Source organism: Elgaria multicarinata, chromosome 2 (genome assembly GCF_023053635.1).
Source record: "Elgaria multicarinata webbii isolate HBS135686 ecotype San Diego chromosome 2, rElgMul1.1.pri, whole genome shotgun sequence".
Taxonomy (NCBI): Eukaryota; Metazoa; Chordata; class Lepidosauria; order Squamata; family Anguidae; genus Elgaria; species Elgaria multicarinata.
In genome coordinates this window covers 156,531,691-156,820,048 of record NC_086172.1, presented here as the reverse complement: position 1 = coordinate 156,820,048, position 288,358 = coordinate 156,531,691, and the positions used below count along the sequence as shown (strand labels likewise).

General features: G+C 40.7%; 4 protein-coding genes across 9 annotated transcripts; 3 read left to right on the top strand and 1 right to left on the bottom strand.

Moving 5' to 3' along the window:
- Positions 1-160: 160 nt before the first annotated feature.
- Positions 161-19,007, top strand: GPR68 (G protein-coupled receptor 68). The gene is made up of 2 exons (XM_063147632.1): positions 161-234; positions 17,658-19,007. The coding sequence occupies exon 2, from the start codon at positions 17,769-17,771 to the stop codon at positions 18,855-18,857; it is 1,089 nt and encodes a 362-aa protein (XP_063003702.1). The 5' UTR covers positions 161-234; positions 17,658-17,768; the 3' UTR covers positions 18,858-19,007.
- Positions 19,008-25,284: 6,277 nt separating this feature from the next.
- Positions 25,285-57,669, bottom strand: DGLUCY (D-glutamate cyclase). The gene is made up of 13 exons (XM_063117959.1): positions 57,546-57,669; positions 50,712-50,823; positions 46,952-47,105; positions 44,805-45,003; positions 42,791-42,941; positions 40,591-40,713; positions 36,659-36,856; positions 35,728-35,988; positions 34,035-34,134; positions 33,231-33,379; positions 30,745-30,864; positions 29,749-29,900; positions 25,285-25,808 (listed from the first exon to the last, which is right to left on the bottom strand). Exons 2-12 carry the CDS (start codon positions 50,719-50,721, stop codon positions 29,806-29,808), a joined length of 1,560 nt encoding a protein of 519 aa, XP_062974029.1. The 5' UTR covers positions 50,722-50,823; positions 57,546-57,669; the 3' UTR covers positions 25,285-25,808; positions 29,749-29,805.
- A 518-nt stretch (positions 57,670-58,187) lies between these two features.
- On the top strand, positions 58,188-103,615 carry RPS6KA5 (ribosomal protein S6 kinase A5). Of its 2 annotated transcripts, XM_063117960.1 has the most exons (17): positions 58,188-58,391; positions 74,470-74,541; positions 76,379-76,597; positions 77,896-78,011; positions 78,515-78,622; positions 80,606-80,689; positions 82,890-82,993; positions 85,417-85,567; positions 86,582-86,743; positions 92,121-92,246; positions 93,337-93,470; positions 95,002-95,095; positions 96,433-96,603; positions 97,676-97,867; positions 98,780-98,939; positions 99,549-99,712; positions 101,329-103,615. In XM_063117960.1, the coding sequence occupies exons 1-17, from the start codon at positions 58,316-58,318 to the stop codon at positions 101,566-101,568; spliced, it is 2,373 nt and encodes a 790-aa protein (XP_062974030.1). In that variant the 5' UTR covers positions 58,188-58,315; the 3' UTR covers positions 101,569-103,615. The 2 variants fall into 2 exon arrangements, with proteins under 2 accessions (XP_062974030.1, XP_062974031.1); XM_063117961.1 differs by lacking the exon at positions 101,329-103,615 and having other exon boundaries at positions 58,189-58,391; positions 98,892-98,939; positions 99,549-99,635.
- A 19,804-nt stretch (positions 103,616-123,419) lies between these two features.
- Positions 123,420-251,908, top strand: TTC7B (tetratricopeptide repeat domain 7B). 5 transcript variants are annotated; one of them, XM_063117963.1, is made up of 22 exons: positions 123,420-123,567; positions 135,826-135,980; positions 137,429-137,597; positions 142,553-142,683; positions 145,565-145,686; positions 166,507-166,585; positions 168,117-168,289; positions 171,559-171,622; positions 173,432-173,569; positions 174,932-175,015; positions 176,933-177,037; positions 179,543-179,660; positions 179,836-179,893; positions 182,933-183,005; positions 184,504-184,664; positions 187,041-187,157; positions 196,937-197,034; positions 202,018-202,185; positions 205,279-205,329; positions 212,930-213,070; positions 225,229-225,431; positions 250,813-251,908. In XM_063117963.1, the coding sequence occupies exons 1-22, from the start codon at positions 123,447-123,449 to the stop codon at positions 251,032-251,034; spliced, it is 2,751 nt and encodes a 916-aa protein (XP_062974033.1). In that variant the 5' UTR covers positions 123,420-123,446; the 3' UTR covers positions 251,035-251,908. The 5 variants fall into 5 exon arrangements, with proteins under 5 accessions (XP_062974033.1, XP_062974036.1, XP_062974037.1 ...); XM_063117966.1 differs by lacking the exon at positions 173,432-173,569; XM_063117967.1 differs by lacking the exon at positions 202,018-202,185.
- The last annotated feature ends 36,450 nt before the right edge of the window (positions 251,909-288,358 follow it).

Here is a 288,358-nt window from a genome sequence, read left to right as displayed (position 1 = left end):
GCTCTTCTGTTCTTAGTCATGACAAGAATAGCAGCTGAATGTAGCATGATGTGCTGTTGCTGCTGCTGCTGCTTCCACCGCTCCCCCTCCTCCTCAGTCTCACTGACAGTTTTCTGCTGGGAGGAGGTTAGTCAGACCAGAGCCTCAGTCATGATCTAGAGAGGCAGACGCTCTGTGCTGCTTCACAGACAGGGAGTTTTCAGAAGTCCCCCAAAACACGGTGCTTCCGTACAGGTGAGCCTTTTTCGCCTCTATATATTACTTTAGGAAATAGCAATGAAAAAGAGCAGCGATTGTTTGTATTTCTGGTTATCTTCGCAAATATTGAATTCATTCAAGCTCTTATTTCTGAAAACTTCAAGAAGCTGGGGATGAGTTTAACGCAGCATCCAGCTAACTGTGTTTGGCAGTTAAAAAGAAAGAGCAATGGCTGTGGATAGAAAAGCTTTGAAAGAACTTGGGTTTTTCTTTTCTTTCAAGAATGTTAAATGTGGATGGTTAAGGTATTTAAGCAGATGAAAAGTAAGGATATGACGGTACCTTGTGATGTGCTGCTTTCCAGTTGATCCAGCTCTCCCGGTATGTAGGGATAGGACCTCCAATCTTATGTGCACTTATGCACAAGTCTCATTGAACTCAGTAGGTCTTACATCTGAGTCGACATAATGGGATCATGTTGTAAATTCCTTGTTTAAAAGGCGAGAGGCTGGATGCAAATTTAGTCATTCTTCAAAGCAATCCTTTAAAACCAATGGGATTAAAGTTACTCCTGACAAACTTAAGCCCCACTGATTTCGTGGGTCTACTTGAAGTATGAATAAACCTGGATCCAACCCGAGAGGAAATACAATCACACGGAGTAGTCACTACCAAACTACTGTCTGTTTTTTATAGCCTGAGGCAAACACAGAATTTACTAACACCAGCAGGCCTGGCTCAGCTGGATAAAAAACAACCCAAGATGTCAGAAATTCAGATTTCAAGAGGAGCCAAGCTGCTTTGAAAAGTCATGAAGCAGAAGCACACTTGCATACATACATATGTGTGTGTATACACACACACCATTCCAGAACCTTGGGGCAAAAGAGAGAGACGTACCTCACTCCCCAATGTCTCAGTTGTGAAGTGCAGGCCCATTGCGCCATTCATTTATGGAGCATGAGAAAGGAGCTGTAACAGGGGAAACATTGAGGAAGAAGCACAATTTCTCCCAATTAAATTAGCAGTGTAAAGGAAGCAGCTTTCAGTTATACATTCGGAGAAACTTCCTAACAAAAAGTGTTGTAGGACAGTATAGTAGGCTGCCTCAGGAGGTTATGGGCTCTCTTTCGTTAGAGATATTTAAGTAGAGGCTGTCGTTCTTGCAAGATTCTTATACTGAGCAGGGGAATGGATCAGATGACCCCCAAGTCCCTTCCAACACTTACGTTCTATGATACTAAGATGTAAAGCAGGGTTAGCAAAAATATTTTTTTTACTTATTGTTACTTAGGCTAACAATATAGACCTGCCTCCAGATATTATTTCCACCCAGTAGAGTATTGTTTGCATGGCTGCCCCACCACTTCTCTTACTTTTATGAGCTTTTTCTATTTTGGTTACATAGGCAAATCCCATGAAACCTTAAGGGTGGGATTTATTGTTTGTTTTAAATGGACTTTCTCCATTTAGAACACAAGCACAATAAGGTGGTTATGTGTGAGTTAAATAGTTGCTGTTTATTTTAAAATCTTGATGGAGAGAAAGAGCTGCGTTCTGTCACCTTCAATATTGACATGTCTGGTCAAAGAGCTATGTAAGTCTCTGAGCTATGTCTGTACAATCATTCTGGTGGCATTTGACAGCTGAGAAAACAAATCTTCCTCGGCCAGTTTACCAAATTTCTTTCCTCATCTCAGTCAGACTCCTCCTTCAGACCAGTTCCCACCACACTACCCACAATGGGAGGCTGAGGCATTTATTTATTTGCAGTTTGTTCCACCAGGTCAGGAAGAGACCATTGCCAACTCAATCTTGTATAAGCCTTGCCTGTTCTCCCTAGTTACAAATTCCTATTGTTTTCATCTCCTTTTGCGCCTGTCTAAGGACTGCTTCAAATGTGACCCATTTCCTATGACAAAAATACTTGCATGTAAATACTTGGAGATCTTGTAGGTGGAAAGGTTTTGCCCATCTATTCTTGCTACATCAATGCATGCTGTGGGTGCTGGGCAGCAGCAATTGCAGCTTCCCAGAAAGTCTGTGTGGTGTAAAAAGTGTGTGCGATTGTCACATCAGACCAAAGGTCCATCCAGTCCAGCACTCTGTTCACACAATGGCCAACCAGCTGTCGCCAGGGCCCCACAAGCAGGACACAGTGCAACAGTACTGTCCCACCCATGTTATCCAGAGACTGGTGTACATAGGCTTACTGCCTCTGATACTGGAGGTCGCACTTAGTCATCTGGACTAGTAGTCATTGATAGCCTTCTCCTCCAGGAATTTTTCCAACTCCCTTTTAAAGCCACACAAATTGGTGGCCATCACCACATCTTGTGGTAGCAAATCCCATAGTTTCAGACGCACTTTCAGGTTTATAGCTGGATTATCATGAAATTGCTTTGGTCCATTAGGGGGCACATGAAGCAAGAAAAGCAGAGTATATGCTACCTAAAAACCTGCTTTCAAGAGTCAACTGGCCCTTGAAACCACCCCATACTTCAGGGTTGTGTGGCAGAGTCCAGTGAGTAGAAGTGAATGTCATCAACTGTGTAGGTGCTGCTCAGCCAATGAGAGAGGCGTGTTCCCAGCCTGCTCCCCTACTCAGGGAAATCTAATGGAAGCGCTGGATTAAGCCCCTGTAGTTTCCCCCACACCACTCCCCTCTCATCCACCACAGGGAAATTGTTAATGGGTAAAACAGTGCCACTGTGATATTGTGAATGTTTAAAACAGGCTGATATTGCAAAGGGGTAAAGCAGTGCTACTGCAAGGATGATGATGATGATAAAACAGATTTATATTGCACTCTATACCAGAGCGCATTCCAGTTAACCAAATCATACAAAACACAACAATAGGAACAAAAAACAATAAATACACATTAGATAAACTACTAACTAGAATTTAAAGCAATTCACAAACAATGAATTATATCAACCATTTAAAGTCTGAAAACAAACCGAGTGTCCCTCTCTCCATACACCAACACTATGACTCTGATTCAAACAAACAGGTTTTATTAAGTGCCCTCCTCCCTGCAGGGTTTGTATGAGAATGAGTACAACTGGGTAACCCACACCTCTTCTTGTCAGCTTCCATTCTCAAACAGTGCTACTACGATATAATGAATGGTTGAAACAGCGCCCCTGTGATATTGTGAATGGAATGGTTAAAATAGGGCTATTGCGATATAGTGAAAGGTTGAAGTAGCACTACTGCGAAGTAGTGTGCTAAGTGGGAAAGGAAACCAATCAAAAGCACCTCATTGTTAATGGGGGGAAAGGGGAAATAGAGGGGGGAAATTGGACAGCTTCCACTCCTTGACCAGGTTGATGACAAACTGCTCTGTCATACTCAGCAACATTAAAAGGGTTGAATTTTGCTGGTTTGCAAGCTACATTTTACCCTTTTACTGTTCTGTAGTAGCTAGGGAACACTACAATGGTCAAAATTAACTTGCAAACAAGCTAAATTTGACTTAGTTCTTTGTAGTGCCAAACGCATCATTTTTAACCTTTTAACCGCACCATTTTTAACTTTTTGTGAACTGCCCAGAGAGCTTCGGCTATTGGGCGGTATAAAAATGTAATAAATAAATAAATAAATAAATAACCCAAAACCTTTTTCTCGCCTCTTTCAATTTCATGGGGACAGAGGAACTGCAGGTAGTGATAAAATAAAATACACATTCTGATAGCACAGATATGATACATGATCTAGCCAACCCAAACTGAGCACAGAGTGAGGCTATAGGGCGTGCTGATATGAGATTAAGGTAAGTGAAGCTTTCCTTTAGTCTCATTCCAGAGTCTGAGCCTCACAGTTGCAGGTTCAAGGGTCTCAAAGTGGTCAGCACAAACAGGGATCAGGCAAAAAGCAAGGTCTCAACTGTCCAGGTCACAAGCAACAAGGTTTCATAGCAACACAGCAGACAAGGAGCAGGCAGATGGAGAGTCAGTGTTCAGTTCAGAAATGCAGCAGTAATGAGTCAAAGAAGCAGTTCAGAGTTGAGACAAGGGAAGCTGGATTCCACGAGGTCTGGTCAATGTTGTTTCCAGCAACTCTTCCAGCTCCCAACTGCTGTTTTTAAGCAGAGGCTGTCAACTGTCCAGCTGCAGAGGCTGTCAACTGTCCAACTGTAGCTTGTTAGTAGCTTCTGAAAAGAGTCACCTCGTGAAGAGAACCCCATACTCCCACAGAGTGTTCGGCTGCAGTCAGGTATTTCTCCTGAGCTCTGGAAATCTGGCCTGCCTCTTCAATCTACGTCACTTCCAGCATGAGGTTCTCTCCTGTTCTGCCCCTGAAGAAGATATCCCCTCCTCCTGTGGAGGGTAGGTCCTAGCCAGGTACTATTGAGGGCCCACAGGTATCCAGGCCCTCTGACCCTGGCTGGTCCTGAGCCTCGGCAGCTCCTGGATGCTCTGAGTCTTCCTCTGAGGAGGAATCATCTGGTGGGGATGTGAACACTGTTCCCCTTTGATTCCCTCTCCTTCACAACCCCTATAAGCAGTGATACTTCTGAATCCAAAACAAACTGTTTCTACAATTCTGTGTTATGTATACGCTTTCTGCTAGTTAGCACCAGATGTAGAAGCTATGAATGGAAGCCACAGTCTAGCTGACTTTGCTCTTAGAAGGAAAATGTCGCATTCCATAATTCCGCCCTCTTGCTGGTGTCGAGATGTCCCTTTCAGTTTTCCATTGCCCTTTGCGTGAGGTCTACAATAGATATTTAAGGCTGATTCAGTGAAGGGTAGGGCTAGTCATAAAAAATCCATTAGTCACCCATCCTCTTTTGTTCTGTTAAGGAACAAACTTCTAGTGACACAAGAACAGCATGCTCTTGCTGGAGTGCATCTGTGTTTCAAAAATCTATTTAAATATCTTCTTGAAAACTTTAAATGAGAAAATGTGAGGCACTGCTAAGAAACACTGGAGATGTCCATGAATTCAAAGCTTAGCAGTTACCTGTCTCCTGCCCGCTCAGGGGCAGTAGGTGCCAGGCTTCCAAAGCCCAGTGTGCCCAGTGGACATGTGTGGATCTGTAAAGTTGTTAGTTTTTATTAAAGAAAGTAATTGCCGCAAGGTGATTGGCTGTGTTGTTATAGGAGAATCCTTGCTTCTTAAGGAACCAGATATCATTGCACAAATCCCTTGGGAATCAGCCATTCTCTAGCCATGGCCTAATCTACACCAAGCAAGATATTGCACTACAAAAGCAGTATGAAAGCAGTATATAAAAGGCAGGTGTGGCTCCTGCCTTCATGCTGCTTTCATAGTGCAAAATCCTGCTTGGTGTAGATTAGGCCCAGGAATGACCTGAAGGACTCAAACTCTGTGATGCTGAAGTCCCCTGCATTACAGTTCATCTCCCAAACATCCACAGTGCCAAAGAGCAGAAGCTTTTCTCTTGATAGCGAGAGAAGGTTCTACTATGCCCTTGTCTACCCTGGGAGATGATAGGCTGAGGGGGAGGGGGAGACAAATGTTATCCGGAAAGCAGGCCAGGATGAAGAACTGTACCATGTTCATGACTTGCTCTCATTTTAGATGGTTCACAACACTCACCACTGCAGTGCACCTTACTTACTGGGAAATTTCCTTGATTTCCATACTGGTGTATGGAATCACACAGCAACTACACTTGGAAAGTGATTCTTAAAGAATATGATCAAACATATTTATTTATTCATTGCATTTATATACCGCCTCATAGCTGAAGCTTTCTGGGCGGTTTACAAAAGTTAAAAGCAGTAAAAAAACAAATGTACAAAATTTTAAAAAATAAGAAGCATAAAAACAACAGTATCCTTGTAAAAACAGCTATTGATAATGAGCTCATTATCAAGCTTATTCCATGGTGACAACAGCGATAAAAAAACAACCCTTCACCAACCACCACATCCTTGAAAAGTCATCCAACAGAACTTTTCCAAATGGTTCAAGTCTTGTTATAGCTAGCGCTGGTCTTCTGGGGATTTGGAGTGTGATGCCATCAATGCACCAGTAACACTGGGCTCTATTTCTTCTTGTCATCTAAGTCAGGTGAAGCTGTGGAAGTGCTGAACTGGTGTATGGAATCAGCGATGGATGGGATGAGAGGTCTAAGAAACTTAAGCTCAATCCTGTGGGTAGATGGTTGCTGGATTCTCTCTCCACCACCACCACCACCTTTTGGTTCTTTCCTTAGAAAAGACTAATACTATTCATCCATCTATTGCATAAGCAGGCAGCCCCATTCCAACATCCAGTTCCCTGTACTGACTGTCTGAATAGGTTTTCTGTTCTCTGCAAAAATTGCTGCCTGTGATGTATAATCCCCAGTTGCCTAGCTACAGTCTTGTTGAACTGGTTGGTACTTGGCTAAATTACTGCAAACTCCCCCCACCCCACCATGTCACCTAGAAGCTAGCCTGTTTGTGTGTACATCCTTTGTGCTTGATTATCTCCTAGCAGTGTCTACATGCTCTCCTGATGAGTTGTTAGCCATGGCATGTGTGCTCTGTCCAATGGCCAGCAGTGGCTACTAGGAGGTTGATCAAACCATCCAGTTGAATCCAAAAGGAAGAGACCCAAATAGAGGGCAGCCCAGAACTTCATCAATAATAGAGAATCATCTACTGTTCCCTCAATCTCTTCTATTCTGAAGATAGTCCAACTTTCCAGACTGGAAGAACATCAGCCTTAGAAGGGCCAGGCTGTCAGCCCGGAAGATAACATTCTTCTCAGCCATTCTAAGCAACAGGTAGCTTACCTTGAGGTTCTGCCAGAATTTTCTCTGGGTTGTGTTGAATAGAACACCAACAAGTGATTCTCTGGGAACTAATGAAAAGGCTATTTACTCCACAAATAGGCCCAAATGGCACTCTAGACGTGGGCAAGAGAACTGGTGCACCACTAACACATTGAAATACAATAGGCTTCTGCATTTCCAGTAAATATTTGAAGGACTGTCAGAAGACAATCCTCAATTTGAGGCATCTTCTGTTTGAAGAGCTGTCCAGACCAAGGTCACAGCTAGACCTAAGGTTTATCCTGGGATCATCCAGGGTTCACCCCTGCCTGTGCACTGGATCCCCTGTGTGTTACCTAGATGAACAGGTTTGACCCCTGGATGATCCAGGGATAAACCTTTGGTCTAGCTATGGCCCAAGTCTATTTTAAAGCTAAAGAATCCTGTTAAGATGGTTGAGCAGGGGTCTTGAAGTTGCCCGTCATCCTGGACAGCAGATTAAGCACTGCTTTCCCACTGTGGTGGGATGTATTGTATTTCTATTTCAATTATAATAATGATTTCTAAATTTGCATGTACACCTATGCATTAACGTATACAAATATGCAAATCGCTGTCCTTTTTATTGTTTGTTTTTTAGTGATGAATTTCCTCTTTTTGGGGTGATGCATAAACAGCCACCATAATCACCACCAATAGTGGTACTCCACCAATCAAGCACTTCTAGAATGGGGGCAATTTCTTGTCTATATAAACAATTCTGTTACAGAGGTCTTGTCTATTATAATCTTGTTGATTGCTGACAACAAGAGAGCTCAAATTCCAAACCAGTGATAAATACATTGAGTATAATAGTACTAATCCTATAAAAGAACAAATCTTGCAGATCTTTTGAATTTCTTCGAAAGGGTCAACAAACTTGGCCAGTGGTTTCAGACACAGTAAAGTGGTTGCTTTGAGAAAGTAATATCTGACATGATCCATAAGAATGTAAGGAGAGCCATGCTGGATCAGACCAAGGGTCCATTGAGTCCAGCACTCTGTTCACATATTAGCCACCCAGCTGTCAACTAGGGCCCACAAGCAAAACATCGGTATGTCCCCCTGACTGTGGCATTGGCAATGCATTTCTCAGTCACCACGCTGGCTAAATATGAATTTTCAGGGCTGGAGGTAATGCTCAGTGATACAAACTTTCCAGCACCTGCTATTATCTAAATGCAGCAAATTTATACATTGCAAGAACTGAGAAACCCAGAGTGAACCTTGCTACATCTCATGGAAAGAAACCACCCGCTATACTGACCTGAAGAACTTCTCTGTTTCTTTTGAGCAGCAACTATTGCATGGATAAATGCAGACTGGAGCATCATGATAATACATGCATTTACCTGCCAACCATGAGCAGCTGAAGCCCAGAGGAATGAACAATGGCCCTTTAACAAATGGGCGATATTTTCACCTTCTATATCATGTTGACTGAACATGATGAGATGGGAGGGGGATTGTGCCCACTGGTCCCACCTGTACCATTGTGCATGCAATGGGAGTTGTGAATGGAGCTTCATATGCTCAGAATGGGCCTCCATGTGCCCAGTATATGTGATTGAGAGCCTGGATCACACAGGGTATCCTCATCATGTGCCTACTTTTCCACCTTGCAGCCGCCTTTGAAGATGGCAAGTCCCATGCTGACTGCCAAGTACTCCGAAAGGATCACTCTACAGAGGTTGACAGGGCTGAACTAAACAAGATGGTGGAGGGCTGTGATCAGACTTCATAACTCTTTACATCTTTGCAAAAATCGGCTGGGAGCAGAATTGGGATCACGACTATAGTGCAGGGGGACCGGGGGCCAATCCACCCCAGCGATTTAGTGCAGAGGGAGAGCAGTTTGAAGTCTTTTGTGAAATGTCGCCGATCCACAGGCAACCAGCAGTTTCATGAAAAGCTGCATTTTCTGTTATCCATTTCCCCAAATCTGAAGCTCTATTAGGGAAAATGTGTGGGCAACTCTAAGCAGATCTTTCCAGCTCCTGTTTTTTTTAAAAAAAACATTTAAAGGGACATCTGTCAACAGAATGCAAGAAAAGATTACACATAAACAAGTATAAAGCAATGCAAACTGGGAGGAAAAAACCATCCATTATGTATACATGCTGGTTATCATCACACCGGGAGGGGGGGGTTCCCATTTCAATACCACTGCTTCTCCGCCGCACCCCCCCCCCCCCCCGATCCTGTCCATCATTACTTCCTCTCTCTTCCCGGATGGGAAAGAAGAAGTAAACAACAACCACATGGCCCATTCAGGGGCCGTTTTGATCACAGCAGGAGATTGTGGCGTATTCCATTTTTTAAAATGGATTTTTTTGGGGGGTCTATTTTGCAATGGAAAACAAGTGGAAAAAGCAGGAGGCACACAGGAGGAGGACATCTTCTTCTAAAGGACGCGTGCACATCCATAAGTGGGCCATAGCAAGCGTGCAATAAAATGCTCGTCTGATGAACCTTGTTGTAGCAAAAAAAAAAAAAAAAGTGCTTCAGCAAGAACAAATCATTGAAAAGTTAAAACATTTAATCAGCTGGCTGCAGCTGTGCAAAAGCCACATTCCATGTTAGAAACTGAAACTGAAGTGGCAAATATAACACTATTATAAAGGATATGTGTGTCTATATTTAAGCCATCTTGTCCAGTTCTGATTGATTTATATGAGAACACATCATGCGACGTGCTGGGCTTGACGAATCCAAGGCTGGAGTTAAAATCGCAGGAAGAAACATTAACAATCTCAGATATGCAGATGACACCACTTTGATGGCTGAAAGGGAGGAGGAGCTGAGGAGCCTTATGACAAAGGTGAAAGAAGAAAGTGCAAAAGCTGGGTTGCAGTTAAACCTAAAAAAAACCAAGATTATGGCAACCAGCTTGATTGATAACTGGCAAATAGAAGGAGAAAACGTGGAGGCAGTGACAGACTTTGTATTTCTGGGCACAAAGATTACTGCAGACGCTGACTGCAGCCAGGAAATCAGAAGACGTTCACTTCTTGGGAGGAGAGCAATGACAAATCTTGATAAAATAGTTAAGAGCAGAGACACCACACTGACAACAAAGGTCCGCATAGTTAAAGCAATGGTATTCCCCGTAGTAACCTATGGCTGCGAGAGCTGGACCATAAGGAAAGCTGAGCGAAGGAAGATAGATGCTTTTGAACTGTGGTGTTGGAGGAAAATTCTGAGAGTGCCTTGGACTGCAAGAAGATCAAACCAGTCCATACTCCAGGAAATAAAGCCAGACTGCTCACTTGAGGGAATGGTATTAAAGGCAAAACTGAAGTACTTTGGCCACATAATTAGGGTGACCATATGAAAAGGAGGACAGGGATCCTGTATCTTTAACAGTTGTGATCAAGAGAGAATTTCAGCCAGTGTTATTTGTATGCATGCAGCATCTGGGGAAATTCCCTCTTCATCACAACATTTAAAGCTGCAGGAGCTATACTAGACTGACTTGATACAAAAGAGGTCAGGGCTCCTGCAGCTTTAAATATTGTAATGAAGAGTGAATTTCACCAGGTGCTCCATGCGTACAAATGACACCTGCTGAAATTCCCTCTTCATCACAACTGTTAAAGATACAGGAGCCCTGTCCTCCTTTTCATATGGTCAGCCTACACATAATGAGAAGACAGGATACCCTGGAGAAGAGGCTGATGCTAGGGAAAGTGGAAGGCAAAAGGAAGAGGGGCCGACCAAGGGCAAGATGGATGGATGATATTCTGGAGGTGACAGACTTGACCTTGGGGGAGCTAGGGACAGCCAACAGAAAGCTCTGGCATGGGCTGGTCCATGAAGTCACGAAGAGTCAGAAACGACTGAACGAATAAACAACAAAACAGTTATCTTAGAACTGGCTAAGGCAGAGTATCTTTCGGTAGCTGCGTTTGTCCAGGCTCCAGTATTTAATGTCTGAATTTCAGGCTGATTTTTAATGCAGCATCAGTTTTTCTAGGTTATGGCCTATTCCTTCAGGAGCATTTTCCTTCTGATGAAAGCCTTGAGTACGTGAGGTTTTTATCCTGGGGAAAAGGAAGTTAGTCGGCGGATGTTTGTCCATGAGCATAATCTTTTTTTCTCTGGGTGTCTTAGTCTAGGGCTTGTGTAGGTTGGCTGAGCTTCTGATAATTGCCTGGAAGGGGTGGGTGAGAGACCCGTTGTGCCGGAAGAAGGAACAATCGCATTGATTTAATTTCTTAAACTCTCTAATGAGGTGCATCTCACATTTTTATCTGATGCAGCTTGCATCTTTGAGGCATTACACCTCGAGCTCTGAGCCAATTGCTTGTGTTTTTGTTAGAAAAGTATTTTAGAATCAAGAATGTACAGCAGTCTGTACAGTCTGGCAAAATATGAATATGCTTTTGTTTGCCTCAGGGGAAAAAAGAAGGTAAGTAGCAACAGTAACAATAACAGCAGGGAAGGAAAGCCATCTCTCCTTACACGCTGCCGATAAATAATAATAAAAAAAGATTCTGTACACAGACTGATTATGACATTTTTCTGTCACTTTTTTCCTTTATGAAAGAACGCCCACATGGAATATGGATTAGATCCAACTACAATATTCATTTAGATTTGGGGGACATCCATGATTAACAATTGGCTTCTAGAGTAAAATTTATCTGGGTGTATCTGGCACTATCCAGAAAGATAACTGAATAGGATCAGTAAAACAATAATTACAAACTTAAATCCAACAGCTGAGTGATTGATATGTATCACTGGGTAGATCTGCCCAGTCTTTGAGATTTTCCGGGAAGCCCTAATCTTTGTCTTAATAGCATCCTAGGATCACTTGGTGAGGTCTCATTTGGTGGGGACTTTTTAATGACTGCATCTGGGTTTTTGCATTTCCTTTTTAGGGAAGTTAATCTAGCTCCTGCACTGATGACTTTCTACCACCAGGCAAAGACCTTTTAAACTCAGATCAAACTACACATAACATTAATTGCGCAATGAGTAGCTGAGCTATATCTTTGTCTTTCCTTTAGAGCAGGGCGAGCAAGACGGTGCCCACCGGCACCAATGCATCCCTTCCTTGGCAGCCACCATGGTGCCCTCCCCCTCCCCATTTCTTATGGGCAGCTGGGATTCCTGTAAAATAGGTTTCTGTTGGTGCTGAAAAGTTTGATTTCAAAGGAGTTGTTAGTGTATTTGGGCTCAGCTTTGTATGGAAGACAGGTTACTTGCTCTTTTGCCATGCCTCCCATGGCAGCTGTTTCACGATGGTGCCAAACACAGTTTCTCAAGTTGCCAAATAGGTCCATGGCCCAAAAAGACTGCCTACCCTAGGTTGCTTTAGAGTAATTGTGCATGGCACCAGTTCAGATCAAGACCAGCACGCACTGGGGGCGGGGGCAGAGTATTAAACCTTCTCTCCATTTGCGTCCTGAAATTCCATCCTGCCGCCATGCACAGGATTAAAAAGAAATAAAATATCCATCAGTGCCTGGGAGTGCCCAATCTAGTGTCACTACAGGGCCCTGGCAGTTGCCCTGGGTTGCCAGCTGATGATGCCAGGCCTGCTATGAACAATCTAATAGTTTTGCTTTGCTTTCCTTGCCCATGTGCATCCCTCCTGATTACCTTTTGTTCTATGACTACCCTACATGCCAATTTATCATGCGTTTTTCTCTCACCCAGACAGCTATGTCACTTCCTGACTGTTAGAGCAGTACAACAATGGAGGTTGTGAGCTCTCCCACACTAGAGGCCTTCAAGAGGCATCTGGACAGCCATCTGTCAGGGATGAAGGTGGATTCCTGCATTGAGCAGGGGGTTGGATTCAATGGCCTTATAGGCCCCTTCCAACTCTACTATTCTATGATCCTATGATTCTACGACTACTATTTTTGTCTCCTTCACTTCCTATTGCATCTCATCTCCTTGACCAAAGTCGCCTTCTTTCAACACCATTTTCATACTACCAGTAGTTTGGCTGGCAACTGAGATAAATATGTCATTTCCTCCAATAGACAAATTGTGTGGTCTTTGAGAAGTCTCTTGGAACAGCCTCTATTCCTCATCTGTAAAATGGGAATAATAGCCCTTCCAGAGTTGCAGGGACAAACACAGTACGGTTAGCAATAATTTCATATAGTCTGAGTTAAAATACCATACCTCTTGAGCAGCTGCAGTCCTGGCTCTGTTTGTTTAGGGGAAATTGGCAGGAATCGTTCGCTTAAAGAGCTTTTTTTGTTTGTTTGCTAGCTAGCTATATTTGGACTTAATCCATGGTTCATGTTACAAATTGCCAGCAACGTTATATCCGTTGGAGTAAAACTGAATTGAGAGGAAAGAATTTGGTTGGACACAGTAGCATCTGAATCTAGAGTAAACAGACTGAAGGGAACTCAGATTGACTACTTCATTTTCACATGACAGGTTAAAAATGGACTTAAAATTATTTCCGTCTTGTCCGTTGTGAAGAACACACCCAAGCCATAATACCAAATGGTCTATCTTGAGAACATGTTTGAACAATTTCTGATATAAAACAGTTGAGACATTTGAAGACCTACATAATTTTTACAGTGTATGCTTTTTTAAAAAAGTTCTGCAATAATGAACTGAGTTGTAGTGATGCTGTCTTTTGGTCTTTATATGTAAAAGTCTAAGAGAACCCTGTGCTGTGCTGTTACTGTACAAACACAGTCTCTGAAGATTTGAGCCATTTCCTTGTACGTTATTCAAAGCTATGAGGTAAATTGTTGTCTGCATTGTCTTTGCTGAGGTGGTTCAGCTGTTGTTGGCTTATGCCCAGTTCCCTTTTTAGTTTATTTCCTGTTTAACATTGGTTATTTAATTGCATGTTGGTAAGTTGGGAGTGCAGCATTCAACCTTTGAACCTGTGCCTAGTAACATTCAGTTTTTAAGGACTTGTTTTTTTAACAACATAAGCTTCTTTTTATATTTCAATAATGCTCTTATTTAGAGGATTGAAATCTTCACTAGAAAAAAATAATATTTAATGAAAAATATTGGAATATTATCTTTGTTAGTATCTACAAGATATTATTTTTACTTCTCACCTATTTTATCCTCACAATAACTCTGGGCTCATCTACACCAAGCAGGATATTCCACTATGAAAGCGGTATATAAAAGGCAGGAGCCACACTACTGCTTTATAGCAGTATTGAAGTGCTCTGCAGGATCTACAGTACTGCTTTATAGTGGTATTGAAGTGCATTAACAAGTGTTGGGGCTCTTGACACAGCTACACCAAGCAGGATATAACACTATGAAAGTGGTATGAAAGCGTTATATGGCATATGTAATGGGCCCCAACAGTTGTCAGTGCACTTCAATACCGCTATAAAGCAGTAGTGTGGCTCCTGCCTTTTATATACCGCTTTCATACTGCTTTCATAGTGGAATACCCTGCTTGGTGTAGATGAGTCCTCTGAAAGGTAGGTTAGGCTGGGAGACAGTGGGTAGGGTCCAGTGATGCCCTTGTGCGAATAGCCAGGACCATTGGCCCCAGCGCATGTGCAACTGGCCTCGCTGACCCTGGGGCACATAGCACTTCCGGGAGCAAGCCCCCAAAAGAACTAAAATACTAGTTTCTGGAAGGGCTGGGTCATGCCCCTTCCAAAAAAGAGTGTTTCCACGTGTTTCAGAGCTTGCTCCCAAAAGCACTACATTGCCAGTGGTAGCAGCTGCAGATGCCCTGAAGATGGCAGGGATGGCAGCTAGCATGAGTGCATCATTGGATCCTTCCCACTGAGTCACTGAAGATTCTGCAGTGAGATTCATTGATGATTGGGGGGGCCTAGGCCCGAGGATGTTGTTGCTCCAGGGAGATCCATTCGCAGTTGATGCTGAGATGTCCAGTTGGAGCCGCGGAAGCGAGAAAGAGGTCTCTGAGGGGTAAGTGACCAGCTTATATCTGGTCAAGTCCCCTCCCAGTCCAGAGTGGCGTGAATTCCTGCCCAATGCAGGATGGACACGTCTCTCTCTTGCTCCGCCCACAAATCCCTCCCCATGCCTAGGCTTTGCCTGGCATGGCAGAATGGGCAATCTAATTGGCAATCCTCATTGATGACCTTAATGATTTTGTTTGGGAGAGTCTGTGATATCATCATATCGGAGAGCCTCTGAAAATTTATAATCTGTGTCAAAACACCTCAAAACCAACATGGGTCTTCACATTATCTTCAGTTGGATGAAGATCCAACTGAACCTGGGAACTGAACTTGTTTTGTACTCAAGAATTATACATTCAACACAGTTCATAACTGTTTGAAGAGAAGTAGGGGAGAAAGACATGATTAAAGGAGCTGTTCTACAGAGCTATAGCCTAAATATGTTTTATAAGATCCTAGAAAGTGTAGAACTGCAGAGATGGGTAACTTGGACCTGCCAAACGTTTGGGCCTACAGCTCTTGTGATCCCTCACCATTGGCTATGCTGGCTAAGGCTAATGAGAACTGTAGGCCAGAACATCTTCAGGGCCAAAAATTGCACTCCTGCAGCACAGGCAAATCAGTAAGCCTACAATTTTTAGCCAAAATTGCCATATTAATAATAAAGTATCTAGGGAAAGGAAGCCAATGAGACAAGGGAAATTTCAAGGACAAATAAGTCCAGTCCTTTGGTTCATGTAATGACTAATAATGTGTCTGATTTAGGGGTGGAATTATACATTGATGACTAACTAGCCTATTGTTTATGTTTCATTTAAATATTGCAGTAGTGTTAAATTGTGCAATTTGCAGAGTAGTTTAGTTGTTCCTTACTTCTGGAGTAAATATACACAATTATATTACTATTTTGCAATATGTTAGGATGGATTCAAATGCCAAATGTGCAGCTGTTCCTATGCAAGGAAGATATCATACAACATAGAACAGGACTTCACAAACTTTCTATCCCAGTTCCTGCTTGTGACAGCTGAAAATGACTGAGACCCACCAGTCACAAATACTGACAGATGGGAGTGGAGTCTGGCATAATCAGTTGGCATCATTTTATATTAACATCTAGTACTTATTTGAAAATTGCTAAATTCTTTGCCACCACAGCTATTTCCTTGTAGCAGGGAGTTCAGCTTTCCTCAAATTAAGTACAGAAATTGGCTCTGAAAGTATCACTATTCAGCCTTGAATTTCCTGTTCTTAGAATGTATTATGTATACAGGAGCACCTCAGGAAGACTTTTCATATTTGAAACAGAATCACACCGGTGGTCAGCAGAATGCGAGATATAGGTTTCTGTAAATTTGATGGCCAGAAATAACTGATATTGTTGTGTTTGGAAAATTCACTGACTGTCTCTGGGCTTGTTCAGACAACCCATTAAGTCATGATGGTTAAGCATTTTGTGTTAACCATCATGGCTTAGCATGTGTGTAGGGCATTTTCTCTAACCATGGTGGCTACATAACCATGGTTTAATCACTCTCACTGCGAAGGGGTTAGCAACCCGAACCATAGCTTAATGTGTTGTCTCAGGCCCCCGTTGTTTATTTTATTTTATTTATTGCATTTTTTTACCGCCCAATAGCCGAATGGTTAACAAAATGCTGCCATAGAGCTGCCATTAGCACTGCCATTAGAAGTGTGAATAATATTGTGTAAATGGCCACATTTTCATAAGACAACTTTTAGGTGAATGAATAACAAGCTGCCATTTTTATGTATACTGGCAGCTCACCAAGGTGACGGGTGGCCATGCAGAACTTCCTGGGTGCCCACTGAGCCATCGAGTGGTTCATGCGGTGGGTGGCAGCAAGGGTTCGTGGACCCAATCCAAGCGCGGGAGAGGGCGTCCATCAGAGTCCACACCTGCATTGGATGCTCACAATATCACCAGCAGGGAATAAAGATGTTTTCAATCCCATGCTGCTTTTATTATCATTGTGAACTTGTGCTTCCAGTCACAAACACCTGTAGCCACCACATAAAGCAAAAGCATCCCTGCCCACCCAGCTGATAGCCAAGGTTCACAACAACATCTTCCCATGGTTCTCCAAGCAGTTACGGAAGTGTGGCTACTCCCACACCCTACTGCAGTGTGAGGAGAAGCTACATGCACTCAAGAATAGTGGTTATGGTGGAGGGTTGATAGGCAGGGTTGTTAATGCACATGTGGTGGGAACACTCAACATGGTTAGTGCTAACCACCATGCACCATGGTCAGCCTAACCACTATTCCCTATGTTACATCTGAACAGGGCCTCTAACTGATATGGCTGTATTATAAACATTGCAAAATAATAATAATTAACTGTTTTCAGGTTTCTTACATTTGGAATGTTTGTTTTGATTTTGCTACTGAGAATTTTGTCTTCTTGGTTTTGAAATCAAAAGAAAGCTAGACTTTTCTTGAAAGCAGAACCCTATACATTTCTACTCAGAGGTAAGCACCACTGACTTCAATGAGACTTAGTCCTAGGACTATAATGGGGCTGTTTAACTTGAGACTCTCCAAATGTTCAGGCCTACAGTTCTCAATGTCTGTCACCATTGGCTGTGCTGGATAATGTTGAGGGAAGTTGTAGGCCCAAACAACTGGAGGGCCGCAAGTTGCCCACCCCTGTTGCATAGAATCACAACCTTAATATGGTAGAATTACAGATGACTATAAAAAAAGGGGGGGCGTTGGTTAGTGGATTCCATTAGAAGAAACGTCTTGTGATTTTTTCCCCCTCCTGCAGGTGTTTACAGATAGTAACATTGGTCTGAAGAAAATGCAGAACTAATGAAATGGCACAATATTAAAATGATGCATACTCATCTAGGACGTCTATGGTCATTGCCTGAAGAACATGGAGAACCTTTCAGAGGATAATACTCTGAATTGCACCATTGACCACACCATACACCAGACATTATCACCAGTGATATACATACTTGTCTTCGTAGTAGGACTCCCCGCCAACTGTGTCTCACTTTACTATGCCTATTTGCAGGTGAAGGTCAAGAATGAACTGGGAATCTACCTTTGCAATTTGACTATAGCAGACCTACTTTATATTTTCTCCCTGCCCTTTTGGCTCCAGTATGTTTTACAGCATGACAATTGGACCTATAATGAACTCTTATGCAAAATCTGTGGCATCCTCCTGTATGAAAATATCTACATCAGTGTGGGCTTCCTCTGTTGTATCTCAATTGACCGTTACCTGGCTGTGGTGTACCCTTTTCGCTTCCATCAGTATCGGACAATGAAAGCTGCTATAGTGGTGAGCATTGTCATTTGGACCAAGGAAATTCTGACCTGCTCGCTTGTTTTTACACATGGCGAAGTGAGTAACGACACGGAGAGCCACCTAGTGTGCTTTGAGCATTACCCCATAAAAACCTGGGAAAACAACATAAATTTTTACCGTTTCACTGCTGGATTCCTATTTCCATTTTCTCTGCTGCTTTTTTCTTACTGTGGCATCCTTCGAGTTGTCCGCAAGAGTCATGGCACTCAGAAAAAGAAGAAGATTCAAATTAAACGCCTGGTTTCAAGTACAATTTTAATTTTCTTGGTTTGCTTCGGACCATATCATATTCTGTTGTTGACACGCAGCCTCTTTGAGAATAGCTGTGCATTTGCTGCCAGTATTTTTAACGTCTACCACATTTCACTTTTGTTGACCACTTTTAATTGTGTTGCCGACCCAATACTATACTGCTTTTCCAGTGAGAACACCTACCAGGATTTTGTCAAACTACGAGACAGCTGTTTAAAGTACCTAAGATGCAAAGTGGTAGAAACCCAGGAATCCTACCCGCTGAGTACTCCAAAAACTGTCAAAAAAATAAGGGACCAAGCTGAGCTTGACCCAGAGTCATTAAATACACTACATGCTCATGAAATGGAGGAAACATCAGCTGACACTTTTCCAAAAGGAAGAGTGATGTAAAGTCTCCATGTATATATTTGTTCACTTCTCATTTGGGCTGTAAAAAGCATCTATAATTTAAAAATACAATCAACTATGCTACACAGATATTCTTCTTTCCGCACGGGGAATTCCTTAGTTCCTTTAATGTCGTTCAGAGCTTTATTCTAATACAGGGTAATTATATCAAAACAGGCTATTCTTTGCAGTTTCTTATACATCCCATTGCTTACTCAGTACATCTTCCATCATGGAAAATCAGCTATTCTTTTTAATGACAGGACTTGTGGAAATAAAAATATTAATGTTCTGAATTGTAGTCTTGGAGTAATGAAGAATTACTTAAATGATTACCAAAGGATTACACTTTGTGATCATTTAGTGCAAAAGGTGAAATGTTTAAAAGAACAGCTCTGTAGATGGTGTGTCTTGCCTATCAATCTGTATTTTAAAATGTCTGAAACTGTTCAGATCACCTGCAAGAGAAAGCAAATAGTATTTTATTTTATTATTTATTTATTTATTTATTTATTTAAGGATTTTTATGCCGCCATTCAGCCAAAAAAAGGCTCTCATGGCGGCTTACAAAAGTATTTCTTGACAGTCCCTGCCCACAGGCTTACAATCTAAAAGTCATGACACAAAAGGAAAGGGGATTGGGAGGGAGGAGGAGGAGGGGGAAAAGGAAAGCAAATTCAGGCACTACAATCTTAGTTGGAAAAGTTCAGCAGTTACAGGTGACAGCAGGAGGGAGGGGTGCTCTCAGCTGGAGCTGACCCAGGCATGGTGGAGAGGTGCCTGGCTGCTGCTTCCTCCCTCACTGGTGGCCTCTGCAGAGACAGTTGGTAGCAGGAGGGAGGGGGCTCTCAGCTGGAGCTGGACCCAGGCACGGTGGAGAGGTGCCTGGCTGCTGCTTCCTCCCTCACTGGTGGCCTCTGCAGTTACAGTTGACAGCAGGAGGGAGGGGGCTCTCAGCTGGAGCTGGACCCAGGCACGGTGGAGAGGTGCCTGGCTGCTGCTTCCTCCCTCACTGGTGGCCTCTGCAGAGACAGTTGGTAGCAGGAGGGAGGGGGCTCTCAGCTGGAGCTGGACCCAGGCACGGTGGAGAGGTGCCTGGCTGCTGCTTCCTCCCTCACTGGTGGCCTCTGCAGTTACAGTTGACAGCAGGAGGGAGGGGGCTCTCAGCTGGAGCTGGACCCAGGCACGGTGGAGAGGTGCCTGGCTGCTGCTTCCTCCCTCACTGGTGGCCTCTGCAGTGACAGTTGGTAGCAGGAGGGAGGGGGCTCTCAGCTGGAGCTGGACCCAGCGGAGAGGTGCCTGGCTGCTGCTTCCTCCCTCACTGGTGGCCTCTGCAGAGACAGTTGGTAGCAGAAGGGAGGGGGCTCTCAGCTGGAGCTGGACCCAGGCATGGTGGAATTTTGATCTGAATTAATACTATTTATTAATTATAAAAACATACATTGGACAACTTAAAATGAAACTTGGTTCCATAAACCTTGCATATACTTTCCCCATCTATCAATTGTTTGTGGATAATTAAACACATTTTTAAGAACTGCCAAAAAAGCTGTAGTACTGTTTGTAAATTTTCAGTCGTATTGGAATGCTACAGCTGAAGTCATGGTGAGTTGTCATGCTTACATAAGTAATTTTGTTGATCTTACTAACTAAAGTGGTGAGCCGTACATATTGCATTTTTATCTGGCAGTTAAAACAAAAGGTAGTAGGTGACCCTAAGAAGAAAGCCACGTTATATTTCATTACTTGAACAAACAAAAATAGGAACTAAGTATAGATATTAATATTTGACTCAAGAAAAACGGGAAGATGTATTGTGCTAAAATATGTTGCCAAAGCGAAATATATCCTATTTTAAGAGAGGATTAATTTTGTTTAGCTTAACACTCAGTTTATTTAGTCATTTTGTGAAGCAAAGGTCTACTTTGGGCCAAGTACCTAAGACATGCATTTCTCTCTGGGTCACAATTTTGTTTTATTTGGCTCACTTGTAGTTCTTTCTCCACCCTTACTGAGTGTCCCCACTATGGGCCAACATTCTCTGAATGCAATAAAGCTGAGTAGGGGTGAATGCAACACATGTTTAGCATTAGTTATTGACACAGAACTGACTAAGATACTATGACATACAAGGTTTAAGATGATTTAAGCCATTTGTTGATCTGATATTTAAAGGAAGAGGACAATGTCTCTTATATTTCAGTCAGGTTTCAGGCCTGGTTTTGGCACAGAAACAGCCTTGGTCGCCCTGTATGATGACCTATGTCGGAAGACAGAGGGAGTGTGGCTCTGTTGATTCTCCTTGATCTCTCGATGGCTTTTGATACCATCAACCATGGTATCCTTCTGGAGCGACTGGCTGAGTTAGGCGTGGGAGGTACTGCATTGCAGTGGTTCCACTCCTACCTGGCTGGTCGGCTCCAGAAGGTGGTACATTTCAGCCCTGAGCCTGGATGCCCAGGTTTCGGTGGTGGCCAGATGTGCATTTGCACAGGTAAAGCTAGTGCGCCAGCTGCACCCGTTCCTAGAGATGTCGGACCTGGCCTCAGTGACACATGCCTTAGTTACATCCTGATTGGATTACTGTAACACACTCTACGTGGGGCTGCCTTTAAAGAGTGTTCGGAAATTCCAGCTGGTTCAAAGAGCTGCAGCCAGATTGTTGACTGGGGCTGGTTACAGGGAGCATACAACTCCCCTGTTAAAACAGCTCCACTGGCTTCCAGTCTGTTTCCAGGCACAATTCAAAGAGCTGGTTATGACCTCTAAAGTCCTATATGGCTCGGGTCCAGGTTATCTGAAAGACCGTATTCTCCCTTATGAGCCTGCCCGTGCTTTGAGATCTTCTGGAGAAGCCCTTCTTTCAGTCCCACCATCTCCACAGGCACACTTGGTGGGAACATGGGAGAGGGCCTTCTCAGTGGCTGCTCCAGTGCTTTGGAACTCTCTTCCCGGGGAAGCTAGACTGGCTCCCTCCTTGATGGGCTTTCAGAAGCAGGAAAAAACTTGTTTGTTCCAGCAGGCATTTGGAGTAGAATCTAGTCCTCCATCTGCGTTAAGGACTTGTAAAGTTTATGTTTTAATATTGTAAAATATATATATATATTTTTGGTACATTTCTTTTCCTAGGTTTAAAAAGTATATATTTTAAATTTTGTAAGGCCGCCTTGAGTCCCAGTATTGGGCAAAAGGTGGGATACAAATAATAATAACAACAACAACAACAACAACAACAATAATACATGAGGGACATTGCTTGGCTCTGTGGATTCTCCAGTATGGGATTCCGCAGGGGTCAGTCTTGTCCCCCACACTGTTTAACATTTAAATGAAACAGTTGGGTGAGAGCATTCAGAGTTTTGGTGTTGTCAACAGAATGCTGATGACACACAGCTCTGCTTCTCCTTTTCATCTCCAATAGGTGAGGCTGTGCATGTGCTGAACTGGTGCCTGGCCACGACAATGGACAGGATGAGGGCTAATAAACTGAAGCTCAATCCAGACAAGACTGAGATGCTGTTAGTGGGTGGTTCTTCTGACTGGATAGAGGGTGTTCAACCTGTTCTGGATGGGGTTGACCTCCCTCTGAAGGAGCAGGTTCATAGCTTGGGGGTTCCCCTAGAACCATCTCTGTCACTTGAGGCTCAGGTGGCCTCAGTGGCACAGAGTGCCTTCTACCAACTTCAGTTGGTGGCCCAACTACGCCCCTATCTGGACAGGGATAACCCAGCTTCAGTTGTCTATGCTCTGGTAACCTCCAAATTAGATTACTGCAATGCGCTCTACGTGGGGCTGCCTTTGAAGATGGTTCGGAAGCTGCAGCTTGTGCAAAATGCAGCAGCCAGATTGATAACCGGATCCAGAAGGTTTGAGCATATAAGACTGACTCTGGCCAGCTTGCATTGGCTGCCTGTACGTCTCCGAGCCAAATTCAAGATGCTGGTTTTAACCTATAAAGCCTTGCATGGCTTGGGACCACAATACCTGATGGAACACCTCTCTCGACATGAACCTACCTGTACACTAAGCTCAACCTCTAAGGTCCTCCTCCGGGTGCCTACCCCAAGGGAAGCTCGGAGAATGGCAACAAGGGAGAGGGCCTTTTCAGTGGCGGCCCCTCAATTATGGAATGATCTCCCTGACGAGGCTCGTATGGCACCAACATTGTTATCTTTTTGGCATCAAGTCATGATTTTTCTCTTCTCCCAGGCATGTAACAGCATATGCTGAGTTTTTAAACTGACTCCAGAATAGTTGTTTAAACAGATGTCTGTTTGTTTGTATTTTATGCTTTTTGTGGTTTTAAATTTTCTATATTTGTTTTTAATGTTCACTGTTTTTAACTTTTGTAAACCACACGGAGAGCTTCGGCTATGGGGTGGTATATAAATGTAATACATAATAATAATAATAATAATAATAATAATAATAATAATAATAATGTTGTTGTTGCCCAGCAGCAGAAGGTCCATTAATTAATTGCATTCTTATGGGAGTGCTACTAAATTTCAAAAGCTGGAAATTACACTGGCAACGAAGAGGATCCCTTATTGAAGATTTATAATTACAATGATTATCCATCTTATCATTGTAATTGTGCAGTTGGAGCCATAACCATACAGCTTCTTGTGTATGTACAATTTAGTCTGCTCCCAAAATGTAGTCTACATTTAACGTAACAGTGCAATCCTATACACGTTCTCAGAAGTTCCTTCATGTTCGAAGGGTTTTACTCCCATGTAAGTTACTGAGGATTCACAAATAACTTCCATGGTTCTAACAAATTGGCAAAATCTTTATTTCTTCCAAGTAGATTTAGCAATACCCTGAGACATCTGAATGTGGGAAGAGATTTAACTTGCCATGGGTAAGGTTACACTCCCCTTGAAGACTTAGGTTTGCAGATGGGTACACTCCTGGATTCAGCCCTGTGCTGGATGCCCACCTTCTGGCAGTGGCCAGGAGTACAGTTTTATACTGTATGTTTTTTTCTGTATGCCGCCCTGAGATCTTAGTGATATAGGGCGGGATATAAATATTTTAAATAAATAAATTTGCACTATTAAGGCTAGTATGCCAGCTGCACCTGTTCCTGGAGATATCAGATCTGGCTATGGTGACACATGCCTTTGTTACATCCCAATTGGACTACTGTAAGTCTTCAGAAATTTCAGCTGGTCCAGAATCCTGCAGCCAAACTATTCTCTAGTGCCAGTTCTAAGGAGAATGCAACAGCTTCACTGATCATTGGTTCATTACTGGACAAAATTCAAAGGGCTGGTCATTATTTCTAAAGGCCGGTACAACTTGGGAGCAGGCTATTTGAAAGTCTGCATTGTCTCATTTGAGACTGTCCAGGTTTAAGGATCCTCTGAAAAGGCCCTTCTCTTTATCCAGCCATCTTTGGAAGCACATTTGGCAGGAATGTGGGGCCTTGTTGGTGGCTGCTTCAATATTCTGAAACTCCCTATCAAGTGGGGTGTCGGGGCAGGTTATCTCCATCTTTGATGACCACCCACTGACAGGTAAATATATATTTTATTCAAACAAGTGTTTATCAAGCAAGTCAGCTTAAAAGTAGGTTTTAATTGGTGGATGTAGTCTGTTTTTAATTTTATAGATGTGTTTTTAATTTATATGCTCCTACGCTTTAATTATAATTGTGCATTTTATGTTTTTATTGTTAGTCACCTTCCGCACAATATGTGGTGAAAAGGCAGGATATAAATTTAATAAATAAAAGTAACAACCTTAGTAATGGTTGTTACTTTTATTAATGCTGGGCTACCTGGATAGTCCTAGACAGCAAAAGGTGCTTATACAAATTATTTGAAGTTGTGCAAAATGAATGTAATTTCCTTCTGTAATGGCACTCTAAACTCTTGTTGGGGCATAGGAATATTCCAAAAGATAGTGTTACAGAACTGTATGAACCTTTTACCATACCAACAGACACTTATAGTTTCCTTTCCTCATGTAAGCGCATGGGGGTATATTGGGATCCCTCAAAATTGCATTTAGAATCACAAGTCCAATGAATTGATATAGAATGTTTTGAAAATTATACTTTCCCCTTAATGCTTAGAAACACATTGTACTTCCTAATATCATTATGATCTTACAACAATTCACTTTAGCAAACATAAGGAGCATCTCAAATTGACATAAGGATACACTGATGTGAATATTTACACACCAGAGATTGGTAATAAAGACTTACTGGGAAACCATTGGAGCCTTGGAGCTATCTTGGTGCTTATACCTTCCCTCTCTACCCCATAAAAGGTAGAGGTGTGTGTGTGTGGAAGCCCATGTCTCATATGAACATACTGGTAATATACGTTTTCCCCACTCTGAAATATGCACAAAAATAAACAGTTGTACTCTTGTGAGAGCAGATTGAGCAGCTGTAGTCTAAATCCTAGCTTTAATGTGGGATTTGACAGGTGATGGCCAGGTAGATAATGTCTAAATCAGAGAAACCATATTCTTGGTATATTTATCGTTAAACATGATAAAGGTAGACATCTATACAAATATATTTTGGAGAGGCAATTTGAAAAGGCATAATTCTGAAAGTCTATGGTTTTCCATTGAAATTGATCCAGCAATGTATAGTATGATTACAGGTTCGGTAATTTATAGCATGATTTCAGGATATTCTTCTACCCAGCCACAGAATCATTGGGCGTACACTTCGCAATAATACCATCTTTGCTGATTAGAGGATGATAGCTTTTTCCAGTCTCCCAGTGTTATATAGTCCTGATTTAAGAAATGACCACTATATCATCACTTGTTAGGAAAGAGTTATTTCAGCGTTTCCTCCAGCAGCCTCTCAAGTATAAGTGAATGAACATCATAGAATGGTAGACCATCCACTTCCATTGCCAGACTCGCAGTTTTTCCACTCCGGACTTGGTTCTGCTGTAATATTTTCAGCAACTTTTCTTCCTAGACAAAAAAAATGGATAGCATTGTCAATGTACCCATCATTCGGAGACTGTTAATCAAAACCATGATATTAAACTATTCATGTTTTCAGTCTTTGGGTTTTTGGGTTTTTTTGGTAAATATTGCTAGGACAGTGGCAGAGGGATATCAATATAAGCTGTGCATCCTGTTTTCTTTGCCTTGAAATCATGCAATATCAACCATTTCTAGTGACACCAATGAGAGTTCAGTAATGCTACACATGTGTGCCTGGATTCTAGCACATAACAGAAGGAAGGATGGGTAAACATATTTTCCCCAGTGTGAAACAACATTTTAAACCACCCTCTCTAAAGCTTCTTTATTAAAAACATGCATATAAAATTATCTATAAGTGCCAGTAGCCATCCTGGGGATGGTGAAACTGCTGCCCCCCATGGGCACAGAACCCCCCTCCGCAGCTCTGTGCCTGTTTGTAAAGCCCCGCTACTCGTGGGGAGGAGGGAGACCCAGAAGATTGCACCACACTGTCTACATTCCTCGGGATTGTCCCAGAACCACAGGAAATATGGGGATGTGCTGTCCATTTTATCCCAGGGAAAGCGAGAAATCATCCCCAGTTAACCCCGGGATCAGCTGTGTGTAATTTGGACACACAGGGATGACCTCGAGTTGACCCCAGGATAAATGAATGGCGTAGACATACCCAGTGTAATACAGAAGAGGACAATGGGTAATATATTCCTCTTGACAAAACCAGTAAAGCACAAAGCTACTGAGAAGTGGCTTAACCCCAAGAACCATTTTTGGCTTGAGCATAAGAATTAGGTAGTATAAACTATCCCAATTTTGATTCTAGTATGAAATTCTGTTCACCTGCTCTCGTTTGTATCCCTCAGAGCACTTCTGAGAGTGACAAGGAAGTAGGACATCCAGAGTAGTCTTTGGAATAGTGACAGGTAGTTGTATAGGGTGATCATATGGAAAGGAGGACAGGGTTCCTGTATCTTTAACAGTTGTATAGAAAAAGAAATTTCAGCAGGTGTCATTTGCATGCATGCACCACCTGGTGAAATTCCCTCTTCATCACAACAGTTAGAGTGAGCAGATACAGGAAGGCAGCTGCATACAAATGACAGCTGTTGAAATTTCCTTTTCTATACAACTGTTAAAGATACAGGAGCCCTGTGCTTCTTTTCATATGGTCACTGTAATATAAGTAACTGTGTTCAGTATTAGGATTTAGAGTTGTAAATAACTCACTTATTTAGGACCTGGCCAATTAATTTAACTAGAATATATTTGGAATTGGTACCAAAAATATAGGAAGAGTTTTAAGTCATTTTAATAATGCAGACACTGAGAGTGAAAAGAGGAGGTTAGTACAACTTAATTGGGCTAGAATAGGGGGTGGGGGAACCCACCAACCTCAATTTGGAAAGAAGTATTTTAACAGATTGTACAAATTGTATGGAATGTTGGCTCCCTTAGGAATGACTGTTTCACCTTAACAGAAGGTAGCGCTGAAGTTCAGGAAAACTAATTCAGAATTTATTGTTGGGAGTTCATAGTAAAAGCATATCTTAACAGAGACAATTTCATTTTCTTCTCTTCTACAGAGTTGTTCTAATTAACTAAAAGTTATTTCCACTAATTACTGAGACTGGGAAATATAAGAGGCATCTTAGGAATCAGTCTGTGTGAAACTGCATTTAGCACGACCTCTCATTAAATAAATATTAAGCTAGAACAGCTTCCATGGTAATGTGTTTACAGTGTAGAAACATAACACCATAATTTCGGTGTCAAGCATTCAAATGATGGGCATTGATGCTCTTCCTCACATGCTTCTGATTTCGTAGCAATGTGGTAACAATCACAAGTTGAAAAAGGACAGGGAACAGATATGAAAGGGGAAGCCAGGTCCAGCTGTAGTATGAAAGATAACATGAAATCAAATTAGGGGCATCCAGAAGTGAAGTGATGGAGAAATGCTATGTTGTAATTTGCAACTGTCTGAAGACAAGGTGTGGGCCAGAGATGATGAAATTGCTGAAGTGGTACATGCAGCCATGAACAGGAAGATGGAACAATTTACAGATGGGCTAATAAGAAACAGAATTATTGGGAATATCTAGGAAGGTAAAACTTTAGCAGAAAATACAAGTGATCTTCATAACAGCATCAGTCTTCAGTAATGTTATTACAGGATAATTAGACTAAATATTGCAAGTCTTCAGCTCTGGCCTAAAGCTTCATGACGCTCTGGACACTGTTGAGTTGGAGAGTCTACATTTCAGGCCTCTATCCTCTAACACTTGTTAATTTCACCACAGTTCATAAGTTTTCCACACACTTCACAAACAAGTGACTTCATGGTGTCAGGCTAGAACCGGTAACCATCCCAACCTTGCACTTGTGTCCAAATCCATATTACATGGCATTTATTACATTGTTGTGGGGTTGGTAAAGAGAGGGTTAATGGTCCAGTTATACCTGAGTGCACCCTTTGTTCAATAAACTACGACAATATGTTGCCATGGGAACAAAAGTGTTAGCCCACTGCTTCTTGAAACACAATCTTTCTGGGGAATGTGCTGAATAGAGAAACCTAACAACGGAGGGGGAAGATCACTCCATCCCATGGCCAGCAAAGAACAATCCAAGTATATATGAATGAAAAAGACAGGAGACATTGTTTGACACAGAGGAAGAGAACATAGGATGCTGGATCAGAACAAGGGTCCATCTTATCCAGTACTCTGTTTCCATAGTGGCCAACCTGCTGTTGACTAGGATCCCATAAGCAGGACACCATGCAACAGCACCCTCCCACCCATGTTCCCTAACAACTGGAATATAAAGGTTTACTGCCTGTATCCACCAGAGAGCTGAGTTGGGGATTTGTAAGCATTTTAGGGTGGGAGCAATAGAGTTGGGCTATTGGAAGGTTTAAGCTGTGTGCCTCATCGATGCTCAACCTGTATATTTGGAAATAAACCAAATATTACAAAACAACTAATAAACCTGCAGTAACCTCCTCCTAAAGGATGCCAAGTTTAGGCTGGATATCAGATTATATTTCTTAATTATTAGAAGTGGAAAGCTGTGCAATGATGTCCCTGAAATTCTTTAATAGTTTGGGGAGTAAAAGGTCAAGAGTAGCTCAAGCTAGCTGGACAAGTTTGTGAATGATATCTTCAACTTCAGTTCTTTTGCTTGGTGGCTACTGGGTCAGGAAAGGTTTGTTCCCCACAAATGAACATGGGAAGTTTTTTTCTGCTTCCCCAGGGACATAAAAGACACCCACAATTAAAGAAAGGATCTTAGGAGGCACCTTGTGAAGCTCAAAGCCTGCCTTGTTGCCTATTTGAGGCAGAGGAGGAGTTTTTACCTTGGTCAGTTGGGATAGCAGACTTTGAATTTTAGCCTTTCCTTGCCCGGCTCAGCTTGGGCCAAGTGCTTGAGACATCTGTGCTTACTTTGTTTTTGTCAGTTGCACACTAGATTGTATAGATGGATTGAGAGGTTGTGGAGGGATGGTTTTGTCTGCCTTTTTGGGGGGCAGGGGACTAGGTGGCCTTTGATCTCCATCAACTTTATTATTTTATACTCTTTCATTTACAGAATTATCCTGTGGAATGGGTCCTTTAAAACAACAACAATATATCTATTGCTACTATAACCAGCTTGGAACAACTGGGTTCAGATGTAGCAATGTTTCTAGCTTCATATAAATCTCAGAATCTTTAGCAAAATGTTAATTGTAATATAGTATAATCATTTGTCTCTTAGGCACTTGAGATCTTCCATGGCTGTTCTCCCATGGCTATTCAACAATCATTCAACAGTGATGATTTCTACTGTATATGTGGTTTTAGATTATATTAGAAACTGTGACTAGCTGGGAGAGGTTCAGTATCCCATGACAATCTTTCTGAACATTCTTCCATGAGAATACCTTAGCCACAGAGGGCAGTGCTGATGCCCAGCTCACTTTCTTGGATAACCTGGGAAATCAAACAGCTTTCCTCAGATAGCGGTCATGTATTTCACATGTATTGAGGATATAGAGCGCACAAGCAACAGCATAGCCTCCCCAGTTAGAAACTCCTGTAAGAGAAAAGTGCCATTAATCATCATACTAAAATTTCTAACAGCACATTTTAAAAACACTGGTTAGAAAAATCAAGACCTGGGACTGTTCTAAAATTACATTTCAGAAATACAGCTACAGAAACATCCATAAAATGGTGGGAAATGTATACATTTTAAAAACTCAAATATGGAAATGTAACATCAGAAGCATACCCCAATCCAAACCCACCATGTTGATCAGAGTTGGTAGTTTGAGGACTGAGTCACAAGGTGACAGTCCTATAACACTTAGCTGAGAGTAAATCCCAGTGAATTAAATGGAGCTAACATCTGAGTAGATATGTATAGAATTGCACTGTAAATCCTTTCCCCAATTGCTCATAATATTACACTGATTTGTAAACGGCGAAGTGTAGAATCTAATGAAGTCCTTCTGCTGATGGAATTGCTTCCATCAGTGGAACCAGGTGGGCAGAGGTGATTCCCACGGCGCCTGTAGACCGCCACAAAACTCAAAAGGGTTGGAGGATCTTCTGAAGCAGATTGGGCACACAGGGGGAAGAGATTCCATTATGTGAACAGTCTTCCACTCACGATACTGGATTCTGTCCAAAGTAGTAAAAACAGAGGAGACTTGGGGCAGCATCTAATGGGGCTGCTGTACTCCTGCGAACTGTGCTTGCGCATTGGGGAGTTAACAGTCAAGGAGAATCCCAGCTATATTATACCCAGAATTTTTGTTTTAAGAACAAAAAAACAGTGATTACGCACATCATGTAACTTAATGTTCAACAAGAAAATTAATGTCCAATGCAAATGTTCCATTTACGTAGAGGTGTTTAACTTATTCTTGATTTACCTGCAACAATTGTAAAATCAGCTTCCACATCACAAGCTATAACATCTCCATTTTGAATGTATTTCTTTACAGCTTCTTTTACTTTTCCCATCCCTAATTCATTTCCTCCATCCCCAATGCCTAAATTAAAATTAGAAAGGTATAGTAAAAATATCACACTAGTTTTCAACTATAAACCATGAATGAAACATACATTGCCAATGTTTTCAAATAATTTGTAGGACTTGAATTCAATGGGCTATACTCTTGAGTTGGCATATTTTTATTTATTATATTTTTACGAGTACCATCAAACGGGGAAATCACAGTTCCTTACCATCACTTCTCTGCCCCCGCTTTTGTCCTTTACTTCCTCTTTTTCCCTGAGAAGAAAGAGGAAGTAAACAAATATCATGGGGCCCATTCAGGGGCTGTTTTTATTGAGCTACTTTTCCTGCACCAGCAGGAGATTGCGGCACATTTCGTTTAAAAAAAATAGTTGGATTAAAAGGGGTCTATTTAGTGATGGAAAACGAGCGGAAGGCACACGGGAGGTAGACGTCATGGTCTAAAGGACGTCAGAACATCCGTAAGCCATAATAAAATGCTCATCTGATGACACCCTATATGGCCCAGTAGCCAAAGCTTTCTGGGTAGTTCACAATAAATTAAAACCACAACATAAAATACAGTATAAAACTTAAAAGCTGAAGTATAAAAGTAAAACCAAAATAAAACCTAGGAACAATACAGAGATTTAAAATACAGTATCAGATTTAAAAAAACATACATAGGATTGCAATGTAAATTATTGGTAAGTAGGTAATCTTTTGCAGCATATATCCTAGATTCTACTTCTGCTCCTATTACATTTCTTTTTTTATTACCCAGTTATTTAAAATTATGGTCAAGTTTATGACACAAACACGTGGGCATTCAGTTTCTTCACAGCCTAATTTAGCTTTACTAGGGTTGTTAAGGGACAACACTCTCCCATGTTCTCCAACTGCTGAATAGTATTCCTTTAGATATGCTAGCACAGTATTTAAGATGTCACAAATTATGTATATTTCATTTCTAAACATCCATGTTAAAGTGCTGTTATTTCTCTAGAGATGTAAGGCAAGATAATAGTCACCACTTAGGGATTCAATAGGTCGGCCTTCTCCAACCTGGCGCCCTCCAGATGTGATGGACAACAGCTCCCATCATCCCTAGCCAACATCCCTCATGCTGGCTAGGGATGTTGAGAACTGTAGTCCAGTATACCTGGAGGATGCAGGGTTGGGGAAAGCGGCTATAGTTTATCAATACATGCCACACTTGAGCAAAGTGCAAGACACAAACTGTATTGATCCCCAGGGATTCCTTCTTTGCCATCACTTGGGTTTGGTGCACTCAGTTCATTTTGTTATGGCACCGGACTTTCCCCCAAGATCTGGGCAAAAGAGTTAAGGCAGCCTTCCCCAACCTGTTGCCCTCCAGATGTGTTGGGCTGCAAATCCAACCATTCCCATTCCGACTGGGAATGACAGAAGTTGCAATCCAACACATCTAGAAGGCACCAGGTTGGGAAAGGCTGGGCTAATGCATCCTTGCCAGCACCTTGGTAAGACCCTGTGCTAATCTTCAATGCTTCAAATATACAAAATAACTAACAAACACTGCTGGAAGATCTGGTGACATTTTCTTCCCAAGCCCTAGGGTCAAGTCAGTATGGGTAAACAAACCAAGAGGACTGGTCTGTAAAAAGACTTAATTGTCATAAGGAGTTAATAATAATATCAGTAACAAGAGGATATTATTTAAAATGTATTTTGAAATATCAACTATGCTTGGTTACACGCAAATGTCTCTGGGGGTGGGGAACACTCTACTCCAAATATTTAACAACTTGATTCAAACACCCAAGAAGATGCAAACATTGCATCTTAAAGATGCATTTTTAAATGTTGTAAACCGCCCAGAGAGCTTCGGCTGTGGGGCGGTATATAAATGTAATTAAATAAATAAATAAATAAATAAACAAATCTGACAAGCCAGAAAAAAACTGGGAAATGGAAAATGTTTATTTTCTAAAATATAGCAGTATAGCATTCCAATATTTGACTCTTGTGATTTTCTATTTGAGTCTGGTAAATATCACATAGCTATGATTAATTAAATTTAGAAGGCAATATATATTCTAGAAAAGTGACTTGAAAGAATATCTGTATTTAGAGGTATAGTACATAAGTAATTAAGTGCCTGGTATGAGATATTTTACTGTGACTGAGAGTTCTATCTGTATGACCCTGAAGACCTGAACTTATTTAAGGTAACTAGGCATTGCCAGACCAACTCCTTAACAAATCTTGAGCTGCAATCCAGACGCCTCATCAGTTGTGCTACATATGCAAGATGCACAATTCCCAACTTTGCATAATGGACACCAATCCTGATTTTCCAGCTAGTATGTAATAATAGTAGTATACTTTTCGGGCCACTGAAGAAATATTGGCACTTACCTGTTGTAGTAATTCCAGGGATAGTTTGTGCAATTAGAAAGAGTTCATCAATGGGATCCACTAAATGCTTAATGTTAATTTTCCTTACATTGTAATAATTGCCATCAGCAGCCATCCCAGCACGCTCTATTGCTATCAGGTGATGAAATCTAATTAAAATGAATATGAATATTATGAGAAATGGATTCAAAATTCATTGCTAACGGATGGCCTTGCTTCATCTAACATTGCTCTTGAATGTCACCAAATGACACACTGGATAAAGTGTGAGTGGATTTGAAAGCCAATGCACACACTTCTGATATTTCATGCCATGTATTGTGAGGAATGTTCTTTATTTAACAAACACCCACCTACTCTCCAGCTTGTCGTAATACTGAAAACACTAAGCGGGCTGATTAAGCTAAGTTTATTATTATTCTATTACAGCTATTCACCAAAGCATTGACAGGTTATTTTAAAACTATAAACAGTATCCTCCACTCTTCTAACTTGTTCTTTTTTCTGTTTCTTTTTTTCTTTCTTCTTCTTCTACATTCCCCGTATCACACCAATTCCCTAACATGTCCTCCAGTTGCTGCAAGGGTATGCAATACATCCTCCTGTCTATAAGATCTGGGTAAGATTATTCACCAATAAATAGACTATTCTCTCTATCAACAACTTGCTTCTTCTCCTGCTTTCCACCTCAATCTTTTGTTCTTTCCATCCGCTTTCCCTGATAGAAAGGCTGAAAGACTGCCATGAGAGTAAAAAACATTGTCTTCCTGGGTTTGGCATTCTTTTGCTTTTTTGGTAACATACCTGGGCTTCTCTTTATTTCCATCTTCACATAAAAATTGCAAAGCTGAATCTGCAGAATCACTATGATAGCTAATTATAGGGATTGGTGTATCCAGTATCCCTAGAGTATATGGAAATAAAAAATATATTCAGTGAAATTATTCAGCGTAGAAGAAAAAGACAGCTAGGATCACAAAATAATGAATTTATTTCCTTGCACTTTTCACATTTTATCAGCAGCTCATTTTATCTTCCCCAAAATTAAATTGTGCTAAGCTCTATGTTCAAACGTTTTGGGACCCTGTCCTCTTGCAAAATCGTAGGATTAATGTACAAATATGCTTTAATTATACACTTCTTTGCAATATCACTAGAGGTGTCATCAAGCCAAAATTAAGCAGTTGCATGTCCTACTTATTTCAATGGGAGAGAGTTAAAGATGTGCTTAATTCTCTGCCTTCAAATCAATTTTTAAGTTTTCCTAGATCATGTCCTAATCACATGGGGTGATTAGATTCTACAAGATTTTGGATGGAGTATTTAATTGATGTAAACTGTAATGTCAGTGAACTGCATGGGGATACTGTTGAAAATGGTTCCCTGTAACATCTAGAAATACTCACCACATGATTCACATTTTAAGTTTCCCCAATTCCCCCACAACACATCCACTTGTGGGGTGGGAAATTCACAACGTGATTAGGCTGAATTATGCGCATGTGGTGACAAGCGCATAAAGGGTGAGCTTCTATCCCCATTTTCTTAACTGACTCCAGCCTTCCCAACCAGTCCCTCCATTTTCAAATATCATTGTGGAAGGGGTACCTGGTGGCAGAGAGGGCCAACAAGCAACAGGAGAGGTTTTGTAGGCCTCAGATTTGAGGCCTATGTATGAGAGCCTGTTGCCACCAAGGTGCATGTTAATGGTAGTTTCTAAAGCCCCTTGGACCAAATAAATGACCTGGGCTGGAAACTACAACTCTGACATACACAACTTTGGAAACTACAACTCTGACATACACCAGCAGTAACATACACTTCAGAGCATGCTTATGAGCTTCAAAGTCCTAAGGATGAAGCCTATAAGCCTTTTCCTGAAACCAGCCATTAGTTCCCTTCTCCTTCGCAAATGGTAAGTCTTCTTGGGAGGATGGAGATTCGAAGGAGGAGTGGTTAGCGGCACAAACATGATCCAAATATCAGTGGGCTTTCAGCTTAGTTTGTAATGGGCCTAGGAATGCTGAACTGGGACTGCTTATTTCTGATTTCCTAATTCTACAATTTGTCACCATCTCTAGTGTTTTCTAAATTTCTGATAACTGAGATTTCTGAATTACAATTGGAGGAGCCATGACCTCATGCATAAGGTAGAATGGACAACACCTGCCGAGGACAGGCAATCCTGCTGGATTTCTGCAGTGGGAATAACTGGATGATCCAATCAGACTTGATATAGAAATGCAACAGAATTACCTGCTCTCAGTGGAGGCTGATTGGAAAGAGGCAAGACCATAGCAGGCAGACTCAGCTGGGTATTGACTTTGGTACTCACAGGAGTCTTTACCTGTTTTGTTAAATTTCTCACAACACATTAGCAGTACTGTCATCACACACTAATATGCCAGGGCATCTATTTTGGGAATTACTGTCTTAGACTTTATGGCAGGAAGGGGCAAAATTACAAAAGTTACAAAAGTAGAAGGCCATACCATACCTTGTTCAACGGCTTCCTTGATAATTTTTTTATTTAAATTGAGAGCTCTTTGATCAGTGACTATGACAACATTTTTCCCTAAGGCCTTCAATATAGCTGCCATTGCAATGGCTCCGGGAGGTCCGTCATTCTCTTCTGGTGGCTCATATTGGAAATGGGTAGGAAATCCAGTAGTGATCAACACCGACTGTGCATGGGAAATGGACAGACACGCCTTCAGAAGTTCATCCTGAGTACACAAATGTTGCACACCTCTGTCCCCTAAACATGGAGGGAACATTTTTTTTTAAGACTGAGATCATTCCTGAGCAGATTACTTTGCTATTAACATGTTTACTGACGTAGCATTCACCTATGCCTTTCAAATATGGACTAATCCATGCTGAATGCTGATCCATAGGAATTTGCATACTAACAAATGTAAAAGGCAGCATGGAAGAGAAGAAAACCACACTACTACTATGCTAGCTCTTTATTCTAGCCAATACCACAATGCAAGTAGTTTGGTGGCTCCAGTTCTTGCAGAAGTTATTCACTTTGGCTTCCCTTTGCTTTTCTACCGATTTGTACTGAACACTGAGAATCTCTAACTTACTCATGTCCTTCAAAATTGTTTAGGAACACTGAGGTAGTAGAGATACAAGCTATCCATTAGTCATCACTTTTAAGGCTTTGGCTAACTTTACTCACTCATTTATATTGACTTTGTAATAAACACGTCAGTGGACGGGAACCATGTATTCCTGGATCTTTCAGCACTTGTGAGCGCTAGTTTGGAAATGGACTCCTACATGGTGCCTGGATTCAGTGTCTTGATTTCCCCTTTGGTAGAATTACTGAAGGAAAATGTACTACAGATAACCTTTCTTTGATACCAATTTTACACTCATATCAACAATGATTCTGGGTTTGGTTTTTTCTTTGCTCTTACCTGGGTCCACTCCTATCATGTCTTCTAAACATCTGATTTTTTGTACAGCTGCTGCTGACGTGATGCTATAATGCAAAGGATTCCGACAAATACAATAGACTTCAGGGAGTTCTTTACCATAACCACATGCAGGATCCTCCTCTTTCAAATCAGTGATGAACATGCAACCAGGAGAATGGGTGAAAGCCAATGGGGACTCTGAAAGAAAGAAATTCTTAAAAGGCAATAAAGAAAAACTTTGCAAGGCATAATATTTGAGAAATCTTTAGAAAGGAGGGTATTGGGAATATATTCAGGCATACACTAAGGAAAGATAAGGCACAGCTGAGGGCCAAATTATATGGGAAATTGGCACAAATGGGAGCTTCCCTTGAAATGCAATAGCCCCTCACAGCCTTAAGGAGTGGAAAGGAGAAGTTTAACTCAATTCTTTGAAGATGCTAAGACTTCCCTGTGGTAGGTATTTACATAACAAGAACATTCACTTTAATTCCATTCATGCAATTAAGATCATGTCCAGTTTAGCCCCAAGACAGAAAGCAAGGAACCAGCTGCCCAACACCACCAAAATAAGCTCTTTATTTTTGCTTAGTCATGTTTCAGAGCATTTGATGAACTTGGAATCACTCTTCACCACATTCGGGAACAAGGATGTGGCTATCTCAGCACCAAAAATCCCTGCAGCTGAGATTCAGGCATAATCTGCATTGCTTGGGACTTTGCCATCATTTGTAAAAGTTGAAATCAAGTGTACAGTACAACAATTCCAATGTACTATGATTTTCCTATCCACTTTGTATTTGCTTTAAGTTCAAATACATGACTGCAGAATGATCATTAACTCTAGTAGGAGGAAATTAAGTTGATTACTTGTAATTGATGTTCTGTGAGAATGGGCCCCACTAATTTACTCTCATATTTTTCATTTTTGATTTAAACGCACTTATCACACTTTTCAGCTGACAGAAATGAAATAAAATACAATCCAAAGCTAAGATAGCAGTAGAGCAAATAAAATCTTAATGTTGAAATAAACAATCAATCTAGAGGGCTTCGGCAAATAAAATAGTCTCTGATGCTGAAAATAAATTAGATTCAGCATTGGGAAAGCCTCCTTGGGCAGAGTTTCAAGGCACCACAACCGAAAAGGCCTGATCTCTGATGGCTGGGAGGCCCAGAGAAAAGACTCTGATGATTGTCTTAATTCTTTCAAGAATATTGTTATTAATACTCTTACAGCACAATTCTATGTGTGTTGTTTCCTCAGAAGCCCAATGGGGCTTATAGTGTGCATTAGAACGTCAGCCTTAATATTAGTGATGGCTTAGTTGCAGCAGATACATGCAACTAAAATAAGAACCTCAATGTGGGATGAAATGCCTGTCAGAATAAAAAAAGTTAAACATGCAATGAAAAACAGTTCAGAGGGGGCCAAATGAATCTCTTGAGGCAAGATTTTTCACAAACGTGGCATGGCCAACCAGCCATAGCAGCTGTCAGGCAACAGGGCAGGCTGGTATGGGAGGAGATGATCCCTGGACATCCTTGACCCAAGCGATTTAGTGCTCTAAAGGTAGTTACCAATGTTTGAATTATTCTCGGAAATGAATTGACAACCAAAGCAGCTATTTGTCCACCATGCCTGGGTCCAGCTCCAGCTGAGAGCCCCCTCCCTCCTGCTACCAACTGTCTCTGCAGAGGCCACCAGTGAGGGAGGAAGCAGCAGCCAGGCACTTCTCCACCGTGCCTGGGTCCAGCTCCAGTTGAGAGCCCCCTCCCTCCTGCTACCAACTGCCACTGCAGAGGCCACCATGAGGGAGGAAGCAGCAGCCAGGCATTTCTCCACCGTGCCTGGGTCCAGCTCCAGCTGAGAGCCCCCTCCCTCCTGCTACCAACTGTCTCTGCAGAGGCCACCAGTGAGGGAGGAAGCAGCAGCCAGGCATTTCTCCACCGTGCCTGGGTCCAGCTCCAGCTGAGAGCCCCCTCCCTCCTGCTACCAACTGCCACTGCAGAGGCCACCATGAGGGAGGAAGCAGCAGCCAGGCATTTCTCCACCGTGCCTGGGTCCAGCTCCAGCTGAGAGCCCCCTCCCTCCTGCTACCAACTGTCTCTGCAGAGGCCACCGGTGAGGGAGGAAGCAGCAGCCAGGCATTTCTCCACCGTGCCTGGGTCCAGCTCCAGCTGAGAGCCCCCTCCCTCCTGCTACCAACTGTAACTGCAGAGGCCACCAGAGAGGGAGGAAGCAGCAGCCAGGCACCTCTCCACCGTGCCTGGGTCCAGCTCCAGCTGAGAGCCCCCTCCCTCCTGCTGTCACCTGTAACTGCTGAACTTTCCAACTAAGATTGTAGTGCCTGAGTTTGCTTTCCTTTCCCCCCTCCTCCTCCTCCCTCCCAATCCCCTTTCCTTTTGTGTCATGTCTTTTAGATTGTAAGCCTGTGGGCAGGGACTGTCAAGAAATACTTTTGTAAGCCGCCATGAGAGCCTTTTTTGGCTGAATGGCGGCATAAAAATCCTTAAATAAATAAATAAATAAATATTGATGGCAACACACTGCAGATCGCTGAACAACAACTCCTAGCACCTTCAGGTGGATGTTACATAGTATGGGGGACATAATAGAAGGACAAGGGACTCTATAGGCCAACAATTAAGATATTGAACAGGTTCCCACAGTAGCAACTTCTTGAAACAATCCTCCAGAAACATGCTGGTCAGATAATCCTAAATGATAACGTTGTTGATAGTAATGAACACCACTGAGAGATCCAGCAGAACCAACAAGGACACACTCGCTCTGTGCAGTTCTAGTACAGAACATCCATCTATACAACCAAAGCTGTCTCTGTCCCAAAACAAGGCCTGAAGCAGGACTGAAATGGATCTAGATAATGTTTATTTCAAGCTAATATAAAGGGAAGCTAATTAAGGAAACACAATGCACCAATAAACTTTTCTACCTGTGGTAGTATTCTACTAAGGGCCTTGCTAGACCAGGGGTTAGCGCGGTGTGAGGCCTGTCCTCACCCCTGTGCATCCAGATGACGCACAGGGGATCCCAGCCTCAGCCAGGCCTCGAGCCGCCCTGGCACCGTGCTAACGGGAATCACTTATAGCGCGGTTCTTCCTGCGGTCCGGACCTCAGGTTGGGCTGAGGCCAGGACCGCGGGTGTGTAGCCAGGTCGGCCGCTTTTCCCAGCTATTGGATTTACTCCTGAGTAGCTGGGAAAAGCGGTGGACGGGCCGCAGCGCTCCACAGGAGCGCTGCGGCCATCAGGGCTACAGTGGGGATATGCAGGGCGGGTGGGAAATGGAGGCCGGGGAGATCAGGGGGAATCATGGCCCAGGGGACATCGGGGGGGAATTGCAGGTGGGGGGGACATTGGGCGGGGGATCAAACATCGCGGATGGGGGGGTGGGCGGGGGAAGGAGAATGGGGCCGGGTGGGGGAAGAACGGGGCTAGGCGGGTGGGTGGGGGAAGGAGAACGGGGGCGGGGGATTGGAGAACGGGGCCAGGGGGGCGGGCGGGGGAAGAAGAATTAAAAACAACAACTCCTACTTACCTTTCCTGCGTCCTGCCGCTTTTTTTTTAAAAAAAATGGCGGCCGCAACGGCTCTCCTCCAGAGCTCGTCACGGCTCACGTCTGAATAAGAGTAAGATATCGTGTTATTCATAACGCGAGGTCTCCCCTCCTCTCCCCCGGATTCTCACTGAGGTCTAGCAAGGCCCTAAGTGTACTACAACTTTTTGAAAGGCTCTCTGTAAGTTTAATTCTGAGACAGTAGGGCAGTATATGGACTCTCAAAGGAAAACAAGTGTGTCCACTCTTTTCTTTTTTGGGTGGTGGTGGTTATATCTACATTTTACTGAGTATTTATAACAGAGCATTTATAATTATTATAAATTATTATAATAATCTTACTATACACATACTGCAATTGCTGACAGCCTCTACCCCCGTCACCCCACAGGCCCAGAAGACTGGAACATCCCCAAGATGAGCCTGTACAGTGTCACCATAGTCTGGGCTGGAAAGGTCTCGGATTCCCAACAAAACTGTAATTCAGAAATGATAAAAGCACATTAATATCGTACCAGAAGTAATGATTTAAAGTAAAAGAAAATAACACTGGAATAATATTGTAAAAGAACAATTATTGGAGCAACCCTACACATATCTACTCAGAAGAAAGTCTCATTGAGTGGGGCTTACTCCCAGGTAAGCCCTGGGACTACAGGACTGCAGTCTAAAGACCTGTTTGTGGACAGGTAAGTACGTAACTTTGCAATGGTGATGTTACCATTCTTTACATTTAGCTTCCATGACTTCTGGGACCTCTTCACACTTCTCAAACCAACTCCTGTCCCTATGGCCTGGGTAAAGTATTAGTTCCTATTAAACCAACAACTTTTCTTTTTGTCACAGAAGGCATCAATTGTGTGCTTCCAATTACTATCTTCCATGACATCAAATCAGCTAAACCAATGGGTGTCAAAGGCTTCACTAGCACACCATAATATAAGTCCTTTTACTGACTCCTAAAAGCCTAATCCAAAGAGGCTGTTACCTGTGACAACAAAGTTTGCTCCACTGAGGCTAAAATACCATTCAAAGCTTGGCATGTTAGACGAGCCATGTACACTTTCCAGTTGGCACACTACCCTCCTAATGAATCTTATATTTCATTTATTTATTTATTACATTTCTATACTGCCCTATAGTTGAAGCTCTCTGGGCAGTTCACAAAAATTAAAAACCATTAAAACACATTATACAAAGTACAAAAAGAAAAGTATTTACATAAAATAAAGTACAAAAAGAAAAGCATTTACATGGAACACACACAGAGACAGCAAATATCTAAAAAAAAAATTGTTAAAACCATCAGCCAAAATGATCCAAGACCTAATTTAAAACTCATTATAGGCTGCAAAATGCCTGAAAGGAGAGCAGTTTTAACCTGGCACCAAAAAGGTAACAATATTAGCGCCATGTTAAAACTGTTCTCTTCTCTCAGGTGGATCTCGTCAGGGATATCATTCTATAAATGGGAGGCAACCACCGAGAAGGCCCCTCTTTCCTGTTGCCACCCTCCGAGCTTCCCTTGGAGGAGGCAGCCAGAGGAGGGCCCTGGATACTGAGCATAGTGTGTGGGTCAATTCATGTCATGAGAGCCGCTTCTGAAATCTCTTCATTGGCTTCCAATTCACTTCAGAATCCAATATAAACTTCTCCTGTTAACCTTCAAAGCTTTTCACGGTCTAGCTCCTTCCTATCTCTCCTCTCATCTCACACTATTGCCCCGCTCGTGCTCTTCGCTCCTCTGATGCCATGTTTCTCGCCTGCCCAAGGGCCTCTACTTCCCTTGCTCGGCTTCGTCCATTTTCTTCTGCTGCCCCTTAGGCCTGGAACACTCTTCCAGAACATTTGAGAACTACAAGTTCAACTGCAGCTTTTAAAGCTCAACTAAAAACTTTTCTTTTTCCTAAAGCTTTTAAAACTTGATGTTGTGCAGACTTCTACTGTTACTTTCTACTGTTAGTTTTACCCTACCCTGTGCCTGCTTACCCTACCCTGTACCTGTTTGCATTCTCTTCCCCTCCTTATTGTTTTACTATGATTTTATTAGATTGTAAGCCTATGCGGCAGGGTCTTGCTATTTTCTGTTTTACTCTGTACAGCACCATGTACATTGATGGTACTATATAAATAAATAATAATAATAATAATAATAATAAAAACCAGCACCTTGAATTTGGCTCAGAAACATACAAGCTGCCAGCGCAAGTGGGCCAGAGTTGGTCTTACATGTTTGGTTCTTCTGGTCCTCATTATCAATCTGACTGCTGTGACATGGGGAGCTATAGCTGGAAACCATGGAGATAAGAAATGACTTTCTGCTCATACCAGGTAATATTGGACCCAAGCCATGGTAAATTGATGGCAGTCTTACTTTACATGTCAGTGTGAAAGCTGGTTGTCTATTCTTGTAATTCTGTATAAATTTATAATTCTGTATAAAGAAGAATGTTACCCAGACAAAGCTGTTTCTCTCTCTCTCTCTCTCTCTCTCACACACACACACACACACTATATTATATATTGCAGAAATATATTTAAAAATGCACTAACCAGGGTTACCAATGTGAACTGGTGCTCCATGTGATTTTTTCATTGAATAGGTGGTTCGCACAACCACTTCCAATTTGTCTTTAGGAATAGGTCTCATGGTTACTACCAGATTACAATGAAAATTTTCAGTGTCACAACAGGGCACGGCAGTCTGATAAAGTTTAACAACATTATCAAGGCATTAAGAACTATTGGAAGACATTTTCATCTCAAAATATTATATACACTTGAAGAATTTATAAAGCCAATGTTTAACACATTCATAATATTCAGTGGGCATCCTGAACAAATCCTCATAATTATCATTGAAGTGCAAGCCAGAGCAAGGATAGGCAATGTATAGTGTGCAGGATGTGTCCAGTTGATTTAAATCTCTCTAAAGGTTGTAATAAGCCTTTCCGTATTATTCTTCCTGAGCTACGGCCTGCAAGAAAACAAAATAGGCTGCAGTGCAAGTCAAGAGAAAGTCGTGGAAAGCTAGGATAGCCTCTCCTGAATGAAATAATTTTTAATTCTGTTGGTAATATATTCTACTTCTACTATTTTTTTCTTGTAAGTCTTGTCATAATGACATGGTAACCATTTAGAAGTTATACTGTTTGGCCCCAATCCAACTAAGAAAGCTATGTCTAAATAGTTCCATTGGTTTTATTTAAGTCCAAAATGGATGCAATAGTAGCAGTTCTGTGTGAATATGGAACGGTCCTAGTTGCCTAGAAAAAGGAAGGCAGGGGGACCCAGTCAAAGAGATTTGTGTAAAGAGTGCAAATTCCTGTGCCCACAGCTAACCTCCCAGGCAGAGGCCTGATACCAGAAGTCATCCACAGCTGAGGAAAAACAACTGGGGAGGGGGATGTCATGGAATTAATGGCAATTACTCATGGAAGGATTCAGCTCCACTCACCCACATACCACTTTTGCTTTTAAAATCAGATCTCTCATCACCCTCTTCTTTATTGGGGCAGTTCTAGATCTATATTTGGCCCTTATCCATGACTACTTTAAAGTGGCAATAATAGTCACAAAGCATGGGAGAGGCCTTGGGGGGTGATGACATCATGCAAACTACTGTGAGTGACCAGTCACAAGCAAACAGTAAAAGCCTTGCTTGTGTAGAGAAGCCCTATAGGTTTGGATGCAATACAAGATCACTCAAAATATGTTTTTAATGGTTCTACATACATGGAGAGGGGGAATTCCCTAGGTATGCAGAAGTATATAAGCTTGTAAATTAAATGAACAATCATTTTAACCACTACCCCACAATTCTGTGAGCTTCCAGGACTTGTGAGCTCCCAGGACCTATATGATGTCATTGACATAAAAATAAAAATATACCATAGGAGCTCACATCATTGTGAGTTACTCCTCAAGATGAAGTGGGGTTCATCGTGAGAAAGGGGATCACAGCTATGTTAAAATCGTGATCGCTCATTTTCCCCCCTACACACCTCTTGGCTCCACACCAGGGAAAAGGGAAAATGGGGCCAGAAGATAGACTGTGTGATTCTAACAAAGCTATCACTAAGAGCAGTCGAGTGATGAACTGTTAAAGGAGTAAGGTTTTTTTGTTTTTTAAAAAGAGAATAAAAAATGTAAGGAGAGAGAGAGAGAGAGAGAACTGATTGTCCAGAGTTGGGGTGGGGGAGTTGTGCACCATAAAGTTAAAAAACTCTTGTCCCCAGCTACAGAGCAATAAAACACTCAGGTTCTGGGCTAGTAGCCAGACCATAACTTGAGCCCTTTAAAATTATATACCATAGTTGAGAAAGGTTTCAAGAAGATTGGTGGCACGGGGTTGATGGTGTCTGTGGCAACCCCCCCCCCCCCAGCACTACAAGGTTCCTGTTCCAGGATGTCCGGAGGGCTGGGAACACATTGCAATTGATATTGCAATTCCTCTGTTGTAAATAGTCTGTTTGCATTTGTTTGTACGGCAGGCTTTAGTGCCATATTTTGCTGATATAATCCTATCTATAACCACTATGTAATGTAATACTGCCTCTGTTCTTACCTTGTACATGCTTACATTACATTTCTGTTCCACATTTCTTACAGGGATGTCAACTTTCTGGAGTGCTTTTTCAAATGTGAAACTACAGCCTAGGTAGAAAACCACCAGATCTTTAAGCTGTTCAGAATATTCCTTCAGGCTTGTCAGAATTCCTGTACACATTCCATTCTCATATTTCCTATACTGCAGACAGTCAGTTCTGCAAAAAAATATTTTATTTATTTAAAGAATTTGTATCCCACTTTTTGGCCAGTAAGGCTCCCAGAGTGGCTTACATAAGGTCAAGAAGAACTACAATGTTGTTAAAACGTGGGCTATGCAAAGAGGTGGAGATAATGAGTGTTTGCTTCATCTTCCTCTCATCACAGTTGGATGTAATGGTTTCTGTGAGGAGGAGAAAGATTCAGTTTGAGTATGCTGAAGTGGCAGCAGGTGGAGAAGGCAGTCTGCCTCACAGGCCTCTTCTAAATTAACATGATCACTATGAGTCCTCTGTAAGTAATTATTTGAACTCACCAACTGGAGTGAGACTGCAATACTTAAACTACATACCTGGGAGGAAGCCCCACTGAACCCAGTGGGAATTGCTTCTGTATAGATATGTATTGGATTGTACTGTCACTCACTTGATTCAGGTTGCTATTTATGGATCTCACCTTATGTGTAAAACTGGTGTGAGGGGGGTGGCGGGAAAGAATCCCCTCCACCCAGCCCTTATGGTTGTGTCTATCATGCCTGGCCTGCTACAAAGATCCATTAACACAACAGCACTGTTAGAGCTGACATCTCAGTTCAAATTGTTATGTACTCCTATTTTCCTTGCATGGTGAAAAATTTCAGGGACAGCATTAATGGCTTAACTGATAAGACTCCAATGCCTTTGTAAAATTTGCTTTATTTACAAACACACAAGCAGAACATAAGTGGGAATGAAAAGTCACTCCTGCAAGGCAAGAGATCCACACACCACATCAGATTTAATCCAATTCCTGACTACCTTTCCCTCTTCAGAACTGCCTACTGCCTTTTTTCATCCACAATATGCCAAGTTCTCATCTTAGACCTGACCTCTGTAGATGAATTGTTGAGAGAAATGGTAGAGTCACCCAGCAATTTCTATTTATAAAAGATTTATAAGCTGCCTTTTAGGGAAAACCTTCCAAAGCAGCGTAAAGCAAAACACAAAGCTACAAAACATGAATAAAACAATGATGATGATGTTGTCATCATCAAAAACAAAAAATCACAACAATTATAACCAGACAATAACATATCCAGAATGGCCTGAGTAAAATCCTAACTAATTAGATGGCAGAGTAAATAGCTTAGTCTTTAGGTAGTGCTTGAAGGCTGTAATAATCAGGTCTGGATCCTAAAACCATGGATACTGAGGGAGCTATTCCAGTGACCTGCTGGATGTGTGTCATGCCTGCCTTCCTGCCTGAGGCCAGCATGAAGGACACCTGCAGCAAGTGCAAGCTACCAGTTCTGCTGGAAGAAAAAGCAAAGGGACTTGAAGCACATCCCTTTACACTCCAATTTATCAGGGAAGGTGGGAAGGTTTTTAGAGGCAAGGGGCCTTCCTGAAAGAACACTCAGAAATGGAAGGTCCTCAACGAAGAGGAAGAAACTGAAGAGTAAGAGGTAGGGCGAATGGAAGAATGTGAAGTCTGCTAAAAATGGAACATCTAATACATTTTTACGTTGCCTTGCTGATAATTTCACCTTTTAGAAGGTGGAAAGAAGAACAAGGGGATCTGATCTCCTGCACTTAATCTTGATTACCAGGACAGAACTGATTGATCTCAACAGCTGCGCAGATACAGATAATAAAATAAAAAAGGGGGGGAGGAATGGCCCCATTCTTCACCCCCCGTTTTTCTTTTTTTTATTTGTAGAAAGTGGGGAAAGTTTGAGAATGAGGGAGTACTAGAGACTTTCAGCTTCTAAATTTGAAGTTGTGTAATCCCAAACTGATTCTAAAAAACAAAGAAGCCTGAAATGAACTCCGGTAATTCATTGATCTATGGAAAATGAAAATGAATATGAACAATCCCAATTGTATCACAATTTCTGATAAGCTCTAATGTCCATATAGATATACGCCAGACAGTGTTAATCCATGCATAGTGTTAATCCATGCATACCTAATATCAGAATCACTGTTCAGCAATGGGCAATTCCATTCCCCTGGTTTCCCTCTATACAGTAGAGGAAGTGGCCCATCATTTGCTTGGCAAAATTTTTCAAAGTCATCAGCAAGAGATTTATGCAGAATTATAACATTTGCTTGCTTAAATCCTGTAAGAATTAAAAACAAACAAACACACAAACAAAAGTTTAACGTTTAATAGATACATTCTCAAATTAAAATATTTCTCCGTCATTCTTTTGGGCATGTTCAGGAACAAAAGTGAAAACTCAAATTTCTGATATTGATTCCGCTTTTTTTCCCTTTCTTTTTCTTGCAACATCACATTTTGAACCACATATTTTGCCTTATATTGTTTTCTCAGACAATTTCAGGAATAGTCTACTTTTCCTAATGTCATGTTTGGACTTATTAAGACAAGTCTAGATAAATCTAGATAAATCTGTCACTTCTCATGTTTTGGGCCTAATCCTTTATAAAATTTTGCCCAGTCTGGTCACCAACGCGCTCCTTTTCTTCCTGTTTTGATAAGGTTCAGCTTCATCTCCTGTAAGCCATAGCACAGGTCAGGTATGCACAATAGCTGCAACCGATCTAGTCATACTTGTTAGTTAGTTATTTGTGACATTTGTATATATTTGTGACATAAACTCAGTTCTCTAGACAGTTTACAAACATATAAATCAATCATTATCAAAACAGATGTAAAACAGTATCAATATACCCAGCATAACGAAACCCAGTAAAAAACAAACAGTACAATATGAGTCTAAAAATAACACAAGCTAGCAAAAAAAAAGGTATAAAACTAACCTATAAACCAGCGGGGGGGGGGGGGGGGAGGGATTAGTGCCAATCATCTAAACTTCACTAAAGATCACATTGTAGGTACCAGGTGAACCTCTCTACAGAGGGCATTCCATAACCAGGGAGCCACAACTGAAAAGATCCTCTCCCTAGTGGCCACCTACATCACCTCAATGGGTGGGGTAACCTTGAATCTATTGCATATACATTTTTCCTGACTTAAAATAACAGAAAACTGGTATCATGGCAGAAATGTCAATCCAATATAATTGACACAGATTCTTTATTTACACTAGAATATGTTTCCAGCAGATTTAGTCTAAGCTAAAAAGGACATTATTGAAAACATACAGCTGAAAGCGTGCACTCATATTAGTATAAGAAAGTATACAGTGCAACCCTATGTATGTTTACTTTGAAGTAAGTCCCACTGTATTGAATATATTTTGCTTCTTTGTAAATGTATTTACTATTGCAGTCTAAAATTTAGAATATTATGCTAAATACAGCTCTTGGTATCTGTATCATTGCTCTAATCCCAAAGTCCCATCAGAGCTGCTAATGGCCTGCAGTCAATTTCTGGGCCCAATTCAAAGACCTGACCTGCTTGGACAGGGTTACCTGAAGATTCACCTCTTCCCATATATACCTGTCCATCCTTAAGATATTAATCAAAGGCCCTTCTCCATTTGACAAGAAACAACATGCGAGCAAAAGTGAAAACCAATTTAAAAGCCTTTAAATAGCAGGAACATGCTATATTAAACCAATGAGTCACATTGTATGTGCTTTGTGAACACCCCACAGGTTACAAACAGTGATGTTTGTAGTGAAAGACTAGTATTTGTGACTTAAGTAACATAAAGAATAAGATGAGAGTGAGAAATGTGGGTTAAGACTGTGTTCTAAATTCTAAAACTGTATCCCTAACAAAGTATTGTGCAGTGTTTCATACTTTTCTTAGTTACAAATAAACCATCCTTTTGGTTATAAAGTATATACGTACCACACCTTCATATGGATTCCAGAGTTGTATACATAAAAATCCAAATATAAACACAGTATTAAAATAACAACAAAATGAAAACAAAATTCAATTTGACAGGTAATAAACAAAGACTATTCAACTAGCCCTGCTAAATGGGGAGGCCTAAAGGGCTATCCCAAATGCATTTTTCATTGCAGAATTTACACAGAAGTAGATCTACAACATAGTCCTTTCATAATGTTGTTTACTGTCGCCTACATAATTCCCCCAAATTTCAGCCTCTTACCACTTGTTTTATTTCTGGGGGCGGGGGGAAACCCAGACGTGAGGATTAAAATATCCCCAAAATCTACTGATTTGGCCATTGGAGTGCGTTTATATCCCCAAAACAGGCAACTTACCTGGGGCATAAATATGTCTGATGGAATTTCCAAAGAAAACTGAGCTAGGAAAGTGAGCTTAAGTACTCTGAGTCTTAATAGTTTGGCACAAAACATGGGATTTCATTCAAGAACATTTACCTCACCAGAGAAAGAAATGTAAATGGGGTAGAAAAATATGCTACAATACCAAGAAAAAATCGTTTTTAGTAATAATAAGGTTTTACCATGACAGTTTGATACTTCTCTAATATTTCGATTTTATAACACACTTTGTCTGACATCACAGACATATTTCTGTTTGTAATGCATTTTACCACCCCAAGATACATTGGAAAATGGATTGGGGAAATAAAATCCCCGTAAAAGACATTTGTGTATATTTTAATGTTTGTTGGATAAACTCCTGCAAGCGCTGGCCAATTGCACAGCCAGCTTCGCTTCTGCTTCTCATTTCCTGTATGAGGAATGAGGAGTGAAATACACTTGGCCAGAGATTGCAGGAAATTCTGCTCCCCTTCACAATTGGAATCCCTGTTATCTCCAACCTTTGATATGAGATAACAAGGGGCTCCTTCGCACCACTCACCCACCCATTGAGACCCTGGGAGGGTTTGCACATGATTCTAAACCATGATTTAGTGTTATGTGCAAAGCCCTGGGCTCATGTGCTCCTCCCTTCCCCTTCTCCTTCTCCGTGGCTGGGAGAAAGAGTAAATCAGCAATCTGTTTCATTTTGTCAAATTCCAGGCTTATCATGTTGTGTGAACCACAAAGCACAGTTTAAAATAGACTGTACTCAAGGGGTGGCCAGAAGGTAGATGAGGATCTACTGGAAGATCTCTGGATAATTTGCAGGAGATCTCAGGGAGAATTGCAGCAGATCACCAAGGATTTCTGACTTTCCATTGCCTAAAGCAGCAACAAAATGTCTTCTCCTCACATCAAGGCTTTCCACACAATGAAATGCAGAAAGAATAGAGAGGGGGGAAGTAACCAAGAGTAGATTTTTGTGTGGAAAGCCTGGAAACTCTGTTCACTTCTGGTACTCAAACAAGTTCCTGGGCACAGAAATGTTTGATTTTGCACCAGGCTCCAGTTGGTGGATCTCGGGGTTCTAGTAAAAAACAAAACAAAATACATTCCAGAAGCCTACTATAGTCAACTGCTAAACAAACCAAATACAAACATTGACTTGCTTAGGGAACTACAATTTAATTCTAGACGATGATTCCTTGTCCAAATGGAATGACAGGAGGTATTAGAAAAAAGTGAAACTGAATGCAGCTTATTTCTGCTCCTGGCCAAATGGGAGGAGCAGAGAACACCTGAGCCTAGTACTTCATAAAGGCACTTTTCTGCTTGTGCAAAGAGCTTTAAACCATGGTTTAATGTTATGTGCAAATACAGCCATTGTCTTGTGATAAAACTGACTAAACTGAGTTCCTGCTGAAGGATTTTAACTCAAATATGTTGGAGCTACAAAATTTCTTCATTACAAGCCATTTTCTAACACTTGTTAAAGTCCTACCAAAAGAATATCACTGACATGCCAATTTATATACAACGTAAAGATTTACCTTCTGCCATTCCAGAAGTATTGCTAATGCTGAGTTTATTTAAACGAATTAGGTTTCTGACAGCCTGTGGAAGAAGAGTTTTCAACCCTCCTGTGAAAATTATCTCTTCATGCTGGAAAAGAGAAATTTTATAAATTTAAATAGAACATTTGGTGATTTTTAAACCAGTGATTTTACCACTTTGTTGATGAATATTAGATTTATAATTTATTCTCCTTCAAACACCGATCTGACCCATTGTGACTGATTAGCAAAGGATATAGTTCAGCAACCAAAGGCAATATAGCCTCTAGTTACTTTCTGTAATAAATTGGTTTTTAACACTTTTTAAATTAATGATGTTTTCAGATGGAGAGCTCTTAGCACTACCACTCAGAATGCATTGTGCAGCTCTTCTCTTTAGGTGCAATCCTATACATGTCTACTTCGAAGTAAGTATCACTGAGTTCCATGGGTTTTAGCCCCAGGTAAGTGGGTGTAAGATTGCAGCCTTAATGGGCTTTCTGTGTTAAGAAAAAACATGGAAGTAGTGAGAAAATATGAAAGATGACACTCTCTGTAACCCTGCCCACCCCCCACCCCCCGGAATAAAATTCTGTGAATTCTGAGTCATGGTGATTGCACCATAAAAATATTGTCTGGAAGCATCCTAACTCAATGTATACATTTTTTAAAAAAATACATGATTTTTTTTTTAAAAAAAACTTGCTTGCAGGGTGGATTTGATTTAAATCATGATTTAAATCACTACTCAGAAAGACTTGATTTAATCAGGTGACTCCCCACCCCCAAGAGCATTCTTCCTCACTATATTTTACACAACTCAGAGTTACCAAAGACTCATTCTTGCTGGTATAATCTTAATATTTACAATTAGATAAAGGTTTTATTTTTAGAGTAGCAACTTTTCAGATTAGTTTTACAATTATATCATACTATTAGAAACACATCATAGATCGATAATTATGAAATTATTGTGAGGTGAACTATCTCCAGTTTAATAGGTTAATCATTCATATTTGGACAACTTTTCTGCTGTACTTTATTGGAAGGAGAAAAATAATCTTACCGAAACCTCTGGAAGAGCATGACATTGTGAATGGGTTAATGGAATTCATTTACCAAAAAATTTAAACAGTCTCATGCTACATAATTAAAAACTAATCCTCATTTCATGATGAATAACCTTTGGACTATAATGTATCTTAAATAGAAAACTATCTTTAGATAGATTTTTCTCAAAAAGTATTTTATTAAAAAAATCCGATTTAAATAAAAAAATCTGATTTAAATAAAAAAAATATTTTTTTGATATATTTTTTTAAATCATTGATTTTTATCCACCCTGAAACTAAGTAAAACTAAAGTTATGGTCTCTTCACCTTGACAGCCAAAACAGCAAAAGGCTAATCTCAATAACTTTCCCAACATTTTATAAACATCAGCTTTAATTTTCCACAATTAATAAGAAAACCAAATCAAAACTCTAATTACCTTACCTCTAAGTTTAATTGTAATTCTTTTGAAGCCATGGCTAGGAAGGAAGGCAATTCCTGAAGCAGCAGCAGTGTTTTTAAGCATGAAAGACTCAATGGTGTTCTTTTAAAACCAATGAGTTAATTTTCAACATATAATTGGTTATATATTTCTAGCAAATGTTAATCCTTTTTAACAATACATAATATTTTGCTACTGCAAGATTCCAACTAAATAATTACTATGAACATCTACACTTTCAGCTATCCTTTTATGCCATATTCTAGAGCAATAGTTGTATGATGGCATCATAAGCAGGAGGGGAGCAGAGCAAAACAACTAAATTAATTCCTCCTGTGGTCCTTATCACTGCTACCAAGTGAATGTCTTCATTTCCTGGCTGCCTCTGCTAAAAGTGCCAAGGTTTAACTTCTGCAGTTTATTTAACCGACCTAGCCAACTCACTGTAGTGGGTAGTGCAGTAAGGCAATTAGGTGTAGGGTGAAAATCAAGGCATCAGACCAAAGTTAAACCAACAACAAATTCAGATTTTACTAAATGTTTTGAAAAGTAGCAATTTAGCAGTTATAGTGGTGGTATTTCTAGGGGAAACAGATGTTTAAGCAGCTTATTATTGAATCTGCTCTGTGGGGTTTAGGATTGCAAAGTAGCTCTTTTCTACCTCCAATGCATCTTCACAGTGTTACCCAGCAGAACTGTTTTGGGTGAAGGGGTTAATACAATCTGACCCTGAAAGGGAATTGGTCACACCCTCAATGGCTTGCTGTGGTAAATTCACAAGACACTTTGAACAAAAAATTGCTTGTATCTGGGTCTGACATGACTTGGACTCCACTGCTACTGTAGTTCCATTAACGGAGGTATCCAGAGCACTGTCTTGTTCAGCAATATTGGATGCGTTTCAGTTGTTCAGTTGAGGATGAGGATGCAGACAAAGTGCATGGATGAGTTTGACCAAGCACTTTGAATTGGGCTTGGAAATGGACTGGAAGCCAATGCAGCTGACAAAGAACTGGTTTCATGTGAGCGAATCGAGGAATCCCAGTGCAAGGTATCTATTGAAATTGACTAAAGTTTGGCTCAACCAAAGTTAGGGGCTTTATAAATGCAAAGCCTCAAGAAAAAACAGACTCATTGAAAAGAGGAAGTAATGACTCTGAGGACAAGAAATACAGAAAAGAGGAACCTAGAGAGGTACAAGAACTCATTTGTTGACTTGGTAGTAGAAATAGTTACAAGGATGTGTCATTTTGTGGTTAAAATTGCGGTACATGAACATAGCCAGACTGCTAGGTGTGGGAGGAGGTCCCTGGGAGAAAGGGATAACAAGTGACATAAGGTATGAATAAATATAAACAGGTGGAAGTAAAAGAGTACAGTGGCCACTGCTCCCAGATTGTCCCTTCTTGAGGGGTGCTTAAAATGGGCACAGATCTGCAAAGGGGCACCAAGACTGGGGGTGGGTTTGGGGTTTGTTTTTATTAACTTTTGCAGTTGCACTCCTTCTCCTTCTTCAGAAAAAAAATGGTGGCTAGGAAGTCGTTCTGGGATGTCGCATGGCCATCAAGACACTGGGGGAGGATCATGTAAGCTGGTAAGTCTGCAATCCTCCTCTCCCCTCCCTCCCTCCCTCTACACCCTATGGTGTAGACATGCCCACAGGCACGCTGCAGAATATTGGCTAAGCCTAGGGTGACCATATGAAAAGGAGGACAGGGCTCCTGTATCTTTAACTGTAATGTAGAAAAGGGAATTTCAGCAGGTGTCAATTGAAGAGGGTGAAATTCCCTCTCCATCACAAGAGTTAAAGCTGCAGAAACCCTGCCCTCTTTTGTATCTGGCCACTCTACTATAGCTAGTGTAGCTTTAACTGTTGTGATGAAGAGGGAATTTCACCCTCTTCAATTGACATCTGCTGCAATTCCCTTTTCTACATTACTGTTAAAGATACAGGAGCCCTGTCCTCCTTTTCATATGGTCACCCTAGCTAAGCCATAAAAGGTATACTGTGCTTACACACACTTATAAACAACTTTGGGGAGGGGCTGTAGATGAGTAACAGAGCATCTGCTTTGCCTGCAGAGGGTCCCAAGTTCAATCCCCGGCATCTCCAGGCAGGGTAGGAAAATCTCCTGCCTGAAAACCTGGGGAGCTGCTGCCAGTCAGAGTCAACAATACAGGGCTAGATGGACCAATGGTCTGACTTGGTATAAAGCTGCTTCATATGTTCCTAACTTTACACAGAATAGCTGGGGAGGGCAGTGAAGTAGTGACTGGAATAGCACGACATGCTAACCGATCGTGCTTGATGATCCATGAAGGGCTAGCATGTCATGTGAACCCAGACAGCTTTCAGCGGTGTGAATGATATCAACCAATGGGTTGTTCTGGGGTTGTTTTAGCCATGAGAAAAGGCAGAGGCCACCAGTGAGGGAGGAAGCAGCAGCCAGGCATCTCTCCACCGTGCCTGGGTCCAGCTCCAGCTGAGAGCCCCCTCCCTCCTGCTACCAACTGTCTCTGCAGAGGCCACCAGTGAGGGAGGAAGCAGCAGCCAGGCACTTCTCCACCGTGCCTGGGTCCAGCTCCAGCTGAGAGCCCCCTCCCTCCTGCTACCAACTGTCTCTGCAGAGGCCACCAGTGAGGGAGGAAGCAGCAGCCAGGCACCTCTCCACCGTGCCTGGGTCCAGCTCCAGCTGAGAGCCCCCTCCCTCCTGCTGTCTCCTGTAACTGCTGAACTTTCCAACTAAGATTGTAGTGCCTGAATTTGCTTTCCTTTTCCCCTTCCTCCTCCTCCCTCCCAATCCCCTTTCCTTTTGTGTCATGTCTTTTAGATTGTAAGCCTGTGGGCAGGGACTGTCAAGAAATACTTTTGTAAGCCGCCATGAGAGCCTTTTTTGGCTGAATGGCGGCATAAAAATACTTAAATAAATAAAATAAATAAAATAAATGAGGGTTTGGCGTATTGTCCAAATCTGGGACACCTAATCCATCATGGTAGAAGGGATTGGGCAGTGGGCCATTTTGGCAAAGGCGACAGAAACCTCTGCCACTCTTGACAAGCACGGCCATGATTGTTCTTCCAAGCCACTTCCATTGCCCCTTTCCTCTTCCCAGTGAGAGCCCCTCCAATTGTGCCAAAATGGCATTTCGAATGGGTTGTCAGTACCTAGTCTGGAAGCTGGAGCTAATGCACAATGCAGCAGTTCGACTGTTATTGGGAGCTGCCCCTTTTCAGCATTCAACTCCTTTGCTGTGGGAACTCCGCTGGCTGCCCATTCACTAAAGGGCCAGATTTAAGGTTTTGGTGCTAGCGTACAAAGCCCAAAACAACTTGAGACCAGTATACCTGAGAGAGCACATTCTCCCTTATCAACCTGCTCAGACACTGAGAGCATAAGAGGGTATGCTCCTGGTAGTTGCACACGGACTTATGGCCCAAATAGAATCCATTCAGAGAAGAGCCTTCAGTGTGGTGGCCCCCTCCCTAAGGAACTCCCTGCCTCTGGAAGCCAGGCAGGCACCACACTATGTTGTTTTCGGCACTTCCTTTTTTTTCTCCCCCCCCCCCCCCCCAGGAAGCATTTCTTGGTGAACAGACATGGTTTAATTGGCCCTCTCTTTTACAAATAATATTTATAATATTGTTTTACTATTTTTATATTTGTATCATTCTATCTCTTGTTGTTCACCGCTCCAGAATCTGCATAGATGTAGAGCGGTATACAAAAATGTAAATAAATAAATAAAGCCCAATAAGAACTTTCTTAAGAAGTCCAATCATAGACTTAGCTGCAAAGAGGCAAAGCAGCATAAGACTGAACACTGTGGTCTCAGTCAGAACTGGGGTGCTCTTCATTTGTTCTAATACTGGTGAGTTATTCAGAAGTTCAAGTCAAGGTGGTGGTGGGGTTTTTTGGAGTCGGGAAGGGCAGGAACTGCGCTGATGTAGAAAAGCCTCTGTTGCTTCATCATACACCAAGGGAATTCCTGTCTTGACAAGAAATAACCAAAAAGGGATTTGTTTAAAGGTGAGTGAACTGGAGCTATCCAACCCCATTTGCCTTACATTTAGTGCAGGAAAGCACTTGCAATAAATGCCTGTGATTGCGCCAGAAGAATTATTAGAGACCTGGTTTGCCAGTTAACAGGATATCGCAATACTAAAGAGAAATGCATAACTTCCTCTGAAAGATTACTTGTAAAATTACATCTAGATTCTCTGGCTTCAAGAGGAAATAAGGCTCAATGCAAAGCAGCAGTGGGATATGATTCTAAGATATTTTCTTTAAAAAGTAATAAGCCTATCTGATGCTAAAGTATGTGCCAAATGTAGCCACACACATAAAATGTAACAGTATCTATAAGTGTCCACTAATGAACTTATCCATACAATGTAAACAAAACTAAACAAAACTTAATTTCACTTTGGTCTTTCAGAAATCATTTTAACTTCATTTTCTCTATAGATGCTTAGGAACTTCTCTCAAATGATCTTCCTAGACTAGAGAATTCTAGTTGGTTTAACAGCCAACTCTTCCATCATACAATGCTAACCAAACGGTTGCACCATGCAAGACAGAAAAGTTTTCAAAGGATCACTTTATCTTTTTACTAGTTCTATTACTCAAGATAAATCAGCAACTTTGGCAGATAATTACAGCTCTAATTGCCCAGAATTAAAACTATCCTCTGAATTTCAGCTTTTGTGTGAGTTAAGTTTAACACCAATTTTGCTATTTCTGGTTATTCCAAGGCCAAGGTTGTTCTAGAAATGTTTGAACTTGGCATTAATGACCCCAAAAACCATTTCACAAATTTACTACATCAGCTGTACTTTCTAGTCACAAATCTAACTCCACAGAGTATTGTGCCACCTTAAAATTTAACAAATGTATTTTTGCATAAGCTTTTGTGGGCTAGAGTCAATTGTAGTCCATTATAGTTGACTGCAGTCCACGAAACCTTATGCCACAATAAATTTGTCAGGGACGCAATCCTATGCATGTTTAGACAGGAAACATGTTTAGACAGGAAAAAAAAGACCACAACTCCCAGCATTCCCCAACCAGCCATGCTCCTCAGACTTTTTTTTTCTGTCTTAACATGCATCGGATTGCACTTTAAGGAGCCACAAGATTCCGTACTGATCTTGCTGCAGACTCAACGCCATTTCAGGAAATGGTAAAAAGAATAACTCCGAAAGTGGGTTCTACCTTTCCTGTTCTAACCTTTCAAAAATGTATATTTTTAATTAATTATTGTTGTTAGAACAACAACGAGAGCCAACATTTTCGAGGGCCCTCCACCGGCGACGACTCGAGAGGTTAAGACACTCACCGTCTTTTCTCCGTGTTTAAGCAACTGGCTCTCTGTCTCTTTTAGGCCCGGCCCACCTAAGAGGCGGGAGCAAAATATTTACTCGCAAGTGGGAAGAAGGTAAATGGGATGGTGAAGAAATGGGGGGGGGGGAGGCGGAGAGAGAGAGAGAGAGAGACAGACAGACAGAGACACAGAAGCTCCTGATAGAGGCAGCGCAAGCGATTGGCGCAGGAACTGAACCAATGGGCGCGCGCGCTTTTTGGCGGACGAAGGGGTGGTAACATGCAACGGCCTCTGGCCAACCGTCGGCGTGGTGTGTAGTCTCGCAGGCCAATGAATGTTCACTGCCCCCCTCCCGCTTCTCTCATTGCTTGGGTGGGGGGTGCGAAGTAGATAGAATCTCTTCGCTATTACAGCTTCTTCTCCCTCCTCCTTTACTCCTCGTTCCTGCCCCCTTGGGAGCCTTTTCTCTCCCCCACCCCAGGAATGGGGGACGGTGGGTGAATGAGAGGAGATCTGAAGGGTCGGAGCGGCCAAAGGGACAGAGTGTTAAAATTTAGGGCTTAATGTAGGCGATCTTCTTACTATTATTATTTATTATTATTTATTTATTATTATTATTATATATTTTTTTAAAAAACAACAACGCTCAAAACATGGAATACGTTTCTTAAGAAATAAAATCGCCCTCTTATTTGGGCGGCGGTGACAGGAAGCCTCTGTGTCCCTCACCCCTTGGCGCTGCGGGGAGGGGGGCGAAGAGGAGTGAGGGGAGGTCCTGTGAGGAAATGGAGGGACCCTCCGAGCGCTCCGCGGAAGAACGGGAGCTGTCTCTCTTCACCGTCAAGCACGAGCTGAAGAACGGTGAGTTATGTCAGCCTCTAAAAAGGCTGGTGGTAAGGATGGCGAGCGCGGGGGAGGGGGGGAGTGTGTGGCGGCGGGAGGCAAGGGGTCAGAGTGGGGCAGGGTTATGAGGCACGGAGAGAGACTGTGTAGGTCTGAGTGTCCCAGGGTGGGAAGGGATTGAGGCGACACGGTTGCGTGTGACGGAAAGCTACTTTGGGGCAGGCAGGTCGGGAGAGAGGAGAGCCTCGGGGGCCGACGGTGTGGGTCGTCGAGGCGCTCGAGGGAAATGTTGTTGACGGGCTGAGGAAGGGGCGGCGACTGAGGCCCACCAGAAAGACTCGAAGGAGGACGGGGAAGCGGAGGAAGAGGGCCTTGGAAAGCGGCAGTGGTGGATGAGGGGAAATGGGTTGGGTGGAGTGTGCGGGACAACAAGCGAGAAGAAGGCGCGATACGTCAATCAGGGACGAATCCTGCTGGGGTAGCCCAGATTGGTGCTTTTGGTGCGTAGAGGACTGGACACCTGCATCCCCATCTCTGCGTTTTGTGACTGTCTTTACAAAGTCGGTACTGGTCCAGGGCAGGGGAATTTTTTTCTAGATTTTCCTGGTTCTGTTGTCCCAAATGCTGTATACTTCATTGTTTATCGCCTTGTGGAGCTAATTGTTGTTTGTATACCATAGCTCTAGTAAGGACAATAATGAGGACATCGAGAAGAACATTAATGTTGTTATGTTGTGCTGATTTAAAACAAGAAAAGAAAAGAAAGCTTTGAGGGCAGTTTGAGTGGTTTAGTTGAGAGTTACTGAACTTCATAGTATGTGAACTGGTACTTTACTTCTTCAGTGATTAGTCATGTATTGCAGACAGTGAGGCAGTTAATGCAATAAGGGTGCAATCCTATGTACATTTAAACAGAAAAAAGGTTCTACAACTCATGCTGGTTTGGGGAGTTGTAAGACTTTTTTCTGTCCAAATGTGCATAGGGTTCCGCTCTAAAACGAAGCTTCCACTCAAAAGAGGATCCCAGCTGTAAATGGAATTGAACCTTAGAATCCAACCATTCACTATGAAATACCAAAGATACTGTTCTCTCTTTTTTTTTTTATCAGACATAGAAAACCTGAAATACTGATGGAAGCCCTGTGGCTGAGTGGTTTCCAAGTCTGGGAGATAGGCTAATTGCCTGTTTTGGATGGGGTTGCACTCCCTTTGAAAGATCAGGTTTATAGCCTAGGGGTACTCCTAGATCCATCACTTTCTCTGGAGCCCAAGTGGCCATGCCAGCTTGGAGTGCCTTTTACCAGCTTTGGCTGGTTTGCTAGTTACGGCTTCTCTTGGATGGGGATATCTTGGCCTTGGTGGTACAGGTATTAGTAACCTCAAGACTGGATTACAGGAATGTGTAAGGCTGCCTTAAGACTGCTTCAAAGCTGGAACTAGTGCAGAATACAGCAGCTTGGCTTTTGTCAGGAGCTGCCCCTTTTCAGCATGCAACTTCTTTGGTAAGGGAACTCATTGGCTGCCTGTTTGCTACCAGGCCATGTTTTGGTACTACTGTGCAAAGCCTTAAATGACTTGAGACCAGGATACTTGAAAGAACGCCTTCTCCCTTACCAACCTTCTCAGTCACTGAAGTCATCAGAGGGCATGCTCCTGGTGGTTCCATATGGACCTATGGCCCAATTGGAGTCCACCTGGAAAAGAGCCTTCTGTGTGGTGGAATTCCCTGCCTTTAGAGGTCAGGCAGGTGCCAAAGTTGTGTTGCTTTTGGTGTCTCCTGAAAATGTTATTTCAGGAAGCCTTCCTTGACTTACCAGATGTGATTTTATCAGAATTCAGTTTTATCAGAACTCTGTTTCTTTTTAAAAATGGTAATTATTTTAATATGGTGTTTTTATTTTCTTATCATATCTGCTGTTCATTGGTCTGAAATCTTGGATGTGGAGTAGTATACAAATGTTGCAAATAAAAAGATAAATGCTAGAGAGACAATAGATTTAAAAGTTCAATAATTCAATTTTTAAAAAGGATGGGGGAGAACTTATCTAAACGGTTCAGTTTGGGTGTAATAAGATTTTAAGAAATTGAGAATGTCTTTTATTTTTAAAAATAAGTTAAATGCAAGGAGGCCAGGTAGAGAGTGACACTTTTTATGGAATATGGTATCCATTTGTTGAATTTGCTGGTATTGAGAGGAATGTGTGACAACCTCCTGAGACACATGGAACTCTATGGCCTGATCTATTGGGATGATGAGTGATGGCTCTGTTGGGTGGTCTTGTTTATAACTCTAGGTGATCAGAAAGACTATGAAGAGGTTGACTCACATGTAGTGTGGTTAGATTTGTTACTGTTAGTTATTACTTGGAAAAATTCAATAAAAAAGTTAAAATATGTAAACATTATGCATTAAGTTAGTAAGTTAGTACCTCTTTTGAGGTACATGTGGTGAGGCTCTTCGCTCCACTGCGACTGCGGGTTGCAGTTCTGTACCGCCCCCCAGGCTCGTCCTCAAAATTTATCTCTGATTTATCTCTGATTTTGATTCGTGGCTGTCCTTTTTCCTCTCTGACAACTGTCCTACTCTTATCCTGGGTGATTTCAACATTCATGTGGATGACCCTCAAGATGCTGCAGCTCTACGATTTCGCTCATTATCTTCCTCTTATGATCTTAAGCTTTGGTCTGATGCACCCACACATTCCCTTGGACACTGTCTGGATCTTGTTCTCACTCGGAATTGCTCTGTGTTGGACTTTTCTACTGCTCACTTTCCGCTGTCAGATCATCACCTAGTTTCTTTCAATATTACTCATAATCCTCCTCCTTCACGTCCCGCTTCTCGCTCTTGTCGTGACTTGCAATCTATCAATTACGAGGCTTTTTCCCAGTCCCTAGCCTCCTCCCTTCCTTCTGTCTGTTCGGCTGTCTCCTTGGACTCAGCTGTCTCCTTCTTTAATTCCTCCTTATCTTCAACTCTTGATAATCTTGCTCCATCTACAACTCGGATAGTTCGCCCTTCTCAACCCCAACCGTGGCTCACCTCTTCCCTCCGCTACCTTCGCTCTTGTTCCCGGGCAGCTGAACGCCTTTGGCGTAAGACCAGGGACCGGGCAGACTTTGTCCATTACAAATTTGTACTTTCCTCTTTCTCTTCTGCCATCTCACTGGCCAAACAGCAGTACTACTCAACGCTGATCCAGTCAAATGCTAGGCATCCTCAGCGGCTCTTTGCGTCCTTCAATTCTCTTCTGAAGCCTAATCCGCCATCTCTCCCCGCCTCTCTGTCTGCTAACAACTTTGCCTCTTTTTTCAATGCTAAAATCCAAACTATCCGCTCTGATCTGGCCAGCTCTGCTCCTCTTCCAGTTCCTGTTCCTCATCTGTCAGCTCCTCCTGCAAATTTCTCTGCGTTTCCTTCGGTCTCTGCGGATGAACTGTCTACAATACTGCGCTCTTCGAAGCCTTCCACTTGTTCTCGTGATCCGATTCCTTCTCGCGTCTTTATTAATCTTATTCCTGCTATCCTCCCTTCCTTGCTACATATTATTAATCTTTCTCTGTCCTCTGGTTCATTTCCTTCTGCTTTTAAACATGCTACAGTCTCTCCCATTCTCAAGAAACCTACTCTTGATAGGCTATCTCTGTCTAACTACCGACCTGTCTCTTTGTTGCCGTTTGTTTCAAAGATCCTGGAGCGTGCGGTCTACTCTCGCTGTCTTGACTTTCTTTCTAGTAACTCTGCTTTGGATCCATTTCAATCTGGATTCCGTCCTCTGCATTCCACCGAAACAGCCCTTACTAAGATCACCAATGATCTCCTTACTGCCAAGTCTAAAGGCCATTATTCCGTTCTTATTCTCCTTGATCTAACTGCAGCCTTTGACACGGTTGATCATGATCTTCTCTTAGATTCCCTTCATGACCTTGGATTTTGTGGCTCTGTCTATAACTGGTTTGCCTCCTATCTAGCGGGTCGCTCTTTCAGCGTGTTGACTAATGGCAGCTCGTCTTCCTCCTTTCCCCTTTCAGTAGGGGTTCCGCAAGGCTCGGTGCTTGGCCCATTGTTGTTTTCCTTATACATGTTGCCCTTGGGCAAGCTTATTCAATCTCATGGTCTCCAATATCATCTGTACGCCGATGATACACAACTATATCTGTCATCTCCGGAACTTTCTCCTGATGTTCACGATCGTATCTCGGCATGTCTTTCAGATATCTCAGCTTGGCTGCTTCATCGTCGTTTGAAACTCAATATGGCAAAGACTGAATTGCTTGTTTTTCCTCCTAAACCTTCTCCTCATCTCTCATTCTCTCTTACTGTCAATGATGTTACGCTTACTCCGGTCAAGGAAGCTCGTAGCCTTGGCTTTATCTTCGACTCCTCGCTCTCCTTTATTCCTCATATTGAGGCAGTAGCTAAATCTTGTCGATTTTTCCTGTATAATATTGCCAGGATTCGATCATTTTTGTCTGTCTCTTCTGCCAAGACGCTTGTTCATGCACTGGTTATTTCACGGTTGGACTACTGCAACCTTCTTCTCTCTGGCCTTCCTTCTTCTCACATCAGCCCGTTGGTTTCTGTTCACCACTCTGCCGCAAAGATCATCTTCTTAGCACGCCGCTCCGACCATGTTACTCCGCTTCTGAAATCTCTTCATTGGCTTCCAATTCAGTTCAGAATCCAATATAAACTTCTCCTGTTAACCTTCAAAGCTTTTCACGGTCTAGCTCCTTCCTATCTCTCCTCTCTCATCTCACACTATTGCCCCGCTCGTGCTCTTCGCTCCTCTGATGCCATGTTTCTCGCCTGCCCAAGGGCCTCTACTTCCCTTGCTCGGCTTCGTCCATTTTCGTCTGCTGCCCCTTACGCCTGGAACGCTCTTCAGAACATTTGAGAACTACAAGTTCAACCACAGCTTTTAAAGCTCAACTAAAAACTTTTCTTTTTCCTAAAGCTTTTAAAACTTGATGTTGTGCAGACTTCTACTGTTACTTTCTACTGTTAGTTTTTCCCTACCCTGTGCCTGCTTACCCTTCCCTGTACCTGTTGGCATTCTCTTCCCCTCCTTATTGTTTTACTATGATTTTATTAGATTGTAAGCCTATGCGGCAGAGTCTTGCTATTTACTGTTTTACTCTGTACAGCACCATGTACATTGATGGTGCTATATAAATAAATAATAATAATAATAATAATAATAATAATAATAATATATCACATGGTACCATCTAATTGAAAATGTGTAACCATCAGATGAAGCATAGCATGGTAACAAACGTGTCAAGGCTGCAATCCTGAACACATTTAGTTAGGAGAAAATGAATTCAGGTCCATATGTATTTCCAAATATTTATTTACTAGCAAATGTACCCAGCTTTGCACTGGTTGGAATAGCCCTTGATTTGATACAGTGAAGCTTTCAAGCAAATGTACTCAGCACATTGTGCCCACTCTGTCTGAGTGAAGGCACATCTACTCGTACTCCTAGGCACACCCCCTGTCATGGAGCACCACCACAGCCCCCTAAAGGGGGGAATGCTTACTCCATTCCCCTGATGGAGGGACTGGCATATAACTGTCCCCTGGCCTACTAATTTCCAATGGCGTCAAACTGTATGGACTGCTAAACTACCCTATTTCTTCAATTCTAAGACACACTTTTTCCCCATATAAACATCTCTAAAAATGGGGTGCGTCTTAGAATCACGGGTGTGTCTTAGGTTTTTTTTTTCTTTTGGTGGTACTGAAATTAGTGTGCATCTTACAATCGAAGAAATACGGTATGTGCTGGTTAGGGAAGACTTCTCCTTGTGGCTGAAGATGTTACTGCAGGCTTCAACCAGATGGACACATTAAAATTAATATGTTTTAAAACAAAATAACTCTGAGTTGCAGGCCCCATGGGCCCCCCCCGGTATGCATGCCAAGTTTCAAGTATCTAGAGTTTATGTTACAATCTGTTTTATTACCTTATCAGGTCATATATTTTGATTTTGTTACTTGCCCCTGCAAATATCCACATAGCTTGACAGTAATGTTTAATGCTCTGTGAAGATTTTGGAACATAAAATATCTTAATTCAGAATGCTAAGGGTAGAAGTTGATGTACTAGTGCTTCAGCTGTGGTGGAAACTGTGTGTGTATACATAAGTTGGGTCTATCTAATTTCTTTTCAAATGTTTTTGGAAGGAAAAGGTTTGTTTGATGCTAAAGGATTACTTGTCTACAGTCCGATGCAGGATTTAAAAAATATTCTTCCTAGTTTTAAAAAGCAACTTTTGCAAACAACTCAAATACTGTAGGATACTACAAAGAGTGGTGACCACTTAAATCATCGTGCCAGCAAAACTGCTTCTCTCAGTAGAATGGGGATGGGACGATTCCCCCCCTGCCCCTTGCAGCCTGATATGAATCCTCAAAATACAATCTGGAAGGTCTGGGGACCCTCTGGAGCAAATTTTGATTTGAGTGTAGGGGGATGCAGGTGGGAGAAAGTTCTGTCAAATGAGTAAAAGTCTGCTTGCACGCCACTGGATTTTGCCCCGTGTTTTTGTTTGGATTAATTTGCATTTAAAATATAAGTGCACAGCATATGACAACAACATGACGAATGGCCTATTGATTTGTGTCAAGAAAAGAATGCCCTAAAATTCCTTGCTTGATGTTTGATGTAGTGTCAGTGGCTACACTATCAAACAACAGGAAATTATTGCATGATTTGTAGCACAATCCTATGCACGTATACACAGAACTAAGTCCCACTGAGTGATATGGGACTTACTCCCAAGTAAGTGGGTATAGGATTGTATCCTTAAAAGCATGATTGAAGAGACCCTTCATTTTGTCTTTGTGGTCAGTAGATTTTGTTTCAAGGGAATATCTGGGCATGAAAAATGCTGTAGATAAGTCTCCATGAGCAACATTTTGTTTTATGTATTCAGATGTGATTTTATGAAGAAACTGCAGTTGGTCTTAGTGGAGTTAGGGTGTTTTGTATAGCTGATATGTGTAGGGGTTGCAGATTGCTGTCTCACTATTTTCTAATTTTCTAAAATATTGAAATGCTTACCTCCCACAGTTTTAGTTTTTGTTTGTGGGATGCCATGCGAAGGACAAATGAATGCAACTTGTTTTCTTACATTATCCTTAAATTGCTAGTTTTCAAAATAATAACATATAAGAGACTTCTGCATAGAAGAATTCTGTATAGGCATGGTAGAAAGGCATAAGAGTGTTCTATTGTTAATCTTGTTGGCTGGATCAGCCATTCAGCTTCTTTATTAGTGTATACTTTCTACATAAGGACTATATAAGTATATTGTACATCCATTGTTGTACATGTACAGCTTGTAATATAACTTCATTAAGTGAATGTCAGGGTTATTTTTCTTTAACATAGTGGGCAGAAATGTTTTGAACATGTGTGTATTGTTCAAACAATCCCAAGAAGTCCCAAGTGTCTGAAAAAGTAAATTTAACTGCCCTACTTTAGCAATTGCCTCTGGCATTTGGGAAAGAGTTCTGTGCAGTAGAAACAGTTGCTCTACATCTACAAACTGCAGAAGATTTAACCACATGACAAAGAGGGTTTTGATCCAGAGACCTGTCCTTTGAGTGCATAAATTGACACTGGATGGTACTGCAAATGGCAGTATACATGTATATGTTATTCTGAATGTAGGTTCAGTTTTGTGAAGGCATCCAATGTGACCTCCATCGTGCCTGAATAGAATTTGTAGGGTGGATATGTACATTCCCATCTTTCTATGCAAAGCTGAAAGTGAATTTTATCCTACCTCAACTACTTCTTATGCATTATATTCCATGCTCTCTAGATGTACAGGGATGCTGCTACATAAATAATAATATACACTGACTAGCCACTGTTTTTATTAGTCCTTTGTTTGAAATTGGACTATTTTAATTTGCTTTTTTAATCTTCTTTCTTTTTACTGTTTATTCCTATGTGCACAACTCTGGAATATTTTAGATTGGGAGCAGTATATAAATATTATAAGTAAATAAATATTGGGATTAGAATAATATGGGTTGGATCCAAAGGTTCTATTCTTGAATCGGAGGAGCTTCCATGCACAGAAGAACCCCTTCCACTCACATAAGGTCCTTCTGTTCATGGAATGGAACCTTTGGATCCAACCTATATCTTCTCACTTTTAAGTAAATTAATATATTAATCTTAATCACTTCCAATTTTGTGTGCATTCCAAGGTATATTTTGTTTCACTTATCCTTCATGCCTTGTAAGTGTACTTTCTTTCTTAATATTTAAGACTGCCTGTGCATCACTAGATAAACTAGATAAACATGTAAACTAGTATAGTCATGATGTCTATATTTTACCTGCAGTATTGGAAGCAGTATGCCTATGCATGTCAGTTGCTTGTGAGCTTCCCACAGGGAGCTGGTTGGCCACTGCGTGAACAGAATGGTGGAATAGATTGGCTACTTCGTCTGACTTGGCATGGCTAGAGATGTGAAAGCCCGGAAACCCCCCCGGAAAAATTCAGAAAAAAAATTGGGTTTTCTCCGTTTCCCCCCCGAAGCCTTTTTTATTTTTTCTGAAAAATTTAAAAAATTTTAAAAAATGAAGAAAAAAAGGATTACGGGATGTTTTATTTTAGCATGATGAATAAAATGTTTAAGACAAGGTGTTCAGATATTTACTTCTCCAAATGATTTCTAAAAACTGTACAGTATCAGATTATTACAATGTCTGTGCACCAAGGACAAGCAAGTCCTAGTTTACAACTCTCAAACGCAAGAGGAAGATGCATTTCTGCCTCTAGGGGACACTTCCATGGAAGCAGAGACTGAAACTTATACTGATAGCTATAGGTCAGAAAATGAGTCTGATTAAATTTCATGCATATTCATTGAATCTTGGTCCCCCCCGCCATTTTTCTCAGTTCTTTTTATGGGAATGGGGGCTTTATGTCTTGACACTGGAGGACTAGCGGAGACATAAATAATTTTCTTTGTTACTAATGTTGGTGGTTTCTTCAGTTGTTATTTTTTAAAATTGTTTTTTGCCTGCTCCTCATAAACTGGCAGAACCAAAGAGGTTCCTTACAGTTCAGGTGTTCCTAACAGTTCAGGAGCTTGTAGCTTCATTTGTTACCAAAAAAAAAAGTAAAAAAAAGTAAATTAAATTTTTAATAATTGTTTGAATACACTACTTTTAATATAACAAATGTAATAATTTTATGCCAAACCAACTTGGACATAATTACATTTTATGTTTCTAAAGTAACAAGGTGACTTTTAATCTGTAAAAAGTGCTAATATTGCATTATTTCAATTTTTCCGAAAATTTCCATTTCCCCCCGAAAAAAACCTGAAAAAACACGGGTTTTTTCCATGGCTTCAAAATTTCCAGAAATTTTACATCTCTAGGCATGGCTCTTCATAAGTTCTTATTGTCAATAATGTTGTGACACCCAAGAATAACCTCCAACTTAGAGTTTAAGAACTAAAGTGCATGTAGACAGAGAGATGATAACCTGTGAAATCAGAGAAGGAGTCTGTTTTGATAATACAGGCTTCACAAATGTTTCTGGGCAATGGCAACTCCTTATTTAGAGTGTGCAGTATGCCAAACCCCTATCTTAATGGCAAGTCCCCTCCAATTTAGCTGATTACTACTTTAAGGATAAAAATGTATTCTAAATCAATACATATGCACACAAATGAAAATTAGTAAATCGTGCTGTTTGAGGTTCTGTGACTGACTACACCAGTGCAAGTGCACAAAGCAGACTCACAATATTCACCCTCTGTCTGTCCCTACATATGATATTGAGAGCTGTAGAGATGCCACATTGTTGGACACAGAGTGTGGCAGAGGGGTGAGTGGTGGAGGTAGTCTGGCTCATTTTAACACTGGAGGATAGCAGTTGCTGGTTGACCAGCTGCCTCATCTAAAAATTACAGCGCCTTTGTTCTTCTGCCCCTCTATGCTGGAGGCACAGCGGAGAAAACAGGTTTTGGGCAATAATGTTTGAGGCAATAAAGGATCAGCTGCTGGGTTGATACTGAAAGGATAACAGAGCTAACAGACAGGTTAGAGAAAATAGTTTTGTGATTTATTGTGGGAGAATACACTTTTGGAGGGTGAAATGAACTGGAGGGAAATGAATGTTGAGAGGGAATTAACAAAAAAATCAAATAATTTGAAAAATGTTGCTAAGGCTGTGAGATCTCATCTTGGCCTTGTACTTTGCTTACTGCCTTGAGCAAGTCACTTGGTTTTTTATCTAGTCCACATTCTGTTTCAGACAGTAGTGAACCAAATGCTTGAGGAAGGTTACAAGCAGTGCATGAGGGAACAGTGCTTTACTGTTGTTTATCTCCAATTTCCAGCATCTGGCAATGAGAAGTATATTGTTTCTGAACGTACTGCTTCATTTAGCCACTGTAGCTAATAAGGGATTCCAAGGTGGAGTATATAGAAGGAACTTTGTGTGGGTTAAGCCAAGGGAAAGTGTGATGTGAATAGCTTGACAGAATAGGCAGAATACCTTTTGAAGGTACCAACTGCCTCTGGCTTTTCAGCTTATTTTGTTTGGTGCAATGCTGTATGTACTGATGAACACACATGCAATGGGATAAAAGTTCAGGTGCTTGGCTCAGTGGTTCATGGAATACCTCTTCTGACACTAATTCTGTTGCTCTAATAGAAATAGATATGTTTACATGCTTTGAAAAATGCTAGTTGGACTCTTGCCACCCTGATAATTGCAAGGAAGCTTGATATCCAGTGATTCCTAAGTGAAGTATGTTGAAATTAAGCATGTTGAAGTTTACAGAGTGACAACTGTTTCAAATATTTAACTCAAATACATGTTTCAGAATCTTCTCTTACTTTCTGAAAATATTCAAATATTAGGATGAAGAACACGCTTGCTTTTAGAGTCAAATATGTGTTGGGGGGGTCTTTTTATTTCTGTGAACTAAACACACTATAAGACTATATAGAGCAGCCTTGTATTTTAAATACTTGTGTGGTAGCCAGAGTTGACAAGGACTCGCATGCAGGAAATCACATGGAATTCAATGCAGGTGAGTGAGGCTGGCAGAGGAGGAATGGTGTGATCCTTTCCTCCTCTGCACCCACCATAGAAACGTGGCATTGGCAAGCTATTGCAAGAGGGGATGGGGATTTCTGTCCCTCCTGTGGCAGCTTCCAACAAACTTTTGTGAGCTTATTTACAAGGCTGATAATACAGTAAAAGATTTAGGATGCAATCCTATCACGATTCCCATCAGCCTCTGAACTTTGAGGCCAACAGGAATTCTATGCAGAGCAGGAGCAGTGCGGAGGCGATCTTCACCTCCATGTAGTTTTGTCCATCTAGCAGCAGTGCCTTGGAGAAGGAGGGAAAAAGGCTGGGACAGCCATAGGAAAAAGCATAATGTAGCTGCCCTGGTCTCCTCCCCTCCCCACCCTGGGAATGCACACACACACACACACACACACTCACACGGTCTCTGCACTCCATTTTCTGAGTGCGGAGATAGCTGTCATGGTTGTCTCTGCGCCAGTTACAATAAGGATAGGGATGAGCATGGAGCATAGTTTTCTGTGCAATCTTGTGTCTCCCCAGACAGTTTTCAGAGGACATAGGATTGTTCCCTCCTGAAGACAAGAATACAGAGTGGTCAGACAGGCTATTCTAATTGGCTCTGATCATTTCATAATCTTGTTTTTGTACAAAATAGCTCAGTATTTCAATTGTGTGTGTGTGTGTGTGTGTGTGTGTGTGAGAGAGAGAGAGAGAGAGAGAGAGAGAGAGAGAGAGAGATCACGTGAGAGAAAAGCACACTATTAACATACTATCCGGTGTTAGAGTTCTCCAATCATAATTTCAAAATACATAGTTACCATCTTTTTTAAAATTATTATTATTTTTATTTAATTTTTATTGCTTTTCCACATAATTAAACATACACCATTACAATAAAGAAACAACAACAACAACAACATACTACATACATGTTGAGTAAATGTTGAATACATATATATTGAATAGATATTGACTATAACATAACATATCATAACATAATCATAATCATTCTTAACATATAAGTGCACCCCCCACCTCGGGATCTATTCCTGCTTCCAAAATCTCATACTGTCTTCTGCTGGCAGTTTCCCACTTCCCTTAGAAAACACAAATATTAGGAACTGTTTCCAAATTCCTTCAAACGCGTTTATTTTAGTTATAACTTTCCTCCACTTAATATTACAAGTCAATTTATCATTAATAGCTATATCCCATACTTCTTTGTACCATTCTTCAATAGAATATTCCCCTTGAATGTTCCAGTTCCTAGCTACCATCAATCGTGCTGCAGTCAGCAAACTCGATATCAATTCTTTAATTTCTTTTCCACATTTTAAATCTTCATATAGTGACAGTAATGCAATTTTTGGTGTTTGTTCTATCTTCATTCCCACTATTTCTTCAATTTCCAAAAACACCATCTTCCATAATCTTTGTACATATTTGCATTCCCACCACATATGTAAATACGTTCCTTTCCCCCCCCCCCCCGACATCCTCTCCAACAGTTTGCTGAATGCTGATTATTTATCTTATTCAATCTAATCGGGGTTAGGTACCACCTCCAATTTTTTTTAAAATAGTTCTCTTTTATTCTCACTGACATACTTCTCAACACTCTTTGTTTCCAGAGTCCCTCCCAGCTCTGTCGTCCTATTTGTACCTTCAAATCTGTCTCCCATACCATTTTTCCTGCACTATCCATTTGCCCTTCCTCTAGCAATATTTTATATATTTCACTCATTAACCCTTTTAATGCTAAACTTCCTCCCTTACATTTTCCCCTCATAGTTACCATCTTAAAAATTTAACTGTTACTGCTATATTCTGCTTTATGTTGATGTGGAGAACATAAAATTATCCAGTAAGTATTATGTAAACAGAGTTTACATCTGCTTCTCCCTTTAAATTTTTGTTTATATACTTCTTCAGTCTCCAAAGGAGTACCAAGCTTCTTAATATTTCTACATTTCAAAATTGTTATTATACTTTTCTCAATGGAGCTGAAGTGCTAAAAGGCACTTTGGATCGATTTGTTCTTAGTGTCTCATTTTCCTTTTACTTACTCTCCCTCCCTTCTTTCCCTCTGTGCTTAAATGACCCTGTACTACCTCAAATCTTACATAAAAGCATGTTTTACAGTATGACATTGAAATTATACTTGTAGCTGATCACATGAATTAATCCAGGACAGGACAGATATCTTGTTCAACACTATAGGACCCCTTGAGTTAAACATACATATAATTAATATAATACCTGCTAGTATTTCATAGATGTCAGGCCACTACTGATGTGCTCCTATAATAGCATACAAATCATATGCCCATGAAGTCTTAATTCCAAGGATTTTAATGAATAAACCAAGTAGGAACATGTAGGATAAGCAGTTCCTGTATTCATAGTCATCCCGGCTAGCTCAGGCAGTGCCTCAAAATCACGAGAGATTCTTAGAAATAATTTTTATTCTTTCTGTTTTCCTTTTACAAAAGCTAAATGAATATATGTGAATCCTGCAGAATGGAATCACACATAAGGGAATCTAATCCTTTTCCAACTGAGCACTGTCAGCTGCAGTTACAATAGTTGTATGGTTGGTTAGAAAACCATAGTAGTCTGATCGTGAAAGGCAAATAAACTTCAAAACCTTTCCTTTGTAGTGTTTCCTCTGATGTGGTAATTCTTCAGTTTTTCATATGGTAACTGTTTCACAGTAACGATTTCCTGTATGAAAATGTGGTGGTAAATGCACAATGTGAGGACCTGGCCACTTCAGAAATAAACATGCAAATTGGCTCTATTATGAACTGCAAGAAGTAGCTTTAGGGTGACCATATGGGAAGGAGGACAGGGCTCCTGTATCTTTAACAGTTGTATTGAAAAAAGGAATTTCAGCAGGTGTCATTGGTATGCGTGCAGCACCTGCTGAAATCAAATCCCCTCTTCATGACAACAGTTAAAGCTGCAGGAGCTAGAGTGACCAGATACAAAAGAGGGCAGGACTCCTGCAGCTTTAAGTGTTGTGATGAAGAGGGAATTTCACCAGGTGCTGCATGCATACAAATGACACCTGCTGAAATTCCCTTTTCTATTCAACTGTAAAAGAGACAGGAGCCCTGTCCTCCTGTCCATATGGTCACCCTAAGTAGCTTTATTCATTGGCAGAGCCTACAAAATCATGATGGTTGTTTTGGAGGGATTTGGTTAAATATATATTTTGTTAAGACATTGGATTGATTCAGACCAAGTTATTTGTGCTTAGTTCCAATTGAAATCAATTGGACTTTAAGTCATGGCTAATGTACCCGACTTATTTAAACAGGGATTTAACAAAACTAACTCAATCTAAACTGTAGTCTTGTAAATGGTTTGTATTTATCCTTCACACCGATACAATTATTTCCTCTAATAGTGAACTTGGTTGGGGAGTGCTTGTCAGTTTGGAAGTGAAATGGGACCATCTAAAATTAAGGCAGGCATTCTTTCAGACTTGGGGATGATGCAGGTGTATTAGTTTATAAATTAAAATGATAATTTGTAATAGCAAAACAACAATGGGTAGGCAATTAAACAGTGGGGAAAGCCAAATAAGACAAGAAAGTAAGGTGCTAGCTTTTAAGCATAAGGACCCAAAGATTCTATGAGTGGAACACTTCCTCCGCTGCAGGGGCAGAGGAGGAAGTGATTTTTTCCAATTTCCTCCTTCCTCTAAAGCACTTTAAGTCCTCTGAAAATCTGTTCCTGAGGGTTGGGGGGACCTTCTGAAACAATGCAGGAACTTATAGGGTCAATAGGGAATCACCTCACTCCTTTTTGTCATTTAATATTTTTAGTTACATTTAAATGTTTAATATATGGTATAAAAAGGCCATGTAGAAAATAATCTCTTGGTCTTTCTGTAATTTTGACATTGTGGGAAAAATACCATATTTTTATGCATGATTACCTACTAAAAAGAAATAATTTAAAATAAAGCTATGAAACAACATTGTTTCATATTTGCTAGTGCAAAAGAGCATCCAGCTTTACTTTAACAATATTAGTACTAATATTAATATGCATACAAAGTACATTTGTCATCAAAAGTAAACTTCAATTATATCCCACCTCTTCTTAAAAACCAAACAAATAGCACACCCAAGACAACTTACAAGTAATATATATTTTAAAAACAATATGTTTTAATTTTGTAAAGCTGCCTTGAATCCTAGTATTGGGGAAAAGGTGGGATACAAATAATAACAACAACAACAACCCATTGTTGCTTAGTTAGACCATGGGCTCTTGTATTGTGCAAACTGGCGTATTATTTAAATCAGAGTGGGCTGCGGTGTGTGCTAGTGGCTATTTGAATATTAGAGCTGCTACTATGGCTTACTCTATCATCTGAACCGAGTGGCTGTGGGTTGTACGAGGGTTAAACAACCCTCAAAGAACTCACGGTCTTTTTTCGGGGGAGTGGTTGTGCGAATGCATACAACCCTGAAGTACACCACAAACTGAAAAAGATAAGTATTAAATATGTCAGCTACTATTGGTGTGCATAGGCATTGATTATTTACACTGCCTCATGTAGAATATTGCTGTTATGGTGCCTCTTTGCTTTGTAAAATACCTACAATGATAGGTTATATAATTCTGAAAATAATTTTAAAACAGGATTAAAAAAGTCAAATATTTCTCTTGAATTCATCTTTTGAAACAAAATAAGAGTTATGCTTTGGAGAATTAGTTAATTTGCAGACTAACTCTATACATTATGGTAAATATGCTGTTTGTACTGTTATACATTCTACATTTCTCTTTCTCTGTATCACTAGCTACTGATTGCAGAGAAACTTGGCATGTTGTGTTGTCTCAATACAAGCTAAGTTCTAGTAGATTCTATGTGAGTGGAGAGCTAGACTGTTTTCTGTGGGTGCTACATATTTGCCATAATGTCTTGTTTGTCCTGGTGTGTCTTACAAAGCTACCACCTTGATGCTGGAATATTTTTATGTTTTCTTAGCAAACTTGACAGGCCATTTAGAGAAGGTGGGCATTGAGAACTTTGAACTTCTGAAAGTTCTTGGGACAGGAGGTAAGAATTCATTTTCTTTATTAATGAAACACGCAAGTTTTCGAAATGTTCACCAAATAGATTTTTTTAAAAATGTAAATTTGTTATAGTTTGATGGGCTGGGGATGTTGAGCATTTCAGCTTCTTTGAAATATTTACACTTTCAGGATCATGTTCTAGTGAAAAATGCTGGGTATGCAGTTAATGAAATGTAACTAGATACTGATTAATATATATTGGAACACATTTCATTCTCACTTTGAAAGGGCAGTCTTTTAGGGTATAGATTTGCTTGGAAGGAGCCTTTGCAATCTATACACAACAAATGTTTTCTTCCAGATTTATATTGAGAGTAAGGGTGCTTTCAGGCGAGGCTTTTTATTCTGCAATGACTCTTCCTCATTCACAGACTTGTATTGGGGGTGTGTGTGTCCAGGTGTTATCGTCTTCCAGTTGTATCTCTCATGTTTTTCCACTGCTTCTTTCATATTTTTCTTTCTACAAAAATATTAACAAGAAAAAGATGGAACAGCTGCGCAGTGCCTTTTGGTTGGAAATCAATAGTAGAATCTTCAGTGTTGTGACTAAGAAACTTTCTGAATCAGGAAATCCCTGATTTGAATCTTGTCTCTGCCATGAACTAGTAGGTTGCCTTAGGCAAGCTGCCCCCACCCCAGCTCAGTCCTCAAATCATGCTGATGATAATACTGGCTTAACTACAGAACGGAAAAGCAACTTCCAGTCCATGGGCCATTTTAGCCTGCCAGCTCAGCCCATCTGGCCCATGGATCCCCAGGCGAAGCTTGGCCATCTACCTGAAGCCCCAGCTCTGGCTACCAAGCACTTGTGGGAGGAGATCAGCCTGTGTCCCTCTCAAAGCAGGCTGAGGCCAAAGCCTCAGCCTGCTTTCCTCCATCTGGGGGGAACCCAGTGAACAGTGAAGCCAGTTAGCCACCAAAGTTCCAGGTGGAGGAGTGGTCCTCCACCGACCACTTTGATCTGGGAGGCTTTGCACCAGGCTGTGCACTTGGCTGGAGCTTCTAGGAGCTGGCTGAATCCTGAAGACAAGTTTATTCAGCTCCTGCGAGCACTGGCTTCACTTATTCTTTGAGAGTGTAACAAAACTTTGCAGTGTATCTTCATCTTCTAACAGGAGTGCTTCTGTTCAAGATTCCAGCCATGCCCTCCTCTGGGATACTCCATTTTAAAACACACACACCATTTTTTGCTTTTCTTTTCCAACTTTCACTCAGCATTCTGTGGCCACTGAGCAGGCACAGCCATAATTGAGCTTTTCTGAGGGCTGTGGGTGTGTGCCCACTTAGGTCACAGCTAGACCTAAGGTTTATCCTGGAATCATCCAGGGTTCACCCCTGCCTGATCCCCTGTGTGTCACCTAGATGAACAGGTGTGACCCCTGGACGATCCAGGGATAAACCTTAGGTCTAGCTATGGCCTTAGTTTTTTAAAAAATGTTCTTCTGCATGCTAATCTCTCTCTCTCTCTCTCTCTCTCTCTCTCTCTCTCAGTTGCCCCATTTTGACTCCATTCTGGCCCTTCCCTCCATCTAAGTTTGCTATTAGAAGGTGTGAAGGTTGATTTGGCAAAGCCCTAAACCCCACTGCTTCCAATACAATTTAAAATAATTTATTTCTGTCAATACATTAAAGAGATGATGTTGGGTCATTATTTTAGTCATTATTTTCTACTATTGTTTTCTTGGAAGTAACTTAATTTGGGCATTTTGCTTAATTGTAATGTTGGAAATGTGATAGGGATTGAATACTATAATCCCCAATTGCTCATATTAATATTTATATTTTAATCTATTATATCTGTGTAAAACTTTTGGCTTTAGCCTATGGAAAGGTATTTCTGGTGAGGAAAATAAGTGGCCATGATGCTGGCAAGTTGTATGCCATGAAGGTATTGAAAAAAGCAACAATAATTCAAAAAGCCAAAACAACTGAACATACAAAGACTGAACGACAAGTACTGGAACACATTCGACAGTCTCCATTTTTGGTCACTTTGCATTATGCTTTCCAGACAGACACAAAGCTTCATCTCATTTTGGGTAAGTTCCTTTAAGAAAAATAATGAAGACGTGTCTTCATTGAACTGAAGGCATCCATAAGTACTTTTAGACAAATCAGAAGGTTGCATGTGTTAAAACTGTATTTATGCAATCTAATCAGTGTGAAATGTGTGGCTGCTTAGGTAAGCTTTCTGTCTTCAGTACTGGCATGCCCCAGTGCAGGTTTCACAAATGTTAAAGACGTCCAGACAAGGATGAAATTCTCTTCTCTTTTCTGAATCTTTCCCTTTAACAATGTAACTTGTGAGTTTTGGTTTCTGGTTTGCTGCTAGATATATTTCAGTGCATAGGATGACCATATGAAAAGGAGGACAGGGCTCCTGTATCTTTAACAGTTGCATAGAAAAGGGAATTTCAGCAGGTCTCATTTGTGTATATAGAAAACCTGGTGAAATTCGCTCTTCATCACAACAGTTAAAGGTGCAGGAGCTATTCTAGAGTGACCAGATTTAAAAGAGGGCAGGGCACCTGCAGCTTTAACTGTTGTGATGAAGAGGGAATTTCACCAGGTTCTCTATATATACAAGTGACTCCTGCTGAAATTCCCTTTTCAATACAACTGTTAAAGATACAGGAGCCTGTCCTCCTTTTCATATGGTCACCCTATCAGTGCATAACTGTATGCAAGCATCTGTTAAGGCTTGGCAACAGGTTACACGTAAACACATGTAACTGAACCTGAAAGGCCCTCTTTTTTGCAGGCAAAGCTGCTTTGGGTAAGGAGTGAGTTGATTAGCCATTCCCTCAATCTCTGTTTCTCAGCTCCACATCCCCCCACCCACGTCCCCCAGTGCTGGTGTGAACAAACACGTAATTAGATATCCATCAGTGGAAGAAGCTGCTGAGGAGATTTTGAGTGTTTTTTGAGTGCTATGCGTTCATTGCCTTTATACTTAAAATCCCTTCTTCCCGAAGCAGCTTTTCCTGAGTTCATCAAGTTTTAGTTACAAATTTTCTTTCTTTAATATGGTCTATTCTCATCTAAGTATTTATTTTAAATATTTCTTGGTTACCTTCCCAAGGCCGTTAAAATATATAAAAACAGTTAAAATGTTACAACTCATAAAAACATGAATACAGTAAAATGGCAATAAAAATCAACAATAAAACCAGCAACAATAACAAAGGCAATAACAGAAGTTGTTGCTGAGCAGACCCATACTTGAAGGACTATAAGTTTAAGATTATTAATGTATGGATGATATTGCTTTCTATTTTCAAAAAAATAATTTAAGGCTACTGTAAAATACGAAATAATTTAAATTCTTGTATCTTAGATTACATAAATGGAGGAGAACTTTTTACTCACCTTTCACAAAGAGAAAGATTCACTGAAGACGAGGTACGAATATACACTGGGGAGATTGTATTGGCACTTGAACACCTACACAAGGTAAAACCATGCTTTCATCTTTCATGAGAAATTCTGTTATATTGTTAAGTGTGACAAAAGGGAAAAAAAGACTTAGACTTTGATTTTATAAACATTAATTATAACATGCTGAATGCAATATGTTGGGGTGTGAAGGAGGCCTCTTGTAAATATGCACAAGCCTATGGGTGCATGTAATAAGACTATCTATATTATGCTCTGTATTCCATGAAAACATGTTTTAGATTGGGCCGAAGGACCATAAGCACTGTCAGAATTACCGTGTTCTTAAGTCATTGGCATTTTAATGTGAATAATCATACTTGTTTAGATTCTAGTAATTTTAGGCTTAACTTTGACTTTGCATGTGAAATGTATAGTTTTGGGATCAAGTACAATTTCCTCATACTTATTATATTACTAAATTAACATAGTTTATATTTGTAAGATACTGTTAGATGCCAATCTATGAGCACCCTTTAATATACTTTACAGTATATAATGATTTTAATATTTTTTTTCAGTTGGGAATTATTTATCGTGACATAAAACTTGAGAACATTCTTCTTGATTCTGATGGCCATGTGGTGCTGACTGACTTTGGCTTGAGTAAGGAATTTGTTAGTGATGAAGTGAGTAGCTGTATATCAAGTGGTTGTGTAAATGGGACAGAAAATAAAAAAAAGTTTAAATATTTGTTCTCATTGAAATCTTCACACAATTTGCCCCATAGGGCTGATGCAGATGTAATATTTATTTGGGGGAAAGGGATCAGAATTAGGCTATCATATAGTGGTTGGGTTTGCACAACATGACAACTCTCATTCAAGGTTGTGTATGTGTTGAATATGGTTTGTCATTGTGATGCTTTGGCACCAACAATTGAGCTGTGGGTTGTTGTTGAACCGTGGGTTGTTGTGTCGTGTGAACCCAGCCGTGCTAACAAATTATGGTTTGTTAACCACAAACAATCCATGAGGAGAACACATGGTTTGTTGTTGGGTTGTGAACTGTGGATTGTTTGTGGTTTGCGCTGCTCGGTTCACACAACACAACAAGCTACGGTTTAACAAGAACTCATGCTTCAGTGACAACCCACACTTACTTGGGTATTTATTTGTGGCACGTAACCCATACTCAACCTTGAGTGAGGGTTGTAGTGTTGCCTGAACCTAGCCAGTATGTGCATCTCAAACTCACCCCTGCCCCGCTTCACTCACATACACGTATATGCATATCTCTACTTCATTAGACTTGACTGTTAACTCTGATTAAAATGAACCTCACGATGCTCCTAAACCATGTTTCAGACCTTGAGTTTAGGAGTTTCCGTAGGTTTTTCTTCACTAAAATTATTCATTGTCATGCATAACAATGAATTTGGGGAGAGAGAGACAGGGTTTTTGTATAAGTGGAAGATGGACAAGATTTCAGTTTGTTTGCATCAACCCATAAACTTCCTCATCTTATCTGTTTCAAACCTATTCCTTTGTTTTCTCTGAAGACTCTAGGCAACTCATGTTTGTACTTGTATTCATATGCATTGTTTTCTTTTTTTGTCTGTGATGATGTTCCTACGCTATTCTGCCTTTTTCCACTGGTAGGCTAGAGTTTACTTCTCCCATGTTTTAGCTGTTTAATTACTTTCTGTTGGGCAGGATCTACACTACTGCTTTAAAGCGCTTTATAACAATTTTGACAACTGTTGGGGTCCAGGACAAACTCCATATACAGTTGTTGAAACTGTTATAAAGCGCTTTAAAGCAGTAGTGTAGATCCGGCCTTGGTAAATATACTTCTCAAATACAGTAAATGATTGTCAGTACTTACCATCAGGTGGAAGCTTTTGGCTCAGAGATGGCAACACTCTGTTCATAGGGCTACCAGTGTAGATCGGGTGATAATGAAAAAATAATCACTGAACTGTGGCTTTTTATTAAATTGCAGTGTTTTTATGGTTTTTATGGTTTTTAAAAGTTTTTCACAAAGCATATTTCTCATCTCTTTCAAAAGAATTAATTCCATGGTATGCTTCATACATTGTACGTACAACAATGTTTTTTTCTTTAGCCTCAAAGTCACATCAAATGTTATAGGTAGAGTAGGTTTGCAATATAGGCCTGTAATATGATTTACAAAAATGTGATACATGAATTCGTCCTTATATTACATTGGCTTCCTTCTACAGACATGTAAATACAGTAATTTTAATATTAAGCACCTAGTTTCTCATCATTTCTATTATAAAGTACTTGTTGATAGTTTTGCCACACTTAACTCCTAGTGTTATTTTTCATGATAATGTCAGTGGATGCAATTTTTGTAGGTTCAGAGGACACAAGTTTTTGAAATATAGAAATTTCTTATGTTTATATCCCGTCCCAATTGAAATATTTATAATATGGAAAGTAGTACTATCTTAGGCGTCAGTCAAAAGGTGTCTTTCCACCAGTGAAATGGAAACCACTGATGGAAACTTTTAGAGAATTCTCACTTCGTGTTGAATATTTAAGTGCTAAGAACTGTTAGTCAGTTTTGCTCTTATTCTCATTTTTTTCTTGTGATTTTGATATCAGTAAGTGTATGGGGTAATGTTTTGTCTCTTCATTTTTCAGAATGAGAGAGCATATTCTTTTTGTGGCACTATAGAATACATGGCTCCGGATATTGTCAAAGGAGGAGAGATGGGACATGATAAAGTATGTTTTGTTTAATCTTTTGTTTATCACTAACTAACAGAATTCTGATCAAAATAAAATCTCTGGAATATGTATAGTGATTAGCTATTTCTAAATATCTTTCAAATTTAAATTAAATGGAAGTCGTTATGAGTTTATCATAGTAAAAGCAGTAAATAAAATTAGTTTTTTACAACTTACAAACTTTGTATTTTCTTAAATGCTCAGTCCCTGGATTAGCTCAGCCTGTTGTGCCACAATCAGTACCTTTCCCCCCATATCTGCGTCATGATCCTATTCCAGGGCACCACCCTGTGACTTACAGCTTTCTTAAAATCCGGGCAAAGTATAAAGTGTTGGTTATCACCTTTAAAGCCCTACATGGTTTGGGTCCAGGCTACCTGCAGGATCGCGTTCTCCCATACAATCCACCCCGCACACTCAGGTCCTCTGGGAAGAATTTACTCCAGTCAACAAAAACAAGCCTGACAACTATTACCCTGAGGACCTTTTCCTCTGCCATTCCCAGGTTATAGAATGACCTGCTGGGAGAGATTCATCAATTTAACAGTCTTCCAGATTTTATGAAAGCTATAAAGACTGATCTCTTCTGGCAGGCCTACCCAGTTGAATTTTAAGATGCAGTGTGCTGCTTTTAATAATGTATTAGTTTTAAATGTTTTAATTATATATATTTTATGGCATTTGCATTTATGTTGTACCCTGCCTCGATCTGGAGGGAGAGGCGGGTTGTTGTTGTTGTTATTATTATTATTATTATTTGGTACGGGTTGGTGCTAACCCTTGTGGCACTTATGGACTGTACTATAGGGGTGCATAACCTAACACCAGGGCCATATCTGGCCCTCTGGGTTTCCCAGTTGTGCCCAGCAGTTTATTCCATCGCATCAACAATAATCTCTACCCCTGCACAGCATCACCATGCTACATGAGAACCACTGTACTGACAGTAGTGGAGGCTGGTGGCTCTGATTTCAGTGGGGCAGTGACTCTATTCCAGGTTTCAATCAGAATCAGCCAGAACTCTAAAGAAGCTATACAAGATGTTGAACCCTATCCCCCCAAAAAACATTTATACAGTATAAACTATGTTTCTCATTTAACATGGTGATGCTGTGCAGGAGTAGAGGCTATTGTTGATGTGATGGGATGAATTGCTGCTTGTGCCAATGTTACGATCTTACCAGAAGATGGGCTTATAAGATTAAAAGTTGAATGAAACAGTAAAATAAAAATAATTATTACACAGGCCAAACTTATTTTCAAAATAGTTTCCTGCTTTGTTATAATTCAGATATAATTATATATGAAACTGCCTTATACTACATTAGGGGGCGCAATCTGATTCCTGAGAGCCAGATGTGCCTTCCAAGGCCTTAACTGCGGCCCTCCACACATGCACTGATTCCACCAGAGGCGGCTGGTGGAATCAGTTAGCAAAACAAAGGGAGGCGGCTGCTCCAGAAAGCCCCATTGGCCCCCCTCATGCTGCAACGAATGACATGGCAGGAGATAGGCTGCCAGGGTTCTCTGAAACACTAATTGGAGGCAGTGCCGGTCAGCTGTCTTGGCGGGGGCAGGGGAAGCAGTGCAGTTTGCTTGCTCCATCACCTGATAGAAGCTTTACCCCACCTCATGGGAGGCTGGCCTAAACTGTACGCAATTTTACTTATAGTTAGTTGAAACAAGCCCATTTCAAATCATGGGCTAGGTTGTTTCAACTAACCATAGGTAAAAATAATCATCAGTTATGGTTCAACCATTACATTAACCTGTAGTTAATTGAAATAGAAATTGTAAGCTTCTGATCTTGTGGCTTTGCTGGAAAAGCAGAGTGGAGCATGGAGCATGTGAATGTAAAGCTTGCCTAGGCTCATTCTCCTAACAGTAAACCGTTCTTTACCATTATGTTCCAATGCAGCCAATGAATCCCAATCTCTTAATCATGTTTAAGGGACTAGGAGCATTATGTTTATACTGCTCCACAATCTAAGGTGAATAATTTCCCTTTGTTTTATAGCTTACATCCATTTGTAAAGTATACATCTGTTTGTAAATTACATCTATTTTAGACATTCCTCTATCATTATTTACCTACAAGATGTTAAAATAGCTGCCTAATTAGTTGTTATTTGCTAAACAACTGTATTGGCTTAGTGTTGTTTTCTAGTCTCGTTAACATATAGCGATTATTTTATAGGCTGTTGATTGGTGGAGTCTAGGTGTTCTTATGTATGAATTATTAACTGGAGCATCACCTTTTACAGTTGATGGGGAGAGAAATTCACAAACTGAGATATCTAGGTAAGTTACAGAACTGGCTGCACTGCATATTGTTTAATAGTTTTTAACCCTGTCTTTCAAGAAAATATTATTTGGTATGGTCCACATGGTTTAACAATTTGTTGAAACCAGAGTACAACAAAAGATGTTACAAACAGTACCACAGAGTTTGTCAGGATATGGAGATTTTTGTTTAATTCCATTGCCATGAATAGACTATCGTACGTTTAGGTATAACCTTGCTCTTTCCTTCACAGGTATAATGGACACATTAAGATGGTCTACCCTCAAATACTTCTTGAATCTGATTAATTTCTGAATGCCCTATTGGAGATTCTGTTTGGTATCATGAGTGATCCTGTTGATATTTCTTTCTTGATTATAAGCTATAAATTAACCTATTATATAAGCAGTGGGTAGATGTATCCTTGCTGGTTATACAAAAATTTCAAACTTAAAACATTTCTAATCAGGATTTTGGTTGTACTATAAAATGTGCCTTCCAATACTAATAACGTTTGGAGTTCATTGCTACATTTGTACAAGGAGCTATTACTTAGTAACTAGATAAGCAGCAAGGATGCATTCATCCATTATTTGTGAAATGGATTATATTCCGGCATTCCCCATGATCTTCAACATTCTCTCAACTTAAAATTTCAAAAGCTTACTGGGTTAGGTCGTGTTCTTGCAATGGAAATTTTTAAAGTTTTTTTTTTAATCTAGTGTTGGGCAGAACTCTTATGTAATATGTATGTTTGAGCAGAGAGTTATAATGCATGCATTGGCATCATAAAAATGATTCTGTCCTACTTCGAAATGGACCCCACATCTTAGTTTTATTTGTTTCTAAAGTTAGGTCGTATTCTTGCAATAGAAAATTATACGTTTTTTAAAAAAAATCTAGTGTTGGGCAGAACTGTTATATAATGTGTTCTGTTTGAGCAGAGAACTATAATGTATGCATTGGCATCATAAAAATGATTTTGTCTCTACTTCGAAATGGACTCCACATCTTAGTTTTATTTGTTTCTAAAGTAATTCAGTAAACATCCTCATTTTGCTCGGAGAGGATAGGCGAAGATGCAGATGCAACTTGATGAACTGCCACCATCTAGCTTCCAGTGGTGGTCCCTCCTTCTCTCAAAAGTGGTGGTCCCTCCTTCTCCCAACTGCCACTTGGAATGTGTCTGAGGAAACATCTTGCCCTGAGGGGATAGGACGAAGAACCAGATTAAGCTTGAACTCAAAAAAAGAGAAACTGCAGAGAGCAGAAAAAAAGAGAATCAGCCTAGAAAAACAGTAGATGCAGTGCAAACCTGAGTTTAATTGGTTCCAAAATAGTTATATTCCCATCCATGTAAGAAACTGAATCAAGAATCACCATCATGCTTTCCCCCTCCTTCCTCTCAGTCCCTGTTCTTGCATCTCATGTCCTTTAAGCCTGAGGGCAGGAACTGTGTTTAATATTGATCCTTGTAAGATGATCTAGGAGCCTTTGTTATCACATTTTAACACTTTATTTCAGGAGGATTAGCTGGATTAAGTGGTAAAGTGCATGCTTTGCTTGAGGAAATTCTAAATTCAATCTCTGATATTACCAAATTGAAGGATCTTGGTTAGTAGGACAAGTAGCAAAACCTTTGCCTGTGCCTTTACTCTGGCTCTCCAGAAAGTTTTGGGCAAGATCAGGGATGCAGAATCTCAGACCTAGGTTTCCCTTGACAGTCATGCCCCTTTCCCCTGATCATTTGGTGGTTTCCCAGCTTTTGTGCAGTTTTTCCCCATTCTTAAAAATTAAAATGTCTCTTAAAATATCCCATAACCATGCTTAATAACAGTAAAATGTTTAGACTAAAATATGCTGGTATTTGTGGTATGTCCCCTTTTGCCTTTGCCCTGCTCACAGTTTGAATGTGTCCCCTGTGGGCTTCTCCAAAATGGAATTTTGGTCTCTAACTGAAAGAAGTTCAACATTTCATTTCATTCATTTCATTTATTGCATTTTTATACCACCCAATAGCTGAAGCTCTCTGGGCGGTTTACAAAAATTAAAACTACAACAATATTTAACAATATCCTAATCAACAATATCACAATAATATTCAAAAATATACTAAATACAAGTGTACAGCAAAACAAACCTGATTAAGGGGGAGGGGAAGCTTGGTTAGAACAGCATTTCACCTCCTGAAGCAGCACCTCCCAACCTTCAGCTCCAGCCATGCTTTTAAAGTCTCCAGGTGTGTGTGTGTGTGTGGGGGAGCAGGTAGAATAGCTCACCCTTACAGCACCCCTTAACTAAATAGATTAGTGGTCTGATGTAGTTTATGGCTGTTCTTACCATTGTATAACCACATTTCTGTATACACAACTACCATTTGCTGAGCATTTAACTAGTTCGTTTTGATTTTCCAAAGTAATTAGCTATTGTCCCTTTTCAGGAGAATATTAAAAAGTGAACCTCCTTATCCCCAAGAAATGACTGCTTTAGCTAAAGATATAATTCAGTCTCTTCTGATGAAAGATCCAAAGAAAAGGCTGGGCTGTGGTTCGAGTGGTGCTGATGAGATCAAACAACATCCCTTCTTTCAGGTGAAACAAAATTAGATTTTTTTGGGTCCATTTTGCATTTGGAAACTTATGTTTTTTGTCTAGAACTAAGTCAGGCAGGCATTAGAAAGAGGTGGTACCAAAATGCTGAAATGTCATCCCTGGGGAGATCCCAAATTCCTTCTCTTCCTATGTTTATCCAGGCTCTCAAGATGTACCTGTTTCAGCAGAGCATTCACTGTTAGATGGTGCTGAGCTCTGAATTCAGTTAACTGGTATATTATAATGGTGCTATGAGCTGTTACTTTGTATATTTCATGGATATGTTAATTGTGATTTATTTATTTATTCTAAATATTTAATGTTTTTCTTAATACATTGATAACTGCTTTGAATATTTTATAGGAATCCAGGTTAGGAATTTGTTATTACTTTTTTATTTCAAGTGCCTCTCTTGATTTATACTTCAGGATAATTAACTGATCACTTACACTGATGTAAACATTTATATATGCTATATGGTTAGTAAACTGTCTTGATGTAAGCATTTATGTATGATATATGGTAGTTTTCATCAATGGCATTGCCCACACTTTCAACTTCTGTAAGAATCTCTTTGAATTATAGTCATGATCAACTTAAAAATATTTTCACAGTTTAAAAATGAAAAAGAAATATATAAATCATATATAGTTAAGAAGGCACAAGTACAATGGGCAAAGAGTAATGAACATGTTAATTATAAAGTTTGAACAATAAATAAGTGCACTTCCTTCAACATGGAGACTAAAGCCTTGATTGCTTCTTCTGCATATTATATTTGACAGCATTGGCTTAATGAATGTACCTTAATGAAGCCTTAAGCTGCAATTCTATACACACTTACCTGGAAGTAAGTCCCATTAATCTTAATTAGTTTTACTTCTGAACGGACATGCATATGTTGCACTATGTCATTATCAAGCTTTCTTGAACAATGTGCATTAGCAATTGAAACATTTATCTTTCATTCTTTTTTTCACTCTCTTCTAAACTTAATTTAATGTTCCAATTTAGAAAATAAATTGGAATGACTTGGCAGCCAAAAAAGTGTCGGCTCCATTTAAACCAGTAATTCGTGATGAATTGGATGTCAGTAACTTTGCAGAGGAGTTTACAGAGATGGACCCAACATATTCTCCAGCAACCACTCCACAAGCTGCAGACAAGCTTTTCCAGGTACTTTTCTGTATAATACTATTATTAGTAACTTGTGGAGAGATCATTTAGAAATTAAATAAAACAGTGATATTTCAGAAGATTGTTAAAGTCATTGAAGATTGCTAGTATTAGAAGAGACAACATTTTGATAAAAACGGTCTGCATTAAGCTTGTGCCCAACAGTGAAAGTTATGGTCAGTGTGGAGTTGTTGGGGGCATATTGGACAGTATTCACTGCTAGCATAGCACAAGAGGAAGCTGGTGGATCCTGCAGCAAACGGAAATGAGTGAAATGCTTATTTCTGCAATGGGCAGGTCAATGGAGCTTGTAAAAGGGAGCTCCACTAACCTGTCCTGTTCCAGAAATGAGTATTCCTGTTTGTTTCTGAGATTACTGTCAGAAGCGGTAGTTCCTGTTGCACAAGTGCAGTGGAACCAGCTGGAGCGCAGTAGCAGCATTGCATACGCTCATTGATTTTGTTGATGGCTGATAATCTGCAAAGAAATGTCAAAAAGGCAAACAATGGGTTCAGGTTGAACAAAAGATAACACAAACATGATTATAAATATGTATGCTATCAGCTCAAAATAGTCATTGAGAAAAGGATGCATGGAACCTCGGTTAAATATTTGAGAATGATGAAGACCAAATTTTGATCCCATGTACACTGGGAAGACATATTATTTTAGAGCTGTAGTACCACTCAGGTAGTTCCACTCAGATAGTGATTAAAAGGGCTAAAACTTAAAGTGTCATGAACTTCAAAAGAAATGAGCAAGAAAGAAATTCTCTAATCTCTGCACTTGGAAAATAATAGGAGAAAGCAGGAAAATCTGTTTGTGGGCTATGTCATGCACTGTGGAGTTCCCATGCGCCTTGCACAGTCAGGGCATCTCAGATTATCTTGGTTTCTGAAGCATTGGTCCTTTTTGAGAGTGTCTGAGGCATCTAAGTGAGGCTATAATAAAGCCAGGTATGATTAAATCAATTTCCACTAGATAATCTAGAGAGATAAGGCAGGTATGAATTGAAGAGCAGGTAGCATATTGGTGGGTCCTGGGAACCACAGAAAGGCATCCAGGATAAGGAAGTGAATAGCTTGGGACAGTATAAATTACAGTCTATGAACTGCATACGAGAAGTGCTCAGTTATATAGACAAAATCTGGGGAAGACAGCAGAAGTGTTATAGTGATAGGAGGAGGAGGAGCCAGTGACAATGGCGAGACAAAAGCTAGTTAGACCCAAAACAGCCAAAGTGATCTACAGTCTCAAGAAGCTTGACTCAAGCTTCATAAAGTTCTGTGGTTCAAGTTCATTATGGTTGATGACCCTAAGAGGCTTTGCCGTTGTTCATGTGTAGAAAAACCCATTATGCAAAATGGCCTAGTCATCACATCCACATGGAGGAAGTTACATCTTAGCCATGTCAATGTGTGATTCAAAGAAGGCCTCTCTTACTCATGCAATTTCCTCCCATTATTGAGGAGCAGAAATTACTTGAGAGTAAGTCTCCTGGGAGTATATGATGTCAGTGTAGATGCTCTGTCTCATATTTCCCTTTCATAGCTGTGGCAACTATGTAGACTCATGTAGTCTATTTTGAAATATATGAAATGGGCCTAAATCTATACGTGGTAGAAAAGAATACAAGTGAAATACTTCTTCAGTGATGTGGTTGAAGGACTGTAAGAAAAGAAATAGGAGAAATATATTAAGCAAGAAGGTAATGCTATTGCCTTATCAACATCTGTAAACATCTTTAAAATATTTTAAAGCCTGTTGCCACTGGAGATCTTCTGAGATATAATGATCTGTACTTGTGCAGAGCAATCCTAAGTATGTTTACTCAGAATTCAGTTCTAATGGGTTCAGTAGGATTTACTCTCCAGACAGTGTGTTTAGGACTGCAGTCTTAGGAAGGAATCCTGTATATACTGACTCAGATTTGGTCTCACTGAACACACTGGGATTTATATCTGAGTAAAATTGCATAAAACAGGTGATATTTTAAAATATTGTTTTGGAGCAAGTGGCAATTTAATGACTGTGGTCGGGCATCGCAATAAACTGGTTTATCATGACAGAACAAGCCTAGACTACCCACACCCCTGCTCATGACCACCCTTCTCCCCATTGCAGGTTTTGCTTATGTTTTTTTATTAACTGAACTGTGTCATGTCGTTTGAAGCTGACAAATTGTGATTTATCTTCAATATGGTTTGTTTGAAACATGCCAACTTCAAACCATGACTAATGAAGCTGGCTTGTTTCAGCAAACTGCAGTATGGCTTAATCATAGTTTAGGATTCGGACAACATGCTAATCTATAGCTAACCTAAAACAAGTGGAAGCTTCTGCTCTCCTCCTTGCAGCCACACTGGACATCAGGGAACAGGGAAATGCACAAGCCCAGAGGCTGAACACAGCCATTTTTAAAAGTTATGGATATTACTAAAGCTACTGGTTTAACTGCATAAATAAAACTTATTTATTTTATTATGTCATGTAGACATAACTACCGTATTTTTTCGATTCTAAGACGCACTTTCCCCCCAATATAAACATCTCTAAAAATGGGCTGCGTCTTAGAATCGATGGCATCTTAGAATCATCTGCAAAGTGCGCCATTATCCCTCCCCCCTGCTCTCGATGCCCAGGCAGCTCAAGGGCTTGTTGAGCGCCTAAGCGGCACCACAGTCACAATGTAGGCTGGGGAATGTGTGTGGCCTGATTGGGGGCCTCAGTGACAATCCGCGGCTGCCCTGGGCCTATTTGTGCTCCCCAGAGCTAACCAGGCTCACACATGCGCCAACGGAGCTCCGAGCCCTAAGCAGGTCCCGCCCGCCGCACCACGAGCACAGCCGGCTAGGTTGGGCCCAGTGGGCATGGCTATGCGGCTCCGGCCGGGTCGGGCCTGGCGCGCGCCTCGCCTCAGACATGGGGCTGGGGTGGACGGGCAGGTGCTGCAGGGCTCGCAGCGGGTTGTGCGAGGCGGGCGGGCGCTGCCAGCTTCTCTGCCACAGCTGCGGCTGCTGGTTCTGTGCAGTGGAGGTGACGCCTGGGAGATGAGTTGCTGGGCCAGGGTGCGGGTGGGTCGCACTCCGGGACTCAGAGCTGCGCCGTTCTCACGCGACGTGTGGGAGAGGAGCCCGGGGCGCCTGTGGGGCAGGGGGGTCTCTCCACCACCGCTGGGCCAGAGGCGGCAGTGCACGTGCGGCTGGCTCCTTCATGCCTCGGGGAGTTTCCATGGCCCATCTAACCATGCCTGGAAGAGGCCCCTTACTGCAGCTGGAGCTGGCCCAAAGATGGGCGCCTCGCGAACGACCCCCTCCTGCTCCCCTTAAGAAGTGGTGGCAGCTGGTAAAGCCTCCGGGCCCTTGCACGTGCTCCCCAGTTGGCCCCCACCCCCGGTAGGTACCCTCTGCCCGGCAGGGCCCACCCCACCAGGCAATGTGGGCCTGCGACATTAGGGGTAAGTGCCTCGTTTTTGGCTTACTTTTAACCTGTCCCAGCCCTGTGGCGCCAAATCCATTGGCCCAATCAGAATTGGCCACATCTCTTCCCTTACCTGCTGCAATCCACTCCCCATGCATGGCAGAATACTTTTTCCCCATATAAATATCTCTAAAATGGGGTGCGTCTTAGAATCGATGGCGTCTTAGAATCGAAGAAATACGGTACTTTATTTAAATTTTGTATAAAGTTGACCCAAATACGCCAAATAAAATTCTTAAAGTTAAAATGCAATTATCTTAATACCTTTCAAAGCATGTTTATTTTGGTAAACTGGAGCTTTAAAAATATACAAATATTACTTTTTTGTTACAGTTTTTTTTGGTTACAGTTTTTTTTTCTTTACTTTTCTTTCATTCATGAAGTGTGTTTGTACTCTTTTGCTTTAATTCTCCTTTATAGCTTTTTGAGAGTTCTGTTCTATTTTGCAGTGATGTTCAGGATTTACGGGCATTAATCAGAGTAACATGCACTTGATCCAAAGGAGAACCGTGTGAGTGGAAAGGCATTTCTGCTCATGCAAGATGCCCCCTCCCAGTTTCTACCAAGTCCCCTTCCTGCTGCGACTCCCATACAGTGGAGGGTCTCCTGATGTTCAGAAAGGGGTGTGTGAGGAATTTGTGGATTCTGATATGAATTTACCTGATCATTCACAACTCCCAGGCTAATGTGCAGAATGGAGTGTAGTATCCTTCAGATTTCGCACTTCTCCAAATTTTGTACTACCATTTTGCTGATCAAAAGCATACGAAATGTGTAAAAAAAAGGTGGTTTAGGATAAAATACATGTAGAAATACATACTTTGGGATATTTATTTTATAACAAAATATGCTCAAAAATGATTTTTTGTTTGAATTAAAATACACAATTTGCAGACTGTTGTGGAAATAGGACAGGACAATTTTATGAATGAACACATGCAAAACATTCATAGTTCGAAAATACATTTATGAATTAGAAATACTTCTGTCCTTCCTACTTTCACTAGCAGCTTTTCAGGGGCATAGGTTTCTGCAGTGAAAATCAGGTGTCAAAACCCGTTGTACAAGCAGGGGTCTACTAACTATTTTTTGGATCCAAGTCATTTTATTCAATTATATTTCATGTCTTTGAACTGCTTTTGCAGTAGTGGGACTTTGTGTCCTCTGCTATGCAAGAGAATCTCTCCCCGCCTCCAAATCCTACTGTTGCAGAAGAGATTGGCACTGATAGTATTCATCGCCTGAATCAATTGTCTGGGTCCAATTCTGCAACGTAAAAAGAGAAAAAGAAAAGAAAACAGAAAACATGAGTGACATCTAATGTGCGTTTTCATATCTGAACTCACACAGTCTGTACACTGGAATTGTTTCTGAGCACAAATTAGCTTTTTTAAATTGGAATATATGTATGTTCATATCTAAGATAAAAATAATTCCATGTAGATAGGAAAATCATGGAATACTTCAAGGTAATTCCACTGACTTTTTTAAATATCAAACTTGTTTTTATTAGGAAAAATACTTTGACATTTGCCCAGTCATAATATAAACTTCTTTGATACCTATAGGTGTCTTGGGAAGCTAGCCAGTTTGAAGTATGAACCTTTGTCACCAGTGAAAAAGGTGTGAGCCATTTTTTAAAGATTCCTCCCCCACCCGATTTTTATTGATTTTTTTTTTAAAAAAAACACCAGAATATCATACAATTTCTTTTAGGCAGTTTTCCTCTGTAGTGATAATATGGAGTTGCATCATTTATAATGATTTTTGGTGGTTTTTTTATGCTGATTATACTTTTTCTTTCTGAATTATGATTACTGTAGTCATTGAATTTTTGCTAAAATATGGAAACTGTAACCTCTAAACATGACAGATACCTTCTCTTCTTGTTCTTTAGGGATATTCCTTTGTTGCTCCTTCTATTTTATTTAAACGGAATGCAGCCACTATAGATCCTGTTCACTTCCTGGCAGAAATTGACCGACCTGGAGTTACAAGTATTGCCAGAAGTGTTATGATGAAGGTAAACAGACCTTAACTATCTATTGAATGCCCTAATGAATAGAGTGATTCCCTGTTTTGTGATCAAAGGCTTAAAAGAACTAAAAATATTTTTTGCTTTGCGTACAAGGATTGCATTTTGGCTAATTATGGCTTATGTCGGAACTCTAGTTTGCACATGGAGGGTGGTGCCTCACTCATTCACACACAAATGTGTGTGTACACATCCACCTACCATGGCTAGTGTTTGTGCACACATCCATTTGGGGGACTCATGCATTTGAAGACACACATGTTACAAGAGTAAGTTATGTGCAGAAACAGAATCCTATATGCAGATTAACACTTTGGATGTATTTTCAAATGTACTAAAGGGTACAGTGCAAGGAAAACAGACTTGCATTTGGCACCTAGGAATGTACATAATGCTCTGGCTACGGATGCTCACAATTGTATAAGCGGCCTTCACTGTTAGTACCTGCAGTGCTGACATCAGCGGGGGGAGTTGATTCTTAGGTACTCCTTTCTCCCTCTTACCCCAACAAGTGATTAGGGTGGTCAAAGTTATTAGTGTCATCGTTCTGTTTGGTAGTAGAGTTCCTTGTGCACAGCCCATTGCTGCGCATAATGCTCTTTAGAGAGGAGTCCTGAAGTTATGGATCTGAGCCAGCAAAAAGATTCCAAATTCCTAGATTACAGAACCTCATGCACTATAATTTTAAGTAAGCAGCGACATAACTGTTGACTTTGTATACTATGTTTAGGAATAAACTGTATTTGTGAAGATGTTAATCTTCTTGTGAGTTTTGAACATTCACATATACTAGCATTGCTTGCCCGATATTCTCAATTTACACTATTGTAAGATAAATTATTTAAATTGCAGAATGCTTATGCTCCAATCCTATATGCATTTACCTGGAAATATTTAGAGTAAACATACACAGGAGTGTGCTGTTTGTGTATAAATATATTCATTCTTTTCTCAAGCAGAAAAATATGGCATAACAGGAAAAATTTATAGGCCAGTGAATAACTCTCAAGCAATGTTGTTCCTTATCTTTTGAATCTGCTCAGTAAAGGTTACTAAATGCAGTCAATTTTCCCCCCAGGACTCTCCATTTTATCTTCACTATGAGCTCGACCTGAAAGAAAAACCACTGGGAGAAGGAAGTTTTTCTATCTGTCGAAAATGCTTACACAAGAAAACTAGCCAAGAATATGCAGTAAAAATAATTAGTAAAAGGTATTAAGACAGAAAAGGCATTATTTTTATTATTTCTAATACATTTGAGCAATCAAAATGTAGTTCCGTTGTTTTTTTAAAAAAAACCCTGAGCTTCTCTTTGATATAAATATTCTCAAGGTAGCTCACACAATAAAAAAACAACAAATATGACAGGACAATAACACAATTAAAAAGCAAAAAACAGTGGATAAAACCTGGCAGCAATAAAATGTTCAGTTTAACAATTTAAAAGCTTGGGGAAATTAAAAGGGGGTTGTCTAGCACTAAAACGTAGCAAAGTTGCAGCCAGATGAGCCTCCCTGGGGAGAATTCAATAAACGTGTGCTACTGTTGAGAAGGCCCTGTCTCCTGACTCCAGTCATCAGCCACCTTACTTAAGATGACAGGGGCAGTACCAGGAGAGGTTCGGAGTATGATCTCAGCTAGTTAAAATATTAAACATTTGTTTTTGTTTTTTAAAAATATACTTGAGTCTTTAATCCAAACATTTTATTAAAAGAGTGGGCCCATTCAGACAACACCATTAACCCTGCTGGTTAAGGGTGTTTGGTTAAACAGCAGAGTTTACGGTGTCATGTGCAATGCATTTTCCTTAATCAGGTGCCTCTGCTAACCACATTATGGTCGGCTTCACTAACCCTGTTATGTAGCAGGGTTAGCAGCACTAATTTTGGCTTAAGGTGTTGTGTGAGACACACATGTGGCTAAGGGGCCGAAATCATAGAGCTAGCAGTATAGAGCTACCCTAATCGCCCAGGCCATTCTAGCCTGCAGGTTTCTTCACTGCTCCTGATTGCTGCAGTGCTAGTACCTCAAAATTGTCGACCGCACATATCAGAGTGGCTGACCCTCCCAAAATGGCGGCAAGAGTGGGATGGCGCCGCTGTGCCTTCCGTATGAATAAATCTGCTGTCATAACTCCTTGCCACTGTAAGAGTGGGGGAACAATAATTCTGAATAGCAAACAGTGTTTGAGCCACAGAACACTGGAATCACTGGCTTCAAGGGCCGCGTTATACAACTAATGGCTGCTAACTGTAGAGATGGAACTAAAATGGCAGGCGCAACTGCTGGCTTTCTTACCGCAAGGACTGCTGGGATATGGGGCGGAGCATTCGGAGGATTCAGGTACTCATCTAACAGGTTTGTGGTTAGCATGTGGTTAAGGGAACCGGGAACCAGACAGGGTTAATGGTATCTTGGGCGACTGTTCTGCACAGTTAAGCTAACCACATCACCCTCAGTGTTGTCTGAATGGGCTCACTCTTTTTCTTTTCTAAAGTGATGCTTTTGTTAACCAAATTGCTTCCTTGTTTGGAATACAGCTAAATGAAATGATGCTCAGAAATTTGTTCCAACTTGACCATATAAGTGCGTGGATCATAACGATTCATCATTGTTTATATCCAGAGAAACCTGTTGGTGATACTTCAAAACTTGAATTAAGAGGATAAAAACAGATTATCACATTTGTAGTTCCACAGTTATCTCTGTTAAATTGTTATAGGGTGACTTTTTAATTTTCCAGGCTAGAAGCCAACACTCAGAGAGAAATAACAGCTTTAAAACTCTGTGAAGGACATCCTAATGTTGTGAAGCTGCATGAAGTTTTTCATGATCAGGTATTTCAAGTAGTAAATATTGTAGAACAAGTTGTTTACACATTGACTAAACATAGTTTACACACAACGTTTACTTTAGTTACATTTGCACTAAATAACTTAAGGGAGACAAACCAGATAAGCTGGTACTTTCTTATTTGGCCTGCTATTAAATTCACAAAAGTTTAAAGATGTAAAGAACCTGGGCTTACAGGTCACTGATTTTAGGTTCGGTTTGCCATTTTTAGCTGCAGTTTGCAAACGATTAAAGGCATGCCAAATGAAAATAAATCAAAAAGTTTACAAACAAGAAAGGATCCAATACCGCCATTATGCCTGTGCTTATTTTGTTGTGCCAACAGAACCCACGCTATAAGCATTTCCTAAAGCAAATCTGAAAATGAGCCGAAACACTTGTTTCTGGGACAGGACAAGTCAACAGAGCTCCTTTCTGCCAGCTGTGCTGATCTGTCCCATTCTGGAAACAGCTCATTTCTGATTGTTTTAGGAATTGCTAGCTTCCCACTGCGTTAGCAGTACGTTTTGCTGGCACACGTGCAGTGTTGGATACTGCCCCATATATTAAACAATATTAGTATATGGAACCTACCATTGCTCATATTTTATTAAGTGCTATGTCAGCATGTTGAATGAGTGAGGACAAGTTATTGTAACTTCATTATCCTACTTTTCTTCATCTATTCAAATAATTTAGTGATTCCCAAACTGTGTGTTGGGAGACACTAAATGTGCTGTGAGAGAAAAGTTAATGTGCTGTCAAAAAATGATCGCTTAAGTAAAATATAAGTTCCCTGTGAATCCATCCACCTACGGAAGAGGCTGCCATTGTGTGTCTTATTTATCTACTGTTCTGGCATCGCCTGCTTCCAATGAGCTTCTGGGATGGGTAGACATATCTACTTCAGGGGTGATTGGATAATTCAATCACTTTCAATGAAGAGATGCAGAAGAACTTTTCCTCAGAGGATGCATACGAAGAACAGTGACTCATGCAGAAAAAAACGTGGGGCCCTGGGGGCAAGTAATTTTTACACGCTCTAAAGGTAAACCTCTCCTGGAGTTTGAGTGAGGCACGCTTCCAATTTTAATTTGGACTTGAACGACTGATAATTGGACAAAATAATGAAATAATTGCAATAATCGGATGTAATGATATGCTAGGTACATTGCTTCCTGTCATTTGCTGTTTTGTCTAGTTCCCCCTTTAATTAGCTCTTCCACTGACTCCTACATATCTAATTTAACCGAATAGTAAATAAGTATATTTATTGGTTATTCCTATGCATTTTGAAATACATTTTCTAAAAAGCGTTTGCATGCAAATATATTGTTTCTAGCTCCACACATTTCTCGTACTGGAACTGCTGAAAGGGGGAGAATTACTTGAACGCATCCAGCAAAAGAAACACTTCAGTGAAACTGAAGCTAGTTATATCATGCGCAGACTTGTTTCAGCCGTGAGCCATATGCATGATGTAGGAGTAGTCCACAGAGACTTAAAACCTGAGGTATGATCTCGGGGGAATGAGCATATTTTATGAACATTGACTCATACCCCTCCCTCCTTTACCAGCCCTTTTGTTCTACTTAGTTTGCCTTTTTTATGTCTGTGTGTGTTTGCATTGATAAAATTAAATAAAAATATTAGTTAAAATGGAGATATTGATATGAACAACTTGTTGTAATATTAAAGTTTTCTTATAAGTATTGTGGTAGTGCTTTCTTCTCATTAGGATGGGGTTATAAATTGTGATTTATTAATTGAGAATGAAATATAACATCTTTTCCCCAGCTAAATTATTTCAATAATAACTTTGCACCCTGCCTCTTCTTTGTGGTCCCATTAAAATTAGGCTTGTCGGCCACTTGCTTTGTCACCTCAAGCTGCCTTGAGGGCCAGTATAGCTGCCTTGAGACCCAATATTGGGAAAAAGGCAGGATACAAATAAATATGATGATGATTGATGATGATGATGATAGTAATCACCTTATGAATACCTACTGCCAGAGATGGCCCTTTCCATAATACTGTAAAGGGAAACTATTTAGATTCCGCTCATAATGAAGATGTAATCATAGACAGGACTTGTGATGAGGTGGTCAATGTTAAATTGGAAGCATAAAAAAGATCACTTAACCTTCCTAATATTTTCCTGTTTCTTCTTATAATTATTTATTCAATTTTGAATAGTTAAATATTTTCTATGATCTTTTCTAGAGAATGAACTCTTAGCTTTATAGTTCTTAGATCTAAGTCAGTTGAGCTATTCCTATGATATTTTCACAAATCTAATAATGTGGATGTTTTATTTTTATGCTTGCTTGCCTGCTTCTTTCCACCAAATTGTGTTTCTTTTTTATTTTCCATTCTTGGTTATTAGACTTTGACTCTGATGATCAGACATATATGTATTTTAGAAAATTGTCTCCTAGGCACATAAAGTATAATCTGTAGTTTTCTCAGGTATAAGCTAAATATATTCATATAAATTTCACTGTTACACCCTATTGTAATTAGAAGTTTATATTGATAGCACAGCTTGCAAAACTCTAATTTTAATGGTTCTTCTTTATTTTCAGAACTTATTATTCACAGATGAAAGTGATAATTCAGAAATAAAAATAATTGATTTTGGATTTGCCCGTTTAAAACCACCTGACAATCAGCCTCTTAAGACACCATGTTTTACCCTTCATTATGCTGCTCCAGAGCTCTTAAATCATAATGGTTATGATGAATCATGTGATCTCTGGAGTTTGGGAGTCATTTTGGTAAGCTAGGTGCTCATTTTATTCTGCATTTTTAAATTACTGGCCAGGCATTTTGGTCTAACTACTAATGGAAAAAATGAACTGTACAAATTAATGCCCAGAACTAATGTTTGAGTAGAATAGGTCTCTTACTGGACCTATACATATATAATACTTCAAATCATGGGTAATCAGAAAACATGATTAGACTTTAATCAGTATTAGTTTCTGTTCTGACATATTCCTTAAACTGTGGTTAATATAGTTGGGGAACATGTTATCTTTTAACTGGTTTCTACTCTCTTAAGCATGGTTGAGTTAGCGTTATCTCTGTATCTTGCATTGTTACAAAAATAACATCAAAAAGGTAGTGCATTTGATGACGGAGATTTTTTTTATCATATGGTTCCAAACAACTGAAATGTAACTATTCTGTAACTTCTTAAAATACTGTTTTGTTTAAATTGTGTAGATGTGTAAAAATTATCCTGCTCCCCCACCCCCCGCAAAGTTGCTAAGCTAAGGGTGCAAATTTATGCATGATTTGACTGGGAAAAAGTCCTTCAAATCTCAGTATTCCTCAGCCATTATGGCTGGCTGGGGAATGTTGGGAGTTGTAGGACTTTTTTAGGATTGTACCCTAAGTGTAGAAAAAACACACAGCCTACACTTGGGCAATACTTTTACTCAGACCAGTCAAAGTCCTACAAAAAATTGTGAAAGCTTTCAAGTTCTGTTGTTTGCACAAGCATTTGTGGTCTTTGCCTGGTCCTAATAAACATTTTGTCCCAACTGTGGATTTTTCCCCTCGTGGACCAGTCTGTAAATTGTTGGCAACATTTTAAATGTAAGTATGTGTTTGTGTGCATGTGTGACACCCACACGTTTGAATATGTACATATCACTGATTTAGTATTTTTCTTTTCTGAAAAGTATACAATGCTCTCAGGACAAGTACCCTTCCAATCACAAAATAAAAATATAACGTGCACAAACGCATTGGAAATTATGAAGAAAATTAAAAGAGGGGAGTTTTCTTTTGAAGGAGATGCTTGGAAGAATGTTTCTCAGGAAGCCAAAGATTTGATACAAGGTATACATTGACCAATCACTTCCTTATCGAGTTCTAAATCATTCCAGCAGCAGCTAGTCATTTGATTTTTGAAATTTCTTAAAATGAAATTTTTGTAGGAGGTTTATACATCTCCATAGTAAAACTGGTTCCTTTAACCCTAATCTAGTATGTTCACAATCTTATTCAAACAGGCTCTATAGATTCAGCACTTCCACACCAAATTTCCAATTTGAATTTTAAGTGTAATTTTTTTTTTTAAAAAAAAAGTTGGTTTGGTGAGGGAAGCTTCTGAAGACAAAATAGTTTGAAAAATGTTGGAGTACATGCACTTCTGGATTTCAGCCACTGTGATGATCTGATTTCCTAGATAGTAAAAAAATGTTTTCATGCAGTTTCTACAAATGCACAATATATGCAAATTGTTGTGAACGTTATATTTTAAATGTCTTAAATATCCATAATTAATTATTTATACAATCCTAAAATTTCTAAACTTTGTCAGTATATACCCATAAATTAGATTATCAAAGCAGTTCATTTTTGTTTAGAAATGAAAGTTAAATAAAGCCTGTTAAAAAGATAAATAATGGTTCATTGATATAAGAATATCCAATAATTTTTTATTAGGACTTCTTACAGTGGATCCAAATAAGAGAATTAAAATGACCAGTTTGAGATACAATGAATGGCTTCAAGATGGTAGCCAACTGTCATCCAACCCGTTAATGACTCCAGACAATTTAGGATCTTCAGGAACTGCTGTACACACCTATGTCAAAGCAACCTTTAACGTAAGCTCTAAACATTAAACCATGTGCTTCTTCTGTAACTTGTTTATTTTTGAAGTAAGATGCCCTTTAGGTACATATACATTCAACAATATTTAGTGCTTTACCTCAAACTGGGGGGTACTGCTGTTTTCTTTCTCAGTCCAATGGGCTTCCAGAACTGATGAAACTCTGTTTGAAAAGGGAATACTGTGTGAGGAGAGGAGGAAGAGAAATGGAGGAGTTTCACTGAAAGCTACTGTGCTACTGCTCCGATTGTGAACTCTTGAGATGTTGAGTCCCTGGTGGGGTGTTGCAGAAATTGGATTCAAATGAGTTCAGATTTCTATGAATCACAACTGCAGATTCTGCAGCAGACTGGCTATTTCTGAGTCTCATGAATTCTGCAGACTTTTTCGCTGGTGGTATGGGGCATTTTTGCTAATTCGTATTAGAGCTAATGTGCTAATTAATGTGCATTTGCACAAGCGTGAATTTGCACTCATGCAAATTAGCACAAGTAGAATGAAATTCTTGTTTAAAAATCTGATTCTGTCAATAAGCAGATGATAGAATGAAAGATACCTGACAGTCTGTGAAACGTAGAAGGAGCAGATTGAACAAAATCCATACATCTCTAGTCCCTCGTTTCTTGCCAACATTTGGATGTCTTGAGGGTAATTCTCTCCACTTATAAAATCCTTCCTGTTTACTTGCTCTACTGATTCAAGCCAGAGCTGCCTTTGCACGTCAGTCGACTCTGCAGACTACTAAGAAGATTATAAGGTGGAAGGAAATGAGTATAAGAAATGGCATTGTTCTCTGTACATTTAGCAAATGATAAAAATACACTAAAAGGGAACATGCAATGAAAGAAACAGAAAATATGGATTTAAACTTTCATCTTTTTATTCCAAAATCCTCTTCCTTCACTTAAAATCCAGTGTTCCTTAATCCCTTCCTCTCCTCCTAACATGCTACTTAAAATGATTTTTTTTAAAATTAAACTAAATCTTATTCCATGCTTAGCTCTCATCCCACTGTATTCTCAACTTAGCTTCTCTCCAGGGCATTGTGGGAAATTTCAATGACAGCTCGGAGTGTTGCTGCCATCACCACCACCAAATACTCCTGCCAGGGGGCCCATCATAGTGAACTTTATCACAGGGGAGCCTGAGATCTGGAACAGGCCAGGATGCTAATGTGGCTTTCAGGAGGAGACTGAGCTGGGCTTGATGTTTATCATGTGGAGAGCCTACTTCTCTTCCTGTTGTTATGATAGCTACCATTTGAGAAACTTCCATTGTTTACTACAACCTCCAACTTCTAAAATAGAAATCATGTGTACATAAACATTTTATGTATTGTAAAAGTCTTTGGGCCTTATACCCACTTATTGTAGTCACTGCTCCCTTTATGTAATAAATATATCCTCCAGTTATTCAATGTTGTAGCCTGCAGCAATATTAAATGGAATATTTGTGTTCGGAATTCAATTGAGTCTTACTGTTTTAAATAGTTTTGAGTTCTTTGCAATGTAATTGTTTAGAGAAATTATTTTTAATATTTTTTGTTTTTAAATGGCTACAAGAACTGAATCTAGTTTAAATGCACAGTATTGTATTTTCCTTTTTAACTAGGCCTTTAACAAGTACAAAAGGGAAGGTTTTTGCCTTCAGAACGTTGACAAGGCACCACTTGCAAAAAGAAGGAAGATGAAAAAGACAAGCACAAGTACAGAGACTCGCAGCAGTTCCAGTGAAAGTTCTCATTCTTCCTCCTCTCATTCTCATGGTAAAACTACCCCTACAAAGACATTGCAGCCAACAAATCCCACAGACAGCAATAATCCAGAAAGCATCTTCCAGTTCTCTGACTGAAAAATTAGAGACATTTGCTCTGGAAAAGAATAATTAAATTGTTATAAACCTGCTTACATATGTGTTCCTTTGAACACAATAATGTTTATTCCTTTTAATAACTCCTGTTTTGGCATACATTATTACAAATTTCCCTTTCTAATTTTCCACTGTGGCTATAGCCAGAATCAAAATTCAAAAATATGAGTTCAGAAACCATTTTTGTGGAAAGAATTTTGGTAAATCATCCCTAAACCTTTATTTTAAGCTGTTAATAAACAAAGGCCATAGTCTAATGAGGTAATGCTGCACATGCAAGAACTTGGCCAATAAATAAATCCTACAAGTCCCCAGAACTCCATTTACTAGCAATGACAGCCCTGGGTGCATGCAAACTTCTTATTGATGTTTGCTTTTCTTTGGAAATGTCTAGACATTAGAAGGATGAGAAAATGAGGTGACCAGTGTTGAAACACTGGGCAGGATCGAAAATATCTACATCCACATATGCAGAAGCCATTTTCCATGTGCAGGAAGCCTTGCACAAGGAAAATCAAGCCACATCCAAAGATCTTCAGCATGTGAAATGGATGCGCCAGCCCTTGTTCAAGACTTATGCAACAATTTAACTAGTGCAAGGGCTTGGTGAGTAGTATGCAGAATTGTATGATTTCATCTTCTACTCTTTTGGCTATTGCCCTTTTTTTAGTTTGGAAGACTCTTGGTTTTTTTTAATAGCTTCATAAAATTGAATGCTTGCCCTTAAGCATTCAGTACTAAAAAAGTGTAAAAGTTTTCTGAAAAAAGATATATTTATCTTAATATATTTATGCCTAGGTTTTAAAAATAAAAAATAGTTTCTCTTAAGTGAGAATTCTATCTTCCTGTTACCATGTGGGTCCAAAAGCTAAGCATGCTGCGATATATAATAAATTTGATAATTTGCTATCTAGTTGTAGCGTAAAAGCATTTGCATGGTTTGGTGCATTTATAATTGCATTTGATGAGTAACTGAATAATGCAATGAGTGCTTCTCAGAGATGCTGTGTAACTTTCTGTAGTAACTTCAGTAAGAATTGAAAGCTTATTGCACCATTCAGCTGTTCAATATTAAACTTTCGTTTTCTTGCCATTGTTTTCATACCTATGCGCAATACTCTTCAGATTTCTCCCCATGTCACATTGGGGTAGTTTAACTATAAACCATTTATGCACTGAGAAAACTAAAGGGATGTTTTATCAAACACTGTGCTTCACATCTATACACTGTGTTTTACTACAGTTAGTTATTTCCTGCTGTAGTTGTATTATATATGGGATAATAAATGTGACTCTTACTGATGCAATTTAAATGGTAATATCTTACATTGTAAAGCATAATTTATCAACAAATGCAGATCACTTCTGCAGCTCATGTGCTCCAGTCGTGCAAAAAGTCATTGAATAGTCCTGTTGTGAATTCAATGAGGCAATTTGTGTAAAGTTTAGCTCATACATAGAAGTTTGCATGATCAGAGTCCAACTAGCAGGTTTTAAGATTACCTTGCTGCATTGTAGAATAAACTAAACCCAAATCCTATGCAAAAAAGAAAAGAAAATAGGAACTGTTTTTCTATATATGGCTTGTTTACATTATTGCATCTATTGTCAGTGTTTGAGAAATCTAGTGCAGATTTGTCTATGGAAACTGAATGAACAAAATTCTGGAAAGAGCATGTTTCTATGTATTGACATTTTCAGCAGGATCGAGATAACAAGTAGCCTAGGAAGTATTTTTGGTCTGACTTACTAGTTCTTGTCAGCATCCATGGCATCTAGTTTTCATTTAGAGGGAAAGTATGATTCTAGCCCTTGTTATTGTAGAAGTGATCTTGAAAAAGTAGAGACAGAAATTAAAAGGCCTGTAATCAAGACACCAGATGTGCAGTGTGATTTTATGCATGTTTACTCAGAAGTAAGACCCACTGAGTTCAGTGAAGCCTACTACCTAGCAAAGGTACATAGGATATTGGCCTTAATTGTTTTGATTCCTGAGGTTGCTAAAGTGACATGGCTCAATCCTTTTTATGTGTAGACAGACAAAAGGTCCTACAATTCCCAGCATGCCGGGGCTTGCTGTAAGTTGTAGGATTTTTTTCTGCTTAAACATGAATAGGATTGCACCCTTAATAATTTTAAATTCTAATTTGAGCTTTTTTTTCTTTTCTTACAATGAGGTTTTTGTTTTTTAATTCTAAGAGATATACAGCACAGAATTAACACAGCTTCTCCACCAGATGTGCCTTGGCTTCCACACTGTGTCCAGGAACTTAAATTATGCCTGCATTCTATGTGTGTAACTATGGACAGGACAGAAGCTTGCGTTAATTACTTCTTTAAAAATGTAATTCAGCTGAAAAGACTTATGATATTTTTCTGTTATGGCCCAGGTGTTGAAGTAGTTGCACACGTTTGAGTCTGAGGGTTTCACAATATAATAATACAAATAAATTAGCCTGCAATCCTGTGCACATTTACTTAGGTGTAAGACCCATTGAACTCAATGGGATTTACTTCTGAATACTTATGCATGGGATTATGCTGTTAATTTAATATTTTGGCATAAATTACAGCACAAATTCTAAGCTGATGGAAATTTTAAGGGTTGTACTGTTTACATTGTCTTGATCTTTATATTTTATAGTTCTATATGATGACAGCACAAACAACTTAAGGTACCTTAGTTAAGATATACAATACTATGCCAGCATTTAATTCAGATTCACTCGAATCTTTATTTGAGAATATTGCCTACATAATAAAATACTTTCCCTCTGATGAAAAGAATGAAATTTTCCCTCTAATAAATTTGTCAAGATTTTGTAGGTAGCACTAATGAACAGATGCAAGTTAGTGTTCGGTAAATTACACAAATTACACATGTCTTGCTATACTTTTTTCCATTTTACTATGAAGATTGAATAAAGTATCTTCCTTTTAAATAAAAAAGTCAGTGGTTCAGTAGATTAAATTACAATGTAGTGAACCCTGCTTTAAATTCATATGTAGTTTAAATTAATTCTTTTCAAAATCTAGTCCCTTTGGGTGAAATCCAAATAAATGGTGTTTTTTATTAGAATAGCATCATTAATCTTTGTTAGAACTTCATTAAATGCACAGAGTAAAGTAATGATTTAATTTTTCTCAGGAAAAGGGAGAGTTTGTTTATATTTCCATAGTCTCTTGCACAGGCAGCTATCGTGAAAGCTCACTGAGCTATTTTTTTGTACTACTGGGGAGCAGACTTTATTTGATACAGGCATTAGTGAATGCAGTGTACAACTTTTATTGTTAGTATGGTTTTATTCAAAAGTACTTATGATTTTAAAATATTTAATGTGCACAATATATAATTTTGTCTGTCACTTTTTGTACAGCTATAACATGTCATCTGGAAAAACTAGTACAGTGATAACAATTAGAAATTAACTGAAGCAGATGCAGTTGTGTTGTCAAAAATGCATTTATCGTAGTGTAACATATTGCTCACAACCAGTTTCACTTATTAAATAAAAATCTTGTTGATAGAGTGAATAGTATAAGAACAAGAGAGACTAGCTTATCACCTGAACTTGTTTAGTGCTCTGTCCTGCTGGCATCAGGACAGGATAGCAGGAGATGCTGGATATCGCCTCCTGTCCACAGTGTAGCACTACTGGGGACAAAGGCCCTTTCTACACCTAAGGATTTTCCCAGGAAAATGGAGGGCTCATCCCTGCCTGCTCCCGGGATCCCCTGTGTGACATTTGCATGCACAGGGATGATCCCTGGAAAAAAGGCAGGTGTAGAAACGGCCAAAGCTGTTGTTAGCCCCCTTGTGTGGCATTGTAAGGGTTAACTGAATCATCTAGACACAAGTCTGGTTAGTGCAATATTGTTCTGGTGGGTTTTTTTCTTCACGGAACAAGTTTTTGCCTTGATCAGTGGAGTGAAGCTCAGATACCTTTGGCAGGAATAGGATTCTGCTACTGCTGCCACAGCGGTGCTTGAACTGCCATAAGCTAAGCATCTTTTAAGATTAAGATACCAATTTTCAATATGGATTTATTTCAAAAAATTGTAGGTCCAGAAAAGATGAAGATAATTCATTCCAGTTCTTCATAGTGACCTAGGATCCTTCCATCTTCAGTAATTGTTCATTAAATTATGATGGACCTGGAAAGAGATGCATCAAGAAATATATTATGGGTTGGATCCAGGCTTAGGCATACTTCGAGTAGACTTAAGTTGTTACTGATTTAAGTCCTATTTGTTTCAATAGATCTGCTGTTACTACGTCTAGATCCAACTCTCTGCTTGGTATACATGTAAAGTAAGTAGTAGTTCTTCTTCGTGGTCTCTGTGCATCACACATATGGGCTCTGCGCCTGCGCGAAGCCCCGCTTCGGGAATCTTCTATAGCTAAAAGGCATTTTGGGTGGGAACCCCTCCCCCTCTACTGCGCATATGCAGAGGGGTTCCCGCCCAGATTCCCTCAGTTCTTCTTCGACCGTCTCAGCGACAGCCTCGTCGGGAACTCTCTTAAACAAACAAACAAACAAACAAATAGCTAAGGCTTACCTTTATTTTTCCTCTCAACTCTCTCCTTCTCCTATATATCCTTTCCTATAAAAAAAAAAAAAAAAAAAATTGTAGTTAGAAAAACTTTTCTCTTTACCTTTTGCTTTTTCTCTCATTCGCCCGCATGGGCCCCAAGGCCCCGTTTAAAAAGTGTGGCCGTTGCGGCACGAAGCTGCCCCCGTCCGATGGGCACAATTTTTGTGTAATTTGCCTCGGAGAAGGGCACAAGGTGGACAGTTGTCCCTATTGCCAGGCATTTTCAAAGCTCACAAGACGTCACAGAGCGGACAAACTGCGGGCTGAGCTGTGGGAAAGGGCACTCAGGGCGGTGGATAAACCAGCCATGGCACAAGAACAGCCATCCGTGCCTCCAGCTCCCGTCCAGCCGACTGTAAGTCGAGCTGACTGGCCCCGACAAGACGCGCCTGCCACGCCAGGACGCTCACTTGCTGCCCAGGTAGCAAAAAAACTGGCAAAGAAGGTCAAAACGCCGAAATCGTCCGACAAATCAAAGACTAAGAAGAAGTCTAAACTTCACCGACACGATGTCGAAAGAAGACACGATATCGAAAAAAGACCATTGACTTCAACAGATCTTCCTCTACCACCATCAGCATCGATGACGCAAACTATACCTAGACAGCCGCCCTCGACAGCCGACCCTGTAACCGTACTTACACCAAGGCAACCGCCTTCGATGATCGACCCCGTAACCGTAGCCTCGCTGTCGGAAGGGGAAATAAGGGATGCGTCCTCTGTGCGCAGTAGAGACCACCCTCATCAGCCAACACAGTTGCCTATTGATCTGCCGGCTTCCGAACATCGTAGATCACAGGATCGCAATCGACCATCGAGTCGATATCGGTCACCAGAATCTGTACAGTCATTTGATTCTCGATATCGTGAACACACCCGCTACTACAAAGATAGACGCCGCTCCAGATCCCCCTTGAGGGACTGGGAAAGGGAGTCTCAATGGTCTTTGCCTCCTAGCCATACCTACAGTTACGCAGACCTGAGGGAGTTAGAGGATCGATACCATCGATCATCCCCTCGACATCGACCATCGACTACGGTATCTGCACCTGAGCCTGCAGCAAATTTAGGCTCAAACCGATTACCAACGAAAAACAGAACCATACGAAGTCCGCTTCATCCTACTGAAACGGTAACCCTCGATAATCAACAGTTTGATATTCAAACTATTCAAGTTCAATCGTCGGACCACTCTGTAGAGGACTATTGCTCAGATTCAACACCGGCTCCATCTCCGGCCCCTTCAATACCCTCGCCTGACTCCATAGTTGAGGCACAAGGTGCGGTCTCTCCTTCGGACGGCCTAGGACATTTTGCCGACGTAATCCAAAGGATGGCTCAATCCTTGGGCATTGACACAAGGCAAGCATTCGAAAAGCCTACCGACATGGTGTTTGAGGCCATCTATACTGAGGCCACTACACCAATAGCCATTCCCTTTCTCTCTACATTAGCAAAGTCAGTGAAAGAACATTGGAAAGACCCCGCGGCACTTCAACCTTCTTCGAAAAGGCTTGACAACATGTATAGAGTGTTGGAAAAAGATGCACAATTCTTGTTCACGCATCCTCAACCTAATTCGATTATCGTTGAGTCGGCGCAAGGACATTCGCAGAGGACTCATACAGCGCCAGTTGATAAGGAAGGAAGGCGGCTTGACCTAATGGGTCGTAGGGCTTACTCCACAGCAGCCCTAAGCCTTAAGATAGCTAACTATCAGGCGACGATGTCAAGGTACCAGCTTTTCTTGTGGGAAAAGATGATGTCCCTCTGTGAAAATCTGGGAGATGATCAGAGGGAATTAGCACGTATATTCCATGCTGAGGCAACTCGGATGGCTCGTCAGCAGATAGCGACAGCCAAACATCAGTCTGATTGCGGAGCAAAAGCAATGGTGGGAGCAGTGGCATTGCGAAGACATGCCTGGTTGAGATCGGCGGGTCTATCCCAAGAGGCCAGAACACGCATTGAAAGTCTCCCATTCGACGGATCAGGCCTCTTTAATTCCACTACTGATGAGGCAATGGACACTGTGCAGAAAGCAAGAACGACTGCCAGAAAAATGGGAATTGGGCAAGGACAACAAAACCAATTCTTTAAACCAAGAAAATGGTTTAGACCTGACAACAGAGCACCACGATATCAGGCTGACAGGCCACAACAGAGACAATTCCCACCTACACAACAGGGACGGAGACAACCCCCTGCATCTAAGTCCAGGTTCCAACGCCGTAAGCAGGACTACCAACGAAACCGGCGCCTTTGACTTGATGTTTGTACACAACACCATCGCCCCCTTCGGCAACCGTCTATCGATAGCGTTCAACACCTGGTTGAAAATAACAACAGACAACTGGGTTCTCTCGATAGTCGAGAAAGGTTACAATATAGAATTCGATTCCGTACCACCAACAGGTCATCTAAGAAGAACTATACCATCGATCCCCTTACGAAAGGAAGTTCAATCGTTGATACAAAAGGGAGCCATACAACCGGTGCCAAGGGAACAACTGCACCAGGGTTTCTACTCCCGGTACTTCACAGTACCGAAGAGCGATGGAGGAATTCGCCCCATTTTGGACCTAAGGGACGTAAATTATTACATCACACCGAAAAAATTTCGGATGGTCTCCCTCCAAAATATACTACCACTCCTAACGAAACATTCATGGTTCGCATCCATCGACTTAAAGGATGCGTACTTCCACATAGCAATCCACCCAGACAGTCAACGGTTCCTCCGCTTCATCATCGGAGACCAAGCCTTCCAATATCGCGTGCTGCCCTTCGGCTTATCGACAGCACCGAGGGTATTCACGAAGTGCATTGCCGTGGTGTGCGCCCACCTCAGAAAGTGGGGGATTCAAGTTCACCCCTATATAGACGACTGGCTGGTAGTAGCGGAATCGAAACGTACCCTTCAATACCACATCTCCTTCATTCAGGACCTATTAAGCCAACTAGGTCTACTAATAAATACAGAAAAATCAGTTCTCTCCCCAACCAAAAGAATAAAATATATAGGAGCGATCCTAGACTCCACCACCACCAGAGCATACTTACCCATAGAAAGAGCGACTTCCATAGCAACCCTAACAAATCGGGTAAGGAAACAACAAATCGTAACAGCTCACACAGTGCAGAGATTGCTGGGGTTAATGGCGTCAACCACCATGGTGCTTTCCCTCGCAAAACTAAAGATGAGAACCTTGCAAATGTGGTTCATCAAAAACTTCAATCCCTTAAGAAACGCAAGGAAGACTATACTATCTATACCACCAAATGTCATCAAGTCTTTGAAGTGGTGGGAAAGCCTTCACAACCTGACAGAGGGAGTACCCTTCCAGCTCCCCTCTCCGACTGTAGCGATCACAACAGACGCTTCACCGAACGGTTGGGGAGCACATCTCGATTCTCTGCAAGTACAGGGTTCATGGACATCGAAGGAAAAGAAGAGACATATAAACTACCTCGAACTCTTGGCAGTACAGAAAGCCCTCATAGCATTCGAAAGTCACATAATCCACAAACATATACAAGTAATATCCGACAATACAACAACAGTATTCTATCTAAACAAACAAGGGGGAACCAAATCACCCCCTCTAATAAAACTCACCATGCACATCTGGGAATGGTGCACCCGACGTCAAGTATCCTTAACTGCAGTTCACATCGCAGGGATAGACAATCAGTTAGCGGACGACCTCAGCAGACATGCGTCGCTTGTTCACGAGTGGAGTATTCATCCCACGATCATCGAACAAATCTTTCGAACCTGGGGAAGACCACAAATAGACCTATTTGCCACGCAACACAATGCAATCTGCAAACTCTTCTGCAGCAGGGCAGGGATAGGGAAGAAGTCATTAGGGGATGCATTCCTCTACAAATGGAACCATTCTCTCCTTTATATGTTCCCACCTTTTCCTCTCATAACGAGAATATTGGCCAAGATTGTGCAGGACAATGCGAATTGCATAATTCTGACGCCTTGGTGGCCCAGACAGAATTGGTTCGCAACGCTACTGAACCGATCTCAAGGCCTTTACTGGAACCTGCCAACGAGGAAAGATCTACTCTCTCAACACAGGGGCCAAATCCTCCATCCGGACATACATACACTCCACATGACAGCGTGGAGGTTACTTCCCCAATACTGAATGCTGACATGGCCAGGATTCAGGGGGTGTTAGATGCAGCATTAAAACCATCCACGAGACTAAATTACAACAGGAAGTGGGCTGCATTCAGTTCCTTCGCACTAGAAAATAAGTTTCCCCCCAAATCTTGTTCCATTCATCAGGTCCTGTCTTTTTTGTTACAGTTAGTTGACAGGGGTCTGAAGGTTACTTCATTAAGGGTTTACATAGCAGCAATCTCCTTTTTTCACGATTGCGTTGAAGGTTTTAAAGTATTTTCACACCCGACACTCAAACAGTTTTTGAAGGGTGTATTAAACTTAAACCCACCTGTAAGGACATTTTCTCCTTCCTGGAGCCTATCAGTGGTACTGCATGCACTATCGAGACCACCGTTTGAGCCTTTGGCAACCACTGATCTACGCCTTCTTACGTTAAAAGTCATTTTCCTAGTAGCAATAACTTCGGCGAGAAGAGCGAGCGAACTCTGTGCCCTAAGAATTGATGAGCCATACCTTGTTTTCCACCTTGACAAGGTGGTGCTCCGTCCTGACATCCAGTTCCTACCAAAGGTTGTGTCACCTTTTCATGTTAATCAAGACATTATCCTACCAGCGTTCTTCCAATCTCCAACCACTACATTGGAAAAAACTCTCCACTCACTAGATGTGAGAAGAGCTCTTGCTTTTTACAGGGATCGTACCTCCTCATTCCGGAAAACACAACGTTTATTTATTTGTCATGCAGGGGTTAAAAAAGGACAGGCTGTATCATCGCAAAGACTCTCTGCTTGGCTAGTTCAGTGTATAACCCTGTCATATCAGCTACAAAAGCTGGAACCCCCAAAATCGATCAAGGGGCATTCCACCAGAGCTGTCTCTACGTCATCTGCCTTTCATCGTGGTGTTACCATCCCAGAAATATGCAAGGCAGCGACATGGGCCCGACCTATGACGTTCGTGTCACATTACAAGCTGGACGTCAGGTCAAGAGCTGACTGCTCTTTTGGCAGAGCAGTTTTGTCATCACTATTTGCCTAAGGACACCAACCCTCCTCCGGTGAGTAAAAGCTTGCTAGTCGCCCATATGTGTGATGCACAGAGACCACGAAGAAGAAGGACAGGTTGCTTACCTGTAACTGTGGTTCTTCGAGTGGTCATCTGTGCAGTCACACAACCCACCCACCTGGCTCCCCTCTTGGTGTCCAACAATTATTACTAATCATTATCAAGTAGTGTCTTTTAGGTACACCTGAAGGTGTCGAAATTCCTCAGACGAGGCCTCAGGGTCTCAGAAGAACTGAGGGAATCTGGGCGGGAACCCCTCTGCATATGCGCAGTAGAGGGGGAGGGGTTCCCGCCCAAAATGCCTTTTAGCTATAGAAGATTCCCGAAGCGGGGCTTCGCGCAGGCGCAGAGCCCATATGTGTGACTGCACAGATGACCACTCGAAGAACCACAGTTACAGGTAAGCAACCTGTCCGTCTAATCAAATAACTGCAAATAGTTAAAGGAAGCTGATAGATTCTGGCACATCATGTTTTTATTTCAGAGAAAAAGTTTTAATATATTTAGGTAGAAAATGGTTTCTTGAGTACACATAATAACAATGTAATTCAGATAAGTCAAAAGAGGATAGAATGAGAATCCCAGAATATAGTATTTGTTATGATTAGTGAAATTACTTCTACCAAAACAAGAAGTATTGCCATTCAGTTAAATGGATGACTAAATATATTATTTTCTTAAATGTGTTTATCTTACATAGCTACAAAAATGCTAGTACCATTGCATTGTGATATGTAACAGCATTGTTATAATAGTTAATTGAGTGCTGATTGTTTATCTCAATTAGTTTCCCCCCTAATTTCCCCCCTAAACTCAATTAGTTTCCCCTTCACCATTCAATATTCTTGATTTTTATACAAGAGTACCCCGATCCTATATCTAATTGAATGTTATGTTCAATTTAACTGAAATCAGTGAGTTTATTTATATATGAAGCTGCCTTTATATTGAGCTGGTCCATCTAGCCCAGTCCTTTCTACTATATTCTGATCTGCAGCAGCTCTCAAAGATTTGAAACAGCCTTCCCCTACCTGGTACCCTCCAGTTATTTTGGTCTTCAGGTCCCATCAGCCCCACACAGCATGGCAATGGTCAGCAATGCTGGGAGTTCTAGTCCAAAAGATCTGGAGGGTACCAGGGTTGTATCCAATGTTAATTCTATTTAGAGCAGGCCCATTGAAGTGAATGGGACCTAAGTTAGTAATGACTAACTTACGTCTCATTTATTTTAATAGGTCTAGTCTAAGCAGGACTAACATTGGTACAGCCCCAGGTTAGAGAAAGTAGATCTAACGCAAAGATCTTTCCCAGTCCTGCTACTTGAAATCTCTTTAACTTGAGTTAGGAACCCTCCCTTTCTAAATAAGTGTGGTTTTCGATCAAGGTGTCAGTAAGTCAGTTGTAACACTATAATATGTATGATTTTACCAAAAGGCATGAAATGAAGTGTGCATATAAATAGGAAATGAAAAGTAACATGAACACAATGTATATTAAATATTCAGTGATACATTTTTAGAAGTTTAGGAAAATGCATATTTTTAAAATACTTAGGCCTTAGCTAGACCTACCTTTTATTCCATGATGGAGGAGGGAAGATATCGCGATGTGATTATTGTGAGATCCCTCCTCCATTTACACGTGAGCCATGATGACCTCAGGAGGATAGGCGTCGTGCCCACCATTTTAATTTTTTTTAAAGCAACAGGAGCGTACGAGCCCTGAAAGGTAAGTTTTTTAAAAATAATAATTTAATTTCCCCACTCCCCCTCACCATACCCCCAATGGGTGCAGCTCCCAGCCCTGTGTGAGGAATCGCACGGAGCTGGGTCAAGCCGCGGCAACGGGCCACACGTTCCGCGGTCTTGGGCTCAGCCTGACACCGCAGAAAAAACGAGCGCAAAGTGTAGGGCTCTATCCTGGGGCAAGGGAGGGATGATCCCTCCCTGATCCTGGGATCTCCTGTGCGTCATGTGGACGCACAGGGATGATCCTGGGGTTTGCCCCGGGATAAAGCCCCGTCTAGTTAAGGCCTTAGTTTTGTCATGTTTTTAAATCCAAGAAATTTTGGTTATGGGTCTTAACTAATTTCATTTATATAATTGTCTTCTTATAATAGCCACTTCTCTCTGCTGCGTCTCTCTGTGAGCGATAGCTCAGTCTTGGCAAACATCATGACATATTATTTATGTAAGAAGCAGGATATGGCCTATATGGACCCAAGTAATAATTTCATGGCTCTGGTTTTTCCATCTAAATTAAGCAGGAGAGGCTCTGTGCCTGTCTAGCAAGTATGTACTCACCTACTCTCTCTTTGGTTTAAAGTTTTATGAGGTTGCAGTTGTGCAGTGGATTGATAGATATGAGTCAGCTGCTAGTTTGTTAGCCAAAGAGGGACATTTAAGGGGGTCACAGAATGGCCTTGGAGTCTTTTCTCTCCCCATAATAAGTACATTAATATCATACAGTTCCTTTTTTGTATCTCATTGACATAACTTGAGATTTTGCAACAGGCAGGGAGGCATAGTTAAAGTAAACAGGCTGGAACACCTGCAAAATGTCTGGAAACCTAAAGTGCTAAAATGGATGGAAGGATGGAAAAGCCATGCTTTTTACTAGTAAGCCTCCAGATGGTTTTAGGATTACAGATCCCATCATCCCTGACAATTGGCCATGCAGGCTAGGGTGACATAAGTTTGTTCAAAAGCATCTGGAGAGCCACATGTTGCCCACCTCTGCAATAAGGATTGTCTAAGGGCTGCAGTCATCCACTTAATCTGCCTCACACTATTCTTTTTTCAGCCAGTATACTACACCCCAGCTATGCTGAGTGCACTGAATCCCTGTAATCTGACTGCCTAGTTTGTTGGATAATTCATGCAATATGTTATAGTCATGTCTTCATCCCAGTTCAGTGGCAGTTCTACCCAATCCCTCAAATGCCAACTTTGTACTTTGTCTTATATCAGTGCAGAATATGGACTGGTGTAAAGAAATAACTAAGGGCGCAATTCTATCTGCAAAATTGGCTGCTTCCAGAGTGGGAGGCTGCGGATTATCCAGTGCCAAACTCTCTTATGCCCCCCACCCCCCCGACACTGTCTGGTGGGCATAAGATTGCTTTCTAAGGGTGCAATCCTATGTATGTTTAGACAGGAAAAAATCCCACATGCATCCCACTTTTTAAAACTTATTTTGGTGGGGAAAGTAAACATGGCAAATGAACAATGCTGTTTTTGTTTCTACACTGTGGAAGAACATACATACAACCCACTTTTAAAAATCTAATATAAGTTTACAATAAAGGCAAGGTAATTAGGGATGTGAGTGTCACATTAGCAGTATCCATTAGGTGCTTGTGACATCTTTACAGTCCCATTCCTCCAAAAACTTCCAGCAATAATGGAAATACTCACTAGGGGAATAATTGCATTTTTCCAGAAAAATACTGCAGTGTGCGTGCTGGAAAAATAAAATATCCCTATAATAAAAGTACTGTCATAAGAGATGAAATCTGTTCCCAAGCAACAACAATATCAATTATTTAATGCCTTGAAAAACTCTTTGTCCTAGAATTTCATTTAAGATGGGATTCTGTGATTAACATTTAGGGAGCTAGTTGATATGTTTTGATTGGTAAGGAATATTTTTCTTTTTTCTAGAGGTAAACTTTATGCATACCCATTGCTGCTGCATTGTCATTATCAACCCTTCAAGGCTTTGCTTCCTGGGTGCTTAAATTCTAACAGTTGTTTACTGTCTAAAATAGCAGAGTACATAACCATTCCCATTTAGCAAGGAAAATCATTTGAGTAGGCAGTATAGGTAGAGATGCCCCATCATACCATGATACTCACTGCACTGCCTAGACACTTTTTTCCTTTTCTTTTTCCTGCAGATGGGATATAAGCATTTTAATATCACCTTGTTCTTTGAGGCCATTGATATAATCTCTTAAGTTTGAGTGATCATGTTTCAGTTTCATTTAAAGATAGACAGAGGACTCTGAAATTGGAACTCTCTCTCTATTCTGTGCCCTGTTGGCAAGAGCCAGTCAGGGCAGGAAGATTTTGCCTCCCATTCCTTCTTAAAACAGTGAAAACAAACTCATCTAGACCGGCCTCTAAGCCTGTCTCGCTGACTTAGTGGTGGTGGGTGGTGACAGAGATGCTGTAGGATTCTTGGATCCCAACCCCCTTTCTGACCTCTTTTCTAATATCTTTAGAGGTCACTGTTGTAGGTGCTTTCCACAGCAGGGGTGGGAGGGTGGCCTGATGTTGGATTCTCCTCCCTGAAGTTGTATGAGTGTCTACGGCTTTGGGAAGGGGAATCTGACATACCCTATGGTCCCTTGGATGCACTCCCAGGGACTATATGATTGCACTGTCCATCTTCTTATACAGATGTCTTCACTAACTTGTCTGTATCATTTCCTGGCTCCCTTTTCCTCAGAAAACTTGGTTTAGGCTATCCCTATAGTGTGACTCCAAAATTTTATTCTGTTGAATTTCGTTCTGTTACATCCACCTGCATGGATTGTGTAGCAGGTCAGGTTAATTAGAGTTTGGTATTGTGAATGCTTTGAATTTAAGGGGAATTTTTTTTTTTGTTAAATCAGAAGAATAAGAATTGGAGGGAAATAATAGGTACAATAGGAGAGATTTAGGGCTCATCTATACCAAGCTGGATATTCCACCATGAAAGCAGTATATAAAAGGCAGGAGCCCTACATCCAGCTCGGTGTAGATTAGCCCATAGTCTCTTAGGATAGGATTTTTATTTTTTAAGGATTGCACACAAGAAAAGAAATACCTTGACATATCTAAATTATTTTTACATGTGTAACTTTGGGCACAATTTTCTTGAGTACTATTGAAAATAAACACTTTTTCTCTCTGTATTATAAAGTGGGATGTTTCTCACAAATTTTCTTTCCTTTAACAAATCCCTCCTTATCATTGGTGAGTTTTTAGCTCTTTATTACTGAGAGGACTTAAATATAGCTCTGGAATAGTACTGATTGCCACAGAGTTAGCCATTTTCTAAATTACTAGCAAATAGATAAACATATATGAAATACACTAAATATAATATGCAGTTGAAATCCACAAGACACAATCCCCTAGTGTATTGTGGTAAATATAATGAAGCAGTGTAAGATAGTGAGCCTAAGTTCTAGAGATATGATGGTTCTGTACATGAATTGTTTTACATCCCATTATAAAGTGTGTAGTATTGGTGTTGTTTCCAAAATGAGGTTATTGCACAAGTCCAAAGTCTATTAACGTTGGAATCAATGTAGGTGCTTTACATACTTGAGTGACAGCAGTAGGCGACTTCAATAGCAGATTGACTTGATGAGAAATGACTGAGTAAATTCCCCACTGTACTGATCCATTGTCAAGTGGTCTGGAGATGAGGCTGAAACACCTAAACAAAACCCACCCCTCTACTCAGTATTCTCTAGCAACAATAATCTGCTATTGAGAGGCAAGACAGGGTAATGGGTCCTGGATTGAGCTCGTAGCTCCATTCTGTCCCTACCTGAGAAGTGAATAACATGCATAGATCTTTTGCTGTATGCATATATTGAATCTAGGAATACAGCCAGATACTCTAGTTCAATAAAATGCTTTACAAATATGAGTTAGGTGATGTCAGGCTGTTTTTAAATAAGTAATTCTTCCCATTTTGGGTACAAAAGCAGCTTTCACCATTGGACTGAGTTTAGGATCAGGATTTCCTTTGCTGTTGGCCTCTCTAATCAATCTGCTGGCTTCTTTTAACTTTGTTACTGTTCTGTATGATCAGAACAGAGGTGCATATGGAAAATCTGGTAATTCAGCAGATGCATTCTATTGGCCTTTTGCAAACATTTTAAACTTGAGACTTGGTTTATTATATTATGGGCAACTGTGAATAGAATTACAGAAACATAGCAAAAAGGGACAGGAAATAGCACAAAGTGCATTTAAAAGTACTGAGAAAGCTGGAAACTTGACAGGATTGCATTGTGAGGTACATCCTTTTGCTTTGCTTAAGGAACTATTTTTAAACATTTAATTGTAGATCAGATAAGTATGGTGTTCGTCATTTTCACAACAAATTTACTTGTTTTGTACTCCTCAACACTCTCAACTGATATTTTTAATGTGTATTTCCTTTGTATGTTATCTCTTTCTATTTGTGAAGTTCTTAATAGTATATAACATTTCGGGAAATACAATAGAAGCTAATCTATTAAAAGATAAAATATCTTTTCTTAAATATGCAGACTTTGTACCATGACAGCTTTTTAATTATTAATTTACTGGTTCTTACTGGTTATATAAAAAGGTTTTCTTTTAATGCAAATCTAATATATACAATAAAGACTTTTATTCAAGCTTTTTCCCGAAGTGTAATATTTATATCGTTTATATGCAAACTATTAATAATAGTTTAAAATGTTTCATTCTAGCTGGGCTAGAACATAAATGTTAACTTATTGTGTAATGTGGAACATAGGCTCCTTTAGAATTATTTTGATGAAATTAAAGTGTCTATGTATTCCCCTACTCCCTGTGATTGTGTGTGTAAAATATATATAATCCATACACACATACACACACACACAAATTCATATATTAAACTGCATTAATATTTTTGGATGATTTATTGTTACAGTTGACACTGCCGTTCACCAATTCCTGAATACATAAATTAAGGGATTTTATATTATTTGTCAGCATTGGCAGGTATTTGTGTAAATGTTAACAAAGATGCATGCTTTTTATATGTCTTTTAATTTGCTCGCTAGTTATTTAGCAAGTCCTGAATGAGTTGTATCAACTTCAGAAAGAAGCAAAGTTGAAACTTGCATTTGTTGAAAAAAGTATATTATCTTAAATCCTGGGGTTTGGTGAAATATTTTGTGTGTGGATTTACATTTTAAAAGCACTAAGGGCTTACATTGTGTATATGTTCAAATATATTTGTTCTACTCTCAAAAAATAAACTTGTCTGTGTACAAAGTTCTACATGTGTTATTTTCATTGTTGACCATGTATTGCTCTTCATAATGTACACTTCACCAAAATACGGGCATTCATTACTCTTCAGGGGGACTCCTTGGGCTCTAGAGGCTTCAATTATGATTCCATACTTTTGAAGGTCTTGCTATGAACTATTCCAATATGTCTTTGGCTGATATGGGAACTACAGCTCCAATCCTTTACAAAGATATACAGTGTAGAGATATAGACTGTATCTCTTGCTCTCCTATATATTCCTAGTTTTGTAATTTTCCTATGTTTCCTGTGAAGCTTATAGACTGGGTTCAGATAATGAACCATGATGCGTGCCAGGATGCATATCCAAACCTTGCTCAGAGTTGTCATGTTGTGCGAACCCAGTGAGTGTGGTTTATGAGAGGATTGTTCAAACAGATTATGGGTTATGCAATGTTTATTTAACCCTCACATAACCCTTGCTCACCAAATTCACATGATCTGACATATTCAAAATAGTGGCTGTACACATTATAACCTCACCATGGGTTATTTAATTTGCAAAATGTGATGTTGCATAAGTAGTGAACATGCCCATAAAAATGGATATTTCAAAATGGTTTATATTTAAAATATGAACATCTCAGTTTTTTTAAAATACACATCCTCAATTAAAACATTTAAAATCAGAACTAATGATTAACACAAGCAGTCAGGAGAGGCTTAGGTGAAAAGTTATCTTTAACTGGCGCCTAAAACATAGCATAGTTGGTGTTTCCTGCATACTAAGGGATTAGGACATTCCACAAATGTCTCTGTGGTGCCACCATGGAGAATGCCTGCTTTTTGGTTGCTGCCAGATGTCAATCCTCAGGTTGTAATGCAACCAGCAAGCTATCCTCCAGTGGTCTTAGAACAGGCCTATATCAGGGAAGGCATTCTATCAGGTAACCTGGTCCCAAGTTGTTCAGAGCTTTATATGCTAGCAACTAAACCTTAGCCATGGCTCACTGGTTAACAGGTAGTCAATGCAGTTGCTTCAACATTAGTGTAATACGTTCACTGCCAGGTGTCTTAGTCAGCATCCTGCCCACTGCATTCTGCATCAGCTACAGCTTCCAGCCCAAGCAAAAGGCTATCCCTACATAATGAGCATTGCAGTAATAAGTTGTAAGATTATCAATATGTGGACAACAATGGCAAGGCTATCCCTGCCCAAGAAAGGGCATAGCTGGCAGACCAAACAAAGCTGGTAATAGGTGCTCCTTGCCTCAGAAGACATTTGGGCTTCTAAAGATGACAATGAATCAAGGAGCACCCCGAAACAATATACTTATTCTTTCTGAGAACCTCAGCCAGAACAGGTAAACTCCCCAATTTCCCATACATGGACAGATTTGTACAACCACTTCAATATTGGATCCTTGCCCCTCTTGGCTTATAAGAACTGGCAGGAAAGGAACAGCTGGCTGGGCCATTGAGGTGATAAATGCCTCCTTGACGGGATGGCTCTGGGCTGCCTCGAAGAACTTTGCCCAGGAAAGGAACGTTTGCCACTGGCCAAAAATTATTAAGATTTTTCAGGTCCAGCTAGGCTTTTTTCAGGAGTGGTCCTCCCTGGACCTGGAAAATTTTAAATAACTACAGGCCAGTGGCAAATGTTCCTTTCCTGGGCAAGGTTCTTAAGAGGCTGGCTGCTAACCAGCTCCAGACACTCTTGGATGAGACTGATTACCTAGATCTGGCTAGTGCAGGAAATTTGGTCAGAAAAGGAGCAGGGCTACCTGCCATTTTGAAAAACGGGCAGGGTTTAGAGTTTGATATGACGTAACTCTTCACTACTTATCCTGCTTTATGAAAAACAAGCATAGCTCTGATTATGACAATAGAGACATATGGCTGCCCCCATCCCCTCTGGAAACATGTGGCATCAGCCATTTTGGATCAAACATCCTTTGGTACTGTACTTTAATGGAAAATAGCGACACATGTCTACTTTACTAAACTGACAATATATTTCCCTTACATAGAAATGTGCAAGAAGGAATGCATGCAACCTCCATGTGTATTTTTAATGGCTTCCACTGTATATTGCAACTCAAAGGCTGTTGTTGTGTGGGTGGGTTGTCTCTCAGGAATTAGGGAATCCCACAATCTCCAAGATTAGATGCTTGAATTAATAACTTTAGCAAACTGCTAACAACAGAATTTTCATTTGGAAGTCAAATAATCCCAACCATCCTCTTTGTAAATGGCACCCCATGGTTCTGGAAACCCACCCCCCTCCAATGTAGGACCTTTACCAAATCTTAGTGGTTCTTAAAGCATGTCTATCTTGAAGGGGTGGTTAGAAACATTGTGACCTTTATTTTTTATTTTTTTTATAGAAAGCTTACTCCCCTCCCCTTCAGTGCTGCCACCATAACACCCCACCATAACAAGTCTGTCTCATTGTAATGAGGTTTCCCCCTCCATTGCATTTGTACAAGGATCAGGGCTAGTACAATGGTAACACAAAGGCAGAAAATACTCTGTTGTTTAAAGGGGGGATGATAATCCACACCTTAGTTAAAAGGCTAGCTTTGCATGTATTCTCTGAAAAGAATATTATGTTCACTGTACATTAAAGATAAACAAAGGTATTGTAGGGTAAGATTTTTATGGCTCAAACCTACCTCATCAGATACATACACTGAGGTTGGTAAACATATATGTATATACATGACACGGGTAGAGAGGGAAAAAGTTTTCCTTAGAGGGACCAACAGCCCAAGAAAATGTAAGAAATAATGGCTGGTAAAGTATGTTACCGTATTTCTTCGATTGTAAGACGCCATCGATTGTAAGACGCACACTAATTTCAGTACCACCAACAGAAAAAAAACCCCTAAGACACACCCGCGATTCTTAGACGCACCCCGTTTTTAGAGATGTTTATATGGGGAAAAAAGTGCGTCTTAGAATCGAAGAAATAGGGTATTCGTTATGCTCAGAGCATAAACCAACTAGCAGCCCCTAGTGGCTACTGGTGATAAATTAGCTGAGCTATGCTAATGTATGGCCAGTGGCTGCTGGAATAGATGCATTCCTCTGATTTGATCTTGCATTTGTTTGTACTCTGCATAGAATATGTCATACCTATTATAGTCCTTTTTCCCAAGTGGCGCATGTGCTTTACAAATCCCTACTGTGGACACACAGTAGGGATTTGCACACACAGCTAGATCCGCTGTGCAGAACAAGCAAGAGTCTGCAGTATTCTCTGTCCAACAGAGCAGCGCTTGTGATTCCCAATCTAAGCACTACTCTAATATGAACTGGAAATAGAGCAGGTGTGGGCGTGATTCAAGAAAGGTGATGTCATTCTTAAATGCTGCTTTGCTTTTTCTTTGGAGGGCTGTTGGAGACGAGTCCTTCTACCCATTATTCATAGTTGCCCTTGGATTAGATTTACACTTCGTAAGTTCTTAAGTGTGTATTTTTCAAAATATATTTCGACTCTGAAAAAGAAAATAGAAAGTGGCAAATGGAACCCACAACAAAATATTCAGTGTTCCAGACATCCCGGGTTTCTGCTCTCCCATCTGGTGACTGACCGTTACTCTGACTCTTAGCCTAACCTACTTTGCAGGATAAAATGGAAAGGAGGCGCCTATTTGAAGGCCTACTCCATGGCAATACGGGCAGCAAAGAAATTATTCTTTTCTGTCACTATTGTGTCTGCAAAGAGCTGTCCAGCGGAACTGTTTCAAGTGGTCAGGGGCCTGTTACATACTGGCCCCCAAGAGGAGTATTCAGACCTTTTGACAGCCCACTGTGACCAATTTGCCCAGCACTTTGCAGACAAAATCTCTCAGATCCGCTCTGACTTGGATGCTATAGTTGATACAGACCCAGTGGAGGTAACTTTAGCAGCTGCTTGTCCAGTATTATTGGATACTTTTCAATCTGTACAGCCTGATGATGTGGACAGGATCCTTGGAGAGGTGAGAACCACCACATGTATGCTAGATCCTTGCCATTCCTGGCTTATAAAAGCAGCCAGAGGAGGACTGGCTGAGTGGGCAAGTGGAGTGGTCAATGCCTCCCTTCGCGAAGGCGGAGTGCCAACCTGCTTGAAGGAGGCAGTGGTAAGATCTACATTGAAAAAGGCCTCCTTGAATCTCACCATATTGGATAATTACCGGCGGCCAGTCTCCAATATTCCATTCTTGGGCAAGGTATTAGAGCGTGTGGTGGCCTCCCAACTCCAGGGATTCCTGGATGAGAGGGATTATCTAGATCTGTTTCAATCTGGCTTCAGACCTGGTTATGGGACAGAAACAGCTTTGGTCGCCTTGGTGGATGCCTATGCCGGGAACTGGACAGAGGGAGTGTGTCCCTGCTGGTTCTGCTGGACCTCTCAGTGGGGTTCGATACTTAAATCAGTCATCACTAACTAAAATCCCATTCATTTCAAGGGATCTGCTTTAATTAAGATTTAGGTAGGTTTTTACCTTAAATATTTTTAGATATGCATTTTCAGTCTTTTAAGATGTCACAAAGACACTGCAAAGAAACTTCTACCCCTTTGGAAAGAATCGTTGAAACAATTACCAACAGGTGTGTGTGTGTGTGTGTGTGTGTGTGTGTGTGTGTGTGTGTGTGTGTTTGCTTGTTCATTGACAGGCTGCTATGTCCACATTTCCCACTATACTCTGTTCATTTTAATTCCTGTAGGCTATATATTCGTGAGTCTTGTGGAGAAAGGAGATTAGAGGCAGTATCAGCGAGAGCAGCCTATCGCTACCGCCCTCGCTCCGGCTCGTCCGCCTTTTCCCGCCCAAGCAGCCGGTCGGAGACGCTCTCTCGCCTTCTCTCCCTCCGCCCACCGCCGCCCCCACCACATCCCGCCGGCTGCCGATAGGTGGCGCTGCAGCTAGCGGCGTTCAGCGCCCCTCCGGTTCCCGTTCCGGGGCCGCAGCCCGGCTCGTTCCGCCGCTGAAAAGGCGCCCGTCGCTACTGTTGCTGCGGCCGCCGCCGCCGCCGCGCCCCCTCCCCCGGCCCCCGCCGGGCCTCCTCCCGCCATGGCCACCAAGAAAGGGGGCTCGCGGCTGGAGACCGAGATCGAGAGGTGCCGCTCCGAGTGCCAGTGGGAGAAGATCCCTGAGCTCGTCAAGCAGCTCTCGGCCAAGCTCATCGCTAACGGTGCGGCCCGCCGGGTGGGAAGGGGAGGGAAGCGAAGCCGGGGTGGGAACCGGACCCTTCGCCGACCAGGGCTGGAGCCGCAGGTGCAGCGGGGGCGGGCGGAGGCAAGTGCCGTTAAGGCGGCGGGAGGCAGAGTTTCCCTGAGTAGAGAGAACCGCGGCGAGTCAGCTGGATCCCAAAGCGTCTTTCAAGCCGGCCGTTAGCCCTGCTTGTTTATATGTGAGGTAACACTAGGTAAACACGTGAGCGCCTCTGAGCATGTGTAGAATGCCCCCGCCCTCCACTGAGCAATAGGAGTCGCCCACCGGCCTTTTCAGGTCTGGTGTTAAAGGTAGAGCGTAAGGGCTTCCAGGTCAGAGGGGAAGGCGCTGTTTACAAGTCTTTCTCCTCCACCCCCAAATTAAGCACAGGGTCCAAAGAGGACGTGGCGGTGAATTGTTAAATTGAGAGATGCCAGAGCGCCCTTCCATTTTAACAATCCTCTCCTGGAGGCCATGAATGGTGTCTAACCACTACGTACAGGTGCATGCTGTGTGGTTGTAAAATGTTGTGGAATAGCAATCCGCACATGCCCCCGTGTCATTCTTCTTTACCATTTCATAAATTTCCCTAACAGTTGTTCAGAGGCTGAGTCTTGGCATATGTATTTAAAAAAAACTTCCATGGCTAAACCTGTGGTAAACCCAGATTCGGCTTTGCAGAGCATTGTAAGGGATTAGGTGATGCTTGTTTCCCTGTCTGATGCAGTAATAACCTCTGCTTTGTTTTATATATGTGTGGGTGAAGTTGATCATTGACATGTTTCCCTTCAGGTCTGGCATTATAGTGCTGAAATGGTACAGGGTTTAAATCTATTCGGGGGGGGGGGCCCAAGGACTTCGGTCAGATGCTTGGGCTAGCTCCCCCTGGAGTATGAAACAATACTATAGAAAATAACACATTTGAATGTCTGTAGAGAAATCTTGTCTTCAGTGAGTAAGCAGAGTAGTGCCTGCATAATCTATTAAGGAAAAGAGAGTGTCTTCATCAATGAGTTGCCATGACCAGCTCACGTCTAGTATTAGGGCAAATTGCTTGTACATCAGAGGACGTGGTTTCTACTGTCTTTCAATTTAGAAATTGCAGGCTTGTTTACATAGCCCCAAGAGCATGTTCAATAGGTACAGTAGCTATTTTCTCTTGATCTGTTCAGGTTGGTGGGAATTCCAGATGGAAGATTTATCAGATATATACTGGAAACTTACAGGCTGCAGAGGGGATGACTGTTGGTCCAAATGGCAAACCTGGTGGGTTATTGGGGTCAAGTCAGCACAGATGTCTCTGTACAAATAAGGTGATGTCTAGAATGTATTCTGCAAAACCATGTTCCACTTTGTTTACATTCATTTTCACCCAATGAGAAGGTGTGTCTGGATGAAACACTTTCTGTTAATTTTGGCTGGCCCTATAAATGGTTTTCTTGTTTGAGAACTTGATTTCAGAATATCACTAATACTAAAAACCTGAAAAATGTTCATATTTGAAGAGCAAGAGCTGTATAATAGTATAAATGAGGCCCAGCATTGGGCAAAAGGCGGGATGCAAATAATAATAATAATAATAATTTATGAGACCTGGAATAGGAAGACATGTATGTAGAGTTGTAGGGAACATTTTATAGGTTATACTGCTAGGCCCCATTTAAGTAAATTCATCTGTCTGGCTTAGTCACTGTGATATTGCAATGTTCTTGTTCACTTACCATGAGGAAACAAGGGTAACTTTGTTCCTCTTTTATGTCTTGGAGAATGTTTGCCAGAAAGCAAAATATGGAACACTCTGTGCACAGAGTTTGATCTGAGCTATGGGGTAAGGTGATATTTCTTGCTGTGAATTGAACCATAGGATAGGAGAGTTGGGCATTTGACCAGTCGAAAAAGATTTAGTCAAATAATGGTACTGCATTTTTAAGGCCTTAACAGAACAACAACAAAGCAGGTAATTGGCAACAGGTTTGATACATATGGTGATTACAAAGACAGATGAGATAGCTTTTAACAATGACTCTGTTCAGATGACCCGGTAAGCCATGGTGGTTAAGCATTTTGAGCTAAACATTATGGCTTAGCATGTTGTGTGAACCATGACTTAGCGTGTCGTGTGAATCATTCCTAACTATGGTGGCTACATAACCATGGTTTAAACACGCTCACAAACCATTTGCTGCAAAAGGGTTAGTTTCCTAACCATGGTTTAGTGTGTTATCTGAATAGGCCCAATGATATTAACTTTAAAAAAGATCATGAATTATTTTTTTCATTTACTTTAAATTTATATTCCACTCTTCCTTCAATGAGCTCATATGTAGCCCCTTTCTCTGTCTTTGTTACCTTGTGAGTTAACTGAGACTGACGGATGGATGACTGGCTCAACATCACTTTGTAACCTTCATGGTCGAAGGAGGATTAGAGCCTGGTTCTTCGTAGTCAAACTATTCACTATGCCAGCATTCCCTAGCCTGATACCTTCTGGATGTGTTGGATTGCAACTCCCATCATTCCCATTCATCATGGCCAGTAGGCAGTGGTCTTTGCCACTGATGACTATTTGTGTTCCTTCTTTGAGATGCCTGCAGTTATATCAGGGAGATGCTTTGCCATGCTTCTAAGGTTTGCCCAACTGCTTCAGTACCGGGGGCAAGCTGCCTGACCTCCTACCCTTGTTAACAAATCACACCATAATGGAATTAATGAAGTAGGCTGCCATGTACACAGTGGCATTTTCCAAATATTTGAAATTTGCCTTCTCAGTTGAATCAGTGTGTCATGCCCATAGGTTAGGACAGGGATGGGCAGAAGGTAGATCTCCAGATGTTTTAGTCTTCCACTTGCAGGCCCCCCTGCTAGCATGGCCAGTGGGAGTGGAAGTCAGAAACATCTGGAGATCTACCTTCTGCCCACCTCTTGGCTAGGATATATTGTTTTGTGCAGTTGTAAGTCTTAATTGTGGCAAATAAAAATCTCACTCTTAATGTAGTGTTTGCTGTTCTGAGCTGAATTATGAGAAAGTCTTTAGCTACTGTGAACATTTGTGGTGTAATACTTTCCTTCCGTAGTACAGTGGCTTTCAAACTGTATTACAGGGCACCCTGGGGTTCCTCAAAGAGAAGTGCGGTGATACCAGACAAATCATCCCTTGTGTGCAGCTGTAGGAGTGTTTTACAGGACAGTTTCAGTTCAAATAGAGCAACAGGGAGGCCTGATAATGCGCCTAGCCAGTGCCTGAACTATTTCCAGAATCCTAGAACAATTTCTAGAATCCTTTCAACACGCTTGGATGATTCAGAACTTTGGGTGGATGTGATATAGGTTATCTAGTGGTATAGAGTCCCCTTGAGTAGCAGCGGGCAGGAAGTAGATCTTAAATTATTTCGGACTTCTACTCCCACAAGCCTCTGCCAACATGGCGAATTGTCAGAAATGCTAGAAGTTGAAGTCCAAAACATCTGGAGATCTACTTTCTGCCCACCCGTGCTTTTGAGGGTGTCTTGATGAATTTTAGTGCTTTAGTTTGGTTGTGCCACTGTCATGCTGTAAAGAATGGTTATGTAATAGTGTGTAGTGTGTGTTGCCCAGACATTTTGGCTCAAGAATCCATTTTGATTCCGGAAGCTACAGGCTGAAAAGCTGCCAAGAACATTGTTAGTAAAGCTCTGGACTGCCACATAGGTATAGGAGCCATAATGTGTGCCTGCTTCCTCCTTGATTAAAGGGAGTTGTTCCATGTAACTTTGGGAACATTCAAATGACACCACCCAGCTGACCCATCAGAGTACCTTTGAATTAGCCAATCAAAAGCTTTGGCAGAAAATTTTATCCAACCCAGAAGCATCCCCAACTCCCTGGCAGATCAGCAAGGTCAGGCACTACCTTGGCAGTGGACATCCTTGATGGACACCTCTTGTTTTGGATATTGTACACTGCTCTGATAGTTTGCTAGATTTTGAAGTAAATTTCTTGAGCTTTCTGTTAATTTGCTAGTTCCAAACATTTCCCCCATTGTTTAGAATTTGGGTAGTTGTCATTCATTCTTTTTGTTTGAGCATCCCTCATGCTGATGTCCCAGCTCTGAGAATAACACAAGGTCTTACTATCGTTATCATTACTATCAAGAATCAAAGTCCTTTGGTTTTCCTTTCCTCTGAAGTAAGGTAATCAAGTGGAACTTGCTTTTGAGTAAACATTCTTAGGATCAAGCTACAGTCTTAAGTGTGCATACTTGAAAGTCCTACTGAAATCAGTGTTTAAGCATGATTAGGAATCGGCTGTGTAAGCCATAAAAATGTATTGTCCGTGATGGAATAAACTTTTGCAGTTATCACTTGAATAAAACTACAAAACCTCTATTAAAATTATTTTTGAAAACAAGAAAGCTTTAATAAAACTGTGGGTTTTGCACGTACACATACACACTCACAAACTTTGACTGATAATCAAGGAGTACAGTGCCTACTATTGAACATTTCAAATTGCAGTCATAGTTGTGCTCACAATGATACCTTGTATTAAATGTAGGGCTCAAGAGAAAGTGTTGAGAACCTGGAGATATTATTGAGCAGAAACCAAGAGAAGCCTGAATGAAGTTCTTATTGTTTTAGGATGACTTTGCCACCAAATCTTTGCCCATCTTCATGTATACATGTTTCCTCTCCTCCCACCCCCCCCACCCCACCACCCATAAGTTCTTCTTTACTTCTTGCACCTCACTATCTGACAATGGTTTTAAAACAAAAAAGTAACAAACATTGACTATGTGAATCTGAAAGTATATCCATTTTCCTCGATTGTGTGAGTTTGGTATTTTGGGTGTCAATGTGGTTTGGTTTAGTGATGAGTTCCAGACCATATGTTATTAGCAGTCCTGTTTGCAGTAGAGTATCAAGAGCTTTTCTGTCACCAGTGATTCTCATACCAATGGCTTTAAGGGATTTAACATTTTAGAGGGCATTTGAGTTGCCACATTTATCCTGTAGCAAAGCACTCGGAGGTATTCCAGTACTGCTCTCCATTTATTCATGATATCCCTCTAGGCATTCTTTTAATTAAGCTTCTCTATTTATATTGTGGAGTAAGGGGACATGGGGTAATGAGAATTATTTGAAAAAAACTGGAGTAAGGTGCATTCTGCCAGTGGCTATTATGGTTCAAAAGGAACATGATTGACATGCAGTCCTAAACATATTAATTTGAAAGCCCATAGTACTGTCCAAAAAATAAATTGCTTCATGGAGCGAACAAATATTATTGCCAGGATTCTGAGTTTGCTCTTGCTGATGGGAGCCACAGACTTCCCTGCCAATGCAAGTAGGGAAGGTGACTTCCTTCCTTATGCAACCTCTTGTGCCACTGAAAATCTGCTCTGGAGGGTTGAAGAATCCTTTGGAACAGTGATGGGGGAAGGGGAAATTCGAAAGAATTGCCTCCCCTGAACGTGCCAGAGGAATCCTCTGCTAGCCCTCTCCGTGAATTAGGCACCTAATTAGGATCCAAGCTAATGTATTTATGTATACAAAGCATATTGGATAATATTAGAAGGTTGGAAACTGGAAGGATTTGATGTACAGAAAAGATAAACTCTTGTGGTAGAAAAGCTATCAGAGAAATCATTTTATTGAACTGCTGTAAGAGATGAAGCAAGCAAAGGGAGTCTTTGAAGGGACAGAATTTAGGGCTGCCTTGCATTTTTTTTTGAAGTTTACACTTAAAGATGTAAAATGTAATTGCAGTAAACAAGTGCTTGCAAATATATACCATACACTTGTTAGGGAATTGTGACTGGCTAAAACTCTCTTTTGCAGCAAACTTGGATTTGCCTTTGCATAATTTTTAAATGGTCACAACCAGAAGGAATCAACTGCTTGTTTTAGATATGGTTGTTCCAATTGTGCACATACCTAACTTTAGTCATGGGGAAAATGGCTTGCTTTCATTGTAACCTCCCTGGTTATTGTGAGGATACAATTATAAATATATCTTGTAAAGTCCCCTGAGCAATTTATTATCCCCTGTAAACTCCCCTGAAACAATTAAAAAAATATTCCAGAGAAGACTTAAATGGGCAATTACGTTGAAAATGCTGGTCACTTACAGAAGGATTATGCCTTGTTCAGATGTTACAGGAAACCTTGGTTTTCTGCTCTAAGAATGAGCTGCAGTGAACCTTGGCCCTCAGGCTCTTCTTCCATTGCCTCCATGAAAAGGAGATTGTAAACTTCCACTTCTGGTTTTAAAGTAAACTAACCATAATCCCTCATGGCATCTGAACTTAGTGGTTTGTTTTTATGATGGCTAGTGGGAACAAGCCAAGATCAAACCATGGTTTGAGATCCTGGCTTGTTCTCAAACCATAGTTTGAACTAAACATGGTTCCTTAACTTTGGACTTAATTGGAAACTGCCATTAGGTTAAAATGGGTTAGGTTATTTTTTTAAAAAAACAACCCAGATGCTTTCAATCTCCTTGGAAGCCATAGCATATCTACTGTTTAAGCCACCCTTGAGTTACACACAATTTTCCTAACCCCCTTTGACCACACACATGTCCCTATGTTAGTCACTTGTGACACATTGCCAGCCTGAAAGGGAGAAACAATCAACTTGCTTCCAGTTTACAAAAGTTTCCCTGCCTGGAGGCACTTCATATTTGCCTGAGGGCCAAAGAACATAATACACACAGATACTGATAACTTCATCCCATTGCCCCCTTTGAAACTGGAAAAGCTGTTTCTGGAGGGACAATTGGGACTGGAGAAGTGTATGTGGTACTTAATTCTTTCTTGTCCACTGTTTCTCTGCTTCAAATTGCTCTCCTGTGTGACTCCCTCCCCCAAGGTTTCACTTTTAAACCCTTAGAAGGGAAAAAGCCAGTGGGAGAGCAATGGAATGACCCCAGAATAGTTGTTTTTAATGATATTGCTGTATTTATGCTTTTACATTTTTGTATATTTGTTTTTAATGTTCACTGTTTTTAATTTTTCTAAACCGCCTAGAGAGCTTTGACTATGGGGCGGTATATAAATCTAATAAATAAATTCCAGTTCTTCACTCGAAGAGATTTTTCTCATTTCAAAAGGAGTGCACCTGTATTATGAGCATCCGTGTGTAATGTCTCTTCTGGCCCTCAGAAGTACCAAGCAAAGTGCTATCAAATTTGCTTTACCTGGTGAGTTTGCAATAATCTGCATACTCTTTGCAGTTTCCTCTATATGAATGGAAGGGCACCTAATTAGGATCCAAGCTAATGTATTTATATATACAAAGTATATTGGATAATATTAGAAGGTTGGAGACTGGAAGGATTTATATATGCCATGCAGCAGTTTCTTGTAGCACAATGGCCTGGTTCAGATGTATGTTGTCTGCTTCATAAATCATCCATTCTGTAAATTTCCTTGTAAATACAGATAAATTGTAATGCGTGCTCAGTAACTACACTTTTTTCCAAGCTAAACAATCCCAGTTGTTGTAACCTTCTCTTGTAGGCGAGATAATCCTGCCCCTTGATCCTTTTTGTTGCCCCTTTCTGCACTTTTTTCCAGCTCTGCAATACCATTTTTTAGATGTGGTGACCAGAACTTTACACCGTATTCTTTGGTGCAACATAGATGTGTATAAATGTAATCTGATATTGGCAATTTTATTTTCAATTCCTGTTCTAGTGATGGCTAACATGGAATTTGCCTTTTTTACAGCTGCCACAACTGGGTAGACATTTTCTTTGAGCTGTCTGCCACAACCCCAAGATCTATTTCTTGGTTGGTCACTACTAGCTCAGATCCCATCTGGTTATACTTGGTTGGGATTTTTTGACCCAAAGTATATCACTTTACGCTTGCCCAAAGACGTTTTGCCTTGGGCTCCAAAATGTCTTGGGTTATCTTTGAGTTTGTTTTGTACACTCCAAGTGGGATAAAATCCTCTTCTGATGCCTTGTATATAGAAATAGATGAAGCTGCCTTGCACTGGGTCAGGCCATTGCTCTGTCTAGCCCAGTACTGTCTATTCCCACCTTTCTTAACCTGGTGCCCTTCAGATATTTTGGGTCTGTAGCCCCTAGCATTCCTGACCATTGGCCATACTGTCTGGGGCTGATGAGCGTTGAAGTTCAAAACATCTGGAGGACACCAGGTTCAGAAACTCTGGTCCACTCTGACTGGAAGTGGCTTTCTAAGGCCTCTGTCAGAAGTCTTTCCAACCCTTGCTACAAATATCTAACTGAAGATGTCAAAACTTGAACCTGGGATGTTGTGGTGGAGCAAAGCATTGTGCTATGACTCTTTCTCAAATAGGGTTTGTTCCATCTATGAATCCAGAAGTTCTTGCATGTGTAGTGGCAATCATACCACCTAGATTCCCCAGTTAATTAGCTTTTTCACTTCACTAGACACTACTGGATAGACCATTCTGGTTCCACTAGCTCTTCTGCCACTGCTGCTCTTCTCACCCCATCCTGCCACTCCAGCCCACCTTATGTGTATGGCAATATATTGGGTAGGTCGGAATAGCCCTAAAATCTTTTGTCCCGGGAAGGAGAAAAATACAGAGGAATTCTGTATTTATTGAGAATTTTATGAAAAAAGTAGGGATATGGCCATCAACATTCATCTTAATCTGTAATTCTTATTAACTAAGCACCAAAATCAGGCAAAATCTATTTCCTTTGCTGCCTAGCTCATGCCATAATCTTCTAAAGGATTCCAGTTTCTTTCTGCTAAATAGCATTCTTGTATTATGAAGCATTTATGCAGCTCTCTTAGCAACTAATCACATAAATAGTCTGTTCCACAGTATGTTATTTTTTAATGTTATAAAATCATGGATTTGTTCTTCCTCCTTAACTCTTTCCCTCTCATACGAAATGATATTCAAGTAATTCAGAATTGCAAGCAGGTATTCAGTAATCTATGCACTGAAGATACTTACATGTTTTCTTATTTCTGTTTCCAACTATTCTTCTCCCAAGAAGAGAGAACTGCATTTCCTTATCTCTTCCTCTGTACTAGGCCTATACTATGTCACTGTCTGCATCCTGTTTTTCTTTACTTAATACTCTTGTTTTCGTTTTGTTCTTATCGACAATAGAGATCTCTAATGCTTTTTTCTTCTCATCTCAGTCCTCAAGTTAAGAGTTGTTCTTCTTCTTCATGCTGTGCAGTGCTAGAGAAATTAACTTGTCCTGGAAGAGGGATGGCAATATTGTTAATCAAGCATTATGTAGGGATGAAATGTCACTAGTAGAGATGCTTCTTTCCCTCCCCCACCCCATTGTCATTGCAATCAGCACTTCTAGAGCATTGCTAAAACTTGGGAATGGGCAGGTTAACTTGTTGGTTTCCTGTGCTATTAAATAATGGGTTTCCTAATTTATTATTATTATTATTTATCTATATAGCACCATCAGTGTACATGGTGCTGTACAGAGTAAAACAGTAAATAGCAAGACCCTGCCGCATAGGCTTACAATCTGCTATTCTATAAGTATTTGGTTTTAATTAATTAGTTCTATATTCAAAGAAACTTGTTGGTTCCAAAGTACTCAATGTGTGTGATGGGCTAAGAAGTATTTTTAAGTAAATAAAGCAAATGGAATCTCGACAGAAATCTTGTCAGTCCTGTGCTCCATGATTCATAACAGCCAACTTGGATTTATGTTTTGTGCCTTCTGTTAACACGATAAATGGTAAAATATCATCTGTGGATGGATTTATACTATGATCATATCAAATAAGTTTCATAGCATATTCTATCTAGATTAATAATTCAGGCTTTTTGCTGATTACCTGCAGATATTTACAGTTTATCATCTAATAATGCTGAATATTGAAAAGGAGGAATATTTTTGAGTGAAAAATATTAATGAAAAGCACACACATTACAGTTCCAGAACTGAGCTGGGATATTTATTTTGTGTGCGAAATGTATTAAGTACTATCTAATGAACTACAGTCTTACCTATTGCATCAGCTCTGCTTGTAACACACACACACACACACACACACACACACACACACACACTTTTCTCTGCAAAGATTCAACATTCTTCCACGTCTCTGAAAAATGTGTGTACAGCCTGAGACGAAGACTTTTTAAAATATAATAAAAAAGAGAGCCATTATCAAGACAAATCATTGTCTCAAAATGGAAATAACCCTCTTCAAACTGTCTCAAGTCCAAATTAAATATTTACAATCCAGCTGCATGTAAAGATAGTTTGCTAGATGCTTCTCTTTTATAAAGTGCCTCTGGAATGGCACAATTTATAGTGTGGAATGTGATAGGATGTAGGACTTGACCCTTTCACCTCCAGCCCATTTTGCTCTGAAACACTTCCCAAATTGCCTTTGTTCCACTGGTGTTCAGGGCTCATGTTAGCCTGTTCATTCTAAAAGGGTCATTGCTGCATGTGTTGCATATACTGTATTTTAATGTATTTGTTTGTGAGTCACCGAGAGAACATTTGTTAGGGGATAGCTATATAAGTACAGTAATAAATAAAATGAAGATAAAAATAAATACACAGGTTTTGAAATTTAAGGGAGAGGGAATTTCATGGAACAATGGGCATGCAGGGAATGGTTCAAACACCTTCTGCTCCTGCCCACATCAGCTACAAATCTCCCCCCTCTTGAAGGCACTTTGAAAGGGAGAAGCAAGGAATGGATTAAAGTTACTTTCAGCTGTGTTGTAAGATTTAGTTCGGGCCCCGTGAGCTATGAATATCGGAATAGTTTTCTGCTAGATCTGTCCTCATTTTCACTGGTACATTCCTAGAGCCCACATCATACGATGTGTTCTTGTTGAACATACATTGTTTTTCGCTTGGGCAAAGTGGTTATTAAAAAATCCTTAGTATTCCTTATGGTCCAGAGAGAGATAGTTTCGACTATGTTAACAGAATCAGTAGAACATCACTTGCCTTAACATTCCAGTAATATATATCAGCAGCGGCTCCCATTACCCCAGTAATTATTGCACAGCAGAATGTCTTAGGGCTATGATGCACACTGTTAACGAGAGATGGATTTATGGCTTTGTTTACCCACAAATCAGACAGGAGTTTGCTGAATGTGTCTGTCCTAGATTCCTGGCAAGTAAGCATGAGCATAAATCTTTCTGGTCTTACCAATTTCATTAAGCGAGCATTCGCATTGTAGACAGGTGAAGTGCTCGAAGTGTCTTTCAGCTGTGTGTGGCTACAGACAGTTATCTAAGATTGTTTGTGTGCTCGGTAATGGATGAATCAAACTAAGTCAAGATCATTCCATTTTTTCTGTTCAGATATACTTAAAACAATTCTACTGGTACAGCAGGCGGCTTTGTCACTAAAATAAATAAATAAAATTGCTATAGGGTTATGTATGCCTATTTCCATAGTCTCTAAAGGTATTGTTCTTTATTATTTATAAAGCACCTAAATTTTTCTGAATGCTGTATAAAGATTAAAAACCAGTCCCTGGCTACAGGCTCACAATCTAATAAAATTGATATATATGGAAAAATGAATGGGAAGAGGAAAGCAAGCAAATTCAGGTACCAATGCTTGTCTAGAAGAATAAAAGGAGGCTAAATATATATAAAAAGGCTAAATATAATCAATATGGGCTATGGTCAATACAGATCTCTAAGCCTGGCATATTGTTGTAGGATTTTTCTACTAGAAAAATATACTGCAATAATTTTTGGGGGGGGGGGGCAGTGGTAAGAATGTGCAGGAAATATGTGGAATGAAGAGGCAATGGGTGACCAACCCATGAGCATGTATTTACAACATTTTCTAGGTCCACACGCATAACAGTAGCCTGCCAGAACTTTTAGGACAGGAAAAGCGACTTCTAGTGGGGGCAGTTAGGAGTGGAGAACTACAAGGGAGAAACTTCTAGTATTGTTTTTTCTGTTCTAAAGGGCCATTAAGCCACCATTGTACTAGTTCTATGTGCAGCATGTTATCTGGGCTGGGGAATAAAGTGCTCTGTTCAGAGAAATGTTTTCTATCATAAGTGTAGCTATGGAGATGAATGTACTTCGAACACTCTTGGAAATAAGTGTTGCAGAGTTGGGATTTTGAGGAGGGAGTTGAGTTTAATCAGCCATTAAGGCATTTTTACCAATGAGTGTTTCCACTCTCATGCCTGTAGGCTTTCTGTGTCAACTTATGGTAGTGTCTGGTGCCAGTAAAATATGCAAGCCATCTATCTGCTTAATAATTTTGCCTCTCTCAATAGATGACATGGGAGAGCTCCTCCTTGGAGAATCCAAGCTAGAAATCTTTCTGAAGGAGAACCCTCTTAAGCAGGGTGCTAGTCCCTGTGGTCCCCGGCCAAAGTTAACTGAAGTCAGGAAGCATCTCACTGCAGCACTTGACCGAGGAAACCTAAAGGTACTTGCCATTTCTAAAGTAATGGCTGGAAATTAATGGCGTGCTTGGAATTTTAGTAAGCACGTAATGCCAAAAGCTTGATGCTGTCATTTAGAATTTTGAAATATCTTTTCATTCCTGTGTTTGTGCTCTGTAGAATTAGATACATTTTCAATTATTTTGCATTTCATATCACTTTTAAAATATTTACAGTGGCTGTTTGGTGTGCAATAATTGTCTTTTACTACATTTTATTACAGCATCATTCCAATTCTTATACATTATCCATCTATCAAACCAACCTTTCGCAGCATTCCATCATAGTCACCCAGTATTACAGCTCAGTCGTACAGCCCTCTCCAGCTTGGTGCCCTCCAAATGTTTTGGTCCAAATTAACTCCTTTTAAAGCTTGGGCTCATTCTGAGCTCAAGGTCTTATCAGGAACACAATGAGGATTCTGTTTCCCCCTTCTTTACTCCCTTCCCCCAATTACCTAGTGATGGCTTCCTTAGGCAGCAATAGCATTGTGGATGCCAGTACCTATAGTAAATGTAGACTCCTAGGTCTTAATTCATGGAGAGGCCACTTGGCTAACTGAGCTGTTTGGTTCAAATCCTTTGAAATCGTTTGGTGAATTTTGGTAAGCCTTCTTTCCTGGTCTTGTTTCACTTAGGGAAAACATTAATTAATTTTATTTACTGCCCAAGAGGGCGCTACTGCAGAGATGGATGCTAACAGATTTTAAATAATTTGTACTTTTACAACACAGACTACAAGTTACTGGATGTAGCCGATAGCTCTTCCTGTGAACTTACCAAAAGATGGCTGGTGCAGATGGCCAGTAGCTGTATTTCAGCAGCAGCTATATTCATTCCCCCACCCTTCCAGAGCAATATCTGGTGTCACACAGCTGACTGTCTTGACCATGTAATGTGTGTGTCTAGCACTGCTTGCCACACTTACAGCTTGGATGCTGTGTGCGTGCGTGGATTTTTTTATCCCTTTGTATGTGCAGGACTTCTAAAGGCAGTTTGCATGTGGAAACTCATCTTCACACATGGATTGCACTTGTTAGAATGGGGCATAAAAGTGCTATTTAGATGGTGATGACAAAGAATTTTGATGGCAATGATGGTTCTTTTGGGGAAAATGTTTATTATTTCAGGCTCTCTTCTCTAGTATGATTTTTTTTAATACTCATTGTAACTACTTTTTATAGATGTATCTTTGCTTCAAGGTTAATTCTCCAGGGAGTTTCTTTGATTGGAATTAAAAATATAAAAGTAAATTTTATTAGCTTAGCCTTTCCAATTGTAACAATTCCTTCTTTTTACACCATGAAACTATATGTCAATTGTACTCTTAACATATTTTTTTCTGTCTAAACACAACCCTATGTAAGAATGCTGGCAATACTTTGTTGTCTTGGGTTAAATATCAACAGTTTCCCTTTATTTCTTCTTTCTAGCCAGAGTTTTTACAAGAAGCCAACTTAGTTATGGCCAAATTAAATTATGTGGAAGGTGATTACAAAGAAGCTCTTAATACGTATGCTAGGGTGGGCATTGATGATTTACAGCTTATAGCTGTACCTCCTTATCGGCTGAGGATGATTGCTGAAGCATATTCTACCAAAGGTAAGATGGTTTTCAGTGTATTTGTTATTTGCTTTCAGATAAAATATATTGCACTTCTGACCAAATTGAACCTGGATGACACTATATTGTAGTGTAGGCTTTGCAGTAAGTGGAGATAGAAGGCTAGCAAACTAGGTTGATATGCATGCAGCTGCCTAGGTCAGAGTTTGTACCTTTTTAATATAACCTTCGTTTTCCCCATTCACTCAAATTACACCTCCCTTGGTTCCAAAAATCAAGCAAGCTGCGACCTATGCAAAAACTGCTCACCCAGATGGTCTTCTTGTGTAAGTAGTGTAATGTAAGTGCTACAGAATCAGGCAAGATCCTGCCTTCACTTCAATGAACTGCTACGTTATTTTTTGTGATTTTTCTTGCTTACAGAAGAGGCTGTACAGTCTTATGTGAGTTTGTAGCTCTGATGTTACACTGTTCATGTGAGTAGACGGCTCATATGAGCATTTGTCCTGCTGTCAGTTTAATGTCAGAACAGACCCAGAAATAATTTTGGCAAACATATTGAAAGTAGTTTGAAGGAATATGAACTGCAACCTGAAAATGAATTGAATCATACGTAAGGTTTTCCTTTAAAAATATTTCAGTAAAGTTCTGGATCTCAGATTCTGTTTTTTTAAAATACATTGATTAATATGTATATGTATGTTATGGAAGAAAGAACAAGCATCACAACTACATCTTGATAAAACTACTGATTTGTATGGTAAGGATTGATTTTGATTGTGGGTTTGGGGCATAACTAAATAATTTTACTTACTTCCAGAAATAGGCATGGATAGATTGCTTGAAAAAGTAAATTGTCTAATCAACTCTTCATCTTGTGATTTTGGAATATACCCCAGATCCCTAGCAAAAATATTGAAACAAAGATGACACATGTACATTTTCAAGTCTTCCTGTTGTTATTTTATGAGGAATATTGGAAGACCTCAAATAACACATTTTTGGACTAAGTTTCCCATGCCAAAATGTTTCCTTGCATATTCTTAACGTCGTACTGTATTACTATGAACCCCATCTAGAAGGTAAATAAAGGTGAAGGTAGATTTCAGTCTTTCCCCTAGCCATCTGTGATACTGTGCAGTGCTGGCGTAGTTTCTGTAGGTGGCAGTGTTGACTCAATGTCAAGATGTGTTCTTCACTGCGTGCATAACACAAAGCTGGGTCAGTGTTTTGAGAACACAGCAGTTTATGTTCATTGGGGTTTAGAATTTTCTACGCTTGGCTGCTTTTGGTAGCATTTGGAATTGCTTCTTTTGTCTGGAAGAGTAAACATATGCCATCTATGTGGCTTGTTTCCCTTCAGAAAGAGCAAACTCAGTGGCTGCACTGACAACAGATTCTGAATAATTTCTAAAATTAATCTGACGAAGAGATGCATAACCTTCCAGCAGTTGTGTACCCTGCAGAACGTAATTCAAGTGCCTAGTCATGTAGCGGTGAAGGGATTTTGCTGCCTAGCATGGTAGAACAGTAGGATTCTTGATACACTTCCAATATAATAGAAGTACGAATTGGAGTGGACAGGTGGAGAATAAAAAAAATTAAATATATTTTTAATGCCTCTGATCTCTAAACAGATTAAAAGAAAGAACAGTTCTCAAAAGGACTGTTCAGAGGAATGGACTGATTACTTTTCCAGCCAAGTTGATGTTGCAGAGCAGTGTAGGTCGGGTTGGAAATCTACTTTCTCTTTTACTTGCAACACCCCCAAAAGCCCATGGTTCTTGTAAGTCATGAGGGTTCCCCCTCCCCCCCCCCCCCGTTGGCCAAAGGGAGGTTTCCAGGAAAGTCTGCTCCTTAATATAAAGACCCAAAATGCTGCTGTCAAAAATAGGGCACCCATCTCCGTAACACAATTGGACCATATAGGTGTGGATTGCTGGGTGTGGAAGTGAAAACACAGTGACAGCTGACTGCTTGGCACTGTTTGGATGTGATGAGGCCAGTTCCTTTTCACTTTTTAGTTCATTTGAAGGGTTTTTTTTTAAATTGTGGTTGAGCTTACATTGTTCCTAGGATCTGCCCATGCCCTCTCTAGAGGCCTACTTCATATCACAAGAACTTGAACATCTATTGCAGCCTTACATATGTTAGTTAGGAGGAAACTGCTGTACCCTGCCCTGTGCTCCTCCTCCCCTGGTGTTTTCTGGCCTTTCCACCACTGCCTGCTAATCAACCCCACCACTTGTCATGGACTAGGACTATGAACACTTGTCCTCAGAGGATCTCAGCCCCTTGAGTTTACAGTTCAGAGAGAGGTTTTGGTTCCGGAAAGGCATCACAGGGTTTCCAGCTCCCCAAGTCCCAGTTCCCAGAAAGATCCTGGGTGCCAGCTCCTCTACATCCAGAGATTGCCATCTTTGGACGCAGGGGCTCCAGCCATGAGAGCAGTTGCAGCTTGAGGCTGCTAAAATAGGCCGGGTCTCTTTAAGGGACAAAGTCTCAATCAGTGAAGAGGTGGAGCCAACCAGCCTAAATGCAACCAAACTCTTATTTTAGGCTCAGTCTTGATCTACTCCTGTTGGAGCAACATACAGACAATACAGACATATTTTCCTCAGGCCCAGCAGCATTCTGTGGTGCTGATCTCTTCCCATCTTACTTCCCTGAAAAAGCTGACATGACATGACTCTTGCTAAAGATCTGCCCCATAACAGAACCCAGCAACCTAGACTACAAAGCAGAACTTCGACAGAGCCCATGGCCTGAACCAATACAGAGCTGTGATGTTGTACCTAGCAGCTGGAATAATAGCATAGTGGTTGCAATGGGACTAGTTTTTCCCATCTTCCTTCCAGCTTAAAAGGCCTGTACCTTTTTACTACACTTCGCTTTCTCATTTGAATACAATGAGGAAATTTTTACTTAGTTTCATGTCACTACATGTTTGCTATCTCATGTTTTAGAGCTACTATGTGAGATTAAAAGGCTTATTTTATTGCCAAAAATAAAATTAGCTTATTAAGTGCTGAAATCTTTTTTTAACGCTCCACCCCCATTTTGTTTTGACAGCTTCAATGTGCTATTGGAGTCTAGTGGACTTTTTAAAATCTTTGCTGGAAATAAAGATCTGATTTGATATCAAAGCGACTCCGGCTCAAGTGGGAAAAAAGTTTTTTATTGATATTGCAATTAGCTGTTGGGGTACATTAGACCCCATAATGTTAACAGAAGAGAAAGTAAAGCAAAATGCCTAGGGCTTATAGTAAATTATGGAAGACCAATTCTTTTCAACTTGTTCATAAATGATCTGGAATTAGGAGTGAGCAGTGAAGTGGCTGAGTTTGCCGACAACACCAAATTACTTAAGGTTGTTAAAACACAAAGGGATTGTGAAGAGCTCCAAAGGGATCTCTCCAAGCTGGGAGAGTGGGCATCCAAATGGCAGATGCAGTTCAGTGTAAGCTTGTTCCAGCTTGTTCCTGCTTGTTCATCCCTGGCTGATGGCTGGTTGGCCACTGTGTGAACAGAGTGCTGGACTAAATGGACCCTTGGTCTGATCCAGCATGGCTCTTCTTAAGTTCTTAAGCAAGTGTAAGGTGATGCATGTTGGGGCAAACGCCCCCAACTTCAAGTATAACCTAATGGGATCTGAGCTGGTGGTGACCAAACAAGAAACAGATCTTGGGATTGTGGTGAACAAACTCCATGTTAGGCATTATTATTATTATTATTATTATTATTATTATTATTATTATTATTATTTATTACATTTATATACTGCCCCACAGCCGAAGCTTTCTTTATAGAAAAACGAATTGAGAATAAAACTGCTAGTATCATACTGCCTTTATACAAATCTATGGTGCGACCACACTTAGAATACTGTGTACAGTTCTGGTCACCACACCTAAAAAAGATATCATAGAGCTGGCAAAAGTGCAGAAAATGGCAAGTAAAATGTTTAAGGGGCTGGAACACCTCCCTTATAAGGGAAGGTTACGACAACTCGGATTGTATAGCTTGGAAAAAAGGAGGCTAAGGGGAGAAATGATAGAGGTATACAAAATTATGCATGGTATGGAGAATGTGGATTGGGAGACATTTTTATCCCTCTCTCAAAATACTAGAACCCGGGGTCATCCCATGAAGCTGATTGGTGGGAGATTCAGGACAAATAAAAGGAAGTACTTCTTCATAGTTAAATTATGGCATTTGCTACCACAGGATGTAATGATGGCCACCAATTTGGATGGCTTTAGAAAGGGGTTGGATAAATTCCTGGAGGAGAAGTTTATCAATGGCTACTAGCCCTGATGGTTATGTGCTACCTCCAGTATCTGAGGCAGCAAGCCTGTGTGCACCAGTTGATGGGGAACATGGATGGGAGGGTGCTATTGCACCGTGTCCTGCTTTGTTGGTCCCTGGTTGACAGCTGGGTGGCCACTGTGTGAACAGAATGCTGGACTAGATGGACCCTTGGTCTGATCCAGCAGGGCACTTCTTATGTTCCTACATTCTTAAGTTGCCCAATATACTCCAATAGCCTAATGGGTGTTTCTCCCCGCAAATAACATTACAAATAAGAGACTAAGGCCATAGCTAGACCTAAGGTTTATCCCTGGATCGTCCAGGGGTCAAACCTGTTCATCTAGGTGACACACAGGGGATCCAGTGCTCAGGCAGGGGCAAACCCTGGATGATCCCAGGATAAACCTTAGGTCTAGCTGTGGCCTAAGAGTCTGCCCCTACTCATGTGTTTTCTCAACAGAGTTGCAGTGTGCCTTCTCTATTAGATGCAACAGTGTACTCTTCGAACACATGTAGGGTTCAGTCCTATGCATGTGTAGACAGAAAAAAAGTCCTACAATTCCCAGCATTCTTTGTCTGTAGTTTTGCCCTTCATTGCGTTATTGTTTTCTATGCTTGGTCAATGAAAAGAGGCCGACTTAGCACCAAATTATTTTCTTAAATTAAAATGTCTTTGGTTTCAGGTCTTTGTCTAGAAAAGTTGCCAATTTCTTCTTCAACAAGTAACCTCCATGCAGATCGTGAACAAGAAATCATTATGTGCTATGAGAAGGCTGGAGATATAGCCCTTCTGTACCTCCAGGAGATAGAAAGGGTAAGCTGGGATAGTAAGTCCAGGTGAAACAACTGATCTTCTTTATTCCATCATACCTATAGTATGGCATCACTGACACTTTAATAAAACTTTAATTTAGAGCTTTGCATAATTCACTATTTGTGGAGACATTTACTGAAGCTTAAATAATCTGTTATTTGATTTCTCTATGCTTTATTTTAGCAAAGCCCAGGTCCCTTATGCTATTTGCCAGATATAGGATATCCCATTATTTGTTGGAACTGAGCAGCTCATATTGATGGCTAATTTCTTTAGGCACTCCAGTTGAAAATAATCCAACATCATGTGCTGTTCAGCACTTTCTGTTCAGAATGCTGTGACTCTTTATCACTGTCTCAAGGTTATGACTGTATAGGTTGCATAATACACAGGAAAACCTCCTTAGAGTTCACCAAAAAATGTACCAAGAACGTGGTGGTGAACATGTTGAAGCTTTAATGAAAGCTGACATTCCGTAGCAGCTTATTGGTTGTATAATCGCTAAACTAGAACACAGAATTGGGGTTCACAACTCATGGGCTTTATATTCTTTGTGTTTCATTTTCCCAAGCTGTAAAATGGGCTTCAGAGGAATTTACTGTATCTTCGCCTGTTTTTAAAACTCTGAAATTCTCTAAAGCTAGCTTTGAAATCCATTCTTTTCTCAGTTGTCACAGCAGCTGTTAGCACTCGTTCAAACAATTGATGTTGAGATTGTTGCTATTTCTATTATAGTATCTGTCTGCCTTTTGCGAGATGGCCACAAGGCAGCTTATAGATAAAACACTAAAGTACAATAAAAATACAACAACCATACAAACAGTATAGTAAAAACAGTAAAACACCGGGGCCAGCAAGTAAAAGCAGCCCAGATAAAAGCAGCAAACTAGGCCATTGAATGGGATTTCCCTAACACTAAAAGCAATAAAAGGCGTGGGGAAATAGAGTGGACATTGCCTGGTAGCAAAGCAAAAGTACCTGGTGGCCATGACCAGGGAGGGAATTCCATAATTTGGGCACCACCACAGAAAGGGCCCTCTTTCTGTTTAAACACTAAACGCAGGGGCACCCATTGAAGGGTGTCTGATGAGAATCTCCATTAGAGGGCAGATTTGTGTGGGAGAAGCTAAGGTTATTGCGATATCCTGCTGATTCAATAAGTGCTTTCTTATTGATATACTGTATTTCTTCGATTGTAAGACGCCATCGATTGTAAGATGCACACTAATTTCAGTACCACCAACAGAAAAAAAAAACCCTAAGACACACTCGCGATTCTAAGGTGCACCCCGTTTTTAGAGATGTTTATACGGGGAAAAAAGTGTGTCTTGGAATTGAAGAAATACGGTATTTAGAATGTACTTCTGCATGGATTGATATAGAGCAACTTTTGCACCTGTGTCTTTGGGTTTGCCTTTCTCTGTATGGTACCTCCAGCCAAGCAGAGAAATGCATCAACAGGGGGATACCTTGGATGTTTTTAATCACACAACTGCATAATTAAAGCAAGCTACATTTCCCCCCCAGCAGTTTTCTTGATGAAGATGAGTTGTAGCTGTGGTATCCTTTGTGAACCGCCCAGAGAGCTTCGGCTATTGAGCGGTATAAAAATGTAATAAATAAATAAATGTGCCTTTTAAGTAATAACCAGTGCTTTGAATTGAAGTACTCAGAAACTGGAAGCCAATACTGATTTAACAATATTGGAGTTGTATGCTCCAAAAAGAAGGCCTCTGGCAAAAACCGGCCCTATTTTGTATCAGCTGAAATTTCTGAACACTTTTCAAAGCCCAAGTGATTCCATAACATGGACCACCTTTTACCAACTTTGCCTGGTAAATCAGCTGCCCCCATTCCAGGACAGAGCTAGCTTAGCTGTGATCCATGCACTGGTAACCTTGAGACTAGACTATTGTAGTGCTCTCTGTGTGGGGCTGGTTCGGAGACAGTCATTCAGTCTGAGTCAGTTTGATAATAACTAACAGGCGCAGGTTTAACTTATTTTAGAAGTTTCTAAGGGGTGGTATGTTCGGCTCACAAGAACAACGTAATGAAAAGTCAATGGCACACTATGGTATAGTGTTGATTGTAGTGCAGCTAGGTAATTTTTGACACTAGGCATAATGATTTTATGGCGGGGTGGTGGTGGTTAGATGTTAATGTGTATGACTTCAGTTGTGAAGTACACAATTAACATTTCTCTTCTCTTGATCCATGTTTCATGCTTTATAACTGCTTCTCCATTCCTAAAATAATAGATCTAAACCAATAACAAAACATCTGTTTGGGAAACCTGATTTTAAAAAAAGAGAAAAAAGATGGCCACCAATTTGAATGGCTTTAAAAGGGGGTTGGATAAATTCCTAGAGGACAAGGCTGTCAATGGCTACTAGCCCTGATGGCTATGTGCTACCTTCAGTATCTGAGGCAGTAAGCCTATATCCAGCAGTTTCTGGGGAACATGGGTGGGAGGGTGCTATTGCACCGTGTCCTGCTTTGTTGATCCATGGTTGACAGCTGGTTATCCACTGTGTGAACAGAGTGCTGGACTAGATGGACCGTCAGTCTGATCCACCATGGCACTTCTTATTAACTAGTGACATCAGCCCTGGTAGCCCAGGTGCTGATGCCAGGGGTGTTTTTTGCTGCTCCCATTAGTTGCCACTCATTTGGTGGCCATTTCCCCCCTGCCCCCAGGGTGGTGGGCTCCGAACTCAGTTCAGAGATCTAGCCCTACGCTATACCACTGAATGTTGAGGACATGTTAAAAGATGAAACTGATGAAGAGCATTAATATGTGTGTTGATTTGGGCAAAGGAGCTGGTGTTGGGAAAGATAGTACTTGGGTGTGTTTTATTTATTTATTTGTGTGATCTTGTAGATAATAATTGCCAATATGCAGAACAGAAGCCCTAAGCCAGGGCCTGCGGCACATGAACAAGAACTTGGATATTTTTTAGAAACAGGACTTCAGAGAGCCCATGTCTTGTACTTCAAAAATGGGTAAGCATTGGTTTAATATTCCCTTTCACTTGAAAAAAAAATGCTAAAAAGTGAACTAGATGAGCCTTGGGCAATGTCTTACCTTAAATGTATAGGTGTTTTGAAATTATTAACTTTTATTTTACAGTAAATTTTCCCTTGTGTTTAATTATTTGAATTATTTAGTATATGTTTGGGGAATATAATATTTTACAGATACCTTTAAAATTTCAAAATTTTGTGCAGAAGTTTTAATCAAAAAGAATACTAGAAAAAAGAAAGAACTGTTGATTTTATTTTTTTCCAAATCTCTTCAGTTACCACTTATTTTAACATTGTGCTGCAGGATAAACGTGCATGAAGACCAACAGTATGTATATGTGTATTTCCATTTGTGATTACTCATTAGATCCTTGTAGACTGTGCATGAGAGGTCATCCATAATTTGTGATAACCCTTTCTAAGAATAGTCTACTAAAGATAGGTGTATAAAAACCTCCAAACTCTGCAGAAAATGAAGAAAGGAATTCAAGCCTCTGTTCATTTTTAAAGGCTTCAAAACTTGGTGCACTAGGTTTTAGATTAGTTTGCTACTCTCCTCTCCCCAGCCTCCCAAGTATGTGGTTATAATAACCTTTCATATTCAAATAAGCATCTGTAGGAATAGTGGAACGTCTTGCTGTGTTGGTATACTGAGTTTTGGTGTAAAGCTCGTAGCTGAGAAAAAGCACTCCAAGTTTTGAAACTGTTACAGTTGGGTTAGCATGTAATTGCTTATTTGGTTTTATAGGTTCCATTATTAGTGTTTTGAGAAACTATTTGGATTAATGCATGATCCCTGAGTTGTACTGTAATTCTGCTACCATTACTTAATTGGAAGAAAAATGGAATGTTAAGATTTCATTTTTCGAGTATCCTAGTGATCAGGTGGGAGCAGGACGGAAATGTTGTGCCTGTACTGTAATTCCTATTTTCAGTGGAAAATATTGAAAAAGAATGAGCTACAGAATGCATGCTCCTTAAACTTTGAATAGTACAAATATATGAATTGTCATATTTAAGTAGACAAATTATTTATGTAGTTTGCCTTTAGGCCCAGTGGGTTAATAACAATGAACCAGTGTTATGCCATTAAGGTTAAAGTTCAAGAAATTTGTAACAGGAAGTCGATATACTTCCCACTGAGTCAATTTCTTCCTAGGTGTAATCAATTAATGCCTGGCTTATGACCTGAAAAATATTGTATTGAAGCCACATCACTTGCATGACATGAAGATTTCATACTGGTGCTTACTTCCAAAATAGTCATGAATACGGGCTTTTCAACATTCAGTTTTCATTGTGAAAGTAATTTGGTGCAATCCCATGTGAAAAATAAATAAATTTAGAAGTGGCTTGTAGATACGTTTATATGTAGGACTAAGATTGGGCACTTGACCAATCAAAGAAGATTTGACTGTCAAATATTGTCAACTAACAGTCAGATTGTTGCCACACTTGCTTGGCTCATGTGTCTCTGCACATGTCTGCAAACAACTGGAATAGGCTCTTCTGAAACAGAAATGACTGGGGGGATATTTAATTCAAATGTACTAGGGGAACCATTTCCCACTGTGCCCTTCCTCTGTTCTGCCAGAGGACAGGCCCTTGTCTGTTTAGTAAAGCAGGCCTGGAACTAGCACTCTGGATGGTTTAGTTGTGGATAGTGGAGTGCCTATATAAAGTACTGAAGTGGGGAACAGAGATGAGATCAGAGCTTTTCAGAAACGATTATTTATTGAGAAAACGTAACAAAACAACAATTAAATAGTTAACTATTTAAGGTTTCCCAGGAACAGGGAGAGAAGGACAGGTTGAGAATTTGTCACATGTTTTCTGAAGAAATGGCTTCTGAAGAGGAACAATGGGAAATTTGCAGGAAAAGAGATTTACAGGGCAATCTTACACATGTCTATTCAGAAGTAACTCCTATTGAGTTCAGTGGTCTTACTTCCAGGTAAGTGCATATAGGATTGCAACCTTAGAGATGTGTTCTGTTTGAACAGTGGAGAAGGGGGCAAAGATCTAAGGGTACAAGGGTGGACACTCAGGTAGGAGCTCACAAACTTTGGGAATAAGAGCTGAAGAAAGGGGGAACAAAAATGAGATTTATGGGAAAAGAGGGCAGGCAAGAACTTAAGGAAATTCTGGTGTGCAAGGGCATATATAGACTTGGCTGGAAAGCAGTGAGGTAGGCTACAAAAGGCAATTTCCAAGTGTGACCCCAAAGAATGATTGCTTTCCTATTTAAGAAAGATGTTTAGGCAGAAGTGGATTTATAGTATCCATATATATATAGCACCCTTCTTAGTACTTTTGGTGGCCAATTCAATAGGGTCATACAGTGAGGCTGATTAGATTAGAATCCACGCCGAAAGCTTTAGCATTTATGATCTCATGAGGTTCCATACTAGCTGAATAGGAGGTGGGCACCATTCCCATGCCATGTCAATAGAGGATCTTGTAGGGAAATTTTCAAGCTTTGATTTGTCCTTATTAGCTATATCTCTGTTAGCTTACCTTCCCAAAATGGAACCTTTTGAGCCCAGGCACCTGTGAAGAGATACATAAAATGTCGGGGTAATCACTGAACTTAAGTGTGCTGTAAAATACAGACTCACAGTGATAGCAGAGTATACAGCGGCTCTTAACTATGAACACAGCAAAGACTCAAAAATATAAGGCAGAGATTTTTGTTTGTAGTGTACAAAAATAAATACTTTACTGGCATAAAATAATTAGTTATGGCAAGACAATGTACAATTCAATACTCACACATGGTCACAAGATATACAGCTTACAACAGGCTTCACAGCAACAAGAGTGATATTTAATCTGGTTACAGTGATTCCAAACACTCTTTATATACACTTCTCAGTACAAATGATGCAATACATAATTGGCACTAATAGAAAAATTAACACTATGTCATAGTCCAATTATTCCATCAAGCCCATCTGCAAAGTTGACCTTTCAGTGATTGTCTTTTGCTGACTCCACACTTTATCCAGGATTTGCAGAATCGTCCAGAAATATGGAAAAAGGAAAAACAGAGTCTAGTCTAGGACTTAACATAAAATAGTTTCCAAATCTTGTCTCCACCAACAAAGTACTGTTAAATACTTCAAAAAACAACAAACAAGACAATAATCAACAGTTTGGATACTAATTACTAAAAATGAAGTAGATAGCGGTTATTGTGAAAATGTAATAATTATTTTTATTACATTTTTATTATGCCCTCCCCCCACTAAGAGCTCAGGAGTGCATAGTTCCCTTCCCCATTGTCTTCTCACAACAGCTAGTGTAGTAGATTAGGCTGAGTATGTGTGACTGGTCCAATGTCACCTTATGAGCTTTATGGCTAGGTGTGGGTTTGAACCTGGGTCTCTCTGGGCTTAGCCTTACCTGGATCATTATGGTGGTGTTGTGCTATATCCTACTTTCATAGTGCCTATTAAAAAATAGAACAAATAAAAGTGGCCATAAAATGGTGCCAACTGCAGAGGTTGTAATGAATATGTGTTGAGCTACATAGGTTCACTTTCCCAATACATTACTGTTCACATCAAAACACCACCCTTTTAAACAGATGGAGGAGTACTGCCAAAGATAGCTATAGCTGTGGAGATTGTGCTACTATTCCACTCTTCTAAAACAAAACGTCAGACTTTCTGCTCTCTGAGAAAAGATGGATGAAAATACAGAATGACAATGATTTGATGGTGTCAGGATCAGGCTTGTTCTCCCTAGTGTGGGGGAAAGGGTTTCGGGGTCTGAATCAGACTCAGAATCTGGAGGAGGAGGAGGAGGAGGAGGACCAGAATATTTGCCAAAACAGGAGAGGAGATTCTCCAAGATTCTTCGGGAGTCAAGGATGAATCTTCTCAGGAGCTTATTGGTCATGATGCTGAAGACTCAGAGACCACCCTCCTCCTGGCCCTGGGAACTCAGCCTCTGTTGGAGGGGGAGGAGACAGAGTTGACAGATCCCATAGTTCGCCGCAGGGTCAAGTGGGCAGAGTAGAGAGGAGGTGGGTGGTCCCTTAGGGTAGCCACTTTCTAGAACAGTGGTTTCCAAACTTTTTCAGGTAACCACCCCCTTGGTTCCACAAACTCATGCCCAGTGCCCACTGGGAGTCCAATGGGGTCGGGGAGGGAGGGCGGAGGGGTTAACGGTGGTGGCAATCCCCACGCCAAGGAGCGCCCGGCGGGGTCAAAATGCTGCTGCAAGAGAACGCATGTGCTTAAAAAGCAGGTCAATCACAGCAGTATCCTAAGTTTAAAAAAAACCCCAAAACCCTCCATTTTTTGCAAACCTCTGCTAGGAAGAGGCACTCCGAGGAGGGCCTTAGATGATGAGTGTAGTATATTTGGGTAGGGTCATGCTGGGAGAGGTGCTCCATCAGCCCAAGTTGTCCGGAGCTGTGCTGCCAACAAGACCCTCCTCAATCCACACATGTATTAATATTGTTTAAGAAGAGTCCTTTTAACAGTGAATTGAAATGTTTCAGAAGCACCAAAACACTAATAAAGAGACATACCTTGCTTGGTGTGCCCTCCCACCCCGGCTGCAAACAGAGGCGTTCGCTCTCTTTTCGCTCCCTCCCTCAGCAAGCCTGGGGTGGGTGCTTCCCATTTAAAGGGGTCGCACTAATCTGGATCCTGCTGGTCTGGGTGCCCGGGCTGAGCAGTGGAGGAGCTGAGCTGAGGAGCTGAGAATGAAAAAGGCGCCAGGATTGAAATAGATCAAGCTACTTGTACATGCAGTGGAATTACCATTGCATAATGTGTGAAGTAATCATTAGTGTATGCTGAGAGACAGACCTAAATAAAATAATAATAATAATAATAATAATAATAATAATAATAATAATAACAACAACAACAACAACCCGCCTCTCCCTCTGGATACTTCACCAGTGGTAGGTAGTTGAAAATGTGCATTGACTGTAGAGCGATATTTAAAAGCATTAAATGGTGGGTTTTGTTAAGACAGGATATTCTTCCAGATTGCTCACAGAATTAGGGCAAAGTTGTTTGTCCTGGACAAGTGCATGCTCGACATGTTATTTTCTATCCGTTGACCTATATGTATGATAGTGTCCTCAGTGTATTGATCACAACTGCTAAGTATATACGTGTGTATATGCAAGAGAAGAGAGGCCACAAACTAATTCGAATATATGTAAGGATCTCTCATCTGTAGAAAAGATAGACCTAGAAACTGGTATATGTTATGCAGTGTTGCTTATTGAAGTAGAACAATCACATTTAAGATGGCCCAACTGCTCCAGTTAATCTTTCCCATTATTAACTATATCTACAAAGGTTTTGTTTTAAACAAAAATGTTGAACTCCTTTTAGAGACACCACTGGAAATTTCAAGGTCCATTATCTTGTAGATAAACTGAAACAAAAAGAGCATTTAGGATAGACACGAAAAGGCAATTACCCTTCCAAAATCTGACCCCATTTTATGCTCAAATATAACATGCAAGTTTCTTACAAGTCAAATTGTCATTAATATCTTTTCCCAAAAATAAGAGACAAATGACAATGTTGTAAATAATGTGTTTTACGTGGAAATGGAGGACTATCTTTTGTGTAAGAAGAAGTAGACTATTTTAAATATAAAAATATGTTGAGGGACAACTAAAGAAATTATTCATATGAATTAACTTTTTGGTTGGTTATCCAGCTGACTCTTTTGCCTCATCCTTACTGTAGTTTGAAAGAAGAGATGTAAACATTTTGGACCTCTACAACTACAGCACACTTCAATAGAAACCATCAATGCATTCTATGAAGTGTTCTGATATTAATAATTAGACACCTGAATTACTTTGGGCATGATCCTTCTCCGCTTCAGAGAACAGTGTACATGTATAAATGAATTGCTGCAGGACTTAATAGAATCCTGTTCTCTCTTCCCCCCAACACCAGAGCAGTTCAGGAAATGGGAAATCCTTTTCACCCCCTCTTAACTTCCAGTGACCAAAGAGGGAACCTGGATAGACATAAGAGAATATGGGAGGGCACCCATGGACTACCTGTTTCCTGGACTGTCCTGGCCCACTGCTCCTGCATATACTGGGGAAAAGATAAATGGGAACTCCATGCACAGGTGATGCACATGAGGCCAGAAGAAGTTTGTGTCAATAATAAAATAATCATCCAAATACTATTTGCAATTACAGTGACATAAGTAACAATGTATAAACCACTTTATACTTTGGGCATGTATTAAGGGCTCAAGGAAGGAGATGGAATGTATTGTTTTATCTCTTGCAAACTACTCTTCACTGGCATTTCTCTCTTGTTTTGCCTTTCTCCTTTAATTAATTTGGAATCTCTCCCTGCAAAGATCATCCTTCTGTCTCATTGCTATGATCATATGATTCTTTTGTTTTATATCTCTGGATTGGCTCTTTTTTAGACTGGTTTAATAACTACGGAGTAAATCTGTGATTTTCACTTGCTTTTATGGATAGTGTTTTTATTAAACCCTTGAGTGAACAGAAAAATATGTCTAAATGGAAGGGGATGTAACATCCCCTTAGACATTCAGGTAAGATGAACTGTCAGAAATACTTAGTTTTGCATTCCTAAGACCACTTGTACAATGTCATGTGTTCTCAGTGCTGTCTGAAGCGCTGACTTTGGAACAGAATACCAATGAGACATTGCTATACTATAACATCAAGCTGTTTTACCATGGATCTCTGCATTGTGTTGAATGCTGTATTAAGCATTTCTGCTAAAAAAGCAAACAAACAAAAGCCCCTTTCATTACAGTTGTTTTTCTCATTCTAGTTCTTTAAACAAAGTTCATGCTCAGTTTGATTTCTCAATATTGGTGCGATTGATAGTTTGAACCTGTAAATTTGTTTTATTGTTGTTGTGCAGAGCTCCGTTACATTGTATGTGTCTTGTATTGGTTGACAATAAGAACTTAGTTTGGGTTTGTCTACAAAGGCTGTAAAGTATCCAGATGTAAGCCAAATCAGTGGAGCAATTTAAAAACAGAGCCTTCATTTTATTTTGCATAGGATGGTTTTAGACTAATGTACTCTGTATGGAAGGTGCTAAAAACTTACTCACAGCTCTGACTGTAAGGATAGATGGTAGGACTACACCCTCTGATTATATGGTAAGTGGAATGATCTTCCACCCTGTAAAGATTTCCAAGCAGGGTTTGTACATCAGAGCCAGCCTGGGGAGATGTTCCCATTCACTCCTTCTGTCTCAGAAGTGAAGTCTCCTTCTCTTCCTTTCTTGGAACTAATAGTCATTTTGCATTACATGATCACCAGTGAAAGTTATGATTACCTTGGATCCTGTGGAAACTGTGGTTTGGAAACCCATTTTGAGCCTGTTTTGCAAATATCTGGTTTGCAGGAGATGCTGGTTTGCATTAACCGTAGTTTGTGTGTGCATGCAATGTGAAACTACAGCTAGCGGTGATGGGGAGGGAGGACGTAATTACAGAGATGGGAGGAAGAGAGGAGAAGCATCTGAACCTGGGGCCAGCTCCCAATTTGAAAACTATGATTTGCAAGGGATGCAGTATTGTACCTGTGCTGTCACCTTTTCTCTCAGCATTGAATTTGTTCCTTCATTCTGACCTTTTGAAAAGTGCCTGAAAGCATCTCTATTCCGCTAGTGCTTTTAGAGGTCCATTCCGCTTAAATGCAACTTTTCTTTCTATGCCCATTTTCTTTTCTGAAAGATACTTTTTAGTGTAGTTTTATTGATTTTCATTATATTTTTACTGTATTTTTACCGTATTTTGTGAAGTAGTCCAAATACCTTATTTAAAATACTGTACTGTATAGCTTATAATAGGCTCTCAAGTTGATGATGGCGATACATAAAAGCAACCAGATGTCCTTTTTGTAGCTAATTAACTGCCAGTAAGATTTTATTTTTAATTACTGGGTGAGACAGCTGTGTCATTTTGTTGAAAGCTTTCTGATTGTAGTTTATTCAGGCTTTAAAGTAAGGATGGGTGCTCTGGCTGTACTCACCTCTCTACTATTTAGTAATTAAATTTACATCCAGCCTTTCAACTAAAAATAAAAAAGTGTTTGATATATGCTATTGCTGCTTGTCTTTGAATTTAGGCGGTACTTAAAATGGAGGTGCCTGGAGCCACCTGAGGTGCCAAGGTTTTCCTGGGACTTCTATTTAATTTATATCACCTTTCTACTAAAAATGCATTTGTACATTTAGGGTACAAAATGTACCACCCCACTTTTCAAAAGGGCTATGCAAAAATATCTAATCCCCCAATGATTCCAATGAAACAAAATTACTTCTCAAGGAACTTGATATAACCAGGGATGATTCCAGACCCTGTAGTGTGAAGCCAAGTGGTGAGTAGGGGGTAGAGTGTACCATCTTCTGGTATAAAAGAACAAAATTAGGTTCTGCTTGTTGGACCACTGTTAAGATGAGTTAGACTGATGAGCATTAGGGGCAGGGCCTTCTCAGTAGTGGTCTGTACGTGACAAGATATCCTCTCAACTGATGTAGGATTCAAAAAGACTTAAAAATCCACATGTTTAAAATGGCTTTTGGTTGCTGTGTTTGGATATGCTGTTATTCAGTTGTTTTACTGCTGTGGCTTGGAAATGGTTTTATGCAGGGTGTGTGTCTGGGTGTGTGTGTGTGTGTGAGAGAGAGAGAGAGAGAGAGAGAGAGAGAGAGAGAATTTAAAATTGTAAAGTTTTATTAATAAAGATATATTACATTGAATTTTATAGTTATAGTGTTAGCTGCCTTAGGTAAACATAGTTCTGAAAGGTGTCCTTTGAATATTTTAAATAAACAAGGGAATCAGAGTTTAGAGACATTTAAAAGATGTGAAAGTTGAAAAATAAATAAAACACAAGGGTCGCTAAAACCTAGTGTTACAACTTCAAACATCCCTAGCTGCATGGGCAGGGGTGTCGAACTTAAGGTCTGGGGGTCAAATCCGGCCCTCCTGGGGTCCTGATCTGGCCCTCGAGGTTTCCCTAGATGACCCCACCCCTTTTCCTGGCCCCACCTCCTTTCTCCCAGCAACCAATTGTTTGGTGGTATCCTGGCTTTTGTGCAGATCCCCGTCCTCCCTGCCATTTCTAAAAGGTTGAAATACTTCTCCTACGACTTAGTTACAGGCATTAAGAGCTCTAAGCTAAAATATGCCGGAATTTTGGCCCTGCCCCTTTTGCCTCTGGCCCCACCCACCACTGGAATGCAGCCTTTGAAATGGAATTCAGCGCTTGGCCTGAAAGAGGTTTAGCATCCCTGTTCTAGCTAGTGCACACTCAGGCTTCAGTTGCAGAGATTTTTTTTTTCAAAACCTAAACTATCTTCAGCAAGAAGAACTTGCTGTCCTTTCCAGAAGAGAACTTTAAACTCACCATTTCTCTCTCACACATTCCTTTAAAAAGGGAATGCTTCCTACAGATGGAAAGCTGTGTTTCCATTGACTGGGTAGAAAGGGCGTCTTACCCAACCCCAGGGGAGGATTGACAATCTAGGCCATTTGAGGTTAGAGGTCTAAATTCCAATCTAAGAAGGGTAAGCTAATACACTGCCTGCTATGCAAATTCATTTTGTATATGTGACTAGGCTGCTTCCAGGAAGTTAACCCTTTCATATCAGTTAGTAGGGCATATCCAAAGGATGGAAAAGAGTGAATATATTTGAGATTTATATGAGAATTATGTGACCAAACACTCATCTGAGCAAGGTGCTGTTCTTTTAGAAAAATAAGACTGTGTACCAAATTTAAAGGGTATAGTTCAGGTTTTCCACACCCAGGTCCTTTTCCTGCAGTGGCAGCCTAGCACATGGATTAGGTCCTTGCTGTTATCCAAGAAGGCCTCTGGGTTCAAGTCATGTTGCAGCACTGGTTGGTTTCTGTGCATTGCTCTCTTCTTTTCTTTGTCGTCCTTAAATAAGCTTGTGCAAAATGCAGCAGCCAGATTGATAACAGGAACCAGAAGGTTCAAACATATTAGAGATTCTGGCCAGCTTGCATTGGCTGCCTGTATGTTTCTGAGCCCAATTCAAGGTGCTGGTTTTAACTTATAAAGCCTTACACGGCTGGGGACCACAATACCTGATGGAACGCGTCTCCCGACATGAACCTACCTGTACATTACGCTCAACATCTAAGGTCCTCCTCCGAGTGCCTACTCCGAGGGAAGCTCAGAGGATGGCAACAAGGGAGAGGGCCTTTTCAGTGGTGCCCCCCCCTCAATTTTGGAATAATCTTCCTGATGAGGCTTGCCTGGTGCCAACATTGTTATCTTTTTGGCACCAGGTCAAGACTTTTCTCTTCTCCCAGGCAGTTAACATATGCTGAGTTTTTAACTGAGCCCAGAATAGTTGTGTTAAATGGATATTGTTGTTTTTATGCTTTTGTTGGTTTAAATTTTTTGTATATTTGTTTTTAATGCTCACTGTTTTTAACTTTTGTAACCCCCCCAGAGAGCTTATTTTAAATAAATAATACATGGTTTAATTTGTTTTAAATTGTGTATATTTATTGTTTTATACTGTATGTTTTTATCTGTACGCCACCCTGAGATCTTAGTGATATAGGGCGGGATATAAATATTTTAAATAAATTAATAAATATAAAGGTAATAAATAAAGTTTTAATCATGTATGGTATGTTTTTAATCAATTTTTAATGTGTATTTTATATCATGTTTTTATATTGTTTGTTTTATACTTTGAACGGTTTTAGTTTTTGTGAACCGCCCAGGGAGCTTCGGCTGTTGGGTGGTATAACAATGCAAATAATAATAATAATAATAATAATAATAATAATAATAATAATAAAATAGTCAGTAGCCTTTAAAACAGAAGGAAGACAATTGCACGAGTGATCCACATGGTGCTGAGCTATATTTCAGGATCTGCCCATCTTAACTACAAGGGGCAGTTGCTTCTTTCCCCTGGCAATTGGACCACTGTTAAATTGCAAGGTTAAAGTAATGATGTATACCTCAGGTTTCCCCGACCTGGTGCCCTCTAGATGTGTTGGACTAGCACTCCCAGCATGCCGCAGCTTGCATTTTAAATACAATATTTTAAATAAATGAAACAAATAAATATATGCAAATATTCTCTGTAGAAGGGTCCACAAATTTTGAGAGCCAGTGAAAATTACTTCTCTCCACGACCCTGCCCATTTTCCGACTTCAGGGAGGGGCAGGAGTCTTCTTACATTGAACTTTGCTCCTAGCTTCAAGCCTGGGTGAATGTTGGGAGCTCATCTATATTGAACGGAGCTTCAGAGGTGCTTTGTGCTCCTTGGCAGTGCAGGATGGTTTCAGGAACAATCCCTGCTCTGCTCCAAACTCACATACTGCAGAGGGGAGAGGCTGTCATCTGGCCATGTTAAGCATGCTGAGTTAATATTTAGAACCCACCCTTGTGGATTTTTTGTTTAGAAAAAGAAGCACTGTTGTCATATATTATGAAATATATGAAAATGTTAAATGGCTTTAACTTGTGTTTTACCATTCAAGGGCATACATTTGTACAGGTGTTAATCTCAAACGAATTGCTAAGCTTTGTAAATTTGCGGTTTAAAAAAATCTTACTTTTTTTAAAAGTGTCAATTCCCACCTTATGATGCTAGTTTCTGGCATAGAAATCCTTATTTGTAAGCAGTGAGCCTCTTTTCATTATACGTTGTGGGGTCTTGCAGTGGTTAGTGTGAAAACATGCTCACTGATTCACAGCTTCCTTTATAAGGAAAATTAATTAGCATGGAGTTTGTTTATCTGGCGTGCCAGATTTCCTGAACATTCCTGCAATAAAAACCTCTTAAACTAACCTTTGTCCTGGTAGTTAACGGTGCTACGTTTGTGACTATGCTTGTTGCAAGCTCATGTTAAGGGAACTGAATTCTACAGTTACAAACAGAAATTTTATTGGATGTCCAAGGGTACAAAAAGGGACAACATGACAGCATGGTGTGCCTCTTCTTTAAAATGCAATTCTAGCTATCCTCAATTTCTGTTGCCAAGCTACAAACTGCATTCTACTCTCCTCGATCCAAAATATCTAAAAATACCAATTGTGTGGGATGATAAAGCAGCACAGGGATGCAGTTTGGAGTACATGGATGTCCTGAAGCCAAATGTTTGATTCCAAAAGTACATCCTAAATTAGAGAATGTTTGCTCCTATATACTGTAGTTTATGAACTGTGGTCTTTTAAGAATCAGTTCAATTTCTATAGCCATTATAGACGTGTTTTTGAAAAGAAGTATTCTTATAGAACATCCCTTTTATGATATGCCATATCCTATTAAAATCTTTTCTAGAACTGATAGCACATCTTACGCATTAAAGTATTTCCATTACGTCTTAGGGTGATGCAGAACCCAGACTGGCATGATCGAAAACCAGTAGTTCAAGGAACTGTGAGCTTAATCACAGTTAATGTATGGGCAGTTCATCACCATCCATGAAACTTTAAAGTTTAATCTCCTCCATACCAAAGCAACTTAAAACTAGTGATCAGTTGCTATGGGATGTGGAGGAAGCCGAAACAGGAGCAGTATAGCAGCACCATAGGACCTTTCCAGTGTTATCTCTGCAGTATAGAAGTTGCTGCAGTGTATCTCCTTCCTGTGCCACTCTGTTTTGGGAAGAAATGACGCCATTACAACCTACACTAGTGTTGTCTTTCCCAGAAGATAGGCCAGTTAGGATGCTGGAAGAAGTCACCCCTCCCACATGAACTGGGGTATCTGATATCGGAACGGCACAGGAAGGTGACCTCCTGTGGCGGTTCCCATATGCTGACGTAATGTTGGAAGAGGCCTTTAGCTTTTCCGCACTGCTCATAAACGAATTTGCTGATGCTTAGTTTCATTTTAGGGATTTATTTGTAGCAGTGAGAGAAACAGCAGCTGCCAAAATACCACAGCAGAGTATAGGAGGTAATGGCTGAACAGAGGAACTATAGAAAGGTGGAATCCACAAAGTATTATAACTGCACTCAGATGAATGCAGCTCTCCCTGTAAAAGGAGAAGCTAAAAAAATATGGAGTTTAGTTTAGGAGGGAGCAAGGATGAACATAACTTAGTCTCAGCCTTGTTTCAAAACCCTTTGTATCTAGTTTCAGTGTACTTGCTATGATGTAGAAAATGTTGGAAGAACTAGCAAGCCCTGAATGTTAACTACATTTGCGATCACTGAGGTCCTTTCTACACCTAAGGATTTTCCCAGGAAAATGGAGGGATCGTCCCTGGCTGCTCCCGGGATCCCCTGTGTGTCATTTGGATGCACACACAGGGATGATCCCGAGACGATCCCGGGGGAAAAGGCAGGTGTAGAAACAGTCTGTGTATACGTATCTTAACTACACAAATTGGTGTTCTCTTTACTGAACTGGCTTTGTTACATGGATAATATTTCACCTTTCTTCAATCGTGCTTAAGGTCTAGGGCCCCCTACCAGATCCAGTCCTGCTGAGCTTCAGCAAAGTTGTTGCATTATGTGAATACAGATCTGGCTCCTAAGCCTTTATTTCATCTTTCATTCTTTCTTCTCACCTTCCAAATCTTGAACATATATATTACTGCTATTTTTCTAAGGCATTTTTAAAGTTTTTGGCCCCTGAAGATCGAGTTTATTATTAATTAATGAAAATTTTACTGAACATCTTGTGTACTTTCATTGGAAATAAAGTAGAAACCACTGCTAATGTTGATGTATTCTCCCTTTCCTGAAATAATAGGCTTCTAAATGTGTTCTGGAGGGGTTTGTTTTTGCCTCAGGAATTAAAGTCTGAACAATCCAGAAATCACCCCGGAAGAATTGCCCTAATTATACATATGCATACAGTGGGAATAAAGTCAGCAGATTTAAACTCGAGGAAATGTTATTTAAACTGGTGGCCAGGGTTCAAAGATAATTAAACCAGTCCAAGCAGTTACTCTTTAAAAATGCATTTTTAACTTACTGTGCATGTTAAAAATGCATTGAATTAATTCCAGTTTTAGACAGGTTACACCATCTACATTTTAAAAATGAAATAGTGTGTGTAGAATAATACTATATGGGGGAATTAAACACTTGGTGCTACATGAGTTGATCAGGGTAGGATAAATAGCATTTGATGAAAACAAAGGTGAGTAGGGCATATCAGTAGTTGATGATAGAATTAAGAAAGAAATATGAGTTGCACCAACTCATACAGGCAGACCTCAACTGACTATCCATTTGTTTCCTCTGTACTCTGCTGCAATTAATCCATATATGAGAATGAACAGGAAAATAGCTCCCCAAATTGAGCTTCATTGAAGGGGTTAACTACATGTTAACAGCATACCATACCTTTTAAAACATATCCTAGATCCAAAATACTGTTAATCTCTTTGAAACGTTGATTTGACATCTGTATTCAAATAAATCATAATGCTGGCTTATACACCATTTTGGGTGCTGAGGAAAATGAGGATTGCAGTTTTTGGTTCTCCTGTTTCCAAAACAGGTGTTTTGTTTTGTTTTGTTTTTGCAAATGCATTGTAACTTCAAGAGGGATGAATTTAAAACCCAGAGAAGTGGCCGGTGCTTGCCCAGCACTTTCTGGTCTAAATTGCCTCCCCAAGCCATTTACCCTGTCCGCAGGGCTTCAAATGTGTGACTATGCTTGAAAGATGGGGAATGGCTGGTGTGCATGCGTACTCCTTGGGATGGACAAATCTGACCATTTTTATTCCTCTCAATTTCTCATTTTCTGAATCATAAGTTCAGTTCCTTCCAAGTCTGCATCAGTTTGAGATTTTTAAAAAGTCTGTGTGAAAAAATTCATACAATTCCGCCCCCCCCACATCTCATGATATACGCATTTCTACAATCAATTTCCCCCAATATAAGCATTTTGTATGTATTGTCCAGTATTTGAGGCAATAAGCCTGTGTGCACCAGTTACTGGGGAACATGGGTGGCGGGGTGCTGTTGCACCATGTCCTACTTGTTTATCCCTGGCTGATGGCTGCTTGGCCACTGTGTGAGCAGAGTCCTGGACTAGATGGATCCTTGGTCAGATCCAGCATAGCTCTTCTTACGTTCTTATGTTCTTATTGGAGAACTGCTTCACAAACCTTGGAGAAATATGGATATCTAATTATAACTGTGTTTCGGTTTGCATATTGATTTGGAAACTGCAAATTAGTTAAGTTTGTATTAAATGTGAACCAAATGTATTTCTCTCCCATCCTTATCTACTAGTTGGTCTAATGTTAACTGGAGATGCCAGGGGGTGAACCTGGGCCCTTCTGTGTGTAAGTTACCACTGCTTTGTAGCTAATCCCTTAACAAACTATTAAGCTGCAATTTTTGTTGTTGGCTTCTTTTTTTAAAAATTGTTTTGCTTAGCATCCAGAAAAGTCTATAAGCCAATAGGTTTCAACTGTGACATCTTTAAAAGGGGGCATCCATGATGTTCTTTGGAGTTTTCTAGAATAAGGAACAACCCTTTAAAATAGACCGTTGACATTAAAGACAACTTTTGTTTAAATGTAATTATTGAACTGGCACTCATTTACTTATATCACGCTAGCTTATGAGGGGGAAAGTTCTATGTGGCTTGACATAATTAATGTTTCGCTAAACTTGAACTGCATCTCTACTCTTTTGCTTTGGTTCACCCTTTCCATTGCTTGGTTTTTCCCCCTCATCCCTTGATATGCAGCATTGGAAGGTATAGGAAGTTAGAACAGAAAAGCGAACTACAAAAAAATAGGAATATAGACTAAGTGGGAAGATGTTTGGCAGATTAATTTCATTAGCATTATTTTATAAGTGGAACATTTCAGTCTAATAATTTGAAATTATTATGCAACTCTGCATTAAGAAGTTTAATAAAGCAATGCAGAGGCATTGCTAAAGGAAATAATGTCAGTCCTGACACTGTGCCAAAGTGCACTGCACTGCATTTTTTTTAGCAGTCCTGGCAAGACTGCTGATTAACTAACTTGTAATGCATTTTAATCTCACATCATTGCACGGCCAGGGTCACAGGTGCCCTGGCATAATATAAATCATTACTTACTATGCTGGAATGTAATTGTCTCAGCCAAGTAGAATAAAAGTGCTGAGCCATTAACTGATGTGGAATTGTGGATTCCCCCCCCCCGCCGCCCTGCACCTAGAATTATGCAACTGCACCATTTAGATACCTGTCTGATTTGCTAAAATAACTATAATAGTTATAATCAATATAGTTATTTGTGTCATTTGGGCATCCCACTTTTCTCATTTGGCACAAACGTTTATTAGAATGAGCACAGGGAATTTGCACAATTAGTTATTTTCTCAAAAATTCCAAGAAATTTTATTCTTTCTTAGATTATCTATTTGTGTCAGCAACATTTATTTCCCCCTTTGCTTTCTTTCAAATAACGCAGGCAAATTATAGTATAAAATTAATGTATATATTTACTTATTTTAACATATTTACCTAGAAACCAATCAGTTACGTAGTACAACCCTTTAAAAATACGTCATAATTGATTATCCTAAAATGGCATATATTTGCTAGTGTGGTATAGTGATTAGAGTAAGACTGGATCCAGATATCGACTCAGCCACAAATCTCACTGGGTAACTTTGGGCCAGACACTATCCTTCAGCCTAAGTTACTTCGCAGGTTGCTATAAAGATAAAATGCAGAGAAAGGAGACATGTATGCTGACTTGAACTCCTTGGAGGAGTTATAAAAGTTATAAGTAAATAAATCAGAAACTAGTAAATGACAATTCATTTTAATCTAATACAGAATAGATCCTTAGCTTGGGCCTGGTAGGAATCCCAGTGGGAGCCAGGAAGGAGATGTTTAGTATTCGATCTCTGTTTCTCTGAAATATTAACTCTGCGGTATTTGGCAGAGCAAAATAATGTATCCTTTTTTTTACCTTAATGATTAAGGATGCAATACTTTACACCTGGGAGTAAACGCCACTGAACTCATTGGGACTTCTGAGTGGACATACATACAATTGCCCTGTAAATGAACTAGGAGAGGTTGCCTGATAGTACGTCCTTTCAAGGGAACGAGAAAATGCAGTACTTGGAGTCTGTGCTCACACTTCTGCATGGTAATCTCATGGCATGAGCAGCAGTGTATTTGCACAGTAAAGCACATGGCTGTGCTCCTATCCGCACCAAGTCCTGCTGTATCGGAGAAATGGAAAACGAGTTGAGGGTCTCATACTTTCTCTCACCCCTGCTACTAGCTGCAAGTCAAAGGCCATCGTTGAAGTCCATGCTGTATAAGGGAACTGTGCAGAACATCCAGTTGCCTTCTCTTCGCAAATAGGATGTGCAGCAGAAGGATCAGTCTTTAGCTGCCTTAGCTTTAATAGTTAAATGGAAAGACAAAGCCGCTAGAGTGGATTCATTTAATCATTGATTTGAATCACTGGGGGGGGGGGGAAGGGAGACCAACTTAATCATTGATTTAAATCAGGTTTCCTATTTTGAATGACACATGCTTCCTGAACTAGCATGCATGTTATCAGGTAACAATTAAAATATATTGGTTTGCAATTAAATAATACATTTATGCAGTTTAAGAGCATCATCCAGAACCTTTGGTTATGCAGCTCACAGGCATTCCTCAATTGTATCTTCTTATAGACAAGAGACAGATTCTGTTTGGCTCTTTACATCAGTGTTTAGCAAGGTCAGGAGAGCCCAAGGTTGACCAGAGTGGCTCTGCTGATCTCTTTTCCAAGGGAGGGTTGCTGGGTGGTAATGAGGGAGCAGAGCACAAAATAGACATGTTCTGCTCCCTCCAGACATCCCTCCCATTGGAAAATGGGACATTGTCCTTAAAGGCTCCCTTGGGCAACTTCCTAGGGGGAAATTGTGCTGTTTTCTTCTAGAATTTGTCTCATTGGGAAGTGGGGGAGTCAACCCAGAAGTCTCCAGATCACCACTGGTCTTCTAGGTCATATTGTGAGAGAGGGGGCACCTGGAAGTAGTAGAAGTAGTAGCAACTTTTTCTTGCTTCGGCCATTTTAAAGGAACATAATTGAGTTGCAGAGACAAAGTCCTCTGGAGTGATCTTAATTTTCCGCGGGAGGGGTGCTGGAGGAATTGCACCTTGAGATTCATTTGGTCTCTCTGCCAGCATAAATCTTCTTGTTAATGCCAGTAGCAGGAGGACAAGAAGCAGCAAAAGTTGCAGCTGTTGTGATGGGAATGGGAAACTGAAGTTGTGGTGCTCAAACTCCACAGTATCATGGAACCAGCTTTTGCACTCTTTGCATACACAGAAGAATTCTAAACGTGATCGGTTAATTGAAGGCTAATTTCGCAATCCTGCATACACTTATTTGAAAGTTATTCCTACGGAACAAATTAGGGCTTAACATCCAAGTATACATGTTGCAAGTGCTGAGAACTTTCCATAAGCAAGGAGCAGTGTGTATTGAGTAAACTCAATGAACTGAAAAGTAAATGCCCATGCTGCTTGATCAGTTAGTCATACATATTTATATTTTGAGATTGGAACATGTTATAGACCTTGAAATGTTGGATAGTATAAGATCATGGGCTTCATGGACAGTTCTAGTTATATATAATAGCATCTCCTGGATACTAGTGCCCGTGATTCTAGTGCCAGTCCCCACGTTCAGTACAAAGCTCGTATAAAAATATGCTACATGAGACTACATTCCAATAAATGGGTGATTAGTACATATATATTTAAATTTAAATTTTATTATATACATTTAAAGGGTGAAATGGCAAGGAAAATAAATAGCAGACATATGTAAAGCAGCAGACCTGGATACAGGAATAGTGTGGGATAATCTACCTCCATTTATGGATTATGCCGAACCTTTCATAGAATCATAGAATCATAGAATATCAGAGTTGGAAGGGGCCTACAAGGCCATCGAGTCCAACCCCCTGCTCAATGCAGGAATCCACCCTAAAGCATCCCTGACACATGGTTGTCCAGCTGCCTCTTGAATGCCTCTAGTGTGGGAGAGCCCACAACCTCCCTAGGTAACTGCTCTAACAGTCAGGAAGTTTTTCCTGATGTCCAGCCGGAATCTGGCTTCCTTTAACTTGAGCCCGTTATTCCGTGTCCTGCACTCTGGGAGGATCGAGAAGAGATCCTGGCCCTCCTCTGTGTGACAACCTTTTAAGTATTTGAAGAGTGCTATCAAGTCTCCCCTCAATCTTCTCTTCTCCAGGCTAAACATGCCCAGTTCTTTCAGTCTCTCTTCATAGGGCTTTGTTTCCAGACCCCTGATCATTCTGGTTGCCCTCCTCTGAACACGCTCCAGCTTGTCTGCGTCCTTCTTGAATTGTGGAGCCCAGAACTGGACGCAGTACTCTAGATGAGGCCTAACCAGGGCCGAATAGAGAGGAACCAGTACCTCACGTGATTTGGAAGCTATATTTCTATTAATGCAGCCCAAAATAGCATTTGCCTTTCTTGCAGCCGTATCGCACTGTTGGCTCATATTCAGCTTGCAGTCTACAACAATTCCAAGATTCTTCTCGTTTGTAGTATTACTGAGCCAAGTATCCCCCATCTTGTAACTGTGCATTTGGTTTCTATTTCCTAAATGTAGAACTTGGCATTTATCCCTATTAAATTTCATCCTGTTCAGTGCCTTACAGAAGAAGTCACGACATTTAGACAAACTGAAGTTAAACGTTCAAAGTTGCATAACTGCAGCTTTATTGCAAAGCCCAATGGCCAGCATTGCTACCTCCCAATCCTGTTCCCTAGCTGCAAAGTGTTGCTTTTTATGTTGCTGTTTCTCAGACTCATTTGATTTTAGACAGATTTCTTTTAATGTGGATTGAGACATGCACTTCTTGCGCTCATTCAGTCCCTCATTTATTTCCCTTTATTTAGAATATTGGGAAGTGCTTTTTTATTGGAGGAAGAAATGTTGAGATATTTCTTCTCACGGGATGAAAATAAAGTGTATTAATGGGTGTGATACCCTTCTGCTTAGCCCCTTGCCTGTAATATAAACCCTGTAGTATTTCCGGGGAGTGGGGTGATGATGGTGAAAAGTTGAATTTGAACTGTTTTCAGTGTATATTGAAGGTTTGTAAGCTGTTTGTCATCCAGTTTTTCACTTTTCCATTTTGTGCTTCAGTCTCATGGTTATTTTACTTTTGCAGGCAGGGACAGCTTTAGATTTGACTAGATTTACTTCCTGAAAAATTTCAATAGCAAGACAACAAAAACTGCTTTGGTGCCCAGAGACTAGTTAGTCATAATGTGGGCAGCAGCCTACTTCAGACTAATTTAAGCTATGAATGCTCAAATGACAACAGTCCATTTGGCCTTCCAGGTGTCTTTTCAGTAACATACACTTTGTATTTTGGTTTTGAAACTAAACTGTATTTTTATGGTGTTGGATCTGGACTCGCTCTTCCATGAATGGGAGTGCTCCTTCTGTAAACAAAGGGCCCAAGATCCAGTGGAAGCTCCCTGCTGCAGTAAAGGGTGGGAGACGTGCAATCCCCAGTGCTGTTCTGGAGGGCCCCCCAGGAAATGGCAGTGGAAGGCACTGTCTCTAGAAGGTTCATCTCATGGGTGAACTTCCACTCCTGCGTAGCCTAAATCCAACTCGTAATCTGAAGTAAAGCTTTATTTGATCTTTACAAATGGGGATAAAGAATGAGATGTTTTAAATGAAGTTTAACAAATGGAAAAAGCTGCTACTTTATTATATCACAAATTTTAAAAATTAAAATATTAGCTGGAAATGTTGCTGAATTCTATGTATACGTACAGGAATTTGACAAGAGGTGTCGGTAGATTTAGAGAGATTCTAAGAGCTGTTGAAACAAGAACTACACAAAATCTACGCATGGTAAGTTTTCTTAACTACAATTAAATAATATCCTGTAATGTAGATATTAACTATTAATGCTGTAATCCTATATATGCTTACTTGGGAGTGAGCCCCATCAAACACAGTGGGACTTACTTTTACCTAAACATGCATAGGATTGTGATGTAGTAATGCTCTGTGCAGTGTAGTGTGGTGACAGTTGCCATAATTAGAAGATAAAAAGATTATTTTATTTAAATTATTTAAATCTTTATTGTTTTTAAATTTTTTAAAATGTTTTTAATTTTACTGTGGGTTTAATTTTAACTTTTGTAAATTTATATTTATATGTTTTAATTGTACATGTTTTAATCTTGTGAACTGCCTTGAGTCCCAGTACTGGGAAAAGGGCAGGATATAAATTATTATTATTATTATTATTATTATTATTATTAATAATAATACAGAATTAGCAGTTAATACACATTTGTTCAAAATTAAAATCTGAGTAAATAATAGAGAAGAAAGTTGACTGGTATGTCTTGGGCTGGTTTGCTCATAATGCTAAATATATGAGCAGGAATGAGCCCGAGCTAAGCTTTTGGCTTGTATATTCCGTGTCTAACCTTTCCTGTTCCCATGAGATCAGGAGGAGAACATCTCTAGTGTTTAGCTTTGCTTTTAGAGAATCCTGGCCTCTTATGTACGAAGCAGAGATTATGGTTTTAAAACAACCTCTAATTAGTCAAACAAGCTGGTTTGTTTTTGATGTTGGCTTGTTTAGAAGTTCTGCTTGCTGTGTGGGAGAAGGATCAAGGAGTGCACAAGCCCCGAGGTTTCATTTGGACTTGTTCCTGCTTCTATATGTAGCATTAAACCATGACTTTTTTATTTATTGCATTTCTATACCACCCAACAGCCGATGCTCTTTTGATCCAGCTGTTAGAATTTTGACAAGTGGGGCCTGTACAAAATGTTGCACTATGGAATGATCCTGATCAGGTTTCCAGTCACTCCATTCTGTTTCTTCTCTTCTATTTTTTGTGTTGTATGCACCCAACAATCAGTCAGCATTCTGTGCTCACAGTACATGTACAGCCTCCCTAAGTGGGGGGGGAGTGTTTTGGGGTGTCCCCCACACTTTTGCAAACCTTGGGCATTGTCCAAGTCTCTTGTGTATGGATGGTGACCTTTTGGCTACATAAGTATTGCTACTCAGAGAATTAGTATACATGATTTTATCTGCAGCTATATGAAACTTTTGGTGATTCTGTTGGTAAATTTGTTTTTTAGGGTGCATTTTATTCTGTGTTTTATATTATACTGATGCTTTATGTAACGAAACAGTACATAAAAGAATGATGATAATAATAATAATAATAATAATAATAATAATAAATATATACTTTGAGAGCATATTTGCTTGTTGTAATAAAGTTATATATTGCAACAATATTTATAGTAATAGCTTCTTTTCTTAAACGTTCATGGGCAGAATTGTATGTAACTTTACTAATGTGCCTGATTCTGGTTTTGTACACTTGGTTAAAATGTTTTTCCTTGTTAAAAGACAATAGCAAGGCAATTAGCTGAAATCTTGTTACGAGGCATGTGTGAACAGAGTTACTGGAACCCTCTGGATGACCCTCCTCATGAGTCACCGCTGAATGATCCCCTTTGGAAAAGTACAAACACTAAAACTTATGCACTTAGCAGAAGACCACGAGTATACTCTGGAGAAAAGTAAGCTTTTTATCTATTTAACTAATATGGATTGTAATAGTATTGCTAATATTTACATTGGACTAATAAAATATGCAGGCACAATCCTTAAACTGTCATTCTGTGTGTAAAGTGCAGATGGAGAAAGAAATCCTCCTTGGTGGATAGCATTGAAATATTTTTCTAAGTACAGTGTTTTGAAAGTCTGCTATTGAGTGTGAGTTGATATGGACCAGTCCATCATTTATCAAAGGAAGAGTTGGTTGGAAATTATTTAATGTAGATGTTATGGTTAGCATCGGAATAGCTGGGCTATAACAAAGCGTGCAGATTACTGGTTGTGTGTTTCCCTGAGGGTGTAATCCTATGCATGTAGGACTTTTCCTGTCTAAATAACTCCCAGCATTTTCCAGCCCACCATGCCGGCTGGGGAAAGTTGGGAGTTGTAGGACTTTATTCAGTCTAAATATGCATAAGATTGCATCCTAAATTGTTTATGGCGTTTTAGTATTCCAATCGTCTCACTATCACGGCTTTTAGCTTACTCCCAGAAGCACCAACATTTTATAAATAACCAGTTTTAGATTGTAAAAAACATAATAATGATGCAAGATCAAATACTTGAAAAGATTGTTACGCAGAGGAGGGCCAGGATCACTTCTCAATCATCCCAGAGTGCAGGACACGGAATAATGGGCTGAAGTTACAGGAAGCCAGATTCTGTCTGGACATCAGGATAAACTTCCTGATTGTTAGAGCAGTATGACAATGGAACCAATTACCTAGGCAGGTCGTGGGCTCTCCCACACTAGACACATTCAAGAGGCAGCTGGACAGCCATGTGTCAGGGATGGTTTAAGGTGGATTCCTGCATTGAGCAGGAGGTTGGATTCGATGGCCTTATAGGCCCCTTCCAACTCTACTGTTCTATGATTCTAAGATTTGTGTATGTCATCTTTGCCTTACTATTAAGAATAGATTATGTTTGATGTTGAAGATAAATGGTTCTGTTTTATTTCTAAACTTTTCTATGTTATATTAAAGGAGAAGGCAGTGATGATAAACAATATGATTATGACAGATTTAATCCTCAAACTATAGGCAGTCCTGCTGACTGAATGATTCCCAGACCGTCCTGTTGAGTCCTTCATATCTTAAACAAAAAGAATCTTAAAATATTGGGTGTTAGTCCTGCATTGCAAGGAAATGCTTGAAATGGGCTGCACTGTACTGGATTCAAAAGATGATGTTCTCCAGTGGCTTGATCTTAAATACGTAAAAGTTCATCACCATCTCTCTCTCTCTTACAATGACCTTCAAAATTGATGAAGAGCAACTGCTTGAGTTCTCCATCTGCTTGACAAGTTAGGATAGCATGGGCATCTTGAGTAGTGTCTTTACTGGCAGGCCCCACAATTGTGGAGCTCTTAACTTGGAAATTGTCCCAACATGAGCATATTTCAGAAATGTATTTTTCTACCTTTGTATCATTTTGGGGCCTTCAGAATTATTACCCATCTTGAGCCTTTGAGATGGGCTAGGCTAAGCCCTGTGAAATGGCAGAACCTTCAGATATTTGGATTCCCAATTATCGCTGTAGGAAGTGTTAATGATAATTTTTGTTTCAACAGCACATTACAGCTTTTAGAGTTAGTAGACTTTCTAAAAATATTGGGCTACAAGGAATAAAACAATTGTTTACAGTGTTTATATAAAGACACTCAAATTCTAAAGATGCTAATTAGTATCTGTAGTTTCCTAGGCATTGTTTTGGAATGGTAGGAGAGCAATTAAAATGTTAATGCTTCCAGTGTCTCATTAGCAATGAAGAAAACCTTGAAATGTGTGTTTTTTAAAAATATGTTTCACAGGAATAATCAGAAAACTATTACAGAAAGCAATCTTACATTACAAGGGTTGGTTCTGTACCTTTACTAATTTATGTTGCTTTGAGCTGAATGGAAATTTTTAAAATGCAATAAGTTATTAGGAAGAATAGTTCTAAGCATCCCCGTCAGCTTTAAACTGTAAGATTTTTTCTTGCATGTTTAAATGCACCTGCTGTTCACTCGCATTTGCTTTCATTTAGTACTGTGGACATGGTAAGTGGAGTGAACTTTGTTCCATCAGACTTTTTGATATACTGAATTATGCATAAAGTAGAATATTAGAGAAGTGTTTCCTTAAAGTAGTAACGAAACTAGATTCCCAAGTGAAGAAAAACTGTTCTTCTGGCGTTCTTCCTTCCTTCCTTCTTTCCCCACCCCCTTGCTTACATAAAGAAGCTTGTTTTCTACATTTAATACCTATGCAGATTCTTTAAGAGTTCCTGCCCCTGATCTTTGCTAATATTTTGGAAAAGTGGGAAGAGGCATGAAAAACAGGGACATAGGAAGTTGATTTATACCAGGTCAGGCTATTTGTCCATCTTGCCCTATATTGTTTACTCTGGCTGCCAGCAGCTCTCCAGGGTCTCAGCAAAGGTCATGCACATCAGCTGCTACCTGGTGCTTTTAAAGTGGAGGTACCTGGGTTTGAACCCGGAACCTGCTGCATACAAGACAGGTGCTCTATCACTGAGCTTCCGTCCTTGCCCAAACCGCTAAGCCGCTCTGTAAAAGGAACCCTATTTGTGCTAGTACTACCTCTGACTACTCAGTAGCGTGGGATAGGTGAGAACCACAATCAGGTTCAGAGCTCCTTGTTTCCTTTGTGGGATATCTGTGGTTTATCTTAGGAGCATTCCAGTTGTTGATGCTTGTCTTTCATATTCCCAGTGATGTTAAAGGTGCACAGGAAACTAACTGGAGTTGCAGATCTTCTAAAAAAAATAGTAATAATGTAGAGAGATTAATACTGATTCAATCAAATTAAGAGAGCAAAAATCTAGCTAAAATGCCAGATATTGTGATCCAAATATAGGAAGCCTGTGAGGAAAATGTAGCCTTTAGGCCATTGAGTGCATATTGCTATAAATGCAAAAGTATGGGGGCGGTAGCTTTTGTACTTCTCCTGAATATGACTATTTATAGTTGTCAAAATAGCAAGTGGTTTTTTTGAGCTGTTTGTTAATCCTAATTACTGTGGGGTTGTTACACTTCGAAGCGTCTTTTTAAAAAGCAGTTTTATTCCAGTAATTTGATTTGCTGCTATAAGAACCAAAATTGGCTTTCGTATGCTCTGTTTGCAAGGCATGAATAGTGCAAATGTGGCACAGCTGTTAACTGTTGTATCTAAATGAATCTTGAGTAACTTTATTTTTAAGGTAATGAATACTCAATTTTTAACAGCATTTTCTGTCCTCAAGAGAACACTGAAGAAGCTCTTTTGCTGCTGCTAATAAGTGAATCTATGGTAAGTGAGCCAGATTTCTTTATAAGTACACTTAATTTATGTTATTTCTGTTGCATTTTTACTATTTGATGCTTCATGTACAGCTGCTCTAATTTTTAGCAGCAAGAATAAATGTTAAATATGTCCCTGAGCATATGCAGAGTGCCCTAGTCTTTCCGCCAAGCAAGTGTAGCCTGCCCTTGCCCCAGCATAATTAAGGAGACGGGCTTATAGGTACTTTTGCATCTCTTTTTATAAATCGAGTACTGCCCTTGCCAACTTATGAATAACCTCCCCTCCCTGCAGAAAGTTTTATTTCCCATTCTTCACCATGCAAGTGGTGATCACAAAAATACGTCTCATTTTTCTCTGCTCTGCGCCCTCTTGCCATGCCATAGGCAGGCTCTCTCAGGTCCTTCCACCCTGGATGACACTACTGAGCCCATCAGGAAGTCATTCCTGGGCAGGCAGGCTGTCAGATCTGGCTTGGTTATCAGAGCTGGCTGTCTCCTGCTTAGAAGCTTATGTTCATCAAAGGGGAGTTGGGTGTGGAAAAAGGCCAATGGTGGAGGTAGCTCTTTATCTTCATCTGTGAGTCCATTCTGCTGCAGAGGTCATATCCTGGAAGTTGATAGAAACTGGGTGAGAGACAAGCAAGTAAACCAGAGTTGAATGCAAAGCAGCAGCAGAAGGCAGTTACACATGTATTGGAAGCTTGGTGTTTGAAGCCTTTGAAACAATGGTAGTCTGCTGTTGTCTTTGAAACAATGGTAGGCAATCTCTGTCCCGTGGGCCAGATTTGACCCAAGTATGAGGTCCTGGTGGTCCCTTACTTGCCTTTCAAACCTAGTCAACCACTTCCTGCTTCAGAAGAGAGGGAAATTTCCAAATACAGACAGACTGAATCATCCATATGTATTCTGTCTATCTAAGGACAGATGGTATCCTCATGAAAGTTTTTTAATTCCAGCCAGCTATGAATATACTGGTGGCAGCACGTGAGGTGGAAGTAAAGCTTGTCTTACCGGCTTGGCTAGTTGTAAACTATTGCCTAATGTCATCATAAAATAATAACTGCAAGATGGAGGTTCAAACTGTCCAGATATCCAGTGTAGAAAGGAAATGTCAATCTTGTTCAAAATAAATTATATTCTAGATCTATGGGGATCTGTTTTCAAGGCAGGAGGTGGGTTAGTTAAGCTCATGAAACCTTCTGTGTAGTTCCCTACCTACCACGATGAAATCCATCCCCTGTTATCTAATTACCCTACTTTTATTTACTCAAATCATTGGAAGTCTTCAGAGCCTAAAATATCAGACAATTATCAGAGGGTGAATGTCTGTTGGAATCTAAAGTACATGATATAAATAAAATAAATTAAAATAAATAAATAAATAAATAAATAAATAAATAAATATTCTTCTCCCTGATCAGAGACAAAAGTAAATTATCTACTAATAAACATCTAAAAATATAGATAAACAACTTGAGATCAATTTGTTTAATTTAATTTGTGAATATAATTAAATGTGTTTAATGATTTGTCTTCATTGCTTAATGCTGCCATCAGGTGAATAAAGAGATGCTATATATACTATTATTCTTTTCATGGAGAAGAGCTTTTCCACGTAATTCTGTATTAATCAGTTCTCGCGTTTGTATTAATCTCCTGTTTCAGATATTGACAGTAGTTGTGATGCAGCAACCCTTAAGAAATGCAGTTTGATCATCAAAGCAATAGAAGCCTGAATGTGCTGTGCTATTTCTGAGAAAACCAAGTATGGAAGTTTTGGAGGGCATATTTATTTATTTATTGCATTTCTTTCCAGGCTAATCGTGATGCTGTATTGAGCAGAATACCAGAACACAAAAATGATCGTATCATCAGTTTGCAGAGTGCATCTGTAGTCTATGACTTGCTTACCATTGCCTTGGGAAGAAGAGGTCAATATGAAATGTTATCAGAGGTAGGCTGTGATAATTGACCAAGGAAACCAAGGCTTAGAGTTCACCTAAGTGACATTCCTTGGTTGGCAATGTATGAAAGAAAAAAATAACTTACCAATTTAGCATAGTACAGAGCAATCTATGTATCATTGAGCTGAAATGAACTGATTTTGGTGGATATAGGAGGAATACAGTCACTATAATGTGGATGCATGTGTGGAATATAACTCATAGTCACTACAATTAAACACCTTTACTATAGTGTTTATGTATGGAACATAAGAAGAGCGATGCTGGATCAGATCAAGGGCGTATCTTGTCTAGCATTCTGCTCACACATTGCATATGTTGTCCCAGCTTAAACAGTTGGATTCAGGTGCACACAACTGTATAGCCATGATAAAGTTGTACTTGTTCAGTGCTAAGATGGATATAAGAGTGATCCCACTTTTTTGCCTTCATAGCTAAGATGTTCCAGTGAATAAGGAAGGAGAGCTGAGGGAGAATATTTTTGCTAGTATGTATTGTGAATGCTTTTGCCCATCTTACACCGATTGCACACTTTCTGGTTAATGCTGATTAATGTTACACATGGCTTGTTTACATCCCGATTATATTACTACAACTCATGGAATTACCTTTAAAATGTTAGGAAACATCAGTAGGTGTAACTAGAGTTTTGATGGGAGCCTCTTTTTTAAAAACATATACCACCGTACTATACCAACATCACTGGCTCCTGATTTGTTTCCAGGCCCAATTCTCAAACAACTGGTTTTGGCCTAACTTGTTGATATATTTGTGCAAACAACAGTAATATCTAAGAGCTGAGAGTTTAAAACTATGTTACTTTGAGAGGCCTTGTACTTTGCTGCCACAAGGAGTCCTCAAATGCCACACCTTTTATTTCATGAGAATCACCATAACGATTCAAAGTGTAGTTGAGGAAAAAGTCACTACCACTGTGTGCAAAGACAACTTGAATGTTTTATTGTCTTCTTGTAATTGGATTATCCGATAAAAAGAAATATTGTGAGCAAACTTGTGTGTGTGTGTGTAGAACTGCAGAAAGAGAAGAGAGATTGTGTGCTATATACAGGGAAAAATAATCTGGGCTAGCAGAAAATGTATTGTTACAAAAATACTTCTCCTAGGGTTAATGTTTCAGCCTTTGTGAGTCATAAAAATATAAAAGTAGTTTTTTGCACTGTGCGTCTTGATCAGGAATACTGTGGTGTATGAGGTCATTCTCATTTATACAGCACTTTTAAAAAGCAACATGCTTTTTTATCATCTTTATTTTGTTTGCCTGAGGGCAATACTGTCAATTTAGAAACATGCATGTAATTGACAATGGGTATTTTTTCTTGTTCTCTTTTTAGTGCTTAGAAAGAGCTATGAAGTTTGCCTTTGAAGAATTCCATCTTTGGTATCAGTTTGCACTGTCCTTAATGGCAGCAGGAAAAGTAGGTTTTTTCCATAGATTTTGTCTTATTGATGGCTGCTAATGGTAATCATGAGGGCTACAGTCCTGCACACCTTGAGTTTATAGTACTTAAGCATGTGCAACTAGGTGCAGGATAGCAGTTGTAAGCCACGGGTCTGTCCCTCTGCAAAGCCGAATATAATTTCAGAATGTCGAGAACTTCAGTATGCTCGCTGTTTGGCTAAATATGCTGTTGACCCTGTTCAGACACGTTAAGCCATGGTGGTCAAGCATTTTGAGCTAAATGTGATGGCTTAGCATGCTGTGTGAACCATTCCCAACCATGGTGGCTCACTAACCATTTGCTGCAAAAGGGTTAGCGACCTAACCATGGTTTAGCATGTTGTCTAAACAGGCCCAGTAAAAGAGGTTGAATTGTCCTTTTTGTTCATTTTAAATAAAGTGTGGCTTAACATTATTTTAACAGTGACAGGCTAAAGTGGATCTCTGCCTGTACTGTGATTACAGTATATGTCTCTCTCCAACGTTTTATTTAGGAAGCCATGATGGTGCCAGCTCTCTTTTTCAATAGAGAAAAACACGTGATAGCTAGCTGGATAGAACTATCAAGTAGCCTTCATTAGTTCCCTGGTTGAAATATTGTTCCTTCTGTTAGAACCTAAGAACAGCCATGCTGGATCAGACTAAGGGTCCATCTAGTCCAGCACTCTGTTCATACAGTGGCCAACCAGCTGTTGACCAAGGACCCATAAGCAGAACATGGTGCAACAGCACCGTCCCACCCATGTTCCTCAGCAACTAGTGTATACAGGCTTACTGCCTGTGATACTGTAGGTTGCACTTTGCTATCAGGACTAGTAGCCATTGATAGCCTTCTCCTCCAGGAATTTATCCAACCCCTTTTTAGAGCCATCCAAATTGGTGGCCATCATTGCATCTTGTGGTAGTGAATTCCATAGTTAAACTCTGTGCTGTGAGAAGAAGTCTTTCCTTTTATCTGTCCTGAATCTCCCACCACTCGGCTTCATTAGATGACCCTGGTTTTTAGTATTATGAGAGAGGGAGTAAAATGTGGCCCTATCCACGTTCTCCACACCATGCATAATTTTTTACACCTCTCCTCTTAGCCTCCTTTTTTTCAAGCTTAACAATCCCATCTGTTGCAACCTTCCCTCATAGGGGAGACGCTCCAGTCCCTTGATCATTTTAGTTTCCCTTTTCTGCTCTTTTTCCTGTTTTACGATATCTTTTTTTAGGTGTGGTGTCCAAAACTGTACACAGTATTGTAAATGTGGTCACACCATAGATTTGTATAAAGGCAACATGCTACTGGCAGTTCTATTCTCAATTCCTTTTCTAATAATGCCTAACATGGCGTTTGCCTTCTTTATAGCAACTGCACATTAGGTTGACATTTTCATGGAGAACAGCTTCTTTGCTTCTAAGGGGAGAGACGTGGAACAAAAGCTAGGCTGGGAACAGACAAAAGTCATAGGCAAGGAAGAGGCAGTGGGCAAATAGAAGATTATTTAGTTGTTATTAGTCTATTCTGCAGTTTCATTAGCTTATACCAGCATATTTTAATTGTTGCTGTCCTGTACAACTTGTAGCAGTGTTCCTTCATCTCTTAAATAGAACTTTCTGGCTCTTCCATGCCTCAGGAGCTGTATACACAGCCTGGGATCTGCCACATTTGCTGTGCTGGTTGTGTTGTACAGTAAACATTAGCTGTTGCATTATCTGAAGTAGTCATATCAGATTTATAGCTGCTGATCCTCTCATGAAATGAAACCAATTACTTTTGTTTGAAATATTTTTTTGTTTAAAAATCAGCATTTGTTTGTTACAGCTTGGAAGGGTTTAAAATGGCAAATTGCAAAATTCTTACATATTCTGCTACCTTGGTTGTCTTATCCCAAGACATCTTTTTGTATAGTCTGCTCGAGCTGTGAAGGTCTTGAAAGAGTGTATCCGATTGAAGCCAGATGATCCTACAATTCCACTCCTTGCTGCCAAATTATGTATGGGATCTCTTCATTGGGTAAGTCAAGAAAAACAAGTATGTAAAGATATATGCGCATATACTGTTGCTTTAATTTTTTTTAAAAAAAACAGTATTTCTGTTGAATACATTTAGCCTTAGGGTTATATGCAACATTGCACTAGTGGAAAACTTAGAAGAGTCGCCAGTGTTTTGCTAGCAGTTGCAAAAACGCTATTACAAGCAACACACAGTCTAAAGAAATCAATAATGAGTTGTGTGACATCTCATTCAACAGCTTACACAAGCAGAATCAAAGTATTGGATTTGACCCTTGTGCATGGATAAAAACAGGGTTTTTGCAATGGGTAGAAACTTGCACTAGCAGAATGCTACTATTGGATAGAACTCACAGTGAGTACTTTTGGCAGTTCAAAATGCCAGATTTCTAAGAATACAGCAGGTTGAAAGGAATATTCTTTTTAAAAGAGAGATTAAATCCTTGAGATCCTCAACTGTTTTCATACTCTGTTCCAAGTTTCCGAACCCCCTGGGCTGAATTTCAAGCATGACTAATTTCTAGAGATGGGTGGTTCGAATTGGAAATAGGCAGGCAATTGCATAGGAAAATGCTAAAAAGAAGGGGGGGGGAAAGATATTTTGTTTGAGAGTTCTAAACTGGCTTGTAGTTACTGGGTATCCCAGGAATTAGAGTGTGCAGGTGGGGGGAAGGTTGCCTATATAGATGTTGAGATGTTAAAATAGGTCCGATGTGCTACGTTATTTGTGATATTTCCCATTTGATTTATAGTTGTAGATTACCTGTAATGGCCTGCTTTAGTCGGCATGCCAAATTTTTTAATCTGATTAATCTTTGTTTGGCATTTTTTAATGGCATTTTTTAAAAAAGTAAATTGGTTGACGTTATTCATGAGGCAAGCCCACCCCCCGCCCACTCACCTCTACAAATAGCCTACCCATCCCCCAAGACCTGGATTCATGATTTGCTTTTTATACGGTCATCTTCTACCTAATGCATGCTCTGCCATTGTGTGCATATGAATATTTCTATCCTCAAGATGCCAGACAAAATTGATTGACCAAGTCAGGACTTGGGAGCCAGGGTATCTTTCAGTAAATTATCCTGTGCCCCACTTGATTCTGCCTGCCCATTAAGATAATGAGGATAGACTGTGCTCTGTCTCCTATCACTGTCTGAAGTATGATCCATGTGTTTCTGAGTTCTCTGTGTTTTATGCTCCTCAATTTTATTACGTTTCATTGTTTTTATTTTTTTGTTGTCTTGATCAAAAATAAATATACACTTTTATTTAAAATAAATGAATATGTTTTTTAAAAAAGTAAATTTCAGCAATCAGTGAACATGCACCAACACAGAAGTTGCTTTTGGAGAGCCTGGCGTTATAGACTTCTTATTTTGGAAATGACATTTCCCACTGTTACTCTAGAGAAGTGAAGATGATGTACATAAGGTTTCCAGTCCCTCTCCCATCCAGATACTGACCAGACCAGTTTGTAACTTTATATAGTGCTGGAATGATGTCTGAAAAAGGCGTTTAGAAACCAATTTATTGGGACTATCCCCCACATCAATATAGGATTGGTCCCAGCCCCCCTCTTGGAGTCTGGGTCGATTCTAACTTGATTTGTTTGAAATGCTCCTGTAATGCTGTGTTCTTTCCTGCACATCCAAGCCCTCTTCCCATCCCACACTGCCTTTCCCCAAATTTATTGAAGATGAGAGAATATTGGGAAGAACTGTGAAGCCTCTAATGGGATGTTGCCATGAACATGCAAAGCAGCCTCCTGGAATGATAGGGAGCATTGGAATTTGAATTCTGATGCTTCCTGCTTCCCCTGTATTCTGCCCCTCTCTGACACTTGCTCACTTTTGATAGGTTTGTGGAAGAGAGCTGGCGGGAAGAGCTCAGGATCTTGAGGAGCAGCAGGGAAGCAGCACATCTCCGATGATGTCTTTAGGAGTGTGACAGGGCCTAGAGGTTTCTATTTTAAATTGGATTGATGCCGGACTTCCAGCGGATGTCAGTCTTCATCATCAGCTTTATTATGGTCACTGGCCAGACTTAACTCATACAAAAGAGTAGGGAGAAATTGCATATAAATTTGAGAAATATGCAACAAAATAAATTATGGAGAGTCCTTATTCTCATAGCATTCAGAAATAATTGAGCGAAAGCTTCAATTGTGTCTCTGTCCTCTGTGGCCCTGAAGTATTGAGGGAGTGCATTCATTTGTAATCTGGTGTCAAACAATAATTTCTCTCTATCTATATAAAAATATAAATTTCATTGCTTCCACATGGGCATAAGCGATCAGGAAAACTGATTTTCTAAAACCACCCCTGTAAAGAGCAGATGGCAGGACATTAAATCTTGCCAGAGTTAGTGCACGCCGATATTTGGGGATGTGAAACATTGAAAAATATTTTGCTTCAGCCGTTCCATAACTCAAGATAACGCCTAGAAACAGAGGAGAGTAAGTTCTCATCATTAGTTTCATATAAATACATGTTTTTACTTTTAGTTAGAAGAGGCAGAAAGGTTTGCCAGAACGGTGGTTGATGTAGGGGACAAAACATCAGAGTTCAAAGCCAAAGGTTTCCTAGCCCTGGGACTGACTTACAGCCTTCAAGCTACAGATGGTAAGCAAATCACACACATTTATTTATAAAAGTAAAGTGGCATTGATATATAACATCTAGAAACATGTCAAGTAATATAACTGATGCATTTTGTGTACAGTTATTTTACAATATATATTTTTTAAAATATTTTGTGGTAGATACTGATATATCGTTAATTAAATCCTATTTCTAGCTTCTTTGCGAGGGATACAAGAGGTCTTGCAACGAAAGGCTCTTCTTGCGTTCCAAAGGTGAGTGGGTGTTAATCTTTTCATTCAGCTGTAGATAATGAAAAACCTTATGTGTATTTTTTAAAAGATATTTATAAATGATTATGTAATGTGGATTTTACCTCTGGGAGTCTGCTTGCATGAGTACAGAACATATTGCGTTAACATTTGCTTCATCAAGTAGCACTGGCAAATCCCGTCTGATTCCAAAGGATTTCCTCTTATTTCATTATTAAAGATATTTTGGTTATCAGCTAGTAGCTAACATTTGTTCAACATCTGTTTAAAGAGTACCTCTTCATCTGAATTCACATTTCCTTCTTCTCAAAGAAAACACAGCTCTGAATAGCACACCAAAAATTGGAGAGAATATGTGGTATTTACATTGTTGTATTAAGTTGATGGGACTCAATCGATGAACACTCAAACCATTTTATCCTCAGAACACTTATGGGAACGTGCTAGGACTTCACCATGACTTGTGGTTCATGATTTTTTGCAACTACTAAATCTGAAGATTGATATAGTGTATTACCACCACTGTAGCTGCGCTTTTAATAATCAAGGATTCTAAAAACTTGAGGTTATACACAACAACCTACAAGCGTCTTAGCTACTGAAGAACATCTTAATGGGCCCGTTCAGAAGACACTTTTAACCTATACCAGTGATATCCCTAGATATATTTCTGATTATGGTTGCCCTGGAAGAGAGCAGGGGCTCATCTATACCAGTGTTGTATTTCGGTACTGTAACATCTGGCTCATTTGCACAGCACACAACATATTCTCAATCCATTGTCCTGATGCTATTTCTCCCTCAATATTTGGGATTTTTCCAGACCACTTTATTATATATTTTTCAGTGATTGCTGTTTTCATTGGCTACTAAATTATGTGTGTTCCATTCTAGCACTATTACGGTATTTAGTGGTATTACAACCCTTACTGGTGGGAGCGGCTTCAAATCTATAGAACCTGTTTTGCAATATTTTCCTCCACTTTCTCCTTTGTCCTTAAGCAGTGGGAAGGGAATTGTCAACAGGAAATCTATGGGTTCTCTTCTGTTTCTTCTAAGATCAAGATGGTTGGTTACTCTCTCTCTCTCTCTCTCTAATATTCAATGAATATTTTTCAGTGAGCACCTACACAGCTATACAGCTGTGAATAACTACACAGTCTTTATTTTAAAACTTGCATTCCTGCAACACTGCACAGATGTGCATGCGCTTTCCAGACTTTAAAGGGGGGAAAAGCAACCTGAAGCAGCAGCGTGATCTTCTACTTCTCCCACAATTGCAGTAGTATATTGTGGCTTGTGGCTTATGTTTGCACTATAAACACAAATGATGAAGCACATCCACCCTTTCATGCTTGTTATGTTGCACTTAATCACATCATAAACACAGCAGATTCTGCACTGTATTCATTAAAGGGCGCTCCGAGAAGGAATTGCATTTTGGGGTGGGGGGAGGGGAAGTACTGGCAAAGCAGTGCATCAGAAATGAAAGGGACTCCTGTGTAAATTCCACTCTGGAGTTACTAGTACACTTCTGCAAAGGTGCTTATAGGTCCAGTTTAATAAAGCACACCTAGAATTAATGGTGGGGAATAGAGTTGAAATGTTTCTTGCAGAACAAGGTGAAGCTTTTTTTGTTTTCCAAGGTCATAAGATGCCATGAGAAAGTCCTTCCTGATGCTAGTCATGACCCTCCATCAGTGGAAAATAGGGATTTACCTATATCATCTACGTACGCCCTTTTATTACAGATGGCATCCTCTCTGTCACCTCTTGAACCAGAGCAGGCATTTGTGCATGTGGCATTAAATCTGGATTATTTCTGGACTATTTACAAAGATCTGAAATGGATGATGTCATATAGATCACTGGGTAGTTGCCAGATGGTAACCGCTTTAAGTCACTCCTAGCTTTAACTGGATTTTTGGAACAGTAACCTACAAGAGAAAATCTCTGTATCCCATTATGAACTCCCTGAGCAGTCTATTTAATCAGGGTTTGTAATTTGATTTATAAAATGTTAAAAAAAAATTAAAGATCCGCTAACCCTTAGCTTTGGAGCAGAAGAAGCTCCCTCCCTATCCCCAGAGAATGTTATTATTCCACTATGTATTCTGCTTGAGCATTTGACAACAGAGCTCTTGAAATATCCATGGGGAAACGGGTGAAAGTGCCCTCCTTCCCAGATGTTGCAAATTTGATTTTGTAATTATGTATGCATTAAAGTAGGTGAGTAAGTACATTTTAATTTACAGTACCAGATAATATGCCTATACAAGAGTGGGTGCTGAGAGAGAATTTCAGATGCCCTGTTCCTTCAAAATAAAAGGGGGGAAAGTTACTTGCAGCTGGATTTATTTATTTATTTATTTATTTATTTATTTATTGTCTTATATAACATTGTGCACGAAGGTAGCAGACCCCTTTCTTAATTTATCCTTACAAATACCGCTTTGCGATCCAGAACAGTGAAGCAGAATGTTAGATTTTCGAGAGCTGGACAAGAGATCACCTGAAGACATACTGCAAGTCTGTGATAGGTTTCACTAGAAGAGTATGAGTAAATGCAAGGAATCTCTTCTCTCCAATTCACCTTTGCTCTCCTTCCACACTCTAGAAGCCCGCTGGCAAGACCTTTCCCATACTGGAATTTGGTCCTCAGCCTGAAAAAAATTCACCCCTTTTCCAGAGCGTCTCCACTTTATCAGTGTATTTAATGAATAAATACAGAGATTCTTACATTAACCTTGTGGTTAATAATAAAGCTGCTGGCTGTAGTGAGGGCTTAATCAAAGTGTTGTGATTAAGAGGGTATTAGAAGGGGAAAATTCTCCTACTGGATCATTTACCAGTAAAGTGAGGTAGGTAGTGACATTGGAAGTTCATTGTTCTCCAGTAAGCAGCAATATAACCACGTAGAGGTTTTATTATATGAAGCAGCATTTAAGTATTATTAATAAATAAAAATAAACTGACAAATACAGAGCAGGATCTGGGTTTTTAATGTGTCTTAATGGACTAAATATCTTTAATATTTTTCAGGGCACACACTCTATCTCCAACTGATCACCTGGCAGCATTTTATCTAGCTTTGCAGTTTGCTATATCCCGGCAGGTTAGTTTAAATATTGACATGTTTTTAAAAGCTGAATTGGTTATGGCAATAACTACTATGCTAAGCTGAATTACTTTTATTTTCTGCTGCATTTGTGTTTCTGAAAATACTAAAGGTTGTGAGTGTGTGTTTCAGCAGAATTTCATCCTGAAATATCAGGAATATATAAAGAATAGTTGAGTAGTTATTGCTCACCTCTGTATGCCTACATTCATTTTTGATCTTCGTGGTAATTTGGTTTATGAAGAAGTAGAAGTATCAGTTGCAGATGCTTTGTACCTTGAAAACAAGGGTCTGTTTTCACTAAGAACGACTGGACACATATCTAGGAAGCCTCTAGCCTCCATAGTCCAGATGCTGAATCTTCATTTCACACTCAACCTTCTTCTCCCTCCCACAAAAGCCCCATTTCAAAATGCGATCTAGTGCCTTGTCATCCTGGCCTAATCTACACCCAGCAGCATATTGCACTATGAAAGTGGTATGAAAGCGGTATATAAAAGGCAGGAGCCACACTACTGCTTTATAGCACTATTGAAGTGCACTGACAACTGTTGGGGCTCATTGACACATACCATATACTGCTTTCATACCACTATATCCTGCTTGGTGTAGCTCCTACCTTTTATATACCGCTTTCATACCACTGTCATAGTGCAATATCCAGCTTGGTGTAGATTAGGCCCCTGTTTGTTTGTTAAGGAATGCCTCCCATTCTTCTAAATAGTACTGTACTAGGAAACTCCCATGCCAAGTGCAGCCCAAGAAACTGTATTTTAGAGGACAGAGGTAAAGAAAATGTGCATGCTGTTGTGACCATAGTAGTGACAGTATGCCACCCCACTTACTGCTGTGGTAGCTGCTGGAGCCACTGAGAGGCCTGGGTTGCTGCTGAATCAGTGGGCACCATTGAAGTTTCCAGTGTTGCTGTTTCCAAGAACACACTCATCCATGTTCAGCATGACCTCAGAAACAAAAGCCTACTTCTCTGGGAGAGGCGTTGGTGGCGAGGACATATTTTGAGTGGCTAGCAAGGCCAGCCAATAATTGTGGATCCCCCGTTCAGTTAAAGTTAAATTTGTTCCTTGCAGGCTTTGGGGCATTTGAATTATAACACAAAGCTTTTACTTTGTTTTGTTAAAAGGAAATATTTTACACTGTTGAAATCCCAAAGCCTGAAACATCAAGGCCTCTTCCTAGCACTTCATACAGTTAGATCATACTGAGCTGTTTTGCATTTGCAAGGCAAAGGGAAGGATTAAAAATTTATTTTAGGGAGTTGATTTCAACAAGGCAGTTCACATACTTGGGCTACTTTTCATTGCTGATGGTCGATGCTGTTATGCAATGGGAAGTTAGAAAGAAATGTTTCCCTCAGGAGTGGGATAGGAATACATCTTTGGAGTCGCTGTCCATTCCCATTTTTTTTTCCATAATTGCACATGCAACCTGAGAATGTGTGGCGGTAATAACTCCTTTCAGCTTTTCTTTCACATAGATACCAGAAGCTTTGGGTTACGTTCGTCAGGCTCTTCAACTTCAAGGAGACGACGCTAACTCTTTGCACCTCCTTGCCCTCTTGCTGTCAGCTCAGAAACACTACCATGATGCTCTGAATATCATTGACATGGCCTTGAGTGAATACCCAGAAAACTTTATGTGAGTAGTTCTTTCCATTCCCTTATATTTGCATGCTCAAAGTAGCATGATTGGTAAAAAGAAGGGAAAACAACTTTATGCTTTGCCGATAGGAAAGTGAACCGCTCTGTTGCAAAATGATAATTTTCTCAGCTTAGTTGTATCCTGGCATTCTTCTGTTGGTTAAATTCTTTATAGTTGTTTTTCTTTCCTTACTAATGAGCATCAGAAAATCTAAGGAGCGTAGTTTGTCGTAGTGGACAAATATCAGTCGGCAAACTCTGCATCAACTAGACATTGTCAAATGTGGCTTTTTTAAAATAATTCAGTTAATATGTAGTGTTTGCATGCCAGGAATATTTATTTACTCCAGCTTTTATCGCCCCCAGTCTCTAAGGATTGGTTGTTAAAGGACAACAACTGTTAAGTGTTTACTTTCTGTCACAGCTTTTCAGAAAAGTGAAGGTTTCCCTGCAGCTGTAACCTCGGAATAGGGATATGTTTTCATGGAATCGTGCATCCTTGTTAGTTCTCATTGACACATGGTAGCTGAGTTCCAGATATATGGGTGATTCTTGTCTACATGGGCTGAAGTCAATTTGCGAGGCTGAGAGTTTGTAGTTTGTGTGTTATTGGATTATTCTACTATGCACCTTGCAAACTTGGAATACTATAAGGCAGATCTGTTATACAGATTTGAAGGGCCTCCATTCTTTGCTTCTTGATCTTAACTTGGAGTTGGTTCAGTGCTGCATTATGTTGTGTCATTTATTTTATTGTTGTTCGTAACTTATTTTATTTGGTGATCTGCTCTAAGAATTCTTTGTTATACAGCCTCACATACAAAATGTAAGGAAGTAAATAAAATAAAAAGTATAATTCTTGTCTCTGAGAGTGCTTCTGGCAAGAAGATTTTGAATACAGCATATCTTATACCTACAATCTATGTGGGGGCTATCCTAGTCCCCATAGTGATTACTCCTTGTTGAAACAACAGGTGGAAATCTTACAGAATCGGTCCAAAATAAATGCTGCGTTCAGACTCTGGGCAGTATCCAACTGAGACATTCTGGTAGCGCAAATGTTGCTGGCTAGCATAAACTAAGTTTTGAATTATGTGCAAGAGGAAAATCCCACTAATACTATGTTTGCACAAGCATGGTTGCACAAGCAATTGTGCATTACCTTTGTGAAACCCATTGTACAACCCATTGTGCTTGCACGTTCCACCTGCACATCTGCTTGTGCCACCCATTGGGCAACAGGTTGCACGACAGAAAGAGTTGACAGAGTTCCCTCATACTATTTGTGTTTGCAGAATGACACTGTTGGATACTGCCTATAATGTCAAACCATTTATTTATTTATTTATTTATTTATTACATTTCTATACCGCCCAATAGCCGGAGCTCTCTGGGCGGTTCACAAAAATTAAAACCATTCAAAGTATAAAACAACAGTATAAAACCATAATATAAAATACAATATAAAAGCTCAACCAGATAAAAACAGCAGCAATGCAAAATTACAAATTTAAAACCATGTTATTTAAAATTTATACATTGTTAAAATGTTGGGAGAATAACAAGGTCTTCACCTGGCGTCTAAAAGCATATAATGTAGGCGCCAAGCGAACCTTCTTAGGGAGCTCATTCCACAGCCGGGGTGCCACAGCAGAGAAGGCCCTCCTCCTGGTAGCCACTTGCCTCACTTCAAAACCATGACTTAACATGGTAAGCCTGGGTGCACCAGTTGCTGGGAAACATGGGTGGGAGGGTGCTGTTGCACCATGTCCTGCTTGTTGGTCCCTGGCTGATGGCTGGTTGGTCACTGTGTGAATGGAGTGCTGGACTGGATGGACCCTTGGTCTGATCCAGCAGGGCTCTTCTTATGTTCTTACTATGTCTGAACCTACGCCAGCCTACAAACTGTTGTTTCTGAGGGGCTGCCAACCTAGGATATCAAAGCACACTTTGAAGTTAGTTTACAAAGAACAGTTTGGGCTAATTATGGTTTGCACCTATGTCTAAATCTTTCACTGTTGTCTGAATATGACTTGAACTCGGTCTCCATGTCATCAATGCTATATTCTGAATTGGGTGGTTCCAGGCTGTTATTTAATATAAATTATAGATTGAGCCTGTCTTCATGTTAAATACCTACTAGAAGGGGTAGAATTTCTCTCCTATCCCCCCATGTGCTGGTAAGCAGAATGCTAAGTCAGTGTATTTTTTTTCTAGTTGGCATAGCAATACCCTTGTGCCTTCTAGCTCCCCTCATAGAGAATGCAATATGAACATTCTGTGTGCTGTGTTAAGTAATTTGTACCAAGTAGCAACAGGATGGAGGAGGAGTTTTTGCTAAATTATGCATTTTTAATTTCTTTCCCCCCACCAGATTACTCTTTTCAAAAGTCAAATTGGAATCGCTCTGCAGGGGCCCAGATGAGGCACTCCTTACTTGTAAACACATGTTGCAGATCTGGAAATCCTGTTACAATCTCACTAACCCCAGGTAGGACAATATTTAACCAGCATTGTGAATCAACTAATTAACATGGATTTTTTTTAAAAAAAAAATCAAACAGATGCATGTAAATATACTTTATTCTTTGGATATAATATCCCAGCTTATAGTTCATTAGAATGTGTGTGTTTTTTTAAAAAAAATCTCTAAGTTGCTTTTCTGTTATTGGTGATGGCACATATGAATGGGCCTGACTTGATTTCTATGTTTTAACTGGACAAATCTGAACTGTTCAGCTGGAGTAGCCTTTAAAGACAGGAAACAAATTTGTCTTTCATACCAGGGATGACTGTGGGCACTTTTGTTGGGATATACCATATTTCTTCGATTCTAAGACACACTTTTCCCCCCATATAAACCTCTCTAAAATGGGGTGCCTCTTAGAATCGTGTGTGCATTTATTATTTCTTAGAATCAGAGCTTTTTTTTTCTGTTGGTGGTACTGAAATTAGGGTGCGTCTTACAATCAATGGCATCTTAGAATCGAAGAAATACGGTATATTTTTACGGTATATACGGAAAAGAAGCTGCAATAGAATAATTCTCAGCCATCCTCAGTTATCTAAGATGGGGTCCCCAACACGTCACTGATGGGGACCTCCAATGGCTCTCATGAAGCTCTGCACTCTCTGTTCCCTTCAGAATTTTATTTTTAATAAAAAGCTTGAAAAACATTAGGGTGCCACGTTCTCCTTCCACTACCTGAACCTGCTGCTAATCAGTTGCTCAATGGGCAGGATGAGAAGGAAAGAGTTTCTTCTTAGCTCCACCCAGTCTTCTTCCATTCACACAGACCTTTCCCATGTGCTCTCTCTAGCTTTTCGCTCCCAACCTCTAGCCTTGCTATTTCTTTCTTTCAATCTCAACTCCTCTCCTCACTATGGGCTCATCTACACAAAGGAGGGTATTCCACTATGAAAGTGGTATGAAAGCAGTATATAAAAGGCAGGAGCCACACTACTGCGTTATAGTGGTACTGAAGTGCACTGACAACTGTTGGAGCTCATGACACTTCTACACCAAGCAGGATATTCCACTATGAAAGTGGTATGAAAGCAGTATATGGTATGTGTCATGGGCCCCAACAGTTGTCAGTGCACTTCAGTACCGGTAGCAGTAGTGTAGATCCTGCAGTGCACTTCAGTACCACTATAAAGTAGTAGTGTGGCTCCTGCCTTTCATATACCGCTTTTATACCACTTTCATAGTGGAATATCCTGCTTGGTGTAGATGAACCCTATTTCTCTCCATTCCTCGCCCCTAGTCTTGCTCTTCCATATCCCCCTCTGTCCTGCTGTTTCTCTCCATTCCCAACCTCTAGTCTCAATATTTCCCCCCCGCCACCTCTTTATCTTGCTGTTTCACACACACACCCAGCCTCGCTCTTTCTCTCCCTTCACCTTGCTCTTTCCCCCTCCCTTCCGCTTCCAGCCTTGCTATTTGTCTCTCCCGCTACCTCTTTTGGCTCTCTAGGCTTGCATGGCAGCCATTATATGACTAGCCACATCCTCCATGGGAGCCGTTTTTGGTGCTACCAATAGCAGTTTCTCCGGATGTGCCCATGGATCCAAAAAGGTTGGGAACCCTTGATTGAAGATATCGGTGAATTAACCATGCACCCTAACTCTCTACCAGTCAAAGGCAATAATGGTAGAGGGTTAATACAGGTAGCAGAGATTCTGATTGGCTTTCAGAACCCACCCACCCCCACAAAGGTATTTAATCAAGCTTTGTTTGGCATAATGAGAGTTTTGAGAGTGGAAAAAATGCCTCTGGTAACTCTTTACAGTGTTCTTACACTAAGTTCCTGTCAAGGTTTTTTTTAAAAACGGCTGAAACCTAAATACATACAAATTGCATATCTCTAAATTGAAAGGCTCATATGAAAGTATGATTAAAAAGTGCAAAGAAACAGCAATACTACACCATAGCAAGCCATTTAAGAATAGCAGTCCACCCCATGTGACACTATTAGATCAACAAGTTCCCCCCTGCAGTGTATCACATTTCTTTTTTTCAAATTCTCTAAGAGCCATTCTGTAATAACCCTGTCCCTGCTGTGAGTTAACAACCTTCATGTGGCTCTCTCAACCTTCATGTTTGCGCATGCATCTGATTCAACTAGAGTATCTTCATTAGCCTTGTAGATGACATTCACAGCCAGATTTCAGATCTTTTAGTTTGACTGTCTTAAACAATAATTCAGGCTGGGTAGAGGTCTTGAAATTTTAAATGAGTGCATCAAGATGAAACAATCCTTATATATTCTATTTAAAACCTGGGATTTTTATCTCACACTTCTGCAGCATAGATATGGCCTCCCTCAGCTCTTTCAAAAATTAGTTTCATTCAGTACATTGATGTTGGATGTGCTGTCCCAACTCAATGATGGCATGCGGAATGCAGTTGAAACTGCCCAGTAAGGTTTTAGGTTATTACCAGAAAGATGGTGTAAAACCTAGATTTGCATGGATAGTTCCTGTTCTGAAGGTGATAAAGCTTTCAGCAGGATTAGAACAACATTTGATCACCTTGTTAATCTTAAGCATAGATATGCACAACAGATGTTAAGTGAAATAACTAATGACTTCTTAACGAGAGAAAATACCCCTGAGGAAAACTTAGTTGAAAATGTTCATTTATTATTCATTTATTATTTATTTATTCATTCATTCATTATTTATTTATTTATTTATTACATTTTTATACCGCCCAATAGCCGAAGCTCTCTGGGCGGTTCATTGGTATTTTTTTAGCTAAACCTAATATCTTGTAGGTCCACGTGGCTGGTGTCATTTTTGAAAAGAATGGAATTTCAGTTACAAAATGAGAACACCATGTCATTGCTAGGGATTTTGGAGAAATCTGCAATGAATTCAAATGAATTTGGATTTCTATGAATCTGACCTGCGGGTTCCACAGGAGACTAGTTTTTTGGGGGGGTGGGGTGAGTCATATTGACTTACAGATGTTTTTTCCCGGGGGGGGGGGATTTGTGCTAATTTGCATTAGCGCTAATGCACATTTGATCTATTTCATGCTAACTCCTGTTAATCCTGCTCAATCTCTCAGCGGCTTTTGATACCATCGACCATGGTATCCTCCTGGATCGACTCCGTGGGATGGGCATCGGAGGCACTGTGTTACAGTGGTTCCGGTCCTACCTACGGGGTCGTTTTCAGAGAGTAGCATTGGGTGACCAGTCCTCGGCCTCCTGGCAATTGAGCTATGGAGTGCCGCAGGGCACCATCTTGTCCCCAATGTTATTTAACATCTATATGAAGCCGTTGGGAGCGGTCATTAGGGGACTTGGAGCTAAATGCCATCAATATGCTGATGACACACACCTCTATCTCCCTGTGACAACTGAATCAGGTGAGGCTGTGCAAGTCCTGGACCAGTGCCTAGACTCAGTAATGGGCTGGATGAGGGCCAATAAACTGAGACTGAATCCTGGCAAAACGGAAGCCCTGTGGGTGAGTGGTTCCCGAGTCCAGGAGACAGGCTCGTTGCCTGTTCTGGATGGGGTTGCTCTGCCTCTGAAAGAACAGGTTCGTAGTTTGGGGGTACTCTTAGACCCATTTCTGTCGTTGGAGGCTCAAGTAGCTGCCATGGCTCGGAATGCCTTTTACCATCATCGGTTGGTTCACCAACTACGGCCTCTCCAGGACAGGGATAGCTTGACCATGGTGGTACAGGCATTGGTAACCTCAAGGTTGGATTACTGCAACACGCTCTATGTGGGGCTGCCCTTGAAGCTGCTCCGGAAGCTGGAACTAGTGCAGAATGCTGCAGCTCGGCTGTTGTCTGGAGCTGCCCCTTTCCAGCATGTAACTCCTCTGCTGAGGGAACTGCACTGGCTGCCTATTCGCTACCAGGCCAGGTTTAAGGTTCTTGTACTTGTGTACAAAGCCCTAAACAACTTGGGACCAGGATACCTGAGAGAGCGCCTTCTCCCTTACCAACCTGCCCGGTCACTGAGGTCATCCGAGGGCCTGCTCCTGGTGGTTCCACATAGATCCATCCTCCGATTGGAATCCACCAGGGGAAGAGCCTTCAGCATGGTGGCGCCCCTCCTGTGGAATTCCCTGCCTCTGGATGTCAGGCAGGCTCCAATCTTGTACTCCTTTCGGCGCCTCCTGAAAACATCTTTATTCCAAGAAGCCTTTCTTTAATATGCAGCCTTGGATCTCTGTTTTTGCTTCTTTTAAATTTTGTTTTAACTGTTTTATTCTGTTTTTATTTTCATTTTATCTTGTACACCGCTCTGAGATTTTTCAGTGGGGAGCGGTATATAAATATTCTAAATAAATAAATAAACTCATGTGCATGAGCGCATTTGCACAACTGTGCACTAATGCTAATTTACTAATGGAAATTAGCATAAGTAGAACATAATTCTGTTTAAAGAAATTGATTCCATCAGTGAACGGACGATGAAACGAAAGACACTAGACTTTCAGCAAAACACAGACGCAACAGATTTATCAAAATCCGTACATCTATAGTATTGCTGACAAATTTGAAACTCGTCCATCTAGTAATCATGTTTGTTATATTAGTACAAAAGTTAATAGAAAAAAGTAGATCTATTCGTATGAATATGGTAGTGTTGATTTTATTGGCTTGAATCCAGAGAACCATAAGTGGAAAGACAAAACACATTAGTGCTGTTTCTTGAATGAGTATCAACAGAAAACTCCCTGCATTGTAATGCCACTATGTATCAGGTCTGGCGTACAGCATAAGAAATAGCAAATAAGGAAAATACAGGCCGTAGTGTATAAACTCTAGTCTAGGCACTGGCAACACATACCCCCCTCATTCTCTGTCACACCATCAAAATTCAACAGAGGCTTCAAAAGGATAAGTTTAGCTTGTTTTCAACCAAAATTGCCTTTTTGAAGCCTCTGTAGCAGTTTGCCACCAAAATTCTATTTTTTAGCTACCGCACTGCCAAATTTTAGCAGCCAAATTTTAACTTAAGTCCCATTCATTCAATGGGTCTACTCTACTCTGGAGACTACCCAAATATAAATGAAAGGTACTGAAATTGTCAAGAATTCTTTTCATTAAGGTGGTTCGCACAACACGACAGCCCACTGTAGGCTATTTAACCCACAGTGAGGCTGTGGGGCCCGGGGTTTCTTTTAGATACATAACCCATGCTCAATCAGTTCACATGATGCAGCAACCCTCAACTGGGGTGGGGTCACATATGCAATCTAGTGTCATGGGTTAAATAACCCATGGTGAGCTTCAGTATGTCCTCCAAAACCAGTCAATGTCTTTCATGGTTCATAGCGAAAGTATTTGCATATTGACATAATTGTTGTTTACTTTAGGGGTTGCTTGATGCAGATTTAACACAGCCAGCCCTGCAAGATCACAAACATCCACATGCAGATTTATCATTGTATCTTACCATTATTAACACAAGTTAAAATTAAGATGGGAAGACTACTAGACCATATTTTAGAAATGGAGTTTAATCAGGGCTCTGAAATAGTTTCGGAGCATCCCTGGGTTCACTTTAATCAGAGGTAATAATGATGAACCAGGGGACATATGATTCCATGCCTGCCACTCAATCCATTCATGCTGGATCAAATTATGTCTGCATTTGGCCTCGTAGTAGTGTGGACAGGTCCTCTTATTTTGTAACAGCAACACTGCTAATATTACTACTTCTAACAAAACACTATTATGGTTAAATTTTCAGTCTTCAATGATGTCACATCCTATGCACAATTTTTAATTATGATAACATACTTACAGGAGTGTGATTTAAATTAAGCATCTCAATTTGAAAAGGCAGTTTCCAAAGGCAAAGTTTCCAGTCCTTTTTCAATGAGTACTGGGGGAAACATCTGGGAAATATATAGTTAAATTAATTGTTCATTTAAAAACATTAAAAGCTGTTTTCAGTCATATTTGAGCTTACAAATTAAAAATGGATTGCAGCCTCTGCTCTTTGGCTAGGCTCAGAAGTAGCATTTTTCACCTAAAACACATTTAGAAACTATTTCCCCATTCTGTATTTGGCAAAACATCCTGCTTATCTGAATTCCAGAGTGCTGATCTGAGCAGTATGATGACAGTTTCCTTTTACACCTAATTTCAGCATGATATCTGTGTGCGCACAATTACAGTAATATGTTTATACCTCCCAACCTCTGCAGCTGTACTTGATATTGGCACAGAATTGAATCTTGTTCTGTCACTGCCTTTCTGATGAGCTTTATGCACTCGTGCCTAAAAATAATTTTTAGTAGTGATTATGCTGGAGAGTAGTGTGTATTTTTGACCTGTTCTGAAGCAGAAAAGTTTTTCTGTTCCCATGACAATTGAAAGTATATAATTTTCAAATAGCATGATTTGTTATCTCTCTTGGTTTCTTTAATTCTGTCATTGTTATAATGCTTCTCCTCTCTTAACTTCTACCATAAGTGTTGGACTTACCTCTTTAGGGCCTATTATGCACCTTTGTATTTTTTTAAAAAAAAAGCCAAAGCAATTTTAGGAAGCATTGAAACACTCCTTTGGTGAGGGGAAGACATGGATTCATGATGTCAGACTGGTTTCTAGTTAATAACTGCTGCTAACAGCTAGCTTCTGCACATACAGAACTGGTTTCCCTGAGCATGATCCAAGAGAGAAGACTGTGGTTTAGATCCAAACTTAAACATACTTCGAGTAAACCCATTGAAATCAATAAGATTTAAGTTAGAGTGTAACTTAAGTCTTGTTGCTTTCAATGGCTCTACTTTAGGTTTGACACAGGCCTTAGCTAGACCTACCTGATAATCCAGGATGGAGGAGGGAAGATCTCGCGTTGTGATTAACGTGAAATCCCTCCTCCATTTACACATGAGGTGCAACGACCTCAGGAAGAGAGGCATCGCGCCCGCCATTTTTTATTTTTAAAGGAGAAGCAGCACATGAACATTTGTGCACTTTAGGTAGGTCTTTTTAAAAATTTAACTTAATTTCTCTGCTCCCCTCACCCTAGCCCCCGATGGGTGCAGCTCCTGGAGCTGGGTCAAACCGCGGCAACAGGCCACATGTTCCGCGGTCTCAGGCTCAGCCAAGACCATGGAAAAAGCGGGCCCAAAGGGGAGGGCTCTGTCCCAGGGCAAGGGAGGGATGATCCCTCCCTGATCCCGGGATCCCCTGTGCGTCATGTGGGCACACAGGGACGACCCTGGGGTTTGCCCTGTGATAAAGCCTGGTCTAGCTAAGGCCTAAGTCTGGATACTACTATCTCTCTTAGGGTGAGGAAATCACAGGCCGAGGGGCCAAATCTGCCCCTCCTGGGGTCCCAATTTAGTCCTTTCTGGTTTCATAGAGGCCCCCGCCCCATTCCCCATTCCCACCAGCCACATATTGTGCAGTTTCCCCACCATCCTAGAAGGTTGAAATAGCTCTCCTGAGGCTCAGCTAATGGTAGTAAGATAATTAAGCTATTATATAGTATTTTGGCTTTACCCACCACTGGAATACAACCCCTGAGAGCTCCTTTGAAATTGAATCTGGGCCTCAGGGTGAAAGAGGTTCCCACCCTTGCTCTGGGAACTCGGATATTAAAAATTAACCAAAATTAATACCCAGCTGTGGCAGCCAGGATCAAATAGTAACGGTTTCAGTTCAGTGTTCTTCTCCCAAAACTGCCTCTTTAGCAAGCATTCCCAGAGTGTCATTAATACCCAAAATTAATACCCAATGTGGCACCCACTGACATATGCCAAGGTGTCTGCGGCTCTTCCCACTCCAACACACTTTCTACAATCCATTAAAAAAAAACATTTTCAAGAGCATGCTTTCGGCCAAGGCTGCAACAATGGGTGTTCTGTTGAAGCAGAAAACCACGGCTCCAAAGGAGTGGTTTTGTGTTTGGGGGATTACACTCCCACCTCTGACTTGTACTCAAGTTCTTGGATAAGTTATTCATCTTTTAGCTTCACCCATTGGCCTTCTGTGAAATGAGTTTTTCTGACTGACCATGCCACCTGTGGTAATCATTTTGTGACAGAGCCCATCATGTTTTCTCAAATTTCCAAATGTGCCACTGGCCTGAAGTACTATTTTGTGAACCGCCCAGAGAGCTCCGGCTATTGGGCGGTATAAATAAATAAATAAATATGTAATAGGCAGTCATCGTCGTCATCATCATCATCGGTAGTTGATAATAAGTGGTAATGATAATAAAGGTAATGATGATGACATTGACAACAACTGCAGTCGGTTACAGGGGAGAAGACAGGCTGCCAAATTTTGAATCACCTTTCAAAGGCATTCCCCCATACAGTGCTTTATTTATGTATTTATTATATCCCACCTTTCTTCCATTCTGGAACTCAAGGTGGCTACATGTGGTTCCCAGGTGGTCTCTCCTCCAAGCACTGATCAGACCTAAACCTGCATAGCTTCAGTAAGGTAGCTGTCTCATGTGCCTTCAGACTATGAACACAGCCTTCCTCGTTCATGGATCACCATCCTCATTGAGCACAGAAAACCAGATCTAGAATGTGACCTACCACACGCTTTGAGCCAAATGCACATGTATCACTGAGCCAATCCTGTTAAGGGAGCCCTCAGTAGGCCTGGGAGTTCTCTCACCATCTCTAGCCCTTTGCAGGCATTTGCCTGCAACATGAGTATGGCTAAAGTGGGATCAGGGCATGTATGAACACATACACCTGTCCCCAAAGTGTCTTTGGGCCCCTGGCTATGTTATACTGTAAATCTTCATGCATTCAGTTCAAAGATCTGATTAGGGACTTGTGAGCCTGTTGGGCTGACAACACAAAGTCCTCTCCAATCAGAATCCCATAGTGCTCTTGTATGGACGACCCAGCTGGAAGCAACTGGGACCAAACTGGGGGCCGTGGACCATCCAGACAAGTTGCCGTAAGGGATAAATTAACCTTCATCTTTATTTTCCTTCTCAGTGATGTTTGGCACGACATTGTTCATGTATCAAAGAGATAATTAATACAGCAGTTTCCAGGAAATGTGTTCTGACTGATGTAGTAGTTATTACTTGATAAAATGGGCTAAGGAAGGTTCCCTTCTGTTTCCTGTGGATTACTGTAATTGCATCATTGCACTTGGAATTAGCAGCCCAGCAATGCTGTGTTAGTGACTTGCAGAGTCTTTTGTACCGTTTTAACAGCAGCTGAACAAAGAAAGGAAATCGTTTCATTCTGTATACAGAACGTGCTACTCGAAAATGGATTTAAAAGTTTCATTGGGAGGAAATTGCCTAGAGTTCATTCAGATGAGCCAGGAAGCCATTTTAAAGTTTAGAGCAGATATGAAGAAACCAAAATTCTTCTACTCTTGCATGATTTTACACTTATCATGTCTCCCTGGGACAGTAGCAATGCTGCTGCAACCAGAGCACTAAGCAGTGTTGCCTTTCTATAGAAAAACAAATCCGCTTGTTAAAAATGCCCCTTATGCAACACAAAGAAACAAAGGTTGGTATTTACATGCAGACATTATGCAGCATCCATATACTGTTCCTCATTATTTGTTCTCTAGACTTCATTGCCTAGATCAGAAATCAGTACTACCCCATGTGAAAAAGTTTTAGCCATTGTGAGAGACATAGTTTTTAGTGGGTTGTATCACTGCTGTCTGACTTTTCAGGGGGCAAATGACACAGCACTGATCTATTTGTACTAAGAGATATGATGTAGCATAAACATCACAATTTACTTTTTAAGCTTTATATGACTAACGCCTTGGATTGTTTCCTATAGTGATTCTGGACGGGGCAGCAGTTTGTTAGACAGAGCCATTGCTGACAGGCGACAGCTTAATACAATTACTTTGCCAGACTTCAGTGACCCTGAAACAGGTGAGGATTAGTGTCTACAACAATAAAGTGTCTGTTAGATATTATAATCTTAAGTCTAGATTCTAAACCAATTAAAGCACTTGAGATAGCATGAGAATTATTCACTGTAATTTAAAGATTTTTAGAAACATCCCATTTGTAGCCTGGAATTGTTGTTGATGATGATGTCTCCTCCTCCTCCTCCTCCTCCTCCTCCTCCTCCTCCTCCTCGAATCATAGAATAGCAGAGTTGGAAGGGGCCTATAAGGCCATCGAGTCCAACCCCCTGCTCAATGCAGGAATCCACCCTAAAGCATCCCTGACAGATGGTTGTCCAGCTGCCTCTTGAATGTCTCTAGTGTGGGAGAGCCCTAAACCTCCCTAGGTAACTGATTCCATTGTCGTACTGCTCTAACAGTCAGGAACTTTTTCCTGATGTCCAGCTGGAATCTGGCTTCCTTTAATCTGGCCGCCGCCTCCTCCTCCTCCTCCTCCTCCTCCTTTTTATAAAGTCTGACTAAAGATTGCTAGATTGTTTCATTTCCTTCAGGAATCCATATGAATACTTAGTAAGTGAGGGGAAGGTCGTTTCATGGGGAGCACCATTTTACTTGGGCTTCGTAGGAAGTGAACCCAGAGCCAGCTTTATCATTAAGTGTCTGCTGGACAAATCCAGTTTAGCAGTTCTTATGTTGCAAATGAAGTGCTTCTTGCACAATCTATGGTACTCCAAAGAGATACTTTCCATTCACTTCCAGGTTCTCTTTCCCTGTATTAGATATTTCATACCCTAGTGAATCTCTCATTCTGTAACACTTGCCTTTGATTTCCTGGAAATCCAGCATGTTTTCTATGGGCACAGAAAAATATTCTTATCTCTGTGAAGTGGATATCTAATTAACTTGATATGGGTTCAAAGCACAACCCAGCTTATCACAGTAATAAATAAATAAATAAATAATGGGATGCTGATGATGGTGGTGGAATGGAAAATAGGATACTTAATACCTAAAAGTGAGACTCCTTTCTGAGTACCTGTGAGTGTGTGGAGTATTTTTTAAAAATTTATTCATGTTTTGTTATCCCTTCCCAGTACAAAATATGCATATGGACATAAAATTTGTGCATATGAATTGCAAGCTTAAATGCAACAAACAGCTGCTCTACTTTAGGGTCTTGTCTGTTTGTCCTCCCGTGTGTTAAGTGCTTTACATAAATCCATGTATGCTGAAGACCAAAAGGCCATAATTCAGAAAACTTGACATGTGCACCTAAAATATAAAGTGTGAATATGTGAAGCAGGCGTTTAAAACCTATATATCTTATATATAAGATGGCAACCTCTTTTTTTAATCAGGGGAAAGCCCCTTTAATGCCCCTTCTACAGGAGGTTTGATGCATTGTGTCTTTTCAAAGTAATATACAAGAACATCGTTGTTGTTGTTGTTGTTGTTGTTATTATTTTACAAAATTAAGATTTCAGTCCTATACACACTGATTTGGGAGTATGCCCCGCTGATCTTAATGTGGATTATTTCTCAATAGACATACATAGGATTGTGCTCTCAGGAGCATAAGACGTTTCAGTCATCGTAAATTGCTAACTATTTCCTGAATAACTTTTGCTTTGTGTGTGGTTGTTTGTACTAGCTAATTGAAAGCATACTTCAGTTTAGGGACTGTCATAACACAATGAAGACACATAAAATAAAAAATTATTGTACAACAAATCAGAAAATGAACCTGTCTTTGAGCACGGGGTAAAAGTAAATTGCATGATTTATCCATATTGTTCCCTAATCTGTCTATGTAATCATTCTTATGCCCATCTGTTTTCCCTGAAATATGAAACTACTTTATATCTTCTCAGGCAAACATTGGTCCGGTTCTCATGCTCATTATAGCCAGTGTGTGCCAGGCGCAATTTGCATAATCACCAGCCTGGCTCTGGCTTGTTGTGTCGTCCAAACCCATGTGGCATGGCTTGTTTGAGGGGGAACAACCCTCACCTCAGCAACAGCCCATGGATTATTTGAGGGCTGTTTCCCCCTCAACAAACCATACCACCGGGGTTCAGACAACATGACAAGCCATGACTGCGGTGGACGAAAAGGAACTGAGAGGCAGGTAAGAGCCACGCCTGGAGGGTGTGCGTGGAGGTGGGCAGGACAGCTGCCTAAAACTCCATTTAGCGCTAGAATGTCTGGTTATTATTATTTATTACATTTATATCCCACCTTTTTCTTCCTTCAAGGAACCAAAGGCAGTGTACATAATCCTCCTCGTCCCCTCCATTTTATTCTCACAACAACAACCCTGTGAGGTAGGTTGGGCTGAGAGTCTGACTGGCCCAAAGTCACCCAGTGGGTCTCCATGGCTGAGTGCTTTAAAAAGTCAGTCAGCCTGTTCAGGCAACATGCTAACCATGGTTAGGCTGCTTATCCGTTTGCAGCAAATGGTTAATGAGTGTGTTTAAACCATCTTTATGTAGACACCATGGTTAGGAATGGTTCACATGACATGCTAAGCCATGGTTCACACGACATGCTAAGCCATAATGTTTAGCTGAAAGTGTTTAACCACCGTGGCTTAGCAGGAACAGGGTCAGTGTGGCTTTCAGAATAACAGCTTCATGAATCTTTTTCATTTTGGATAAAGATAGCAGGCTGGCACTAAGTGGGCTCAGCAGTAGTGGGAAAGCAACTCCATGGAAAGATGTCTTATATCCAAAGTTCTTGAACAGGGCCAGCAGTCTGTTGTCACAAGAGGCCAATGGGGGAGACAAAGTTCTTTTACTGGGATGTGGCTATTTAATGAACTTCCACTGAGTCTTTTTTATTTTGTGATCTGGCTCACATCACAAAACTGGTCCATATCTGCTCCTCCCCCACCCGCCTGAATGATTATAGAATCATAGAATCATAGAATAGCAGAGTTGGAAGGGTCCTACAAGGCCATCGAGTCCAACCCCCTGCTCAATGCAGGAATCCACCCTAAAGCATCCCCGGCAGATGCTTGTCCAGCTGCCTCTTGAAGGCCTCTAGTGTGGGAGAGCCCACATTATGCCAACATTCAGATTCTAGGAGCCACCAGTCCCATTCTAGATCCAGATAGAACCAGGCCAGATCATAGTTTGGAGGCCATATTACAAATGGTGATGGATCGCATCCTGATCGCATCTCTGCTTAGAGGTTGCTGGTTTAGTTTTAGGGCAGACTTGCAGAGCAGGACTCTTAAAACAAAACAAAACAAAACACATCTGCCTAGCTATGCCTTTGTATCATAGGCCAGTTTGAATTGTGGTTATGGCAAGCTGGTCAACATAAACGAATTCCTAGGTTGTCAACTTTTAGCAGGAAGTGGATAACTGTAAGACAATTAGGGCTTAAAGGCCCTGTTCAGAAAATACCTTAAACCACGGCTTTAACCATGGTGAATAAGGCTTTTTGCCTTACTCACTGTGGTTAAAGCCGTGGTTTAAGATGTCTTCTGAACAGGGCCTTTAAGCCCTAGTTGTCGTCGAGGTCCCAGTATTAGAAGCACAAGTCGAGGAACCACCCAAAAAACAGTTCCAGCTGTAAAGGTTGGTCCTTGTCTGGCTGCTGTACCAGTAGTCAGGTTGCAGAATAGACAGTCTCCTGCATTGTCAGTTCTGGGATTCCCTATTTTACTAGAGAGCTAAAAAAGGTGAAGTGGGAGGGTCAGTAGCTACCTCAGAGATGGCATGCGGTTTATAGATTTTTACATTTTCTCTTTTCCCAGGCATTTAGCAGCATGTGATGTGTTTTAATCGATTCCAGATCTGTTTTTAGGTTTGGCTGACATCTCAGTGTTGTTTTTAGATGTATGTTGCCTTTGTGTATACTGTCTTTTTTTTACGTTTTTACGGTTTTAAATTTTGTATGCCATTTTTAATATTTTGTAAACCACCCAGAGAGGTTCAGCTATGGGGTGGTATAGAAATGTAATAAACGATGATGATGATGATGATGATGATGATGATGATGATGATAATGGTAATAATAGATCTCCTTTTAAAAATCTAAGCTATAGTTTCAATGGTGGTGAATCCTCCCACCAGCACATACACACACTGCTGTAACATCTGCAAAATATCATTCAGCAGAGCTGTTTTCAATGGTGTGCAGTCCAGTAAATCCAGGCTGTCTTCGCCCACTCATGCTCTACCAGCTGTGAAAAGTTGCCCACCTACTTTTCAAGTAGAATGGCTCATATGGGGGTAGAAGGGAGACGAACTCTATTACAGAATTTGAATTATGGGAGGATCCTGGAGCTCTTTTCTGCCTGGCTTATTTACATAAAATAGAATGATCCCTTGTATGACCCCTTAAGCTCCTGGGAGGAAAGGTAGGATGAAAAATTAAAAAATAAATACATGAGTTGCCTTTGATATTGTTCAGCAATGCAGAAGAGAATGTGTGAGTTGACTTGGCCTGAGCACAATGCATCAGGTCTCTTTGCTGCCTGGGTAAGATCAATACTCCCTTCCTCTTGGGTGCAGGGTGATGAAACAGGTCTCTTGTCTGCTGTCATTCAAAGATTATGTAAAATATGTAAAAGTTTGATGCTGATTACCTAGACAGTTATTGTCTTCTTTCTATCCTACATGAATATTTAGCAGCTTCAGGCATTCAGATATTAGGGATTAATTTCTATTTCATCTATTTATTACACATGTCAAATAGCACGCATTTCATATGTTTTCATAATCATTTTTCTTTCCAAAATAAATTGATTTGATTGAAATTAGTTTAATGCCTCCCTCTTAAAGTCTTAGTAAACATTTTAACACATTTTATTTCATGCAAGAAAATTGAGTTTTGCAGTGGTTCCAGGAAGACCTGTTGGAAATTATTGTGTCCCTATTTAGTGGTGGCTAAATGGGCTACACGGTTTGCTTTCTTTTTCTTTCTTGGCATCCATAAATCCATTTAAATCCTATTCCTGGCATTTTCTTTATAATTTTTCTCTTTCACTTTTTAGCTTCTGATTCCTCCACATCTTCATCTCTCTCAAGAACAGAATCTCTTCTCCACCTGTTTATATCTCCTCAATCTCCTCACCCTCATCCCAAAACTGATACCTTTGTCTGGCCCAATGCAACCAATCCATACTGTGACCACGTTCCTGGGCCCTGCGAACCTTCACTCTGTAAACTGATTTCCTCTTTCTGATAGGCGTGTTAGTTTGCTCTGTTTGTGCTTCTGATAATCTCTGTAACTGCTAAGCACCAGTCACATTGGAATGTTGTTGGACATCAAGGTATTTGGTATAGATGCAACCTACCTGTTTCGATACATTTGATTTTGATTTTTTTAAAATTTAAATCACTGGGGCATTTATGGGTGCCAGAGTTTTAGGCTGCAATGCTACATGTTTCTGCAAGGAAGTACTGATGGTTTCAAGTGGGCATGGTGTTAAATTAGCCTCCCAACTCCTCCAGGAAACTAGAAGGGCTCATAAAAGTTTACATAGAGGACTCACTAGAGGGCTCCATTGCCTCCCTGACAGGATAGAACAAGTGCTGGCATAAGGCTACTGCAGCATTGTGTTGGATCACAATGGCCCTGTTATGAAGCATACCAACAGTCCGTTGCACGAAGATTGGTTCCCAGTGTTGCTGCCATGCAACAAGCTGCTGTGGTGTAGTGCCCAACACTGGAAACCTGGCACCTAATTCTGACCATTATGTGTTTACATGAAAACGCACAAATGTTTTAGGTGTGGGGAAATGGGTGTATTGTGTAGGTACAGTGCTATGGAGCTAGGATTATGATGGGGATGCAGCAGGATGAAGAAGATTCCCATCTCTTGGCTGTGAGTCTGGAGTCTAAGTATGGGGAGGAAATGAGCTGTAGGGTGCCATTTGATCTCCCCTCGCCCCTCTCTGAAGCCTTCAGGTAGAGAAGAGTCCAGTCTGTTCTGGGGTCATGCCAATATTTCTTCATCCACATACATTTGCCCTTGCATAATGTGTGAAGCAGGCTGTTGGTAGAGTAAGCAATTAGGATTTCAGTCTTCATGCTCCGAATGTGCCAGTATCACAGGAGAAAGCCATTATTGATTAAAACTGGTTTTATACTGCCTCTTATCGCGAAGTGGATTATCTCTTGTACTGATCTTTGTATGGTAGGAACATAGTTGCCTCCACTACCTACATTTTATTGGTTTTGTTTCCTACCCTGCAATTGACTCATTTTAAAACGTTAGGATTTTTATTTGACAGAATTATTTTTATTTATTTATTTATTATTACATTTCTGTACCGCCCAATAGCCGGAGCTATTGGCAATAATTTTCATTCCTAGACATTGGCTTCAAGACGTGGAAGTTTTTATTCTTGTCCTCTGGTTGCTTGGTTTGTTATTGCTATCATAAATTCGTTTAATTTATCATTTGAGTTAGTTGTATGAGTAAATCCTTGTCTCTGGCACAGAATTGGATGACAGGTGCTAGAAAATAAGTGGCACAGGAGTGCAAATTAATCAGGTCACAATGAGTTGGATCCTATTTCATTTAGCCATTGAACGAATAGCTTTTGTGCTTTTATATTAATACTCATTCTGTTATCACTTGTTTGTTTAGGCCTGTCTGTGAGCCTGGTTCTACTCAGTGACAACTTTAAGAAAATTGTACCTCTAAGAGCCATGCTATACCTTATGCAGAATGAGGTGATAGGTGGAGATGGTAGAATACTGGCCTGTACCATTTCAGACTGCCAGTCAGGTATTAAAGTCGCACATCCAACAGAATACTATGCTAAACTTTTTGCTCTTGGCCAGTTTACTACATTTACAGTATAAACCTATTCATCTTTACTCAGAAGTAAGTTCCATTGATTTCAGTTGGGCTTACACCCAGGTAAATGATTATAGGACTGCAGCCTTAATGAAGGTTTTTATTTTAAATGGGGGAGGACTTCTTGACTGCAGTCTTAGGTGATAAAGTCCAGAAAATTGCTATAAGGTGTAGTTTAGTACTTGTTTTTTATGGATCAGAATCAATGTTGCAGTAGGTGAATATATGAGAAAACTCAAAATAGAGCAATGAATTAAAAGTTGGATGCTGATTTGGGTAGGGCTGCAGCTTAGTGGCAGAGCACATGTTTTGCATGCAGAGGGTCCCAGATTCAATTTCTGACATCTCCGGATAGAACTGAAAAACTCTCCAGACCCTGGAGAGCTGTTGCCAGTCAGTCTCAACAACACTGGGCTTGATGGACCAGTGGCCTGACTCCATATGAGGCAGCTTTGGATGTTCCTAACCTTTCAGAGATCCACTTTTCCCCCACAAAGGCTTAAGAAATTGAGGATTGGCTTTTACTTTGATGGATGCCAACTGTTGGAGAATGGTGGTAGACAATTTCCTTTTAAAAACCAAGTCTCTGTAGAACACACCACTATAATGTAGTATGGCCCATGTAGCATGAAACTGTTTGTTCCTGGTGAGGCTCTGTCTCACTTGGAATTCCAGAGGGATATCTTAAGAAAAAATGAGAAATTGCAGAAATGCAAATACAGAAGTAGGCTGTGAATTTTCTAGCTTTATTGAAAGACGCAGTATCCATACAGAATTTATTTATTTGTTTTACCGCATATGGTGATTTTGCAGAAACCTCCTCTTCAAACCCTGGCCTCATCTGCACCAAGCAGGATATTGCACTATGAAAGTGGTATATAAAAGGCAGGACCTACACCAAGCAGGATCAATCGGTATGAAAGTGGTTTGTGGTATGTGTCAATGGCCCCCAGCAGTTGTCAGTGCACTTCAGTACAGCTATAAAGCAGTAGTGTGGCTCCTGCCTCTTATATACCGCTTTCATACCACTTTCACAGTGCAATATCCTGCTTGGTGTATATGAGGCCCTTGACTTGTCCTAAAACGTTTAGGCTAAAAGTATACTCTCAAATTGTTTGTGTGCTGAATAAAGTTGTGTGTGTGTGTGTGTTTTCCGTTGAGTTCACGAGTAGAAATCACCCTATAGCTTTCTGTATTCTGTTATTTTTCTGTATTCCGTTGGAAAATTAATATGGCAGGATTTTAACCAATACATTCTCCAAATTCTTACTGGAAAAATGATGTAAATTGAACTCCTTATTTGAAATGTCCAGTCTCCTTTGGAAAACAACAAAACTGGCTTGCAGTTTGAAGGTTATCAGAAGTGTATTTGCTTTTTGCGTAATTCTGTTTTATAGCTGTTATCTTTTTGTGATTTTAATTTGTGGTTTGATCTGTTGTTTAAAGGCAACCCTCCAGATGCTTACTTTCATGGTTTTTTCTCCCTTTTTTCAGTTTGTAAGTAGTATTTACTATACAGGTCTATTCTTAAATTTCTAAAGATTTAGTAATAACACCTTCCCTTCACCACAGAATGTAAATGTTGTCCATTCGTCATGGAGGTTTGACAGTGTGCTAAGCAAGGCTGCTGCTCTTTACCCATTCAAGTCACCCTGAGGCTTGAGCACTTGAGTTCAGTTACTAAGGAGGCAGTATTAATTTCTGGAGGGCTGCAAATCAAGGTGTTTGGAAGGCAGGGGCTAAACTTGCATATTCTTTAGCGAACTCCTCAATTCACTATATCTATGCGTCATTACAGTGACTCTGTTTTCTAGTTTTTTGGCTAACAGAAGTAGATGGAATCCAGGGCAGATCATACAATAAAAATATGTTTAACAAAAATGAAGTCATCAGCCCATGTTAAAATTCTTTAGTAACAATTCTTTTTAGTTTGACACTTAATCTAGCGTTGAATTATTATTTGTTAGCCATCTGTGTGGTCTTCTCACCATTCAGTAAGTATATTGAGATGACTTAATTAGCAAAAGGGAAGTGTTAATGCTTCATGTACCAACCCTGTGGAGCAAAGGAAATTTTCTGTAAGGTGATAGTGTAGAAAGCCCAAAGCTTTACTTCTTTTTGATACACATAAACTATTTCCCAAAACATTATTATTATTATTATTATTATTATTTATTTATTTATTTATTTATTTATATAGCACCATCAGTGTACATGGTGCTGTACAGATAACACAGTAAATAGCAAGACCCTGCCGCATAGGCTTACAATCTATTGACAAACATTTTAACATGCTGTGGGTGGGGGATGAATTGCTGTATTGCTAACAGTCTTGTGGGATTTGACCGTAGCCATACCTGTTTTATTTAGTCCTGCAGAAGGTACTGTCTCTTCACCTAGAGAGCATTTTTGCATGCAGATCCTTGCATGATCACATTTTGGTGTTCTCACATGCTTTGCGGCCTGCTTTTTTTCACATGTGAAATCTGATGTGTGTTCTCACTTTGCATGATTTTGCTCCATTCCATTGCTTTTCCTTTGAGTAAGACATTGTTCTCATGAGGTTTGTTTGAAAAATAACTTCCCAATTTGCAGCAAGGAGAGCAAGAACCTCTGAAATATTTGTATGATGTCAAGTATTGACCATTTCCTCATTCATTTGGCAATTTTAAAGCTAAACACAGGAGAAGTAATAACATGCTTATCCTATGAAGACATGGTTATTTCTCATAAAACATTAGGTAGAAAAGAAAGATAGAATTGAGGCCTTTTTCATTTGCTTGAAATCAGCAAATGAAAGTCAGTCTCAAAGTATATACCTGCAAAAATGCTGACAAATCCAATCACCACCTTGTCACAGTGACAGGCTTCCTTTGTTGATTCTTCAAATTGTGGTAGGTGTCTCTTTTTGAATTAAAGGATTATAAAATCAAGTCATTCAAACAAAGCATGCTTTCTTCACAGTGAATGAATTGTTAAGGTTAATCAGAATTCTTGGAACAGGTATAGCGACGTAGTGTAATAAAAAGTGAGGCAGCAGATGTTGTGGCCAGGCAACAACTAAATATCTGCTCCTTAGTATTTTCAAGGAGTTACTTTTGGACCACCCAAATATGAGTATTCTAGTACGAGTTCAACAACAAACAAGCCATAGGTTATAGCAAAAAGGTCTCCATGGAATATGAATATTCCATTTGCAATAGGAATAGGGAGGGTCCATAGCTTAGTGGTAGAACATTTGCTTTGCATGCAGAAGGTTTGATCCCCGGCATGACGAGGTTGGGTAGGAAAAAGCTGGCAGTTCAGTGTCGAAAATACTGGGCTAGATGGGCCAAGGGTCTCACTCAGTATAAGGAAGCTTCTTCTGTTCCTAAAAATGTGAATGACAAGTTCTAATCAGATCTCACTACGGAAGTATCATGGATGTGTTTATGGAAGTTAGGCAAAGAGCCAGAGGTGTCTGCCTTGTTCCTACCATCTCCCACACATGTCTCAGTTTCACTGAGGTGGCAAACCTTTGTGAGGGCTTTGCCACTTCAGTTTGCAAATGGGAGCTCACTTGATTAAATGTTCCTTCGTATACACAATTACTTCCACATACAAATCTAGATGTCCCTCACTCACACACACACACACGATGCACTCAATCATAGAGAGCCTAGGAAGCTGCCTTATACCTAGTGAAACCCTTGGTCAATCTATTACCATCACTGACTGACAATGGCTTTTCAGTGTTTCAACCAGTTATCATGTGAACCCCCAGCTGCGGTCTGAACTGCTTTTGCCACCTCAGTAAGAACATGCCATAGCCTCAGCTTGCCCTGAGTGTATAGGCATGTAGGAGGGGAAGAGTACAGTTTAAGCAGAGGTCTAAAATATCAATGAATATTAATCCCTTAAGGAAGGGGTACAGAACTATTTTCTGGTGGGAGGGCAGATTACCCCCTTCAGGAGACCCACAAGCTGGATGATGTCAGAGGCTGTGGTCCCATCTTCTGATGTCACCCCCCTTTTTTCCCCTCCATGCTGGAAGGAGGCATGGAATTGCTTCTCCTCCCAGTATAGAGAAAAGGATCCAGGCCACCCCACCTCCTATTGCTACCTCCAATCTGAGATCAGAGATAGCAGTGGGAATGAGGGGGCATTGGGACTTGCCCATGCATGGGGAGAGCGGCCCTACACCCCTCATTCTGATCTCAGATCAGAGATGACAGCCAAGATGAGGAGCACTGGAACTCATCCTTATTTATTTATTTATTACATTTTTATACCGACTCAAAATGTAATGAGGCGTAAGGATTTGCCTTAATAATTTAGGTAAGATTGAACAAAACCTTGGCACCCAGGTGCTAAGGTTTTGTTCAATCTTACCTAAATTACTTAGCACATTGAAGCATTATTATTCTCCATTAAAGCCAAAACTTTAGAGAGAAAATAATACATGTGTATACTGACTACAATTGGTAGCAGCCCATAGGCCACTGTGTTGATTTTGCCATGAATAAACAAGGATTTATCAGTGCTTCATACATTTTTAAGCATCAGCAAACCTGGGTTTGTCACTTGACAATGAGTTGCAGCCATTATTGACTATCTGAATTGTATTACTGCTAACCCATGTTTCATACGTTCACACGATTTTTTAGACCTCATGTATGAAGTCATCATCTTTGACAGTATGTAGGGACTACTCTATGGGCTTAATATTTTTTAGGACTTGCAGCCTTTGTCAATGTTTGTATGGAACCAAAGAATAACTGTGGAACTGGTTGATGCTTATCCTTACCAAGATGGCAAGAAAGATACATGAAAACTAAATAAACATAGGAAATGCAGTCTGTACTGATTGCACATTCAATATTCAGCTAGTCCATTTCTAATCTTAATAATAATAATAATAATAATAATAATAATAATAATAATAATAATAATAATTTGTTACCTGCCTCTCCCTCTGGATTGAGGCGGGGTACAACACAAATAAAAACACCATAAAATACATACAACTTATTCAAACGTTTAAAACCAGTGCATCATTAAAAGCAGCACACCATTAAAAAAAGGCATCTTAAAATTCAACTGGGTAGGCCTGCTGGAAGAGATCAGTCCTTCAGTTTCTGCACATTTGAATGGAGTGAGGAGGAGCAGGGAGAGACCCTGACTACTCCCTATAGGTCCTTTGACTTGTCTCAGATATATGGGTACAGCTTCACTTACATAGTTAAGCATACACATTTCCATTCAGTTTTCATTTTGCATACCCTTGTTCAGCTATTTTTACATACTGTTTTTACAAAAGAAAAAAAAAGGCTAGTACTGAAATTGCATTTGTATGTCATAATGGACGTAATGCAGTGGATATACTGTGCGTTAGGAAAGTGCTCTTGAAATTTTACAAAGAAATTAAGGCCACATACTACACCAATGTAAATGTAATATTCCTACTTTTTAAGCAATTGGGAACGAGCTTTAGGAATGCACCCTCTTCCTTCTAGCCCACATCTGGGCAGCCTGCGGGCTGCAGGTGGTCTTCAGCAACTCTCCATGCAGCCCAGAGAACCCCTCCCAGTATCAGAGGCATTAAGCCTATATACCGTATTTTCCGACGTATAAGATGACTGGGCGTATAAGACGACCCCCAACTTTTGAGAAGATCTTCCTGGGTTAAAAAGTCATCTTATACTGGGCGTATAAGACGACCCCCAACTTTTGAGAAGATTTTCCTGCGTTAAAAAGTAGTCTTATACGCCAGAAAATACAGTATATATACCAGTTGTTGGGAAACATGATTTGGAGGTTTGCTGATGCACCATGTCCTGTTTGTGAGTCCCTGGTCAACAGCTGGTTGGCCACTGTGTGAACAGAGTGCTGGGCTAGATGGAGCCTCGGTCTGATCCAGCAAGGCTCTTCTTACGTTCCTACCCCGTAGCTCAGCTGATCAACCATCTGGTAGTTACCCATCCCTGCATACTGCATACTGAGATGAGAGGGGGGGGGGAGAATGCTTGTGTGAGTGCTTGGCCCCAACTGCCACCCAGCACCACATGTGGCCTACATGCTTTAGCCCCCTGGAACAAAGATTCCCTTCTCTTTCTGACCTTAGCAACAGTTAAGCATTATATCAGTACTGATAGTACCTTTGGTTATGGCTAATCAGGGGGTGAAACCGGTTAATCTTAAGCAAGGTTAATATTGTTACTTGTCTAATGCTTAACTGCTGTTAAGGCCAGAAAGGGAAGGATGTGGGGAATGAGCCGGTATGAATAAATATCTTCTGGTATTAGTCTCTCTTCCAATATTTATGCTAAGAAACATGAAAAGTCATTAAATAGATATAGCCCTAGTGCATGAGAGGAAGGTGTTTCCACTTTGACATGACAGGACTGCCAATTTCTCTCTCCCTACCCCATTCCCAATTGCATGATATTCCTAGAGGGATTGCCTGGCTCCCAGATGAGGCTCTTTAAGACAACAGCAAGAAGGGAGTCCCAACTCAGTAGCAGGGTCCAAACATCCGGATCCTAAAAACTCAGTCATTAAAATTAAATCCTGTTGTAATAAATGTGGGTTACTTTTGAGTAAACCTGTCTCGTATCAAAATGCCCACTGTGGCACCACTGTGCCAACCAAGCTATTTTCCCCTTGTGCCAAGTGAATGTCGCGATTCCTCCATTCACTTGTACAGGAGAGTGGAAAGTCCTTCTTGAAAAGAAATGGTGGGTGAGGGGGCGAAGTGCACTCCCAACAAGGACCCTTGGGCTAGCAAGGTACTTTGGGGTGGGGGTGAGCTTTGCTGCCCTCTGATTGATTTTTGGCAGGATGGCTTTTTCTCACCCCATGAAAATGAATGGTGAAATTGCCCTATCCTATGGAGCATTTCCTCATAGGCCCATATACGGACTCAAAAAGTTCCTCTACTGAATTCCGCCTCCACCAAGGAGCCTTGGGTCAACAGGGTCTGGGGTGGGCCTTACCCACTCTAGCCCATTTTCAGCAGGGGGCTTTTTTTACTCTCTATACAAGTCAATGGATAGATTCCTCCTAGTCTTATATAGGGAGCAAAAAAAGGCCCATGCTGAAAAATGACTGGAAGGGGGTGAAATTCACCAAGGACCCTGGGGACATCAGAGTCCTTGAGGGGGTAGTCTTCATCTCCCTCCAGCCGATATTCAGCAGGGGGGCCTTTTCTTGCCCCATGCAAATTAATGGAGAAATTGCTTTGCTCATTTGCATAGGGATATGGAGGAAGGAAGGGGGAAGTTGGAGCCACCAAAGAGAAGGGGCGGTGGGGGGACACAGAAAGAACGAAGCGCTAGAGAAAGAGACCAGGGGGTGGGTGGAGAGAGCGGGTTAAGGAACCAAAGAGGGAGGAAGGAAAGAAAGAGGAGCCAGAGAGCAAAATGGAGGGAGGAAGAAAAGAAAGAAAGAGAAGTCACACACACACAGAGAGAGAGAGAGAGAGAGAGAGATGAGAGTGGCCAGCACATACACAGGATGCATATTTATGCACACCCAAATACAAATAAGAGGACACTTGTAACATTTTTGTGACTGGCCTCCTAGCCACCCTTACATCAGTCAATTTGTGGCAGTGCCCAGGGCACTTTTTCAACATACCAAATGTCTCACAGGCATTTGGTTGGAGAACCTTGTATAAGAGTATGAAATAAATCTTTTTTTAAAAAAACCCACAACCTTGTATAAGAGTATGAAATAAAACTTTAAAAACAAAACAAAAATAGGATGGTGTGAAAGTGCTTCAGTATCTGATGGCCAGCCTTTAGAATTCACGCTCTTCAAAATTGAAAGTTCTGGAGCTCCTGTACCTTTAACAGCTGTGGGGCAAGCAGAAATTCAGCAGATAACATTTCTCCTTCTGCATGCCAAGAAAAGTTTCAGCTGCTTAATTTATGCTTGTCACACAGCTGCAAAAGCCGCCCACAGGAGCGCTGCCAGACAAAAAAGCTGGTAACTTTAATTAGATGTATTGTCTACGGTGGCTAATGAATAAGATGTTCCAATGTATACATTTAACATTATTTGGGGGGTGGGGGGAAATAGGATACATTCAAGCTCTCTTCCAAAATTGCCATCAAGGAAATAATAGAAGGTGATTGGATTGTGTGCCAATACATTTGTAGTTTGACAAAGAAGGTATTCATCTTTTCCTTCTTCTTGCAAACACTTCTGATGCTTCGCTCTTCATTTATACTTTTGGCGAGCTAAGCTTTTGTGAAATGTACATAGATGTTATATTTGAATTATCTGATCAGTTAGTGTCATGCTCACTTAAAGAGGTGCACTGAACATCTCACATAATTAGGAGCTGCAATAAAACTGTGCCACTTCTAGATGTTTAGTATTAATAAACGGGGCTAATTGTTTGTACACCACTAAGTGCATGGGAAGAAATAAGTTTAAAAAAATAATAAATAGTACCATATAGGAAATTATCAAGGGAAAAACTTGGAGTATAATACCCACAGATGAGTGTTTTTTCTTGATTCTAGCAACTCCATTTGGGATGAAGGGGGAATGTCCATTCACTTCTCCATCTGTTAATATTGGTGATTAAGTGAACTTTACATTCAGTGCAGCTTAATTGGCTTCTGTTCAGGGAAATGTTGAGATCATTCCATGTGTATTAGGTTATTTTAGTCTGTCTCTTATTATCCTTAAAAATAGTCTTCTAATTACCCCTCTTGAAAAGAAAATGCAGCAATGACTAGCATTGTAGAGCAGTTACATCATGTAGCGTCATTCCAAATCTCCTTCGGTCTCAGAGCTTTTGTGCGTGTACATAGAACTTATATATCTGCAACTGACGTTTGAAGGCTTTGTGTTTTGCAGTGGCTGCTCCAATCTCATCTGTCATTTCCGCTAGTAGTAAAATAGAGATTTTAATGCAGGTTCACTAACACTAACATTCTGATAATCACAAAAAATAACCTGACAAATGCCCTGGAGCATAGATGTTGATAACATCTTTATGTTGTACAGAGTTAAGATGAAGAATTGAAAACAGCATGTGACAGTCCAATTCTCTCTCTCCCCCCAACCTTCTACCGATATAAATTATTTTTTATTACTTCCGCAGGTTCAGTGCATGCAACATCAATAGCAGCCTCTAGAGTGGAGCAGGCACTGTCTGAAGTTGCTTCATCCTTGCAGAGCAGCACTCCAAAGCAAGGTCCACTGCATCCTTGGATGACTCTGGCTCAAATCTGGCTTCATGCAGGTAATGGGGCACAGCTGCTGTTTTCTTTTCCTGCTCATTAGCTACAGGAATTTGTATTCATTGCATTCAGCCGGCCGGAATGTTTTATTGTATGTCAGCTAAAAGCCGAGCTTTTAAGGACATTTATTCAAAATGTGGCATTTTGTTACATTTCAAGACAAGAACATTGTATGTTTAATTTATGAAACAGCAGTCTAGGGGAGGATGGCATTTAGTATTTAACAACCTTGTCAGAAAGTTGACTCCCCCACCCTTCCCAACCACTCCTCAGGTTGTGTTAAGTCATGGAAATTTAAAGTCTCTCATTGAAAATTAAGGGTGACATTGTTTTGGTGAACTTTAATCTGACATTATAGTGGAAATGTGCAATTGGGACTGGGGCATCTCCAACCATTTTAGGCAAAAAGTTAAATGCCGTCTGAAATTATGTCTTTTTAAGTGTTATTCAAAAGTCCAAAAGGAGATAACAATAACTAAAACTACTTTGGGGAGCAAACTATTTTGAATATAGATAGACGGATGGATGGATGGATTTTCTTGAAGTTTGGGTAGTACAGATAATGGGCAATGTTCAACAGGGCCAATTCTGCTCTGCAGGCGAGACTCACCACTTTCGCAACAGAGATTTAGTGCTTCCAGGAGCAAACAGAAACAAGTGGAAATGCTCATTTCTGTATTGGAACAGATCAGCAGAAGTCACAATCCAGAAATGAGGAGGCATTGAATCTCCATTGTGCAAGCCGTGTGTCTTGTTTGTGCATGGAATCGGCAGGAGGAGAAACTCGTGGAATTGGCAGGAGTGCTGTGTACTGTTGTACTGACTTCAGTTGTTGATGCTGATTTTGAGAAGTTGGGTTAGAAGTACTTTGAAATGTCCAGCTAGCAAGAACTAGATTAACAGCTGTTATCCAGAGGACCTTCTCCTCTGCTGCTCCCAGGCTGTAGAACAGCCTACTGGAGAAGACTCGTCAGCTTGACAGTCTTTTATTTATTTATTTATTTATTACATTTCCATACTGCCCAATAGCCGGAGCTCTCTGGGCGGTTCACAAAAATTAAAACCATTCAAAGTATAAAACAACAGGATAAAACCATAATATAAAATACAATATAAAACACCAAATTAAAATTTATTTATAGACTGTTAAAATGCTGGGAAAATAAAAAGGTCTTCACCTGGCGTCTAAAAGCATATAATGTAGGTGCCAAGCGAACCTCCTTAGCATTCAAGAAAGCTATCAAGACTGATCTCTTCCGGCAGGCCTATCCAGTAGAATTTTAGGATATTTTTAGTGTGTTTTAGGATGCTTTTAGGATGTTTTAAACAGTGTATACCAGTATTTTATGCTTGTTGTTGTTCCCCGCCTCGATCCAATCGGAGAGGCGGATAAGAAATAAATTATTATTATTATTTATTTATTATTAAACCAGGTAAGCAGCAGCCCCTCATAATGTAACTGTTGCTGGGCTGTATCATTTTAGACAACAAGTTAGGGATCAAATCTATTAACGCTTCCCCTACATAAAAGACTGTCCCCACATAGAAAACTAGTATGACAAGGTGCTAGGTTAACACCTTCAGCAATATCTTAGTTTTCTAAAGAGTATTTTATGTGGGGGAACAAATGTGATCCCTCGCTTGCAATCGGAACTAGTACACCGAGCAACGGATATGTCATGTGGGATTAGCTCATCTGCTTTACTTCAAACAGACCCATCGATGCATATTTACTTTAGGTTTGTAGACGAAGTTTGGAGTCAATCCAACCTTCCTGCAAGGTAGGCCCCGGACCAAACGTCCTATCTTCCCCGGCCACCCCTCGCCCTAGCCCTCTTCCCAACCAGGATGAGCCAGAGATTCCTGGAATAAAACACACACACTCAGCTAAGGGCCAAAACAAGTTTAACACCATTCAGCTAAAACTAACACGTGAAGTTTTGGTCAGAGGTAGCAGCAAATGGGGGAGGGGGGGGAAAAGAGGACGGGAAGGGAGGGGAATCAAAGGAAGGACGACAAAAGGATAATGTACAAGGAGCCAAGGCTCCATCTAAAACCTTCAAACACACAACCCACCCCCGGCCATAAAAGCAGCTAGCCTTGTCTCAGGAAATCCAGACATTTAAAATAAACAAAAGACCCTAGCTTACTCCGAGCAGCCATCCTAGGCTGACTTGGGTGTTCTTCCTCCAAAACCAGAACAGTAGATGCTCATCCCAAACAGGATACCCTTTTTATCCCCTTTTGGAATTTAAGGCCCCATGACCTCCCTGAACCAACCCCAGCTCTGCCTGGCTCCTAACAACTCTCCCCTCATAGGGAGGGCTTCACCCTCTTTCTCAGAACTGAACCCAATTATCCTAATGACCAGGGAGATAACCTGCAGGAGAGAGGCCCAACCTGACCTTGGAGTCTCAGCGCCGAGAGTTCCACACTCCCACCCCCACCTAACATACTATCATAGCTACACAACACATACCAGAACAGATACAGAAAAGAAAGAATAATACAGTTAAAGAGCCAGTACAGCCAGCAAGCCAGCAAGGCCCCATGTCCTTCACAAGGTTTACTTTATGTTTAGTCAATATCACGTAGAGAATGGAGTGTCAGTCAAGGTAGGACTAGGGAGACTGAGGTTCTAATCCCCGGTCATTCATGAAGTTCGTGTTGTCCTAATCTATGTCACAGGGTTGATGTGAGAATATAAGGGTGGGGAAATGTACACTGCCCTGAGCACCTTGGAGGAAGGATGGATAAAAAATGAACGAGAAGTAATCAATAGTATCTATTCATCTATTTTCAATATTTATACAAACGTTTTGCAGGAAGTTTACAATTATCTGCTAAATTACCTTTTCTGAAGTAAGTGGACATAGCTTTCCAGTCTTGGTCTGCTTTCTGAAATGTTATATGTAGGGAAAGAAAGAATACACTTGGCCTCAAACCTGAATTAGGCTTTGAGATTAGGATTACAAACCTGTGCAGTGTGATGTCTTGCTTGATACAAATAAATTAGAGCAGCTTATGGTACTAGGTTATAAAACATCTGGATCTTTAAAAAAAAGCTTTCTATATAGCAAAACATTTTGTTAATTATGTTTTATCGCAGAGGGAAAAATACATTCTTGCATAGAGCAAGCAAAGCATGGGATCTACTTAGACAGGAGAGCCCTAGTTCCCAGACATGGCATAGGGGATCAGTGATTGGATATCCCACCTTTTTTCCTAACTTAAAGATAGGAGGTCCAATTTTAACCAGAGTAATAGCACTGGAGGAGATGTTATAGGACGAGGTGTTATCTACGTAGTACACCTGTTTAAATATCTCCAAATTAACAGTTCGCTCTTGAATTAGAGCTTACAGAGATGAAACTGCTTTTTTAGCCTGCAGTGAGGTCATATTTTCTGTGCTTTTCCTGTGGTGTCTGTTATGAACTGGTGGAAGTTGCTGGGCATGTCCAGTAGTTTTGAGAAGCTAAATATCATGGTAGAATCATAGAATAGTAGAGTTGGAGGGGGCCTATAAGGCCATCAAGTCCTATAAGGCTCATTGTTTGTAAAGTTGTTATAGTGGTTTTAAATGTACGTGCATTTTGCATGTTTTTGTGGTTTTTAATTTTTGGATATTGTTTTTAAGTGTTTTTATCTTATGTGAACCACCCAGAGTGCTTCAGCTATGGGGCGGTATACAAATGCAATAAATAAATAAACCCTGCTCAGTGCATGAATCCACCTTAAAAATACCTGACAGATGGCTGTCCAGCTGCATCTTGAATGCCCGTAGGGTGGGAGAGCCCACTACTTACCTAGGTAAGTAGTTCCATTGTCGTACTGCTCTAACAGTCAGGAAGATTTTCCTGATGTCCAGCCAGAATCTGGGTTCCTGTAACATCAGCCCATTATTCCATGTCCTGCGTTCTGGAATGATTGAGAAGAGATCCTGGCCATCCTCTATCTGATGACCTTTCAAGTATTTGAAGAGTGCTATCATGTCTCTCCCCAGTCGTCTCTTCTCAAGGCTAAACATGCCCAGTTTTTTTAGTCTTTCCTCATAGGGCTTTGTTTCCAGACCCCTGATCATCCTTGTTGCCCTCCTCTGAATCCCCTCCAGCTTGTCTGCATCCTTCTTGAAGTGTGGTGCCCTGGACACAATACTCAAGTGCCATATAGAGGGTAACCTCATGTGGTTTGGAAGCTATACTTCTATTAATGCATCCCAAAATAGCATTGCTTTTTTTGCAGCCACATCACACTGTTGGCTCAGATTCAGCTTGTGATCTACAACAATTCCAAGATCCTTCTTGCTTGTAGTATTGCTGAGCCAAGTATCCCCCATCTTGTAACTGTGCATTTGGTTTAGAACTTGGCATTTATCCCTATTAAATTTCATTCTGCTATTTTCAGCCCAGTGCTCCGGCCTATCAAGATCACTTTGAATTTGTTTCTGTCTTCCAGGGTATTAGCTATCCCACCCAATTTTGTGTTATCTGCAGATTTGATAAGCATTCCCTGCACTTCCTCGTCTGAGTCATTCATAAAAATGTTGAAGAGCACTGGGCCCACGACTGAGCCCTGCAGTACCCTGTTTGTTACCTCTCCCCAGTTTGAGAAGATACCATTGATAAGCACTTTTTGAGTCCAATTCTGTAGCCAGCTGTGAATCCACCTAATAGTTGTTCCATCTAGCCCACTTTTAGCTACTTTGCTGATTAGAATGTCTTGTGGTACTTTGTCAAAAGCTTTACTGAAGTCAAGATATATTATGTCCACAGCATTCCCACAGTCTACAAGGGAGGTTACCCGATCGAAGAATCATAGAATAGTAGAGTTGGAAGGGGCTACCTTAATGAGATCAGATTAGTCTGGCAGGATTTGTTCCTGACAAATCCATGTTTGCTTCTTGTAATCGCTGCATTATTTTCAAGGTGCTCGCAGATTGACTTCTTTATAACCTGCTCTAAAAATTTCCCAATGATTGATGTCAGACTAACTAGCCTGTAGTTCCCAGGTTCCTCCTTTTTGCCCTTTTTGAAGATAGGGACAACAATAGACCTCTTCCAGTCGTCCGGCACTTCACCCGTCTTTTTATATGGAAGAGCAGTTCCTTCATAGAAGCTGTCTTTCTGTACACCTCAGAGACTTGAGGCTTATTTCAAGCCTGAGACAATGGCATTCAACCAAAGATTGTAAATTTTATATCCTGCCTTTCTACCTAATGCTGCTCAGGGCGGCTCCCAGCAATAAAATACGACAAAATACAATAAAACAGCAATAAAGTGCCAAACATAAAAACAAGGCAAGGTAAAACACAGCAATAAAATCTATAGAAATGATTTAAATCAATTGCTTGGCCGTAACAAGTCAGCTTATTGAAAAGGTCTATCTGTGCCTGCTAGCAGGGCAAGACCTTGGAGCAGACGCTGCAAAGGTCCCTTGTGGAGCCCCCCACAAAGTTGTTTCAGGTGTTGGCAGGCCCGAGAGAATGACCTTTTCCAAAGAGCATAAAACCCAGGCAGGCTCATAGGAGAGAATACTATACTATATTCCAGATAACCTGGTCCCAAATCATGTGGAGCTTGGTAGGTCATTTTGAATTGTGATTGGAAACGGACCAGTAGCCAGTTTGCCTGTACAGTCTCTGATAGTTTAAGATTAATTTATGGATGTGAAATTATTATAGTACACTCTAGAATTAATTTAGATTTAGTATACTAAAAGAAATATTAATGGAGGTATAGTAATATGTGTTTTAAAACAAGTTTACCATATTCTGTTTTCTGTATGGAAATCCAATATGGTGGTAGCCATGAGATCGCATGAGTCTCACAGACTCTGCTATCCTCTGCCTGAATTTGAATTGGATATTTGGGTTTGTTTCAGGTGGATTTTTGTACCGTGCTTTCCTGTCTTGTGTTGCATACTTGGGCAGCCAGACCATCAATCTCACCTGGGTTCCTTGCTCTACCGGCTCCCCTGAAGTTAACTTCCCTCTCTCTCTCTCCCCCTTACCTCCCCTCCCCGCCCTTCCCGTGATCAGAGAGAGAGAGAGAGAGAGCTGTGCCTTTAATGCTAGAGTCACCACTGTTGGCATTCCATGGAGTGCCACTTTGGTGAGTCTCCTGATATTTGGGGATGGCAGAGAGGACCTGCCATCGTGGGGGTAAGGCAGGGAAGTGTAGCTTTATTTATTTTATTCATTTTTATTTATCTCCTGCTTTTTCACCAAAATTGGCGCTCATTTTTGTTCCAAAGTGCCCTGGCCACTGTGAATACAATGGAAGAGCAGAATATACATTTCCTTGAATTAATAAATAAAGGTCCATGTAATACATAATGAATGGCCCTTTGGTGGCCTTAGCTTATTAGTATCATGTTGATAATTAAATAGCACCTATTTAAGCATCTTAGTATGGAAGCAGTTTTAATATCCTAAGGGGAGAAGAAAAGAAATAAAATTTCTGACTGTGCTTAAATTATTGTTTTTTGTAGGTGCTGGTATAGTTATTAAGGTACAGGTAAATAGAAGAGGGAATTAATAGATCACTTTACTGCTTCTGTGAGAACTGAGGTAGTTTAAAGTGGTATTTATGCGAATTATATCAAACAAAATTTGAGAGAGAGAAAATGCCTGGAAGTGTCTACTGAAACAGATTGTATGACCCTAAACATTAATAAATAACTCATTGGATGATAGACTTTACTATCTATCTGAGCCATAGCGCAAGGCATTTCATTCAATAGCCTGACTGTAACTTACTTAAACATTGACTTCAAAATTAGCTTACGCTTTTATGGGTGTGTGTGATGTTTTTATGTACCGTATTTCTTTGATTCTAAGACGCCATCAATTCTAAGACGCACCCCATTTTTAGAGATGTTTATTTGGGAAAAAAGGGCATCTTAGAATCGAAGAAATACGAACAAAGACACACACTTTACCAACATAACTGGCTTCCTCCTTAAGCATTCCTCACAGCCACTTTTCTACTCTAGCCTTACAGAAAAAGGATGGTAACATACAGCTCGATTTTCCCGCGCTCTCCCAAAAGCGCCGAGCCCACCCCTGCGCGATTGCACGCGGGGTGGGGAGAGCGGCTGGAGCGCAGAGCAATAGGCGCCGTCCGAGGACCGTCACGTGCTCAAGACCCTCTGCCGCCCCCTCTCTTGGAAAGAGGCGAGAGCGGCTCCTCGTCTCGTGGCCTCCTCCGCTATTTCTACCTAGACAGGATTTGTGTGTGTGTGTGTGTTTTGTTTTGCGATCCCATCCGATCTCTCTTTCTCTCTCTCCAATTCTGGGTTGCCAGAGGGTTCGCGCCCCACCCATTTGGCTGGGGCCTCGCGCCAGGCTTTTGCTCTCTTGCTTCCCGTCTCGCGCCGGCTCCAGCGAGCCGGGAAGGTCAGTGCAACAGCAATTCACAGGCAAGACAGAGCAGGCAGGGCATGTGGTGTGTGCTTAAACCCACACCAACAAACCGTTGCTTGCTTGCTGTGATTGCCCTGAGGCGGGGGCTAAGGATTAAGCCACTCCCCTTTTTTCTTCCTTTTATCTCTCCTGCGAATGTATGTTGCTGTGCAGGGAAGGGTTAGAGGCGATTATTACCGTATTTCTTTGATTCTAAGACGCCATCGATTCTAAGACGCACCCCATTTTTAGAGCTGTTTATTTAGGGAAAAAAGTGTGTCTTAGAATCGAAGAAATACGGTAGTTATTGGGAAGGCTGAATTACATCTTTAAGTTTTTTCTATATTCTTCATCTGCTGTTTCTCCGTAGACGTTAAAATATGTCTTCACACATTTGGTTAAAATAAACTCTACTTACTGGCTGGGATCCAAAACAACTACTTCAAGCATCCCCAAGGGCTTGCAGGTGCCCTTTAGAATGTTTCACTCCCCACGCCCCTTTGAACAGCAGACCTTCCCATCCCATATGATATCACAAACTGTTTTTAAGACTCTCCTCTATACTGAGAGATGAACAGCTTTGAAACATTTATTTTAAGAAAAAACAAAACAAAAATCCCATTTTTTAAAAGTAACTAAACATTCTTAAAAATATTGCAGTTATAAAAGGAACACGGTTGCAACATAACAATAGTGTTATATTACAGAGATGCATACCAGTGGAAGACAAGTAGATATTGTGCAAAACTTTGATTGTGTTTTAAAAGTCCCTTAAACAGTTTGTAGGTATTCACACATAAACCATGGTTTGTTTAATCTGTGGGTTGTTGAATTCTGGGTTGTCATAATGTGTGAATGTGGCTGTGCTAACAAACATGTTTGTTAACCACGAACAACCCAGAAAGAGAACCCATGCTCATATAAAACCTGTCTTAAAAGAACTGCACTGGCTACTTGTTAGCTACCAAGCCATATACAAAGTTATGTTATTATCTTATAAAGCCCTGAATAACTTGGGAGCAGCATACCTAGCAGACCGCCTTCCTTATATACACCTAGACGACAGTTACGATCTTCAGAGGAGGTCCTACTGGCCTTTCTGAAACGAATTGGATGTTGCCATGAAGAACATTGGCAGCGGGTCTTCTCTGTAGCAGCACCCACCCTCTGGAAAACACTCCCTCGTCCAGTTCGGGAGGCGGAAAATGTAATATCTTTTAAACGCCTCCTAAAAATGCACCTCTTCACACAGGCTTTCCCTGGTCTATAATTTATCAGATTTTATATTGCACTCTTAAGCTTTTAACGTTTTAAATTCATTGTATACTTACTGTATTTTTATGTTTTTAATTGTGCACTGCCCAGAGAGCCTCGGCTATTGGGCAGTATAAAAATGCAATCAATCAATCAGTAGTTTAATTGTCAGTCAGACAAATCCTGCATTGGGGGAAAATCATGAATTAACTATGGTTTAAATAAATCATAGGTTAGCCTTATGTGCAAACCAAGTAATTATGGGTTCATACCTTTACCCTGTCTTCTAGCTGTCCTCGTCTTCATCCTTACTCTTAAGCATGCTTCATTTCTAAAGACAGCTGATACCCAGGATTCTGGATAGTCATGCTAACTGCTTGGATGTGTGTGTGTGTGTGTGTGTGTGTGTGTGTGTGTGTGTGTGTGTAGGAAGTGAGGTATGATTCACAGGGATTCAGATCATGTCTTTCGTTGGTTTCAGCCATTTTAGGAAAGTATTGCAGCAGGCTTTCAGCTGTTGATCAGACAGAGTTCGGAGGCAGGACTCTGAAAATACTCAGAGGGGACCACTTGCCCAACCATCTTGGATTTGCAAAGAAATATTATCCAAATTAATGCATTTTATTTGAATATTCTTGTTCCAGGACCATGGTTTTTGAAAAGGATTTTGGAGTTCGCAAAGAACTGACTTCAGCCTAGGTTCTGTTTCTGTTTGACCTGGACAAACATGACCCAGCATTTATCCAGACCAGAAGACTGGTTGGGCCCCCGCACATGATTGACAGTTTGTAGGGTAGGGGGAACACTGGGGTTTTCCCCTTACACACCTAGCACACACTCTGTTTTTCTGACCAAAAGATTCAAAAATGAATAAAAACCTCAAAAGACTGCTACCATCTGCCAGTTTAGTGAAACCTCTAGAACACATTACGAAAATCCTTCAGTTAAAACAACCCCAATATTTATTTATTTATTTATTACATTTTTATACCGCCCAATAGCCGAAGCTCTCTGGGCGGTTCACAAAAATTAAAACCATCATAAAACAACCAACAAGTTAAAAACACAAATACAAAATACAATATAAAAAGCACAACCAGGATAAAACCACGCAGCAAAATTGATATAAGGTTAAAATACAGAGTTAAAACAGTATAATTTAAATTTAAGTTAAAATTAAGTGTTAAAATACTGAGTGAATAAAAAGGTCTTCAGCTGGCGACGAAAGGAGTACAGTGTAGGCGCCAGGCGGACCTCTCTGGGGAGCTCATTCCACAACCGGGGTGCCACAGCGGAGAAAGCCCTCCTCCTAGTTGTCTAGGGCTCAGTGCAGAGGAATGTCATGAGTAGACATAGCTTGAAAAACACAAGGTACTGAATTGTAATTAAAAAGTAAAATTAATTATAAAGAAAATAAGAATTCGCATGCTATTTAAAATAAGAGAAAGAAAATACTTCAAAGGTGAAAAAAGCATTAAAAATGCAAAATGCAAGATCCTGCAGGTCCATGAGTTCCACACTGCATGGTGCTAAGGTTTAAAAGAGTCTCTTATTTCAAGCCATTTCAAAATGCAGTCCGCCATATGTTTGGGGGGATTTGGAGCAGCTCCAGGTCCATTGTGTTGTGTCCAAATAGATGTCAGGAAAATTCTTCGTTGCTCTCTGATAAAAAAAACAAAAACCTTGATCTGCCAGGAGTCCCTTCTTTGAATTCATTCTGTCCCTTCTCTGGTTTTTAAACTTTTCCTGATTAGCATGTAGGACTTTTTAACCTAATGAGGGAAAGAACTAATACACTAGCGCACTAGCCAATCCTAAAAGAGAGTAGGCATATAAGGATTTTCATGTTGTGTAAATGTAGGGCAAATTACTTCTGTTTCTCTATGGGATGGGAACTAAATACTCTGCCCCCTTTGCGTGAGACTGGCTGCCTACCCAAGAGAGTCATACCAGCAGAAAGGAAGCTTTCAATGGTGTTTTTGCCTTTAGAATTACGGAGCTGGTCAAGCTGAGTTGACCAAATTTGACAGTCTTTTAGAATTTAAAAAAGCAATAAAGACTGATCTATTCCAGCAGGCCTATCCAGTGAGATTTTAGAATGTTTTCAGGATGTTTTTAAGGATGTTTTAAAGATGTTTTAATCATGTATGGTATGTTTTTAATCAGTTTTTAATGTGTATTTTATATCATGTTTTTATACTGCTTGTTTTATATTTTGAATGGTTTTAGTTTTTGTGAACTGCCCAGGGATCTTCCTTCGGCTATTGGGCAGTATAAAAATGCAATAAATAATAACAAATAATAATAATAATCCAGCCAGTCCCCAGCCACCAGTACCTGTAAGGGCAGATTATATTCTACATATGGGTGCATTTCTGTAGAAGAGAAATAGCAGGGACTGGGTTGTTGCTGTTCTCTTTTGCTGGAAACAACGCATGTGACTGCATGACTATCCCACCATAATAACAACAACAACAACAATAATAAAAATATTTCTTACCCGCCTTTCCATCCTGATTGAGGTGGGGAACAACAGTAAATATAAAATACATAAAATACTTATTAAAAACATAGTTTACATTGTTAAAACTTCCTAAAAAAACATCCTAAAAGCATACTAAAGCATACTAAAATTCTACTGGATAGGCCTGCTGGTACAGATCAGTCTTTATAGCTTTCTTAAATGCTAAAAGACTGTTAAGTTGACGAATCTCCTCTGGCGAGCCATTCCACAGTCTGGGAGCAGCAGAAGAGAAGGTCCTCTGGGTAATACCTGTCAGCCTAGTTTTGGCTGGCTAAAGGAAATTCTTCCCAGAGGACCTGAGTGTGCGGGGCGAATTGTATGTGAGAAGGTGATCTCGCAGGTAGCCTGGACCCAAACCATGTAGGTCTTTAAAGGTGATAACCAACACTTTATACTTCGCTTGGAAACTAATTGGCAGCCAGTGAAGAGATTTTAAAACTGGTGTAATGTGGTCACCCCTAGGTGTACCGGTGACCAGCCTGGCTTCCGTATTTTGAACTAGTTTAAGTTTCCGGACTAGGCACAAAGGTAGCCCTATGTAGAGCACATTGCAGAAGTCGAGCCTCAAAGTTACCACCTTATTTCTTCCAAGCCTCAGTCCTGGAATTGAAATCTGTTTTCAGAGTGAACCCAGGCATGTCTGCTTACTTTCCCACCTCTGTTCTTTATGCCATTGCATTCACAAAACCTGAGTCCTATCTACACGAAGCAGGATACAACACTTTAAAAACGTTTTGAAAACTGTATATGTAATGTGTCCTGGGCTTGAACAGTTGTCAAAACCATTATAAACCATTATAAGCAGTAATCTTCAGAGTTCATGAAGAATATAATGCAGTGTAACGTTCAATTGAAAAGAAATCTGTGCCTGTGGGAAGCTCCCTTGGAGAACTAAGTTAAAATGTAAGTAAGCACGAGGGGAAATATTAATTAGGGGGAAATCATTTGTTCCTATTTCTTCTTCTTTGTCCTTCTCGCAGCTGAAGTATACATAGGAATTGGAAAACCTGCAGAAGCCACAGCATGTACTCAGGAAGCTGCTAACCTCTTTCCAATGTCTCACAATGTTCTCTACATGAGAGGTCAAGTGGCAGAACTTCGGGGAAATATCGATGAAGCCAAACGGTGGTATGAAGAGGCCTTATCTATCAGCCCTACGCATGTCAAAAGCATGCAGAGATTGGTAAGTTCCAGCTTATACAATGCAATGCGCACTTGAAAACACTATTCAAATGTGAATTATTATTATTATTATTATTATTATTATTATTATTATTCTCAAATATTTAGGGAATCTCAAGTTTGTTAAGCCATCAGTGGTGGCATACAGTCTCACAACTTATAGGATATTTCGCAGTGGTGCCATGACCATCTTTTGGAAAGAGGGAAAGGGAAGAGAGGACATAATTAGATAATAGATAAATAAAATATAAGATACAAAATTAAAAGGGGTCCTGTGTTACAGGTTAGATTCAATAGTGGGTCATGGATCTAGAAGGCTTGAAAGCCATTGTTTATGTAATTAGGAACTGTAATTCATTACATTCATTTAGTTAGTGAGCTATTTCTCTCTAGCCCACCCCAATTAAGAACAACTAAACATACTAATTTCTCAGACTATAGCTTTAATTTCATTATTTTCTCATTCTGTGATATTTTCCATTCACCATGTGCTCATAATTGCCTTTAAGACTACATTGTATTATTATAAGTGAAGCATGTTTTGGCTGACACGCAGATCTTCAGGCAGCTGTTCATTTTCATAGCACAGCAGTGTGAGACAAAGGGAATAGTTTTCTGAGACATTTGTGTTCGTAATAATCTTTTATGTGCCATTTCGCACATTTTAAGGCGCACTGCTATGCATGTTTAGATAGAAACAAGTCCATGCTGCTAGGGTATGCTGGGAGTTGTGGGATTTTTTTCTGTCTAAACATGCATAGGATGGCACCCTTAAAGTGTTTTGTAGTCATTATCTTGTCTGTTTTTACAACACTGGTGGCAACTTTCCTCCCATTGAAAATAGAAAACTCTGGGACACCCCCACCCTGATTTTCATCAGGCCTGCAAAGAGTTAAAGCCCACTTGCCCCAGCACCATGATCCCAATCTTGGGGGGCGGGGAAGGGAGGGAGGGAGGGAGGCAGCTCTTTATTTGATTTTTAAAAATCAGCCATGCAGAGGCTGAAAACATGAATAACCTCACCTCTAGTTTGGTGCTCAGTGAGTGTAGAAAACGGCTTGTAGTGGTCCAGAAAAAGACAAACCAGTTGGAGTCGTGTTTGTCGGAGGGGGTCCTCCAGACGTCAAGACTGTATTAGTGAGTTGGTCTCTACCTTTTTTTTTAAAAAAAGTGCCTTGTCACAAAGTTTTCTTTTGTAAATTAAATTAATAAACAATTATCTGTTCCATTAGAATTTTATTACAGGTTAGTCTGTTCAATGTAACTTTGTTGTACTAAGAAGCCATCTTAACATGCCTGTTCCTGCTGCATATAGAGTTTAGCAGAAGAGTTATAATCCCCTGCTTATACCCAACATTTTCATTCCAAAGTAGGAGCTTGTTCCTGCCTAGGCCCCCATAAATTATTCAGAGAGGTTTTCCCTCATGCGTCCCTAAGGGAGCACATGAGGCAAACTACCAGAAAGGAACATAGAATAGGGGAAGTATTTTTATTTCACTTTCCTGGCTTTTCAAGGTAATTGAAGGCATTGACAAATGCCAAAAGGTGCCTTGTAAAGGAAGTAGGCGGTGGACCAAAAACAGCACATTTATGTTAAATAAAAGCCTTTTGGGGTGGGGGGCTTTCCCACTTGAATTCACTTGGAATAAACGATCTCTACATGCCCATTATGTTCCCAGCGGAGGCTTCTCTGTATTTCATAAGGGATAGAAGTTCCTTTTCACAACTAATAGGAATTGAACTAGGAGAACTTCCCTTGAATCCAAGGACAACGGTCCACCTGCAGCAGATGTGACTGCTTCTTCTTTTGTCTTGTCTTAGGCAAAAGAGGCTTGCTGTTCCAAGTTTCCCCGTTCCCTCATCTGGCCCAGTGTCTTTTCTTTACAGTTTGAGCCACTGCCACTGGTAGCCACGTAGCCCTGGAAACACCTATGTTTTTTTATTTCATGTGTTTGATTTAACATATGATACATGAGGAAAAGCCAAAGGCAAGGGGTGGAAACGGAGATATGTTACAAGATTTACATATATATTTATATTTATCATTTACACCAACTTTTTGCAAGGAACAGTGAGTAAGCAGACTGGAGACTGTTCCACATAGTACTACAAGATGGGATGGCTAAAAAAATGTCTATATTGGACTGACGCATAAATTATGGGTGCATTGGGGAGAGAAATGCCATTTAAAGCAAAGGGAATTGTGAAGCAGCCCATAGAACTATTACTAGTGATGATACCCCTGATCTTAAGAAGGTGCACTTGTTAACTGATACGCAGAAAATAATGATCTAAATTTGTTTTTCATCTGCTTATTATGGACAGTTATTATATTTTATTATAAAGGCAGATATTTGGATTTCAGTATCGATGTGGCTTTTATTTACTTTGCCTTTATTTTATACCAGCTGCATCAACAATGACATTCGATCGTCTGGCGAGTCTGATTTTTTTAAATACGTATAATGTCTCATATTCCTTTCCTCTTTTTATTGAAAATGTATTACCCAACAGTGTTGTTTTTCATGTTCTTTCTAAGGAAATTGACATCAAAATCAATTCTATTTTATATCTCTTTTCTAATGTCTGAAAAAGATACCTATAGAGATACAGATATTTGGGATCTAGTTTTTGTACCTATAGGTATATATTTTTTTGTATCTTTTATGAGGTTATAGTATAGGAGGGCACTGTGACTCTGCCCTCCTGTACTAAAGTTTGATGGGTTTATAAAACTGTTGCTAAGGCTGCTAATGGCAGTAAGAATTACTAGAAATTAACATATATAGATTTATTTGTTTGTTCAATTTATATTTCACTTTTCCATTACAAGTAGCACTCAAGACACCAACAACAATACAATTTAAGATAAAATCATAAGTAAAACATAAAAGCAAATCCATTAAAAACACATCAGTAAAAATAAGAAATAAACAACACTCTCCAGTTAAACACTAGTTCAGCAACAAATCAGCTTAAACACCAAAAGCCTGCCTAAATAGAAATGCCTTTGCCTGCTGACAACAATTACGGAGCCAACCTGGCCTCCCTTGGCAGAATAATCAAGAGCCTAGGAGCGGACACTAAGAATGCCCTCTCTCATGTTTCTACCAAGGCCATAGCTAGACCTAAGGTTTATCCCTGGATTGTCCAGGGGTCAAACCTGTTCATCTAGGTGACACACAGGGGATCCAGTGCTCAGGCAGGGGCGAACCCTGGATGATCCCAGGATAAACCTTAGGTCTAGCTGTGGCCCAAGTGTGCCTCCAATGGTGGCAGGACAGAGAGAAGGCCTCTCCTTCTCATATGGGAGCATGCAGTATTTTAGATGGTCTGGTCCCAAGATATTTAGGGCTTATAGATCATAACCAAGACTTTGAATTGTACCTGGAAAGGGACCAGTAGCCAGTGAAGCTGCGGTAACAATGCAGAAGCATTGCCAGAGAATGGAATATTAGACCTGGCCAGAAATTATGCATTATAGCATAGTTCAGAAAAGTTTTTTTTTTTTTAGTAAAAGTCTCACCACTCCCTCTTTTAGGCATGATGGAATTATACCCTTTTGTAAAGAAGTGTTTGCCACTACCTGTCCTGTTTCTCAGAACACTCCTGCTTTCTGTACGAGGCAAAAGACGAGGCTTGCTAAGTAATCCACAAAGCTTTTATTAAGCAACAAACGTCTCTTCTACCTGAATAGAGTCTAACCTCTTGGAAACATCCCCCTAGGCAAAACTATGCAAACTATGCAAGACCATTGTCCGTTCAAGAAGAATAGGAAGCTACTTCTCAAATGCCCATAACTTCAGAGGGCCTGGTGCAGAGGCAGTTTCTGGCGTAATCTAACCGACTTTCTCACGCCTTCCTTCCACGGCTTGCATTTCAGCTTCCGGCGGATCGTAGCATCAGCTGGCTTGTCGGATGCTCACCTCTGGAAGAAACCTCACTTCCCACTGAGTGTGTAGCAGGATTTGGCCTTGAGGAGATAAGCTCTGGAGAGGGCTGACTCCCAGCTGGGGAATCGCCTGTAAGAGCTTCCTCCCCCACTGGTACAGGCTGGCTTGTGTCTGGCGCTGCATCTTCTAGTTCTGAATCTGATTCTGATTGATTACCTAAAACATCTTCTCCCAAAACAGGGGCTTTAGGGTTTGATATGACACTACCCTTACCCACTCAGCCATTCCTCCTCAGCCATTTTTATAAGCTAAGAAGACCAAGCAAAGGTCAAGCACAAATTCGGTTGGCCTCCCCTCCCCAAGAATCCTGCCCACATCTTCAGGCAATACAAATTGAAAAGCATCCATTATAACTGGACAAATAGAACTAGGTAAAGTCACACAGACCAAATCTCATACTCTCTACGTGAGAACAGATACACCAATAATTTCCGCCTCTTTGTGCCTCTTGAAAATGTAATATATATCCATGGTCAAATCTGGAAGTTTGCATGTTACATTTTCTGCCGATGTATAGGTACATAAGTTATTCTAAAATATGTCATATTCCCAAATAAAAGAAGAGACAGAATTGGCGTCTAGTCCCTAACTTGACTTAGATTCTCTAAATAGCAGTTAGCAATTTATAGGATTCTTATTTTAAGCCTCGTGTGGCACAGAGTGGTAAGTGGCAGTTACTGCAGCCGAAACTCTCCACACGGCCTGAGTTCAGTCCCAGCGGAAGCTGGTTCTCAGGCAGTCGGCTCAGGTCGACTCAGCCTTCCATCCTTCCGAGATCGATAAAATGAGTACCCAGCCAGCTGAGGGAAAGGTAACTGCAACTGGGGAAGGCAATGGCAAAACACCCCGCTACAAAGTCTGCCAAGAAAACATCAGCGAAAGCAGGCGTCCCTCTAGGAGTCAGCAATTACTCAAATGCTTGCACGAGAGGTTCCTTTCCCCTTTCCCTATTTTAAAAAGCAATTGAAAGCAGGATGAGTGGAGGAGAAAGTGAATTACTACTTGAGCACAGTGTGCATTGCATAATATTTTAAATTAGTGATGCCTGGAGAGTTCTGGACAAATGTTAGTATTGTTGTTGATCATGACTTTCTGTTGGCAGAGTCCAGATAATTCCATTAGTACATGTGTGTGCGTGAGAGAGAGAGAGAGTTTTAAATCAAGTGTGGGCTTTAAATCAAATCAAGGGGAAAATGTTACCGAAAGTAAGTTCCCATCTTGTAGTGAAACAGATTTTTTTTTTTAATGGTCCTTTTAAGTTGAGGTGTTTCATGACAGGTTAATGTGACTGTTCCATTTATTGTCTCCTTTGTATGTTATCTTTGGAAAAGATTTTTTTCCATTGCTTATCAGTTTCATGTTCACTTAAACAGAATTAGTCCCATGGTCTGTTCATGTTTGCAAAATGAAGATATAATTAACTGCGGTGGTTAAGTGACACTCAAGCTGGGGCAGCTACTTCACAAATTATGTTCATGTTCTAATTGCATCGAACTAATTGAATAATTTTTATCCAGACATATGATGTCACTGTAATTTGCTCTTGTTGCATGTCAGCGTAAAGTGCTGCTGCTGTTGAGGTTCACTGATCTCCTTTACAGATAGAAGTTCACTTTTAGATAGAATTATATAGTATGTTTTATTACCATAAAATGTTTTCAAACTGTATTTATTGGCTTGCAGTATGCTGTCTGAAAGGTGGAACCGATGTAAGAAATCCAGCCCATTTCACAGAATACAAGGAGATGCTAAATGCTTGTTACTCAGGTTACTGCTAAGACAGTCTACATTTCAACCCAGTGGTGTATGTGACAACACACTAATTTTGTGTGTGTGTAATATATCAGTATTTTGTGTGTCAGTATCAATGTCACTGAAGTATAGGTCAATTTAATTGCAGTTCAGTGATTTCAAATGTGTACATTTTTATGTACAGCTTCTTAATTAAGCAGTTAAGGATTTAAGTCAATTGGCTGATTAATCAATTAGCCAATTAATGTTACTAATTCTCAAGAGTGGTACTGTTTTCAGGATATTTACTGAACAATACAGCATGTGTTTTTAGAAAAAATAAGTATCTTTTTTATAAAAACACTTGTAAAATAGCTTGACTATAATATATTTACATTAAATCTGATCAGTTATATAAATATGACCATTCAATTTTGGGAGTAGTTCTCCTATTCAATGCTTTTTAAAGCAATCTAATATTATAGTCCTAATTCAGAAGTTGTTATTCTATTTTGCAGAAGAAATAGTTATGAGGATGTGAAGCTGGATGAGACTAGAATATGTGGTTATGTCACCCACGATAAACCTTATGGGTTGGGGGTAAAATGCAAAGATTTTTTTCCACGCTGATTCCCCACCTCATGCACTCAAAATCTGCTCAAGATGATTGCGAGGAGCCACTGGAACAAAATCAGGGCTGTGGAAAGGGGAAGGGGAAGAGATGGAGGAAGTCCCCATCACATCATATTGGCTTCTTGATTTGATTTGATTGATTGATTACATTTATATACCGCCCCATAGCCGAAGTGTTATCTGCAGACAGTTAATTGAAAGCCTAATTTCCTTTGGTGCTTGTCAAACCTGTTTCTCTCTCCTCTGATCTTTGTCATTGTTTAAGTCAACAATTGTAATATTTGCATAGCTTTGTAAAATCTTCATCCTGTTCTTGTTTAAATTCAATATGTTATGATCCTTACAATATTATGCATGGGCCGGTATGCTAAATAAGGCGGAATTGTTAGTCTGTTTATGCCTTTTAATTGACTCTAAGGCCTTAATGTGGCCAGTTGGTTCTCTTTAAATACAAAGAATGGAGACGCAAGGTGTAAAGTTTTTTAGTGGTGGCACAAATGGAAGTAAGGAGTTCTTTATGTGCCAGGTTTTTATTTTTTTCCTTCAAAAATGGCTAATAGAACTAATTAGGGGGAGAAGTCAATTTTTTGTTGAGTAATCTTTTCAGCCCCTTTGAAAACATTTCTCCAGAAATGGTTTATCGAGGGCCAAAGCCACCACATCCTCTCCAACATTTTGGGGATGTTGAGTTACTAATGTGACTTAATTTTACTGGGGTAAGGTAGCTTCGATACAGTAATTTGATAGAGTGCTCTTTTATTTTGGCAGAGACAGATTTAAATGGAGCACTAGTCCAAATCCTGTTCCAGCTAGAATTATCAATAGGTTTGCCCAAGTCTCTTTCCCAAGCTGCTCTGACACCTTCAGCGAATCCACAATTAAAATCAATTAGCATATTATATAGTTTTGAAGCGAATCCTTTAGTGTCTAAGGGCCTTGCTAGACCAGGCCTTAGCGCGCCTTCCGACCCGGTTTCCCTGCTGTGCGTCCACATGACGCACAGGGGAATCCGGCGGCAGGCTGCGCTGAGGCCTGGTCTAACGCGCCATAAGTGAATTCGCTTATGGCACGCCTTTTCCCCAGCTCCGGCCTCAGGCCGGAGCTGGGGAACATCTAGGGACTTCCGCGGCTTTTCGCGGCTACTCACTTACTTGCGAGTAGCTGCGAAAAGCCGCGGACCTGTGCCCATCGGCCTGGGGGGTGGGGGAGAGAGGGGAGGGGGAAGGATGGCAGGGTGGGTGGCAAGGGGGCAGGGCGGGTGCGATCGCTCCGTGCGCCGCCCGAGCAAGCAGGCGAGCGGCACTTGCCCGGGCAATGCCGCCCCATGCCAGGCATTGCCCAGGCAAGCACCGCTCGCCTGCTTGCTCGGGCGGCATGCGGCGCGATCACACCCGCCCTCCCCCCTTGCCACCCCCCCCGCCATCCTTCCCCCCCCCCCCGTTTTAAAAAAAACCCACTTACCTTCTCGGAGTCTTCAGGCCACACCCGGCCCCTTTAACAACAACAACAACAACAAAAATGGCGGACGCCGCAGGGACTTAACGTCCCTGCACGTCGTGCGTCTGGAAGCCTGGGGGAGGCGCGCTAACGTTAGCGCGCCTCGGCCCCGCAAAGCCCTAAATTTGTTTTTGCAATGATAGATTCAAAGTCAGTTAGTGGGCGAACTACTTCTGCTTTCATTTGAGGCTTTGCTGTAAAGGAAGAAATGTGATAAATTTGAAACCAATTTGTGTTTCTGACTTGAAACAAATCTCTGAGTTGTTCACCAGATCTAGGGAACGTATCCACAAATAAGTCTTTCAGTCTATATAGACCAGCCTGTTCCCAGCCCTGAAACCTTTATAATTTATTTAGATAAAAAATAATGGATGATGAAGGAAAGGAATTATAGTAGAAGGTTCAGGAGCAAGAAACTTGTGCCATCTTTTCCAAGTTTCCATAGTTGCCTGCAGAAATGGATGTTCTGTTGTCTGCAATTGTTTCCGTTTGTGTGGTCGGAATGGTAATCTTCTTAGCTCTATTAATTCGTTATTCGTTGCCTCCAGTCTAATCCATGTGTTTTTGGGTTGGTTGATTAACACCTGAGCTAACTGTTTGAGATGATATGCATCATAATATGACACCAAATCAGGAATGCCCAAACCACCTAGTTTGGAGTGTTTATAAAGAATCTCTTTTGATAATTCTTTTGAACGTTTATAAAGAATCTCTTTTGATAATTCTCATGAATAAAATCTATTATGTGTGATTGCCATCTGTTCAAGTATTTCACTGAGAGAGAAATAGGCAAAGTCTGAAATAGATACAAAATTTTGGGCAGAATAGTCATCTTTATAGCAGCAATTTTCCCTAACCACGAAAGTATTAATTTCCCCCAATACTTAAAATAACCCAAAACTTGGGTACGTAAAGGTTTAAAGTGTAGTTTGATCACATTTTGTATTGACTTTGGTAAGTATATCCCTAAATATTTTATATTCTTGGCAGAGGGCCACTTTTGATGCTGGTCAACCAGTCAGGAGCCGAACATCCAAAACGGGGCAGAGCAAAAAAGGAGCATTTCTTCATTTTCATCTTGGCTTAATTGTTAAGTATATGAAAAGAAATACTTGCTTAGTCATTAAAATTGTGTGTGTATGGCTATCTCAGGGTTAAACAGAGAAAGTCTATCTGTGGGCAATTACCTTGAGATAGAGGCTGTTCTGGGAACCTTGCCAAGATTCTAAGTTAGCCTCATCACAGCTGTATGTAATGTAGATAAGAATTGTGTAGATCTGTATATAGTTTCTCACTTGTGTAAAATGGAACTGATCACTGCTCTATGATCACTGCTCTATGATCACTGCTCTCTGTGTATGCCTCAGTGTGCTGATCTGAACTGATCTGAATTGGACTGCACAGAAACCTGAAGGAAATAAACCAGCTCTGCTGTGTAAGACCTGTGTGATGTGTGTTTGTTTCTGAGCACAAACAGAGTTCCAGAGGAGAAAAGTTCTGGCAATAACCCAACAAAGGTTATGGGCCCAGTCCAGTCCAGGAAGCCTACGCCAGCCTAACCCAGGCAGAAGAACCAGAACTTGGTGGGAACGGTGCAGTATCAGAACTAGAACCAGGAGTCTGCTAAAAAAAGAAGACTGTTGATGGAGGAAGACATCAAGCTAAAGCCAGTGCTGCAAAGTGAGGAAAAATCTCAGTCGGCTGACTCTGAGGAGGACTCTGAGCAGAAGGACGGTGAGATACCAATTCCTAAAGCAGAGGAAATGGCAGGAGCTAATATGTCTGGTTTGCATCAATTGTTGGAAAAGCTGAATGACTCTAACTATGCATTATGGTCTTACAAAATGCAAATGTATCTGATTCAGGCTGAACTGTGGTATGTAGTCACAGAGGATCCACCAGATAGAGCAGATCCACAGAATGCTAAATGGTTTAAGGACGATGCAAAAGCAATGGCAGTTATTGCATTAGCTGTGGAAGACTCTCAAATTTCCTTCATTCAGTTTTTGAATACATCAAAAGAGTGCTGGAATGCACTACAAGCTGTATATCAAAGAGAAACAGCGGGCAGTAAAGTAATTCTAACCCGGAAACTGTATGGAATGAAGCTGAAACCAGGGGAGTCTATGTCAAACCATTTGAAAAGCATGAGAGAAATCTTCAATCAACTCAGGGCACGAGGGATGGAGTTTACAACTATACACCAAGTCTATGTGATTTTGTCAAGTCTTGATTCATCGTACAATGCGGTTGTCACCATGATGGAAAGTCAAGAGGAGAAAAATTTAACCCTCGAGTATGTAGCTGGAAAACTACTGGAAACCTATGAAAGAAGACAAGCTTCAAAACAACAGAGCCTTAAACTTCCTGTGGCTGAATTTCAACAAAGTCATAAATCTTCTGACGTGGTGGCTGCATTAAAGGCAAGGAAATGCTTTAATTGTGGTTCCACAGAACACTTAAGGCGGGATTGCAACAAGAAGAAGAAAAAGCAGCCGACAGCAAAGTGGAGAGAAGAAAACAAAATGAATGAAGCTGAATCAACAAAGAAGTGTCTTCTAGCAAGAGTCAAAGAGACAATGAATCCTTGGTTTTTGGACTCTGGGGCTTCAATAAGTATGGCAAAAGACAAACTTTCATTTGTAACCTTGGAAACTTCTACTTCAAAGCAAAAGTGTGTTACCCTTGCAAATGGAACAAAAATCCAGATTTGTGGTGTGGGTAATGTATATTTTGATTGTCTGGGAGTTGAACTACAAAGTGTTTTATATGTACCAGAATTAGAAACAAACCTTCTAAGTGTGTTTCAGTTAACAGAAATGGGGTATGAGGTTTGTTTTACTGAAGAAAATTGTACTATAAAACAGGGAAACAAGGTGTGTGTGCAGGGAATAATGAAAGAATCTTTGTATATGATTAATACTTGTACAGAAAATGAAGTTGTAGCCAGCAAAGTCACAACAAAAACAATAGCCAATTGCAAACCACACCAAGAGTGTATCCATTTAACTCATAAAAGGTTTGGTCATGCTAACTATAAAACAATTTCTAAGATTCCAGAATTGTGTGAAGGGGTGAAAATCAAACCATGTTCTAACTATGTAGAATGTAATGTATGCAGTGAAACCAAGTGTCATAAGTCAAACATTCCAAAACATAGTGAGAGAACAACAAAAAGAATTTTTGAATTAATTCATGCAGATCTTGCAGGTCCTTTTGAGACAAGTCAAGGAGGAAACAGATTTTTCTTGTCTATTGTTGATGATTACAGTAGATTTGGATTTGTGTATGTGTTAAAACAGAAGAGTGAAACTTTTGGAAAGTTCAAAGCGTTTGTTAAGTGGAGTAAAAATAGATTTAAAGAACCTATAGCTAATCTAAGAACGGACCGGGGAGGTGAATTTCTTAGCAACCAATTTAAAAAATTCCTCAGTGATGAGGGTATACAACATGACCTTACTGCTCCATATTCACCATTTCAAAATGGAGTTGCAGAAAGGAAAAACAGAACCTTGCAGAACATGTTAAGAGCTCTATTGAAAGAGTCAGGATTGTCTAATCTGTTCTGGGCAGAAGCTTTGTCCACCTCAAATTATTTGTTAAACAGGCTTTACCACTCTGTACATGAAAAAACTCCATATGAAATGTTTTACAAAAGAAAACCTAGAGTGTCACATATAAGGGTTTTTGGGAGTAAATGTTTTGCTCATATTCAGAAAGAAAACAGACCAGGAAAACTAGCTCAAAGAGGTTTGGAATGTAAACTGTTGGGATATGATACACAAACAAAAGGCTATCGTTTGTGGTCTCCAAATCACAAAAGTGTAATTGTGAGCAGAGATGTAGTTTTTCATGAACAAATGCAGGAAACAAAACAGTATGTAAGTTTGCCTGTAGAACAGAAAGCTGTAGAAACAGAAGAAATTCCTGAACAATCTCAGCAAGAGAGGGAGGGGGAAGAAACTGTAAAGGAGGAAACTGTGTCTGTAACTATGCCAAAGCGACCAGAAAGGGAACGCAAAGCTCCAATTCGTTATTCAGATGAATACCAAAGCAAACAGGTTTCTCATAGAGCTTTACTAATAGCCTATGAACCTACTTCATTTGAGGAAATTCAGGAAATGGAACCTACAGAAGCTCAGGGCTGGCATGAAGCAATGTCAGAGGAAACCAGTATCAATGGTAAAACACAAAGAGATGCTTTTAAAGCTGGGTCTCAGATTGTAACACAAATTAAACAACATGCGCAAGAGGAGGACTGTTAAGTATATGAAAAGAAATACTTGCTTAGTCATTAAAATTGTGTGTGTATGGCTATCTCAGGGTTAAACAGAGAAAGTCTATCTGTGGGCAATTACCTTGAGATAGAGGCTGTTCTGGGAACCTTGCCAAGATTCTAAGTTAGCCTCATCACAGCTGTATGTAATGTAGATAAGAATTGTGTAGATCTGTATATAGTTTCTCACTTGTGTAAAATGGAACTGATCACTGCTCTATGATCACTGCTCTATGATCACTGCTCTCTGTGTATGCCTCAGTGTGCTGATCTGAACTGATCTGAATTGGACTGCACAGAAACCTGAAGGAAATAAACCAGCTCTGCTGTGTAAGACCTGTGTGATGTGTGTTTGTTTCTGAGCACAAACAGAGTTCCAGAAGGAGAAAAGTTCTGGCAATAACCCAACATTAATGTGACCTACACTTAATTTCCTTTCAGATTATCATTTTATGTTCATTACAGTTTCCTAAATAACCTCTACTGTAGCATCTCTTTTCCTTTTATTTTTGTAATTTCCAACTTATTTCACCTTTTGCTTTGGTTCATTTTTATTTATGTAATTTATTTAGTGACTAGGTGGTCCACTGGAAAGTGGCTGGTTGTGGACTGTGCCCAACTTCCACTCACCCTTGGCATATGCTATTGCAGTATTTCAGCAAGCAAGTTGTGTTTTTTTTAGAGAATTTTCTATAACGTTCAATTTGAGACTGTAACCTGTCTTTGGAAAGATACCTTTGCAGCATTATTCAAGGCTTGCTTGGAAAATTTGAGAACTGAATAGAGATGCTACAGTGACAGGTGGTGGGAATGCTAAAAGGAAGTTTCCATGTCCAAGGCTGGATTTATTCATATAAAATATTTGACCTGGAATAAAAGCTCTTGCATACAACCATGTACCTATGGTCATATATTAAAATTGAGCAATGCAGGCCATTAGCAAACCACCAACCTCAAAATAGCATGATGACAAAGGCCCTGTTAGCACTACAAGCAAGTTAAAAGCTTAAGCTGAGCATCACACAATCCTCTTTGGGAGACACTGGAAGGTGTAATGTAGAGGAAGCCCACGAGGTGTGTGCACATTTCTTTACACTCCCGCTTTAGAAAAATGTGTTTTACATGTAACTGGTTAATAATGGAGCAAGAATCCCAAGTGTATGTTTCTTACCCAAGGCCTGACTTGCTTGTTTCTCCTCTGGGTATCGTCACCACCATCTGTGATGAGGCAGGTGGTGACTAGGAAGATGGCTTTCTGTGTTGTGGCATCTTATTTGTGGAACCCTCTCCTTTGGGAGGTTTATCTGGTCTCTGTTGTAGCATCCTTTCTGTGCCCGACAGGAAGGACTTCCTTATTTTCCCAGCTTTCATTGTTCGAAGGTGTTGAAGATGGTGTTTTACTGCTGCTTTTATTATGCTGTTTTTATGGTCTATTTATTTAAAAATTATGAATGGATGATAAATTAGAAGATAGAAATTGCCTTATTGTTTGCTAGACTATTTGTCCATCTTGTCTAGTATTGTTGATTCTGACTAGTTCTCCAGGCTCTCAGGTAAAGAGTTACCATCTGCTGCCCAATTTATTTAACTGGAGATATCAGGGTTTGAACCTAGGACCTTCTGCATGCAAAGCATATGCTCTACCACTGAGCTATGGGCTCTCTCCAGTAAGGATTATTCACATAGGGCCTATTCAGACAACATGCTAAGCCATGGTTAGGCTGCTAAACCTTTTGCAGCAAATTGTTAGTGAGTGTGTTTAAACCATGGCTATGTAGCCACCATGGTTATTTTTATTTATTTATTTATTATTGCATTTCTATACCGCCAAATAGCTGAAGCTGTCTGGGCAGTTTACGTTCTCTGGTTAGGAATGGTTCACACGATACACTGAGTGGTTCACATGATACATGATTCACAAGACCCCGTAAGTCATAATGGTTAGCTCAAATTGTTTAACCACCATAGCTTAATCTGTCGTTTGAACAGGGTCATAGATTGTCCCACAGATTCTAATTTGATACGGTGATTGTGTGTAATATATATATATATATATATATATATATATATATATATATATGCACACACACACACACACTCTCTCTCACACACACACATTCCATAATTAACTTTATATAAAGCTCTGTGGGCTTTAACATGCTCAAAAGTTCATGTATTCAATTTGTACAGGAAGTGGGCTACATGGAAGGTGTGACAGCTCCAAAGGGTTATCTTGGAATTTTGATTGCCAGCTTTCCCTTGTTACGAAAGTAATCCTTTAGCGTTCACGGTTGTGAAAGCATGATGAATTTATGGGATATGCTACCGCAAAATGTGGTGATAGCTACTAGTTTAGATGGCTTTAAAAGCAGAGAAGATTAAATTTGGGGTGTTGGGGGAGGTCTATCAGCACCTGTTCACAACGAGAGCTATATGGAACCTCTGAATTACCAGATGCTTCAAAACAACGCTGGGAGGGGCTGTTGCCTTCATGCTCTGCCTGCTCATCTTGCTGATGACTGTGGGAAATGGGATGGACCATTGGTCTGAACAAGCAGGGTTTTTCTTCATGTTCTTATGGTACACTCCAGATGTGTTGGATTACATAGCTGGCTGGGGGATTACAGGAGTTGCAATCCCAGACATCAGGTTGGGGAAGGCTGGCCTAAGAGAAGACAGATGTTTCTTCTGTTGTCTTTGGTGCTAAGCAAGTTGCACATGCTCACATCGGTATTTTGAATATTTCCTTTTTGAAAGCCTCATTAAGATTGGCTTGGTTTTGATTTTTTAAAGGTAGTAGTAATAGAAATTAGTTGAAGCATTAGTCATTTGAGTTGGCAATTGGTGTATACTCAGCCAGTTTAATTGGCATGAATCAGGAGTATATTATCTTGTCGCCAAATAAATATAAATGGAAGAGAAAGTAGTCCCTCTTCACGTCACTTTTTTCTTTAACTCATTTCATGGAAATCTTTACAGATCTAAGCTGTTGTAGAAAGAGAAGAAGGGACATTATGATGGTGTGAATGGCATGTGGGAGATACAGGGCAGTATCCAATGCTGTCCATCTGCGAGTGGGCCCACCACCATTTTTGTTCCACTGATTCCATTGTGCAGGTGACACTCACCACTTGTGCAACAGAGAGTTAGTGCTAAGCTCTGAAATGAACATTTCCACTTGTTTCTGTTGCAGAAATGAGTATTTCCGCTTGGTCTGGGTTGCCCCTGGAAACGCCAAATCTCTGTTGCGCAAGTGTTGGGTGCCTCTTGCAGAACAGAATCGGCAGGCTGGCTGCTTGCAGGTGGTCATCATTGGATTCTTCCCGATGGTTAACATGCCCACATTTATTTATTTGTATTATTTATTTGTTTATTTATATTTTGTGTATGGCTGCCAAATAATGTATGTCTCTTGGTTGATAAATATAGACAAGGCAGAATTCATGGGAATTGAAACTAAATGCTGAAGGAGTCTTTCTCCTTGGCTGCTCAGGAGAACGAAAATGGATGAGAAGAATGCACAAGCCTGGGGCTTTACACAGGCGTCTTCTGGCTCATGCACATAGTACTGAACCGTAATTTAGCTTTGCATGCGAACCAGCCCTGTGTGTGGCTTCTGAATGGCCTGTAACAAATATTAATTTAATGCATTTTCTTTATTGAAATCTAAAAGATTCTTTGCAAAGGGCTTACCTAAGGATTATTTTGTTCTATCAAATAATGTGTTTTTCATACAAAACGACAGAAAAAAGTCTACAAAAGTATAGATAGTTTTGAGACATGTAATCAGTTATATAAGGTGCATTAGTATATCCCTATCATCTTTTGTCCTGGCTGTGTTTTGTGGTTCTTGCATTGATGTTATTTACATTTTCCTTCCTCTTTTTGACCCCTACCCCCACCCCATTTAAGGTAGATTGACAGTGTATTTCTATTTTCTGTTTAAGTAGATTACCACCATTACCTTTAAATAACATTAGTTGAACTAGAAAACAAAAACATTCGGATGCATTTTGTTTTGCTACTTTTAATTAAAAAAATAGTGTCAAATATATATGCCCAAACATTATGGGTACAATCTCGAACGATTCAAATAAATTGTAATTTTGCCACACTTCAGTGGGATCCTTAAAGATCATGGACAAACTACAATCAGCTTTCCCCAACCTAGTGCTCTCCAGATATTTTTGGCTGCAACTCCCATCAGTCCCAGCTACCATGGTAAATGGTCACGAATGTTGGAAGATGTAGTCCAAAATATCTGGAGGACACCAGGTTTTTATTTTTTAAATTATATTACATTTCTCTGCTTTTTAGACCAAAGTACATAATGCCTCTCCCTTTACCAGCCCACCCACATTAAGATCCGTATAGCAGGCTCTTCTCAGTACCTTTTACTCAGTATGTGATAACATGGGAAAGAGCCTTCACTATTATGGCAAGCTATGACCTGGCTGGACAATTACCACAAGCCGCCATGTCTTATTTAAGACACGGCGGATTGTTCCGCCTGCAGGCACCAGGTTACCCATCCAAGTCATGATTCTCCATCCTCCCTGCAGCTTGTGTCGCCCGAGGGTTCTAAGTGGTTTGCTAACCACATCAGCAAGAGGTGGCTGTTTTTTCCAATGCGATTGATTTGTTGAAGGATTTCAGATCCAAACTTTTATACTGATTGGTTTGGAAAACAGTAAAGGCTAAGCGACATTGTTCTACGAGCATGTACATGCCAAATGGGACGTTTACATTTCCTGCAGAAATGGCAGAGTTAAGATGCTTTAGTCATGCACACCATACAGGCACTTGTAATTCATCTCTGTTTGAATAACAAAAATGCTAAAGTTCATTAGATAGCCATCCAAACTCAGTACACATATGGGCATTATGAATAGTGTACTATCGAAACGCCTAATTTCAGGTTTTGACAACATCTTTTCTTGAAAGGGGAGTTGGCTATCCTGAATAACTACTGACAATGGTTGTACTTAGGAATGTTCTGTCGTTGTAAAAACCTTGGCATTTGATGGAGCTGGATTTTTAATATCATTTTTTTCTCTTTAAAACCAAATTCCTAGCTCTGATTGTTGCAGAGATGCATTTTAAAGCATGTATAAATCAGGCCTCATGCAGCTGAGTTGTGTGGGTGGTAGCAGCCTGCATTGGGAGAAAAGTTGTGATTTAAATAGAAATAAAACTATAGTGAAATGACTTTGATGAGGTTTGGAGTCCATTTGTTAAATTTGTATTAGAAAAAGGGAAAGGGAGTAAGCCATCGCAGGTTACAATTTTGGAAAGGAGAATAAGGGTCCCGGGGGGGGTGGGGTTACGAGACAGTATTATATTATTTCAATAAGTTCTTTTTTTAAATTTCATTATTGTAAATTAAGTTGATGTAGTGTGATTATTGTATGTGTTATAAAATCCAAATAATAAAAATTATATATGTGTGATAAGTAGTGAATCTTGTATTCTTTTGCCATAGGAACCTCGAGATGATCCAGCAAGGGCAATTACATGCACACATCTCCCCCCCCCCCCCCCTTGCAGTACTACTTCCTGCAGTACAAGCTACCACCATCGCATTTCTGCCTGAATTGCAAGGGGCACTTTAAACACTCCCAAGCATAAAAACCTGTTTGCAGTTTAGCATGACCTTGTTGCTGTGAACTGAGGCACACTCTCTGCGCTCATAGGTCTTGAATACAAGGTTTCATAAGGCTAGGTTTTGTGTTGAAAGTTAGACTTCGTCACATATTGGTCTAGGGTTACTTAAAGAACTAAATCTTAGGATTTGGATACTGTTACATAGATGTGATTATGTACAGTCACATGGCTGGGCAAACATGGGTTATTTACCCCTTCTATTAATGTAGGGTTATGCAAACTTTTTTAAACACTCAAATAAACCACGGTGGCAGGGTTCAACCGATACAGCACAACCCTCGTTGCAAATTCAAAATGACAGCCGCACACACCCATCATGCACCACAACTCTTCATGGGTTATTTAACCCATGATAACCCACAGTGGTGTGCGAACTGGGTCGCTGAGCTTCACAAAGGGATCACTTTCATCTTGCTGGCTGTAATGTGTACTCCTGTTACTAAAGCGTTCTGCTTAGTATTGTCTTTAAATAAAAAATCTGTTTCCAGGCAATTGAAAACCTGATCCAAGAAAATCTGCATTCTACAGCCTATATAAATTGTACAAAAATTAATTTTCACTTATTTTCACTTATTTTGCATAATTGATTATACTGTTTTGCGCAATCTTTGGGGCATTAGGGATGGGGAGGAGGAAGAGGTTTGTAGGGCACTGAACCACTGGGAAATCTTATTCAGCCACCCTTCTGGTATTTGAGGTTTCAGCTGTATCTTCACAACCATTGAGCTAAAAATTTGCTTTAAGGTCTTTAAATGCAGCCTTATGTAACATGCATTACAACTGAACAGCCTGAATGTCACCAGAGCATGAAGAACAGCACAAATCCAAAAAGCTGTTGTGTTACCTTGTAGAATAAAATTTTTAGGTCAATAAGATATATTGGCTGAAATGTACCATAGAGTTTTGCCTGGTACATACTTGGTGTCATTTTGGCATCAGCCAAAAAATGCTTTTCTTTTTATTCCTGTTTTAAGTTTAATCTGTTTTTATTCCGTGTGGCTTGTGTGTTTAATGCTGCATTGTACTTTTTTTCTTGACTCTTAAATCATTTTATTTCTTCTTGTAAGCTGCTCAGATAATTATTATTTTATTTCAGTCATTTAAAGTATCTCTGTACTGCCTTTTTGAAACCAACCAAGATGTCCTATATAGACTGTAAGCAGGGTGTTGTAGAGAGCCCTTTGTAGACTGTAAGTAGTAATAGCGGAGATTATTTTTTTTTATAAGCAGCAGGAACTTCCATGCAGGAGCACTGTGCATGAAAGGAATAAAAGGGGCTGGTATTCTTCTTTAACTCCAACATGAGCTCTGATGGGTAGGAGAGCTGCAGCTATTGTAGTGTTTCACCACCAGTAATATATCTGATGCACCTTTCTCTGATATTTTCTGGTTATGAACATAATGTCATGTTTCTCTTTAACCTCCTGCCTTCTTGGGAGACAATAACAAGGCTGGCTAAGTAATCTACAAAGCTTTATTTAAGCAATAAACATCTCTTCCCGCCTGAAGAGAGTCTAATCTCTTGGAACTTTGCCCTAGGGAAAACTATGCAAACTAAGTGAGACAATTCTCTGTTCAAGAAAAATGGAAAGCTTTTTCCCAAGACACGTTAACTTCAGAGAGACTAGCTCTGAGGCGGCTGCTGACACGATGCAAGCTGGGCCGACTTTCTCTCGCCTTCCTTTTGCTCCGCCAGTTTTAGCCTGCGGCATATTTAATTCTAGGATCGGCTAACCTGTCGGTGCTCTCTCCTTCGGAAGAATGTTGGCTTCCCACTGTGTCTTATTTGCCCTTGATGAGATAAGCTCTGGAGAGAGTTCACCACCAGCTGGTGAAGAGTTTGTGAGAGCTTTCTCCTCCACTGATACAGGCTGGCCTGTGTCCGGCACCGACTCCTCTACATTAGAGTCTGATTCTGATTGATTACGTGAAACACCTTCTTCCAAATTAGGGAGAGCAGAGCTAGACATGACACCTAAACCTTCTTATACTAAGTCAGGCCATTGATCCATGGAACTCCACAAAATTGGACTAGGCAACTTGGTACCCTCCACATATGTTGGACTACAAATAGTATAATACGTCAGACTACAGATAGGAGTCTTTTCTGGCCCTGCGTGGAGATGCGAGGGGTTCAATTTAGGATTTTCTGCAAGCCAAGTGGGTGCCCTACCATTGAAACCAGGTATCCCTGAAATGGCAAGGTACAGTATTTTAGTTAAAATATATTGGGGCCTCTTAGTGACCTAAGAAGTTAGCTGCTTCTTTGTGGTCTCTGTGCATCACACATATGAGCTCTGTGCCTGTGCAGAGCGTCGCTTTGGAAAACTTCAATAACTCAGGAACTTTTGAACAATTTTGGCAGGAACCCCTCCCCCCACCGTCTGTTGTGCATATCTGAGCAGGTTCTCAACCTTCTCGATTCTCTTTTGACCGCATGACAGGTAGCTTCACGGAGAACTTCATTCGTCCTTTTTGAATAGTATTTGCTGAGGTCTTTGTCTTTTTTGGCCTTCATTCTATCATTTTTCTTCCGACTTCTTTTCTCCTCTATCATTCATATATATATATATATATATATATATATATATATATATATATCTCCTCCCCTTTTTGCAATCTTTGATCACAGTGGACTTTGCTGTGTGGCAAAGAAGGTGCTGTTTTAAAAATGCACACGCCATGGGAGTAAAATTTCCTCCACAGAGTTGGAGATTTTACTTTGGCCTTTTTTTCAACACAGGCCCGCCGTGGAAATGAGTGGAACCTCAGTTAAGTGACATGCCCAAACCATCTATTTGTCATCTTGAAGCACGATAGGCTGAAATGAAGCATGGATACTTTCTATTTCAAGTGTTCTTTCATCATTAATGGAACTCTCAGGCAGATTTTCTGTCTTCTAGAAACAGCCGCTTTCATCTTAAAGACTTCTACAATAGCACCAATTTGTTTCTTGCATTTATCATCATATTGGAGCTCTATAAAGTTCAGTAAGTAGCAACATTGAAGTTGACCTTTCAAAACTCTGTTGCCAAGCAGAAGAGCATTTCCCCCTAGCAACAAGTGTTTTGCAGCTGGGGAACGCAATTCAATACCTCAGACGTTTGTTTATGGGTGGTGGCGGGGGGGAGCAACAAGTGAGAGGTTTGGAAATGTAGTTATAACATGGATTTACACAGCTGAATTTATGTAGTGTACCAGAGGTTGTATTGTACAATCAAAAAGGCAAGAACAGGCATGCAAACCAAACAGAATAACATAGTGAATGCATACATTGTGTGCAGTGTTCCACTGTCTGCTTCAGTGGATTAATGAACAGTCGAGTTGCATATAATTGATCTATTCTATTGTGGAGGCACTCAGTAATAATGCTTTAAAACTCCCCACCCTTATCTTCAGAAGAAGTACAAGTGAATCCTTCAATCTCTAAACAAATTTTTATTTATTTATTTGATTTATACACTGCTTTTCTAACCAAAAATGACACTCAAGTCAGCTGACATGTGTATTAATAATAACACATACCACCCCAACACTTTATTAGAGTGAAGGTATTTATCAAATGTCCACAATTCCAAAACGACGTAAAGAAACGCTCTGGTGAAGCTTGATCAAATATATATGCCCAAACATTAGGGGTACAATCTAGAACCATTCAAATAAATTGTAATTTTGCCAAACTTCAGTGGGATCCTTAAAGATCCTGGACAAACTACAATCAGCCTTCCCCAACCTAGTGCTCTCCAGATGTTTTTGGCTGCAACTCCCATCAGTCCCAGCTACCATGGTAAAAGGTCACAAATGTTGGAAGATGTAGTCCAAAATATCTGGAGGGCACCAGGTTTTTATTTTTTAAATTATATTACATTTCTCTGCTTTTTAGACTGAAGTACATAATGCCTCTCCCTTTACCAGCCCACCCACATTAAGATCAGTATAGAAGGCTCTTCTCAGTACCTTTTACTCAGTATGTGATAACGAGGGAAAGAACCTTCTCTATTATGGCAACCTATGACCTGGTTGGACGATTACCACAAGCCACCACGGCTTATTTAAGACACGGCGGGTTGTGCTGCCTGCAGGCACCAGGTTGCCCATCCAAGTCACCATTCTCCATCCTCCCTGCAGCTTCTTGTGTCGTCCAAGCCCGGCCATCGGTTATAAATGGTTTGCTAACCACCCCAGCAAGCCACACTAGCTGGGTTTGAACGACACGAGAAGCCACGCCCAGCAAGGGTAATTTAGGAAATGAGTCAGCATGCAACTTGTATGCGTGGCGATGTTTAACAAGCCACTAGGGCTTAACCATCCTCATGTCGTGCAAACCAGGCCTTTGTGGGGAACACCCTCCCCATAGAGGTGCAACTGGTGCTAACTTTGCCTTCATTTCAGCTCCAAGTCAAACATTTTCTGTTTCCCCGGGCATTTTGGTTGATCAGTCTGTCTTATTTTATTTTTACTGCCTTTTAAATCTGTTTGATGAACATATTTTATTGTTTTTATTGCATCTTATGTTTTTGTTATGTTTATTGTTCACCACCCTGCTATCTTTTGATGTAGGGTATTTTATAAATATCTAACAAAATGAATAAACATCAGCCTACACTAATGCCAAATAATGTAGAAAGGGTTCCCCCCCGTTAAATAGAATGTCTTGCATTTTGATACAGAATGATTGTTACATTCCAAAGTTACTTTATGCCTTGACTGATTTCAGAATATAATTTGACTACGAATTAATTATTGTTTAATAACTAATTAATTATTAATCTATTGTTGTTGGCTTTTTTAATGCAAAGTTCATTTATTTTGGTCAGGTTGGGAGCTAACATTAGCAGGAAATGTTTGCATTATGAAACCTTTTCCAGTGAACAATAGCACTACTGTCTAGTCTATACCCAGTTTAGCTTTATATTGGTTTTACTCAATCCATAATTTCCAACCTCAAAGCAGCTTTGAGATTTTATCTTATTTGCACAATGCATCTGATGACAACAAACATATTAAATGTTAAGCTGTGCTCTTTTTCTAAAGGGCAGAACTAGTTTCTTGTATCTTTTCATGCTACCCTTAAAGAAGCAAGCATGCTACTCCAACTTTAAAATAATCAGAATGATAATAAAACTTATAGGGCAGAAATGATGTCTGGGGTTATTTATTAATTTGATGTTACACTTTTAAGCTTGCGCTTTCAGTCATCACAATGGAGCTTTCAAATTTGTGCATTTCTCTGTATGTGCAATTAGCACAGCTGGGATGTCCCTTTTTATAATGATTTGAGTGGGACAAAGTGGGAGCAAGCAAACTTGCTATTTCTAAGTGAAGCTCATCAACTTTGAATATTATGATGAATAATATATGATATAATAATATAATAATATATGATGAAACTGCATCTCTGGTAGTAGAGTTAAGAAATGCTATTATTATATCCCTCGGGGGAGCTGATTCTCTAGGTTTTAGATCAGGCTTCTGATAGCTCTTTCAATGTCTGCCTGGGATATGTTAGCTTCTGGAATTATTTATCTCCGCCAGGAATTGCTTTAAATCACTCTGATCCACTGTTTCTTTCATGTTTCTAAACTTCAGGTTCCTTCTTTTCCCTTTATTTTCTTGTTCTTCAAGATGCAAGTGTATATCTCTGGCTATTAATAATTACCTTTAAGGCATCAGAGTTACAGATCCCAAGATCCCAGTAGCTTATTTTTTAAATAGCCCATGATCCCCTGCCACACAAGTGAGCTAATAAGCTACTGTGTGTAATTTGACTCCCCCCATCCCCTGTCCTGCTGCAGTCCTCCCGCCCAAGCAGTGACACTGTTTCACCTCTGCAGCATTGCACTGCATCATGGGTTAAAAAAACTCCCTCCAGATGACACAATAAATAACCCATGATAGATTAATCATGGGTTAGCATGTCATCTGAACCCAGTCACTGTGTCAATCTCATAGTTTTATAACTGCAGGTATTGTACATGAAGTTTATTTGTCTTGCATATAGCCACTCATCTAGGTGTGTTTTGGGTAGTGGGAATTTCTTCAGGGCCACGAGACAAGAAAGCTTTATGAAACTGGCTCTTTCTAGTTCTTTTAGTCCACAAATATGGATATGTGTGGGCAGATGAGCTAGTAAAAATGAGCTGTTAGCTGTAGTTATATGAAAGCTGTTCAAAGGCGAAACTAGAATACCACTCCTTAAGACAGCTCCTTTCTCCTATTTATGTGACGTTCTTTACTATCCTGTTATCTGAAACTGGTGATTTCATTTGACTTCTTAAAAAATGAAGCTGCATCACCATCATAGCAAAAGGTCCATTAGACTGCTGTAAATGAGCTCTTATTACATTTGTGGCTTTATACTTCTGAAACAGTGGGCATTACATTTTTTTCAATGAAGTTGTTCTTGACAGTCAAGTGCTCATTGTCACATTATATAGTGCAATTCTAACAGTGTGTTCAAAGCAAAATATAATTAATATAGCAGCCAAGAAAGAGCCAATGTGTTAACACAAGCTCCAGGAGTTTATACTGAATGGTAAAGAGTTGCTCAGAGAGCTTGCATTTTATTTATTTTAAGTAGATGCAGCATTATGGCCATCACTAGGGCAAGAAGCTACCTAACTTTGCAAAACTAATTTAGTATAAAATTGAGAATACTTTGGCTACAATAGCCGAATAGACTCAAGCCTCTCATTTCAATCAATGAAGTTCAATAATGAAGGCCTATGCCACGACACACATTTCATTTCATTTTTTACTTAGTAGAAACAAATGATGGACAAAAAAATTCTTAACATAACTAGGGCATGTTAATCTAGATTAATTATTATCATAACATTACTTAGCATTAAAGTTCTGATTTTCTTTAGAGAAAAGAGCGTGTCAGTAGCTTTGTGGAAAAACTTCAAGCAGTAAGCTGTGTCCAATATTAGTCCCACTTCAAGCAGATCCATTGGAATGGGACTTAAGTTAAACTAAGACTGGATACAACTCAGTGTCTGCTGGACATGTTCTTTGGCCCAAAGGGGGCTGAATTTGAGTGCTTGAGATGAACTATTTTAATTGTTTTTACTGCTTTTACATTATATATTGTTTTAACTTGGTTCATGTTTGTTTGTTTTTAGCTGTGTATATTTATTGTTTTATACTGTATGCTTTTATCTGTACGTCGCCCTGAGATCCTAACAGGGCGGGATACAAATGTTTTAAATAAATAAATAAATAACAGGCTGCTGTATTCCTTCACTACATTGTTCTTTCTTTTCATCCTTGGGTTTCTGCTTCCCTGCCCTGCGCTTTCCTGTATCTTTCCATCTTTCTCTTCCATGGGGAAGAATTTGCCTTGCGCCAAATCCAAATTTCTCAAGTTTACAAATTAACAACATTTTCCCGTTTAATAATGTACACTTCCTATCACAGAAAGGCCTGCAGCACAGTATCTACATATTTTGAGATTCAGTAGCATTTCAGCCCTGGGCCTGGAGGCCTCACCCTACATTCTCCAGTCTTGTTTGCTGTGGACATGTCAGTTGGGCTCAGTGCCATTTATGCTCTTCTTCTTTAGTTCACAGTTTTTCATTGCAATTTCCTCAACCATTTTATAACGGTCTCTTCTCTGCTCCTTGCAGGCTCTGATACTTCACCAGCTTGGAAGGTACAGCTTGGCCGAGAAGATCCTTAGGGATGCTGTCCAGGTGAACTCCACAGCCCATGAGGTTTGGAACGGCCTTGGGGTGGTTCTGCAAGCTCAGGGCAATGACGATGCGGCCACAGAGTGTTTTCTAACGGCACTGGAGCTTGAAGCCAGCAGCCCCATTGTTCCTTTCACCATTATCCCCCGAGTCCTCTGAAACTAAGGCTAGCCTGGCAAAACGGACGACTCGCTTCGGTTCAGCTGAATGCACGAATGTTAGGAAGCACGCTACTTATTAAGCCTTTCTCTTGACTCCAAAGGCAGCTCTTCAGGCTGGGAGGTAACACAACAAAACAGGCAAATCTGCTCATTATTGTTGGGGTCTTCTAACAAATGGAAGTGATACAGTGTATTAAAGTTGATGAATAAAAGTGACTAGCCAGAAGGAAAAAGACACACACACACACATCCAAACCGCCACTTGTGTATTGCCTACATCTTTGCCCCATAGTAGTTTCAAAGCCTGATGCTATTGTTCACATGGGTATTGTGCCATATTTTATTAGGAGACATCTGAGTGTTATGTAAAAACTCTAAATAGAATCAAACACCAACCGTAGAGTAATAGATTCAAGTTAATATTCAGTGGCAGAGCAGCCTGTTTTTCACCAAGCCTATCAAAGGCCTGTTCTCTTCATGTCTTTCAACCTCTCTGGGCCCAGAATTGAAATGTGAAATTTGCTGTGTTCCATCTCTACAGTAGTCCAGGCCAGCAAATCAGCTGAAATATTTACATTTTAGTTGTTAATAACTGTGATGTGTAGCTAACTGTTATTCCCTTTATTTAGAAGAAAGGTTGTGTACAAGAATATTTATATTTTACCAATGTATGCCTGTTTAAAAAAAAGAAATGAAAAGAAAATATTAGTTATTTAAGTTTAACTTTTTTATGTGAATCCAGAGTTTATTTATCAATGGAAATATGTAAAAAGATGCTAAAGATGGAATATTTACCGACATTCCTTATGCATTATACACCCACTTGGCTCAATGGGAAGATTATGTTAATAATAAAATGATTTTTGAATGGACGTGTTACTTTTAATTTTTGTTTTAAAAGCTGAATGAAAATCATTAGAATCTAGTCCATGAAACAGCCACAGCGGGGGTTGTTTAACCTGTTCCCTGTAATTCAACAAATACAACGATAACAAAAAAAAGCCTTAAGAACATAAGAGCCATGCTGGATCAGACCAAGGGTCCATCTAGTCCAGCACTCTGTTCACACAATGGCCAACCAGCTGTTGACCAGGGAACCACAAGCAGCACATGGTGCAATAGCACCCTACCACCCATATTCCCCAGCAATTAGTGTATATAGATTTACTGCCTCGGATACTAGAGGTAGCACATAGCCATCAGGACTAGTAGCCATTGATTGCCTTTTCCTCCAGGAATTTATCCAACCCCTTTTTAAAGCCATCCCAATTGGTGGCCATCACCACATTTTATGTTAACAAATTCCATAATTTGACTATGCACTGTGTGAAGAAGTCCACCAAACAGCTTCATAGGATGACCCTGGTTTCTAGTACTATGAGAGTGGGAGAAAAATGTCTCTCTATCCACATTCTCCACACCATGCATAATTTTGTAGTCCCCTATCATGTCTCCCCTTAGCCTCGTTTTTTCCAAGCTGACCAATCCCAGCTGTTGTAAACTTCCCTCATAGGGGAGATGCTCCAGCCCCTTGATCATTTTAGTTGCCCCTTTCTGTGACCAGAACACTGTTCACAGCATTCTAGTCTTAATTAACTAATGCTGGGCCAACGTGTTGGCATGTTCCCAGGAACTAGAGTGTTTGTGAAAAGGGCAGATGAAGAACCCCTTATTCTTTGGTGTTTAATGCTTTGCTGGCATTTTGAAAGACAGATAGTGGTGGTGGTAGTTTGAGATAATAGATGATGACTTCGAAGATGAGTGCAGAGCAGGAGGAAGTATACATACATTTAGTTTTGGAGTACTGATCCTGCGTCACTGACTTCAGTTCTTACTGCTTTATGTTGGCCACAGAATCACACCATTAATTTAGTTACGCCTCTTTGCAGCGTGATCCACATTGGATATATTAGTGGAACCAGCTGCTGTTCTGTGTTTTGTTATGCAGGCATGTAATCACGTGTTTTTTACTATCGTGCAATGCAAACCTATTCAGTTACTCAAAGAAAAGCCCCATTATATTCAGTGGGGCTTATTCCCAGGTAAGTATGCTGAGGATTTTAGCCGAAAGGACAGTTTCGAAAATGGGTGGTAGTCACCTACATCTAGAGTGAGAGAGCAAAAGTTGTTCATCCAGTCAATTTAGAGTTTATTTCTTTCCATGTTTCCTCATCCTAAAATCCAGGGCAGATGTCTGATCTGGGAAAAGGTCCAGATCCGTCATTAAATCAGAGGCTCATGCTGGTCCAGTCTGTCAAAGTCCTCGAAGCAGTCATTTTAAAGCGTTCCATGTGAGACTGGCTAATCTCTCTGACAAACAGCCAGCTGTTGGCCACACTTTTATTTTGGCTCCCAGTGCACAGTTGGCTGTCCAGCATACCTTTCGTTTAGCTTCTCATCTTTGACTAAAGCAGATCCCGTTTTCATCCTTACAAGTGCAGATTTGCCTCTGAAACGCTCTAAAGTGTTCCGTGGAACAACTTCTTCACAAACTCGGGCACAACATCATATCCCAGTCTTAAGCATGTTACCGGATACCCCTGCTCTAAAGTAGGGTAATAGATCAAAACGAGCATTTTCAAACGTGTTCAGAGGAGGGCAACCAGGATGATCAGGGGTCTGGAAACAAAGCCCTATGAAGAGAGACTGAAAGAACTGGGCATGTTTAGCCTGGAGAAGAGAAGATTGAGGGGAGACATGATAGCACTCTTCAAATACTTAAAAGGTGGTCACACAGAGGAGGGCCAGGATCTCTTCTCGATCTTCCCAGAGTACAGGACACGGAATAACGGTCTCAAGTTACAGGAAGCCAGATTCCAGCTGGACATCAGGAAAAAGTTCCTGACTGTTAGAGCAGTACGACAATGGAACCAGTTACCTAGGGAGGTTGTGGGCTCTCCCACACTAGAGGCATTCAAGAGGCAGCTGGACAACCATCTGCCAGATGTGCTTTAGGGTAGATTCCTGCATTGAGCAGGGGGTTGGACCTGATGGCCTTATAGGCCCCTTCCAACTCTGCTATTCTATGATTCTATTGCACAGCAAGTAACAACCAGGATGAAACCTAGGGTGCAAGGGGCCTAATTGAGCCTGATGAATCCTGGGCTATCCTCAGTTTGAAGGCAATTCATGAGGGGCATATCTGCCCTTTCCAGTTTTCTTTCCTTCCCCGTTACTCTGGCTCCTCTAATTACTTCTTTATGGGCAAAAGCTCCATCTCCCCTGAAGACTGTCTTGTAATTTTTAGGATGGGAAAACACTGTGTCAGTCTGCCTGCTGAGTTTCACAAGGGCAAGATAACTATTGCTCCCTCCCCCTGGACTTGTGGTGGTAAGTAAGGAGGCAGACAGGAGGGGACTGTGGGCAGCCTGTGGCTGGTGAAGCAATGCCCCATTTGCCCTTATGTTCACCTTTCCCTGGCTTAGGTACTATTTTCAATGTGAAAGAAAATTATTTATTTATTTATTTATTACATTTCTATACCGCCCAATAGCCGGAGCTCTCTGAGCGGTTCACAAAGCTCTCTGAGCGGTTTGAAAATAGCCAAATCTGTAAGAGGGTAGGACTTCCTCATTTAGAAATAGGTAACATATTTTTCAGCAGAATCTAACATCTGTTTTCATTCACTGGATCCGACCTAAACATTTTCCTGCTAGTTTCACCTAGTGTCCATTCAGCATCTGTACATAAATACTTTATTTTCTATTATTGTATTCATACCCCGCCCTTTTTCCTCCAAGGAACCCAAGGCAGCATACATAATCCTCCTCCTCTCCATTTTATCCTCACAACAACAACTCTGTGAGGTAGGTTTGGCTGAGAGTCTGTGACTGGCCCAAAGTCACCCAGTGGGTTTCCATGGCTGAGTGGGGTCTAGAACGCAGATTTCCTGACTCCCAGTCCAACACTTTAGCCACTACACTGCACTGAAAGGTCGTCCCACAGAGGAGAGCCAGGATCTCTTCTCTATCATCCCAGAGTGCAGGACACAGAATAATGCGCTCAAGTTACAGGAAGCCAGATTCCGGCTAGACATCAGGAAAAAACTTCCTGACTGATAGAGCAGTACAACAAGAGAACCAATTACCTAAGCAGGTCATGGGCTATCCTACACTATAGGCATTCAAGAGGCACCTAGACAGCCATCTGTCAGGGATGCTTTTAAGTGGATTCCTGCATTGAGCAAGGGGTTGCACTCAATGGCCTTATAGGCCCCTTCCAATTCTACTATTCTATGATTCTGTTATCTCCTTTTAGCTGGGAGAGGAGAGGGGGAAGCCCAAAACCACAAGATTCATGCATATAAATGGCAAACCGTTCTAAAGCATTACATCCAAAGTAGATCATTGTGTTCCTTAATCCCTCGGTTGATTTACACATTACTTTTTGCTGTTCGAATACTTCCATGGCCAAGTAGGGACTAGAACCCAGACTTCCCAACTCCCAGTCCAACACTTTAGCCACTACACCACACATTTCTTATGGAAGGTGTAAACTAACTGGCACACTGCTATATGTTGAGTTATATAACACCCCATACAAGCATGTTAAAACCTCACAGTCTAGAACTCAAGCAATAATTTTGCAATTCACCTTCAGTCTATTGCAGTTGAAAATCTGCGTGAAGAACCCACAGGCTAAATTCAAAGGCCTTTGGTGAGGCATAAACTGGTGGCTTTCTAAATATCCAGATTTATGTTTAAAAAGCTGCTGGTCCCTTACGATGGGACCTTGATTCTACTTGATGGAGGAGTATTGGAGAGACTCCACAAGGAAAGAGGCTACCAGCAGGCACAAAGGCCTCATGGTGCTGGTTGTAGGATGTATCTTACCTCTTTGGATGATGTTGACTCAGAAGTGCAACATAGGGAACATGAAAGAGATCTGCAACTAGCATATTTCTATATTTAAAGCAAAGGAGAGCAATTAATGCTTCATTTTGGAAAGTGTCCTTGGATGAATATTATATATGGTAAACAGCTTGGAGAAGATTGCCTTAAGGGAAACCTCTTCCCATATGAACCTGCCCAATTATTGAGAACTTCCTTGGAAGCCTTTCTTCATGTCCACTACATGGACCTTCTTAATGATGGTGCCCTGACTTTGGGACTTCCTTTTCAAGCTGGAGCTAGGAGAGGCTCACAAAATGTAAAATCTGATGTCTTCCTAGTGCCAGGTGAAGAACTTTTGATTTGCCTAGGCCTTCTTCTGTTATAGTTCAGTGGTTGTTGTTGTTTACTTTGGCTAATACTCCTCTGTTTTTAACATGTATTTTTTTTTATGAATTATGTTATTTTAATTTATGTTAAACACTTTCAGAGGCTGTAACCTAATAAAGCAGGAATTAAAAAAAAGAATAAAATGTATTGAAAGGACAGATGGTTGTATGACAGACAAGGGAAGCTTGGGCCTGTAAAAACTTACTCTTAAGTTTGACCAGTTGTTGTATAGATACTTCCACCAATACTGGAGACCTGTTTGGTAAAATACACACAATAGGCCCAGGGCTTTGTGCAAACTGTCTGTGCTCCTTAAAACACACATCAGGATCTCCTACAACAGGGATGGTCAGATCTCAAGCTGACAGGATCTACTTCGTTTTTTCTAGACCCTCAAGATACACCAACCAGACCCAAATGGAAGATAGTGGCTCAGGGATCAGACATGCACTTAGAATTAAGGAATAGGGTACTGCTGAATACATGCTCAGCCCAGGAATTTGTTTTCAGTACTGGAACTGAGCTCTTGGTTCTTTCACCCACAAATCCACTTTAGGTTTCCCCTCAAGCATTCTTCATTTCAGCAGCCTAATTTGAGGTGGAGGAGCCTTTTTCATTTGTTATTATAATTAAACAATTGAAAGAAAGCTATGCCAATCCACTGAAAATCACCCAGCGATCTACTAGAAGATTTCAATGGATTTATCTCATGAAGCTGAATGGAGGGAAATTTGGGACAGATTTATTTATTTATTTATTTATTACATTTATTAATTACTTTTATATACTGCCCCATAGCTGAAGCTCTCTGGGCGGTTTACAAAAGTTAAAAACAGTAAACATTTAAAAAGTATACAAAATTTAAAAACCCACCAGAAACATAAAAACAACAGTATAAAAACAACAGTATCCATTTAAAAACAACAGTTCTGGGGTCCGTTAGAAAACAAACTTAGCATTGTTAAATGCTGTTAAATGCCTGGGAGAAGAGAAAACTCTTGACCTGGCTCGGTTGTATCTCAATTCTGAAAGTTGCAGAGGGATTTCAGACTCTCTTCTATACTTTCCAGAAACTTCTTTTGAGGATGTTGGGAAATAATATCAAAATTCACTGTAGTTTGTGCATCCTAATGCTTTGCTATGTGTATGGCCTGAAGGAACAAGACTTATCTCATAATGCTGACTTGTTCACCATATTTTAGTACACCCTTCCCCAACCTGGCGCCCTCCAAATGTGTTGAAGTACAACTTCCATAATTCCCAGCCAGCATGATGGGAATTATAGGAGTTGTAGTTCAACACATCTGGAAAGAACCAAGTTGGGAAAAGCTGTAATAAAATATGATGAACAAGGGGGACTTGATGTGTCCCCTTTGCCAAATGGAGGGTTGGTCTGAGTTGTGAAGAGAGGGTCAAATGCAGCCTTCTGTAACTCTTTAATCCACTGTGAGTTTAATAATCCATTTCTGCCATATTTTTTCCCTTGTTACCATTTTTCTGCTGAGCATGGACATAGTCCAGAGTTTGGGGTTGTTTCAATAGATTTTAAATAACTTCTTTTAAAAAAAATCTTAGGAACATCATCAGAGCACTGGAGAGAGCAAAATAAAAATTAAAATAAAATAAACATTAATGTGGAAAGACATATTTGGCACGGGGATCCTCCTGTTCCCCCCTCCTGTTCCCCCCTGCTGCCCTGGAGAATGGGAGCGCAACCCAGGGGGCAGGGGAGAGAGAATCATATTTGCTTTGCTGAAAAAAAGCAGTTGTTGGGTGACATCTTGGCATCGTCAAAGCAGCTGCTTCTCCAGGGAAATGCTCAAAGGGGAATTGCTGTCTAATCAGACCATGGGGTTAATGCTCTTGTGGGTATATGTGTGCGCCTGTTTTCTGTCAGTGCACCATTTTGCATCTGCATGATGCCCCTGGCTCAAATCCTGCTGTCTATGTCCACAACTGTCGTAGCTCCACATTGGCCTTTTTCTTTTCCCTGATTGACAATTCATTTCCCTCTGGCTTCTGCTGTAGCATTTGTTGATGATGTTTGGGAGCCCAGATAGTGTAATTATGCCGACCTAAGCAGGATTTAACGTGAGAAATAGTGAGATACCTGTTACCCTCCATGTCACAGTGTAAAAGATTCTCAGTGCTTTCAGCAGGGGTGGCGTTCTCTCCACACACCCTGCATCAGATTCACCCATGCTAAGAATATAGCAATGTAAGAAGAGCTCTGCTGGATCAGACCAAGTGTCTATCTGGTCCAGCACTCTGTTCAGACAGTGGTCAACCAGGAACCAACAAGCAGGACATGGTGCAACAGCATCCTCCCACCAACATTCCGCAGCAACAGGTATATACAGGCTTATTGCCTCAGATACTGGAGGTAGCACATAGCCATCAGGATTAGTAGCCATTGATAGCCTTCTCCACCAGGAATTTATCCAACCCCCTTTTAAAGCCATCCAAATTGGTGGCCATCACTCCACCTTGTGTCAGTAAATTTTATATGCACTGTGTGAAGAAATGCTTCCTTTTATCTATCCTAAATCTTCCACCAATCAGTTTCACGGGATGACCTTGGGTTCTAGTGTTATGAGAGAGAGGGAAACCTTTCTCCCTATCCACATTCTCCACACCATGCATGGTTTTGTACACCTCTATCATGTCTCCCCTTAACTTCGTTTTTTTCCAAGCTAAACAGTCCCAGCTGTTGTAACCTTCCCTCATAGGGGAGTTTACTCCAGCCAATACAAAATACAAATACAAAAACCAATTAGTGAGCTTAAAGCATGGAAGTTTCCAGTTGGTGGCAAAATACTGAGGTATAATAGATCATCTCTCGGCCCAAGATTCAAGATTCATTTGGGGTTACTAGGACTTTCCATTCAGAGGGTTCGTGCAGGAAGACAGAGCCTTTGCAAACAAATATACTAAGCCAACTTTATTCCTTTTCTATTTCCATGTTAAGGTTGCATGGTGAGTCCCCACTCAGCCATGGAAGCTCACTGGGTGACTTTTGGCCAGTCACAGACTCTCAGCCCAACCTACCTCACAGGGTTGTTATTGTGAGGATACCATAGAGAGGAGGATTATGTTTGCTGCCTTGGGTTCCTTTGAGGGAAAAAGTTGGTGCCAGGTCAAGACTTTTCTCCCGGGCATTTAACAACGCTAAGTTTTTTTTCTAACGGACCCCAGAACTGTTGTTTTTAAATGGATACTGTTGTTTTTATACTGTTGTTTTTATGTTTCTGGTGGGTTTTTAAATTATGTATACTTTTTTAATGTTTACTGTTTTTAACTTTTGTAAACCGTCCAGAGAGCTTCAGCTATGGGGCGGTATATAAAAGTAATAAATAAATAAATCTGTCCCAAATCTCCCTCCATTCAGCTTCATGAGATAAATCCATTGTGTTCTAGTATTATGAAAGAGAGAAAAAGTCTCCTATCCACTTTTTCCATACCTGTCATCATTTTATACATCTCTACCTTTTCTGCCTGTACTCGCATTTTCTTTCTAAGTTAAACATTCCCAAATGTTGTAGCTTTCCCTCATAGAGGAGTTGCTCCAGCCCCTTGCTTGTTTTGGTTGCTTCTTTCTGCTCCTTTTCCATCTTTACAATATCTTTTTAGACGTGGTGACCGGAACGGTTTGTTTTTGTGGTTTTTAATTTTTGTACATTGTTTTAATTGTCTTAAAAAGAAATCTGCCATCTCCTTTTTCTGCTAGGAACAGACACCTCACAGCTTTTCTACATTATTTCAGAAACATTTGTTCAGAAAGACCTCTTTGAATATGTAAGATAACTAAGGTTCAATTCTATGCATGTTTAGACAGAAGAAAAGCCTACAACTCCCAGCATCCTCAGCCAACATGACTTGTTGGGGCATACTGGGAGTTGTAGGATGCCTTTCTGTCTAAACATGCAATAGTCTGCACCCTTAATTAAGAACCTGTTTTTGTTTTTTAAAAAAGCCGTTTCTACAACTTCAACCTAGAGAGCAGTGTCAAAGATTTTAATGTGAGTGATAAGAAATTAATGTGACTTAAATTAGTCAGGATTAACTTAAGTCCCAGTCACTATTCCAGGGCACGTTGTAAAATTTGTACAGCAACTAAAAATAAACGTTAATTTCAAATAAATTAAATGTCTCACTTGTTCTACATAATATGTTAATTACACTGCACACAGCAGTGTGCAATGTGTTAAGGATGAAGAGTACAAACAGCATTCCACCATGTTAAAAGCCGTTATTGGGGTGGGTCATTCTAGCATCGTAAAATGGAAAATGTTTCACCAATCTTTCTGAAAAGGAGACCTGCTAGAAAGAAATGCTGGTTTTACATACCCTGCATATTTCAAGAAGATTGGTGAAGTATTGAGGGCAGGATGACACTTCAAATGACAAAAGGGGGGGGAAAGCCTCTCTGTTTAAAACTGACTCTTATATACTTCCGGGTGGCGACCATTTTTTTGTGCACTAAAAGCTCCAAATTGGGAATGTTACTCTTCAAACCAGTGGTGGGATCTTGTCCCCCTGTCCTTCTAGTTGGTGGAATGGCTTTTCTTTTTTCAAAATTCCCTTCCCTTGATTTTTAATATTTTTCTTAAAAAATCCTATGTTTCCCTATGGGAAATCTGTTAAGGCAGCGCATGCGCCTCAGATTCCCAGGAGGGAGGGGGGAGAAGAAGGGAGAGTGAGGCCAGTGTGGCCTAGTGGTCAGAGTGCTGATCTAGGACTCAGGAGACTCAATCATGAAGCTGTCTGAGCGACTCTGGGGCAGTCGGTGATACTCGGCCTAATCTACCCCACAGGATTGTTGTGAGGATAAAAATGGAGAGGAGGAGGATTATGAAACTGCCTTGGGATCTTGGCAGGGAAAAAGGCAGGATATAAATATAACAAAGCTTAATCTGTGGTTGAGGTGGGCTCATTGCAGTCAACTTTTGCTAACCTGGGATATGAACCTGTTTCTGACATCACAGTAGTGGCTCAGCCCATGGCTGGGGAGGATGTGCTCACTTAGTGGCAACTTCAGAAGAGGGCAGCCTCAGGGTCTCACAGGTCTCACACAAGCAGTAATAGCCACAAGTCGCCTGAGTGCACCTGCCTCTGTCATCGCCATGAGAAAGACATAAGAAGAGCTGAAGAAAGGCGTGTGTGTGAGGAGAGAGAGAGAGAGAGAGAGAAGGGAGAGACTTGGACAAACATATCACCCAAGATGAGGGATGGGGTGTATTGCATTTACTCCCGAAAAAAGTGGGTTTATTTTTCATTATTTATGGGGAAAGTTTGTTTATTTGTTTATGGAAAGCTGTTTATGTCAGCAGCTTAGGATCAGTCTAACTTAAGGAGCATCTGCTCCCATATGTTCCCGCCTGACTCTTAGGATCATCTTTGGGGGCTCTTTTCTGGATGACGCCCCACTCAGGGGTGGGATGGATAACTCTGCCCCTCAGGCCAGTGGAGGCTGAGGGCTCCGATTTCGGTAGGGCTGTGAATCCATTCTGGGAGTAATTCCAAACTTTGAAGGAGCTATCCAAGGTGCTGGTCTAAAGTGGGGCTAGGGGTCAGCACCTTGGAGAGCTCATTAAGAATCCTAGTCGATTCTGACTGAAACCCAAAATGGATTCACAGCCCCATCATAATCGGAGCCACCAACCTCCACTGCTTTTCTCCCCTAGCTTCAGACTGCTTGGACTGCAAAGCGTGGCACCCCGGCTGTGGAACGAGCTCCCCAGAGAGGTCCGCCTGGTGCCTACACTGTATTCTCTTCGTCGCCAGCTGAAGACCTTTTTATTTTCTCAGTATTTTAACATCTAAATTTAAACTTTGCTGTTTTGATTCTGTATTTTAATCCTATATCAATTTCTGCTGTGTGGTTTTATCCTGGTTGTGCTTTTTATATTGTATTTTGTATTTGGGCTTTTAGATTGTTGGATGTTTTATTATGTTCTTAATGGTTTTAATTTTTGTGAACCGCCCAGAGAGCTTCGGCTATTGGGCGGTATAAAAATGTAATAATAAATAAATAAATAAATAAATTGGGCCAACATAGAGCTGAAAAACTGAACATTCAAAACCAACGGAAGGCTAATGAAGTTGCAGATGTTGCCCCTGACCCATCCTGGGGAAGATGTCACGTTAGTTCCCCAGAGAAGGTTGGTGGAGGTCCAGGCAGCTCCCTGTTTCCTGAGCCAGAGCCCTCTCTTCAGTAGCTATATGGCCTTCCTTGCTGAGACAATACAGGTGTTTGAGGGATCCTCGGAAGGAGGAAACAGACAATTCCTGCATCTGCTGTCTTCACCAAGGGACGGGTTCCACCTTAGAGTATGCCAGGGCTTTCTGGCTCTGCGTCTAAGATTGGAATGAGGCTGCCCTCTTTGATCAATTCCAGGTGGGTCTGGTAGATCCTCTTTAAGATGAATTAAAGCTGGACATACCTACAAAGTTGCCAGACCTGATTCATTGTTGTCTCCAGAAAAGGGCTTGTCCCCCACTGGGCGGTTCTCTGGACTATGGTAATGAAGTGCCAAGAGCCTGTACCACCCGAAAAACTGGCTACAGGAGCCTGAACCCATGCAGCTGCATGGGACACAAGTTCATCAATCAGCCCAGGAGAAGGGCTGCCACCACCAGCTCCAGTTGTGTTTGGATCGTGGCCAATTGGGACACTCTGCTGCAGTGTGTTCAGGGGAAATCCATGGGATCCACTGTGATGTGCCCCACTGCAGTTTGCCCTACATCACAGAGGCACCAACCCACCAACAAAAGTCCCATCTTTGCTAACCAGTCAGTTTGCCTCTTCAGCAAGGATTTATTTTGCTGTTCTGAAAGCCCCTCCTGTCCTTCTTGAAGCCACTGATGGACGCCCATTGACACCTGGCCCCATCCAACATGGAACTCAGGATGTAAGGACCGAAATCCAGAACCAGGGGCAATGGCTGTCCTTTAATGAGGTCACCTCGTGCCATTTCCCAATTGTATTGGGGACTACCTGGGTTGCTCAATGGCCTTTTATCCATTAGAGTGTGGTCAGTCCATCGGATTCAGTTCAGCTTACTGTTGAAATACCTGCTTCCAAGGTCACGTGATCCAGTCAGCAACAACTGAGTTAGAACCACAACTTCCCAACAAGTATGCTCACCATTAAGACATATTCAGACTGGTATAAGAAGAAAGCCTGCCCCCCATCACCCCTCTGTCTGCCCCATTGACCTTGTCCCAGGACTTTGCATCCCTGTGGGCCAGCTGCATTCCCTATCAGAGCAAATTGAACTGGCAGCCCTCGTGGAATTGGGCTAAAAATCTAAAGCACGGTTTCCTTTGATCTTCCACCTCACCTGCCAGGGTACCTGTTTGATTCATCTAAACACAAGTGGGGAATTACAATTGTGCAACAACTACTGAACTTTTGGAAATGTTACGGTCTAGAAGAGCGCTCATGGGAGCCTCTGTGCATGTCCAGGCACATCAACTCATCTAGAAATTTGCTGATGACACAAAATTAGGTGGGATAGCTAACACCCTGGAAGACAGAAACAAAGTGATCTTGATAGGCTGGAGCGCTGGGCTGAATGTAACAGAATTAAATTTAATAGGAATAAATGTCAAGTTCTACACCTAGGAAAAAGAAACCAAAGGCACAGTCACAAAGTGGGAGATACTTGGCTCAACAATACTACAAGTGAGAAGGATCTTGGAATCGTTGTGAATGTGAGCCAACAGTGTGACGTGGCTGCAAAGAAAGCAAATGCTATTTCACACTGCATTAATAGAAATATAGCTTCCAAATCACACTAATTATTGGTTCCTCTCTATTCAGCACTGGTTAGGCCTCATTTTGAGAAATGCATCCAGTTCTGGGCACCACACTTCAAGAAGGATGCAGACAAACTGGAGTGTGTTCAGAGGAGGGCAATGAGAGTGATCAGGGGTCTGGAAATAAAGAGCTATGAGGAGAGACTGAAAGAACTCGGCATGTTTAGCCTGGAGAAGGGAAGACTGAGGGGATGCATGATAGCACTCTTCAAATACATAAAAGTTTGTCACACAGAGGAGGGGCAGAATCTCTTCTCAATCATCTAAGAGTGCAGGACACAGAATAATGGGCTCAAGTTACAGGAAGCCAGATTCCATCTGGACATCAGGAAAAACTTCCTGACTGTTAGAGCAGTACAACAATGGATCCGATTACCTAGGCAGGTCGTGGGCTCTCCCATACTAGGGGCATTCAAGAGGCAGCTGGATGGCTATCCGTCAGGGATGCTTTAAGGTGGATTCCTGCATTGAGCAGGGGGTTGGTCTCGATGGCCTTATAGGCCCCGTCCAATTCTACTATTCTATGATTCTATAAAATTTCACAAATGACTTCAGTCAAAGCCTGGACCATGTCAGGTGAGATGGGGTGTGCCTAGATTTGGGGAAGGCATCTTGTCCCCTTGGTCTGAGGCTCCAGAGGACCCTGCAAATGACTCTGACACATAATATCACCTCAGTGGATGTCCTTAGCACCCCCTCTATACCCATCTGGACATCAGGAAAATGGAACCTGACAGGACTACGGAACCTGACTGCAGCCCTTGAAGAGGAGCCCCTGAAAGACCAGGCGTAGCCAGCTCTCTTCAGGCCGATGTGGATTGCAGACCTTTGCCTGAATAACAGCTCCTTATGGGAGAAACACCCAGTCTGCTCTTCGTGCACTGCGCTCTCCAAGGTCCCGCCCTGCCTCCAGCCTTCCCTGATGTGGATATGATGTGTACACCGCTTCCCCTGGTTCAGACACCGAGTGATGAAACCCATCCCTAGAGCTTCAGGGGAGGAAGCATTCACAGCAGGAAAGCAGCGACTGGGATGGTTCAGACTGCCTTGGACTCTCTTCTTGGACTGGAAGGAAGTATATTGTCTGGAAAGGTAGCCATGGAAGCAAGAGGCAAGCTGAACTCTGAAGAGGCCTCAGAGGTTCTGCCAGACATCTCAACACATCAGTTGACTGCAATCCTTCAAAATAAAAACAGCTCCTTCTGGGAAAAATCTCTAGCCACCACTTTATCCACAGGGCTCTCCAAAGGCCTATCCCTGCCTCCAGCCTTACCTTCAGTCTCCTCCAATGTGGATCCTGTCTTGCTCAGAGTTATCCAGAACAGACAGTGAACGCTGTGTGTGCACCACTTCCCCTAGGCCTGAAACCGAGTGAGGACACCCATTCCTAGAGCTTCAGGGGAGGAAGCATTCGCAGCCAATGCCCCTCCCTTCATCTCATTCAAGGGAACATCTCCATCCTCCTCCCTCGCCTCCGTCTCCATGTGGCACAAGGAAAGGTGCTAGGACTTGGCATTGAGTGAGCCTGCAATGGGAGACAGAGTGAAGAGGTCAAGGGACTCTTAGAAAGGCTACCTCGCATCAAACTCTAAGCCCTCCCCCTTATTCAAAGGGGGGTTAGCCCCACATCTGCCAGAAGCCCCACCCCATCGCCGGACATCCCAGATCGAGGCATCACCTGATGGGGGTCATGTGACTCCTCTATGAATTTGTCCATTAAGCCCCAGCCATACATGTGGGGCACTGGAAGCAGTTAGATACAGGGGTTAGGGATGTCCGTCACCAAGAAATCCCACCCTTTTGGGCTTGCTGGACTTCTGTGGCACACCTGACTCCAGTTTGCTTTTGCAACCAGAGTTGCGTGGGTGAACAGATTTTTTTGATTTTGGCTTAATTTGTGCAAATAGGGATTTGCATACATTTTGCCTGTAAATTATGCAAATTTGCATAATTTGCAACCAAATTTGGGCAAAAAAAATTTTTTGATGGAGTATTCCACCAGCTGGCCTGACTCATTGCACATTGAGTGGGGCTAGTTGGTGGAAGACACAATGTAGTCTGTGGGACTGAGCTTACAAAAGCTAAAAAGCTCCACCCCCAACATGGTTTCCCCCCACATCCTTAACTTAGGCAGGAGGGGTCGACATAGCAGTCAGGGAACAAAACACAGTCAGGCACTCACATACGTCATACAGTCCAGAAACAGAGTCACAGAGGAGTCCAAGGGCCAGTAGAACACAGCATCCATCACAGGGCAAAGTTCAGGAGGCAAGGTAGCAGACACGGGATCATTTCCAACCCCATTCCAAGATTTCCCAGTTTCAAAAGTCCTGGCCTAGATGGAAGGTTTACTTGATGGCATCGTGTGACCCCTCTATAAACTCCTCAAGCTATTTTAGCTGAATAGGACAAGGTGGCATGATGAGTTTGTAGAGAGGTCACATGACCTCATCAGGTGATCCCTTCCTCGAGGGGAGGACTTCTGGGCATGGGGTTGGAAATGGCCCCTACTGGGTCACTTCCATTCCCCCACATGTACAGCAGGGGTGTCCACCCCCATCCTATTGGTCCATGGAGGTATGATGACTTCATCTAGGAGTCACATGACTGCCATCCAGTGATCCCTCCTTCCAGGGCAGGTCTCCAGAAGTGGGACTTCCAGGGATGGGATCAGACTTCCAGCAGGGGTGGAGTTAACCCCTCTCCCATTAAAATAAGGTGCAGGGCTTCCTGATTGATGTGATGTAGCCCTTTTCACTCCTCTGGTGCATGTTGTGCCCAGGTCTTTTGTGGGAAATATGACCTCTCTCTGCTCCATTGCAGGCTAAATGAGCCACAGACATGGTGTCCTGATGAGGCAGATGAATGGGGTACAGTGGAGAAGGAGGTACACCTTCAGAAAATACTGTCAGAAATCAACAACTGGGATGGCTCATACTGCCTGGGCATCTCTTCTTGGACTGGAAGGAGGTATATTGTCTAGAAAGGCAGCTGTGGAAGCGAGAGGCAAGCTGAAGCTGAAGAGGTCTCAAAGGCTCTGCCAGACATCTCAATGCTTCAGTTGACTGCAGTCCTTCACCATAACAACAACTCCTTCTGGGAGTAACGTCCAGTCAGCGAGTGATCCAGGACAGACAGTGAACGCTGTCTGCGCACCGCTTCCCCTGGGCCTGAAACCGAGTGAGGACACCCATTCCTAGAGCTTCAGGGGAAGAAGCATTCACAGCCAATGTCTCCCCCTTCATCCTGTTCAAGGGAACTTCTCCATCCTCCTCCCTCATGTCTGAATCCATGTGGCACAATGAAAGGTGCTAGGACTTGGCATTGGGAGAACCTGCAATGGGAGATAGAGTGAAGAGGTCAAGGGACTCTTGGAAAGGCTACCTCACATCAAACTCTAAGCCCTCCCCTTTATTCAAAGGGGGCTTAGCCCCGCATCTGCCAGAAGCCCCACCCCATCACCTCCAGGTGGTGGAGTACAACATCGAGCTGGGGCTGATGGGATTCCAACAACATAGAGAGGGCCACAGTCGTGCATCCCTGTTTAGGCCATCAAAGCACCATCCGCCAGAATATTACAAGCTTCATCCCACGTACCTGCTTCCCTCAGATTATCCCCATAGCGCTAAGCTTTCGCAGTTGTTGTTTCTGCTACCGGGCGACAGCGATCCTTTGCATACCAGGAAGTGAGTTTAAGGGGGGAAATGTAAAAAATTATAAAAAATCAACAGATGACCCAATTCAATTCAAATTTGGTATGCTTAAAGATCTCCCTAATATCTATTACTTTGCCAATTTTGGTGTCTTTATCTTTAAAATCCTGCTCCTGCACCCCAGTGGCGGCTCGGAAGATACGCTCAAAATGTAGGGGCTAAATACACCAAATCTTTTTTGCTTTATTGCACAATTAAGGCAGGATGCATGGGAGTACTTCAGAATCAAAGCAGATTATAAGGTGGAAAACTTCTGAGTCCTTTGCATGCAATTTGCAGTGATTGCACAGTATAACGCTGGTGTGATAAAGCTCTTAAGCTTGACAAAACACTGCATCTCCACTGAATCCTTTCTCCAGAAATGTTGACATAGCACCTGTTTACATCCTTTTCACACAATTCTCTTTGCATTCATGCACCACACTCTTTTCCCAAATAAACCTTATGCATCCCAGGCTTCTGGTTTAAATGAACGTAATTGCCCCAGAGAGACCTTTACAGCATACTTTTTGAAAGCATTCTTCTCCCACAGGCTCTTCAAGCCATGCTGCCCTTGGTAACAGCGAAGAAACAGCAACAAGGCTTTGAATCAAATGCTCCCTTTTCTTCCTCTTAGCAAGGATGTCATTGTTCAACGGAGCCAGTTGCTGCCTGGGCCCCAGTCATGTTACAGTGGCTGGTCAGCTATAAATTAATCATGGAAATAAAGTGCGTGTATGTGTGTGTTTGGAAACAAGGCGACGCGTCCTGAAGCTGCATTATTTGTTTGGTATTTATAAAGCATGTAAGTCTTGGAGGCATTTGCTCACTGTTGAAAGTCAAGTGATGTCATGGGGCATGAAATCCAGTGAGATGCAGTGGAGGGAGAAAGGTTTTGGCTTGTACATAAGGAAGTAAGAATTGCCTTGTTAGATCAGGCCAAAGGTCATGCAGCTGGCTTTCTTGCTGGCTTTCTGAACAATGGCCAGCCTAAAGCTTCCAGCAAAAGCAAAGGTAGCCATGTTGACCGTAAGTAAAATTCCAAAATGTATATTAGTGTAATATCTTTATTAGGCCAGTCAAAAGATCACTAAAAACATGTGGGGAGGTTTCGGCATATGGGTAGCTAGCAGATGGCTTCTGTGGGTGGGCAGCTTCAGGTGGGAGGGGGAGCTTACGTGAGCCGGTGAGTGAGTGGGTGGGGGTCTTTGGTGGCCATGGGACCATCTGCAGCATTATGCCAGGGGCCCATTGAGTCTAGCATCAGCCCTGGGAGAGATGTGTTTCTATTAGTAATTACTTCTCAATTTTCTTCTGTATCTATAAGTTAACATATGCAAATTGGAATCCTCTTTTAGCCTCTTTTTTGGTGATGCTTTTCATCTACATGGCTGGTCGACTGGAACCCTGAACAACAGCACTCCAGACTGCAATCTCACTGGTATTACCAAATGACAAAACAGGGACAGTTATTTTCTCAGGATAGATAGCAAAACATTGGGGCTGTTCCTGGTAAAAAGGGACAGTTGGCACTTATGCATCTACCAGTGACTCCTGTCTCCACATCATAGGGCTCTTTCAGCCTTATATTATATTTTGGTAACCCTTGTGCATTGGACCATGCTTCTAGAATTCAGCAGTTTCCATAAGCTGCTTGCTCAGCCTCTTAAGCGTGTTTCAGTAGCCCTCCAAGAAGTGCCCTCTGCATTTTTTGCTGCAAGAACACAAAACTTACTCACTGGGGCACAGCCACAGCCGCCGATGTCAACTTCAGTTGACTCAGCAGAAAACACGTTTCCACTGATCTTTTTGGAGGAGCCCTCCTCCGCATCCCACCAACGCAAGACATACCCTTTAAAAAACAAACAAACCGAAACTGATGCAGAAACAGGATGAAACAAACTTAAGGCTGGAAAAATGAGAAACTGAATGAAACACTCAGGAAGGCTGAAATTCACACAGTGATTAATATTTAAATGTATGTTTCCAAACAGCATTGCTCTCTTTAAGTGGAAGATATCATTTATGCAAGTATTATGTACCCCATAAACACTAGCCAAAGAGAACCATTTAGTTCTGGCACAGTGGACAGATAGCCTAAGATCTCTCTCCAGCACATGCTTGAATTCTACAAGTTCAGCCAAATAACTACCATGTCCTCTATTGCTTACCTGTCCAGAGCCCATTCTGCTGTATCCATTAGCAGATACATGCCCCTATTATTAACTCACCCCACCAAACCTAAGAAATACAACGTAAGAGCAGAAGAAGAGCCCTGCTGCATTGGACCAATGGTCCATCCATTCCCAAATCCTGTTTCCCACTGTGATCAACAAGGTATCTTATCTTCCATGTAAATAATTGCCTCCAGGTTTCCTACAAGCTACACAACCAGCTTGGGCCAAAGAAAAATGCATGTGTGGGACAGGGATCATTCCCTCCCTGATATACAATTTCTGTTTATCCTTATATTCTGATTTTGCCTTGAAATATCTTCCTTCCTTTATACCAGGATTGGGCAACTTCTGACCCACCAGGTGTTTTGGTCTACAACTCCCATCATTCCTCACCATTGGCTGTACTGGCTACGGCTGACGGAACTTTTAGGCCAAAAACATCAGAAGGGCCACAAGTTTCTCATCCCTGCTCTACACAATGAAGATGATGGAAGGGCTCCATCTTGCGCTAAATATTGCAATGGACACCCTGTTCTATCTGCCTTCAATGCCTGGTGGGGGTGGGCAGAGCTAATTATTCAGGAAATTACACACGTTGTGCCATTTGCATGCTGGAATGCTGAACTGCAAGCCAACAACTCAACTCCCCAATGCTGCCTTTGAACTGGGCACTTAGGGGACACTTTAAATTTGCATCTATGCAAATGTTCTAATTCAGGAGTATCCAGTGGAAGGGACATGATGACCCCAACCTTCTGCAAGAACACGATTTCAGCAGTTAGGTCTGACATTAAAAACAGGGCAGTGGTATACATTGGAGAAGGAGAAAAAGCATGGCTTATTTGCTTATGTTAATTTATGCAAGTGTGTTTAACATTATTCTGTTGAGCATATTTATGTGCATGCACACATCCAGAGGGCTTTTTAAAAAAGAAAAGACTCCCATACACAAACCTTCCCCCACTCCAAAAAAGGCCCTAAAGTCTTGCCTGTGGTATTCTAACATAACCAGATGCAATGGATAATAGGGCTTCTGCACTTTTGATAACTGTGTAGAAGAATATATTTTGGCAGGAGCAGGTTTTCACTCCTACGGAATTATAACACAGTAAGTCGAACCTACTGAAATTCCCTGTAGCTGCTGGAAGTACCAGTGCCTTGTACTCTGATGTGGGTGGTCACTCTATGTGGCATCCCTGTCACAAAAATGGCTTGCTGAACTTGAGGGCTGTTTAGCAGGTTGGTGGGAGGGAAGCCTGTGGTTTTCAAAAGCCCTTGATCTGCCAGGAACCCTCTCCATATTGATTTGTTCAGGAGGGGTCTTCACACAACTGCCCAATGTTATTTCAGTGGATCTTATGATATGTTCTAGAGTGTTGAACTTCATCATATAGCCACTTATGCTTAGAAGAAGAAGAAGAAGAAGAAGAAGAAGAAGAAGAGGAAGAAGAGGAGGAGGAGGAGGAGGAGGAGGAGGAGGAGGATTAAACCAATTGGCCTAAAATGTAATGTATACTTTTGGAAGCAAATTTGGAAATAATGACACTCATTTGAATAAAAAATACAATACATCTCACCATGCTGGGAAAGACTGTGTCTGCTCAGTCTGCTGTCCAGGTGCTAAGTGTTGATGGGCAACTTCAAGGCTCCAGCTGTTCTCCTTTATAAGGGTTCTTGATCTTTAAACTAGACTTGGATTGGACATCTTCAAACAGAGGACTGTGCTCTGCACAGTAGGGCATGTGGCCACTCTACATACTCAGCTCATGTGGGAAACTGTCCAGGTCTATCAGGCCTCACATAAAGTGAGTGTGTGACCTTCTAAAACACACCCAACATTCTTCTGCAGCTGCAAACGGCAGGGAAGGCTGGTAGTTGTAGGCAAACCACCTCTCAGGAAAGCTCATCCAACCTCTCCTATAATGGAGGATCTTGCTGAAGAAGCTCTACTAAGCTACCAAGATGCCCGAAGGTTCTCTAGAAGCCACTGTCTAAGGGTGTGTAGCATTGGGGCAACACCACATTTTGACACCTTAGGACAGGAGTCCCCAACCTTTTTGAAACCATGGGCACATTTGCGAATCTGAGAAACTGCTGTGGGCACCACCACAAAATGACGCCCACAGAGAATGTGGCTAACCACATCATGGCTGCTGTGGGATTTGTGTGGCTAATTAAAAGTGAGCTAAAAAGTTATGGGGAGGGATATAGTGAGACTAGAGGCTGGTATGGAGGGGGAAATAGCAAGGCAAAGGAATCGAGGGTAGAAAAAGAGCAAAGCTAGAAGCTAGGAAGGAAGAGAAAGAAGGTGGCTAGGGACAGGGAAGGGAGAAAAATAGCAAGGAAAAGGGTTGAGGAGAGAGAAAGAGTGAAGCGAGAGACGAGGGAATAGGGAGAGAGACAGCAAAGGGGAAAGGTCTGCGTAGGCAGAAGATGATGGGGGGGGGGGGGGCAGAAGGCAACTCTTCCCTTCTTTGCCTGCCCACCAACAGCTCATCTGCAACAAGTGCAGGAACAGGAAAAAGAACCTGGTGCCTAACGTTTTTCAAAGTTTGTATTAAAAATATTTTTTAAAAAAAGGGGGCAGGGAGTCAAGAGCTTCGTGGGCACCACTGGAGGTCCCTGGGGGCCTCATGGGGTGTGGGGTTCCATGTTGGGGACCCCCTGCCTTAGGTCAGCACATTGTTTAGCGAGAACTGGCAATGCTGCTTGCCCCCCCCCCCCATTCTGGGAAAGGGGAGATCTTTCAGCTGAGAAGATCTCGGATTGACTCAGCAGCTTTCAGTAGCTCAGCTCCCTTCTGTGTATAAAAGAAGCCGAGCTCCCAGGAGAGAGCAAATTAGCAACCAAGTGTGTGACATTGTTTGTCTTTTTCCTGACAAATGAACAATTCCCCCCTCCTTTACTTTTAAAGTAAGAGTTGGCTGCACTTTCTTTTTAATGAGTTTTTGGACTACAGCCCAGCTCTGATAAAAGCAAGGAGCAAGAAAGAGAAAGGTGGGAGAGTTTCTGCCTTTCAAAGCTAAAGACAAGTGGCATATTTTTATTAACGAAGGGAATGCCAAGTAATGCTGATTGATCCTTCATTTGCATCATTTGCAGGGAAAAAATAGAGCCTGCCCCAAAACAATGCCCTAACCCACTGAGGTTTTGCTACAGCTCTTGAAGGATGCACAAGGACAGAAGGAGTTGTTTGTGAACAGAAGTGTCTTTCTTCCTGACAAATAAAGTTGTGGGGGTTGGGGGAGAGAGGGGGGTAATTAGAAACCAAATTGTGAATGATGGTGCTGTTTGTTGTGCACTGTTCTGGATACTGCTGACATCATCGTGAAAAGGTGGCTGCGCTGGGGGGATGTCAGATTTGGGGTGGGTGTGGAGTTCATGGAAAGGAGCTAGGATTAAAAACTGTGAAGCAGAGCAGAACCACTTCATACAGAGAAAAAGAAAGTGATCTGGGCTGAGGGGGTTAGGATCCATCCCCAAATGGTTTGCGCCAGATCTGTATCTTGAGATGGATGCCATGGAGACCCATACTACAATGCTTATTAGGCCCCCCATTCAATTGATGGATGCATCTGATGCAGAGAAGGATGTATATTGCCATCTTGGGCTTCCTAGTCACAGGAAACAAAGTGCAACCCTGGTTACCAGAACTGGCCTCCCTTTCTGTCAACAGAGCTGAATCTCTGGGTTTCCCTTTCCCCAGTACTTAAATAAGGTTGATTACATGGCTGGCTTTTTACAGTCAGCTCTTTTATTACCTCACATAAAAACAGCCACATGAAAGAAATAACTGTTTTATGGAACCAGTTTTGGACTAGCCTTACTTCCTCCTGTGGTAGAGACGTAGTAGTGGAGAGACCAGCTTCAGATCTACCATGATTCTCAGTATGTAAAGTTGAGGTAGTCACATTTTCTAAGCCCAACCTACCTCAGAAGGTTGTTGTATGGATAAAATGGGCACAACACTGAGCTCTTTAGAAGAAGGGTAGGATAAAAATGTAATAAATAATATCTGCTGTACATTTTAAATCCTATTACTTACTCTAATTCTCTGAACTGTCTGTCTAATATAAAGCCTACCAAGAAGTAGTAGATGAGTACTCTGGCAGTTGGTGTGTGTGTGTGTGTGTGTGTCTCTCTGTGTGTGTGTGTATATATATATATATATATTATAATGGGGGGGAAACCATTGCAAACTGAGCACATACATACATATACAAAATAGAGTTGGTTAAACTATGTATTTATTTACCTTGGCTTTTTAAAAAAGCTTCTGAGCATTATAGTACTCAGGGCTGCCTCACAATTACCGACTAACCATGGTAGCATACAGGCTATCTGCTATCATGTCATAATTTTAGTATAGCCACAGTTTCATAAGGAAACTTCTAGCTGGAATTTCAGGGGAGGGTTTTTTCCTCCTCTTCTAAGAGGAAACACCGCCAGCAGTATGGAAAGCTACACAGGCACCCACTAAAATGTGTGCGTGTGGGTGGAACATAGGGAGTGATATGGAAACAGAATGCGCCAGGAGCTTTAGGAGAATGAACAGTAGATATAAACATGCCAAGCTGTGACAGGAACTGAGAGTATTGTAAACAGGAGGGAAAGAAAATCCCCCATGGTTCGGCTGCTATCACTGCTTGTGAAGAGAGGAGGCCCGGCAACAACCCCCTCTGGTACCAATTGGCCCAAAGGAGTCTGCATGAGGTATTCACTGTGAACATAAATGTTACTCAGAAGAGAGAGAGAGAGAAATGAACTGATATGAAGGACTAGGGTAAACTCCATTTTGTTCAGGAGCAAGTGGGATGGGAGTGTTCAGTTGGACAGCTTTCAAAGCTGCACGGAGTTGCATGGGGGTTGGGAGTTTCTCACAGTTTTCTGCCCCCTTGGTTTGCTCTCCGTTCCTGCCGTCTGACATTTTTCCTGGCCGGATAGTCCCTCCTGCCGTAAAGCTCTATCGCTTCTGCTTTGCAGTGTTGATGTGGCAGGGTTTTGAGGGAATCAGCGAGCAAATTGGCATTGTTTAGATGCCACCTTGGTCTGCATGCCCAGGGAGGTGTTGTTCAACCAACTCTGAAGGGGATTGCCCTTCTCCTAAACCAAAGAATCAGGTATACAGTATGAGAGCGCTATAGATTCATCCTTGTCACTGAGGCTCAAGTAGCCTCAGTGACATTAAGGTCAATATATTTTTGATATAATTTCTAACATGCCTGTTAAAAAATCATTATTTATATAAAAAGCCAATCGTTCTCCAGAAAGAAGCAGAGAAAAGCAAACATTACTATTGACAAATGAGACAACCCAAGCAAATACAGGCAGACAGATCAGAATATTAAAAAGAAAATAATCTCATTTATGTGGCCATATATCTACCTAATGATATATCAATGACAAATTAAATAGCTCCTATAAACTACAGCATCACAACATGTACAAAATCTAACCAGCATCGATAATTTTTTGTGCTCGTGTGTAACCAGACCATATAAAGCTATTAATTCAGCTCTAATATTAACTGATTTCTTATTCTGTTCCAAAACAAGTTTACTTTCTTCTTGACTATAGGCATGTTTTATCTGACCTGCATATAAATAATGTGTTTAAATGGAAAACGCCATGATAATTTGTAACTTTTGTAACGTTTGTAAACTGCCCAGAGAGCTTTTATGGGGCGGTATATAAATGTAATAAATAAATATAAATAAATAATTCATTTTGTTTTTCAATAAAATTGTAATGACAAACCATGAAGCTCTAGGAATAAATCCTAGATAAATGTGTATAGGAATGTGAACTTAATGGGACTTACTTCTGAATAGACATGTATAGGATTGTCCTGTTAATGATTCGGGTGAAAGATCTGAGAGGACGAATATTTGCCTGATCAATAGAAATTTCAGGGGTTTACCATAAAGCATTTTCAGTTAATCTTGTAAATCCATTGTCATAGAATTTGATCAAAATGTCCTTTATTTTTGCCTAAATATCTTGATTTAGTCTTTAAAAAAAAGAATCACTTTTGCTCATTTGTCTTTCAATTCTAATCATGGATTAAACCAAAAATTAACCAAGGAAGTTACCAGCTGTGTCTTTTGTTCCTTTGGGGAACCTTTTACTATTGAATTATGTTTTCTTATTTCATTAATTAGTTCCTCAAGTCTATCAAATATTTTTGCCTATTGTGTTTAATAATTAAAAAATAATATTTTTGTTCCCATTGTTCTTGTTTCAGTTGTGATAGACTTTTATCAATACCAGTTACTTTCAAACCTTCTAGTCATTAAGAGAAACAAGAAACAATTATAAAAATGATTTTCTATTTTAATATACACTTTTGATCTTCATGTTTATATACTTTTATAAGGGTGGATGGGAAGCCTGAGGCTGGGGACCTTCAAGAATCCCATGCCCTTACAGATTGTTACCACCAGGGCAGCAGGAACAATGGAGGAGATGTCCCCCTCTCCAATCTCCAAATAGACACTCCTGCTAGCTAGCTGAGCCATTTCTCACTAGCTGGGTCATGCTGCTGTGGGCAGGGACAGGGTTGAGAGGCCTTTGGATCCACCAGACCCATGATATCTTCCCTCCCCACCCACTGGGAAGCCCTTTTCCCTTCCTCTCCAAACTTGTCCAAGGTCACAGCAACGATAGCGGAAGATGAGCTACTGCAGAGCTCCTGTGGCAACTGAGAGGGGAGAAATCTGAGCAGGAATCCCCCACCCCGCCCCTAAGCTCATATCTCTGTTTTCAGCCTCAGGGAGGGGCTTCAGTGGATGCTATCTGGGAGCCATAGGATTGCTCTTTAATGTTTTAATTTTTAACCTCAATTTAAAAATGCTGTTTAGATTTTTGTTTAGTCAATGTAGGAGTAAAAACCTCATCGTTGAGCTCCATCAAATGGGGGGGGGGGGAAATCACACTTCCCTACTGTCACTTCTCCACCCCCGCTTTCGTTGCTTGATACTTCCTCTTTCAAAAGAGGAAGTAAACAACATGCATGTGGCCCATTCAGATCCCATTGCTTCTCCTGCACACAGTAGAAGCAACTACTTCCATTTTAAAAAATATATCAGTCTTACTGGGTGTTTTTTTGTGGTGTGAAGAAGGCCAGAAGGGACTGGAGGCAGGAGGAGGCAGACGACGTCGTGAGGGGGACCTGCGAAGATCCGTGAGTGCCCAGCAACGAGTGTGCAATAAAATGCTCATCTGATGGAGCTTGTTATCTAATATTTTCTATCTCCTGATTTAGATGGAGGAGTGTCAGCATTAAGTTTTTAGATCAAAGCTGCTCAACTCCTTGATACTAGCTAGGGGTGAAAGAGCACAGCCAGTTTGTGAGGAATGCAAGGCAAGAAAGCAGGACAATTTACACTTTCTGAAAGCGTGAGAGGTGGAGGCAGCTACTGAAATGGATTTCATATTAGGAAAGGGATCCAAGTGCCCTAGTGAACAACAACAAAAATACTAAAAAGGCTTTGGCTGCAGAACTATTGAAAGTCCTTCTCAAAGGAAAAAAGTATCCCATACCTTTTTCTGGCTAGCAATTTGGTTTATATGCTCTATGCATGCTAGATGAGGCTGAGTTAACCAATAATAATAATAATAATAATAATAATAATAATAATAATAATTTTATCCCTCCTTAGCAGATATTACCATACAATTTCAACAATGCCAGTGAAACTTTTGAGGAGCAGGGAAGAGGGGATTGGTATTGCAGTAACATTAGAAGCTGCACTCAAACTATTAGGTGTGGGGAGAGAGGGCCCTATATGAAATCCGCAAGCCCCATCACTGACTCCTCCCAGTTTTAGACAAATTCCATTTTAGCCTCCTAAAAATGAGAGCTATGGGGGCCAACACACACACACACACACAAAAGAGCTGGGTTCCATCTGATTTATTTATTTATTGCATTTCTATACCGCCCAATAGCTGAAGTAATGTACATTTAATGTAATGTGAATACTGATTTGTCATCTGACCAAGTAGCCTAGCTCAATGAGGCCTTGTCCTATATGATTCATATAGGAGTGAGGAACCTTTTTTTCCCTGTGGAGTGCCACCTTCTTTTAGGTGGAATCTTTCAGGGAATGCATGCCAGTATAACCCCTATAGAGCAGATGGTTTAGTCCTCTGGGAGGAGTCCTCACTCTGAGGGATGGCTAAGAGAAAGGAAGGAAAGGAAAGGAACCTCTTGTGCAAGCACTTGAGTCATTGCTGACTCCTAGAGGGACGCCTGCTTTCGCAGACGTTTTCTTGGCAGACTTTGTAGCGGGGTGGTTTGCCATTGCCTTCCCCAATCGCGTTACTTTTCCCCCAGCTAGCTGGGTACTCATTTTCCTGAGCTCGGAAGGATGGAAGGCTGAGTCGACCTGAGCCGGCTGCCTGAGAACCAGCTTCCGCTGGGATCAAACTCAGGCCGTGGGGAAAGTTTCTGCTGCAGTAACTGCCGCTTACCACTCTGTGCCACACGAGGCTCTTTGGCTAAGAGAAGAAACAACTAAAACAGAAAGTTAGCTTGTTCTGCTGAAAGCTGATTCCGGAAATACTCAGCATCTGGAGATACAAAAAACCACTTGGGACTGGGCTACAAGCAGGTGATCCATATGTTTGTGTCTGGACATTGAAGGACTAATTGTGGTTTATTTCTGTAATTTGATGCTTACTAAAGACATACTTTGTTCAGGTTGTGTTTTTACAACAATGGAAGGATAAACACTCACCTCTTATAATTAAATGGATTGCTGACCTTACAAAATCATCTGAAGGGTATGTTAGGGACATGCCAGGAGAGGCAGTAAATCTGCAGGATCCACAGGTCCTCAGACACGTTCCCAAATCAGCTGCAGGTCTATGCTAGCCTTGGAGCTGATGAACGTTAATTACCTCCATCTGAGAGCAACAAGAAAGCAAAACACCCTAGCTAAAACTCCGCTTCTCCTTCCCTTCTGCCCTGCCAGCACTGACCTAACAGAGCTTTGCAATCTTCAGTTCCTCCAACATTAGAGCTCACCCACAACCACTGATAGGATTGCTCTATGAATCCTAGAATTCAAAAGCCCTATTTAGGTGCAAGTAAGTGTGCAGACGCATGTGTGCACTGAATAAAATCAAGTTCCATTTTGAGCTACATTTCCATAAAGGTAGCCTGATTAAGTAGCTTTAACACTCTACTGATTCCACATCAATTAGGAACTATTCATGATCTCTCAGTCTGGAATAACTTTAGCGAGGGAACGTAACAGACAGACACTGGTCCTCTGACCTCAAGCAAGAATGAGGATTGATCAATTTCTCACTAGCTGAAAATCTTAATTAACTCTTCAGCATGCAGTAGCATCTGTTGACTATGCGTGTTACATGTGACCCAGTTAGTTTCTCTCCAAATCACAAACTGCACCTTTTTGTTAGATGTGAAACACAGCTCTCTTGAAGTATCTCTATCAGCTTCCCTGTTCAACTGATAATGCAATAGATATGCAGAGCTGCATCCAGTGATGCTGTCAAAGCAATGGGAACCATTTTTCACAAGGCAAACCTGTTTTTAAAATGTGAAATAGAAGAAGAATATGAGGGGGAAAACACATCCTTACCAGAGTTTCTTCTTCTGGAACCTTTCCACATTTAAGATGGCTCCTTTAGACGGCAACCATGTGGTTTTGAATTGAAAACTTCCACTCTTGGCTAATCATGAGTGTGCAATAAATTGCTCATGTAGAGAAGCTCTGAGTCTCAAACATATATACAACAATATAGGTATCATGGCCCAATGCATTTTGCAGGGGCATGTAAATGCATAAAACAAGCCCCCTTCAGGCATTATCCTCCATGCAATCATAATAGCAAGGAGAAAGAGAATGGGGCTGCCCCTGCTGGTCCCACCTCTGCCATCATAGCTCTGCTCACCCCATCTCCTGTCCATGTGTTGGTTGGTGAATGTCTAAGGGGGGGGGGGCTGTTGTACACACATAGGCTCCACCCCATGCCTGTATGATCTAGAACCGTGAGTTATGATTTAGAATCCTGAACCTATGGGCATGGACAGGGGCCAGGGGAGACAACAGAAGCAAGATCTTTTTCTTGATTCTCAGGGATAAGGCCTGAAGGGATTTATTGTGTTCATCTCACCCACGTTCTGTAAACACATGAAAGAACAGTGCATCCCTGTTAGTTTTGTTAGCCTTCTCAGTGACTTTCCATACCATTGACTGTGACATCCTTCTGGGCTGCCTAAGCTGGGATGGGCTTGAGAGTACCATTTTGCAGAAGTCCTGCCTGTCTGTACTATTTTTATTATTTATTTATTTATTTATTTATTTGATTTATATCCCACCTTCTTTCCTCCAAGGAACCCAAGGCAGCATACATAATCCTCCTCCTCTCCATTTTATCCACACAACAACAACCTTGTGAGGTGGGTTGGGCTGAGAGTCTGTGACTGGCCCAAAGTTACCCAGTGGGTTTCCATGGTTGAGTGGGGACTAGAACCCAGATTTCCCGACTCCCAGACCAACACTTTAGCCACTACACCACACTGACTCTACCTTTTAGGGTACTACCCTTTAGGACTCAGGTTTAAGTCAGAAAAAGGTAGGTCTTCACTTTTTGGAACCTAATAATCCTGAATTTCTGCATAAACACCTTCTTAAGCAATTGTATATAGCTGAAAAGACATGTGTAGCACATAATTGGAAGTCTTCAAACTAACCAACTAAAGAGCAGTGGGTTGATAAAATTTGGGAGACTATGACTAAGTATAAACTTACAATGGCAGCAAGCAAGGAATCCTAACTTTAAGAAAGTTATTATGGCATCATGGTTTCCATTTATTCCCTATGTTGAAGTTCTATTTTTTTTTTATCAAATTCCAACCAAGTACAGTTTCCATACACACATACACAAAAGATAACACTAACTCACACACGCTACTTTTATATGCTGTAATGGTATTTTTACTCTTTCATTAGCTCCTACTTAGGCCATTTTACTGTAGATGTTACATAAACATATCAAGAATTATAATTAGTGAATTCCTTTGTTTCTAGTGATCTTGATTTATCATTATGTATCTTCTTCTTCTCGTTGCCTTTATTTTGTTAACTTTATTTTGGAATAAAATAAAATTGAATGATAAGAAAAGGCTAGGGAAATGTCAATACATTTTATACAGTTTCATTCTGTTCAGGCTGTTCTATTTATCCACACTGAGCCTCTAGTATAGAGTGAGCAATGCATCTAAAAAAACCAGGGATCAAGGCCGGCATCAAGCATAAGCATGGCCGAGCACCTGCCAAGGGCCCCCACCCAACCACCCACTGACAAGACCTTGTCACCATGGCAACCTGCTTATTCACCTATCACTTGGTCTTGCCCAGGCAATGGTGGTAGTGAGAAGGAGCAAAATGTGCCACAGCCTCTCTCCTGCCAAGTGAGCAAGCGATAGCAATGATGAGAAAGAGGATGAGGAGCAAGAGGGGTTACTGACAATGGTGGTGAAAAGGAAGACTCACTGAGGGAGGGGGGCACTGAGGGTGTCTTGTCCAAGGGGCCTCAAAAACCTGGAGCCGGCACTGCCACGGAGGCCCAACTTCTATCTTCTTGAGGTTTACTCTGTTTCTCCTGGCAGCAGAATGGAGCCGGAAGTATATTTTGCTGCACAAAATGATCTCTACATAGCAAAGTCGGGCTCCCAGTTCAGAATGGCATCCGTTCATTATACTTGCTTTTCTATTTGTTGTTGTGGTTTGCCTATTTTTTGTCTTGCATTTATCTTATATGCTGCCTTGACAGGGTTCTGCCCTTAAAGGTGGTCTAAAATAATTTCCTCTAAATAAAATAAAAATGCAGAAAATCAGGATAACGTTGTTGTTATTAAACATGCAATGGTGTACATTTACATATTATACATACGTTACATACAATATAAAAAAGAGATGTGGTGAAATACAGACTCTCTGGTTCTTACAACTTCACAACTGAACTAGTATACATGGACAATGGTGGGGAGTAGGGGCATAAATCCAGGATCTAGAATTGCTTAGCTGTACCACAGATGATGATCATGATGATGATGATTTATTACATTTATATACCGCTTCATAGCTGAAGCTCTCTGGGTAGTTTACAAAGATTAAACACTGAACATTAAAACTGATATACAAATTTTAAAAGCATAAAAACGGATTAGATAATATCCATTTAAAACAACTACTCTGGGTCAGTTAAAACTCAACATATGCTGTTAAATGCCTGGGCGAAGAGAAAAGTTTTGACCTGGCGCTGAAAAGATAACGTTGGCGCCAGGCGAACCTCATCGGAGAGATTGTTCCATAATGGGGGGGGCACCACTGAAAAGGCCCTCTCCTTTGTTTAACAATCCCACACTTTACAACTGCTTCTACATTCTTGATACGTTAGGGCAAAAAGACGAACAAAAGGCAGTTTGCCAATCCTTTTTTTAAATAAAATACTTTGAGCACCTACAGTTTTTCATTTTAAAGTCCCTTAAAACATAGCACCATCATGACTACAGGACTAAAATGGAGTTTGCACCTATTGCCCTGATGCTAAACACATTTACTTGGGAATAAACATCGGTTTTTGTAGGGAAAGTATGACATATTTTTAAAGTAGAAGCGCTCTGTGCTAACTTTGCCATGCTGACTATAAAAAGGATGTTCAGGCAACCAGCTTCAGCCCTGGTGGGCCCCACCATGCCCATGCCTACCCCGCTACTGACACGGGGCTTTTTTGCTGCTGCCTCCATCACCTGCCATTCTTTGGATGGGTTTTGGGGGGCTCTTGGGGCAGGTTCAGCCCTAGCTGCAGCACTGCTTTTGTTGTTGCTTTTAAAAAATAAATAAATAAAAGCATTCGTGCATCTGTACGCCTTGCAGAATCTGCCAGATCCCTGCTACTTCTTTGTATCAAACCTTTGGGCTAAGTGCTTTGAAGTTATTTTCTTTCTTTCTGAAAGAAGCAAAGCAAGGTATTAACAGTAAGCTCACATTTCCCTTTGCTTGTCTTTAGTAAATCTACATAATCTTCAGAATCCTTTTCAACCAGGCTAGAACTCACCCCCCCCCCCAGCAAACTTGATCAGCATTTTTCAAGTCACACCCAAATGCTCCTCCTGGTTTCTGCCCTATCCTCTCCCCTCTCTGCCACCCCACTGCCCAAGACTGAGAGAGCAATTGGGGTGCGGTGGGTGGGTGGGGGCAGAGCAAGCAAGAAAGAAAAGGGGGGAATAAAATAGTGTTTGCATGTTAAAAGGGATGTGTGTTTACTCTTTTGTAGCTCAGGGAGGTTGGAACTAAAGAAAGTCTGTTAATAAACTCAGATGCTTTACTGGTCATTAAAGGTCAAAAGCCTGTGGATAAACCAAACCCCAGACAATGAGCATCATCAGACAAATTTTATAGCATGCTTGTTACTGGAGACGTATGGATGTTTGCAGGTCCTTTTGACGATGCCATCCATGTCCCACACATCTCCCGCTTCTCCTGCTCTATTTTCCACAATAAAATAAGACCTGGAAAATCTGGGGGGTTTGATTGAAGTAAAACTTGCCGCCATTTCCTGATGTGTGCAGGAAAAGCGGCACAATGAAAACACCCACTGAATGGGCCACATGGTCGTTGCTGCTTCTGCTTTCTAACCCATGTGAAGACAGAGGAAGCTCTTCGTCCCAATTTTGGGACAGAAAAGCGATGGCAGGGGAACACAACCCCCCCCCCCCCGTCTGATGATGATTCAAAGCACAGCAAAACCAAACGGGCTCAGAAGTGTTGGAAGATTTGGAATAAGACTTATGCAAACCTCCTCCTGCAAAGTGAAGGACTGCACAAATGTTTGGTTTCCAAATCTTGTAGTCTATATTTATTTATTACAAAACTGATATTATTTACAGCCCACTAACCAACTTCTCTGGGCAGTTTACAATAAATAATTAAAGTAAAACACTGTCATAATATCTTAGAATAAGATAAAACAAGCATCAGCATTAAAACCAAAGTAAAAACAAACAGCAAGACCAGCAAAAGATGTTAAGAGTGAAAAAGCCTGGTCAAATAAAAAGATCTTCACCTGGCTAGTGACAAGACTACAGCATCTGTATCAGGTGAGCTTCTCTGGATAGTGCATTCAAAAACTGAAAAGGCCCTCACACTCATACTCACTTGCAGTATCTCACTTGGGGGGTTCATCCAGAGAAAGACTTCAAAATATTATCTTAAGGCCTGCGTATGTATAAATAGGAGGAGGCAGTAAGCTTTTCCCAAGCCATTTAGGTATTCAAAAGTTAATACCCACATTTTGAATTGGGCTTGGAAATGCACTTAAAGCCAGGAGCATCATTTGAAGTTTTAGTAACACAAGGGGTAAGATTCCCAGCCGGCAGGGCCGGCTCAGCCGTGAAGCAGAGTGAGCACCTGCATCAGGGTCAGCCATTGTATGATTTTGGGTCAATCCCCTTAGAGCAGGGCTATGGAATCTTTTTGTCACTGAGGGCCACAGACACACAGATGCAGGCATACACACACATGCACACACCCACACCCATTCCAGTGATCCTAATACAGATCACTCTGAAAGAATTCTCCATCTGGGAAAGGGGGTAGAGAACCTTCTATCCATACCTGTCCCACACAGGTCATTTTTTCCTCACAGAGAGCAGTGGGGAAATGTATCAGGAAATTGGTGGGGTGAGAATTTGGCATTGGGCACCCACACGAGGCCATGGTTAAGGCCTTGGAGGGACGCATGCCGACCATGGGTCATGGGTTATGAACCCCTGCCCTAGTCACTTTCATTAACCCCCAACAGTAGCCTCCAATGACATGGATCAGGGGACAGAGCTATGCAGTAAGTGGTGTTTGTTGTTACAGCTGTGAGGGTGGGTGGCAAACTCTCCCAGAGGATGCTGGTCTCCATGGTGAACATAACACGTATCTTGGCCCTAAGACATATGCTCCAGCTTTGAATTATTGTAGCAAAATCCAGTTGGGCAATTTAGCAGCTCGATTACTTTACCATGTCAGTTTCTTATAATTACAGTTATTAAAACACACACAAAAATGAATAAACAATTGGCCTCTTCCAGCAGAACATGTGCTCCTGATTTCTTAGAACTTATTTTCTTGGATGTCCTCCTCCACCTCCTCCTCTTTCCTATTGTTTGGCCAGAAGACCTAAATCAATAAATTCACTGGGAGAAAGGGCGAAGCACTGCAAGGCAAGACTGGCATTATTATTTATTACTATTATTTACATTTTATACCACCCCATAGCTGAAGCTGTCTGGGCACTTTACAAAGATTAAAACATTAAACATTAAAAACATTAAACATTTACTGCAACTTGGAGATGATGAAGTAGCCTCCAGGATAATCCTGTCATTCACACTATTTCAGTATTTTATTTCTTTTCTTTTTCACGGTTCCTCTTTATAAAATTGGATGGGAATGCAGCATTTGTGATAAGTCTATAGGCCAATTTATGGGCCTCAGTGGTTCTATCCATCAGCCTACAATTATCACTCCTAATAGTGAACTCAGGTAGTAAGTGCCATCAGCATCTAACTAGCTCAGTATGAGCAGGGGCCGTGGGTAGGGGGCAGGCAGTTTCAAGAATATCACTTTCATCAACATCATCATCATCATCATCCTGAAATGATCTTATTGCTTTTTTAAAAATGTCTCTTGCTTTTTTTTCTTTTCTTTTTTCAAGTTTTTTGCTGGTGGTGGTTGCTGATCTCCTTTGTTCATTTCTGGGTGGGTAGGGGATCATTTCCCTCAGCACAAATAATTTTGTTTTAACAAAACCCATTCACATCAGAGCCCAATACATTCATGTAAAAATCTTTTCATGGTGTTGTGACTGAATAGGGAATGCATTTAAGTCTGTGCTGCCATGTTGTGTAAAAAATTATTTGGGCCTGTGTGTGTGTGTGATTTACAGATTGAGAAATTCTTGTGTGTGTCATAGAAACACCTTCCAAAAAAGATGCCAATTCTGAACACATGTTCAAACCATTCAGTCGCATTGTGTTCAGCCTTAAAGTCCATCTGCCTTCCTTAAAAGAAAGTAACTGTGATTGCACCAATTATATCTGTGAGCATATATGCTATCAATAACTAGAAACCTGAAATCATTGAGCATGACTAGACAAGGGGGGTGGAGGGCGATGATATTGTGATTTTATGATCACGAGATCGTTGCTCTCGTCTACACGCAGCGCGTGACATCCCAGGAGGAAGAGGTTGTCAAGCCTGCCATTTTTTTTTTGTTTTTTAATTGGAAAAGAGTGCAGGAGCGCTCCTGTGCAAAAGGTAAAGCTTTTTTTTAAAAAAAAAAAAAAAAACACCCATCGCCCTCCCACTCCCCCACCCCCAATGGGCACAGAGCTCCTGAGGAGCTCCATGCCCAGGTCCTGGGTCCTCGGTGTTACTCACAAGGAGCCAGGACAAAACCACAATGGTGGGCCACACGGATCATCCTGAGACTATGGAAAAATCTGAATAAAATTATAGGGCAATATCCCAGGGCATGGGAGGGATCATCCCTCCCTGCTCCTGGGATTCCCTATGTTGTTGCACAGGGATGATCCCGGGGTGATCACCGAAATATCGCCCCATCTAGCCATGCCCATTGTTATAATAAGAATATTCTATGAAAGGCTGTACTAACGGCACATCCAGAACCTGATGTCTTAACTTGGAACCATATTGTATTATTTGTCTTCTAATACTATGAGATGTTTTTCTAAGGTTTTTACGTCCAAGCTGTGGTGTAATGGCTCACTATATGCCCAAGTTTGTGTATAATTATCATGACAGCATAGGACAAATGGGACTATGTTAAAGAACATATTGTTCACCCCTCTCAGGACTGGAGTGCAGGAGTGTAACTTTAGGGACTTCAGCGCTTACACAGATTCCAGTATCCTAGAAAGGAGGGCACTAGGCACTTGTGGAGTTTCTTTAATGAAGGTTTATTTACTCCAGGTTTGGGTTGAAGGCCTACAACAACAACCCAACGCCAAGTCAACCCTGCTTCCTCTCTGTTGCCTAGCAGATCTTCCCCTGCAAGACAAAATACACTCTTCTCTTTTCCCAGGTTCAGCCTTTGCTCAGATTCATTTCTCCTACCCCCTCAGAACAAAAGGGTTACCCGTTTAGGAATTAGTTACAGTGTGCGTGGTGCGGTGTGGTGTGTGAAGGAATCCTCAATCTCTTTTACTCAGACATTCTGAGTTGTAAGCATTACCTGGAGGTCATATAGACCGACCTCCAAAAACATAACAATATAAGTGGCTTTTCAGGCCTCCTAATAGGATCCCCAGGAGTGGCAGCTCAAGGTTTGATGAGGGGACTGTGTTGTGGTAGGGAGCCTCTTTCAGTTCAAGGCCAAATTCCATTTCAGTAAACTTTCAGGGTGAGGGGGGAGACATAATCCGGGGAAGGGGGCAAAGCAAAAAGGCCGAGGCCAAAGGGGCAGGGACAAAAATACAAAAAATACCAGCATGTGCCAGTATCTAACCCTTCACAGGGCCATTTCAACCTTTTTCAATGGTGGGGAAATTGCACAAAAGGCAGGAAACCACCAAAAGATGGGGGGGGGGGGGGCTAGAAGAAGGGGGAGTGGCCATGTGGCAAGAGCCAGAGATTGGCACTCTTGAAAGGCCAGATTTTGCCCTAAGGCCCTGAAATTCCCCAGCCCTAAGATAATGGGCCCCTTCTTGTTTTGGTGCATTCTCCATGATGTACCTGTGATATAGTCTCACTCCGGGGCATTGTGGGTATTTTTAAATGGTGGCTCAATGCTACTTGATGTGTGTGTGTGGGGGGGGCAGATATCAGCACAGCAGTGGGCCCTGGCAACTGGCCAAGGATGCTGTAGGTTAACACCAGGCCTCCTTCCAGCTTTGGCTTCTGGCCTATTGTGACATCAGTCAGTGGGTAAAGATGCCTTGCTAACTTGTCAACAGCCATCTTCAGAGGAGGGCAACTGCAAGGCTTCTGAGGTGATGGCATTGAGAGCCAGTGTGGCCTAGTGGTCTGATTGTTGGTCTGGGACTCAGGACACCTGGGTTCAAGACCCCACTCAGTCATGAAGCTGACAGGGCGACTTTGGGGCAGTCGGTGATACTCAGCCTAATCTACTCCACAGGGTTGTTGTGAGGATAAAAATGGAGAGGAGGAGGATTATGAAACCGCTTCGGCGTCTTGGCAGGGAAAAAGGCGCCTCGAGATCTTGGCAGGGAAAAGAGCATCAGAAAGCATCATCATATATTGATTATATCTATTTCTAGAAGATCAAGCTATTACTCACAAAACCCGGATGCTGTGCTGTAATTAACCTTGCACTTTTAATCTTCTTACCATGTACTCAGCAAG

What these genes read in the sequence shown, in the direction of transcription:
- TTC7B (XM_063117963.1), top strand. Translation starts at nt 123,447, where the DNA reads ATGGCCACCAAGAAAGGGGGCTCGCGGCTGGAGACCGAGATCGAGAGG. An exon ending in GGCCAAGCTCATCGCTAACG is followed by an intron (nt 123,568 to 135,825) that starts GTGCGGCCCGCC and finishes CTCTCTCAATAG; the next exon opens with ATGACATGGGAGAGCTCCTC. An exon ending in AGTTTGCTATATCCCGGCAG is followed by an intron (nt 183,006 to 184,503) that starts GTTAGTTTAAAT and finishes TCTTTCACATAG; the next exon opens with ATACCAGAAGCTTTGGGTTA.
- RPS6KA5 (XM_063117960.1), top strand. Translation starts at nt 58,316, where the DNA reads ATGGAGGGACCCTCCGAGCGCTCCGCGGAAGAACGGGAGCTGTCTCTC. An exon ending in CAAGCACGAGCTGAAGAACG is followed by an intron (nt 58,392 to 74,469) that starts GTGAGTTATGTC and finishes ATGTTTTCTTAG; the next exon opens with CAAACTTGACAGGCCATTTA. An exon ending in CCAGAAGTGTTATGATGAAG is followed by an intron (nt 92,247 to 93,336) that starts GTAAACAGACCT and finishes TTTTCCCCCCAG; the next exon opens with GACTCTCCATTTTATCTTCA.
- GPR68 (XM_063147632.1), top strand. Translation starts at nt 17,769, where the DNA reads ATGGAGAACCTTTCAGAGGATAATACTCTGAATTGCACCATTGACCAC.
- DGLUCY (XM_063117959.1), bottom strand. An exon ending in AACAGTGATTCTGATATTAG is followed by an intron (nt 45,004 to 46,951) that starts GTATGCATGGAT and finishes ATTTTTTTGCAG; the next exon opens with AACTGACTGTCTGCAGTATA. An exon ending in AGAGGCTGTCAGCAATTGCA is followed by an intron (nt 36,857 to 40,590) that starts GTATGTGTATAG and finishes TCTTTCTTTCAG; the next exon opens with AGTCCCCATTGGCTTTCACC.